Source organism: Toxotes jaculatrix, chromosome 17, assembly GCF_017976425.1.
Source record: "Toxotes jaculatrix isolate fToxJac2 chromosome 17, fToxJac2.pri, whole genome shotgun sequence".
Lineage (NCBI taxonomy): Eukaryota > Metazoa > Chordata > Actinopteri > Toxotidae > Toxotes > Toxotes jaculatrix.
In genome coordinates this window covers 5,277,287-5,523,173 of record NC_054410.1, presented here as the reverse complement: position 1 = coordinate 5,523,173, position 245,887 = coordinate 5,277,287, and the positions used below count along the sequence as shown (strand labels likewise).

The 245,887-nt window shown below is 41.5% G+C and overlaps 19 protein-coding genes and 1 non-coding gene across 37 annotated transcripts in view; 10 read left to right on the top strand and 10 right to left on the bottom strand.

Moving 5' to 3' along the window:
• Nucleotides 1–8,054: 8,054 nt before the first annotated feature.
• LOC121196981 (otoferlin-like) lies at nucleotides 8,055–24,533 on the bottom strand. The gene is made up of 42 exons (XM_041060260.1): nucleotides 24,488–24,533; nucleotides 24,069–24,195; nucleotides 23,896–23,950; nucleotides 23,546–23,677; nucleotides 23,375–23,437; nucleotides 23,105–23,189; nucleotides 22,837–22,996; nucleotides 22,505–22,691; nucleotides 22,160–22,346; nucleotides 21,772–21,995; nucleotides 21,231–21,339; nucleotides 20,863–21,046; nucleotides 20,545–20,665; nucleotides 20,327–20,427; nucleotides 20,125–20,215; nucleotides 19,912–20,028; nucleotides 19,670–19,822; nucleotides 18,932–19,121; nucleotides 18,637–18,761; nucleotides 18,411–18,545; nucleotides 17,236–17,397; nucleotides 17,010–17,129; nucleotides 16,674–16,835; nucleotides 16,339–16,501; nucleotides 16,047–16,120; nucleotides 15,829–15,855; nucleotides 15,579–15,710; nucleotides 15,398–15,470; nucleotides 14,303–14,421; nucleotides 13,987–14,124; nucleotides 13,603–13,734; nucleotides 13,361–13,488; nucleotides 13,058–13,228; nucleotides 12,628–12,788; nucleotides 12,302–12,444; nucleotides 12,078–12,166; nucleotides 11,834–11,932; nucleotides 11,384–11,625; nucleotides 10,961–11,139; nucleotides 10,639–10,739; nucleotides 9,747–9,954; nucleotides 8,055–8,601 (listed from the first exon to the last, which is right to left on the bottom strand). The coding sequence occupies exons 1-41, from the start codon at nucleotides 24,531–24,533 to the stop codon at nucleotides 9,774–9,776; spliced, it is 5,388 nt and encodes a 1,795-aa protein (XP_040916194.1). The 3' UTR covers nucleotides 8,055–8,601; nucleotides 9,747–9,773.
• Nucleotides 24,534–30,078: 5,545 nt separating this feature from the next.
• Nucleotides 30,079–36,184, top strand: LOC121196775 (ensconsin-like). 4 transcript variants are annotated; one of them, XM_041059887.1, is made up of 15 exons: nucleotides 30,079–30,402; nucleotides 31,140–31,244; nucleotides 31,459–31,533; nucleotides 31,655–31,818; nucleotides 31,927–32,026; nucleotides 32,202–32,318; nucleotides 32,603–32,745; nucleotides 32,916–33,052; nucleotides 33,157–33,395; nucleotides 33,489–33,666; nucleotides 33,739–33,907; nucleotides 34,084–34,188; nucleotides 34,877–34,927; nucleotides 35,078–35,303; nucleotides 35,665–36,184. In XM_041059887.1, the coding sequence occupies exons 1-15, from the start codon at nucleotides 30,276–30,278 to the stop codon at nucleotides 35,673–35,675; spliced, it is 1,947 nt and encodes a 648-aa protein (XP_040915821.1). In that variant the 5' UTR covers nucleotides 30,079–30,275; the 3' UTR covers nucleotides 35,676–36,184. The 4 variants fall into 4 exon arrangements, with proteins under 4 accessions (XP_040915821.1, XP_040915820.1, XP_040915823.1 ...); XM_041059886.1 differs by having other exon boundaries at nucleotides 35,075–35,303; XM_041059889.1 differs by lacking the exon at nucleotides 32,202–32,318 and having other exon boundaries at nucleotides 35,075–35,303.
• A 137-nt stretch (nucleotides 36,185–36,321) lies between these two features.
• Nucleotides 36,322–40,636, bottom strand: ankar (ankyrin and armadillo repeat containing). 2 transcript variants are annotated; one of them, XM_041059890.1, is made up of 13 exons: nucleotides 40,440–40,636; nucleotides 39,977–40,096; nucleotides 39,388–39,507; nucleotides 39,109–39,228; nucleotides 38,721–38,840; nucleotides 38,390–38,598; nucleotides 38,263–38,308; nucleotides 38,056–38,189; nucleotides 37,759–37,890; nucleotides 37,512–37,641; nucleotides 37,229–37,357; nucleotides 36,998–37,123; nucleotides 36,322–36,887 (listed from the first exon to the last, which is right to left on the bottom strand). In XM_041059890.1, the coding sequence occupies exons 1-13, from the start codon at nucleotides 40,633–40,635 to the stop codon at nucleotides 36,754–36,756; spliced, it is 1,716 nt and encodes a 571-aa protein (XP_040915824.1). In that variant the 5' UTR covers nucleotide 40,636; the 3' UTR covers nucleotides 36,322–36,753. The 2 variants fall into 2 exon arrangements, with proteins under 2 accessions (XP_040915824.1, XP_040915825.1); XM_041059891.1 differs by lacking the exon at nucleotides 39,388–39,507 and having other exon boundaries at nucleotides 36,335–36,887.
• Nucleotides 40,637–41,104: 468 nt separating this feature from the next.
• ahi1 (Abelson helper integration site 1) lies at nucleotides 41,105–51,240 on the top strand. 2 transcript variants are annotated; one of them, XM_041060966.1, is made up of 27 exons: nucleotides 41,105–41,160; nucleotides 41,592–41,670; nucleotides 41,961–42,079; nucleotides 42,305–42,885; nucleotides 42,998–43,086; nucleotides 43,196–43,382; nucleotides 43,548–43,740; nucleotides 43,824–43,919; nucleotides 44,046–44,231; nucleotides 44,462–44,614; nucleotides 44,931–45,063; nucleotides 45,268–45,391; nucleotides 45,685–45,914; nucleotides 46,486–46,592; nucleotides 46,718–46,836; nucleotides 47,001–47,131; nucleotides 47,237–47,377; nucleotides 47,505–47,698; nucleotides 47,826–47,865; nucleotides 47,977–48,005; nucleotides 48,501–48,618; nucleotides 48,938–48,996; nucleotides 49,164–49,229; nucleotides 49,318–49,480; nucleotides 49,570–49,655; nucleotides 50,304–50,392; nucleotides 50,580–51,240. In XM_041060966.1, exons 2-27 carry the CDS (start codon nucleotides 41,661–41,663, stop codon nucleotides 50,758–50,760), a joined length of 3,624 nt encoding a protein of 1,207 aa, XP_040916900.1. In that variant the 5' UTR covers nucleotides 41,105–41,160; nucleotides 41,592–41,660; the 3' UTR covers nucleotides 50,761–51,240. The 2 variants fall into 2 exon arrangements, with proteins under 2 accessions (XP_040916900.1, XP_040916901.1); XM_041060967.1 differs by lacking the exon at nucleotides 50,304–50,392 and having other exon boundaries at nucleotides 50,580–50,717.
• On the bottom strand, nucleotides 51,130–56,857 carry slc18b1 (solute carrier family 18 member B1). The gene is made up of 14 exons (XM_041060968.1): nucleotides 56,620–56,857; nucleotides 56,262–56,401; nucleotides 54,990–55,085; nucleotides 54,807–54,880; nucleotides 54,268–54,415; nucleotides 53,895–54,051; nucleotides 53,641–53,777; nucleotides 53,441–53,542; nucleotides 53,234–53,325; nucleotides 52,997–53,092; nucleotides 52,816–52,890; nucleotides 52,559–52,652; nucleotides 52,057–52,106; nucleotides 51,130–51,892 (listed from the first exon to the last, which is right to left on the bottom strand). Exons 1-14 carry the CDS (start codon nucleotides 56,648–56,650, stop codon nucleotides 51,838–51,840), a joined length of 1,347 nt encoding a protein of 448 aa, XP_040916902.1. The 5' UTR covers nucleotides 56,651–56,857; the 3' UTR covers nucleotides 51,130–51,837.
• A 387-nt stretch (nucleotides 56,858–57,244) lies between these two features.
• On the bottom strand, nucleotides 57,245–69,719 carry tulp4b (TUB like protein 4b). The gene is given in 15 exon segments (XM_041060805.1): nucleotides 57,245–59,196; nucleotides 59,558–61,883; nucleotides 62,601–62,991; nucleotides 63,107–63,250; nucleotides 63,337–63,430; nucleotides 63,650–63,794; nucleotides 64,229–64,370; nucleotides 65,390–65,624; nucleotides 65,778–66,002; nucleotides 66,286–66,452; nucleotides 66,563–66,950; nucleotides 67,132–67,293; nucleotides 67,430–67,558; nucleotides 67,964–68,233; nucleotides 69,641–69,719. Coding segments are annotated over 15 exon segments (4,953 nt in total). The 5' UTR covers nucleotides 69,659–69,719; the 3' UTR covers nucleotides 57,245–59,079.
• A 1,525-nt stretch (nucleotides 69,720–71,244) lies between these two features.
• On the bottom strand, nucleotides 71,245–73,268 carry myct1b (myc target 1b). The gene is made up of 2 exons (XM_041060941.1): nucleotides 73,145–73,268; nucleotides 71,245–72,339 (listed from the first exon to the last, which is right to left on the bottom strand). Exons 1-2 carry the CDS (start codon nucleotides 73,197–73,199, stop codon nucleotides 71,837–71,839), a joined length of 558 nt encoding a protein of 185 aa, XP_040916875.1. The 5' UTR covers nucleotides 73,200–73,268; the 3' UTR covers nucleotides 71,245–71,836.
• Nucleotides 73,269–75,557: 2,289 nt separating this feature from the next.
• syne1b (spectrin repeat containing, nuclear envelope 1b) lies at nucleotides 75,558–151,604 on the top strand. Its single transcript, XM_041059965.1, has 144 exons — nucleotides 75,558–75,576; nucleotides 76,743–77,038; nucleotides 84,100–84,161; nucleotides 86,652–86,747; nucleotides 88,233–88,316; nucleotides 89,281–89,373; nucleotides 89,692–89,870; nucleotides 90,071–90,267; nucleotides 90,945–91,054; nucleotides 92,224–92,331; nucleotides 92,436–92,573; nucleotides 93,082–93,246; nucleotides 93,371–93,483; nucleotides 93,665–93,833; nucleotides 93,933–94,029; nucleotides 94,488–94,690; nucleotides 94,863–95,027; nucleotides 95,149–95,301; nucleotides 95,431–95,574; nucleotides 95,805–95,972; nucleotides 96,132–96,290; nucleotides 96,385–96,549; nucleotides 97,299–97,433; nucleotides 97,720–97,878; nucleotides 98,095–98,303; nucleotides 98,757–98,865; nucleotides 99,039–99,203; nucleotides 99,468–99,635; nucleotides 99,741–99,917; nucleotides 101,565–101,705; nucleotides 101,835–101,995; nucleotides 102,160–102,310; nucleotides 102,951–103,178; nucleotides 103,257–103,355; nucleotides 103,512–103,699; nucleotides 103,906–104,029; nucleotides 104,117–104,283; nucleotides 104,612–104,765; nucleotides 104,897–105,522; nucleotides 105,640–105,819; nucleotides 105,912–106,062; nucleotides 106,239–106,397; nucleotides 106,648–106,830; nucleotides 107,031–107,132; nucleotides 107,224–107,427; nucleotides 107,528–107,735; nucleotides 107,997–108,109; nucleotides 108,247–108,452; nucleotides 108,535–108,684; nucleotides 108,826–109,117; nucleotides 109,210–109,382; nucleotides 109,535–109,844; nucleotides 110,112–110,276; nucleotides 110,776–111,132; nucleotides 111,286–111,422; nucleotides 111,530–111,707; nucleotides 111,857–112,039; nucleotides 112,192–112,335; nucleotides 113,394–113,558; nucleotides 113,649–113,821; nucleotides 114,064–114,217; nucleotides 114,469–114,612; nucleotides 114,843–115,007; nucleotides 115,151–115,468; nucleotides 115,664–115,819; nucleotides 115,971–116,141; nucleotides 116,294–116,620; nucleotides 116,731–116,883; nucleotides 117,046–117,213; nucleotides 117,324–117,500; nucleotides 117,655–117,801; nucleotides 117,913–118,038; nucleotides 118,397–118,573; nucleotides 118,875–119,140; nucleotides 119,318–121,478; nucleotides 121,625–121,962; nucleotides 122,069–122,213; nucleotides 122,315–122,533; nucleotides 122,670–122,938; nucleotides 123,087–123,252; nucleotides 123,379–123,534; nucleotides 123,682–123,834; nucleotides 123,941–124,123; nucleotides 124,239–124,376; nucleotides 124,674–124,859; nucleotides 125,214–125,336; nucleotides 125,461–125,643; nucleotides 125,801–125,944; nucleotides 126,164–126,352; nucleotides 126,667–126,807; nucleotides 127,230–127,343; nucleotides 127,452–127,613; nucleotides 127,996–128,190; nucleotides 128,291–128,467; nucleotides 129,458–129,649; nucleotides 129,910–130,041; nucleotides 130,252–130,352; nucleotides 130,496–130,649; nucleotides 130,755–130,883; nucleotides 131,008–131,163; nucleotides 131,394–131,603; nucleotides 131,830–131,931; nucleotides 132,032–132,151; nucleotides 132,265–132,465; nucleotides 132,570–132,743; nucleotides 133,118–133,249; nucleotides 133,374–133,570; nucleotides 133,718–133,850; nucleotides 134,210–134,392; nucleotides 134,571–134,720; nucleotides 134,952–135,128; nucleotides 135,223–135,378; nucleotides 135,493–135,648; nucleotides 135,746–135,916; nucleotides 136,157–136,290; nucleotides 136,430–136,634; nucleotides 136,782–136,964; nucleotides 137,075–137,221; nucleotides 137,316–137,470; nucleotides 137,753–137,900; nucleotides 137,997–138,091; nucleotides 138,206–138,440; nucleotides 138,831–139,025; nucleotides 139,305–139,430; nucleotides 139,668–139,823; nucleotides 140,585–140,743; nucleotides 141,013–141,179; nucleotides 141,310–141,472; nucleotides 141,650–141,837; nucleotides 141,959–142,109; nucleotides 142,240–142,422; nucleotides 142,710–142,847; nucleotides 143,187–143,378; nucleotides 143,479–143,806; nucleotides 144,180–144,248; nucleotides 145,113–145,240; nucleotides 145,495–145,621; nucleotides 145,791–146,002; nucleotides 146,242–146,442; nucleotides 146,603–146,731; nucleotides 147,013–147,225; nucleotides 147,604–147,696; nucleotides 148,647–148,705; nucleotides 150,492–151,604. The coding sequence occupies exons 2-144, from the start codon at nucleotides 76,972–76,974 to the stop codon at nucleotides 150,733–150,735; spliced, it is 26,169 nt and encodes an 8,722-aa protein (XP_040915899.1). The 5' UTR covers nucleotides 75,558–75,576; nucleotides 76,743–76,971; the 3' UTR covers nucleotides 150,736–151,604.
• Nucleotides 151,605–151,826: 222 nt separating this feature from the next.
• Nucleotides 151,827–155,045, bottom strand: ccdc170 (coiled-coil domain containing 170). Its single transcript, XM_041061275.1, has 8 exons — nucleotides 155,019–155,045; nucleotides 154,651–154,833; nucleotides 154,174–154,464; nucleotides 153,802–154,002; nucleotides 153,493–153,666; nucleotides 152,995–153,237; nucleotides 152,514–152,708; nucleotides 151,827–152,105 (listed from the first exon to the last, which is right to left on the bottom strand). Exons 1-8 carry the CDS (start codon nucleotides 155,043–155,045, stop codon nucleotides 151,827–151,829), a joined length of 1,593 nt encoding a protein of 530 aa, XP_040917209.1.
• Nucleotides 155,046–155,973: 928 nt separating this feature from the next.
• rmnd1 (required for meiotic nuclear division 1 homolog) lies at nucleotides 155,974–161,172 on the top strand. 3 transcript variants are annotated; one of them, XM_041060797.1, is made up of 12 exons: nucleotides 155,974–156,130; nucleotides 156,881–157,356; nucleotides 157,448–157,553; nucleotides 157,661–157,736; nucleotides 158,076–158,115; nucleotides 158,219–158,319; nucleotides 158,405–158,511; nucleotides 158,617–158,681; nucleotides 158,835–158,911; nucleotides 159,196–159,316; nucleotides 159,445–159,561; nucleotides 159,707–161,169. In XM_041060797.1, exons 2-12 carry the CDS (start codon nucleotides 156,910–156,912, stop codon nucleotides 159,737–159,739), a joined length of 1,290 nt encoding a protein of 429 aa, XP_040916731.1. In that variant the 5' UTR covers nucleotides 155,974–156,130; nucleotides 156,881–156,909; the 3' UTR covers nucleotides 159,740–161,169. The 3 variants fall into 3 exon arrangements, with proteins under 3 accessions (XP_040916731.1, XP_040916732.1, XP_040916733.1); XM_041060798.1 differs by lacking the exon at nucleotides 159,707–161,169 and having other exon boundaries at nucleotides 159,196–159,270; nucleotides 159,445–159,493; XM_041060799.1 differs by lacking the exon at nucleotides 155,974–156,130 and having other exon boundaries at nucleotides 156,888–157,019; nucleotides 159,707–161,172.
• A 754-nt stretch (nucleotides 161,173–161,926) lies between these two features.
• Nucleotides 161,927–171,271, bottom strand: akap12a (A kinase (PRKA) anchor protein 12a). The gene is made up of 5 exons (XM_041061274.1): nucleotides 171,164–171,271; nucleotides 169,064–169,163; nucleotides 165,679–168,909; nucleotides 164,084–165,252; nucleotides 161,927–163,657 (listed from the first exon to the last, which is right to left on the bottom strand). Exons 1-5 carry the CDS (start codon nucleotides 171,269–171,271, stop codon nucleotides 161,927–161,929), a joined length of 6,339 nt encoding a protein of 2,112 aa, XP_040917208.1.
• A 6,360-nt stretch (nucleotides 171,272–177,631) lies between these two features.
• LOC121196822 (syntaxin-11-like) lies at nucleotides 177,632–180,595 on the top strand. 3 transcript variants are annotated; one of them, XM_041059960.1, is made up of 2 exons: nucleotides 177,632–177,769; nucleotides 178,857–180,595. In XM_041059960.1, exon 2 carries the CDS (start codon nucleotides 178,859–178,861, stop codon nucleotides 179,732–179,734), a length of 876 nt encoding a protein of 291 aa, XP_040915894.1. In that variant the 5' UTR covers nucleotides 177,632–177,769; nucleotides 178,857–178,858; the 3' UTR covers nucleotides 179,735–180,595. The 3 variants fall into 3 exon arrangements, with proteins under 3 accessions (XP_040915894.1, XP_040915895.1, XP_040915896.1); XM_041059961.1 differs by having other exon boundaries at nucleotides 177,646–177,764; XM_041059962.1 differs by having other exon boundaries at nucleotides 177,676–177,726.
• Nucleotides 180,596–180,964: 369 nt separating this feature from the next.
• On the top strand, nucleotides 180,965–183,720 carry stx11a (syntaxin 11a). The gene is made up of 2 exons (XM_041059892.1): nucleotides 180,965–181,135; nucleotides 182,374–183,720. The coding sequence occupies exon 2, from the start codon at nucleotides 182,379–182,381 to the stop codon at nucleotides 183,264–183,266; it is 888 nt and encodes a 295-aa protein (XP_040915826.1). The 5' UTR covers nucleotides 180,965–181,135; nucleotides 182,374–182,378; the 3' UTR covers nucleotides 183,267–183,720.
• An 864-nt stretch (nucleotides 183,721–184,584) lies between these two features.
• Nucleotides 184,585–184,667, top strand: trnal-uaa. Its single transcript has one exon. It is a non-coding gene; the product is annotated as a tRNA-Leu (tRNA).
• A 6,077-nt stretch (nucleotides 184,668–190,744) lies between these two features.
• On the bottom strand, nucleotides 190,745–197,007 carry fbxo30a (F-box protein 30a). The gene is made up of 3 exons (XM_041061160.1): nucleotides 196,814–197,007; nucleotides 193,818–195,877; nucleotides 190,745–193,688 (listed from the first exon to the last, which is right to left on the bottom strand). Exons 2-3 carry the CDS (start codon nucleotides 195,828–195,830, stop codon nucleotides 193,485–193,487), a joined length of 2,217 nt encoding a protein of 738 aa, XP_040917094.1. The 5' UTR covers nucleotides 195,831–195,877; nucleotides 196,814–197,007; the 3' UTR covers nucleotides 190,745–193,484.
• A 4,626-nt stretch (nucleotides 197,008–201,633) lies between these two features.
• On the bottom strand, nucleotides 201,634–202,772 carry si:dkeyp-110a12.4. The gene is made up of 3 exons (XM_041061273.1): nucleotides 202,638–202,772; nucleotides 201,880–201,968; nucleotides 201,634–201,744 (listed from the first exon to the last, which is right to left on the bottom strand). Exons 1-3 carry the CDS (start codon nucleotides 202,723–202,725, stop codon nucleotides 201,634–201,636), a joined length of 288 nt encoding a protein of 95 aa, XP_040917207.1. The 5' UTR covers nucleotides 202,726–202,772.
• A 1,017-nt stretch (nucleotides 202,773–203,789) lies between these two features.
• Nucleotides 203,790–216,429, bottom strand: shprh (SNF2 histone linker PHD RING helicase). Of its 4 annotated transcripts, none has more exons than XM_041060709.1 (30): nucleotides 216,296–216,429; nucleotides 215,020–215,580; nucleotides 214,705–214,834; nucleotides 214,295–214,513; nucleotides 213,984–214,062; nucleotides 213,644–213,794; nucleotides 213,349–213,451; nucleotides 213,000–213,259; nucleotides 212,254–212,907; nucleotides 210,722–210,973; nucleotides 210,481–210,559; nucleotides 210,090–210,253; nucleotides 209,753–210,009; nucleotides 209,388–209,509; nucleotides 209,051–209,139; nucleotides 208,749–208,841; nucleotides 208,490–208,597; nucleotides 208,110–208,249; nucleotides 207,845–208,018; nucleotides 207,614–207,676; nucleotides 207,298–207,523; nucleotides 206,766–206,903; nucleotides 206,379–206,480; nucleotides 206,207–206,278; nucleotides 205,787–205,975; nucleotides 205,465–205,557; nucleotides 205,280–205,366; nucleotides 204,943–205,121; nucleotides 204,483–204,563; nucleotides 203,790–204,399 (listed from the first exon to the last, which is right to left on the bottom strand). In XM_041060709.1, the coding sequence occupies exons 2-30, from the start codon at nucleotides 215,569–215,571 to the stop codon at nucleotides 204,303–204,305; spliced, it is 4,953 nt and encodes a 1,650-aa protein (XP_040916643.1). In that variant the 5' UTR covers nucleotides 215,572–215,580; nucleotides 216,296–216,429; the 3' UTR covers nucleotides 203,790–204,302. The 4 variants fall into 4 exon arrangements, with proteins under 4 accessions (XP_040916643.1, XP_040916644.1, XP_040916646.1 ...); XM_041060710.1 differs by having other exon boundaries at nucleotides 216,306–216,429; XM_041060712.1 differs by having other exon boundaries at nucleotides 216,407–216,429.
• Nucleotides 216,430–218,387: 1,958 nt separating this feature from the next.
• On the top strand, nucleotides 218,388–234,158 carry grm1b (glutamate receptor, metabotropic 1b). The gene is made up of 8 exons (XM_041060713.1): nucleotides 218,388–219,096; nucleotides 220,974–221,223; nucleotides 225,112–225,347; nucleotides 228,730–228,976; nucleotides 229,782–229,950; nucleotides 230,396–230,522; nucleotides 231,849–232,776; nucleotides 233,312–234,158. Exons 1-8 carry the CDS (start codon nucleotides 218,388–218,390, stop codon nucleotides 234,156–234,158), a joined length of 3,513 nt encoding a protein of 1,170 aa, XP_040916647.1.
• A 1,791-nt stretch (nucleotides 234,159–235,949) lies between these two features.
• rab32b (RAB32b, member RAS oncogene family) lies at nucleotides 235,950–238,172 on the top strand. The gene is made up of 3 exons (XM_041061272.1): nucleotides 235,950–236,163; nucleotides 237,001–237,275; nucleotides 238,008–238,172. Exons 1-3 carry the CDS (start codon nucleotides 235,950–235,952, stop codon nucleotides 238,170–238,172), a joined length of 654 nt encoding a protein of 217 aa, XP_040917206.1.
• Nucleotides 238,173–242,049: 3,877 nt separating this feature from the next.
• stxbp5b (syntaxin binding protein 5b (tomosyn)) overlaps nucleotides 242,050–245,887 on the top strand; it is a 24,504-nt gene continuing 20,666 nt past the window's right edge. For all 6 annotated transcript variants that reach the window (XM_041060141.1, XM_041060140.1, XM_041060137.1 and 3 more), the window contains exons 1-2: nucleotides 242,050–242,549; nucleotides 244,257–244,354. In XM_041060141.1, coding sequence (XP_040916075.1) covers nucleotides 242,406–242,549; nucleotides 244,257–244,354 — 242 coding nt within the window. In that variant the 5' untranslated portion in view covers nucleotides 242,050–242,405. The remainder of the gene's footprint in view (nucleotides 242,550–244,256; nucleotides 244,355–245,887) is intronic.

Here is a 245,887-nt window from a genome sequence, read left to right as displayed (position 1 = left end):
AACAGAAAAAAACAATCATTAGCAATAAGTAAAAAGCAAACAGACTAACGCAAACTTTCAACATGACCTCAGATCTTACCTTTGGTTGCCGCTCTCTCACTTCTCCTGACTCTGGTGTCCGCCACTTTGACAGACTGTTGTGGAACAGTCCAGTGCATCCATCCCTGCAAGGTGGAAAGTCTGCTGGGAGTCTGTGAACTCATCTATCCATCAGTCCATTAACTTAAAACTTCATCACTTTTCAGTTCTGTATTGCCTGTGGAACTCCTCTTCAGCATGTTCTGCCGTGGTCTTGTGATCTTTGCAAACCGTTCCACAGAGGCTCATCAACATCAACAGGTTGACAGCTCCATGTCTTGGGCTCAGAGACAGAAAAGTCCAAATGAAAAGCAACACATTTAAAAAAAAAAAAAAAAACAGACAAAACAAACGATCAAGCACTACACAGTACAAGATTTTCTTCATCCAAGTGACAAAGTTAAATAAATTCACAATGACAAAGAAATTTAAGAAAAATGATAACTATGAAAACAAAATTTAAAAAAAAAACAGTTAAACTAAAATAAATGACAAGTATATGGAAAAGATTCCAAAGGACAGAAAACTGACAATTTGGGAGAAATGTGTGCAAAAGAGAATAGATAAAGAGAGTGACACCATCACTGGAGCCACAGAATAAAGCCTCAGTTCACTCATAATCAAACTACAGTAGCTACAGACTCATTCAAGCAGAATTTAGGGTCTGTCCAAACTTCAACACGTCTTCCTCACTCTGTTCCTTCAAGCACTGGAATGAGGCCTTAACTGTGTCTTTGACATGGTTTTTAAAACACAAAGAAAGGTTTCTCTATCATCTGTAAACATCTTTTCAGGTTTGCCTTCTGAAATGGCTGTCACTCCGTTCGCATTTATTTAGAAAGATTAGCAGTTCTACTTCAAGACAAAGCCTGTTATCCTTAAGACCTTCTCTTCAATTCAGCCCATGACAATGTCTCATTACAAGTATGTCAATAGCACGTAGCTCAGTAGGAGCCAAATACCATTATTGGTCAAGCTGGTAAACTTGACACATCTATTAGGTTTTCACAGTGGTCACTGCATTCATCATCACCACTAGATGGAAAATGAAGCAAATATACCCAAACTGGGTGTATCTTTACAGTGGTCTGAGCTATCTGAGTTGTCTCTCTGCCAGGCTTCCTTCCCTTACCCTGTCCACCACGCAATTTAAAAAAAAAGTACCTACACTTAAACCCAACCCAAATAACCCCATGCTGCTTGATACTGTAGTGAATCTTGTCCGCGATTTACCGTGCGTAGAGTTCTACAGGGGCGGGAAAAATTCCCCTGCCGGGAGGCCTCCCTATGTGCCGACGCAAAAAAACAATTGCAAAAATTTTCCTCACCACACCTACGTCAACCCAGAAAGGTCCTACTCCAGTCTCCCCTTGGAACGAAACTTGGCAGAGCAAGACGAGCCAGTGTTTGACCTCAAAGTCCAACTCACCCTCCCTGTACAATAAAGCTTCTATCAAAATTTGGGTGATGATGGACAGCAATGCAACTATGCTCAGGACACAGGCTGAATTAATGATGGAAAACTCAGATGCAAATACAGATTTTAAATGGATTCATAAAACATCATCCATGGGCTGAAAAACTGCTTGAGAAAGCCAACATCAGAAACACATTTACAACAAGATGAGAATAGCAAAGTTCTATCAATAATTCCATTTAGACCAGTCAAATTACAGGCAAGTCATTATCAAAGTCTTGATCCTAATCAGTTATGATGATCTTAGAGAAGTTATCACCAGGAAATAAGATTAATCAAAATATTAAAAGAATTTACAGGGAAGCACATGTGGAGACAGTAGTTTAAAAAAACTAAAATAAATAAATAAATATTAAAAAGCTCATTCAAACATTCAGATTCTGATTAAACTAAAATACAGCGCCTACTCGAAGGAAACGCCATCAGAGCCTAAGAGACAGGCAGCACACCAACATGGCAGCTGTAGATGCCTCCTTGTTCACACTTTTACCTCAACAGTAATCACTTCTATATACAGTAGACCTATGACACACACATTCTTGTCTTACTTCAGGTGTGAGGACACACTGAAACACAATACCCTAATCTAACCTTAACTATCCAACATGAAAGTTGAAAGGAGGGTGTGACTTATCAAAACGCCTGATTGTTTTTCTTTTTTTTCTAAAAACAGCTGCCTGTATTTTTTGTCCTTCCACACTTGTGACTATGGTCACAAGTTCAAGTTAATTTGTCTTATTTGAAAAATTTTGTCATGTGACATAACTGCTGATATATATCAGTGTATATTCTGCCAATCATTTGTCTGCTTTGGAAATTTGGTGTTAAGGTTGATCTGATCTGCCAGTAAAGTTAATGGGGAGAGGGGGGCCAAAATCAGACCCAAAACAGGGTCCCCAAATCAGCCCACATAAAGCTAATGGGGATGGGGAGGGGAGAGGCCAAAATTGACCACATTAGAAAGAGAGAGACAGGTCCCAGCCCCAATGCTGGGCCCCCAAATCAACCCCTAGCAGGCTGATTAGAGGGAGGGAAGGAGAGAGACAGAGGTGTGTGAGTCTGTGTGTATGTGTGTGTGAGATAGACAGAAGGACAGAGACTGGGACAGCAGCCAAGATAAGGTAAAGTGATGGCACAGTGGCCGAGCAAACATCAGATACCACAAACCTCTTGAAGACTCAAAACATCAATGGACGGATGGACAGCAGCCAGGTTGGAAGGATGGACAGGAACAAATTCTGTAGGAGGAAAAGTTATGGCACGGCGGCCAGACATCCCAGCATCAAAGAAGTGGGAGTTGTATACCTCGTATAGCCTCTTCATCCCACGTAGTCAAAATCGACGAGCAAATAATCAAACAAACAACAATCAAACAAACAACTGCCCGCCCGACCGATAGAGAGACAACCGATGGCAGCCATACTGGATGGACAGGAACAAATTCTGTAGAAGGAAAAGTTATGGCACGGCGGCCAGACATCCCAGCATCAAAGAAATTAAACTTATACCTCGTATAGCCTCTTCATCCAACGTAGTCAAAATCGACGCTACAATGCTGCAAAAGGGTTAGGGTTAGGGTGCAAGAGAGTGTGCAAGGGAGAGAGTGACAGTCAGGCAAACGGTCGGGCGGACAAATAATTATGCATGGTGGCAGTGTGTGAGACAGAAAGAAAAAGAGGGTGAGACAGATTGGCACAGTGGCCGTGTGTGTGTGTGTGTGTGTGTGTGTGTGTGTGTGTGTGTGTGTGTGTGTGTGTGTGTGTGTGTGTGTGTGTGTGTGAGAGAGAGAGAGTGCATTTGCGTGTGTGTGTGTGTGTGTGTGTAAGAGAGACACACACACACACACCCCAGCAGCAGAATAAAAACTTCACTTACAATTAGTTGATTTCTTCTCATGCTGATCTGTTTGTGGACCTGAAAGAAGAAGAAGAAGAAACAGCTCAGTCTGAGTCTGCAGGTCAGAGCCAGTTCACCTGTGAAGATATGGAGTGGACTGATCCTGTCCAACACTCACACTCTGTGGACATCAGTTCACTGAATATAAATCCATCTGTGTGAACCTCTATACACACACACACCTCACACTGATCAGGGAATAATAATTTCTCCTACTGTGATCGAGCTTATGGACCATTCCTGTCATAGGAATGTCATAAATATTATTTATTGACTAAATTCTGCTCAACGAGTAGAATGGAAATCAACACTGATCAAACTGATGAAGGTATTTTACCGTCCGAGCCTCACTCAGAGCGAACTACTGCCCTCAGGTTCACCTTCATCCAGGCAGCTGCTGCACCTGTGAGCCAAAGCAGCAGGTGCACTCCACACAGCCACAGTCCACACACACTGACCTGCAGTTCTGGACTCTAATATAACTAATAAATGTTTATGTGGGTAAAAACTCTGATGACTTACAGGCCTGTCTCCACATACCCCTGATAACCTGAGCACGTGGGAGGTGAACTGAGGGTTTACTAACGTGAACTGAGGAGGGTGCTGAGGCGTCGTGTCATATTCAGCCTTTATCTTTACCACATGAACCACACCACAATGCATAATTTAAATATGTCAAACCACCAAGAATTAAGAAATATTTATTAAAGAACCAGGTGAGCTCCACCTTAAAACATAACCAGCGCAACATGTTACCCATAGACTGTATAAAACATGGACGTAGTACCGTGACGTCACCCACTGGTTTGGGGGAGCCGGTTTGTGACCAAACCATGGGCATTTGAGCTGCGCCATCTTGGATTTTAGTGGGAGTGTACTTTCCATATTTGGTGAAGAGGTGGTTACACTACAGGTCAGCCGTGGTCCGCCAGCCGAGAACCCGGCCACTTAGCTTGAAGCAACCAAGCTATCCTAAGGCTAACCAGCTAGGCTAACAAGCTAAGCGGCAGCCTATTATTTAACTGTGAAACAGTCATTATTATTTCATATTAATAAAATATATTAAAACGTTAAAACGTTATCATTATTAAAATGTTTAATATTTACCGGCTTTCGCAGCTGCCTCGACCCACTATCTACTAATAGTTACAGTAGCACACAAACAACAGCAGCCGCTTATTGACGGAGCTGCTCTGTCCATGCAATGTCGGACTTTTTAAACAGAAAAATGAGACTAAATAAACTTGTAGCCTAGTATTCCCGCAATAAACGGACTCTGAGAGCACGCAACACACGGCAACAGCGTTCCTAACATTAACTGCTTCGGCCCTCTATCTGTATCAGCAGCGACCGTAAATCGTTAATTAAGTCATAAGCTAGCGGCAAAATATGCTAATACATGCTAATTAGTGCAAACATCCAGGTAAAATAGTGAGAAATTTACTTACCGAAAAAACTGCGACACAGACTCCTTCGACGGTCGGTTAGTACAGTCTACACTACAACAAGCCATATTGTCACAAAAACCTATCCGAACATTGGCAAACAAACACGGACACTGCAGCCACAGTCAACCGTTAAAGGTAGCCGGTGGCCTCTGGATGTAGCCGCCTAGCCCAGTCGATGCTTTAGCAAAGAGCTAACTGCCAGTGCCTGTCTATGGACCTGTCACTCAACGTAACCACGACCTAGTTTATGTAAGAATTTTAAGCCTAAAAAACACAAACACAAAAATCGTGGATTGAAAGGCTGTGTGTACTCACTTTTGTAGAAAAGTCCAGAAAGCCGTTTCCAAGCCGTCTGTCCGATGCGCGCTGAGGCCGTGTGCGCGAGCGTGTGTGCGGGCGTGAGCACAAAGTGGCGTCTGTGGCTCACACGGTGGAAAGGCCCCGGGCGCCTCTGTTGCAGCATCTGAAGAACAGAGATTCACAGGCTGATACATCTGGTCTGTTTCCCTCAGTGTGCTCGTACTGTCTCCATACTCACTCAGAAACTCGGTGGAAGTCTGCGTTCCGCGCACACACGCGCTATCCTCTCCTCCAAACCGGCGCGGTAATGGCGGACTCGGTGCCGTGCCTGGTGGTCACAGTGGTACCGTGGTTTAGCTGAACGACGAGCTGAAACCAGCTCCAACACACGGTTCAGCGTCCGGTTTTATCAGGTTACACTTTGACTCAAAGTCCCGGGTCTTCAACTGATGAACAACAGTATTTCACAGCGTTGAATAAACTCACAACCAGCATCTCCGCGTCCCCCTGTTTTTGGCGCGCTCGCGGCCTAAACCTTCCCTTTTTAAATCCCACCCCTTTAACAACCAGGTGGGTCGTCAGCTCTGATTGGCTAATGATTGGCCAGTGATAATTGAGCCAGACCATAACATCACGGGTCATGTCTTACGAAACAAAACAGAGAAACCAATAGGGGTGTGCGATACTGCAAAATTTGGTATGATACGAAACCATGTAAATACAGGGCCAGTACTGCTGATATCGATAACAATATCAATACTTTTTTTACTCAGAGAAGCAGCTTATCTACTTTTGTGTAGGGCGGAGCAATGCGTCATACTGACGTGAATGCAATATGCAAACTTGAATGAAAATTGAAAGTTTGAATTTTCATGATCATTGAATGATTTTGTGATTTTTCAGTTTTCAATTAGTTGATCATGATTATGATCATAATAAATCACAGGACAAAGATTTTAAAGAACATGAATATTTCTAGAACATGAATGTACCCTTTCTAATAATATTGATGGTTAATAGGATTGTTGAAATTAATACCGTCTTTAATGTTCAATAAAGGTATTTATGAAGCTCTTCCTAAGTTTGTAGATTTCTTTTTGTTGTGCCTTATCTGGTTTGCACTCTATTGTACTCATCCAAGATCACACTGATAGTTTTTTGCCAGAATTTGTAATGAATTACAAACCTATTTCTACATCAGCTTTAATCAACTACATAAATGATAGAAATGTTTATTTAATGTTGCTGTCCCAGAAATTTGACATGGATCAGAATATTGGAGTGTGTGCTTTCCTTAGGTGTTTTTTGTACTTAGCAATTATAATGACACTGAAAACACAAATTCACCAAATCATCTTGTTAGACTCATTATGAGATTTATGGTAAAATGTGGAAAGACCTGGCGAGTGCTGTGTAGTTAATAGAAAATGCACTCAGTGAGATTACCTTACATTACCTTACAGTAGCTTTATTTGAAATTCAATATAATCTGTCTTGGGACAGTCTATCTCCTTTAACCCAGAGACTCTGATTCAGTAAAGCATAAATGTCCTTCCTGCCTTCCTTCCAAACTCATCTGAATGTTGGCCTTCGTGACCCAGGTGAAAGTTTTGATGTGTACAGTGCAGACATCTCTGGTTCTGTACAAGAAGCCCTTACCTCACTTTATTCACAAATTCAGAAGTCAGACAGATGCTGCACACTGTTGACTAGCTACTGAGTTCACAATAAATCAGCAAAAAAAAAAAAAAAAAACTTCCAGCAACAGCAACCACAACAAGACTATCAATAATAATAATAATTAAAGAAAGATAAAACTAAATTGTATTATGGAAATAATAACAAATTTGCAATGTGATTTTAGCGATTACATGTCAGTATGAATCTAAGCTTGCCTTATTGCAAACCACACTACACCCATGCTTATAATCCACAACTTGATGATGCCTTTTGTGAAATGGCAAAAACACTCTTTCAAGAACACAAGAGAAACTTACAAGTGAAATTAATTCTTTACAGTGTAAAATAGTAAACTTGAGCAGATCTCTCAGGCCCCCAGCATCTTCTTCACCATGTAACCAGGCATGTTGTATAGGAAAAGAGCCAAGATGGCCAGCAGCAGGAGAGCAGTGACAATCTTGATGGTCAGCCACCTGTACTGGTCACACACCAGGTGTTTCGCAGCTTTGAGAGGGATGAGGAACCAGAGGAGGGCAATATCTGGACGGCTGGAGGAGTGGAGATGTAAAAAGATGAGTTAGATAAATAACGGATAACAGAAAATCTGATTTAATAAATCAACTGGTTGGTTACAAATATAATGTGTGTAAGTGAAAATCTGTGCTGATTTAACCTGAGGTGATACCTACTACCTTCCCATCAGGTTATTCATTTCAAATGTGCACTTTCTAGTAGTTGAGTAGTTTTTGTTAACATTGGCTTTCAATACATTCTTGATAAAATAGTGAACCCTGCTATTTTTTGGGAGGGCAAAAAACACCTAAGAGTCCTATATTATACCTTTGAATTCCAAAAAGTTTGCTTTAAGCCTTTTTAACATACCAGGAATGTCAAGAAAGTGTCAGCACTTTCAGTTGCTAGTTGGGTATTTTCATATTACAATAAGGACACTACATTTTAAAAAAGTAATTTTACTTCTAAAACAAGAAGGTATGTACTGTCCTTTCAGTGTCCTAATATATATCACACTGTCAGGGGTACGTATACACAGATGACAAGACTAGCCGAGAACTGAAAGGTTCAATTTATTCATAAACTTAAAATATCATACATAGACACATAAACAGGACAACATGACAAAACAATGCTCAAACAAGAAAATGTGAACACCAGCCAACTATGTCCTAAGTCCTCACTATTTTATCAATAAAATTTCTAATATCCAATTGATGCTTCATCAATTTTCATAGGTGAACAACAGACACTGAATGGATTTAATGGGAATAAAGACAACCACATTTCAAAAAACAAGAAAAACTGCATAGTTATCACACCAACAGAAGCTACATGTTGAGATTTGTACATATTAGACTATATTAATAAGCAGTGTTGAATGCACTTAATATGTATTAATAGCACTGCTATTGTAATAGTGCTCTTTTAATAATGCGTCAATGGTAAATTGCAAAAACATTCAAAAACAATACAAATGATTACTGACTGCACACCCTTAGGAAAATGTATCATCTGCTGGTTTTAACTCAGGCTCCCAACATCTTCTTCACCATGTAACCAGGCATGTTGTATAGGAAAAGAGCCAAGATGGCCAGCAGCAGGAGAGCAGTGACAATCTTGATGGTCAGCCACCTGTACTGGTCACACACCAGGTGTTTCGCAGCTTTGAGAGGGATGAGGAACCAGAGGAGGGCAACATCTGGACGGCTGGTGGAGCAGAAGGGACGTAAACAGATGTTAAAGAAGCCAAAGCCAGTCAACAATCCAAAATAATGAATTCATTGCTTGCAAACATAACATAAAAAGAGGAGGTGCCCACATACTGATACAACCTGTGGTTAGACCTGCTTACCTCCACACCATATTCACACACTATATTCTTGTTGGTGTGGAAACCGGATGAAGACGACACATATAAAAGATAGAGGCAAGTGCTGAAGCCCTGTAATTCCACACTGTATCAATTGTGGTGGTGTCAGAAGTGAAAAGGTCACGTTTTCCAACTCAACACTGCCTATAACTCATACAGTTTACAGAGGAATATACAGTACAAGCTAAGGACTAGTAGAATAATTAGTGAAATAAATATTTTGTTTTTTGTAACATTATTCAAGTCATAAGTTAAGCTGTGCATGCTACTGAAAAAAAAAAACATAAACAAACTTGGTCAGAACACTGACCAAAATAATACAAAAATAAGGAATCCAAAACACCCCAATGCAAAACTGTATTTAATTTCATACACAGCCAGCATTACTACAGGGATGGTTAGATCAGTCAGTTTCATGGAGATCTGGTTCCAAGCTTCTGCTGCAGCGTTCTTACCTTTATTATCTCTAGATCAAGTTAGACACACTTCATTAACCCGAATATGCATCTTTCAGCTGCTCCTCATCACTAACTTTTCAAATTACGGCATATTGTGATTTTGGAACAAACAAATACTCTTCAGCAGCATGTACATACTTGCTATGACCTACTCTTCACTGAAGAGCATGTCTCTGCAGTCCAGCCTTATGTGGATATTATGACTAAAAATAGAAGATGTACTTCAAATATTCAACTTCAGATAAACACCTTTATCTGTAGATTTTGCCTTGGATTGACTAGGCTGCATTGAATCTTAGGTACCACTTTAACACTACACTACACTACACTACACTACACTACACTGGTGAGTTGAAAATGCATGGTTGATTTTCAAAACATTATATGCTTGTTGCTATATAGTATTATAATACTGATTCTATTTAGTTTTTAAAAAGCTGGGATTGAAGGGAAACCGTAGACAGAAAATAGGCAGCGAAGAGAGAGAGAGTTAGAAGCCATCTGGTTAGTGAAACTGCTGGAACCTTCTGCAGAGGTGTCTGAGTAACATCTCAAGCTCCCAGCATTTTCTTGACCATGTAACCAGGCATGCTGTAGAGGAAAAGAGCCAGCATGGCCAGCAGCAGGAGGGCAGTGACAATCTTGATGGCCAGCCACTTGTACTGGTTGCAGACCAAGTGTTTTATGGCTTTGAAGGGAGTGAGGAACCACAGAAGGCTGGTGTCTGGACGGCTGGAAGAACAGAAACACACGTGTTCAGTAATACAGACTGCAAGCACCATTATGGACCTTTAGAGTTCTACTCTTTTTCAAGAGTCAAATTTAAACGTAAATGTAGCTGACATTACTGAAACACAGATAAAGCAGAAGGAATGGCAGAGAAACAATTTACAGTATGACTTGGGAACGTAAAGACGATTCTAAGCAGATATATACGCAAAAGATAAGAAGAAACAGCAACTTACCGTGTAAAGAAAGAAGATCCTAGGCAAAAGTCCAGAAGTTGGTTGAAGTAAACCCAAATAAATGTCTCTTCATTTCATGAAATTGATTTCACCTATTATTTTTGTCAGTTTTTCTTTATGCTTTTTTATGTACATTTAAGATTTTTAAGATTTCACGTTTTATGTTTATGATATATTTATTATTTCATTTATAAAGTTTTATTTATCATATTTATTTTGTTGCTGTTTTTGCACGGAATCAAGCCGGATTTTATGCCATTATAACTAAGTGTGTGTGTGTGTCACATAAACCTCAGTATTTGTGCTTCTCTGTGTATGTAGGATGGGGAAAAAGTAGAAGCCAAGGAATGAACTGGGCAATGTAGCTGAGAAAAATAGATCAAAAGAATTGTGTGCAATGTACAAGAAAAAAAATTCAGACAGTGGGGTGATGGGAAAACATCCTTCATACTTGGGTTTCTCCAGTGGGTCTGGCTCGTTGCGTCCGTCACCAGCTGGGCTTTTCTCAGCTTCCTCTCCAGTCAGAAGGTGCAGCTCTGCTTCCACTTTTCCCTGAAAAATAAAAAAAAATAAAGTCTTAGCCATCATAGACCATTGTAAACATTACACCTGCTAAACATCCGCAAGTTAGCATTATATGTTTCTTCACTGTGAGCATATTGACATGCCAGTGTTAGCTATAGTGCCCTTGTGTATAGCCTTAAAGAGCCACCAGCATAGCTGTAGGCTTAGTCTTATTTTAGTTAATACCGCGGTTCTTTAGTTTGACTTACTGTCAGTTCAAACTCGTCCTCTTCATTTCTGGCCACAAAAGGCCACCAGCCTTTGATCCTCTTCTGTTTGAAGATGGAGACCATGGGCATCTCTGCTTCATTTGTCACCATCTCAATGGTGCACTGCTTGGCAGTCTTTGCACCACGTGGGAAACGGTTCAGATCCAGCTCAATTGCACCTAAAAAGAGATATTATTTAACTTAATTAAATGCAAGAAAGGTCAGTCGGCAGGGTGGAATAAACAAAAAGTATTTAATAAACAAAAAAGAAGGTCTGATGAGTTGCATTGGAAAATATACCAACAAGCTTATTCAATTTGTTGTTACAAAATCCAGTTTGCAAAAATGGCATTTGCTCAACAAAGCTCTCAAGTTACCCCATAGGTAACCCTATAGGTTATTATAAATGATCTTCCGCTGTACCTAAGAAGTCATCTGCAGAGAAATGGTCAGCATCCCACACTTGCAGATTGAGACGAGCTGGAATCTTGTACTCAGTCTCATCCCAGGCAAACATGGACGCTTTTTTTGAGATGACAATCTTCTCTTCGGCCATGAGGTAGTCGAAGGGGTAGATGAAGCGCCAGTTGAAGTTGCCCTCCCCAGTGATGGAGTGGTAGTGGACGTCAGTGTCCTGCTTGTCCTCCTGCTGCCCTTTCAACCAACTGTTACAGGGGATGATGTGGGGTAAACTCAAAATCTCAACAAATTAAGTATTAATTTCCATCAGAACTAGAAATTAAAAAAAAAATCTGTGGATCATGAAGTGGTCTTGGTCCAGTTGTGCACTTAAAAAAGTAAAGGTAGTGAGAAAGGAGCTACTAAGAAAAAAAAGAAACCACAAAAACAACAACTTATGAAGCCCATAATTACCCTCGCACAAATATATCACTTGATTTCTCGCCAGTAAAGATATCATCATCCTCAAGAACAACTTCATCTGTGTTCCAGACGATCACCCTCAGTTCAAACCTGGAGGCAGGTAGAAATGACAAGACACAGAATATAATGACACACTGATCAATATTGCAATTACTAATGACAATCTAATGACACATTTATGTAGTGTATATGAACACTGCAAACTCCTTGACCCAGTTCAGAAAACAGGACATACGATTTTGGTTTCCTTGGTGAAATGTCCAGTGCAGGGCCCGGGGCTGTCATGTCCTTCGGGAACATATCCACCCACATCTCGATTCTTCCCTAATCACAGTTGAATACAAGGAAACTGTCAGGCTAAATAAATATATATAGAACTTTTTTTGTACAGATTGTAAACATGTCTGTTTAAAACATGTAGCAGGTGATGGTAGAGAGAATGTGGATTTATGGACATACTTGTTCAATTCCTGGTTTGTCAGGGTGAAGCAGCGGTCGTGTTTCCACGTGTTCTGGGACGAGTTTGCATCCAACTCGAGGGATTTCCTCCCAGTGCTTCAACACGGTCAGAGCCAGATGTTCATCGGTCTGCTTCTTCAAACCTGACAAAAACATAATCCATGATTTAAATACTATCTTAAAGTGCTACTGAAATCACACTTTACCAATTTAAAACAAGTACATTTTGTATTACCAATATTACAGGCAGCCGATCACACACACTCCCCATGCAGGTAATCAGCTTAATTGAGAGAAACCAAAGACTGAGTAAAATTAACAGATACCGTTCTCATCCTCGATCTCAGTCGGTGCCATGAAGACACGGTTCTCCACCTTCACTCTTCCACCAGGGCCATAGTGAGGCCCATCCAGTTTTCCGTCCTTGCACAGCTTAGCCAGGATATGTGTGGGTTTCAGGGGGTCCCTCCAAACATTGTAACCATGGCTACAGAAAAGAACGGAAGTAGCTAAGAGTTACATGAGAAATAATGCACTCAATGAAAGTATGACTCTGCGGTATATAGTGGAATTTTTTCCAAACCTTTTGTAAAACACCCAAAACAAAAATCATGTTTAACACCTTTGTGGGGATTACCATTTAGACACATACAGCCACATAAAGTTGAAAGTTAATGTCTTGCATTATCCTGCGTCAAGTAATTTACCACTATTTTTCCACACCCTGCCACAGGGAGGCCAGCCTCTGACTCTTACATGGCATAGTTACATGAGATCCCACATGTGGCTCTGTGTTTGGTGTAGAAACGGTTCTCAAGGTCAATTTTGGTTTCTCCAATCAGGTCATCGGTTCCCACCAGGTCCCAGTCATAAATGGACACTGTGAGTGTGGAATCCATGGGAAATGTGGCCTCCACGTCAAAGGATCTGAAAGAATAAGAAATGCAGCATTTGTTGGGTTTTCATGTATAAATAGAATTTATCTGTAACTGAGAATAACTTTGTAAAGTCATACAAATTATTTTTCTCACTAAACAGAAATACAGCCTGTCTACTTACTTGCCAAACAAAGGGTTCAGCTGTTTAGAGATGTAGTTCTCTTTGTCTTTGATCTCTGTCTTTCCCAGTTTGATTGCGATGTATGGGTCAGCCTTCCCATTAATGTCAGCTGGATGCAGATCAGTCGCCTGACAAAATAAATAAAATAAAAACATTCCTTTCTGTAGAATCTGATCTCTTCCAGGTATATTTGCACTGGTATTCACACTGAAATGCAGTGAAGTTCAGAACACACAGCTTACCCTGATGACATAGATGCGGACAAGGATGTTGATGGGATCGTTGTTAGGAATGTTCTGAAACATTCCCATGTTGGAGTCGTAGCTCATGTCTCTGGGCATATCATCTGACACTTTGTACATGCACAGTGAGCCCTAAAAGGACACGGTGAAACAAATGAACAGTTATACTTGAAAAAATGTTGGAAAACACGTGTTATCTAAAAAAAGTTGCATAACAAGTAAAGCACTGCATACTGTCTGCACCCGTCTTATGTCAGCTAAACAACCACTAATCTATGATGCGCTTCTTTTTTAAGACATGGCAAATACAGAGAACTGATGGAACTGAGGAAAAAATAACTTAATCCTAAATAGTGTGTTCTACTCTAAACATTCTGTTCTTACTTTGAATTTCCCAACAATCCTGTCCTCGTCTGTCACGTTTTGGTCGTCATCGTCGCCGCCTTTTCCCCTGAACAGGTTAAAACTGTGGAGCCAGTCCTCAAAGCTGTCAAATTCACTCTCCAGTTCCTTTGGATACACCTTTTGTAAAGGGAAATTTAAAAAAAAAAAAAAAAAAAAAAAAAAAAAAAAAGAAATAATATATATAAAACATAAAGTTGTCACATCTTGTCATGTGTAAGCAACAGCCTTTATTCTCTTCTAGCTTGAACTGAAATTTCTGTCAGCAGTACAGTATGTGCTGAATCCATTTCAGTACCTTCAGCTCATCCAACTTCGGCTTTTTCTTCTCAAATGGATCAACTGCCGGCTTCCTCTTTTCCTTCTTTCCTTTTCCTCTCTTAGTGCCTTTCACAGGAGAGTCATCAGGTTTTATATCTGAGTACAGGTTAGTGGTGAGGATGGAGTGAAGGGGGGGGGTGGGGGGGGGTGAAGAAGCAGAGCACTCGAGACATGAATTCCACATGAAAGTTGCCAAAAACCAGCTGTTATTGTATGCAGCAAGCAGGCCATTGAACTGTATACTCTGGCAGTATACAGTTCAGTGGGGATACTGTGACAGGATCCTCCTGGCAGGCAGCTGTGCTGACTCTGAAAAGCTCATTAAAGACAAGCTCACAACTTGACTGGTTCTTGTCGTCAAGGTCATATGTCTATATGTATAGTAACCAGCACCATACAATCCAGTGTATACTACATTTGCAAGTATATTTTCTCGTATTACAAATAGCTGATTCTGTGTGGTAGCACAGCACAGAATCAAACATGATTAAAAATGTTATTATATCACCATGATAAATGTCCATCATGTCATCAAACTGCACTCTGTGCATTTTTTTTTTGATTCACTGCAATTTGTCATTGACAACTTTCATGGCATGCAAATGGGCTAATATGAGAGAAAATGTGGTTGTCCCACGCATAGAAATTTCGATTCATGTCAGCATCTACATGGAGGCATTCTTGGGCTACGAGGTTCACTACTGCACTGTAGAAGAAAACGACAGAATGAGTTAGTGAGCTCATGAAAGACAAACATGCACGTACTTAATTTGAAAAGTCAAGTTAAATGTATGTTACAAAGGCACAAGCAATTCTGTAGTTCTGTGTTAGTCTAGTCTATTCGATACTAAACTTTGAGCTCAGACTTTGAAGTTCAGCAAAATACTTGGACACTTTAAACATCACTGATTTTGTGCTTGAACAGATAAAAACAAATTTTAAGGACAACCTAAAGATATTACATGGCACAGGGCTGACACGGGGGCACGTGAAAGCATAAATCATAGTATAAAACTTGAATGCTAATTACAAAAACCATAAGCCATTTTTATTTAAGGTCATCTGGTTTTACCTCCACCATCTGCAATGTCCATGTCATCTTTTTCCTCTGAATCTGAGAGAGCTGCTTCTTGAGCCCTGAGTGCCTGTAAGACCAGAGTCTCAACTGTATTCATTGAAATCCAAATAAAATTGAACAAAAAGTGGCTGACTGTGCCAAATCAAAACTGCTGCGCTAACATCCTGTTTTTCACCTCTGTCAAAGTTTCAATGGAGGCAAAATATTTGGACCACCAGTCCAACATGCTCTCGTCAAGTTCCTCTTCTTCAGGCTCATCACCCTTCTTCCTCTTCTTCTTTTTCCCCTTTTCATCCTTATCATCATCCTGTTTGTACATGAAGCGTCACACATCTTGTCAACGAAACTTCAGGATTTCTTGAAACAACATGAAATCTTTCAATTTTGATTTATAAAATGTAAAGAGGCCACAGCGCCTTGCTTACCTCCACTTTGACCACAGCATCAGAGCACTAGACAGAAAACCAGATTGCATGATGTAAAATCATGGGACTATATTTCTCTGTACAATTACAAAATACTGCAATCATTATCAAATTTTTTTCTTTACTCTGTATTTATTAGGCTGCTAGTGTGCAAACTGGGTCTAATTCTATAAATAAAGGTTACATAAAATTAAAAAAAAAAAACAAGAAAAACTTACAGAGTCTAGTTTGACCACAGTGTCCATCTTCTTAAAAGTAGGCTCAGGTTCCATGCTGACCACAATAATTTCCTCTGAGAGAGAAACAGGTGACAGGAGTCACTCCATTTGTCAAAGTTAAACCTTGACAACATGATATTGTTTATTTATATTATCACACACTGTCTTTCACAGGAACTATTTAATTGTAAGGACAAACACATACTGTGTCTACATCATTTGATGTGCCAATGTTGAAAAAAACAAAACAAAAACAAAAACAAAAACAAAGACCCCAGGTTTTAGTTTCTACCTGTTGTGGACCAGTTGTTGGCCTGCTTGTCTGACGGCCTATAGATGAACTTCCTCAGGCTGGTGACAGCAATCGAGCCAACCAGAGTGTAGCGACCAAAAGCCCTGCAGTCCACCACTCGGATGTTCAGCGGCGGGTGAAGCAACTCATTCTCAGGCAAATCCTACAACAAACAAAATCCAGAATTAGACGGGCTAACAAGTACAAGATCACATGAAGTGGTCAGCACCGACAAATTGAGTGTATTACTCAGTGCTTCTTATTTGTGTGAAATGTAAATACAAGGTGATGGAGCAAACTTTAATAAGAAACAAGTCATTGAATTGATAACATACCACTTCAAACCACTTGACGAGGGTGCTGAAGTTGGGGTTTTTCTTGTAGTTGGGGATGATGGCAGACTGTACTCCCTTCCCAGCACATTCAATGTCCACACGAGGCCGATCCACCTGGGCCAGATTCACCCTCTTCAGGTCTCTCAAGCCCCAGAACAAAACCTGAAAGATAGGAAAGTTCACTAATATTCATATTGGTGAACAATAATTTTGTTGGTGTTTGATTTAAGACTGAATTTAAATTTTCTACATGGTCATTTTTGGTCAGTGAATGTTATCACTGAGTAATTAGTCACTAGGATCACTTTCCTGTTTCCATGTTAAATGAAGTTTTACCTCAATCCTGTACTTGCTGAGCACTGGTCTGATCCCCAGTGGTACAGGCAGGATTGGACCACGGTCCATATCTGTGGGACCGTCTATGGGAGGCAGGTCAGCTTTGCCATTGGGGCCAATCTAAGAGACGACACAAGAGAGCATAATGACACTTCTACTTTTAATACGATGTGAATGACAACTGCAGTTACGTAAACTCACAGCTATCTGCATTTCATAGACTTGCCTGCAGCAGTTCAAAGGCTGCCAGCATTTCTCCAGCAGTGCAGTTCCCACGGTAGATCTGATAGTACTCCAGCTGTGGAGGGAAGCGTGGGGGACCATAGTGCTCATCTGCCATCTTGACCACAGGCTTAGCAAAGGTTCTGCCCATGAAGTCAGCTTTACCCTGGAAGCAGACAGACAGACAGATAAAAAAATTAAATGTCCACACCATGAAATGTGAAATCAGGTTTGAATATTTGGGGGGGGAGGTATTTTTGCTCTATTGTACCCAATCCATTAGTGTTTACATTACAATGGCTTTATTTAAAAAAAAAAAAAAAAGTTATTAAACAAGGTCATCCATGGTGTAGTCATAAATTATTTGATTTTGTCCTATCAGCAGGAAGAAACATGGCTTGAGATGCACATGTTTCAAGACAGACTATAGATAAAAAAAAAAAAAAAAAAGCACTGAAGATAAAAAGAGCCCAAAAGAAAATATTAAACAAAAGCAAGAGCCCTAAAATAACCAGTGAACTGCAAAACAGACATATTTTAAGCTCAGTGAACGATTACAGAATGTTTCTGAAACTATACCATTCAATCTCTCTTGCAGTTAGTGGTTATAAGGAGTTCAAATTCTCTGTTGGCCACATACAACAAAAGCACAAAATTTCACTTAAAGGAATGCAACAGGTATAAGTCCATCATCCTCATGGACCGTTGTAAATTAGCATCAAGTCCATTGATATATATCTTATTCCTCTTGCATGCCTTTTAATGCTATTTACTCTACACACATTACAGTGCCTCTACAGTGCAACAAGCCATCAGAATCCACACTCTACTTATCCAGAGGGTCATCCAAAACAATGGTGTTATTGACAGGAGCAAATATAAAATTGTCAGTCAGCAAAAGCAGTCTTAATTTCTAAGTCATATCAGACAAACCAAAGTGGTATAATATTAACACAATATTAAGAGCATATGACACAATGGATTCAGACTCACTAGTATTTCAGTGACAGTAAGTTTAGTCTTACATTTCAACTGACAGGCAGGCAGACTGTTAAATTATTAGGTGATAAAGATGGACGAGCATGATAAGACTGTTACTATCTGGAAATTCAAGCTGTGTGAAGACAGACACCTTGCTCACATTAATTGAAATGGAAACTATTTCAAAACAACCCTTACCACTGTGTCTTGGTCATAGAGTTCAATGACGATAATAGGAGGGTCGTCTCTCAGTTCACTGGCCTCTCCGAACAACTCCACATTCTCAAAGACCAGCAGCTGGTCCCATGTGGGGCACAGAGTCTCAGCCAACACCTGGCAAGAACACAAAATATTTAAGATGGTAGAGAATCTGCTATACAATAAATTATATTTTAGGCTGACAGGTGACTTTGAGTTTGATTACCTCTGTGACTTGACTTTGTGTTGAGAAGAAGACTCTGGCAAAAGGATCAGACAGGCCTGTGCTGTCAGCAGCAAACAGGCTGCGAGCTTGGTACATGTGGACCCTCAGCTGGAAGATTTGTTTCACTGTGGACAGATACAGATATTAATAAATCCCACATAATGTGTGATGTGCATTCAAAGACATTTGCAGAAACGTTGTTGGTATTATTTCCACTATTAAGTTCTCAAACATGATGGGCGAGGTATTTATGTAAATAGGTTAACATGAAGGAGAATATTAAATTGGTTCTTACTCATGTAGGTGAGGCTGATGGGAGGCGAGGATGGCAAGCCAGGTCCTCTGGACAACTTATTTTCCTCAAATCCATTGGGGAGGCCACTCAGGTAGTCTTTGCGCTGCCTATTCAGACCCAGCCACAGATAAATCTCTATCTTGGACTGCACGGTCCAGCCAGCAGGACCAAAACCTTTCTTTCCAGGGATCTATAGTATTAAAATCATGTTTTATTATGAAAAAAAACATCTTTGTTACAGATGAAGAAAGGAGTTTGATTAATAATTCAAAGTACATATCAGATTATATTATCTACTTTCTGATTAGGGCTGAACGATTCCAGAAAAAGAATTTTCTAGCAAATATTGCGATTTCGATTTGATTCTTCAAATCAAGCTTCAGTGCAATATTCACAATGTACAGTAACATTTACAAACATGACAGAAAATGCTCCCAAATGGTCGACGTGCTGTTTTTATTGGTGATTAAATCCCGTAACTTCTGCTCCAGCTGAATCCATTTCACAAACGAAGCAGCAGGTGGAGCAGGTTATACTGATTGCGTTAGCCTGACCTGTGCATGAGCAGCATGCCGCTTCTGATTGGTGAGCTCGGCAGGTAGGGAAACGGCATGTATGTGTAAAATAGTTGACACAGCAGATCCTGGGTCAGTCAAGCAATTTCGATCAGAAAATGAGAAATCGTTCAGCCCTATTTCTGATTATTATATTATTTTACAATGTTGAGTGTAAACTCACCCTGAGAAAGATTGTCTTGACTTTGCCACACTCCTTTCCCCTCTCCTCATCTATACTGGAATAAAGGATGTCTTTGGAGGGGACACGTGCATAAGCAATGCGCTTCCCGTTACTTATCATCCATATGAAAATATCAGGAACGCTGTGTTGAGGCTGCGGGAGGAAGAAAGTTCACATAAAACACAAGTTCACCCATAGTGGAACAAGCATGTGCAAGGCAAACATAATATTGCAGATCTTACTTCATCAGCCAGGAAGCGCAGCTTTGTCAGGAAGTTCTGAACCAGCTTGATTTTATCTCTCACTGTGCTCTTCTTCACCTGTGACCTCATGGCCTTAGCTTGCTGGCCGATGGCTTCCTAAAGCCAGAAACAGTCCAGTATTTATCAAGACAGTACAAACATTTAAAATCAGCAAGTAGAAGAACAGCATTGCTCCTCTTTTTATTCACGTACCACTTCTGACAAGCACAGCTTCAGTCTCTCCTTGTCAAGCTTTGTTCTACCAGACTGATTCTGGTCCTTGTTTGCCAGCGAAAGAAACTGACTGAAAGAGGAGGAGAGGAGGAGTGTGAAAATCTGTATTAATCCATTCCAGTGCATGATAAGTACAGCATGTTACTGCAGTGTTTGGTTAATGTTTGTAAGGATGTAATACCTGCATCCTTGGCTGAGCTCCTCGAGAACACCCCTCAGTCTGCGCTCAGGATAGGCCTTCTCTGTCTTAATGATTTCTTGCACATCATTTAGTCCATCTTCCTATAGAAGACGAGGAAGATGCGAGTTTGCATAATGGCCAAAAGACCAATAAATAAAACTGCATACTGACTTTTTAAAAAAACTACAATCATCAACTTATAACTGTGTGAGACTTGCCAGTTTATCTGCGATGTTGTCTATAATATTGGCGTTGTACATCCTCCTTCTCTGATCTTGCCACAAACTCTTGATGTAGATACATGGCTTCCTCTCAAAATAAGGCAGGTGGAAGTAGTTTCTGTGAATTAAAGTTATAATTTTTTTTTCAAGTGTAACTGCAATCCATGTTTTGTTTTTGTTTTTTTAACCAGCAATGATTATGTGGGAAACATCTTATTGGGAAACTTATTTCTTTCAAATAATATATGTTGATTTCTAAGGTAGTTTGTTGCTATTTGCACTGTCCCTCTGTGATAATGATATCTTTGTCCTGACCGATCAGTGATGACAGGCTTCATGGGAGGTGTAGTTGCCACTGAAGTCAGGTCGCCATCACTGTCCATCTCCTCATCGCTGGAGTTGTGAATCAGTTCAGTTTCCTCTTCATCACCGTTGCCCCCACCCTTCTTCCCTTTTGTTTTTGCCATGGCAACTCCATCTATCTCGTTTCCGTAGTAACCTGGCAAACAGCAATGTTAACAGTGACGCGAGGTGTCGCAGTTCGCAAAGAACTTCCATTATGTTAGAACTCAGTTTTGCCAATTTAAATCTAAGGATGTTGACTAAAAATAAAAATAAACTAATCAGAACAAGATTTGTCTGTTATTAAAAAAATCTGTTAAAGAGTAGGTAATGGAAAGTACCTATGGTGACCTCAAAGTTGATGGGCTTATCACCAATCTTTCTGTCAATCATTGTAGCCTCGAGGAACGATCCAAAGAGGAAAAACTCCTCAACCTTCCCAGTTGCGGTCTGTGAAATAAACAAGTGTGAGTATCTGAACGTGAGTCAACAGTGTCCCACTTCCTCTATTTTTCTTTTTTCTCAACTGAATAAAATTTAGAACCCAAACAAGACAGTTGAATACATTCAATTTTGAGAGTGGTTCCACTTTATAAAGTGATGCAGTGGCCCTGAAAATCCTGTAATACAAGCTGTTGGACAGTCAGAACTGAATCCCTGAGGACCTGTGGATGTGGTCCCACTGTGCTCAATTGAATTTTCTGTGTGACTTACACTGTCCACCAACAAAAAGAAGCCACATTATTGCAAACAGCATGTTAATAATGCACCAGGTGTGCTAAATAAAGACCATTAATAATTCACAACTGCAGCACAATGACCCGTCAGCTGGAGAAACAATTGGCTTCCTCTGCATGGCTGCTCATCCAGGCAGGGACCCACCTCTGAGATGTTGGGTACTCCCTCCACCTGCACCTCTGTGGAGCTGGTAGTGTCAGGGGAGGAGGGGTCCAGGATCTCTACACCCAGGCTGATGAGCAGACGGGCTCTGAAAGACACCCCCTCTCCAAGTCCTTCATTTAACTCCTGGTACTCGTCCATCAGGGTGTAGGTACGAGTGGAGCCGTACATGTTAATCCAGGCAGGTCCCAGCGTGGGAAGGAAGCCTGTGGAATATAGAACGGACAAAATTTGCATCTGATAATTTGCACATTATGGATGGAAAGGTCCTGCTTGCCAGATGCCTTTTACAGCAATAAGCAGATTTGATTGGAGGGTAAAAAACTGCACGCTTATTGTGAACTTTTTAAAAGAGCAAATGATAAATCACCTTTGTCCCCATCATTGGAAATCTTCCGTAGGTCCAGGAAGTGTGTTCCTAGAGCTACATCGTTCACTTTATCAGAGTCACGGAGCTGGATCTTCATGCGTTTGCACAATGGTGGAAACATCTCGGTGAAAACAATTTGCTCATTCCAGATGGGCTCGTAGCAGCTCTTCTGAACTGATGTTTTCCCCTGTAATCACATATTACAGTCATGATTTATACCTGAATCAGGTAAAATTGTATTGTACTATCAATTCATATTTTTTCCTTGCTGAGTAAAAGTAAAATGGAAATGTCCACCTTACAAAAACAAGTGGCAAGGAATCTTTGGAATCTTCTGTCGCTTACCTTCTGCCCAGCAAACTGTACTTGGACATAAGGATCAACCAGGTCCTTATTTTCTCCTATGAAGGCCTTTTTGACATTGGCCATGATGCTGGTGTTCATTCTTGGGAGTCCCTCTGCTCTGTAGATCTTCAGGTAATAGCGAGCCCACTGTCGCTCTGCAGGTACCCCCTCTGGTAATAAGAGATTGCTAAAACAGAAACGGGAAATGATGAAGTTAGATAAACAGAAAAAGGCACTAACACACACACACTGCAAGGTGTTCTGTGGTGCTGAGAAAGATGCAGGATTAGAGTCAAATTATGCTCAATCATGAATGATGAAAATTTATTTACCCCTCTATATCATCTTCATCAGACTCATTGGCCTTGTGTGGAGTCTTAATAGTGTCTCCTTTGGCCACAACTGCAATATCACACTTAACGTAGCCTTTACAACCCGCTGTGATGTCGTCAGGGTCAGACAACAAAGCCCATTTGTGGTAAAACTGATGTTCTGCAAGAGAAAAAATAAGAAAAGAAATTCTCCAAACACTGAAAAATCTGTATTATAGGTATTGATTTGCAATAATAAGACTGATCTGATTTTGTGTTGATCCTTTACCTGGCTGGAAGTAGATTGTGCCAACATCCAGTTTAAAGGTTCCAACCAGTGTTCCACTGCGCAGAAGATTTTTAGAGTGGATTACCTAAGGGTGGATTCAGAGAAATAAACACGGGAACATTAAGTACATGTGTGTTGTAGCAAACAAGGAATTCTGTTAATTTGTTTAATTTAATTTAATTTAATTTAATTTAATTTAATTTAATTTAATTTAATTTAATTTAATTTAATTTAATTTCGTTACCAATTTGAATGAATTAAACAACTTACAGACAACTTGAGGATTTTGTCAAACATAACATCTGGAGGGACATGGAAGTCGAAGACAAAATACTGGAAAAGAGAAAAGAGTGTGTGATGATGCTGACAGTATCAAGCCTCTATTTAGATATGTAGTCAGCTTTTCCTTAAACAGAGAGTACGTTGTAATGACTGACTCACTTCATTGTAGTACGGGCAGTTGGTTGATTCCTTCATTGAGGTGTACTTTTTATCTTCTCCAATCTCCACGCAGACCATTGGATCCATGTTCAGTCCCACCAGCTGTCTGGCCTCAATCACTGTCACGCTGACCTGGAATCAAATGATGAGGCAATATAGACTGGCTGACTGACTAACAGATCGACTGACTGATAGGCTGATTGAGTGATTAATTGATAATGTACCACGACTAAGATTAAAAATCAAGATCAACCACACCTGTGCAAGTATAACATTAATATACAGTATAATGACCGGTCAGTAATTCTTCAGCATACAACTGAGTCCATAAAGTGATGGGTTTCTCTTACTTGATAATCTACTGGTCTTCCAGAACTGGGCTCCATCTTTATGTCTGGCTTTGATCTATGAGACAGTGAGGCATCAGAAATAAGTGAGGTGATTTTCAGACAGATGCACATGATTAAAAATGGAAATACAACAATGTAAAAGGCAGCCATATGCTCAACAGAACCACGCTTGCCTCTTATTTGATACATTGGTGGTGACGGCTGTGACTGAGGCCAGTGAAATGGTGTCAGGGTCTGGTCCTCCTCCCATGAACGTGCCCTGGCGATCTAGATTTTCTGTCTCCAGAATAGCTGGCTCATCTGGAGATCATGTGAAGGACACACAGTAAGGACAGCGTGTACTAAAATAAAAGCACTTAAAAACTGTGACACGGAAACCTTAGCACATTGTATTCTTAAATTCATCTTGTGAGCTACTTGAGTCCACTGTGGGCCTGAAAATCAAGTTGGACTGAATTTGTATGATTCAATATGAGAATAAATTTTAGTGCTTTGGTTTGACATAACGTTCACTGGTGGGCTGAAATGGGCTGTAAGCCAGCATGAGTTTGAAATGTCAGCCTGGATTTCCGTGCTTTTTAGCTACTGATACCTCCGTTTCTTTCCTCCTTGTTTCCACGGTGCCTACTGCGCTTCATGGTGCCAAACAGTTCTTTGTGTGCTCTGTGGAAGAAATTTAAAATGATTTACCATTTCACAGGGAACAGGTCTGCACTTTTGTAAAGTAAATATCAATATAGATTTTGCTGATGCAATTAATTAAATGTCTGTTTTATCAACTACTTGCAATTCATTAAAAAAAAAAGGTCACCAATATTTTCTGCAGCCAGAGCTCCACTTCTTCTGTCTGAAAAGTTTCTCAAAAACTGGATTGTAAACCACCACAGACTAAACCATAACACTCTACTCCAACATCTTGTAGACAGAAGGAGGCCAACAACTAACTGATACAAAAACCAGCAACTGGAAAATGCCTAAATTATTAAGAACATTTAATGCATATTTGTAAAAAACTAAAAATATGACTTAGAAAACACACAAGTAAAGTACTGCGTGCGTTTTCAGAGGGGTGTCTGTGGGCTACCACACCCTGGTTTAGCCTTCAAAAGGGGCTTTCAATTATTTAAATCTGCTGACCTTAATACAATTAAACAGGATACATTTCACATGCCTTGTGAAAAATAATACACTTAAATGAATTAATCTGCCATCAGCAAAGTGTAACTGACACATTTCATTTTCTAACATAAAGTAGTGTGTTTCCAGCATTGGAATTTTCAAAAGTATACACAGATGACCTAAAGCCCTTTGTACGGGGCTTCCACTTTACACTTTCAGAGTTGTATGAAATAGTTTAAAACAGAAAACAAAGTAGAACACAATGAAACTATGCACCATACCTTTTAAACATACATCACAATGCTAGAAACCAAGAGCTCAGCTAAATAATGACGCACCCTTATGAGCTGCATGTTGCACAGTATAAACAACACTCATGCAATTGCAATTAAAATAAATCCACCTAGAATGCAAAGTTCCAAATATTTCTGTAGTATCCAAACAAAAAAAGTTCAGCTCAACAGCTTCACAGAACAAATATTAATCATCAAAAAGTCACTCTTCAAAAAGGCTGCAAGATATTACTGATTACTTGATTATAATTTGATTATACATACCATACAACAAAATTATGTTCTTGTCTCCTTCCTTCTAAGAAGCTCCACAGGTAGCTCCCTCCGAGGGAAACAGCTCCTGAACTTCTTTTTTCCTTTTCTTCTGAAATGGAGGCAACACTACATCAACATTTAAGGCGTTTACACAGCAGTAAGAATAAGGCCACAAAGTAAAGTTGTACAGAAAAGAATTGGGTTTGTCCAAGTCTGAAGTTGGGCAGGAGTGATGTGATACACCAATGAATAGTGCATGAGTGTTGAACCCGAGACTGGTAACTATAACTAGGGACTGCTGAGAGACGTCACTGTGAGCAGAGTCTGCCAATCCACATGTGCTCTGAACACAACAAAAGATATATATATATATAAAACATTTTTTGCTAAATTTTAAAATAAAATTAACCTCTAAGATGATCAGTAAAAAAGTCAAACATCAACCTTTGCATACAGGCAGTCAAATCAATCCAGTTGTTAAGCTGTAATTGTACAGTATAGTGATTTTGCATAATGTAGCTACAAAACATTAATCTTAACTAAAGTAATATATAAAAAGTAGTAGTTGTTGCACGTTATATATTTCATAAATATTAAAGAATCTGGCATGCTACAAGGTGAAGATAAAGACACTAAGTAAAATGCTTCTTGTATTAAAAGACTTTGATACAGTGCGTCCTTTTGTAAATGTTATATCACAACAAAACCATTAGAAAAACTTCAAAATGTGTGAGCATTGAGTAATCAATGTATTGCTGTGTCATAAGCGATAGAATTTCATGGAAGTAAACAAAATGTCCGCCCAGCCTAGTTGGAAGACTGCTCCATTTTAATCTTTAATAGGGTGCTGCTCCAAACTGGGTCTGCAGACACACTTTTTGTCACGGAATCACCAAATGATGTAAAGTCCTATTTGCAAAGCCTTGTGGTACAAATTCATCATTTCATCATGCATCATTTTGCCCTGAGGCTATTTACTTGAATAGATAAGGATCAAATAATGTAAATGTTGCCCGATGTGTTTCTCCACAAACTGAAAAAATAGCTAGTGTTAAAGCACTGATTATGCTGTATTATTTGGCTGAGTTGAGGCATGCTTTAGCAACTCCTATTCAATGCAACTTCTACTGAATGCTGAAGTACAACTCATCAATTACACATACAGCCAGTCTGTAAGCCATACGTCAAAGTCTAAAGTTGCTGGTATCCGATGAAACAAGGCTCTAAATTATTTAAGCGGTCCAGTCAGTGTTGCATGTGGCATCCTCATTATGTGGAGGTATCACTGTTCACAACAAAAGAAATGGATTTGGTTAGGGGGAATAACAGGGAAACATGTTATCATTGTTACCAAATTAGCAAAATATCTCTATATTTTACCCAACTGAGGAAATGGTTGAGTACTATGTGCAAGGATACATATATTAACATATGTGTATCAAGCAAAACATCACATTTAACTCTATGCAACTACTTTCCTCATCTTTACCTCAAACTATAACGGACACATACTTTTCCCACCTGCTCAACAGGAAGTGTGTGATACTCTCAGTGACACCAACCTGGCCACTCTGTTGAGGGATTCTGTTAATGTTCTGTTAATTACATGACTCAATAGCGGCTACGAGGGGTTGAGGAGATGTCCTCGTTCCTCCAGGATGGCCGTGACATGTAACCATGTCACCAGTCGTGCAAAGTTACCGGTTGCCCCTGTCGTCTAATATACTAACCTCATTCACTGATGGGTGCTGTCATCGAATGCAACTTTAAACACTCTGAAGTCGACATCAGCCAACAAACAAATGAGCAAGGATTGACTTCTCTGGTCTGATGAAGAACAAAACATATTTAACTTATTAAACACAATTATATACTACCCTTCTTTACATCGGAGAGATTCTCAATAGAGTTAATGGTACAGGTCAACATCTTAAAAACATAAACATCTTATAACTGTACAATACAAAAGAACGTTATTATCTGTATTTTGGATAAATATTTAGGTTTACGCTTATGAATATGCATGAGCAAGCAACCAAGCCCTTAAAATGACACCTTTGAAAATGTCGTCTAGGGTGAACCACAGAATGACTTGATACCAACCATGCAATCTTATCCCATGTAGGTCCAGTGACCAAAGGCCTTTTTTGGCTGTTGGCTGTAGGCTGGTTATCACCAACTTGTGTGTGCTCCAGTGGCTCTGTGGGTAAACCACCTGACCAAGGTGTAGTGTATCCTTATGACACATTTCAGACTCCTGGATGGGGGAGTTTGGCAAGCTTCATCTCTGAAACAGAGCCAGAGGGCATTGTTATGGTTGGCGTTAGGGGGGGGGGGTGCGTTGCATTAGCCAGCAAGCACCTAGAGCACATGTGGATCTAACCTAAAGTGACCTGAGGAAGATACTTATGAAATGAGTGCTCTATGAAAATTATTGCAGAATGAATTACAGACTTATCAGACGCCTTCTGATGGTATTACATGATGCACGAGAATCTAAGTGCCTTAAACTTTTGCACAGTGTTGTGTACTTTCTCTTTGATACATCACAAGCCCCACTTGACAGCACTCATTCAGTTACTAACCTGGATCTACTGGTCTTTCATTCAGTACTACTGGGATGGACATAGTTTGGCCTATATTTATTTACATTTAAGGAAAAATAGGTAAGCCGAATTAGCTATAACAGTACCTTTTTGCAATGTACCATTGGATGCACTGACATCTATCAATGAATTACTTCGATACTGAAGAAATCTGGAAAAACCCCACAATCCTCAGGCAAGTTCTGAAGCGTTCTATCTCTTGTGCTGTTAGTCTACATTATCTCGTAAGTATGAGATCGTTTTCTCTTTATTACGAGATACGAAACTCATAATTCTAAAATAAAGTCTTAATTTTACTCATTTACTTGTGAATGCTATTCCCTTCCACAGAAGATAAACCTACTCTTAGGCGCCACACTTCACATGTGCTACCTGTTGTTGCCACCACCTGGTGGCCACAGAGTTGTCATTGCAGTTGGCTGCACCGTGAGTATTTTAAATACAACAGACAGATAGGTAGCTAATTTATTTCACCCGTTTCACTCAAATTAGACTCACATTTTTTCGTGCAGTGTGCACGAATAGGTACCTAGCATCCGCTAAGTTTAGTTAGCTCCAGTGCCATCTCAGAAGCTATGCTATGTAAGTGCCACTATGCTAAAGCGACTAAGCAGCATCCGCTTTTCTGCCAGTTAACTGTCACATATTAAGTCTAATTTGTCTCAGTACCCGAGCTTACACTTTTACTGACACTCCTGGAAAACGACTTCCAGCCCAGTCTGGTGGTAAAGTAAATGTTCGTGTTTACTGGTGTTAACCTTATATTATTTAGCATTATATTAGCCCATTATATTCATTTTAGCTGCCACACACATATTCATTAGCATCATTAAGTGGAACGAAGTTACTACAAAGGTACACGGTGTTGTGGCTCATATATCTCTGACAGGAAAGTCACCTCTTACCGGTTGTCTAAAGTTTTTCCGCTGCTTAGTCTGACGCCAACTTTAAAGACATTTTATTTTCTGACATCAACCGGAAAGAACCTGGACGGAAGCAGCTCTGAAGAGAGGTGGGGTCAGCACCTGGACTCATCATTTTGTCCTTAAAATGAGCCTTTTTTAATTCATGAAGAGACATTTGATTCACGACTTTCGTTTATGTGTTTGTCTGCAGTTGTAAAAGTCTGAAGAAAAGGTAGGCCAAGATTTTCTTTTCTTTCATTTTTAATTTGATTGAAAAGAACTGTATAAAACAGCATGTGACAGATCAAATGTGAATAAACCCTGTGATTTTTTTGTAATGTTAAATGTACCATATTGACCATGTTGGCCACTTTAGTCAAAATAGGGCACTGGGACAACCGAATGTGAATGTGTTTATTTCTGAATGACCTTATTTTGGTAAGGTTTTTAGACCAATAAAACAGGGTCAAGTTGGGTCTCAACTAGATTTATGTGAATGTAGCAGTAGCCATTAAATGGCAAGGATGACTTCAGCTTGTCCTCTCCAAAGAAAGACCTCCATCTAGTGGTAAGACCATTTCATTCAAAGGAAGAATCATTACCACATCTATTGAGGACATCGACTGCATCACACACATTAATGTCCAAGCAGTGTATGTCACTGAATATTATTCCACCGTTGGCATGGCAATTATTCACGAGGGCAGGCTCTCAGCTTTTTCTTTTTTTTTTTCTGTCTCCAGGAAACGCTGCATCCCTTTGGCCACTTCCATCTAGCAAGCAGGCGGTGTGGTGGGGGGAGTTAAAGTGACACAGCTATATTATGTGAAAGTAAAGCAGAGCAGCTCACAAGGGTGAGATCTTTAAAGGGGGAGTAGCCTTTTTATAGACGAGAGACATTGAGGATCAGAATCTCTCCAGACCTCCTTAGCCTTAAAGGAGACTGGAGTAAATTCCCTTTGTGGATAGCCTTGGCTTAAATTATCTCCAACCGACCGGGTATAATTCAATGCTTTGTTTTCTTGCTTTTCTCTCTAATGGTTTGTGAGGCACAGATGGACAAGCAGCTGATGCACGAGGCAGTTCCCTGCATAGTGCACTGTGAAAGTGAGAACCCGAAGGCATCTTGAAATAGAAATTCAAAAGAGGAGGAGGACGGGGAGGAGGAGAGAAAGGAGGGGGTTTTGAGTGAGAGCATTGGTATGCCAGGCTCAATACCTAGCATGGCTGTGCAGAAGAAACAGAGTGTCATCCCTCCATCGCAGGGACCACTTTCTACACGTACGGTCGAGAGCCAAAGGAAGGGGAATGCATTTGAAAGGACCGGAGGTTAGTAGAATTAGCTTTTGTTTCAGAAGGATTTTGTATAGTAGCTGATCTAAACAAGCCTTTCCTTGAAGCTAAGCCAGAATGCCTGTAACAAATACAGGATCATCTGATCACACTGATGACGCATGAGTAGAATATACAGATAATACATTCACACTGAGAAATCACTATGTAAATGAGCATGGCTGCGATGAACGTGAGAAAATTAGGGGGCATCTGTGGACACAGATTACATAATATACATAGGATGATCAACATCCTGATATGGTGAACCCTAAAAAAATTCACATTCATGTGATTTCTGTTTTTCCCCTTGTGCATTTACACCAATTACTCATCAGTCTTGTGTCTCTCTCTTGACCTTTTCCGTGGCTCGTTTCAGTCATCTTCATAAGGACTGGTCATGTTCTCTTTGCCTTTTATACCCAGGCTGTTTATAATGACTCTTTCATTTGTAGCTGACCCTAAGGCCATCCCAGTCCATAACAGACACGCTTGGGGCAGATTTTTAAAGTTGAGTTGTTTTCGGTTGATATGTAACAGCAGCTTTATATCATTTGTTGTACTTTTGTTGTGAGATGTGTTTAGGTGTAGAATCCTATGCGACGTTCACAAGTTGTAGTAGAAAATCCAAATAATATTGAGTGTCAGATTATGGAAAGAAAAACCTTGAAGAGGTCAGAGGTATTGCTATTTTTTTCACGGAATGACATGTATATTTTTTTCCTCACCTACAGAGAATGGATCTTATGACAAACCAAATTCACAGACCAAGAAAGCAGCCTGTTCTGTCAACAAGTCTGCCCAAATCTCCAACACAGCTTCTCCACGAGCCACTGCAGGTTTGATACAGCTCTCTGTTAATCTGGGGGAACGCTCACTCTTTATCAGCCAGATGTCACAATATTCGGATCATGTCTTAAAGCATGAGGTTCTTTTACAGACTGCTTTGAGTTTGGGTTTTGAAGTTTTATGTAACTAATAATGGTGATAAATAAAATGTGATTTACATTTTAATGTAACCAGTGACTATAAAGTTTTATTTTGACATTCTAGTGGCTAATGGACTAAATGTTGATGAGAGGCTGAAAGCGGCACGAGAAAGAAGAGAAGAGCACCAGAAGTTACTTGGTATGTGAGCTCCTATGGTGGTAGAATTCACAGTGCAGTTAATGCACCGTCCTCAGTTTCTAAAAAGATTAGCATAGATAACCGATAAATCTATTTATACTGGTTCACTTCTTTTCCCCAGCCTCTCGGGAGCTGAGCAGGTTGGAGCGGGAGCAGCGGGCCAGGCTTTACTATGAACAACAGCTGCAGGAGCGCAAGAAGAAACTCCTGGAGCAGAGGCTCAAAGAGGAGAGGAGGCGTGCTGCTGTGGAGGAGAAGCGCAAGCAGAGACTCAAGGAGGAGAAAGTGAGTTTTCATTTTGGAAATCAAAAACTTTTATTTTTAGAGAGGCCACGGATTTCACTGCTCTGGATGGAGTAACAGCAACACTGAAGCTTGTTTTCCCAAATTAAGGAGCGATATGAATCTGCAGTACGCAGGACTCTGGAGAAGAGCCAAAGGGCCCAACAGAATCTCAGTCAAAGCTCAAGAGGAAGGAAGCTCACCAAAAATGGTAAGAAGAGATGAACATGCTTCCTGTTTTTCCTCTCCTTTTAACTTTCTAATCTCATAACACCATACTTAGCACTGTCTGTTCTCTTCGTAGCATATCTTAACACAACAAGTCTCGGCGTGCCTTATCTTTTGTTTTTGCTGCACTTAAAACTTTATACCAATCAATACGCTAGTTCCACGTCGCTTACCACTGACAACATGGGAGAAGAACTTGGTCAGTCGCCTCCTTACCCCCACTTGCTCTTATCTGGCCAGGAGCAAGAGTGCTGGTTGTCAGTCAGGAAAAGAAGGTACTTTCCCCGATGGTAACAGAATGTACTCATTTGCTTTAATGTGATGATAATGCAGTGCTAATGGTTTGTAGTGCATTTTTAAAACATTACTTCAACTATATTGCTACTACTAACTTTTGCAGGCCCTTTGGTTACTAACACTGCTCATTTCCCTCTCTGTTAACGCCCTGCTTCACATTTCCATTTTCACTGTTTGCACCATTTGTGCATATTTGTCCAATCTTTGATAATTATGGCACAAAAAAACACTGGCCCAGTTGTCCATGTTTGTCGCCGTGCAGTTTCATTCCACTCCATGAATACCACCACCAACACCACCACCACCACCACCCCCCCTCACAAACCCCATCACCACTCTGGCCCAGTCCACCAGAGGCCATCTGCCTCCCCCAGTCCCAGAAACAGAAGCATCAATCTGGCACAGGTAAGTCTAGCTGTTCCTTTGGTCCTACATACACTCATGTTGCTAAATAATAGTGTTTACATGATTTTACAGTCTTTACTTTTTCGGTCCGATTGAACTCAAAGATATAATTATAAAATGGTGCAAAACTGTAATTCTGTAAACCTTTTCTTTCCTTCTTTTTGGCTTAGATCAAAGCAGCAAGACAGCAAGATGCTAATAAGAAGAACTCAAACAGTGGCTCCAACATTGAATCAACTGCCATCAAAACCACTGCTAAACCAGCCACAGCTACACAAAGCAGAACAGCCTCCCCCTCACCCGAACGGTAGGTTAGATTTGTGTGACAAGTACGTCCACTGTACATTCATGAAATAGTCACAGTGCTGTGAGCAAAGTGGGACATCTGCTCTCTTCTGCTGGATTTTAAAGGACTCCCCGAAGATCAATCAGCAGACATTCAACCCCGCTGCAGCTGGAGCTCCCATCGGTCCCTGAGGAAGATGTTGCTGTTTGTAGTTCCGCCATTGCTCCTGGTAACTCAAGGCCTGTCAGGACATCAGCTGAAGGTCAGCAAGAGAAAATGAGGGATGGAAATGCACCTGAGACTCCTTGTTTGAACCTGCTCAATACAGAAACAGAAACTACAGCCAGAACAGCAGGAGATGGAAGTAAGCTACAGAAATGCTTGACACGAAAAGTGCAGTATTTAGAGTGCTATTTAATGTACTTCAGATATATGTTGAAGTTACTTTTCTCTTCAGGTTCTTCCCAGATGCCTCCTCATCCAGCTCCACAGCCTCGTGAAGTTGTGAGCAGACCCTCAGCTGGGACTACAGACCCAGAGGAGGCCTCGCGTCTCCTGGCTGAAAAGAGGAGAGAGGCCCGACTACAACGGGAGAGAGAGGAGCAGGAGCGCCTGCAGAAAGAGGAGGCAGAAAGGTAAAAAGCATGTCCACCTACGAGACAGAACTGCAGAGGAAGGTCGTTAACATTAATTTATGACATGTCCAGGCAAAGTCGTGAAGAACTGGAGCGCAGAAGGGCAGAGGAGCGAGCACGACAGCAGGCAGAGGCTCAGCGTCTGATAGAGGAGAAGAGGAGAAGGGAGGAAGAGGAGCAGAGACGAGCCGAGGAAGAGAGAGCTCAGGCCATGAGGGAAGCCGCCCTTCTGCAGAAACAGGTGGGCAGCACAAACATTTACTCTGCCAACACTCCACAAGGTTAAATTGCACAGCTCTGTTCCAATGGATGCTTTTGAGTTATCTTTAATTTCAGTTATTTTCTTTGGAAGGTACAGTTTCAGGTTTTGTGCTCATTCTCACAAAGTGTTCTGTACCTGCTCTGTGTTTTATGCAGCGGGAGGAGGAGCAAGCCAAAGAGAGGGCAAAAGCAGAGCAGATGAAACAAGAGCGAGAGATCCTCGCACAGAAAGAAGAGGCAGAGCGCCAAGCAAGAAAAAAGGTGACAAGATAAAATCTTACTTGTATAGTATATACAACATGAGCAAACAAATATATTCTCGTGTTAGTTTTCCCAGCCCCAACCCCCTACAAGAACTGAGACTACAGTAAATGTATGCGTAGTTATAATAAATTAAACAACAGGTAAACCAATAAGGCAGACTAATAACACCATCAACTATAAATAAATAGGTAAATAAATACAATCAGCTCAGAATTTTAGGGTCAAGGCTTTAATTGAAGAAAGATTCCATGTTAACTGAATCTAATGCAGTGTAGTGACCTCTTTAATCCAGTGTTTACTGGTGGGTCTTTCCACTTTTACAGAATTATTCTCAATTCAAGGAGAGAACAGAAAACTATCACACTGTTGTGAGACCAATTCAAATGAGCATCCCCTGGGGTCATCCCAGAGAGAGCAGTCAGTTGGGATGGTTGTGAGGTTTTTCAACATATTTTGTGACAAATATCAAATATGGATTTCCAAATTGTATTGATTATTTTATGTCAAAACACATCTAGGATTTGTTTGCTTCTCCCTCCCTTCCTCATAAGTACATTATCTTTTTTCATCAAAATATATTATTTTCATCAATAATATATCAAAGGTTCTGTTTTAGTCAAGAGACTGAATGTTCTCACAAAGCCTTCTGTGACAGAGTTTTACTGAAAGCTGTTTTTTTTTCCAGCGACTTGAGGAGATCATGCGGAGAACCAGAAGGACAGATTCTCCAGATACGGTGAGATTTACTGCTCAGTTTTTAAAAAGTACATTGCCCCTGGGTTCATATGACGCACATCAAACATCAACTAATAACTAACCAGCTCCGCTTCTAAAAGCCACACAGCCTGTCTTTGACTAAATTGGTTAATCCTGTTCAACGCAGAAGTCTGGACCAGTGAGGATCTTGCCAAATGAAGCCCAACCAAAGGAAAACACAGAACCTGTGCAGAATGGCACTATAAAAGATGCCATGAAGCTGCAAGTGGGGACTAAGTCCTCACAGCTGGGGCTGAATAATGAGGAGGACATGGTACCTGTTGTGGCCTTCAAAGAACGCAGGTCTCTCAGAACGCTCACCGGCCTGGAGGAAATCCAGACCCACCAGCGCGCAGGTGAGACACAAACAGCAGCTCACCTGCCCTCAGGGTGGGAGAGAAACACCAGCAACCAGCCAGATTCTTACAACATTCGGCTCTGAGCATGTTTGTTCCTTATTAGCTCTAAAAAAGGGCATGGCAGTGCCTACACCACACAATCAATATCATTCATTCTGAAATGCGATCTGTGCAGGCAGGGTTTGCATCAGTCTGGAAAGCCACACATAAAACCAAACAAGGCCGGTTGACAAGAGTAAAGCACTGAAATATTCATAAATTTCTAACTGTGCGTCACAGTCGTAAGTTGCTCTGAAACATTTTATTTAATATCTTCAAATTATTATTTTTTTTTGTTTCCCTTTCATGTGTTCTGTAGAGGTCATCTGAGCACCTGCAAAGTGGGCAGAAGTTCAGATACTTTGTTGGAGAGCTGCGATTTCTGTGTGAATGACGGGAATTCCTGCAGTCCAGCCTGTTTGCTGCCATTCAGCACCTTGAAAGAGCATGTAAAATTACAGCCTTGCCTCACTGAGGTCGTCAGCATTTGGTCACTTTTCTGTGTGTAACCAGTGGCACAAATATTGGGCAAGTAAGATTTTAATTTCTTCAGTACAGCAGGTTTCTGAACTAATAATGACTATCAAAAAAACAAAAAAAAAACAGTAGATGTAGACAGTGGTAAAGGCCGCTTGCTGGCAAATGCAGTTAATCAGTTATTGAGAGTGTTGCCTATATGAAATACTAGGAATAGCCATTCCAACAATCACAACATATGTTAGCCATATGCTTTTTTCCTAATTCCTGATATTTCTTGCTCTCTAAGCACTTTCCCTTCCTCAGTTTTGTCACTGTGGAATTAGAATAGCTCTGTTTGCGCTAAGCACACGAGTTTAGGGTGTTGGTACAAGTTTAATTCCTTCATAAATTCCTATCTTGCCCTTTGATTTTGTGAAGTATAGCAATCACATATTTCAAAGCTGCTGAGGAACTTAGTTTCCAAAGACTTTGCTTCAGTTTTGTGAGTGATGTTTTAGAAAATACAATGCACAAGGCATTTATTGCACTGACAGTTGCTTTGTTTGATATTGCGCAATCACTTTACAAAGCAATGTTTGAGACATAGAGGTTAAGCGAATTTATTATAATAAAAGCATATAAAAACAAATGTATCTGATCATCAGTATTTGATCTTATAGTTGAAGTGTTGCTTATAACTATCACTTGTTAACCTGTTGAGAAGTCAAAATATGCCATATTTGATTAAAGCTGATACTATGCTGCATCTCTGCCTTGTTTTTCAGGTAACACATTGACTGTAATTAATATGAAAACAATGAAATAAAAGATGGCACATTAAAACACCAATTGTGATTTTAAAAAATGCTGTTTGTCTGTACAGTGTATGGATGTAAACACCTCATACTGTCCACACTGTGCACATCTCTCAGCATTTGTACTGAGAAAGCTAAGGGTTAACAGAGGACGGAGAAAGAGGCTGAATCATTTGAAGCAGGCGTCTGGTTTCCTCTGTCTGCGCATGCACCTTCCTGAGCTCGACCTCCAGCTCACTGTCAGCCAACAGAGATGAAAAATCTCCATCTGCAGAGGAAGATCACACAAATAAGGCTAAGAACTATGGACATACAGTGGATGACTATTTCAGATAATCAAAATGGCTGCCGATAAATAAATCTACAACAAATACAAACCTTTTTTGAGGTTGAATATTGTAACTATGCCGAGATGCTGGAATTTAACGTCTTTCTTTTTGAGAAATACTAACAGGTACTCTGACATGGTGATGTAGTGAGGTCTCAGTAACCCAATGATCTCCTCTAAGAAAAGTAGCATGAAAACATATGAAATAAGTATAAAATAATACACAACAAACACTGATTATCTCTGTTTTATCAGTAGGTAGTATTTGCACATTATATTACCAGTCATTTCTAGTTTGCTTATGATGGCTGCACAGTTACATGACAACAGAGAATTTTGAATTTGTCCAGACATCTTCACCAGTCCTGAAACCTGTTCTGCTGTTATTGCCGCTGACAGGTTAAGTGGATCTGAAACGATAAGAAATTGTAAGAGATCATGATACTTATGAAGTTGGAAGTAAAAGATATAATATGGGGAATTGATATTTATCAGTTGTTTTTCTTGTTTTTCAATTCAGATCCACATTAAATTTTCTAAAACAGATAAGAGATGGTAACTCACGTCCAGGCCACTCACTCCAGGTGGTCAGGTGATTTAAGCATGATGTCACATGCAGCAAGGTCTCATCTGACAGGCCGGGAGATAGAAGGGCCCCGAGGAGTCCTGATAAACACAGACTTTCCATCACAGCCTAGATAACAATGATGGGATTCAACATGACTTTATCAAGAGATTCTCCATCTCAGGCACTGTACACACACAATTCATGTGTTTACTACAGACAATGTGACCTGTAGCCTTGGTGTACCTGCTGACCCATGCGGGAGCTACACAGGTTAGTGATTATCACACAGCTGTGTGTGATTATGGCAGAGCTGGACCTGTGATGATGAAGCAGCAGAGCGACTTCATCCAACAGTCCTTCACTCACAAGGAAGTCCTGGAATCAAACCACAGAAATATTATCAACATTTGGATTTTACTAGATAGGTTCCCTTACACCTGCATTTCCCATTTTTTCTGACATACAGTGATGTGCCCTTGAAGTTACATCTTCATCATTATTGTCATTATTATATTTATGCTGCTTTGTGGGAATTCATACGTTGTTTGGTGGGTGTGCAGACAGTGCGGACAGGAGTGTTACAGCTGGCTCTGTCCACACAGCAGCAGAGGTTTTCAGAAGTGCTTTCAGAGGTAACACACAGTCAAGCTCCATCAGCTGCTCCTGGATCAGAACTGCACATAAAATTGACAAACAGTATCTGCATCCTACATGGTGTAAATTTAAGGTGCTGTTGTTTATGATTACCATTCTTTGAGAGTGTTTGTAGACATCTGCATGCTTGAGCTGAATTCTAAAAATGGAATGAAAAAGATTTTTATCAAGCATTGTTTATCTTAAAATTCAGTTACCACCAACCTAAGTTCACAATTACCTTTTGTACAGACGACAACATGAGAGTCAAAAGAGACTTTAACAAATAATGACCCCCTATGCTCAGCAACTTCGGGTGATGCTCCCGGATAGCAGCGATGTTGCACAGAGCAGTGCAGCTGCAAAACTGAACCTCTGAATCCGAGGACTGCAGTAGAAGGACCAACACAGGAATAGCTCCTGCTTGACACAAGATCCTTGTTGACCCATCTAGAAAAAGAGGAGAAAGTTTAATATTTTTGGCAAAGTCACACGGGAAAGAACTTGATCAAAACAGCTCCTGGTTTTATGAAAAAAACATGAAGAGTGACTCTCAAAGCAAACTATCCCACCTGACTGCGTGAGATGTAACAGAGCCCAGGTTGCGTTCTGCTGCACCCGTGGGTCATAGGATTTTGCCAAAGCAAGCAGTGGTATGATTCCATCCACCACGATAGCATCTTTGTTTGATTCTGTATGAAAAGAAAGGAAAACATGCTCTATACAGAACTACGCTATTGTTGCTGTGTGTTGTCTCTTTGCAGTCACACACACAATAAAATTTTGGGCAACCCCATAGAAAGGAAGCAGCTGGCAGAATTAATAATATGCTGTACAAATATACCGGTTGCTACTTTTTCCATTTAAATACATTTGTGCTTCTTTCTTTAAATGTTTCACACAAATGAATTTAGACAGCTCTCCAGACAGCTGTGACAACTGTTTAAAACCATTACAGACCTGAGGAGGCCAGCATTGCGACGCAGGCACAGGAGTGACACTGAGCGGCTGAATCACCAGACTGGAACAACTCCAGTATGGGCACCAGCATCCCCATTTCAATCACCAACTCTTTACACACTGAAATCAGATTTTATGGACAGTGACTATGAGATTTCAGGTGGAAGCTGTGATGCTGTGTTGAATTTACCTATTTAAGTCTTCAACAGAGAAGAGTGGATCAGGATTATTAATTAACAAATAACAGTATTTTAAATTCCCATGACTTTTATCTCTTACCATTATTCTTTACTAACAGATTGACCAAGGCGAGAGAGATAGTCTTTTGCACATCCAGGTCTGTTGATAAAAGTAAAGCCATGACTGGCTCCATGAAGGCGTCTGGTAGAGGAGATTTCACTGTAATACAGAAAATTTTATGAGTCAGTTCAACTTCTTGCCTGTTGTTTTACAACAGACAGTTGAACACAATGTAAATTAACTGTCAGTCTAACTAGCCAAAGCCAAATGTTAGATTTTAACTTAAGATATCTGGTTGTGGGCTATAAATTTAGGTCCAAAAAGAGATATCGCTTCTCTGTTCTATTAACCTCAACTAAAAAAACACAGGAATCTGTCAACCGCCGCCTGTAAGAAAAGGATGTGGTCATCTATTTACATACTACAGGACGTAACCTGCACAAAGAAAAAATACAGTTGAAAATTTGCATGATACGGGTCGTACCCGTTAGAGAGCTTATCTTTAAGCAGTGAGTGATAGGAGAGATGCAAACAATAGTCTCATTTTATATGCCATTGATCAGCATGTCCTTTCTATCACGCAGCTTGTCAGAAGCAACATAAAAATCTGTTTGTTTTCTCTACTCACAAAGATGACTGAGATGTAAATAATGCATGGCAGCACTCATTTGTAGACCAGTGTTTTCCGAGACAGCAAGTTTGTTCAGTGCTTGTAGACTTTCCTGACTGAGCAGCTGGGTTTCATCGTCTGAGGGGAGAAACAGATTAATAAAGGTGAATATTCCAAACGTAAGAGCTGATAAATCCAACATCAAACACTTTTTACTTTATTCTGATTTTGTAGGTTTTGTGTAAACGTCATGCCCAGTTTTTTTATGAAACATAAAATGATTTATGTTTTCTCAAGATAAAAAGAGTGTTCATGTAACTTTTGATATTATAGATTTAATACAATATATCAAGAGTGTAAACTTTGTCTCTCCTTGTCTTTGTTTAAATAAAAAAACACAGGTTATGTGCTTAAAGGTGTGTTTCCCCTCCACAACAGAACAATCTACACCCAAAGGTGATGATGTCCACAATGTTCCTACCATTCAGGAGGCGTAAGGAGGGCAACTCTTGGGTCGTCCTCAGGAAACTCCTCTCAGGTGTAATCCTAACGCAGTTGCACTCAGAAAACTCTCTGAAAACGTTCCTGATTTTTCGTTCAAACTCTCTGCAAACTTTTCTTAAATGAGCAGTAAGTTCTCTAAGTTGAGAACAATTCTCACAAAGACCAGAAGCCATGTCTGCATCCTCAACAGAAAGGTACGGCACCTGCCAGTTTCACAAAGACCTGCACATGGACACGCCTACTGGGACATCACGTGACTGTAATGTAAATTACCCTGCATTTGTTACGGGATATTACATCTTTCAGACCCTTTACAGGACTAAAAAACAAATGTTTATTTATAAGCTTATTTCTTTATTTTTGCCCTTTCTTTGTTGTTTTGGGTTAAAGCCTTCTCCATATTAAGTGTAACTGAACTGTATTTCACTTTTTGTACTGCCTCACTCCTACAGACCTATGTTTTCTGTGTTCTGCGTGTTAAAAAATGTTTTTTCAAAAAATGAACGGAATTGATCTGCCGTCGTTACGTAATGACGATTCACCTGTCCTCGAATTTCATTGGTGGATTTGTTGTTTGTGTTTGTACGTCACGAACGCGGAGCGGACGCTCCTGCCCTGACGATCGTCTTTGCTGTGGTTGGCTTGGAAACCGTCGCAGCGTCGTTTGTGGGGTCGGAGGACAGCACAATCACTGCAGGGTAGATACACGCAGTTACCCCTTACTAACCCCTACACCGCTTTTTACGTTGATTTGTGTGAAGTTTGGTTTATTTTAAGGCTCACGTTACTTGTTGAAGAACCTAAACCGTGTTGTACCAAACGTAATAAGTTAACAATGCCACTTAGCTAGCGTTAGCATTTAGCAAGCTAGCTAAGGTTGCTAACGTTACATAGCGGTCTCACAAAGGTTGCTTTTCCGCACAAGTTTTACTGTTTTTTAATACTAAACATAAGTAGATTCCACAAAAAACACGATGCGGGTTTGTTCCAGTGTTTTTACCCAAATTGAACTTGCATGAAACAGTTAAACTGAACTAAGCTAATGTTGTGGGCACGTTACAAACCATTGGAGGATCACCCAGCAGAGATTTATTTAAAGTTAACGTTATCCCTGTTTTTTTATTTTTAGAATGAAAGCCTTCCTCCCTGGATTACTCTCCTTTTGCACTCAGAATGAGAGGCATTACAGTGCCTGAGGATGCCAGCGGGTGAGTTTAATGGTGGCCAGTAATGCGTTAAAGCATAAGACAGCATTTTAATGTTTTATACACTGTTGGGTAGTTTAATATCTAAAAATGCATTTTTTTAAAATCATTTTTTGCATGTAAATAAATGTTGTGAAGTAAAAAGCACACCATTTCTATCTGAAATGTGGTGGATTAGAGGTAAAAGTACAAGTACCTCTAAGTTATTCGTAAGTACAGTAAATGTGGCCTTCACCAGAGCAACACACACTGCTTTGATCAATTTTATTAATGATAGTGTAACCTTTTAACAGGTAATAGTGAGGACCGGGCAAAGACCCGGGAAAGATTCAACGAAGTCTTCAAGAAATACACTGAAACAGAGAAGAAAAAGTTGAAGAAGAAAAACCCTGAAACTCAGGAAACCATTGTGGTACGTGCTGTAATATGTGCACTTCTACCTTCAAGGGTTATACACTACTTGCAGAACATGTCTTAAAATCATCCCGGTAGATTCAGTATTCTGTATGCAGCATAACATTCATATTCTATGAATCTTCTTCCTCAAAAGTATACTGATGGCAGTGCAAACCAATGTTAATGATTGAAATCTCATTAAATCCTAACATTTCTTTGCTCTCTGATTTCCCTTCTTTAGCTTCAAAATCTGAAAAAGAATCTCAACCTTGACAAGGACACAGAAGATGATGAGACCATCCTCCAGAACACATATCACCCTGAACAGGGCAGCCCTCGCTACACCAAGAATATAAGGAGAGAGAGGGAAATAGCTGAAAAGGTTAATATCAACAACAACAGAAACCAAGAGGAGATTCAAACATCAAAAACCAAGAGGAAGAGTAAGAGGGAGCTTCCCGCCCTCCCCATATCAGAGGACACCACAAGTTACATCCAGAAGGATACAGATGGTGACAAGTCTGAGATTGCTTTTGAACCAGATGATATTGGTGGTGGAAAGGAACCAAAGCGAAAAAGTAAGAAGGGGAAAAGCAAAGGAGATTCAGGCGCCAAGGCAGAAAGCCAGGTAGAGGATGCAGAGGACAAGCTGCTGCATGAATACCAGCAGCAGATTGCGCAGGAGGAAGAGAGGACTCCTAAGAAGACAAGGGTCAAGACAGAAGAAGAGAGCTCTGTCTCCCAAAATGTTGCACTGAATAATGATGTTGGGAAGAAGAAAAAGAAGAAGCTAAAATCTGTAGTTAGAGAGTCGGATTTTGGGTTTGTGTCCTTTTTAATACACTATATATTTGTTGTGTTTTTTTACATTTAGCCATAAGCTAAGTTTTTTAGCTGATATTGAGATATGATTTACTCCTTATTGCTCCACAAGGGATCAGGATGAAGGTGCAGACCAGGATGCTGATGTGGAAAACGAAACTGAATCCAAGGGAAAAAAGAAAAAGAAGAAGAAAAAGCATGGTAACTGGATGCTAATTGTCAGAAAATAATTCACAAAGTTCTATTAAAATGTTGGTACAATGCATGATGTTGACGAATTTCAAGTTTTTTTTATTTTTCCATTTTTCAGTTGTCAAAGAAGAGAGTGAGACTGAGGCAGAAGCACCACAGAAGCCAACATTCGATGACAGCCTTGTGCTGGGAGTGTATGTTCACAGAACAGATCGCCTCAAAACAGACCTACTCATCTCACACCCAATGGTGAAGATCCATGTTGTTGATGAAATCACTGGACAGTATGTGAAGAAAGAAGACTGGTGAGAATGGATACTCTCAGATCCTATTTCCCTGTTGTGTTTCTATTACAGATTACATTCATTCTTTGGATACCACATACAGCATACAGTAAACACTAACTGTATGAATTCAGTGATTTTGTTCACCTTTAATGCATTAATATGTCTTGCTGTTGTCTTTAATAGCCATCGACCAGTTGCCTCATTTTATGAGCAAGAGAACGTCGACCACATTCTCCCCATCATGACTCAGCCTTTTGACTTCAAGAAGAACAAATCGATAATTCCAGAGTGGCAGGAGCAGATCATCTTCAATGAACGCTTTGGATACTTTGTGGAACAAAATGATGAAAGCCCCAGAGTCATACTTTTCTTTGAAGTAAGAGACATTTCATTTAGAAATATCTGGTCAATTTCAACATACCTGTCAATAATTGTTTTTCATTTAAATGTTTTGTAAAGATCCTGGACTTCATAACCATGGAAGAAGCAAGAGCCAACTTTGATGTTGACAAGCATGAACGAGGATTCAGAAAGATCGCGTGGGCGTTCCTCAAGGTACTGGGTTTGTCCTTGACACTGAGAAAAAAGACCATTCTGGCTTAATTTTAATAAAGTTTAAGGTTAAGTCCAAGTTAAGTTAATTGCTTATTTCCAACCTTATTTTATATTTCCCCCTTTTAGCTTGTTGGCACAAATGGTGTGCTGAACATCGACAGTAAACTTCGTCTCCAGCTCTTCTGTCCTCCACCTCGGTCCAAGAGACAACCTAAAACGATAGAGGTGGTCGAATGGTGGAGGAAGTACCCGAGGCACAAATACACATCCACGCTTTATGTTACAGTGAAAGGCATTAAACTCCCTGAGCATGTAAGTTAGTTGTCATTTTGTAGCTGCTATTGATTATTTCTTTGTTTATCTTTATACTGTCTCACATTTCTACTATATGAATGTACATAGGTGTATGTTTGACATGTTACATGTTAGTTATACCGTAGATAATGTTGCTTCACACATTCTGATGTAAAGTTCAAGTAAAGCCTCCAGTGGATTTACTGAGATGTTGTAGCTGAGATGTTTTTTTTTTTTTCATTCTGCAGGTGGACCCTAGCATGCGGTCCATGATGGCACTGCAGGAGGAGAGAGGCAGCACCTCCTACAGTGAGCTGCAGAACGAGGTCACCAAGAGAAGCCTGACACAGCCTCTAGACAGCAAGCCCCCGGTTTTGAGATGGAGCAGGCTGCCTGGTCAGGTTGGTGGAGTGCACAGATCTCAAAAAATATTTTAACTTTTGCATCATATGAACCATTTTAACCTGTATTCGTCACGGGATACATACGTTTTCAGGGTCAGTATATAAGCAGACTGGATGATATGAGGTAAATTCTTTGCAGACATGTAAGATTGTCTCAGCCTTTAATTGTAACTTCCCTTATCAAACTCCATCTACTGCATTTGGCACTTAGGTAGACTGAAACAACCTCAGACATATTTGCTCATGCTGTCTGACTCTGGTCTGGACAAACAGGGTTGACTGCACAAGCCTTATAGGAGTTTTTCTGTTACAGGTCTGCCGGATTCCTAACAAGCCCATGTTGGCATTTCGTGGCGGGCAGATGGGCTGTTTCACGGTGCTCTTCTCTCATGCTGGGACAATACTGGCTGCTGCTTGTGCTGACAGAGATGCTTTCCCTGTTGTAGGTAAGCAACACTTGATCTGTGTCAAACTCCCCTCCTGCTGATGCTCCTCTTGACTCCTCAGCGTAAATCTCCAGCTAATTAACTTGTTGTTTATACACAGTAGTCACGAACAGCACAGGGACCAACCTCAGGAGACAGCAAGTTCCAAGCATGCATAAAAAAAATGACAATATATAAAACTAACATGGTCATTTACTGTTTCAGTGTACGAGATTCCCTCTGGCAAGGTTTTGGCTGCCTTCAGTGGTCATCTTAAAATAGTCTACGATCTCTGCTGGTCCAGAGACGACCGGAGACTTTTGTCTGCCTCCTCTGATGGAACTGTCAGGTACATTTCTGTCAATCGAAAAACAAACAAATAAATAGTGCAGTGAATGAAACAATGGCGTATGAAGTGTTACTTCTGGTGACCGAATTGCTATTTTTTTGTAGTGTCTCTAGGGGGAGTAAGTGCTCCTCTCATGTATAGCACTCTACTGTTGTCTGTCTTTGTTTTACCAGTGACACAGCAGGTTTTGGGCTGTGGTGACTGACTGAAGAGTTTCAATGAAATATCACATTTTTTGTATAAAATAATATTTGCATTATTCACTTTTTCTTCATCTTGCTCTTCTCCTTCAGAGAGTGGAATGTGGAGAGGCTTCTGGGAACGGCCCAGAAGGTGCTCCCTCATCCATCCTTTGTGTACTGTGCTCAGTACCACCCCACAGCCCAGAGCCTGGTGGTGACTGGGGGTTACGACAGTCTGGTGCGAGTGTGGAGGCTTGATGTCGATGACGTGAACGGCCAGCTGCTGCAGGAATTCGAGGGTCACAACAGTTTCGTCAATACAGTTTGTTTTGACTCTGAAGGTATGGAGTTCACAATGGTCTGTCTGTATGTGTAGGCCCTGCTTATAGATTAGCAATCTGGGTACCCAGCCTCTCACACTGCATGCTGACACAGGCCTCCAGCCACCCACCTCGTCCGTGCATAAAGAATAAATGCATAAAGTCTATATCTTGATTTGTTTTATATAATGTTGCGGCTTCAGTATTTAGCTGAGAATTCAAGCCTTTATGCTTGAAACTTCTTTTGGACTTGCCTGAGTTGCTGAACTATTTGTTTAGTCTTTCTTATGTCTGCTGGCCACCCAGATGGAACATGTTTTGATTTGTTTTTGGAAAAAGTAGACTGAAATAAGATATACTATATCTTATTACGATATCACACACAGAAACATTCCGTGAATCAAGCTACGTGAAATTTTGTGTATATGAGCATGCATGTGTTCCTGTCTATGAATTTGTGATGAGAATAATATTTATTTTTGCTAATCTTACTATCTATTGTAAAGCTAATTATTGTTCACTTTTGTACTGAATGCGAGTCCTGGCTTGTTTTGTAATGCACCTTCATTACTTCCTTATGTGTTGGAATTAGGGAGGAGAATGTTCTCAGCAGACAACAATGGCCTGATCATTGTGTGGAAAACTTCAGTAAATGACAGCAGGCAGCATCAGCCATGTCACCGCTGGTGTGTAGAAAAGGTACAGGAGTTGATATTTGTTGTTTTTGGTATGCACATATAAAACGGTATACTTTAATCAAATATTTACTGAGACACAAAATTATTCTACTTTAATTTGAAACGCTATGTGTTGTCTCTTCGCAGAAAATTGATGAGAGTGACCTCAGCGGTATCCCCATCAACATGCTGCAGCTCCATCCAAACGGGCGTTGCCTGCTCATCCATGCCAAAGACAGTGTCCTGAGGATGATAGACTTGAGAATGTAAATAAGACAAAACTTAAAAAGTACCATCTGAAGTTTCAGGAAATAGCCTGATCAAATGTTAGATGATATATGAATGTATCACCATCTGCCATTATGATTTGTCCTGTGTTTAAAATCAAAATATAGATTTGTATTTTAACTATATAAATCCCCCCTTTCAGTCTGGCTGTGAAGAAGTACACTGGAGCCACAAACTACAGAGAGAGGATTTACAGCACCTTCACACCATGTGGGAACTTCATCTTTTCTGGTAGTGAGGATGGGATGGCGTATGTCTGGAATACAGACACAGGTAAGGCTCATGGGTTTTCTTGCAATAGAGAAGCCGGTCAGTTCTTAACAGCTTTGACAGTATTCTTCCTAGCTGCTTCAGCTGTTAGTTGTGTTGTCTTCCCAGGTGACCAAGTTGCAGTGTACTCTGAGCTTTGCTACCCCACTGCTCTCCACGGCGTGTCGTTCCACCCTCACGAGAACATGGTAGCTTTCTGTGCCTTCGGTCAGAGCCAGCCTGTCCATGTGTATATGTACGACCACAAAGGTTTGTGAAAAGCCAGAACAAATACAATTTTTTCTGTGGAGTCAAAAGAGCTGTTTGAGTCAGACAGTAGTCACTCACAGCCACTGAAAAACACTGAGCTACAACTTTGTCTTACTGTTCCATACAGTGTCCCAACTGGAAGTGCACCATATAAAAGCAGCGAGCAGATCAGCTTCTACAGACCCCAAAACCGTCCGAAACACACCCGACCCCCCGGTGTTACAGGACAGATCTGCTGCTTCAGCCATGGATCAGTTTGCCCAAACAACAAGAATCGCACTGAAAATGCAGTGTGTTAAGGAACAGCTGGATTCAGTACTTGTAAATACTCATTGTCTATAACTTTTTTTAAATATATTTTGAAACAAGCAGCTTGTAGTTTAAATTCTTATTACAGTCAGACAACAGAGTATGCACAAAAGTTTCAACCCTTTCAAAACATTTCTAGGATCAAAGGTCTTCAACTTCTGGATACGTTTATGAGCAAGGTACAGTATGATTAGCATGCTGCATTACATTTAGGTTGATCTGTGTTTGCGCAATAGTGTTATCTCTTCGCATACATGGAAAATATTCTCATGTTTGCATTACTCACTCAGGGAGGAGCTCGACATCAGATGCTTGCGCGGTGAGTATTTTGATTGGTAGTCCATAAACACGCCTTTGTATGTTTAATCTTTATTGAGGCCACAGATGGTGATATAACCTGTTGAACACCTTATGCCACCATAGATTTTGTTTTCTATAATCTCTGTCTAAATCAGCTGAGTTTCACTCAAGCTTTTCAGGAAATATGCCACAGAAATAACTTCATAGAGCTACAGTCTTTGTGTTTTTAATAATAAACTCAAACCTTGCTTATCACTGCATCACAGCAGTGCATTACATTTCTAGTAAGCCCATTATTATTCAGGTTATCTTGCTGGCTGTCATTATATATAGTATTTATTGGAAACTTTGACATTTCCATTTAATCTTGCCTTCAAGTTGACCTAAACGTAACCAGTGACCAGGAAAAGTGCCTGAGCAGATCTATGTGAAATACATCATACTTGTTAAATGACTGCTGTTGTGAAATTAAAAAAATTTCTATGTAACTGAAGTCCAGCTCTTTTCTTTTCAGACAGGATTAAATGCCTCATTACCACCTCCATCTCTCCTGTCGCCGCACTCCAGGCTGCAGCTCTCGGGTTCTGTGGCGGAGCAGCTTATCCCCCAGGCAGCCCTGAGCACCCAAAGTCGTCAGTGGCTTGTTCAGTTAATCACATAGTGATTTGTATTTAACCAATGAATGGCTTTACTGCAGCCCTCTTGACATGTGAGGTCAAATATTTTCCGAAGATTATAGCTGAGCAGAGTAAAGTATGGGGCAACCAGAATGCTACCAGAATTGTGCTTTAGAGTCTGAAGCATGTACACCATACACAGAGAAAGAGACGGACCTCTTGTAATTTTGACTTGTATCCGTAAGTGATCTCTGTAAACACAAGTCACTGGGTTGTGTTGAAATATTTATGCTGGCTCTTTGTTGTGTTTTTTTTTTTTTTCTTGTAATTGCAGGCAGGTTCAGTCAAGTTGGTCAGCGTCTAAAAGGAGCTTCATCTTTCAGGCTACAGACGGTAACAGTTTTAGAAATGTATTTCCTAATGTGCTGCTGTTTGTGATGTGTTTTTTGCTTTGTTTGTGAAATGAATTTTAACCAGATGAACTTTACTGCGCCAATTTGACAATAAGCTCCTACTGAAGTCTACTGCAAGATTTACATGAAGTTCTTTTTTCTCTTCAGACGCTTCCTGACCACCTTTCCTCAGGCGTGCATGTGGAAACAGATTCTGCCCCTGTTGAACAAGTTGTAAGTATCCACCGTAGCTGTGAGCTCAGTTACATTCAGCCTTTTCCCTCTCATGTTCAGTCCCTCCACCACTGTGCTCGTCTCGCAGGTGGTCTCGCTTTATGACTACAGAGCCAATCGGTCTGATGAACTGACCATACGCCGCGGTGATGTCATCCAAGTGCTGTACAAAGACAATGACAGCTGGTGGTTTGGGCGCCTGGTCAATGGGCAGCAGGGATATTTTCTTGCTTCTTATGTAGCAGATCAGAGTAAGTGGATTATATTTTACTGTGGTTGATGGGCAGTTTTCGGATGATCCAAGAGAACCCTCCACATATGACTTATTTTATTCTCGTAGGAGATTTCAGCGAAGAGGTCACTCAGCCCGTAGAGGCACACACAGCCATGTCTGAGGGGACTGTTGAGAGGTCCACACCAACCAGGGTAAGGAGATAGAACAGTACAGTGCATGTCCTGGATTTGAATCATTTCTTTTTTCCTCAACAATGTAAAGGAACTGAAAGGTGAAGCAGGGTGTGGCTGTAACAGAGGGTGTACATTACTTGCACACCAGATGATCGTCTTCCTCCTGTGTCTATGGTTCCTTGGGTTTCTGTTTCGTAAAGCGATACTTCTCCTCCATCTGTCTTTTGAACATCACACACCAGCTGCAGGCCTGAAAAGTGGCTTTAAAAAGTCTTATGTTGGTCCCTTTTAACTGTAGCTGTCTTCAACTTGAATTTGTCTCAGCAGTTGATGAAAGAGTTGGATTAAAAAGACAAAAACTATACACAGCATTCTGTCAACAATTCAGCCACAAATACCCTTCCTCAGGTTACCATTTATTTGTATTCATGTGTCGCCTCATGTCTCCCGAGGAAGATAATTTGTGGTTGAAATGTTGTTATGTCCGTGTAGAACAAAAGACTTGGCTATAAGCTGGCAGTTAGCAGTGTGCTGGCGTTTTTTCGTCAGTATTGTTACCCAGCACCTGCAGAGACCTTCTGGTTGTGTCTTTACGGTGTTATACTATCTTTTACTGTCCTTCTCCTGGTTGTCACTTTCTGTTTTCTTCTTTTTTCCTTTTCCAAGGTATCTGCTGCAATTAGTTCTTCTGGGGAACTTCGGTTTCTTTCTGAGCCGACCCTTTCTGACACAGAACCTGAGTTGACTGATGCCAAGTAAGTGGCTGACTTTGCTTAAATGCTGTTGACTACTTTCACAGTGGCATGGGTACTAAACGCTGCATGACGCTCCAAATGTCGGTCTTCTTAAAGTAAAGCAAGACGCCATGGGTTTATGACTGACATGTTATATTATGGTTTATGAAATAATGAATGCTGATTGCAAGCTATGGTCTGTCCACAGAGCTAAAAGGAAAAAGAAGGTGAAAAAGCCAGGAGTCCCTGCACTGTCACCTCAGGCCACTTTTTCAGATGCAGATGCTTCGGGGTCGACCAGCAGCAGGCGGAGAGGCAGATCAACAGACAGACCTCTCCCGAAGAGACCCACAGGTCGGACTAACAGTGCCTTCGAGCCTGATACGTAAACTCATGGACACATGATTGTTTTGAGTGTTTTTTCATATAAAACTCATTGTGGGAATAAAAACTAACCTTGCAGTGTGCTGTATTTTTACTGTTTGAACATTTTTTACAGTTTGTCAGTATGCTCTGTATTGTACTTACACACAGATCAATCCACAAAATGTTAAATTTTGTTTATAAAAATGTTTTCACATCAAGAATTGTACAGTTCTGAGAATTTTTTGTATGCTTTACATTTTAAAATCTATGTAAACTAATTGACTGTGTCAATAATTTATAGTAATAAGAATAATAATGGAATTTTCACTGACACGTTTCTGTAATATTGTAGTTCTATAAAATACAGATTATAATTTTCAAATGTTTTGTTTCTCTTTTTCCATGTTAAGAATTTGAAAAGTCACACTCCTCTGCAGTCGTACTTGACCTATAAATTATTACTTAAAAAATTACTTGAGTCAGTAAAGTTTAGTTACCTGTAAATGGACATAAATGTCTTTTTATTTCAAAATTATAATCCACATCAACATACAGCATCACTACTTGCAGTGAGATCTGTATTAAACTATACCATGACCTGTGTAATACATCGCTTCAAAGATTGTTACTGTTATAAACAAGGTTATTTTCCTTTACATAACAATGAACGTGTTTGACACCTCTTGACATGTTTAACTTCAACATGAAATCCAAGGCACGTGATGTAGAAAACTAAGCTCATTAATACATTTGGCTTGTGGCCTGGACTTGAAATGTCCTGTGATTTCCAGTGGTTGACCATATTGATTCATGTTACATTCATCCAAAGTGCAGCTTGAAGACACTGCTCAGTATGAAATAATCTGACATTTCATAAAAACATAATAAAACTAGTACATGAAAATATGCAACAAAATGTTTCCATGACCCAAGTAAAAATCGCTACAATCCCTGCAACCCAATAATTTATATTTTACAAGAGTTACAAATTAATACATTTAATAATAAAAGTAAAAATAAAACAGTTTAACTTGAAGACTGACGCCAATAAGCGGATGAAACATTAAGATCTGACGTCCTTGCATGTGTTTCTGAGGCTCTCATTCATCCAGGAGAGGAGTTCTTTCATCTGTTTGTCTCCCATCTTCTGGAATACTTTAATTCAAATATAGAAGAACGTGTTACAGCCTGCATGTTGCTGGAAACTGCACAAATAAAGTCTAAATATCTTTCCATGTACTATACAGTATATATAAATATATGGGGCATCTAAAGACATGATATAAATCTGATTCTCCTAATTTGAAGTTAATGATTACCTTTGTTGTTGAGGTCGTTGAAAGACATAATACACAGCGAGGAGAAAGGCCTGAGGACAGAGTGGTTGTTGAGTGTAACGGCTGAGAAACAAGGATCACACGCTTCTTTCTCTATCAGTCTCCATCAAGTGACTGATACCCATGAATGATTCCCAGCCTTGGAATTACAATTATCCATCAAAATCCATTATCCATTCAAGTAAAGAAGCGTGCTTCACAATTTCATGCTGTCTCTGCAACACCGGCAACATTATACAGGCCTGAAAATAAACCATAGAAAAGCACTGTCTCTAACGTATAGCCGAGTGCATGAGTAACTGATTGTTTGTTCCTGATAACGTGGTGATAAGCTATGAACTGGGATCTTTCAATCAAGAGAAGACAATAAAAAGTTAATATGTCAGCAGGTGAGGATGTGCGTTGCATTTCCATGGCTCCATTTGTCCTTTCATCACATGAATCTTCTTGCAAATACTTGAACACTGCATAAACTGCTACTTACAGCCAGAAATGTCAAGCCTCCTTGGACTGCAGCTGCCCACTCAAAGCTCAGATGTTGTGTGATAAGGCCACCCACTATTGGGCCATAAAACATCCTTGAAAAAAAAAAAAAACAATTTCCCACTTTAAAAGGAAGGAAATTAGTACCAACCACTGAGACAGCTGATTTCATATCTACTGTATTATCAGCATCTGAGGTTTTCTTTTCCAGATTCATAAAATTGCTTTTGTATGTCAGTAAAAGCCAGAATGATTTACCCCATGGACCAAACTGCACCAAACAGGCCCGACACCATTCCAAGAGTACTAAGCCCTTCTTCAAATGATTGTCCACTGTAAAAAACAAAAGAATTTTAGTGTACATGTTTCACCTTGCATTATGTGAGAAAAAATAAATAAAGGTTGGGAATGTAGGTGCACAACATGTGAAGCCACTCACTATGCACATGTGATGATCTCAGGGAACGTGGGGATTGCAGTCATGCCCAGAGAAAACCCAATTACTCCAAGCATGAGGACGAGTAACCACAGCTGACTGCACATACGGACCCACAACCACAAAAACAGTACAAATGTACAATATCAGAGACAGCAAAATAAGCATATTTCCAAAAATGTCAGACAGTCCTACAGTACAGTCTTAGTTACTTTCCACCTGTAGCACATGCTCACTCACCTCGGGGTGTGGAGGAAAGGAGCAGGACCCAGCAAACAGAACCCGGCTGCTGTGGCAAGACTTCCTGTCACCATGAACCAACTCCTAGTGGCCTGATGAACACACACACACAAACACAGCACACAGAGGATTTTGTTCATGTTCAAAATGACAGACATACATTTATAAAAGAATTTCCGTATTTAATCATGTTGAATTCATACTCACAGGATATTTATCAGTGAAATAACCCATCAGCGGTGACGCCAGACAGTATGGTAACGACAAACCAAGCATGATGAGTCCCACGTAGCCGGGTGAGAGGCTAAACTAGGAACAACAGAGAGGAAAAAATACTCATTCACATGATGCACAAAAAATGTTCTACCCACAACAAGCTGACTTTATGAGAAGGTATGAAAAATTACCCTCTCAATAGCAAACAGGGACAACGTGGCATCCAAGAAGCCCAGACCTGCACTAAGAGTGAATATCACATAGCAGATCAGTAATATTTTCACGTGAGTGAGAAGCCGAAAGAATGAATCTTTCGAGGGGTCTGCGTCTGAGTGGGGAGAAGCAAAAAACACAGATAACAGTTATAATCAGAGGGAAAAACAAAAGAAATACTGTACTGACATTACTGAAAATGCACAAATGATTTCCTGGAATCCCCTGCTACCTATGGTTGGCAAGATGTAAATGTTGAAAGGCACCATAATCAACAGGAAAAATCCAAGAAGCATAAAAGGGGCTTCATATCCAAATGACTGATAGAACCACCCTCCTACTGGCGGGCCGAGAATAAGACCAAGGCCTGTGAAAATCTCCAAACTACCCTAAAGGGAGAGAAATGAAGCACATTAAAATATGGAATTATATACACAAGCAATCTGTATCATACTGTATGCCAAAAAATGCTTTTATGTTTTTATTTCCCATGGTACCAGGGAAATGGGAGATACAAAACAACTCCTACTATAATGCTTTTTTGTTTGCTCGTGATTCTAATGTCTAAACAACATGCCAGGAAGACAAGGGTTGTCTACACTCACCAAAACAGTCGCCACATTGTTTGGGAATATTTTTGCTGTCATGGCAAAAGAAGAGGTCATTGCAGCAGCAAAGCCCACGGCGTCAACGGACCTTACTATAAAGCACAGACTAATGAAAGTGGGTCCTGCAGGAACCCGATCAAGTAATCTGTGAGAAGACAATCAAGCTAATGTCAAACACACCTCAAAATAGAAAGATTGAATCAAATGGAGGCAGGCTTAATAAGCTGTTTATTCAGAAGAATGGAGTGTGATTGATTAAAAAACAAAACAGCTAAACACATCAACAACTAAGACTCATAATTTTCACACCAGGTCAAATTACAGATCCTGACTCATTCATATTAAAACCAACAGAGCATTAGTCTGTGGCTCTCAGCCCCAAGCCCATTTACTCCTAATGAAGACATAGTATTTGTTGTTGATGTTTAGATGATATTTTGGAAAATGGGTCACACATGTATGGTCATGAGGAAGGTACATGATATGTCTCTGTGTCCACCATCATTGCTGACGTCGTTCATGAGAGCAACACTCACCCAAACAGAATGGTGCAGCCTGACGACACAAAAAGTCCTGAAATGAGCATAAACTTTGCGCCAATTTGGACAATCTGATACGACGACAAAGAGCGAGAGTCAGTTACGCCTGTGCAGGACATTGCACAACAAATAGCACTGATAATGATACTGATCTGATAAGAAATGATGACATATACTTACATATTTTCCCAGTATTAATGAACCAATTAAATTGCAGACAGCGTAGCAGCCAAATATGAGACCAATGACAGTCTGACTGGCTCCTTTCTTTATTGCCTGTGTGGGAATATTTATGCAGTGTTTCAATAGGTCTTAGTGGAAATGATTCTCTCACTGTACGCTTCGACAATAAAGTCATGCAACCTAAGTAGAAAAAGCAATAAATAAAATTCAAATTTCTTAAACAAGCCAATAAAAGGAAAAAATAAATGGCCGCGAATGTACAGTTGTCACTGAATTTTTACTCATGTCATCAGATGAACACAAAAGGCCTGCTGAGTAAAACAGAGCCAGTAATTCATTAGCCTTCAGGGAATCTTTCTGATGCCTAGCACATGATTTACCCATTGGTTCCATGGAGCAGAAACTACTACAGAGTTTTTAAAGGGAACTGGTGAAGGCTGTCTGATTGGTGAGTTTTACAGTGACATAGGGGCATTTCAAGATATGGGCACTCTCTCTCTACAGAACGTGACCCTTCACCCTACTTTCACTTTCTTTTTCATAACAGCCTAAGAAATCAATCAGTTCACTTTCCAACCCCTTAAATCAACTAACAGTGGAGCTTTCCCAACCCTGACAGAGCCTGTCAGCTGTTGTGTCATATATTTACCAGCAGTCATGTGATCAAAATATACACAAAACAACCTCTACTCTCTCTCCCCACGTTTCCTGTTTCTCTTCACTATGTTTATCAAATAAAGGCTCAAATTGGTCTTTATTTGATAGATACAGGTTGCATTTCAGTTTCTTTGTTGACAGGATAAAATGTGTATTTTGATGCACATGCATGTCAACGGAAAGAGACTCATGTCCACTTTAAACAAATCAATATTCCATATAATAATTTAAAATTAATTTACAGTGTAAAAGGACATTTTGGCATAAACTGAAATTTTATAATTTTATAATGTTTTGCAGATTACACCTCCATGTCCACAAAAGGCTGCTGATATTTGATGTTCAGTATCTTATAAGCTCCCGGACAGACATTTTTATTAGTTGTGAACTGAATGAATTTCAGACCCCAGCATGCCTGTCTAATACATCTTAAGGTGCCCTTTATAAAGTGTTCTTAATACTGGATTTATTAATTGTTCCTAAATATAGTACTAGAGATTAATAGACTAGTTATAAGTCATTAATAACAACAACTTTTAAGTTACCAGGTTTTGAAAAATCCCTTCGTGGCTTAGTTTATTTCATTCATTTATTTATTTCTTTTCAGCTTACCTCAGTGGGGAAAAATGGGCCTAATATTGAGTAGCAAATCATTGAACTGAAGTTGACAGATGCCATTGATATTAAAGTGAGAATCTGTTGTCTTGTCATCCTCGGGGGAGGATCTGTTGATTCTGATGAAGTGCTGTTGTCTGACATATAATAAAAAAAAACGGAAATGAACAAAAGTAAAGGAACAGAAAAAGAGGGATACTGAGATTTGACAATGCTGAATGTAAAGAACACAGAGTGCAAAGACAAAGCAGGTCAAGGGTTAATTCAGCTATCACTATTAGTTCAAATCAGATAATTCACTGTCAGCAATTGACGCTTTCAGGCTACATCTATTACATTTGTAAAAGTCACCAACCTCTTTGCTGTAAGTCAACGTGTGCGTCCATGCTTAATTTTTCCGGGTTTCTTATCGAGTTGCTCTGGTCAGAAGCTCAGACGGTGACATAACGACACACGGACGAGACGAGGAATCCAGAAAACACCGACAGACAAACAGCCAAACAGTCTCTGACCGTCTGACCGGCGACGATAATCTGCACTCCTGACTCTGAGAAACGCTCACGTTGAGTGTTTCCTCAATGAAGCCAAGTGTCAAACAACAAATCATGAAGAAAGATGACTTTCCCTTGATGCCTTCAAAATAAAAGCACACCTTCCGGTAACTACCGGAAGCTGTAGTTAGTTAGTTTAGTAGACTTTCGTAAACTTTTACACTTATACCTTATTCTACAATTAATGCATAAAGATTCCTAATTTATGAACTACATGTTGGAAAAAATGACAAAATAAATATCATAAGAGAGTAAGAAGAGAGTAAAGGGGGGAAAAGCCAAACAGGAAATGAAAAAATAACAACAAAAACATTTTGAACAATAGATTTTCTTTTTATTACATTTTGTCCAGCCTATAGGTCCTTTTAAACCTATGGTCATATCATTTTTCTTTCCTTCACAAAAAAAAAGAGAGAAAAAAAATCAAGCAACCAACTATTCATTAGGCAGTATTGCTGATAACTGACACACACTGTTGCTGAAGTCTCTGAAGCTGCATTGGATGAAAAGCTCTTTAATGAAAACTCTATGCACTAAATTTCCTGTAGCCGCTCTCAAAATACTTTCTTTAAAATAGCCTCCTAATAACAAATGACATTTCCACATTTGTTTGTTTATACATTAGCACCAAATCTACAATCTCACTTCTACAAACAGTTCATCTTAACAACTTATGAATATGTTGTATTTAACACCTTTGCAAGTTTATTGTTCTCATTCTTTTTTTTCTACAAGTGTAACATCAAAAAACTCTTGGTACCATGTTGAAGTAAAGATGAAGTACAAAATTACTGAACTTAGCAACATATAAGCACATTTTTCTAAGCATATTATGATGTTAGGTCACTTACTAAATACACTGTGCAAGAAGCGTTATATTTTCTTTTGCAAGTACAACATCAGTTCTATGTAGGTAGCATTACTGCACACAAGCTCTATCTATCTAAAGCAGCACTGATTTCCAATGAGGCAAACTACTGTACTTCACATTCAAATGCAGTTTTCAAGTAGCATCATAAACACCCAATGGAAACAACACAGAGCCAGCCAAGTGAGACTGATTGAGAGGATCTCAATCTTTACTGGATGCAAATTATTCTGTTTGGGGATGAAACCATCGTAAGATCATTTTGTACTATTTTCCCTACTGACTTACTATCAGCCAAACACATTTGGCTATATTTGGCACAAACAGACTTACTGTAGACCATTACTGACAATTTCAGCCATGGTAAAGGGAAGGGAGAATCAACAAACTGTGTTTAAATTTACACATAAGAAAAAAAAATAATACACTGTCAGATTAAAATGGCTGTGAATAATGATTTGCAGTGTTGTGGCCAAAGAATATCATTTCCTATGTTCATTGCACCACTTCATAGAAGTATCATGGATAGAAAATATACAAACTATGATTAAACTGTACTCAGCTCTTCATGTTACAGCTATAAAATGAATATATTCTTCTAATGCATGTTCAGCAATTTAAACATAATGTATAGGAAATGTTTACAAACAAAACTGAAAAAAAAATTGAATAACTGCCTTGAAAGAAAAAGGGATTTGAATGAAGAATAGACACAAAAAAGCGTACTGAAACACCAACAACAAGAGTGATACTCATCATGAAACCCTACATTTCATTTACTTGATTACTTAAAACTGAATTAAAATAGTGCAGTGTTTGTATCAGATATGGTATGGCTTAGTGAAATTTTATTTGCAGTTTTGAATGCCACTGTACCTCAAGATATTTCCTGTGTCTATTTTCTTAAATCATTAAATAACTAAAGAATTTTAATACACTGAAATAACTTAATTAGTCAACATTTAAAGAGTGGGAAGATGTCTTTGGCACCACAGGTGGCACTAAACCTCCAGACGTCTTTTAAAATAAATTAATTCCAACAAATACTTAGTTTACATTTTGTTTACCCAATGAAAATTGACAAAGTATTTTTTTATACCAGTAAATAACAGTTGAACAATAATTAACTTTAGCTTGAATACATTCAATATACGAACTAGAAATTATGGATTAACTGCTTTTGTTTTCATCAACACTGACTTAGAGCGACTGTGCCTTCAAAAGACAGCTGTAAATTGTCTCCATGTGCAAGACCAACTTGCATGTTAAGCTCCTGTTCTTTGAAGAGGAGCCACAACACCGACATTTTCCCAGCTACAGCCCCACAACGAGGGGTGCACAGCAACACCACAGTGGCATCCTTTGAATCAGTCTACATCAACACAAAATAACCTTTTCACTTCAGCCTTTGAGTCACATTGGCCAAGGCAACCGCAAATGCCTGCACTGCTGAGAAAGGATACTGGAAATCCAAGATGTAGGCATTCCCATCTATTCGGCCGAACTGCATCACCTAAAAAAAACCAACAACAACAACAAAAAAACCCCCCCAGAAAAGTAGAAAACATTTCAGTCACAAAATAATGAAAACTGCTGATCACACATTCACAGTGAAATTTTTAAACTGCTTTTTTTTTTGTCTAACCAACGATCCAAAAACCAAAGATATTCAGAATACTATCATGCCTAATAAAGAAAAGCAGTAAATCTGAAAAGCTGAAACCAATGAACATTTGGTTTTTCTGCTTTAAAATTGATAATCTATCAAAGTCACAGTGATCAAATCAAATCACAGATTACTGTAATTTCCTTCAAAAGTGCTAGTATCTTAACTAATGATTTTGGGTCTGACATAAGATTTCTTATCACCTTACCTGTCTACCATCCAGCTCTATCTGAAAATTCTTTGCTGACTCCTGGGTGACTCGCCCTCCAAAGTCTAGCTGGTAGACCTGCGTGGCTTCATTCCACAGTGGCTGTTTATTGGCCATAACATAGACGAATCCCTGGCTGCCTAAACTACGGTCTTCTCTTTCATTTGCCTTGCGACATTTAATCTCCTCCAGCTCGCTGGCCATACGCAGGCTGCGCTTGTTCTTCCAGCTCTTCTTGCTACTCTGGTTCTGGTTCATGAGCTCATCGCCACTAATAAACAGCTCCGGCTCACTCTCTGAGCTATCCTGGAACTCATTTGTGGTCCTGCTCATCTTCTTGGTTTTATTGAGTTGCTCTCTTTGCCCCTTGGGCTTCTTCTTCTCTCTGCTGCCAAGCCTCGGGCTGGAAATGAGCGTGTTGAAGTCAGAGAGCGCTCGGCCCTCCTTCCTGGATTTGCCCTCAGAGACAGTGGGCATGTTGGCCTCCTCAGCTCTGCTGTCCAGTCTTTTACGGCTCTTCTTGTTGAAGTGCTCTGACTCCTGCGGCACTGGGCTTTCATTTAGGGATGATGGCTCTGGAAAGTTGTTCGCAGACTCTGTCAGATCCTCTGTGGCACTTTTGGATGGTGGTAGCTCAGTAGGTGGAGGAGGAGGGGGGAGAGGGGGTGGTGGAGGTGGTGCAGTTGGGGGAGGTGGGGAGAGAATTGGCTTCTCTAAAATCTGATGAGTTTTGGTAGGGAGGGGAGGGGCTGGAGGGTCTTGCATGGGTGGCGGGCAGGGGTAAGGGTTCCAGGGGTGAAGGCTGACGGGGTGCAGCTGGAGTCCGGCACACGAGCTGGCTCCAGGATACATCGGAGGGAGAGGGCAGCAAGCCAAGTTAGCAAGATTTGGAGGGTAACCTGGTGGCAAGACCAAACTGGCATCCTGCTGAGCAAAAGGGACAGGAGCAACCACTTCGTTTGGAGAGCACTGTGGAGGAGGGTTCTGTAAGGTCTGAAGTGGGGGTCCACTGTGACCCACCCCTGGAGGAAAAGGTGAGAGGGATATCTGGTAACCTGATGGGAAAGTAAGAGTGCTCGTGCTTGGACTGCTTGGTGGTTTGGTAGTGAGGACAAAAGGAAGCCGGGTCATGTCCAAGTGCTGCGCTTGACTGATAATGAGTGGAGGTGGTTTATGAGGTCCTGGTGGGGGAGCTAACATTGTTTGCTCTGGGGTGAGCCAAAACTCCTCTGTAGTGGAGGTGTCCCACTGATAAGGCGGAGGGCGTTTCACTGTCAAACTGACATCGCCGAGAGTCAGCTGACGCACTGATTTTTCAAGGTGACACTGCTGATTCAAAGTCTCATCTTCAGTAAAGGCAGAGTTAACATACACTGTTCTGTCCCGGCTGTTATCGACAGCACCCAGCAGACTGTAAGATGACTGGGAGGCCAAGGGGGAGGCACTTTTGGAGTGCACAATAATCGTACTATGATGTGCACCTTTTCCTGGTGGGAAGTCCTGCCTCACCACCGTGCCACCTGCAATACCACTGCTTGTAGTTCCACCCCCACTGACACTGACACTGGTGCTGCTGCTGTTACTGCTGCACTGTGTGCATGTGTACAGTGCAGTGGGCACCCTCTGCTGGTAGGTAAGAGCTAATGCACTGTTCATTTTAGCCTTGGTGGGAAGGGTTCTTGAGCTTTCCATCATCTGTGGCACTTTAAGTCCCACATCCCTGCGGTCGCGACGTAGAGTGGCATGAATCAGACTGCTATCGATTCTCTGGGGAGGAGGAAGAGGGGCAGTTACTTGATTGGCAGGATCAGGGTAAGGAGGAGGGTCCCCACTTGGTATCGAGTATCGAGGGACAGAGAGACGACTCAGTGTTGCTGAGCTGTATGGAAGCTGAATTTTTTTACTCTCAGAGGAGGTGACTTTGAGTGTGGCCGAGCCTCCAATGCCATGCACAGCATACGCGTTTTGGTTGCGAATGAGGCGCCTGCGTGGCCGACAAACCTCCTCCACATTTCCACTGCTGTCAAAGGTCGTTATCCTTTCATACCCCAGAGGTGTTGGGTACTGTATGGTGACAGGATGAAGCAAGAAGTCATCCTTCTTCAGACAGGGGCCGGGTGCCAGGACACTTGGGCTGTCACAGTTTGTGACAAGAGTCTGAGGTGTAGTGGCGGCTGTGGCTGCAGCTGCAGACACTACAGTGCCTGGATATGGAGGAGGAGGATTCACCTTCCTCATCTGAATCTCCACAGACCCATCTGTGTCACTGAAGGAGGGGGGTAAAGTCCGCGGCAGGCTTGGTTTCAGAGTGTGTCCATGCTCGCCCCTGTCCAGCCCAGGCTCAGTGGAAGGAGGAGGAATTTGAGGCAGAAGATGAATCTGTTGCAAGGAGATGGTTGGATATCCAGCTGGAGGAGGAGGCAGCGACATCTGCATCTTCAGTTGCTGCTGCATTTGCTGGTGCTGCCTCTGCATCTGTTGATGTTGCTGCTGGATCTGTTGGTGCTGCTGCTGGAGCTGCTGCTGCTGCTGCCTCATCTCCTGAATCTGTTGCCGGATTTGCTGCTGCTGCTGTTGCATCTGCTGCTGCTGTTGCTGCATCTGTTCATGCTGCAGCTGCATCTGTTGCTGCTGCTGTTGGATTTGCTGTTGGTGCTGAAGTTGTTGGTTTGTCACTTGCTGTTGAGCTTGTTGCATTTGTTGGTGTTGCTGAACCTGGTGTTGTTGGAGTTGTTGGTGTTGTTGGTGTTGTTGGTGTTGTTGGTGTTGTTGATGTTGTTGGTGTTGTTGATGTTGTTGGTGTTGCTGATGCTGTTGCTGTTGTTGATGTAGCGCCTGCTGATGGTGCAGTTGCTGTAGCTGTTGATGTTGCTGCTGTAATTGCTGTTGTTGCTGTTGCTGCTGTTGTTGTTGTTGCTGCTGCGACTGCGACTGATGATGATGTTGCTGTTGCTGCTGCTGCTGTTGCTGATGATGATGCATCTTCTGCTGCTGCTGTGTCTGCATTTGTTGTGACTGTTTCGACTGTTGTTGGCGAGGCTGCTGGGAATGAGACCGCTGTGGGTGAGGCTGCGGCGGGAGATGGTGAGGTGGAGGTGGGGGTGGTAGAGTACCAGGCAGAAGAGGACCCATCTCCAGTCCGTTGAAGATCACTTGACCAGGGTTTGAGTATCTAGTTGGCACTGGGTACGGTGTTGCGACTGTATCCTGGCTATGATCAGGAACAGAAGCCGCTGCTGCAGCAGCTGCTGCCGCTGCAGTAGCTGTAGGGTTGGTCAGGACATCAAGCTGAATATTCTGATTGGCCAGAAGAGACTGAACCAGGCCAATACTCTGAGTCGGGGACATGGCCTGAGCTGGGCTGTGGATGGGAGCGATGGGAATGTTGACCGTACAGGGAGGATTGTCTCCTGCCACTCCAGAAGGTCCCATCACTTTATAAAAACACACAGGAGAACTATTCAAGTGACGTTCAGCATATACAGAAAATACATCTACAGTAATTTCCTTCAGAGAATATGTGTATATGGTGCTTTTATTCATTCACACCTGGTAAATCATCTTCATCCTCACTGAACACATTGGGGTTGAACACGGGCAGGCTCATGAAGTCATGAGAAATCTTTCGCACCTCTGGAAGGTAGATAGTCATCTGCCTCGGTTGCAAATGAAGTAAACTGGTCTTGTAGATGACTGAAATATAGAGGAAAGTTACAGTGCTAAATTTGCCATACTTGCTATCAGTGTGATGCGCTTGTGTGGCTTTTTGTGACATTTACCTGCACCAAGATTGGCAGGGAGGAACGAAGCAAGTCCAACAATTTTGAACTTTGTCCCCCAGATGTTGGATGTGACTTGAGCAAGGTAGTTGTGCTGTGAAACAGACAAAATGGAGGACACAAGCACATATTTCACTTTTTTTCCCAGATTAGTCATTAACTTGAAAGTCTTTTTACACTACAGTTCTAATTTTATTAAGACAAATTAGATTATTTTAATGAATAAGACAAAATACTAATGCAGTTACTATAGTATCATTGGTGGACAGATAACGCGGATTCAGTTATGGACAGTCTTTCCAGCATGTCATACCTCTGTAATCCCATCCATAGAAAACTCCCGACGTGTTAGACTGGGAGACCGAACTGGAGGCTTCTTTGTTGGTAACCGCGGCGACCGCTGGCCTTCCTGATTGGCGCGTGACAGTTTGGGAGATTTTCTCGACTCCATGTTCATCCTTTGAAACCAATATGAGCATTAGTGTGGTAAAACAAGTACAATAAAACAAGTATCTGTAAGAGCTCTGTGGCTAAGGCCTGTGTAATGTGTAAAAAAAAACCCCACTTAACCCTGTGAGACCTGAACTATGAAAGAATGGTCAGAAAATTCTAATTTTTCAAATATGAACTCTTTATTTGTCCCTTTGACAAAATGTAAAAAAAAAAAAATTAAAAAAATAAATTCTAATTATATTTTTTGTTTGTATCACACATGTCAAAACATTTGGAAAAGTGAGGGGGGTCCACCAGGAGTCAGTATACGAGCATAAGAGTTCATCTAAAAGGGTTAAATGCAAAGTTTATGCTTGATGGTGATGCAATGAGTCCCAGAAATGTGGGTATCATATATGATACGTACGGGCTCACAGGGTTAATTTATATAATTTCTGACATGAAGAGTTTAGGTGACCTGTTTCCTCTGGATAACTTTGGTGACTTCTTCCCGACCCACTCATCGCTCAACTCAATGTCACTGGAGTCAGAGCAGTTGCAGCTGTCAGTGTATGAGATCATGGGATTCACACACACCTCCTCTGAAAAGAAAAAAAAAGAAAACACAAAACAGTAAAGGTGACATGCTAACACACCAACACCACACTGAACTGGCCCAGAGTAAAGAACATCCTCTAATAAATGCAAGTAAACATTTGGTGGGTCCACAGGCCTAATGCAGCCCAAGTGCAGCCAGGTCATGACTCAGGCTATTCCTGCACCAGGCCTCAGACCATGTTACATCAGAGATGAGCCATCATCACCACAGTCTGTATTTGTTCTTACTTAAGGTGAATGATCAGCACATAGCATGGATATTATTTTGAAAGGAAGCACAAGTTTAAAGAGCTTTACTTTCAAGATGACAAGCAACATAATTTCTGGGCAGGTCCAATAACGAGTCCACTGCTGTTGCTGCTTTTTGCTTCGCCTGTTCACACTATCAGTGTTTCAAAGGCTCGTAATCCTTTTTCACTTCTTTTAAAGAGCGTTTGGGGAAATATGCACACTCGCTATCTTGTCAAGAGCAAGATGAGAAGATTGATATCTCTCCCATGTGGGTGCGCAAGCTATAGAGCTACAGCCAAGTGATGATAAGCTTAGTCTGACAGTTACTGTAGCATAAAGACCAGAAGTAGGGGAAAAGAAAAGCCTGGCTGCCCAAAGACAGTGCAATAAAAAATACACTTTCCAAGTTCTAAACCTGTGTCCCTGTGTTAAATGTTCAGTTACCTCTTGGTTTCTGTCAAATATATGTCAAAATTTTACCTTTTTAAATTTGTTTTTATCAATATTACATTAAATTATTAATAATAATATTTTTAGCTTTCTGGCTTTTTATTGGAAAGTGTCATTAGAGAGATACAGACAAAATTGATTGGGTATGTCATGCAACATGGGTTCCTGGCTTGGAACTGAATCAGAGATAATTAAACGCCATGGGTCTTAACCAAAAGGACACTAACTAACTAATAGTCCCTATGAAAACAGTAGAAAATATGTTGTTTTCTAGTTTGGGTAAAAGATGTTGTTTTCTAATTTGGGTACCATGATTACTCACCTGCTTTGCTGTCAGTTTTTGGATCCATAATGACAAACTCAGGCCGCAGTTTGCTGATGCGCCTTCCTTTGAGAATAGGCACCAGCCCTCCTAAATATTCTAGATAGAGCGTGTAGCAGGGTCCGCCTGCCTCCGGGCTGTCCTCTGCTCGCTTCATGGTGCAGTGGAGCCTCTCATTCCCAGCTGTGGGATAGCTGACAAAGTCACGGATGTTGTTGGGGTCAGGGATTGGGGGCTAAAACAAAGAGAGGAAAGGGCTGAGAGATTTCTGGACACTCAAATGAAAACATGTCACTGTCAGCAGTCTTGCTTCATCACAGTGCAACAAAGTTGGTAAGACGCTGTCTGTGCTTGTCTCTACACAATAATTAAGCAGGGATCAGTGCACCTTGATGGTGGGTATGAAAGCTGTCGTGACATAAGAGCAGAGCAGCGAGGGCATGTTAAGTTTTCCCACGTCTTTCTCCTCTCGCAGGGCGCTGGCGATGCCCTGCTGGCATAAGAGTTGGAGGCTGGCCACCCGGTGCTCCACACGCACCACATACAGCGCTGGTCCACATGCAAGGAACAGACGAGAGTCTCTGTGACCCCAGCAGATGGTGGTGATGGGCCTCTGAAAAACAGCCATTCACAATAATAGAATACCAACACTGGGTTCTCAATTTTCAGTGAGGTGTTACAGTCATTTCTCTGCACTATTATTATACACACACTCTGAAGTGCTTTTGCTTTGATGGGACCCAAACCTCTAATAATGACAGCGTTGAATCTGTGTTCAGCCTGAGCAATATATTCGATGGTAAAATGATAATCAGTTTTACTTGTCTTAATTATCACTACATGATTACAGTAAGAAAGAAAAATCTATCGGGCCCCTCAATTTAAGCAGGACCAACCTGTGCAGGTGTTTCCAAAGTGTAGATGTGTTCTCCTTGGACATTGTAGAACTTAACAAGGGCGTTCCTCATGATGGACGCACATGCAGAGTCGGCAGGAAGACCGTGTCTCTCCATGCCGGCCACAGCCAGCAGATCTCCCTGGGAGCACCACTGGGCCTCAACATCTGTGGAGTGAAGGAGTACAAAAGAAGAAGAATATGCCTCATGGGTCTTACGATCAACACAATTCAAGAACACATTTGTAGATATCACAGTGAAACATTATTTTTTTTACCTTTCAGCCCTGAGCGAATTACAGCAGGAGAGAGGTCATCATAGTTGTTCATTAAACTGATATCTCCAGATAAGAAGGTGACTGTCAACAGAGGTTTAACTCTCCGCACTTGGAAGAAAAAAGAAAAGTATGTACATTAGATTTCCATAATAAGCACAAGGTAGCAAGCTGTCATGTGAGCAGAGGCGGGGGGGGGGTTGTTTGTACCCAAAGGCAGAATGTTGTCATCAGAGTCTGTGTCGCTTTCTGTACTGTCCTCCACCAGGAAATCGGGGCAGTTCCAGGACATGCTCACAATCCCATCAGACTCATGTAACAGAACATGGGCAAGCATCCGTCCGTGACAGTCCATCACTATCACCTGACCGTCTGCTGTACCAAACAAGACCTGAGGGAGCATTGTACTGTACATTAAACTTTAATAAATGACATGATGAATAAGCTCAGGAGAAAAAAAGGCCATTATATAATTTAATCTTGTATTTTGGGACGGGCATTCAAACCCAGGGAGAATGATCAAACATTAAACAATTCCATAATTAGTGTAAGTTCTATCAGATGACGTGTACCTGCTGATCATCAGGCGTCCAGATGCCACAGGTGATTTGACTCTCCAGGTTAATCTCAGAGGACCAGTGTCTCTGTCCGCTAACTGAGCCCACCAGCACGAAGCCATCCCTGTACGCGATGAGGGCTTGAGTGCCATCATGTGACCAAGTGAAGTCACTCACCTGGAGGGAAGAAATGTTCAGATGTGTTTTTTAGAAGATATGTGAATGTGTCTTTGCCTCTGCACAAGCCACGACAATGTCCTGTCAGTTTAACTTATCCTAAATCATTTTTCCAGTGAGATCTGTCATTGCTTACCTGGGCTCCTCTGTCATTCACTAACTCTACAGACCATCTTCCTTCATACTGGATCCATACAAAAATACCTCCCTCCATATCACAGGTGGCCAGCTTCTGAAAGGGCTCATTCCAACGCACCAAGACAACCTACAAAGGCCCAAAACGCTGTTACTATTTTTCACAAGCACAGGTGGCTGTCTGCACAGAGGCACATTCATGATTAATATCCAGCGCGAGCATAACACTAAAAAAGCATTCTGGGCTGAGTGTGGTTTAGAAGTCGGCACACAGAGACAAAAATTATTAAATGTGTTCTAATAATAGCAAAAGCAGATGACAAAGCACATGCTCAAGCTGTCACCTTGCCTGTACATAATGTACACTGCATTATGATAATATGCAAACACGGACATAAAGTTCCAATGTCCAATTTAGTTCTGTGATGGGCCATATTTTTACACATTTTCAAAGAGAAAAAGAACATTTCTCTTTGTGGAATTACATTTTTATGTATTTAAGTCTCGAGTGACAGTGCTAGAGTCAAGACCACACCTCGCTGTTGTGTCCTCGCAGGTTAAAATTGATTCTCTGAGGTGTACTTCTGTCCCTCCTGCAGTGACTCGATGTAAACGTCACCCCAACAACTCCTCTCCCGTTCCCCGTAGCGAGCCAGCCCTCCTCATAGTACCGTCTCCGACACACCGGCTTGTCCTTCTCGCTCTTGGGGACCCGGCCTTTCCACGAGAGGCAGAGGATGTTGGAGTCGCTGCAGAGGATGGGACCATGTTCCACGGCAGCCAACATCCCTACTGAGTGACCAGGCTGGTAAGCAAAGCAGAGGAAGAGGTAATGTACACCTTGATAGACCTTATAATTAAACTGGATAATGTACATTTTCGGTTTGTGTCAGTCTGTGATCCTACTTTCACTTAAAATTATCTTTTCAGTGATGCTCAGGACATCTTAGGATGTACACCGTTGGCTGTTGTCATGGTCAGCCGGAAGCTGAGCTCTGTCTGCTATTGAAGATCATGTGATAAGACTGAAATCTAAATGGACCCTGTAGTGAGATGGTTCTGTTATCACATGAAATATGTAGCTTTGCAAAAGGGTTAGCTAGACATAGATCATTTTTATATTTGTCGTCCCATGATGTTTATGTGCAGTTTTGTTATAAGGTATTCCAAATGTTTACACGATATATTTTCATCTATGCTTCAGTGTCTATATTCTAGAGATTTAATTGTTGGTTGTTACGGAAACATGTTATTCGGGTAGGATATGGATCATACAGTCAGCGCCTATCTACACATCTACCTACCTACATACGTTTGTGGATGGCCACTGGATAGCATCCTACAGAGATGATTCACAAATTAGTGGATGAAACCTGGGGCTCGTGGGCTCTGAGATATTCCATCCTAATGAGTTTTACTTGGGCGAACAGACTTTACACGAGTATGAGTGAATCACTAAATGAGTCCTTAACACCAGCAGAATCACCATGGCTGTGGCTCATAGTGTTCTAGCTGATCCATTATTCACTGTCTGTGGAGCAGCTCCAGGATTTGTCTGTAGATGACATAATCACCACAGCCTGTCTCTCATTTTGTTCAAATTCACAAACTAAAACTGAAAGTACCACTGAAATGTCACATGAATCCCACTTTAGGGAAGATTTTTCCCTTAATGGCAAACCCTATGTCTGCAGCATGTTAAAGTCTCTTAAAATACTGTTTCCCCAGCACTGGCTTTGTTCATTTAGATCAGTTATATCTCAGATTGGCTGCATTCATTTCTAGCACTGCCCTACCCACTGACACAGCACTCACACTGTGAAAAGAAATTGCCTGAAGGGCCTTACATGTGAATACTTCAGCAGAATCAGCTCAATTTTCTATTACAATGGTTTACAAAAATGTATTGTAAGAATGAGTTTGTTTACAAGTTAAACCTTTTAAACATATATAACATATTCCCTGTCTTTTAATTCTGTCTCTTTACTGAAGCTACATGATGTTGTTTTAGGTCTGACTTGCTTGATACCTTTGTAAACTTTTGGATTTTCTCTACAATCTAAAATCAAATTCTGTTTATCTTTTCGGTTTGTGCTAACTGGCCCACTGGCAAGTGGATCACATAGAAAGCACCCATCTTTTATGTAAACAGTCAAGCCACCTGGAAGATAACGACAATATTAGTCTCTGACATGACAGCAACTCAACATACCTCATAGTTCCTGGGCATGTTGAATCAAAATTCCTCCATTGAAGGTGTCCATATTTCCATTCAGACGCTGCACTGAAGGGTAATGGCTGCTCTGCTCCTGGTACTTACACTATAATCTATGGGGAAGTAAAATGCATCATACAGCCAGATGTTGTCCAGCTCTACAGTCATTTAAATCAAGCTGCTCTGCGCTTCAGAGTTTGCCATGAAATGATGTGAGGCTTCTTTGATGCCAGTGGCCCATCCCATGTCTTCCTGATGTGGCTTTGGAGAGTTGTGCAATCCTGTTGCAAATGGGGTGTGGGGTGGGGGGGGGGGGGGGGGGGGGTATAGACGAATGAAAACACCGTTATTCAACAAGTACAGCAATCTAAGAGAGAGAGGGAGGGAGGGAGAGAGAAAGAGAGATGGAGAGATGGCTCTTGCTTAAAATAGCCGCGTTGTCATTCAGTGCATCAACCTTGAAATTCACAGTTTTTCTCAGTCTCCATGCAACAGCAACACTGCATTGGAGATCAGGGCACTCGCAGTCTCCATGGGTACTGATACTGTCCGTTCTTCCTATTTTACGTCAAACACCAGAGCAGCCAGGCAAGGATGTGAACTCAGATATCCCAATTTTTTTTTTTTTACATGTAGCAGACCTCCAGCATATTCTAACACAGCTAATAATCATAATGGCAATGTAAAATCTGAATCAAATCAAAGGATCAAAAATAAAAATGTCGTCTTGAGTTGAATGTAGACTCAGAGCATTGGTTTAAAGTCGAAGTAAAAGAGCCATCATCTCGCCTGTAAAGGTCTCTCACTGAAGCTACATGATCACATCAACTGAATTTCTCATTCAAAGGCGTCTTACGTCCGACCGCATGCAGCAAACTGAAGGAGCCAGTGCTGACGAGACGAATGAACTGTGGCGAAAAATAAAGAGGTGCGTTCGTCAAAGAGGCTTCATGGACAAACATTATACAGCTGTACGTACCTGACACCGCCACAATAACGTGTTAATCCAGAGACAGTCGGCGCACAGTGCGGTCGTGTTGCCAGGCACTTTTCCGCTGGCGCACTTTGGGGTTGTGGCTTTAAAACGGGTTGCCATGTGGCAGGTAGCACGGAAAATAGACCCCGAACTCCAAGTCTAAATCAAACGAAGGCGCTAACACACATTTTAAACCTGTCAACAATGGCTGAGGGTAAGCCAGTACAGTTTAACCCAGATTTTAATACATTTTGATATGGAGTCTGGTCGACTGCCCTGCATAATCAATACTAGATTTATTGCTACATCTCAAATTGGGGGTTTCTTTCGTAATGGCAACCTCACACGACTCACCCCATTTTTGTAATGTAAGTTAAAGTGACAATCTCGACACAAGACCTTGATGTGATGAATGTGCTGTAACTGACTGTCCCACCTTCCTGCTACAGTCTTAAACATCATTAATAAAGCAACTGATTTTTTACCATTATTTCTCCTCCATTTCACATTTAAGTAGCCTGTTATTCCACTGGATTCACTCATTCTATATAAATGAACCGATTAAGTGTTTCATGTTTGCACAAAAGCACCAGCATTGGAATAAAATCATCCTTAAGATCTTTATTGTGATTTTAGATAATTATAACTATCTGGCACACAGTGATTCCCTCATTTTCACACAATCAGAGCAAAATCCCACCGGTGTCTACATGTGTCATTGAGATGCCATGCAGTCGTCTCAAAAAATCATACTAGACCTGCAGTGATTAGCTGGTCAGTTGGTTAGGTTTAGATGCCCAAACATTTGCTTGTCTTCTCCAGTGTGCGAATTTGCTACTTGTCTCTGTTTTATATCATTAAAATTTTAATATTTTAGAGTAGTCACCAAAGGCCACGGAAAACTGTTTTGTGACATTCTATAGAGTAAACAACCAACTGATTAATTGAGAAAACAATCAATGCAAATTATTTGATTAGTTAGTTGCACCCTTAACCTACATCTCATAGTATAATACTGAGCTGACGCTACACAGCTGTATAAGCTTCTTATTCAATTACAGACCCCCTGCTTTAAACTGAAAAGTGGCAGAAATGGTCTGATCACTCAATATGCAGAGATAACTGTTCCTTATAAAGAGCAGAACACAGCCAGAAAGTCCACTGTGATCCCAGAGTGGTCTCTTTCTCCAATTCTTGTTGTATTTAGGGTGACAGTTTCAAGTGCAGGTCTCTTCAAATGCATGGATGACACTGTCGTATGCCGGAGGGGGAGTCTGCGAGGGGAGGAATCCTTTAAGTCCATTGCTCCCCAACCAGAAGGAATGTCTCTTGTTTGGCACGAGTGATGCTGAATCTGATGAGTTCAAAGCTGCTGTGTCCTCAGGCATGCTGACCTGGGTGTCCTCTCCCATCTCCAGGTCAGCCCTGTTCTTCTTGGGCAGTGGCCGGAAGGTGGACGTCTCTGCACCGGGCTTGCTCCCCAGAGGACCCACTGGCTCCAGAGAGGGCTGTCTGTGGACACTTAGAAAAGTGCTTCGGTAAAGGCCCATCGGGCTGCTCATGGGGTCATGTGTTTGTGAAGTGCGAGATTTCTTTTTGGAGCGCCTGGTGATCCTGGCGGTGGCCCTGCGCCTGGACGCCCAGGTCAACAGAACGTATATCAAAGCACCCAGCAGCAGGCCCACAAGCACAGATAGGCAGAAGGCTAGAATCATATCGCCTGGGAAAGAAAAAATCAATGCGGAGAGTCAGAAAAGGGAAACAGTGAGGGATCAAAATAATGGTCGGAAATGTTTAGTGGAGTGTGTGTGAGGCCGGATGCATTGTGTTCTTGTGAAAATGGGGAAGATTATTTCCCCAGATGGTGGATTCAGCTTTGTTCTAAGTTTGAAATAAAATCTTATTTAGCATAGACAAGAAGTGTGCGTCAGCTGAATAAAGAAGATCTCAGATTTGTTTTGGGAAATTTTGCTCTGGTGTATTGATTTATTATTGCTGGGTATTGCTATACTGGGCACAGTGTTACATAAAACCTTACATCATACCTGCTGTGTGGGTTCACTGTCTATTTAGTATCATTGTGCTGAAGCACAAACTGACCATATCATCACTATGACACATTAAATATGCAGCTTTTATTTTTATTTTTTTCCTGAAATGATGATGCACTGTACCGTAAATGGATACTGATTACAAACTTCTCACGAAAAGTTGTTCAAGGCCAGTTTATATGAATATTGTAGCACCTTTCCACAGCAAGGCAATTTAAAATGCAGACTACAAGACATACACAGGCATTAAGACTATATACTGAAAGAAAAACAACATGGAAATCTGTCTTTCAGTGGTCCTTAGAAAACCAGTTTTGGAAATGTAAAAATTTAATTTGTTTAAATTGGACAACTATCACAATGGCCTTTCACAATACATCCACTAATACATCATGCTACTCTTACCTATTAAAGGCTACAGCTTTGTCAAATAGTCCCTAGATCTTCACAAGAAAGAAATGCAGACACACTCACCAAGATTAAATGATTTTAGTGCTTCCAAAAAGGGATGTGTTTCATTATGTGCCATTATTCCACCATAAGCTGGTGTTAGATTCCACACTGACTCTGAGCAGACAGACAAATGCTTAGATTTTTCCAAGAGAGGCTTCCCCCCCCCCATAGAGTTTGCTGTGGCGGAAACTTTGCTGTCATGCTTCCTTCCCTTTCTGGCTTTAAAATTAGCAAATGCATTGCTTATCTGAGTGGGACATAACACTGGGAAACAGGGTTCTTTCCTTTTGCATCACTTCCTAAGGATCAATACTTCTTTTGCACAATTGCACTATTGGCAAGGCATGTTATATGCACATCTGTGTGCAACAATTGAGATCACATATTGTTTTTGTGCTACACACAGGTTCTTATTGTGACTATTTGGGTAAATTAAAAGAAACTAGAACCATTAAAAATACAGCCCTCCCTCTGACGTAAAAAGTCTTGGCAAAGTGTCCAAGTGTCCTGACAAGGTTCTGGACAAGCTAACCCCTGAAAATCCAGCCATCCACTAGAGAGTCTGCAGGCTATCAAGCTCTCAGACTCAGTGGGGGATTTCCTTCAATTGTTGCTCTGTTCCCACTTCACTCCTGACCTCAGAGCTGTCAGGCTGATAACACCACAGACCAGCTCTCTGCAGGTCAACAGCCAACTACACCCTTTCTATAAAGTGACATATTCATACATTTTCATAGTACAACAAAAAGTTTTATATGAGGTAAACGCCCTACTTGTTCAGACGGTCATGTCACACACATGTCCAGCAGGTGGCGCTGAAGCACTGCAGTTCTGAGCACTGGCCAGCCTTCAGGAAAAAGTTTACGAGGGTTGCGTTTGAGTCAGGTTATTAAAGTTGTCTAATTGGCAATCAAAGTGTGGCGTAATGTGTTAGCTGTAGGAAAGGAAATAATAAAGCTGCTTAGCTTCATTCAATACGTTATAGTTTGGAAACATTACTCAGCATTTCCAACAGTGGCGGTTCTACATTGAACTACTCCCTGGGCAACTCCCCCTCCAAGAGCACCCCCCCCCAAAAAAAAAGAAAAGACATAACGTTAACACATTGTGTTTGTGTTAACATGCTTGGTTTTCTATTATCTATCATATTACTTTGACAAATTTGACAAATTGGCGCCCCCTGCAGGTGCTCTTGCTTGCTGAGAAGGTGCCGTGATCTGAAGCTGTGTGAGGAGGGGAAAGAGGAGGGGGGAGCAGTGCACCTCTGGGTCTCTCCCAAACGGAACGGATGGACAGGGGTAATCCAGTACTCGAATGGAATTAGTGGGCTAAAGTCACCTCGACTTTCTTCCAAATAATGCACATTTCATTCATATTATAAATACAGGCCTATAATTCCTGCACGGTTTTGTTTTTCTGATAATCCTGCTCTCAGGATCGCACTTACTCTGCCAGTCACTGTGGCTCAAGCAGAGAGGAGCTTTTCAAAGCTAAAGTTGATCAAGTCGTACCTGAGGTCAACCATGTGTCAGGAATGGCTCACTGGCCTTGCTGTCATCAGTATCAATCACTCAATAGGGGGGCAGGTTTCATATGATATTATTGATGATTTTGCATCAAGGAAGGCCAGAAAGGTCAGGTTTTAGTTTTTGTTTGTTAGTTTGTTAATAGTGTTATAATTTGATTTCCTTTAGTGTGTTTTCATTCGTGTGATGGATTTGTGCTATTCAGAATATTTATTCTATATTTTATTTGTATATTATTCTTTTATTTTCTTCATTATTCTAAAATAATAAAATTATGTTGTTTTTATTTTATATTATTGTTATTCTCTGTTGTTGTTATGTGTGATTGTGTATATTTTTGCCACTTTTATGTATATAGAGTATATTTATTTAATTTCTGATAACTTTAATTTCCAAACTGTTTTGGGAATGTTGGAGATGGAGATTGTTATAATATAAATATTGTTAAAACATGGCTGTTTGTGTTAAATGTCTTTTCTTTTTTAGGGGGGGGGGCGCTTGGAGGGGGAGTCGAGACATAAAATCCTTTCTTGGTGTTTCACTGCGCAACTTGCATGAAGGGATTGCAACAAAAACAGGGAGCTTTGTGCTAAAAAGACAGTAACTTTGTAAGATATCCACTTTAATTTGTCCAACTCTGACTACTGAAGGATGCCCGGGATTCCTCTGTGCCGAGCCAAAGAATGAAGCCTTTTGTCCCTATAAACAGGACAGGACAGGAGGACAGGAACTAGACCACACATTTCCGACCCCTCCTCCTCCTCCTCCTCTTCCTCCGGCGCGTGCAGTTTGTCGCCGCTCCGCTTCTCGTGGCCACAAACTTCACTTCACGCCACCATGTTTCATTTTCACCGTAACCACTGGCAACCAGGCAACACACGGACACTTCCTCTGTCAGGTTACCATGCTCCGCAGAGCTCCAGAGCGGTAAGATTGAAATGTCAGAGTCTTATTCACTGATAGCGTAAATATTTACCGCGATAGTGGTTGTCATGGTCCCGTTCATCTGTCTATCTGTTTTTTTTTTCGTGAGCGTGGATACTTTAAGGTTTCTTAGGTCTTGTGGTGTTGGGTAACTTCCTTTCGTGTTGTAGTGGCGCTAGCAGGTTGCACGCCACCGTTCAGACAGTTATTCACATTTGTTCATTTGAGTGTTAAGTAACTTGTGAATGTACTGTGTGTGCACATAATGTCGTTAAAGCGATGGAGGCAAACATTTGTGCCTTAACTTTTTTTTTTTAGCTCGTTCAGAGGTTTTCTTGCTCGATAATTTAACTTCCCTTTTGATAGACATTTTAAGTGGTAATGAGTCACTAAGCCTTCTTCTTTTTTTAACATAAAGTTGCATTAACTGTGCATTAACCATTTTACACGTACGTCATGAATGGTTGTTGTCCAGTTATTTGCCTCTTAGTAATAGCTATTTGTGTTGATGTTTGCTTGTCTTCATGCAGCTGTATGTCCACGGTCTATATCTACGTTTGAATTTGTGTCTTCCTGTGAATTTCTTGGCACTTAGAGAGAAGTACTGACAGTCTTATTCAAATGTCTTCTGCATGTCAGTACTCCTACTTGGCCACTAAAGTCCATTCTGAGTTTGTAAAATGATGAATTTTACAAACAATGAATTTATTGATTTACACAGTTAGTCTTAAATGGAGTAACTTTGCTTTTCTTTAGCATTTTTAGCCTTTGAAAGCAAAACAGGATCAGATGCTTGCAGAATTTGATAAGCAGCAGACATTTTGACTTGTCGAAGGAGGAAAACCACAGGTGTGGCTGATTGCATTAACAATTGCTGTTTCAGGCCATGATAATGTGTGACAGTCGTTAATTTCATTATTTAAACCTGTGCTTTTTCCATTATGCTCTGTCAGAATGTCTTCTGTATAAAGGCTTACTGAATATGCAATGATTGAGGCAAACTGTGTGTGTGAAGCTTATTTATTGTGTACAAAGTGGTTTCACATGAACATGTTTTGAACAAGAAAAGCAGTTAGATGGTGTAGTTGGTTCTAAAAGTAGGGTTATACTAACCTCTTGAGAATAGGTGTGGCCTCAATTGAAACCCACGACACGCTTCTCTTTTGCAGGCAATGAATGGAAGAAGTGCTTCTATTGGATAGTAAACCTGCGTCCTGCATGAAACTGAAGATTCAATTGGACCTGGTCCTGCAGTGAAATTAGACAGAGAGAGAGAGAGAGAGAAGAGAAGGAGAGAGAGGGAGGGGCAGAGGGGATGTCCCACTCAGGACTGTTGTGAAGGATCTTCTGCTCTCAGCATCAGTGACCCACCTTATCGTACAGCTGCAGTGAGACGACATGGCCTCTCCACGGCACTTCGGTCGAGCGTCTGTGGACATTGCTAATGTGATGCAAAAGCTGCAAGGTAAGTGTCATCTTTGGCTCAGTTGGCATAAGGACAAAACATTCTCTCCTCCAGCGCTGCTGCTCGGTAATATTGTGCTGATTCAACGCCTGGGCTGCATGCCCATCTGAAGTTTGCCAGCTCTCGCAAGGCAGGATGCTCACATGCTCATGCTCACATACACACTCTCTTGCACACTTACTCACATAGGAGCATTTGGGGATAAAGTTAGAAAACTTAAATAACTTTTTTTCCCTTATTGTTTTTTAGGATTATTATAACCATGTTCTTTTGAATTTTATTTTCTTGTAAAGCTGGATTCTGTGTTGCTGGAAAAGACTTTAAAAGTTATAAAATGCACAAAAATTACAATGTAGGGTTACATACATACATACATGTAATTGGCCTGTTCTCAAGCCCCTGTAGCATTAGTCACGCGTCTAGCTAATTTGATTTAATGTGCACATGGTGCTTTTTGTCACCAGGTAATTTTTTTCCAAGATAATCTTATTTGGAATAATAAGAAATTTGATGTTTATTCTTGTGATATCTTGTGACCAAAGTACAAAAAGGTAATTCAGAAGTTATTTAGAGGAACATGATTCGTTTTATTCAGTAAATAAGCTGTTCTTACTGTAAATACTCTGTTCTTACAGTACTCTGTACTGTTCTTAACACAAGCTGTCCTTTGATCAGCCTGTCTTCACATCTTTAAATCAGATTTTCTGTTGAGACCAGTATGCCAGATGTGTTGCAGAGGGGCTTGCATTCTCACATCATGTCCTTATCCAGGTAGCACCGATTCATCTTGATGCCAGTAAAAAGAACTTAATAGTTTTTGGACACACACATGTGTATATGTGTGGTGTATATGTGTGTATATGTATATATATTTTTTTAAATATGCAAATCTGCGTCCTTAGTTTGATCACCTCTGTGAAATTTTCAAATTTTAAAGCGAGAAGCATCCAAGACATTTAATCTGATGTCTGATGTCTTGACTGGTGCTTCATGAATCCACAGACGATGCACTGAACCTGACACCCTTTCTGCCCTTGGTAAAAGAATGGATCGATTGTGGGAGTCTCTTTTTGTTAGTGCCCCCCCCCCCCTCCACCTTTGTTACAAGGGCATCGGGCCACTACCATCATTACACAAGTCTGGTAGATTCTGGCAATCGCTGCTGCTCCATTTAGATGTATTTCTGGATGTACAGTAAACCAGAATGCCAGGACATTTTGATTATTACTGCTGTTATGGCTTGTTGCCATAGCTGCTATTATGAAACACTGTCTGTGGTTGTGCCAGTGTTGCCCGGTTCCTGCTGTAGATCATCTTAGTTTCCGGTGTGATGCACAGCTATTTCCATTCACTTGTTATCAATATATATTTTAAGCACAATGAGGGTGAAATTTGTCATTACAAAGAACGCCCATCAGTTGGGCGTCATTTTAATGTTTAACACATTTTGTTATAGTGGCTCAGACATGTTCTGATACTTAGTCTTAGTACTTAGACTGTATAAGCTCGCTCCACGTGATTTAATGCATGTTTAAGTCTTTATAAGTGGATATTTTATCTTATTAATGCTCTGTAGTTTAAGTGATAAACAATGAACTGAACCTCTTCTTAGCTGCTGCTGAAAAAATATGATCAATAATCAGACAACTTTGCACGATTGGTGTTGTCTTGCAGTGCAGAGTGCCAGCCGCTGCTGCGTGTTTCGTGTGAGGAAGTGGAACTTGGTGTCAGGTCACATCTGGGAGACATTATTGTGCCAGTGGTTTTAGGTGCTCTGTGGATGGAGAGAAGCAAGGTAGTCTGGGTTTTTTTTTTTCTTGCTGCTAATCAAATGCAACTTCCTGTCATTAAAGGCGTCCTGCAGGGAGGGGTACTGCACACTCGCTTTGAGTTGAGCAAGGGTCCATCTGTGCAGATGAATAATTGACACCAGCAAATCTCTAGCCCTGTGGAAACACACCGACTATCTTAATTGTGTTGATTGTTGTGGTCGACTGTGCACCGTGTGTCAAAAACAAAAACCTCTCATAAACTATTAAACATTTAGGAAAGTAAAAACTCATTTATATTTGATACAACTTGTTGCTGCCATCAGTCTATAGCAGCATTGGTCTGTTTGGTTCCAGGGACATATGACAATAGAGTAGCAGCGCCTTGTGGCCTTAAATGCTCTCAGGGTGCAATTGATGTCTGTCTGTTGGCTGGTGGAGTGTGCGTGACAGGCATGTTACCCTCAATATGACGGGGCTCTTGCGGGTTTCAGTTTAGTTGAGACTGTGTGTCGAACAGGATATGAAGAAACACAGCTGCTGAAGGGTTTGTGGTGACGTCTCGTAGTGTCATGAATCTCCTCCCGGAAATAGAAGCAATCAGATAATGACAAATGTAAGCCTATTCATGTTTTTTTTTTTCTTTAAATGATCAGATTTTTCATTGATTTCCAGAAATGATTAGTGAAATGTCATGTAGTTTTGCTTAAAAAATGACTGGAATGGCTGCTCATTAATTTTCTGTTTATTGAGCTCTAAAAAATAATGTGTTTTGGTTAAACACCTTCCTACTTTTCACCTGCAGCCAGTGACACCAGACTGCACATTTTGTTTTCAAAGGTCACTGAAAACATGGAGATCTGCTGTGGCAGTGCAGGCCTATTGTTAGAAATCTGTGCTCACCAGGAAGGTGGAGCTGTTTCATCGTGGTTGGAGTAAAAGCAAGTAAGAGAAAGGCAAGCTTGCATGTTGTCAGCTGTGAAAGATGCTTCTACTTTGCAGCGTCAGTAACAGCTGCCAGGGACAGACAGCCACCGCAATGATATGATCTCATGAACACTGAGCCTAATTCCCTCTCTGCACTCAGCCAAGCTGCCACAGACCGTTTTAAATACTTAGTATTGCGGAAGGTTGTGGTTTAAAAGAAACCATGCCTTTCCTGTGATCCCGTGTTCGTTTGTTCTGTTTCTTTTTGAGCATTAGATCACAATACTGTCATTTTGGTTCATATTAGTTCATATAAGTTCAGGATACCATTCAGTAAGTAAATATTCCTGTGTCAAGCATCTCAGAATGGACTGGCTGGAGTCCAGCTACAGAATCAGTTCTTGTCCTGCCTGCTGATCGTTGGCCCGTCAGAGCTGAAGTAGGGCTGCTCTCGACTAAATGGAACAACAACAGAAGGAGTGGGGCTTTTACAGTGCTCCCAGGTGACCAACACAGGCCAATGAGGCCAAGCACATACAGTACAGTATTGCCGAAGGTATCACCTGTCCTAAGATCACCTTAAGTACTCCATTACTCATGTGAATTGCTGACGTGTTAGTGGTTTGATGCACTGCATGGTGTTTGTTGCCGGGTCTATCCACTTTTAATTGGCACTTGGCTACTAGTACTACATCAGGGTTCATTAAGTCAGTTGACCAAGACGTGACGACTCAATGATGGTGAGTTGTTTTACATGAGGATTTCATGCTTTTCAGAGTTCATATATCCAGACCTGACCAACGGGTACAACTTAGCACACAAAATAAATCATCTAACTAAGATCAGAACTCTGGACAGTTCCTAAATAGCTAGTTGGATGTAGAACTGGAATATCAGGAAAGCTTCAAGTTATCATTTTGCAAGTTTTCTTTTTTATTCTATCATGTTTTTTTTGTTGCTTTTTTATATTTTCATTTTGATAGCAGTCCTAAAAACAGTCCTTTCCTGTCCAGAAACTGGCACTGAATGCTTTGTCAGACTTGTCATCTTGATTACTTATTTTTGACTCAGACATTTCCTGATTTGAATAAAAAGTGTTCCCTTTCTTGACGAGAAAAAAAAAATCTCTGAATCTGAATTTCTGAATCTTTCACCCACTACTTGTGGCCTTACTGAGCTTTGGAAACAAGTCATCTTGTATAAAGTTAAGTTTATAGTTCTCAATGTCAGGTAATAAAAAAATAAAATATTGTTTTGTTTGTTGTGCAAAAACTCAGGTATTAGTAGTAGTATTTCAAGTTTTTGAATGACTTTTTGCCCTAGTTTCCACTGGTGGAAACAAAAGCATAACACCACCACTTCCTTTGCAGCAGAGGATTTTTCCTGGGCTGGACCTGTCTGACACTGAGAGTATAGTGTTTGAAAAGTAAAACACTTTATTGATAGGGATGTAGTTTTATTGCCTTTTGCCATCCACTGTTCTTTTTTTTTGGATATTAGCACTATTTGGACTCTGAGTACCATGAAAACATGAACATGTAATACATGTCTTTATTAATTAGACTTTTGTTTTTTCGGTTTGAAAAAGATTATTCTGTTGTAATGATTAAATATAAATAAAAACGTTAATATATGGTGTCTTCAAGTGGCTGGCGGTTAAAGGGTTAAAAAGATAAATTCTTACCTCAAACATAAAAGATTTACCTCTTGCCCTCATAGACAGACCAGTGTGAGTATCTAACTTGTTGTATTTAACTTGTTTTGGGCTTAGCTGGACATAAACGTCTTTGAGCCCTGACTGTAGCATCTCTGAAAGCTCATTGTTCTCTGTGCGTGCAGCTGTCAACATCGTTTTAACGGTGCTTTTTCTGACCTTTTGATGTTTTGATATAAAAGGGGAAGAAAAAAATCCATTTTCACCCAAATAGCTTTTCTGGGCCAGTTCCACCAGCAGTCTGTAGAGCAGTAATAATAGAATCACAAGCTCAGGCCTATTTTTAGTATATCAGAAAAGCTTTTAGTATGCCGGTGGTCTTGAAAGAATAAAGGGATTTTTCTGCAGGAGATGATAAGCTATCAAGTACCATACTTGTTCACTGTTGTGTGTTACATTTAGAAGAGTGGAGTAGTAGTCCAACAGAAAAAAAAAACCCAGCCTGGTCAAGGCTGAAGTGGTTCTAGTAGGCCTTACGGGACAAAAATGGAGATGCTGTGGAGCTTTTATGTGATTCTGTGCATGCAAAGGGAATCCCGCGGTGGGTGTGTCTGCTCTGTCGTCACAATAGCTTTGGCCCTGAGAGAGAGAGAGAGAGAGAGAGAGAGAGCAGGTGGTAGATGTCGTTCACCAGCGTCAGCATTAATTATTAAGATTTGTTGCAACATGGTGAGCTTTGTTCTAGTCTATTTAATTAGTAGTTCCACAGGGACTTCAATTAATTTATGGCCAAAATTATAAAAAAAACAATATTTTTTTTCATCAATTTTTTTTACATTTGTTTCATCAGTGCCTCAGACACTGTAAAGCTTTTTAAATGTGTCAGTCTCATAGAAGATTAAACAAATCTTCTAAGCAAACACAGGCCCACACATACACACAAACTGAGCTTAAACCGGGATAATGCAGCCAGGGCTGTGACATCACCACCTCCCACATGCTGATTGGTGGAGCCATGCATCGAGCTGGTCTCTCTCCAGCCTCAGATGGTATGATGATACAGCCAGGCAGTGCAGCGGGGGCTGTGCACATCCACACAGGCATGGCTCCTCTGGATGGGAAAAACACAGGAAGAAGGAAGGATGGGATTTTAAATCGCCCTTTCTCTTAGAGTTTTCTCCTCTGCCGTCTGGGTGTGTGTGTGTGTGAGTGTGTGTCTGTGTGCGCGCGTGTGTGTCGGTGTGTCTGTGTGTGAGAGTGTCAGGGAGGAGGGGACGTTTTCATCACAGCCTCCAGCAGCTCTTTTGCTTTCAACGGGGAAACCAGGCAGCCAGATCTGTTTTGCTTCCTGCTGGGGGAAAAAAAAAAAAGAGGAAAGGACAGCTGTGTGTTTTCGTGCCGGTTTTTCCACTGTGGATCTAATTTTCACACATACATATATGTACCCTGGAACTCATGAGAGGCAAAGGGAGAGAGCTGGAGAGTGGGGTGTAGAATGGCTCACTATAAGGATGTATCTGTCAGGAAGACTTCTTTAAACCTGGTTACTGGATTTTTTCAGTATCTACGTGGTAAGTAGGGCAGCAGCACCCTTCATCTTTCATCTGTGTGGTCCTCCTCTGTTGCTAATATGGGACATAACATAACACAACATATGCTAACGGTTTGTAGGTGAATCCCTGCTATGTGAACTAGTTATCATGCTGCACAAACACAGCTGCGTTTGCGTGTTTGTGTGTGTATGTGTGCATCTGTAAGTGCGTGCTATGCTTCAGTGGGCATCCCCTGTGCATCAGTGATGAAGCATTTGCCTGTGGGTTAACTTGAAGTCTTTGCTCCCTGTATAGTGTTCGCATTGCCTCCATAAACACGTGACCACTGTCTATATCTCTAAGGGTGGATGTTTAAAAATGGCCACTCCGTGCACTGTGCAGCACTAGACTGCCGGCATGCGTGACAGGGTGTTAGAAATCAGTCCTTGTTGCGACAAACAGCATCACTACAGCAAAGATATCAGTTGTTTTGTTATACGTGCTGCATAATGCATGAGGGATTGTGGCTGAATATATTAATAGGCCACAAAAGAGGCTGAGGGTGACCTGAACAATCACGCATGTTATTACTGAGCACAGAGGGGCTGGCGAGATGTGTTGGCAGAAATTCCCTCCCCACTCAGTTTCTAATCTCCCTGTGTGACCTCTTTTTGAGAGCACTTCTCAGGAGGATCTGTTATACTAGCACTGACAAGCTTGCGTTAATGACGCTGCACATATCTAACCATTGCAGAAGTCATACTTTTTACTTCTTGTTTGGTGCACGACTGCTGTAATGCTACTCAGCATCCCAGAGGGAGTGTGACATTGTGTAGTATGAGGCTGGATAAAGTAGGATTATGACAGGGGGAGTCCTACAAAGGCTATAACTGATAAAAGTTATCGTTAGAGATTAATATTTTATGTGTTTTATGTTTCTGTGGTATCTATAAACCCAACCATATCCGTATCTCAAATCAATTAACAGCCACTTCTTTGGGAAACACTTCTTTGATGTCTGATCATCAAGTCGTGTTGCGTCTATTCATGCCAGCTGATCTATCAATATCACCAGCTCCCCTACTCTCAAGTATGAGGCTTATGCTCAACAGTCAACAGTCAGAGCATGTGGCATGTGTCTGCCGTGTATTGACGTGCGCTCTGTGCCTTCGTTTTCAGATGAGCAAGAGGCGGTGCAGAAGAGAACCTTCACAAAATGGATCAATTCTCATTTAGCAAAGGTAAGAGTGAATTTCCATCCATGCTCTGCACTGCTTACACACCACACGGCTGTCGTAAATCACTCACAGGGGTCGGAGCTTGTATGATTTTAGAAGCTCGTCGGGCTCATGATAATCAAATTGTCAAAGCAGTTACGCCACAAGTAAGTTGCTTTGCTGACCTTTTGCATCAGAGACAGTGATGTGTTATTGCTCGTCATGATTATGTAGCTTCACTTTGGTCAGTGGTATTTCATTGCACTGACTGCAAGACAAGCTTTGCAGTTCAACAGTAATGGTCCCTAATACCAGTTCACGAGATAATTAAATTTATCCAGTTAACTATAAGGAATGGCATCATTTACCTGGTTTCTTAAACCTTCAAAATCAAATCATGTTTAATGGAACAGGGTTTGTTTATCTAGTGATGGGGAAGGACCACGCTCTCCGTACAGTACACCTATGATTCTTCTGTTATCCTGAGAGGACAGCCACTGAAAAGGTCACAGCAGAGACTGCTGCTTGTTGCTTTGCTGCAAAGATGACAGAGACATGATGGGGCTCAGAGGCATCTATACAGTTCTCAGAATCTCATTAGGTTCATTTATACTTAATATACCTGTGCTTCTGTACCACAAGTGGAGCGTTTGTGTGGACATATGGGGGGTTTAATGGAGTTAATCAGAAACCAGTGTGGGGGGTGTACTTATTTGTTGTGTGTTAGGTGTTTGTGTTTGTCTGCGTGTGCATGAATGTGTTGGTACATGCATCGGTTATTCGTGTACTGTGTGCGCGTGTATGAGTGTGTGTATTTGGAGACAGGATTGGCAGGGAAAGTGATGCGGTGTGCAGATGGAGAGCAAGAGGGTGAGGACAGTTCCCCGCGGGCAGTCGTCTGCTTCTGAGGTCCATGCATGTAAATTACAAGGCACTGAGTGCACAACAATAACATATGCTGTATCACATCACATTGTGACCCTAAAATAACAGAAGCTTTATTAGATCTCGCACACGGCATGAAGATGCACCTTAGAGCTTTGAAAACAATCGGACATTGACAAAAACATTCCCCAGGAAATTGCTCAAAATTCAGGATTATGTAGCTGGTTGTCTTTATCTAAGTATAATCGCTGATGACACAGCAGAGTGTACGGCTAAACACACACAGATTTAGGGTTTAAGTCTGGAACCTGACAAAGATATTTGGTTTAGAGGGAGTCTTTTGTTAAGCTTGATCTGCCCACAGTAGTTCAAAGCATGGCTTCTAAAACTTTAGAAGAATCTCAGTTATGTGGTGGGCCAGTGTAGAGTCACTCTGTTGGTCTATTCTTCATTATTCATGCACTGCACCCGAGCTAACTCACTGTGCATACCAATAGGACTAATGTAGCATAAGCCACATCATGAAAGAGCTCTCAGTCACATTTACACTGCTGACAGCTCCTGTAAGCGAGAGACTGGCTTATTTAACAGTGGTATTTACAGTAGTTTTCATGTGCACAAAAGGTTTCTTGCAACGGATGACCATTGGTTTGCATTGGAATCGCCTTTTTTTATGAGTTTGTTTTTATCTAAGTTTGAACTTCCTCCGGTCGTCACACTTTCCCTTCAGCCTTTTGTTTCCATTTCCTCTGATATTGTATTACTAAGCACCTTTCAATTGATTTGACAGTTTTTCCACTGTTTTTTTTCACTGTCTCATGTGACTCTGTTGCCCAGGAAATATATTTTCCAGGGTGGGAATGATTTTCAGGGGCTTTTTTTTATGTGATTGCACATATTAGCTGTCTAACTTGAAAATTGGATTACTCTTTTTTGTTTTAATCTGACTAATATGAGTATAATAGTTATAGATTCTCATAGTCAAATAGTACACTCAGTTGATAACTCTTAACACATACTAATGGACCTTGTACAGAATAACAAGACAGACGCTTGCCTCTTCACACTGCTTTGCCCCAAATAGGCAGCCAACTGCATCCTGTCATGGAATATGTTGAGTTGTGAAATGGCCTGTATACAGTGCCAAATAAAGAATTCCCGTGGCGACCTTTCCTTTTAATTAAAGCTTCACTCTGCCGAATAAGTAAACATCTGCTTCGTTTACTTATACAGTAATGTCTGCGTAATTCAGAGGGTTATAACACAGTCATTCGACTTGGAGATCGTGCCGCTCTATAAATGTGTGAATATGATATCAGGAGACAGTATCCTGTTAGGGTTAAACGAGTACCGTCGCCTCAGGACTGGGCACCAAGCCACTGCTGAGGAAAAGGCACCATCTTTTCAGCTGCAGGGAGGCTCTGTGGTTGTTGCTAACAAGCCTGTTTCTCACAAACAGCGTTTGGTTTCTCCTCATCCCTGCTAATGGGTTAGAATATCAATGTCCTTTCACGCAGCGTTGCTTGTTCTGTTAATGTATTGTTTCTACAGATGGATTCGTTTGTGATCACAACAAATTTTCAGGGTGTTTTGTTTCTGCATTTTAAAGCTCTGTCTCCTCTCCTCCAGCATAAACCACCACTAGAGGTTAACGACCTTTTTGAGGACATCAAAGATGGGGTGAAGCTCCTGGCTCTGTTGGAGGTGCTGTCTGGCCAGAGACTAGTAAGTAGTAATTAGTTTTGCTCAGGATTTGAACATGAACTGCACAGATATGCTAGGCCTGATTCATACCTTTTAAGATGTTTAAATCAGCCTTTGTACAAGGTAAATTACTCTCTGTTGATTTTAAGTGTGGATTTAAATCATGCCCTTCTGCATGATGATCACTTATGATGATGCATATGTAAATCAAGGCACATCTTTTCACCTTCACACCGCAGCAAATCAACTTGTCCTTTTATGTGTTGATTACCCACAATCCCACATGTGTGCTGTGATTTAAAACTGCTTATAAATTCAAGTACTTCTGTTACATTTGTATTTGTTTAATAACATGCTGTTGATTAGCTGAAGAATCAGAACTGATCAGCAAAGATGATAGTGAGTGCTATCAGTTGGCTTCACATAACATTCAGTCCTTGTACATTTGATCATATTGAATTATCTAGAGGAAAGGAGAGATAACAAATGACAGAGTAAAGACTGCAAACATAAAAATGCTCTCAATCATAAATCGTGATAAATGTCAAGAAATGAAAAACATGTGCTTTGAAACTCTGTCATCATTCTGTAGTTTGTTCATCAGAAAGTAGCGAAAAGATTTTTCAACCGTAAAATGTCATGTTTAGTACATTGCATTGTCACAACTGTTAAAAAATATAAATAAAATAAAAAATAGGGGAAACGTATCAAAAATATGTATTAGTGTTATAGATTGTTTTGGCTGAGCTGTAAATGTAAAATGTATTGAATGAATTGAATTAGGATGGAAGATTGCATGTCCATTGGAGCTCTGTTAGTTAACATGGAACTGAGGTAGACCTGTGCATATGCTTTTTACAAAACTACAAAATCCAAAGTTTGGATAAAAATATTGTTGTTTACATTTAGTGTTGAATCACTGCACATAAATTACAGAGGCATAATTCAGATCTGAGCCTCCCCGCTGTGAGAAGCTGTTAGCGCTCCAGTTTCCCTTGTATCACTCCCTTTCCCCTGACACACACACACACGCTGGCCTAGACTCTTGATAAGTATTTAGTAATTAGACCTGTCTTGATACAAACTGCCGTGTCATCTGTAACGCTGTTAGTTGGCAAATGAGCCACTCGCACTTGTGAACACTGTCTGATTCGTTCTCTTAGTGCTCTCAGAAGTGCACCCCTGCTGGTTTAAATCAGCCAGAATTTTAACATAGACAGATCTCAGGATTATACAGCTTTGACACTCACCAGTTAATTTACATGAGAAAATCCACCCAGACACTCTCGCTATCTTACCATGCAACTATTGACAAATATGAAGGTTTTTAGGCTTTTTAAATGCCATGATATGTTGTTGGTACAGTAGACGAAATAACCATCTGCTGTTAATTTTTTACCATCTGTCAAATCAGCAGATGTTTGAATGAGAATGTCCCAATCTTTGATTATGATATTTCTTCCTTGGCAAACCTGATTTTCAATATTCTGTCCTATCTGTCTTTAGCCCTGTGAGCAAGGCCGCCAGCTGAAGAGGATCCACTGGGTTTCCAACATCGGCACTGCGCTTAAATTCCTTGAAGGCAGAAAGGTAAGCATTCAGTCACAACAACAATTTAAGCTTGTAAATGTTTTGAAATAATTGCTTTCTAAAACGAAATATCATACTAGAAAAATGATGGCATGTATTAAAGAAGTCCAGGGTGTAATTAAGAGCTCGTGAGACAAGGCTGCTGATGAGTTGTTTGTTAGTGCACAAAAGGTGTATCTGTCCACACAGTATGCAAAGCGTTTAGAAAAGCAGCAACTAGAGACAGGACTTCTTGATTATATAACCCATCACTAAATCCCTTGGCTCTATGAGGCCTGTGTCCCACTTTCATTTGGATTCCATGAGGACTGAGACTTACATTTTTGTGATCTCTCTCCCATCATGTGTGTCTTCAGTCTGTGTATCGAGGATCTCCGGTCAGTCGCCATTAAACGCCCTGTGTGATCATGTACTGTATGCATTCTTTTCTTTTGATGCACGATGTGTACTAAGCAACGCTTGGATACAGCCATTGTGTTTCTATAGATGTAGTCATTACGCTTTTCTACTGACATGCATTTCAATGCATTTTGACTAGAACAATGGTTTCTGATGTGTCTGGCTTCCTACAAGTGTGAGCTGCTCCAGTGTAGAGATGTAAACATGGCAAATTCTGGCAGTTTTCCAGTGCAAGGTTTGCAGTGCTGTGGTACATACATCTACTTTTCCTTGAATGCCTAGTTCAACACACTTTTCTTCTTTTTTCTTTTTTTTTTTACTTCTGGTTCACTTTTCACTTTGGCTGTTTCTTCCTTCCTGGTTTGGCTATACAGATGCTCAATGATTACAACACTTACCTGCATCAAAGTCTTGGCTTTGATGACGTAGAGTAAAAGGATTATGGTTTCGGTCAATCTTAAACTCAAGGTGCTTCACTGGGTGAAAATACAGAAAACTCTCACTTCCAAACTGTCTGGTTTTGACTTATTTTCCAGAATAATCCTCTGCTTGGCTTTTGTTTCAGATCAAACTCGTTAACATTCATGCCACAGACATTGCAGATGGACGACCATCAATTGTCCTTGGGTTGATATGGACCGTCATCCTTTACTTCCAGGTAATACCTCATTGGATGTCCCTAAATCCGGACGGTTTAATAACCATGGTCACTCCAAGATGAGCTGGTGCCCTATAAATAAACACTGCACATCAGAAACTCCCCGACCAGATATTTGGCTCAACATTTTAACCCAGCATCAGTGTTTGTCCTTTACATGGTTTAATGTACTGTATGCCCAAAGCAGACGGCATTAAATAGGTTATTCCAGAAAACGCAGATGCAGATGGATGCAAGAAATATCTCCATTTTCTTTTCATGTTGCTATGGCCACAGTGCAGCCTCTTCTTTTCCTTTTGTTCTTTGTTTCTCAATTAGATTGAGGAGTTAACCAGCAACCTGCCAGCACTCCAGGCGCTTTCCAACAGCAACTCTTCTGTGGAGAGTGTAGCCAGCTCTGAAACAGGAAGCCCTCCCATGAAGAGGAAAGTGGTCAACAAATTTCAGGGCAATGCCAAAAAGGCCCTGCTCAGATGGGTGCAGTGTACAGCTGCCAAGTATGTCAATTTCAAATTAAGGTTTTTGGCTTGGTGTTGTAAATGTTAAAGGACATGGTTGGAGATACGAATACATACATGTGATACAGAAAAGGACTAGACAACTGACAGTTATATTTGCCTTCTTTTGTATGTTTCTGCATTAATATTTGCTTGTGCAAGTCTTGCAAAACAAAAACGCTTATGCATGTGTTTTTCAGGCATCATGGAATTGAGGTGAAGGACTTCGGTCCCAGCTGGCGAGATGGTGTCGCATTCCAGTCGGTGGTGCACGCCATCAGGCCAGACCTGGTGGACATGGAGGTTGTGCGCAGGAGAGGCAACAGGGAAAATTTGGAGGACGCCTTTGCACTTGCAGAGAACGAGCTGGGCATTCCCCGTCTGCTGGATCCAGAAGGTGCCCTTGACATCTCCTGCTGCTTGCTTTAAATATTCCAGTGATACACACCATTCAGACAGAATAGCACTGAATCCGTGTTAGGAAGTAGACGAGGATTTTGAAGCTTTTGTGTTGCCATTCAGAGTCTGACAGCGTTTTGACAGAACAAATAGCAAATATACATTATTTAGTAGATTTTACTAGTTTTTCTGTGAAAGTAAATTGTATTACACCTTCAATCCGTTTTGCATGAGCGATGTGACAAAATGTGTGCTGAAAAGATCAGTGACACCCTCCAGAGGATTAAAATTCTGTGTATACAAGTGTCTCTGAGTTTCAGTCGGTGGAAGTGAGGCAGTCTGCAGTGGCTCTGCAGTCCTGTCTTCTCTAGCAGATTCGTGATGCTTTATTGCACAAAGAGCTGCACTGAAACGATTTCTAGAAACATCAGGTTGAGGATGGAGATGAAAGCAGACATGTATAATTAGCTGTCAGGCCTGGAGAGATGATCACAAATCCATTTTTTAAAAATGTCATATGAACTTAAAGCCAAATGTATCTGGCCTTTATTTTCTGTTAAATATGAACATAATTTTCAGAGGCCTGAAATACATTTGCTTTGTATGTTCAGATCAGTTCATTTTCAGTGTAAAGTGTCGCCCAGGGTATCAGATAATGTTTGTGTTGCTCTGCAGATGTTGATGTAGACAAGCCAGATGAGAAATCCATCATGACTTATGTGGCTCAGTTCCTCAAGCACTACCCAAACCCTCACCACTCTGAGACTGATGGACAGCAGGATGAGGTACTTTGTTTAAAACCTATGATTGTATACATTAAGTGCTCATAATGCAGTGATACATTAGACGATTTTTGGGAGAAACACCATTGTGTTATCACTAAATGCTGGAGTAGAATTGATATTTACAGTCCCGATAAAAAGTATTCACCCCCTTGGATGTGACCTAATTCAACAGAGGTCCAGCCGGTTGGTGCTACTAGTCTCACAATTAGTGAAATGAAGATCACCTGAGTGCAGTGAATGTGTCTCAAGTGATTGTAGATCAAAGGCACCTGTGCATGGAAGGTCTAGTCACTGGTTAATCAGTGTTCCTGGCCATAACTACACCATGAAGACAAAGGAACCCTCCAAGCAACTCTGAGGCACTGGAACTCCATTTCTTATTATTTTCAAAGTTGTATCTTTTGTTCTCATTTCCCCAAAAATCGGCTAGTGTATCATCATTCATTGAAAATCATCATAACAGTACATGCTTATTGAAAACATGCTTAACTCCTGCTGAGCTTAATTGTTGTATGTGTCCTGCAGCTCTTCATACTCATCTTTTTTTTTTTTTTTTATCACGTAAAGGTCTAATGAATTAAAGTAATCATTGCATGAACACAGCAGTAATTTAATCACCAGCATTTTGTTTTCCATCATCACAGACTCATTTAATTTTCCATCTACTTGTTTTTTTTTGTGCACATTAAGCTGCTTCTTGGCTCAATTCCAACTTTTGCACTGTCAGTGCCAGTGCTTCAGGTGAGACATCAGGTCATACTGCTGCATGCTTTCTGTTTGGAGTGTAATCCCACCTCACCTTCATCCCATTCCTCACCCACGCCGCTTCTTTTCTGGGTTTTTTTTTTTTCTTCCTTGCTGTTCTAATGCCTTTTGTGGTGTGTTTGAATCTCTCTGTGTGCCTTGCTGCTTTCCTGGATAGTTTGGTCCTCAAGATATAGAGCAAATGCTTGAGGTATGTTTTCTTGCAAAACTAATCAGTGCTAAAATGTAGAGTTTGGTCTTCTGTGGAATCTATTAATATTTAGCAGGTTAAGTCTTTTTTTCTCTACTCTTCAGTTGTGTGTTTATGGAATGTCAATTTGATGTGAGTTACCCAACATATTGGCATGCTGATTTAAAAAAAAAAAAAAAGTATTTAAGTCAGTTTGTTCCTGTGATTGTGACAGAGAGAGGAGCGGAAGATGCTGAGAGAGCTCAAGGTGTTTTTAGACCAGCTGGAAAGAGATGTGCTTCGAGCCCAGGGAGCAGAGGGAAACCTCACTGACAAATATCAGGTGAGTCAGGCCTGAAATGCACTGTTATGTAACATCCTGCTTTGACAAAGACATTTATCAGCTCACACCACATGTGTGTCTGCTTTTATCCTTTTGTTTTGCAGGCATTTAAGAACTTCCGTGTACAGTATGAAATGAAAAAGAAGCAGACCGATCCTCTTCTACAGCCAGTCAACAGGGATGGCAAACTGTCTGTGGACCAAGCTCTGGTCAAACAGGCCTGGGACCGTGTGTCTGCCAGGGTAATTGTGCTGCATACTTCTGCACAACATAAATAATTCATAACCAAGCCACAAAGAAAACAGAATTAATTATGGTAATTAATCATACCCAAATTAAACAAAACCTGAGGATTAACAGTTGATCGTTATTGTTTTTTTTTTTTTTTTTTTAATTTGTCCCAGTTCTTTTCTTTGCTAAAAAAAAAACTGCATCGCTGCACTGAAAGCTATCATAATGAGAGAAACACAACTCGAGTTCTTCTATTTATTTGCTGCCAATGAAAGTTCAATGGAGGGCAAGCATTTGAATTAGAGTTTCTTCAGAGAGGAGGGGGCGGGAACAGAGGGGGTTTTGTTCGTTGGGCAGTCTACTCCTCTGGACATCCACAGCTTGTCTGGACTGGCATAAAATCTCTTTTGTAGCCTGAGTGCTTGTGAACATGTGGAGGTGTTTTGGTCAGTATAGCCTCCTCTATGGTGGGATCTTGCTTTGGTAGAGTGGATTTTTTTTAATGGATGTCAATTGCAGCTGCTGGACTGGCACATCCATCTGGACAAGTCTCTACCGGGTCCTCTGGGTGTGATCGGAGCCTGGCTTCACAGGGCAGAGATGGCTCTGAGAGAGGACATTCCCATCCAACATGCTCACGAAGAGACAGCCAATGTTCTTCACAGAAAACTAGAACAGCATAAGGTAACATAGCATGCCTATGAATTCCAGTCCATCTGGAAACCTACCATGCTACCACCATTGTTTTATATAAGTATAATATAAAGGAAAACCACTATGAACATGATTTTATGTCTAAATTTTGCAGGAAGTGTTAAAAAACTTGGAATCGCACAGGCAAACTTTCCAGCAGATCCACAGAGACAGATCAGTGAATGGGGTACCTGTTCCACCTGAACAGCTCCAAGACATGGCTGAACGGTAAGACCTTAATCAGAATTATTAAAATTACAACGTCTCTCACAAAGTAATTTATTGCACTGGCTTACAATTAAACATCAACTTGATGTTCTGTTTTCATTAAGCAAAAAGTTTTCTGTGTGCAGTCTTGTACGCTTCTGAAAAGATAAAATAGATTATTGAACATTTGTTTAATTTGCAGGTTTAATTTTGTGTCTACATCATCGCACGCTCACCTGATTAAACTGGAATTCTGGGAAATAAAGTATCGACTGATGGCGTTTCTTATGTTGGCTGAGTCAAAGCTCAAGTCCTGGATCATTAAATATGGCCGACGGGACTCAGTTGAGCTCCTGTTGCAAAGCTACCTTGTAAGTTGACATAATTGGCACGATGGTAGAAGAATTAGAACTGCACTGTGTCTGTCAGTCTATTTAATCTCTATTTTTTTGTCTGCCTCTTCATTCCAGACTTTCGTTGAAGGTCACAAGTTCTTTGAGCAGTACGAGATAATCTTCACAGCCCTCAAGCAAGCTGCAGAGGTCTATGTAAAGTCTGACAGTTCAAGTAAGACTCTTTTCTGTTTTATTGCAGGTTGTCTGTTATTTATATATGTTATACATATGTGTAAATATTTATGTGGGCTCAAAGTAAAAGGTTTTATTATCGATTTCATGTTACAGGGTCTAAGACCTGTAACAGAGGTAAGTCCAAAAACAGTCTGACAGTTCCTAAAACCCTAACTTTGCCTGTCTCCTGTGCCATTTCTTTCTGCACTTTTCTTTTCTAACATACTTTTAACCCCCAGAGCAGAAAAATCATAGTACTGCATTATGCATGAAAAAGTAACAGTAATCTAACATTAGTTAAAATGCTATTTTAGCATGATCATTCTGACCTAACGCTCTGTAGGATCAACCGAGTGGCTCAATGATCAGCAGACATAATCAAATGCTCTTTTTCTGTGTAGTCGATAACCATCTTGGTTTTTATTGAACTGAGCTAGTTTCTTATTTGATTCTCAGTTGATGAAGCAGAAGGGGTAAGTAAATTCCTCAGTGATGCCACTGCTCAGTGGAAGAATCTGGCTTTGGAGGTGCGGAGTGTTCGCAGCATGCTGGAGGAGGTGATCTCTAACTGGGAGAAGTATAGTAGCACGGTGGCAGCTCTGCAGGCCTGGCTGGAGGATGCTGAGCAGATGCTCAACCAGTCAGAGAATGCCAAACGTGTAAGTACACTCACTGATGCTACTGATGATAAAACGTTATTATTGACGATGTACAGCTTTTATGTGCCTGTATGAGGAATTTTTCTACCATGGCCACAGTACACAAAGCTCTAATTTGATGAACAATGTGCATTTAAACAGCTATGGTCTTTGTCTTCCCTTGTTCTGTTAGGATTTCTTCAGAAACCTCTCTCACTGGATCCAGCAGCACATGGACATGAATGATGCTGGGAACTTCCTCATTGAGACTTGTGATGAAACAGTCTCACGGGATCTGAAGCAGCAGCTTCTCCTCCTGAACGGGAGATGGAGGGAGCTATTCGTCAAAGTCAAACATGTAAATGCAAAGTGCTTTTAGACAAATGCAACGTGAAAAAAGTGGTGCACTGAAACGACAACGGTTTTTAAAATTCAATTTAAATTCATCCATATACTGTCTTTCTCTTTTTCTCTGCCAGTATGCAAGAGCAGATGAGGTGGATAAGTTAAGGCAAGACTACCAAGATGGTATTAATACCTTAAAAATGTTCATGGATGCAACCAATGAGAAGATGACTGCTCCTGTCCAGGTGTCTTTTCTGAACGTCAGAGCCTTTGTTCAAGATGTTGAGGTAAACAGTTGGCAGTTTATTAGGTACACCTAATAAACCTAGTAGTCATTTTTCTCAGGCCAGAGTATTCTTTCGTTTGTCTTCTGTGCAATAAAAAATGATCAAACTGTACATCCCAACTTCCTGTAGGAAATCAAGCACAAAGTGCCAGCTATGGAAGCAGCCTGTAAGGCAGCAAGCCGGACAGCTCAGCTGTTGACCAAAGACACTCCACAGGAGGAAGTTTCACAGATGATGGCTGTGATGGCCTCGATCAAAGAACAGCTGAGCAAGGTGTGTGCATGTCTTTATACAGTATGCCATTTCATTATTTAACCTTTGTCCTTAAATTAGTATTTAAAGTGATGTGGGATTAGATGGTTAATCATAGTGGAAATATGTTGTTTTTATATACCCAAAATTTCCAAGGATGCAGTATTTTCCACAGAAATTCCTTACTGACATGGCTTTAAAGTAAAAAATCCCTGGCTACCACTTGAATCAGCATGCTGTCCTCCAATCAGGTGAGGGAGAGATGTTTGCCTCTGCTGAGGGAGTCCCAGTCTTTATTACCTCCCCTGGAAGAAATGGAGAAGAACATCACAGGCTTCTACCAGGCTCTGGAGAAGGCCAGTCATATCACCAGCACCACTGACTCTGAGGGACCAGTAGACTTTAAACAGAAATGCCAGGTAACCCATCATGGTACCAAGAAATCAGAAATTACATAAAATACTTAATGCCAAGTGTTTTTTCATGTCATGTTTCAGAGAACCACGTTTTAGACTGTGCAGGATTGTCTCGGGAAATTAACAAATGACTAAAACCCTGCTTTTCACTGAACACTGCAGGAGCTGGCGACCTTCACACATAGCTGTAAAAAGTGTCTGACAGTGATAGAGAGAAACCACCAGACTATCCAGAAAGTAATGAGCAGCAGTAAAACCCTGCAGCACATGGACATGAGTCTTCTGCAGAAAAGAGTAGCAGACCTGCAGGCCTCCTCCCAGGTAAAACTCAAGGCTGATTTCAGTTCTGTGCAACCTTTAGAACTGTTAAAGCTTTTTTAAAAAAAAATAAAAAAATACTTGTTTGTGTTTTTAGACCATGATTAAGGAATCTACAGAGTGGCGGAAGCACGTGGAGGCAAACAGCAGCCTTATGAAGAGGTTTGATGAGTCACGGGTAGAGCTGGAGAAGGTTCTTAAAATGGCACAGAACTGTCTGACAGAGAGAGGCAACCCAGAAGAGCTGCTCAAGAAACACACTGTAAGAAAATGGGTCTTGTGTGAAATTCATCTGTTTTTTTTTTCTTTTCATCCCTGAAGTAACCAGAGTTATTTTACAGTTTTGTTATGTGTGAATATACATAAGATGTATAGATGAGGCACCTGCACTTTTATTGCTTTTATTAATAGAATCATGGTCAATATAATTTGGGTTTTTTTTGTGTTTTGTTTTTTTACAAACAAACTAATGTTGAAGTGAAAAGAGGATTGTTTTTACCCTACAGTCACTTGAGACACATTCACTGCACTCAGGTGATCTCCATTTCACTAATTGTGAGACTGCTAGCTCTGATTGACCTCTGTTGAATTAGGTCAGTCACTTCAAAGGGGGTGAAGGACCTAATTCAACAGAGGTCCAGCCAGCAGTAGTCCCACAATTAGGGAAATACAGATCACCTGAGTGCAGTGATTATAGTATGAACACACCTGAGTCTGGAAGGTGCAGTCATTGGTTAATCAGTATACCTGGTTACACCATGAAGACAAAAAGAACATTCTAAGCAAAGCTGAGGAAAGGCTGTTTAAAAGTAGACTTTAGGGGATGGAGTCAAAATCATCCCCTGGTGTTCAGTTAAATCCATCATTAAGAAATTGAAGGAAAATGGCATCCAGTAAAAGGGGAAAACATCCAAGGGGGTGAATACTTTTTATAGACACTGTAAATAATACATGGCCTGTCCTATACAAAGTGTGAAACATGATGAGAGCTTGATTTTTTTTTTTTTGCAGGAATTCTTTGCTCAGCTGGACCAGCGAATCTTGAATACATTCCTGAAGGCTTGTGATGAGCTGACAGACATTTTGCCAGAGCAGGAGCAGCAGTCGCTGCAGGAAACAGTCAGGAAGCTTCACAAACACTGGAAGGTTGGTACCAGGAATAGTGACAATAAAAAACTGCCCTGCAACTTTGTGCCCAGTTGGTTACAATCTTGTCAATCTGCACACTGGTGAAATCACACTGCACAACATTTCTCTTTATAGTGTTTATTCCGCAACTACCCCCCCAAAATAGATTATGTGGAAAAAATACAGGTTTATTTAATGTGAATCTTGAACATTTGTAATAATTACTCATACTAATGCATGCATACATACTTATTTATTTTTCTTTTAATCTGACCTCACAGTTGTTTTATTTCATCTCTCGCAGGATATCCAGACAGACGCACCTTTTCACATCCTGCACCTGAAAGTGGAGGTGGAGAGGAGCAAGCTGTTGTCGTCGCTGCAGGAGTGCCAGGCGGAGGTGACCAGGGAGAATCGCCACCTGGCTAGCATGGGGAGCGAGAGGCTCATCAAGGAGCACAGGGTGAGCAGAGAGCGGCTGGCTGGCTGAGTTTCATGTATTGATTAACTCAGTGTGAAATAATACAGTGTAAATTCACTGCTGTGTAGCAGCGTGGGAAGAGTTTGATGAACTTGATCCAAAAAAAACACTGAGGCTCCTCCAGCAGCATTTTGTCTCTTCAATGTTTTAAAAAAATCAGAATCACTTTCCATTTTTATTTTTATTTTTTTCCATCAGGCCTTCTTCAGGGAAAAGGGGCCTCAGTCTATCTGTGAGAAAAGGCTGCAGCTAATGGAGGAACTTTGTCAAAAACTCCCTGAAGGTGACCCTGCTCACCAGATCCTGGAAACTGCGAGAAAGGATTTCTCTGAGGTCCAGGAGGAAATTGAGAACACCTATCAGAAGATATTGCAGCACCCAGATAAATGGAAGGAGTACAATGCAAGGTGAAGAAATCAAAAAAAAAAAAATGCTCACTTTGGTGAAGTTCTTTCAGTGCAGTTTTCTAAGGGCGCTGCAGTGATTGCATTGTATTAACAGCAGAGATAGTTGTGGTGCAGAGTTTAACCAAAGAGTCATTGCAACAACATAAGAATGTGTTATTCACTCCCACACAGTGTTGTGCATTCATTACATACCCACAGTAATCATGTTAAAATTCTTTCGTCCGCTTGAGATAGAGAGCAGTAGTTGTGGTGAGGAGTGTTTTCAGTGCAAAGGTTTTTAAGAGATTACAAAATTCAAAATTTGTCTCATTACACACTGTCACTGCTGACCATGAAGCTGATCCTGAAGTTTAATCACATTTATATATTTTATTATATGAAAGCACTATTATCATTTTTGATTCGATTATTCCTGCCATCTTTTCGAAACGGTGTGTTTGTGGTATGAAACAGGTACGCTGAATTCTCCTGCTGGCTGATATCTAAAGAAAGCCAACTGAGGCTGCTGAGAAACCGAGCCAACGACCCCAGAAAGTACAGCCAGGTGAAAGCTACCATCATGGTGAGTTAGTCCCTTAAATTCACCCCACAGCCGAACCATCCACTGACAGTCCCCTCCTCGCCTCCTGTGTGATGTGTCACTTATGATGTGCTACTGTCTCGTCAGTGTCACACTTTGCTTTAGATGACTCTTTTGACCACATGGCCTGTATCACACTCTGTTGTGTTGTGCAGGAGCTTAGGCATGATGCAGAGCTACAGGAGGGGAATCTTGGCTGGCTGAAGTCCCGTATGGCGGCACTGATTGAAATCTGTGCTGACAGCGATGCCCAGAGGCAAGCAAGTGCACTGAGCAAGCTCTCTACTGATTTTAAGGGTCTTCTTGCTTCTCTCGTAGAGGTAGGTGAAACTTCCACATGTTTTATTATGGTGCCAGATGAAATTCAGACATTATATCCCCACTGGGAATCTACAGTATGGCACTTAAATATTTTAACCTAATTTAAAGGACATACGTATACAAATATAGCGCAATAATCTGGGATTAAATGTAACAGATTGGTGCACTCGATTATGGCATTATCATATCACTATCATCTATAGGTAAGATATATATTTGATTGGACTAAACTGAACAGTGTTTTTCTCTGTTGTATCTTTCAGGCTGAGAAGATGGTGCTGGCTGTGGGGGACTGTGTACAGTTCAGGGAAGAAGTACAAACTACTTTGGATGATCTTGTTCAGGGGCAGAAAGAGGCACAGGCTGAAGTCACCAAAATACTAGACTGTCCAACTGTCAGAGAAGCTCAGCAACTGCTACTTGTTCACCAGGTACTGTTCACAAAAATGTTTTTATTTATTTATTTTTATTTGAAGGCAGAGTTTACTTAAAGGCTTAAACTTTGAATTGATTTGAATGTGGCCTCATTCACACAGCAACTGTTGAAACGCCTGAAGCTGAAGAGGAAGGATGTCCAGCACCTGATCACCAGAGGCCAGCAGCTCCAGGCTGAGGAGGGTCTTGGAGAGACTCTGCAGCAGGACCTGCAGAGTTTAGAGAACACACTCAGCAAAATGGAGCAGAACATGGATTCACAGGAGCAAAGCCTTGAGGTGAGCAATCTTTGGGAATTTGTAGTGACTGGAAACTTTTGCTCGTACTAAACATTTCAGTGGACTGAAGAACTGTTGCTCAGAATAAGAACATACAACAATAAAGTTATAATTAAGGAAGCATGATGAGTCTCAGACTCATTTGTGTTAAGTTTTCCTAACTTCTTAAAACTCTGAAGGTTATCCATCAGTCACTGTCAGACTCTGAGATGAATCCTGACACATCTCATCTCATGATCAATTTAGTTATTAAATGAAGGGATTAGCAGGCGGTTCATTCTCTAAATACATTACCTCTGCTTTTTTTTTTGTTCTGAAGGTTATTTCAGTAATGTGTATGAATTTGTTTATTAAATTCTTATTGTCCTATGTGCTTGTATGTATCCGTAATGGTTTTTGCTTGACTTCCCTTAATTTACAGTGCCTGTAAAAAGTATTACAGAAGTGATTGTCTTACTCTCTATCCCACGATCACTTGAGACACATTCACTGCACTCAGGTGATCTCCATTTCACTAATTGTGAGACTACTAGCTGGACCTCTGTTGAATTAGGTCAGTCACTGCAAAGGGGGTGAGCAATTAGTGAAATGAAGATCACCTGAGTGCAGTGATTGTAGTATAAAGACACCTGAGTCTAGAGGTGGAGGTGCAGTCACTGGTTAATCAGTGTTCCTGGCTACACCATTTAGAAAAAAGGATCAATAAAGTAAAAGGGGAAAATATCAAAGGTGGTGAATACTTTTATAGGTGCTAAGTGTTGTATCCTTCTACATGTATATAGTCTGAATGCTGTTTTGTTTGCTTTTGTATGTTATCTTTGCATTTTTAATGTGCACAGGGACTATAAATTACAACAAGCCTTTTGGCTAACTCTAACACAATTACATATTGATGTCAATGACTGTGTAAGTAAAGTTGCTGAGACCTTAGAGTTTGTGGACAGAAAAGAGCTTGGCCATGGGCAGCTCAGGACAGGGATTCCTGTTTATGTGGTAGGTGAGCAGATGCAGCATTTGGGGGAAATGTCCTGAGCACAGGAAAGAGAGGACTGATTGATGTTTTCTGCTGGAGGGAATTGCTTTCTGCGGCTTTACAGCTCCTTTAGAAGATGGTGATGCAGTGAGTCTGTAATCAAACTCTTGCGATTCCTGAATATGGAAACTTTTTGTGGCTTTTCTGTGCCAGGGAGGATGCATTATAGATCTAGGTAAAAGATCCTTGGTAAGGTGCACACCAATGAATTCATGTTCCTGGCTCTTTCAGTAGCAGAACTGCTGCTATCCAGTGGGGTGAGGTGCTTGCAGAATATTAGCTGTGCAACCTCTGTCAGTGTGCTGACTCATCACCCCTGCTGATAAAGCCCAAAATAGAGGTGTCATCTGTATGTGGTTTGAACTGGTTTGGTAGCAAAGTTGTGTGTCAGTTCTTTTCTTGCTGTGACTTTTATTTTGTATTCAAGGGCTTATGATAGAAGTGAGATCGAATATCATCAGTGTCCACCACTGAACAGTACTTCATTCAGCCAGCAGAATGTTATTAGTTTCTTGTACCACTTTTCAATGAGCTGTGTTGTGTGTTTTTTATAGATGTATTGCTGTATGAATAAAGTTGATTTTGGTGTTGACATGACTGACTTTTACCCCCAGGTCACCTTGGCAGCCTGGCAGGAGTTTGACAGCCAGCAGGAAGCAGTGAATGAGTTTGTCAACAAGGCCCGCACAACGATGGAGAGAGACCTGAACTTCAGCAGCCCAGAGAGCCTGGCTGTTGAGCTTGACCAGGCCAGAGTAAGTAAAGTTTGTCTTTGGAGTTTTTACGTCTGGGCACGTATCCTGTGAAATTATCTTTACCTTGTAATAATGGTAGTATAATTGCTAAATGAAGAATATTACCAATATTCTTTATTTTGTAAACAGGTGTTATTGAAGCAGTGTGAAGCAGAAGCCTCGCACATGAACACATTGCTGAAGAGAGCAACAGAAATTCAGCTCGGGCCCAAAAACAAGACCCTGCTTTTACAACAAGCTCGTTCCCTCAGTGAGCAAGTGGACAAAGTAGAAGCTGGGCTCAAAAAAGAGTAAGATGACGGATTAGATTCAGTTTGCTGATGCTAAATAATGAATAGTTCAGAATACTTCAGATTGTATCCGCAAATACTTTATGGTTTTTGCTCACTTAGATACTAAAGATAAATGTACATCTAAAGAGAGCCACTTAATAATTTCTTATCTTGTGTTGCAGTGTCAAGACTCTGGAGGAAATGAAAACGCAATGGGATCAGTTTGGAGCTGGGTTTGAAACCTTTTCCTTGTGGATATCTGAAAAGGAAAAGCAGCTGGATGAACTAAAATCTTCCACTTTGCCTCTTGAGCAACAGATCAACACAGTGAAGGTAAAGTATTATGTGCTATAAAGCTACAGCCCTCTTATGTCCTACAGTTATCTTTGCCAGCAAGCATCAACCACAAAACCAGAACATTACTGTTAAAATCAATAAGGCTTCTTCACCTTAAGGAGCTATTGACATGTTAGCAAGCCCCATTACAGACCTTCTCTGCCCGAGTGCCGACATGCTGTCTCTCATTCTGACACCTGTGTCAGCCCTCTATAGTCAACACAAGGAGATGAGGAATTGTTTATGAAGTCTGTGGGTTTTTTTTTTTTTTTTAAACGTAGCAGTTTCAGTGCTGACAGCCTCAAGCTGTCTCCATGCTGTGCTTTTTGGCCATGTTTGCTTTTAGGATGTGGAGCAGCTTTGTACTAAGCCAGTAAGAAAGCACTGTTCAGCTAAACATACACCAAGAATATGTTTTAACTTATTGTGGTGGCGATTTAAAAGAATCTCTGCTTTTGCACATGATTTTGCACATCAAAATCTGTATATGGCCATCATAGGTTCCAGCCTATCATGGCACTCCAGTGCTGAACATAATTCCTTTGTGCTTCACCTCCACTGAGTGGTAATAAAGGACTCAGTGATTGTCTCAGTTTTGCTTTTTTTAATTGTTTTGCATCCATATCTGCATGTCCAGGCTGTTAGCACAGAGCTTCAAGGGCGAGCTGAGGTCATTTCTCAACTGGAGGCAGATTCCCAGGCCCTGGCCCAGTTTGTATCCTCAGGGGAGTCAGCTCGCATTAAGGCTCGTCTGACCCAGATCGGCAGGTACTGGGAGGAGCTGAGGGAAAGTGTACAGCAGCTTGATGGACAGCTGGAGGAAAGCTCCTCTCACCAGCAGAAGTTCAAAACAAGCCTAGAGAAGGTAAGTAGACTGAGTGATATTGATACAGTATGGTATTTAGGAAAGATTTAAACATTCATGATCTTTATTGTTTTCTAGGTGCAAGCATCTCTCAGTGAGCTACATACGAAACTGGAACATCCTGTCAAATCCTGCACCTCCTCATCAGAGACCTACAAAGCTCTTCAGAACCATATGGTATTCATTTTTCTTTGCTTCTTTAAAAGTTCATAGCAATGGTATTTGAAATTGAAGTGGAAAGCTTAATGCAGGGCCAGTTGTTCCTTTCTGTGCCAGTTTTCCAGCTCACAGGTTATGCCGTGTGGGTCACTGACTTTTATCATTGTTCCCCAGGATGTCTGTCAGTGTCTGGAAGGACTGAAGGGAACCTTGCTGTCCCTGTCAGCTGGTGCCCGAAGACTCAGTGACAGAGAGCAGGCAGAAAGGACTGTGACAGAGCTAAACACCAGCTATGATCAAAATGTACAGGAGTCAAAGGACAAACAGAGCACTTTGGAAAACCTGCTTTCTCTTTGGCAAAAGTAAGAACAGACAAGACACTTCCAAAGTTTTGAATAGCAAAATAAAAGCAGTGCTTACTGTTAAATTGGACCACTGGGTTACCCTGGACAGCTAACATGCCAGATGTTTAATGAACATACCCTCCACTGTGTGAAAATAGAAACAAAAATCTTTTTTTTTTTTTTTTTTTTGCTCTTTGAGAGTAAAATCTCTTGATGTGTTTCAGGTTTGAGAAACAACGTTCAAACTTTGTCTCATGCCTGGAGAGGAGTGAATCTGCTTCCAAACCGGAGAGTCAGTGCCTGTCAGCTGACAAAGCCAAACTCCGCACAGAGATACAAGATTTGCAGGTGCAATACATACACGCAAACTCACATATGGTAAATTACTATTTTATAATCATGTGCAATTAAATGGATAAATGGTTTTCCTTGTAGACCTTGCACTCTGAAGTCCAGTCCCTTGAGCTGGCTCATACTGAATTAGCCTCTCTGGGGTCCTTGTTGTATCCTGCTGCATCTGAAGAGAGAGTGAGGCAGCTGAAAGATGAGCTGGAGACTCTGCAGAGGAGATTGCATGTTCAAAATGAAGTCGTGCCTCAAAGGTATAGAGTTTCAGTTAGCATAACTTGAATTAATATTTTTATAGTAAAAAAAACACATTTGATGAAGCATTAATATATCAAAAGCAGCATATTTTGTATGAGATGGAAATATTGATTCCATGTGGAGGAGATTGTTGCAGCGGTGAAATTTAACATGACTTGGTTACATATATAATTTATAAATGGAGTATGTCAGACTGTCTCGCTTTTGCCGGACAGTGTTGATAATGTTTATGGCCATCTGGATGAACAGGCACTCCATCCATCTTTATAAACATATCAGTACTAATACTGGTTAGGCTCACTATGCTGTCCTTTTGTCCCACAGAATCAAAGAGCTTCAGAGCCATCTCTCCCTGGTGGAGCAGTTTGACCAGGCCCTGCTTAAATTCTCCCAATGGAGTGAGGCCATACTCTCAAATCTGCACTCGGCTTCTCAAATCAACATTAGCAACCTGCAGTCTGCTGCCGCACAAGTAAAGGTAAGATTTATTGCTATCAGTTTGTGCATTCATAATACTCCTTTTCCTCTGCACCATATTAAGTTTGTGAGAAGCTGAATAATGTCTTGCTCAAGAGCAACACCTGATTCTCAATCACTTGCTTTTGACAGGAGACCCAGGTGGCTTTACAGAAGCAGTCCAGTGTGAGACAGAGCTTGGAGCAGCAGACCGAGAAGCTCTGTCAGTTCTGTGAGCCTGGGGATGCACAGCTCTTCCGCAGCAGAGCAGACAGCTGTCTGCAGCCTTACATGGAGGCCCAGCACATAGCTGAGCTTCAGTTGGAGTGTCTTGAAAGGCTTGAGGCTTTTCTGCAGACCCACAGTGTGGCTGCGGGGGTGTTGCGGGGTCTGAGACAGACTGTGGAGAGTGCTGGGAGCTGGGATCGTGGAAGAGTAGAGGAGCTGCAGCAGGAACTGGCCACTATTGTCCCAGACATCAGCCAGCTTGAGACTCTGGCTGTCAATCTGGACAGTAGTCTCTGCAAAAGCCATCTCCACATTGGTGCTGACGAGGGGTCTCGTAAGTCATGTCGCATGCTGGCCGATTCACTCAGTGCTGAGCTGGATACAGTGAGGAACCTACTTGGTACCAAACAGAGTGAAGCAGAGGCCTTAGGAGCTCTGTGGACCTCATTTAGACAGCGGAAAGAACAGCTGCTCAAAGCTGTGGAGGACATTGAAGAAAAAGCAGACCACCAGAGCTTCAAAGAGCCAAGCCTGCATGCTTTGCAGCAAAGGTAACAATATATAATAAGTTTAATTATATAATTCTCAAGTTATTGCTGTTACCAAACATGGATGAGTGGGTATGAGAACATGCACAACAGCAACATATCATCCCTCTGTTTTTCCAGACTAAGGTTCTTTAATCAGCTAGAGGATGAACTACAGTCTCACCAGCATGAGGAGCAATGGCTGAGGGACAAGGGCAACCAGCTAGCCCAGAGAGATGCGGAGCTGGCCGGTGAGGTGCTGAGGGAAATCAGTATGCTGGAGACCACATGGGAGGACACAAAGAGGCTCATCACAGAGAGGTACTGAAGGAACGGAGAACAGTTTTTCGGTTTTTCTCTTTTATGCAGTTTGTGTTTTACATGGGTAATATACTTCTCTCTTCCTTTGACAGACAGGAGCAGTGCAATGTTCTTGTTGAGCTCATGAGAGAATACCAAATTCTGAAAACCTCCATCAGCGGCATAATTGAGAGCACTGAGCCTCTGGTTGAGATAAGCTCTGTTCTGAAGGACCATGAGGAAACCAAGAGGTCCCTAACCAAGGTCAGAATAAATGTCAAATCATTCTTTGCTATCTGTTTTTTATCTTTGAGGATGTGGCTTATCTCTGAAATTAATCTCTTCATTATACAAATCCCAAAGGTTTTTCAGCCCTGGGTTTTGCCTTTATGATTGGTTATCAGATTACTTCAATGGTTCAATGTGTTTGCTCTTTCTAGCATGAGGCGGTGAAGACAGAGATGGCAAGCAAACAACATGAACTGGACCAGTTTTCTAGCAAAGGAAAACAGCTGGTGATTGAACTGAAGAAGATCCCTGACTGTGACTCTGAGCTAATGAAGAAGGATATGGAGACTCTTGTGGATCAATGGCTGGATGTAAGTCTAACTGCAGTCATGATGTGATGTCATTTAATTGTTTAGAGACAATTAAACACCCATTAGCAATAACTTCTTAGTGTGGATCAATTGATTGTTGGTTTTGATTTTATGTGATTAGCTGAAAAGAATTATAGAAAATATTGTCAGCCTTGTCGTTTTTGTTGAAATTTTCATTGACATGCTATTTGCTCCACATCCTCACACTAAATGTGATAAAACTTTGACCAATATTCTGTCTACTGCACAGGTGTCTGAAAAGATAGATGACAACATTGATCGCCTGAACCAGAGTGTGGCTCTGTGGGATGATGTGCGTAAAATCGGCGAGGATATTGAGAGCTGGACAAGCAGCTGTGTGATTGAACTGAATGAGAGCCTGAACAACCTCAACGACAGTCAGAAGGTGTCGGAGAGGCTCTCTGTGTTACAGGTACGATTTGTGATTTTATAGCAAAACAGTGTAATTGTAATTGTTTTACCTCAAACTCTAACATGATAGGGTTCCTCCTTTTTAAAAATGCTTTTGTGTACTGTGTTGCCACAACCACAGAATGTAGTATCTCACAGATTACCAAACAAAGCAACTCAGAAGGGTGTAATACATGCTTTTCTTCCCTGATGCATCCACAGGCGGAAATGGGTGAGAAGGAGCAGAAACTTGAAACCCTGCAGAGCAAAGTGTCAGAGCTGAAGAACTGCAGTCAAAGTCAAGAGACTCCTACTAAATTACAGGTACTAAATACGATTTGAATTTTATTGTATTTTTTTAAATTTTATTTCATATGCATTTGTGTCACCCACAAACTTTAATTCTTTGCTTCAGGTGCTTGAAAATGACCTGCGGAAGAAGATCAGCAGTGTTCAGAAGCTGCATGAGCAGGCCAGGGGAAACCTCATGGACTTCAGTTTCCAAAGGAAGCAGCTGGAAGATTACATCTCACAGATGTCTGCATGGCTTAAAAGTATGGAGGATTCTCTGGTTTGTTCTCCCACTGGATCAGATCCTGAGGACATCTGCAGAGTGAAGGTACTGTGTCAGTCATCATCAGTCCTTTTCCTATAAATATCAGAGATGAGAGTTTAAGAAAGCAAATCAACTTTTTTTAAATGTACTGTATGTTTTGAAGGACCTCCAGAAAGAGCTGCAAAATCAGCAGGGAAGCATTGATTCCACCAGGGAGAGCCTCAACACCCTGTGTAGAAAATATCCTTCTGAAGAGCTGGCTGGTCTGGGTTCAGCACTCACTGATCTCATCAAGACGTATGAGTCTGTGAACCAGCTTTCTGCCAGGACTCTGGCGTCGCTGCAGAACTGTCTTCAGCAGCAGTTCAACGGTAAGAAATCTGAAAAATGTCTGAAGTGTGTAGTTTCACTAAGTGGTCACTTGATGGGGTGGCTCACATGCCAAACTATTGTTACAATACATTTATACATTCTACAATACATTACATGACTTGCTTGCTATTCCTTTTCCTATCTTAGGTTCTTAAAGGGAAGACATGTATAAATTAGTGCAAATTTCTTTGTGCTTTTAGGTCAAAGAAAACTTCAATTTGCCTCAGTCTAGATATAATTTTTTTTTCTTTGCTTCTCAGACCTAGTTCAGGAGTTCCATCGCTGGCTTTCAGAACAGCGGGAGATAGTGAAAGAATGCTCTGACCGATCTGGAGATACTCAAATTGTGGAACGCAAACTACAGAAACTAAAGGTAAAGCAAGTTATCTGGAATCTCACTGCTTCCAACTGCTGAAATGAAAAGAATAAACCTAAGGTCCTGATTCAGTGATATCGTACGTGCCAGGAGTTACAAATGCAAAGCTAAAAGTGATTTGTCTTACCTGTAAGGGCGCCATGGATCGTGTGGAGGAGGGTGAGGTACGTCTTACGCAGGTCTGTGAGGAAGGAGAGAAGCTCCTACTCCATCTTCCCAAAGCCAGTGCTGGGCAGGTGCAGCAGCACCTGTCCTCCATCCAGCAGGACTGGGACAGCTTTGTGGAGCAGTGCAGACAGAACCAACAGATCCTGGAGGACAGTGCATCCCTCATGAAGGGGTAAGAGACTTACATGGACCATCTCTGTGAAGCAGTTTGTAAACCCTTTGTTTATGACTGTGCTATTTTAAATTCGTTGTAGGTTTGAGGGTCGCCTTAAGAAGCTCAGGTGGTGGTTGGAACATATGGAAAAGAGGATGACCACAGATCTGCTGGAAGCCAAGCAGCGTGGTCCTGAAAAGGCTGTGCTAGAGCAAGTGGAGGAATATCAGCAGGAGGTGCTTAAAGAAAGGTGCTTCTAGTCTTTTTACCAAATAATAAGCTTTAGTGTCTTTAAATATTCCTAAAATTATCTCTAATTGTATGTATGGCTGGAGAGTCTCCAGCCATACATTCAAGCACATATTTAAACATATTACTTATTTCCCTTCAGGGATTCGTTTGAGCGCTTATGTCAGGAGGGCCAGGTGCTAAATGAAGGTGGGCGAGGCGATGGTAGTGAGACGAGGGTGTCAGCTCAGCTGCAGTCACAGCACCAGGCCTTGCTGAGGCGTGTGAGAGAGAGGCTGCGCAGCTGCCAGCTCACTTTACAGGAGCAGCAGGCCTTTGAAGAGACGCTGCAGACTACCTGGGTCTGGCTTAATGGAGTCCATGAGCGCCTGGCTTCACTCAACAGCACAGTTGGCAATAAAGAGACTCTGGAGAAAAGGCTAGGTCTTGTACAGGTCAGTGAATAATCAAAAAAAAAACAAAAAACAACTGTATTCCATGTTGTCACACATTTTGAAACACTGGAATATTTTTCATGTGCATTTAGGATATCCTGCTTATGAAAGGTGAAGGTGAGGTGAAGCTCAACATGACAGTAGGAAAAGGAGAACAGGTCCTGAAGCACAACAGAATGGAGGGACAGGAGGCCATTTGTTCACAGCTACAGAGCCTGAAGGATGCCTGGGCCAATATGTTGATGACTTCAATGAGTTGCCACAGGTAGGATATGTGTCTCCCTCTGGTGGCCTCTTTTGTTCTACCTGGTGAGAACTGTCAAACAGAGGGCTAATAACTGTTTATAATCCAGAGTAACTTTGTTTGGATTATGTGCAATTCTGAATTGCTTAGTAACATTTTGTTACTGTCCACAGTCGTCTGGAGTGGACCGTGGCCCAGTGGAACAGCTTTCAGGAAAATAAGAGCCAGCTGCAGCAGTGGATGGAGTCAGTGGAGCAGGAGGTGGGGATGACTCTGCCTCAGCAGCCTGGCCTCAAAGAGAAGTCTGCTTTGCTTGAGCGTCTCAGAGCCATCCAGGCTGATGTGGACGCTCACTCAGGAGCACTGTCCCGCCTAACGGACAAAGCAGTGGAGCTGCATGAAAAAACTGGCGACCAGACCTTTGGACCAGAGTCGAGAGCGGAGCTCAACGCACATTTTGCTGATATCTCAGCTGTTGTCAAGGTGATCTAGACACAGGCATAGGTTAATAGCAGCATGTTGTTTCCCAATTGAGAGACTGATTATATTAAGCATTAATCACTTAGATGGACAGTTAACTGTGAACGCTCCAAATTTTTGAGGTTGCAAACTCACATCCCCAATTACTTTGGCAAGGAATTAGGGTAAAACATACAATATTTGCAAATACTGTTTTATACATTCACACAAAACCTCATTCATATCTAGTAGCTGGTGTTTACATTGTCTTTCTTGTCCTGACCCCCAAAGGGTAAAGTGCAGTCCATGCAGAACATTGTGTCTGAGCATGAGCAGTATCTTGATGCTGTGAGAGACTTCAATGACTGGCTGATCTCAGCAAAAGAGGAACTCCAACGCTGGTCGGACCTTTCAGGAAACTCTGTCTCTATTAAAAGAAAACTCTCCAAGGTGCAGGTGAGAAACTTCAAAATGCTATGCTTTAAAAAAAATTATGTTTTCAGTTACCCTCTAGTGTGTTTTGTATCATATCTACTCTGGGGGCTACTTCCTCAATGTGTCCCCTGGGAAACATCATTAGTAGATGTTTAAACCAGTTTAGCTGGCTACTCTTCAGAGTAGTAACTTGACTCCAAGATCTTCCAGGATAACTGAGCTCTTCATTTGTGGCAAAGATTGAGCATGAGCATCCGGACATTTCTACCACTTGTGGCAACAGATTTCTATTTTTGGTCTCAGGTGATGGCTCATGACTGTGATATATTTATTAGAATTCAATTTAATATGATTAAGACCTCAACATACCTGAACATGTGAAAACTCCTTAAGATTTTTTTCGGCCTACTATACTGCTATGCTGTAAGGGGCTAGATCTGAAAACAAAATCAAACAGAAAACATCCTTTAACGACAGCACTTGTGTGTTTTTTTTTTTTTTTTTTTAAATCTCTTCCCAGGAGTTGCTTGACTCTAAGCAGCGGGGCAGAGAGAGGCTGAATCGGGTTCAAAGATGTGGGGCAGTGGCGAGAGATCACACCGGCTCAGGAGGCTATGAGGCTATGGAGCGAGAGGAAGCAGCCTTGTTGTCATCATGGGAACAGTGGGAACGTGGAGCACTGCAGACACGGGCCAGTCTGGAGACTGCCCTCTCCCAGATAGCCAGCTCTGAACAAGAGTTCAGCAGCCTATCAGCACAGCTGGAGCAGGACCTGCAGGACTTTAACCGTCAGCTACAGGACTGGCGTCTGCGGTTGGCCCATACAGAGGGAAAGAATGATGGGGAAGAGGCTGTCAAACGTTGGCAGATAGCAAAGGTAGGTCTCAGCTTAACTTAGTTATAATAATAGCTCACTATTATTTGGAAATGAGAGATGATTTCAGTAGTTTACCAGATCATAAAAAAAATGCTAGTGTTAATGAATGTTTTGCGGTTGTTCATTGCTTTGTGATATCTGTTTTCCATCCAGGACACTTTAGAGGAACTTGTCAAAGCTGAGCCCATGTCTGATAGTCTGAAGACCCAACTCAATGATCTGTGCCGATTCTCCAGAGATATGGGCACCCAGTCTGAGAGAGTGTCCGCTCTGATTAAGGAATACAACAGGTAAGAAAATTCTGAGTACGGGGACGTAGGGGTCCTGGTTGTTCAAGGTGAACTGCTGTGTTTAGCATGGCTCATTTATTTATTGATTTCTCCTGACTTGGTTCTAGTCTGAGTCTCCAAGCATCCAGGGAGTGCCAGAGCAAAGAAAAGCTGCTGGAACAAGCATTCCGCTCAGCCTTCAGAGAGTTCCAGCAATGGCTGGTCAATGCCAAGATCAACACGGCCAAGTGCTTTGACGCACCTCAAAATCTCAACGAGGCCTCATCTAGCTTGCAGAAGATTCAGGTACAACGCGCAGCCGAATTTCCTGAAACATTCACGTACCTGAAGCATTCTGTTACCTTTTACAGACTTTAACTAAATTACTCAAAACTAAGATTGAGCTTTACTGCATGCTTGAATTATCATCTGATCTCTTCTGCCTCTCTTCTCAGGAGTTTTTAAATGACAGAGAGCAAGGTCAGTCAAAGCTGAATGCCGTGGTTGTGAACGGTGAGCTCATCTCTAGCATTGCAGGTAAAGACAAAGTTGATGCAGTTCGGGTGAAAATGAACACTGCCAGAGAGGACTGGAAAAATATGATGTCTAACCTGCACAGCAGAGAAGCAAATCTACAAGTAAGCATCTCAACATCGCTTCTCACAACTTTGGGTCATGTTTTATATCATTCCCACTTTAAAGACCTGCCCTGTATCTGTGCATTTGAAGCCAAAGAAACAGCTGAACAGTCATTTTTTTTTTTTTTTTTATATCGTCTTGTGTATTTCAGAACCTTTTGTCTCAGATGAAGGATTTTGAGGCGAGTGCTGAGCCTCTTCAGGAGTGTCTGAATGCCACAGAGCTGGCTGTACAGGAGAGCAGCACGAGGCTTCATGATCTCACAGCCAAGAAGCTAGAGCTTCACAAGCTGCAGGTACCAGTGTCCAAAATCCACGGAGCTTGGGACACCCCTCATGTTCAAAACCAGTCATGTTCAAGTGCAACAACCACTCAGTCCTTGAGTGCCAACCTGACTGCTCCTGTCATTTGCAGAAGCTAACCATTCCACCTACTGTATGTTACAGTGTGTTAGCACAGCTATAATTTGCATAGGAAGTACTGCCAAGAGCTTATGCTAACTGCCAATAGCTTGCTTTTCAAACTGATGCCGTCTTCTGCTCCTCTTTGCTATTTTCACATCTTCTTAACACAGTGTTTATTATAGAAATTCGTTCATAAAAGACAGCACATTTATAATAATTTCATTGTTTAAAACGGTTTGCCAGCTATTTCCAGAGGCCTTGGCTGCACGTCATGACCACCAAGAGCTTTACCAACAGTAACACTGGCCAAATATCTCATTCTCTTTTCTTTTTGCCATGTTGCCATCACTAACCACTCAGTCTGTGTCTGTCAAGTTAACTGTCTTATATCTGTGTGTCAGCTTGCATGCCTCTTTGATAACCTGCTTGTGCTCTTCCAGTCTGTGCTTGAGGAGTTAGCCTCTCACGAGGTTCAGCTGAACAGGCTGAAAGAGAAGGCCCAGCTGCTGTGGGATGAACACGCGGCCGGCAAGGGTTTTGTGCATCGTGTCTCGCAACTCTCTGCTCAGTACCTAGCTTTAACCAACCTGACCAAGGTACAGTAATGCCTACCAATCAATCTTTGTGCACTGGGGCTTTTCTGGGGGTAGAGCTGGAGAGGAGACAGAGGCACTAGACTGGATTGAGCTCTGATTTAACATTGTTTTACAGATGATAAACGACGAAGGTACTAACTCGCCATAATTTTAAAACTAATTTCTTTCTTTTGTTACTGTAAGTCTTATACACTGGATATGCAAACAATTTTCTTTTATGTCTGTTGTACTAAATCTTTATTTGTCACTAAATAATCTGCATGTGCAGTTATCAGGTTGAGGTTACTGTGACTTCAGTCTCTAAAACCCATATTGATCATTTTCTGATTGTGGTCTGCTGTGTAATTCTGCAGGAAAAGGCCTCTCGCATCGATCGGATCGTCACTGAGCACCAGCTTTTCTCCCAAGGGTTAAAGGAGCTTCAGAACTGGGTGGCTGACACCAGCCACATGCTGCAGACTTACTGTGCTCCCACTGCAGACAAAAATGTTCTGGATAGCAGGATGATCAAGCTGGAGGTATACAAAGTCACTGGTAGTTTTTTTTTCATTGCTGTGAATACCCAGTTTAGGCTTGTAATAAATGCACATCTGTGATTATTGCACCAGGCTTTGCTGACTGCTCGTCAGGAGAAGGAGATCCAGCTAAAGATGCTGATCACAAGAGGAGAGTCAGTTCAGAGAAACACCTCAGCTGAGGGAGTGCCCATAGTCCAAAAACAAATACAGGAGCTGAAAGATTCGTGGGATGCTCTGCTTTCTGCTTCTATTCAATGCAAAAGGTTTGTTCTCTTCCACAAGAAACAACACCTAAAAATGTGTTTCAGACATCATTTTGGTAGCTTCATAGCAACAGCAGTATCTATAAAAAAAAGTGTTAACTATAAAAAGTGCACAGCAGCATTTTCCACAGCAGTGGAAAGTGCTGCTGCTACTGTTTTCACCAGATCTTGTATTGCAGCTATTGCTACAGCCACTGTGCCATTGTCTGACTTTGTTATACATTACTCTTTAAAACTGACAGTCAGCTGGAGGGTTCCCTGTCTCAGTGGACCAGTTATCAGGAGGATGTTCGACAGTTTGTCGCTTGGATTGAGCGTGTTGAGGAGAGTCTTGACCCCACTGATAAACAGTGCCCAGAGATGAGAGACAAAACTGCTAATCTGAGCAAAGCCAAGGTACTGCACTCTTCTGTCACACTGTGTACTATTGAGACTTGCAAATGAGTTAGTGAATTAATTTGCCACTCCAATTGTGATTCAAATACAAAAATGTTTTGGAATTTCAAACCCCAAATTTTACAAGATGAAAATGAGCAGTTTAGGTTTTCAAAACCTTTGAGGAACGAGCCATTTAACCACAATAGGTATACATTTAAATTCATGCACAGTTGATTAGTAATGTTCCTCAATGTTCCCTGTTGTTTCAGTTGCTGTATGAGGAAGTGTTGAGCCACAACACCCTGCTGGACACCATTACTGCAAAGAGTGCCAGTATCGCTGAGAACTATGTCACTCAGCTGGAGCTCCAAGATCTGCAAGAGCGCTATAACACCATCAAAGACAATGCCATGGTAAAAAGCACCAAAACATGCACAACACTAGGGAGTGAATCTTATTTAATATATGTTTCAGCTTTAGTTTTGTAATAGTTTGCTTTTATCTAGCTAGGTCAAAACCTTTACAAAAACATTTACAAAATAATGTAGTGGTATAATATAATTCCACAAAAATGTCAAAGGAACAGTGAGAAACAATTAGATCTCAGATTATGACTGAATTTTTGCTCTCCCTGTGTTCTCAGAGGGCAGTAGGCAAAGCAGAGGAACTAGTAAAAGCCCACCAGGAGTATCAACGGGGCCTGCATGCATTTGAGGACTGGCTGGAACAGGAGCAAGAGAAGCTTGGCTGCTACACTCAGCTGGAGGGTGATGTTGATATGCTGGAGGAAACTCTCCAAAAGCTGCAGGTGTGAAAATGTTGTTGTAAATAATAGTAGCATTAATTGTTTTAATACTATTTTCCCATGAAATGCAATGCCACATAAGGAACATGTTGTTTAAAATAAAAGTTTAGAGAGCTAAGTGTTTGACCACATCTGTGTAACTACAGGAGCTGCAGCTGCGCTGTACAGAGGGCCAGGCTTTGATAAACACTCTACTGGTCAGTCGAGAACTGGTCATTCCCTGGGGACTGCCTCAGATAGAAGACCGAGCACTGGAGACCCTGCAGCAGGAGTGGAGGCTGTACCAAGCCCGGCTGTCCGACACCCGGGCTCAGCTCAACAGTGCTCTGGCCAAACTGCGACAGATGGAGCAGAAGTTCCAGCGTCTTGACAGCTGGTTAAAGGGCATGGAGACTAAAGCACAACTGCGCAGCAATCGGCGGTCTGACCGTGCCACTAAAGATGCTCAACTTCAGCTAATAAAGGTTAGTGTAGTATCTACATGAACATATTTTTGCACCACTGTGCAAATCCTCATGATTTTGTATAGTTCTCAGGGCTGTCTCAGTTGTTGGATAATTTATTTAAAGTGATAATCGATGTAATTTTTTTTCTTTCCTGTGTAATGAAAATAATGTATCTAATTGTCCCAACATCACTGACAATCCTTCTTTATTCAGAGCTGGCAGGAGGAAGTGCTGGTTTATCAGGAAGAGATGGAGGGCCTCAGTCTTTTGGCTCAGCAGGTTCTGGATGAAACCCACATTAGCAGCCGGATCAGTACCAGAGCCACCCAGATCACTGCCCGCTATCATGCACTGCTTCTGCATTTACTGGTACACAACACACAGTATGACAGTAACACATGGCTGCGAATGTACAGAGCATACATAAAGTATCTATACTCGAATATAATCTTTGCTGATGTTGATAGGTTTGTCCCAGTTGCGTCCTTACTTTGTGTTATCCCCTTGCTTTGTGTTGCAGGAGACGATCAAACATCTGCAGGAGGAAGTGTCTTGCATTGAAGAGGCACAGTGTGTCTTCAGAACCTTCTCAGACTGGCTCAGCACAGCTCAGAATAACTTCAGCACTGTGGCTATAAGTGTTGATGTCGTGGACAGATTTGCTATGGAGAGAAAGATGAAGAAACTAGAGGTACACTCACATGTCTTTTGTGTATTTTTTTCTGCTATGTAAAGACCATTCATGGCTTTAGACCGCAAACATAACAGTGGAAATACCAGTGGCAGTGCACTAGTGCACAGGTAACTGTTAAATGCAGTAATACAAGCCCATGTACCTTTCAGGCTCTTCAGGGTGACATGGAGCAGGGTCACACTTACCTGAAGACAATGAGGGAGAAGACAGAGCGAGCCATGGCATTCTTGGAGGAACCTGAAGCAGAGCAGCTAAAGGAGGAGGTGGACACCCGCCTCTTCCAAATGGAGGAATTAATGGCTTCTCTGCGCACCGAGCATAGCTCACTCGAAAAGTGTATCTCACTATCCAAAGACTTTATGGATAAATACAAAGCCCAGGCCCAGTGGGTGATGGAGACCAAGAACCTTTTAGCATCAAGCGTAGAGCCTAAAGCTGAACTCTACCAGAAGAAGGCTCAGCTAGCAAAATACAAGGTAACTTCATATTGGTTAATTTATTTTTCCTCTTTGAAATACAGTGAAAACAGACCAAGACAACTAAATTATTTCAACTGCAATATTTTTCTTCCCTTTCCTGCATGCAGACCATCCAGCAGACAGTGCAGTCTCATGAGTCAGCAGTGAAATCTGTCATTGAGAAAGGAGAGGCCCTGCTCGACACAGTCCACGACCCCACTATAAGTGACAACATGAAAAAGTTGCAGGCTGACTACCAAGACCTCTGCTTGTCAGCTAAGGTACGAGTACTGTTAAGCCGTTTCTGCTGAGGTGGCATTTGGGGAGTCAGCCTTGGATGGAGTCTAAAATAAGTCCAAAACCTCAGAGTTTATTAATTGCCTGTATTATGACGCTCATATAAATATGAATATTACTGACATTTGCTTTGTGTTGTGTTTCAGACGCAGGTCCAGAATCTTGTGGAGTGGGTGAAGGAGCATGAGGATTACAACAGCGAGCTGCAAGAGGTCGAGAAATGGCTGCTACAGATGTCCAGCAGGCTGGTCACCTCTGACTCCATGCAGACCAGCAGTATGGAGATGGCCACTCAGCAACTTGCCCGACACAAGGTGAGCAACTGTGTTACTGTCCTACAAAAATTCACAATTGTTGTTCTAATATTACTTATGTTGTAGTTTATATTATCACATCAAAATATTTTTATGGATTACTGTTTCAGGCGATAATGGAGGAGATAGCAGGTTTTGAGGAGCGTCTCACCAGCCTGAAGCAGAAAGGAGAAGGTCTTGTTGCCAGCTGCACAGACCAGGTTCAAGCTAAGGTCAATCAACAAGTCCAGGCTCACCAACAGGGGACCAGAGATAGCTACTCTGCCATTTGCAGCACTGCCCAGCGTGTGAGTAACACAAGTTTACAACCATACTTCTTATAAATTTTATTTTTTTCTAACTATGAAGCCTTTCCATTTGGTCATATTCATAGAAAAAAAAAACCTGTATCAATTTCATGATAGAAAGATAATTATGGTCTTACCTCACGTTGTTCAACAGGTGTACCAGAGTCTGGACAGGGAGTTGCAGAAACATGTTAGCCATCAGGACACACTCCAGCAGTGCCAGACCTGGCTGTCCACAGTGCAGGAGGAGCTCCAGCTCAATGATCAGGAACCATCTGGTCTGCAGGAGGCACTGAAGCAGGTAATTAACACACAGTGCAATTTTGCCTGCTCTTGGAATTCAATGATGGTGACCGTGTGCTTAAGTTATTGTTCTATAATTTATTTAGAGTAATTACTTGTGCATACACAGGTGAAGCACTACAGGGCCCTTCAGGAGCAGGCCAGCACTTACCTGGACTTGGTGTGTTCAGTGTGTGACCTGTCTGATGATGCAGTGAGAGTGACAGCTGCTGAGGTCCAGCAGATCAAGCTCACGGTCAGTTATTGTTCCCTCCTTGTCCACTGTACAACATAAGAGAAATTTTATGAATTTAGAATGATTAGTGTACTATGATAATGACTCAACACTGATTGCAATTAATTTAACAAAAAAAGTCAGTACATATTCTTGGTACTCCATTGATCCATTACACTCATTGATAAAGTTTCATGAAATGAATGAATGAATCAGGTGTACTATGGCCAGCACATATTACCCTACCGGAGTTCCTTCATCAGTCTGACAGAAAATGCATACAAGCAGCATAATGTGTTGTGACTGCAGCTACTCTGAATCTATGATTATATAATCCTGCAAATATTCACTGTAGGAAGGTGCAAATGTGTTTTTGCAGATTGAGGAAAGAATGTCCAGTGCACAGGAGCTTTCAGAGGGCTGGAGAGAGATCAAGGAACAGAAACAAGATCTAACCAGCCTGTTCCAGGACATGGAGCAGCAGCTCCTCAGCCTCTCCAGAAGGCCTGCAGAGCTGGAGACCAAGATAGCTCAAAACATGCTGTCACAAGCAAAGGTAGGGAACAGTATCATAAACGCTTGACAAGGCACAACAAAAGGGGACACTTTCTGATTCATCTTCATCAAATATCTTTTACTTTTGCATGTTTATTAAAATTGTAGTTACAAATTAAAGTGCCATATACACACACACACACACACATGTACTTAGTACAGTGAGTCTAAACATGATTCTGTTGGTGATTTTGTTTTTACCATATAATATTTTGGCTTTGGTTGTGTGGGAATTAATGAAAGATCTGCTTACTATGTGGATGTAAATAGGGTTACCATGCAGTACATTGCTTGTCACACAGGAATGCAGCCAGCAACTGCAGTCTAAACAGGGTATCCTGACCAAGATGACCGACACTGTGAGCAGATTGACTGGTGGCCAGGACTCTCCAGAGCATGCAGAGCTTGACCGTCTGAGCCATTCCTGGCTCGAGCTCTGCCACCAGGCCAACAAATTACAGAGCCAGAGGGAGGAGGACCTGCAGAGGTCTAAAGAATACCATGACTGCATCTCTGCCGTGGAGGTGCTGTTCGAACAGGTGTCCAAAGAGTGGGACAATCTGGCCAGGTGTGTTTGTACATTCAGTAAACTTTTAAGGGTTAGGATGCAAAAAATGCCAACTGTTTTTTCTCTTAATCACCCCCCCCCCCAACTGCTTTATATTTCTGTAAGGAAAAAAATGTATCAAATATTTCAGTGGTTATCAGAAGGGGATGAATGAATGTTTTTTTCTTTTTGTCACAGAACGGATGCTGAAAGTTCATCTCAGCACTTGGAGGCTTTACGGAAACTCGCTGTGACTCTGGAAGAACAAAAAGGCACTCTTGAGGACCTTAAGGATCAGAAACAGAAAGTCATCCAACATTTGAACTTGGATGACAAGGAGCTGGTAAAAGAGCAAATCAGCCACTTCGAACAGAGATGGTCTCAAATGCAAAACCTGATTGAGAGGAAAATCCAGGACTCTGTGGTGACACTAGAAGACATGAGCCAAGTAGAGGCCCGTCTGCGAGAGGCTCGGGACTGGGCAGAGGAGCAGCAGCCTGCCCTGTCTGAAGCCATGAAAATGAGTCCTCCTCCTGAGCTGGCTCAGAGCTTCCTGTTTGACCACCTGAGCATCTGCAGTGAATTGGAGGCCAAGCAGCTCCTGCTGGCCCAGGCCATGGCCGACGCTGACCGGGTGCTGGCCCGGCTGGGCCTCAGTGAACGGCAGTGTTTGCTACAGCTGATTTCTGACACTCAGTCTGAAGTGGAATCTCTGAGTGTGAAAGTGGTGCAACGCAGAAAACACCTCAGCAAGGCTTTCACTGAGAGGACACAGTTCCTGATGGCCGTGGGCCAGTCGATTTCCTGGGTCCAGCAGAATGAGAAGAAGGCCCAGGCAGAGGAGTACATTGCTTTGTTGCCTGATGACCTGGCCAAGCAGGTCAGAACATGTAGGAACATCCAGAGCAGTCTAAAAGCCTATCAGAGTGAACTGACCTCCTTGTGGTCTCAGGGGAGGGACCTGATGAGGGATGCCAGTGAGGAAGAAAGGAATGAGATTCTCACAAAATTACAGGAGTTGCAAAACATCTTTGACAAAACGCTGCACAGATGTGGCCAGAAACTTCAGGAGCTTGAAAAAGTTCTCGTTTCCAGAAAGTATTTCAAGACAGATCTGGAGAAAATATGCCAATGGTTAAAACAAGCTGATATCGTCACCTTTCCTGAAATCAATCTGATGGTTGGAGATGCTGAACTGGAAGCACAGCTGCTGAAGTACCAACTGATCGTTGAGCAGGCAATTGAATATGAGAACCTCCTCCTAATTGTGCAAAGAGCTGGCCAGGAAATATTGCCCACTCTGAATGAAGTAGACCACTGCTATTTGGATGAAAAACTCAACACACTCCCCCAACAATACAACAGCATATTAGCACTGGCCAAAGAGAAACAAGAGAAAATCCAGCAGGCTATTCTCACGAGGAATGAGTACACCTCTTTCATAGATGTCACTCATAAAGCACTCAAAGAGCTCGAGGAACAGTTCAATAAACTCGGCACACAGCCCGTAGGGCTGCAAACAGAAGAAGTCGTCAGTTTGCAGAGTGATTACAAAGCCATCCAGGCAGATCTGAGCAACCTCGGTCTAGCTGTGAGTGAACTGAACCAGAAGAAAGAGGGATTCCGTAGCACTGGTCAGCCATGGCGCCCAGAGGAAATGACCCAGCTTGTGAGCCTGTACAACGGCCTGAAGAGGCTGGTTGAACAGAAAGTTGAGCATCTGGATGAAACCTTGGAGTCATTTGAGGACCACAAGGCGATGGCTATGCAGGTTGACTCTGAGCTGAAGGCCACAAAAGAACAGTTGGTTAAAGTCAATGCGGAGACCCAGTCAGCTGAGGAGAGGCTGAAGAACTACCATGCTCTAGCTGGGAGTCTCCAGAGTGCCAACTCTCACTTGTCAAGGCTCATGGAGCAGATGGACACCCTTGCGCCTCGTGTGGACCAAGCAGCCCATGATGCCTCTAAGGAGCAAGTGGTTCTGTGGCAAGAGGAGCTGCGCTCTTTGCAGGCTGCAGTGGGGGAGCTGATCGAAGAGTGTGAGAACAGGTTTATTCAAAGTAAAGACTTTGAGACAGAGATGCAACGAACCCTGGACTGGCTGCAGCAGGTCAGAGATGAACTGGGCTGTGCTGTGATCGTGGACGTGAGGGTGGAGAAGGTGCAGGAGGAGGTCAGGAAACAGCAAATCATGCAGGAGGAAGTGCAGTCCAGACTGAGAATTGTGGCTGCTCTCAGTAGCAATGAGAAGCACAAGTATGTCAGTGCCAACGAGCTTGTCCCAGCTCATGTAGATACAAGCCTAGAGGAAATGGCAAAGCTGCAGGCCGATGTTCAAAAAGCACTGAGCTCAAAACAGGTGGGATATTATTACATTCTGTAAAACATAACGAAAATTTTGATCTTTAGTACTGTTAGTTACCAAAATGCCTGAATACAGTGTTTAATGCCTCAATTAATTAGTTCAGCAGTATGTTATATTTTTTCTTTATTGTTTATGTGTAGATTACTCTGGAGGAAGCCCTGGTGTTGTGTCAGAAGTACCACTTCAGGATGCAGTCAGCCTGTGAGTGGCTGGAGGATGCTGTGTCCTTCCTACAGCAAGCTAGCCTGGGTGTGGACGTGGAGAACTACGAGGAATGTCTCCGGCAGCAGGGGGACATCGTGGCCACGGAGCAGGAGTTCCTCATCCACCTGGAGGAGCTGCAGGCCCTGCTGCCTCAGCTGGAGCACCTGGTCAACCCCACAGCTAAAGAGCAGCTCCATGTGAGTGTGGAGTCGGCGAAGCAGAGAGGCGTGGAGGTCCGAGATCAGCTCCAGTGTCACCAGGATGTTCTTCACAGGTAGCGAGAACAAAAGAGTGGTGGTGCACATGTAATATATTACATAGTCATTTTGTTAATAATGGCATTTTATACTCAAATATAATTTTTGTTTTCTTTTTTTAAGCTGTGTGGCTCAGTGGAAGTCATACCAGGAGGCAAGGCAGACTGTTATTGAGCTTATGAATGAGGCTGAAAAGAAGCTTACTGAATTTTCCACTGCAAAGGCAGCCACAAGCCAAGAGGCTGAAGATAAGCTATGCAGTCACCGGGTATGAGAGGCCAAACAGTCATTTTCTATACAAAAAAAACATGGGTGGTGCGTCTATTAGGGCTATGTACTTCATTAATTACTTGTCTCTTTGTTTTTCAGTGCCTTGTGTCACTGGTGAACGGCTTCCAAGAGAAACTGAGTGGTTTAGAGGAGCAAGCTGCTCAGCTGGAGCTGGTGGGGAGCGATGCCAGCAAGGCCACCATCAGTCGCTCAATGACCACTGTGTGGCAGCGCTGGACACGACTACGCAGTGTGGCACGGGGACAGGAGAGAGTACTGGAGGACACAGCACAGGAATGGAGGACTTTTAGGGAGAAGGTATTCAGACAAACAATATGAAAAGAAAATGATCATAATTGTTTTTCACTTTCCTATTGAAGTGAATGGGAAAATGTACTATTAAAATATATTTAGTTTTCTAAATGATCTTTTTCTTATTTTTTTTTTTTATTAGATGGTGAAGGTGAGAGCAGTCTCTGATGAGCTCCAAAGTCGTTTCCCGGACAGTGCCGTGGAGAAGGCTTCCAAAGCCACCCTGCAGTCCCTGTTAGACCAGCATGACTTGCTGAGCCAAGACTTGGAGAGAGAGCTTTCCTCCCTTACACTGCTTCGCCAGTATGCCCTCAGCCTGCTGCACGATGTGGAAGTGCCTTCGCCGACAAACGAGCAGGATGAGCTGCCCAGCCTGAAAGAGATCAGAGCTGTACAGGACCAAATGGAAAGGTAATGAGATGGTTAGCCTGTTGTCCACCTACACATCCAACTTCTTGTGTTTTTCAGATGTTTTTAAATTAATGCATTGATTTAGAAAGACAGTTGACCATATTCTGCAATTCAGAGTTTGAGTAGAATAATTTTTCTTTGTCACCAGCCTTCTGACACAGTCCAGGACTAAGCGGGCTCAAGCAGCTCAGGAGCTGAGGGACAGAGAGGAAGTGGAAAAGGAACTCAGCGTTGTTAAAGCCTGGATCCAGGAGACCAGGGAGCTTCTTCTCAATCCCACACCAGACATTGATTCTCTTCTGCAGGAGCTTGAGGTAAATCTGCCATCTAAAGGGAGAAATACCATCTTTGTGAATATCCCTGTCATTCCCATAGCATTGTTATTTGAATAATATTATTTATGACAAAGTCTACGTGGCTCTTGTTTCTGTTGTGTATAGATTGTACATGGAGATGTGATCACTTATCGTCAGAACGTGGATAAATTAGCAGAGCAGCAACAGAGCAAGTACCTGGACCTCTACACTATATTACCTTCTGAAATCTCCATGCAACTAGCTGAGGTCTCGCTTGCATTGGGTGCCATTGAGGATCAGGTATCATATCATTTCAATAACTTTGAATGCAAATAAAATCATGATGAATTTCTTTACTGTCTAAATTGGTAGCAGGTGTCAAGGCTGCCAGGGAACACCTACAGTATGTTCAGAAATGTCATGTGGCGTTTCTTATTGATGTTCCAGGTTCTTTCCAAAGAGAGAGAAATTCAGAAAACCAGAGAAATAAAAGAGGACTTCAGCTCCAGAATCCATGGCATCTCTGAGAAACTCAAGGCTATCTCTGCGAAATTCAAGGAAAAATCTCCAGATGTTGATCATGCCAAAGAAGAGGTCAAGGTGGGTTGTCTAATTTTGCCTGGTTTTACTGTGAATTTGTAGTTTTACTATCATTAAAGAGCATTAAATATCATCAGGATATAAAATGTCACATTTCTTTTCACAGAGTCTGGCTGAGGACTTGGACTCCTGCGGTCGCACTCTCTCAGAACTGGATGCTGCTGTGCAAGAGTTTGGCCGCAGAAACCCCCTGCTGGCCAAACAGCTTAGCGATGCCATCAGCAAGCTATCAGAGATGCATCACCACACAACACGACTAGCGGACTGTAGGAACAACTGGCTCAAAAAGGTGATCATGCAAATGTTTTTCTACAACACCCCTAAATTACAGCCACACAGGAAAGCAGGCTTCAGTCTTCTGTGCTGTTTCTCAGTACAATATGTTTCTTATCTTGGCTCTTCAGGCTGTCTGTTATTTAGATGAGTATAATGAGATGCTGGACTTCATTGTGAGGTGGTCAGAGAAAGCCAAAAGCCTGGTGAGGGCAAACATCATCTGGAACTCTTCTGTTCATCTGCAGGAGCAGATACGGATGTATCAGGTGAGTTGTGAGTCTAGACATGCATGTCCACAGTTTTTTCTATTTTAACAATGCTCAAAAACCAATATTTTAGCTTTTTTTTTTTTTTAAATGTAATTGGGCTCTCTGCCCTCCTCCATATTATTTTGAGAAGGAAACGAAAGGTTGGATACGTTTTGAGTTCTATTCATGCTTAAGTGTTTCTACCCATGCGTGCATTTCATCAAAGGCTCAATTCCAGGAAATGAATTCTCTTTTCACCTAGACACCAGACCATACATGCCTCTCATTCACTGCCTTGTTGCCCTTGTCGCTCAGGCTGTCCTGCGTGAGTCTCGAGAGCTCCATGGAGACCTGGAATCAATGGCGGAGAAAGTAGAGCTCCTGTCTGAGGTGCTGCAGGTTGAATCTATGAGCCAGCAGGTTTGTGAGCTCAGTCGACACACAGAGGAGCTTCAGCAAAGCATCAAGACTCGGCTGCAGAGCTTGGAGGATGCAGATAAGGTACGCTTCAAGATAAAACGGGAATGCAGAACAAAGCTGGAGAGACCAAAACAAGAATTCTCAGAAGGTCCATAAAGAGTTTAACAAACTCCAAGCCACCCTTAGGATTGATCATAACACTTATACTTGTTGGTGAATTATCTGGTGTTAGTAGCTCCTTTAAAACCCTCATCAAAAATGAAAATTAACATTTCAAGAAACTGAGTGAATTAAGCGAACCAAATGGTTTAAGGTTTAATCAGTTATTTTTTCAATGTCATTTATATTTCAGTAAACCTGTTCCTGTTGATGCTGATGATACAAATTTTATGAGGTGAAAAATATGTGATTGACTTATGTATGATATGTCCTCAGAGCATGGAAGCCCTGGAGTATGAAGTTAAGGCCCTACATGTTGCTTTGGAGCAGGTCCAGGCCACACTGACCTCACCAGAGTTGGCACGCCAGAACCTTAAAGAGCAACTGGCTCAGAGACAGGTAATCACACGACATTAAATAATCTAAAATAAAGCCCATAATTTATCAAGAAGAGCCTTGAATGCTTACTTTGCATTTTGTAGCATAACAATTTCACACGTTGTAAACCTCCTGTTTTTTGCAGCGTCTGTTGGCAGACATGGAGAGCTTCAAGCAGCAGGTGCAGGCAGTACAACTGTGTCAGAGTGCTCTGCAGGTCCCAGAGGAGGTGATGCCCAACCTTGCCATTTGTCGCACAGCTCTGCGTCTGCAGCAAGAAGCCAGTCAGTTGCAGCATGTGGCCATTCAGCAATGCAACATCCTACAGGTACAGTAGAGGGCACTACTGCACACCAGCTTTATAACGTTGTAAATCCTGCATTCAGACACAATATGCATGCTCTTTTTAAATCTGAAAAAAATGTTATTCTTTAGGTTTGAACTCTTCATCTAACTGTTGCAAAACCCTTTCTCTTCCTGCTCAGGAGGCAGTGGTGCAGTACGAGCAATATGAGCATGAGGTGAGAGACCTACAGGGGCTGATTGAGGAAGCGCACCGTGTGATCCAGGACCGACCAATCCCCAGTAGCAACATCCAGGAGCTGCAGGCCCAGATCCTTCACCATGAAGTACAATACATTAATTCATTCATTTTACCCACATTTCATGTACAGAGTCAACAGCAACCCATCCAATTATATGGAGGGAAGAAATATAGGGAAATTAACCAATTTAGTGCTCTTGATTTCTGCTTGTGATATAATTATCTTTGCAGCTGCATGGTGTGTTTTATAAGTGAAATCTCTTTATTGCATGATTTAAATTTGGTGTTTTGCATTTTTGAATAGGAACTTGCCCACAAGATCAAAGGTTACCAAGAGCAGATCGCCTCACTGAACTCAAAATGCAAGATGCTGGCAGTGAAGGCCAAGCATGCCACCATGCTGCTGACTGTGACTGATGTGGAGGGACTGCCTGAGGGGCTGCAGGAGATGGATGGGGAGAAAGCAAAGAAGTCCTCAGCACAAGCCGTCATGGTAAGAAAAATACCACCATACAACACAGTGATGCTGAAGCTGTTTGCGTTGTTGGTGATGGCATTGCCTAACTAATAAACCTCTTGACCCATTCTGCTGTTTCTGGCTTTAACTTAAAGACTTCTGAAAAGTTTTAATGCCTTTAATTTTACTAATTAAACTCTTTTGCCTGCTTTCATTATCAGATATGTGTTTTTATAAGGTGCATTGTACCACTTTTATCTAAAAAAACACATTGCATATGATTTATTAACCTTTCCAAATCCACCTTGCATGTCTGCTCTTCTGTTAACGTTTCTTGCATGGCGTGTCAGATGACGGCTGGCCGTTGTCACACACTCCTGTCTCCTGTAACTGAGGAGTCTGGGGAGGAGGGAACGAACAGTGAGGTCTCTTCTCCTCCTGTCTGTCGCTCTCCCTCTCCCATCACTCACACTGAGGCCACTATAACCAAGGTATCTGCCTTCTCTATATTCCTCTTGATAGTGTTTTTTTATATCTTTTTTTTTTTTTTTTTTTTTTTTTTTGGTTCAGCAAAATTGCATAAACTATAGTTGTAGTTGTGAAATTTGTGGTGTATGTTCTGACCCTTCTTTTTAATAATCTCTAATTTTTCTATAATCATATAACTGTTTGGCTAAACAAAACACTTTCAATTAATAAATGAAGAAGGCAAAAACAAACCAAGGGGACTTATCGTCCAAATATCCGCCTGCACCTGCAAGCTCATCATGGCTAACAATGATTTTTGAGCTTTCTATGTGGCTGTTGTTTCATATATGCTTTGTCTTAACTGCTGACAGCACTGTTTGAATGTTTTGTTGTTTTTTATTATTATTATTATTATTTTTTAATTTTTTTTTAATTTTTTTTTTAGACTGGAAGAGGAACACTCACAAGAGCACCAATCCAAGAATTATATGACCCAACATTTGAGTCTGTGGCCAACTTAGACGACTTGCAGCGCTCATGGGAGACTTTAAAGAATGTGGTATGTGAATAATACAAGATGTTAGCTTGGTGATTTATTGATTGTCAGTAACTGTTATCATGCTTTCAGGCTTAGCATTTTTACATTGTACAACTGGTCTTCAAACAGATCAGCGAGAAGCAGAGGTCTCTGTATGAAGCTCTGGAAAAACAACAACATTACCAGGGTTCACTCCAGTCAATCTCTTCTAAAATGGAGGCTCTCGAAGCCAAACTGAGTGAGCCCTTGGAGGCAGACAAAAGCCCAGATAGCCACATAAAGGCCCATGAGGTGAGTCCCATACTTCCAAATAAATGTCTGGAATACTACTACAGGTGGATAGAGAACTCAGACGGGGTATACATTTAAAAACACTGAAAGCACTCACTGTATTACAAAGATAGTTTTTTTCAAACTAATATTTTTCTCACTCTGTTTTTTTTAAATATTGTGAATTGTCTTGTAATGTTTTTAATTCTGTGTGGTGAAGCTAGACATTTAGCTAACTAGACAGCCATGTATCTTCTTCTTTAAATATGTATTAAATGGCATAGTAACTACATGAACTGGAAAAAGTACGTCTCTAATCAAATTACAATTTAAAACAAACCTGGTGAATATGTTTTATATGTAAACATGTATAACGCCCTACAATTGATGTCCTTATCTGCAGGGTCTGATAGAAGAGATTCAGAGTGTGCAGGAGGAAATAGACAGACTGCAGACGAGCTTCACAGAGGATCTGGCCTCCGATGCTGTGGACTCAGACATGGCTGACCAGCTGGCCATGCAGTCCTCCCTCGCTGTGTTAGCTGAGAGGATGGCCACCATTCACATGAAGGCCTCTGGGAAACAGCAACTATTGGAGGTAGTTTCGGTGAAAAGTATATGGCTATCTGTCGCATTTAAGAACTGTGCTTTATTGATAAATTCATGTGATAAGTGAAATGTAATGTGCTCTGCTCCAGGAGCGCGTTAGTGACCGTCTGGAGGGTCAGCGTCAGGAACAGGCCATCCAGCTCTATCACAGCCAGGCAGATGCACTGGACCAGTGGCTGACCAGAACGCGTAGTGCCGTCACCTCCATCCTTGAACTGAAACCGCTGGAGGAGGCAGACATGGAGGATCAGCTTGCTGAATGTCAAGTAAGAGCTCTCCCTGCTGTCCACTCAGAGTATTGAATGCAATCTACACATTTGAATTAATATGAATATATGTTAATTAATATGACTTTGAATTTATGAATATGAGGTTACTTAATGATTCACAAGTAGCAGAGTGTCATGAGTGGCACAGGCAGCTCTGGAGAACCATTTGTCCAGGCATTGCCTCTGGTCAGCATAGTAATGCAAAATTGGCAGTGGGTTATTTACATCTGTCTTATACTTCAATATTTGTTTCCCTTATCACATACGGATCATCCTAGGGGGACAGGAACCTTTCAGGGAGTAAACAAGAGCATTAGCAGAGTTAGAGGGGCATTCAGATGGCTTGGCTCCTAAGCGACTGTAGCACTAGTCTTAAGAAGATTATGCAGATGTCTCTGTGTGACAGGGCCCTGTTGGAAGCATAGGGCGGAGCAGTGAGGGGTTGTGGCTTTCAGACGATAAATAGATCCTACTGTTGGGATTGGCGTTGTTGGTAAAGCTGCTAGAATATCCAAGTAGGGGAATCCTAGAGAACAGGAAGGGTAAAGCGGGAGAGAGGGAGAGTCACATTCTGCCTTTGAAAAACCTGCTGAAGCTATCGATAGAGTTGTGGCTATGCTGTTAGAAAACAAATGTTTCTTCAGACATTGGAAGAGCTTTCTCTGAAAGGAGTCCTTGTCTGGTCTGGACATTCACCATGATCTTCTGCACAGGATAATTGCTTTTGAATTTGAGCAAGACCATGTATGTTGCAGAGCATGAAGTGTGAAGGATTAGCAGTAATATGTTGCGCCGGAGGCGAGGCCGGAGAGGTGGGCCAAGGATGAAACCACAGGGAGAGCTCTCCCTGTCCAGTGGCCGGGGAAAGCTGCTGGTGTAAGGGGGGGGGTTCAACCAGAACTGGAGGCTCTGTTGTGTAGGGAGAGGAGCTGCTGTAGGTGGTGAGACACCATGTTTGAGCTAGCCTCTCTTCTCCTGCTGCTGCAGAACATGCTGCTGGAGATTGAGGAGAAGGTGTTGGCCCTGTCAGAGCTGTCCATGCACAGTGAGAACCTGCTGCTGGAGGGTCGGACAGAGACCAGAGAGGAAGCTGAGCAGTTGGCCAGAAAGTTACGCACCTTGAAGGGCGGCCTGCTGGAGCTGCAGAGGATGCTGCAAGACAAGCAGAGTAATATCCAGGTGAGGTGGCTCCAGACTTGAAATACCTGTTCGTTTAAAACAATTTAGTTCCTTTGCTGTCTGTCTACCAGGCCATCTAAGAGAATATTGAATGTTTATCATAAAGCTCTAAGGTGGCATTTCTTCGCTTTAGCAGTTTTACATACCCACTGACAAATAACTAACAAAATGTAATTGCTGCATCTGCTGGTCCTGCTTCCTAGCTGATTTGTGTTTCTTAACATTTTTCTTGTTTTACAATATATTGTCTGCTCCTAAAGGGCTCTCTGCAGGAGCAGGAGGACAGTGAATCAGACTCCAGTCTCTCACAGAGTCCCAGTGTGCAAGACTGGCTGGCCCAGGCACGGACCACACGAACCCAACAACACCAGGACAGTCTTCAGAGACAGAGGGTACATATCTTCTCAAATATTTCTGTTTCTCAAATATTTTTACTTGTGACCATGAGCACATACTGCAGCATGCTTGAATTGAGAAATTGTACCTATCTATGAACAATAAAGTTAAAATACCTTCTGCCACCCCAACAGTAATTCAGAAGCTGTTTCATGAAATGTTAAGCATAGTCCAGTCTAACCACAAATTGCATGTTTGCTCCGTAGGAGCTGGAGGAGCAACTTGCAGAGCAGAAAAAGCTGCTTCAGTCAGTTGCTAGCAGAGGAGAGGAGATTCTCATCCAGCAGGCTTCGCCCAGCAGCGCCAGGTATTTTACATCCTGTTGCACCACACTTTTGTACATAGACAGCATAACACTGAATTTTGAAATGAAAACTTAACACATGCACCAATCCCTATGACAAATTCTAAATCAAACATTAATTCATTCATGTTTCTGTCATTGTGCAGTGCAACAGAGCCATTTTCACCGGCAGCTTTGGTTGAGAGGGAAGCTCAAGCTGCTCGGGAACAAATGAGGCAGAGATGGGAGAGCCTGAGATTAGAGCTGAAAACTAAACTGCAGCTCCTACAGAAAACTCTGGAGCAAGACCACAAGCAGCTGGTACAAACCCTGTGGTGTTATCATTGTTAGCACAAGAAGTAGTAGAGGCAGAGTATCATTGCTGCTGCTGTTGTTGTTAATGGTTTTTTTTTTTTTTTTTTGCAGGTTTATTCCAGATCCTCTCGTGTGACCACAGCTGGGCCATTGTTTAAAGGAGAAACACAAGCTGACAAATCCTCCCTGAAGACTCTGTATGATAGCTTCAGACAGACAATAGAAGACATGACCATTCAGGTTTTACTATTTCTATTACAATATTATACATTGAAATGCATGACATTGCAAGATGAAAACATTTTGTTCAACCGGCTGTGTCAGTAGAAATTTGCAACTCTTTTTTGTGTGTGTGTGTGTGTAGCCCGGTGGTGGTGAGACACAGGTGGCGCAGATGGAACAGCAGCTCTACACAGCTGTGTCATCCACCTCCTCCTGGCTGGATGGTGTGGAGAACAACATCTTCTCTGGCTCAGTGCTGCTGGCTGAAAATGCAGAGACCCAGCTACAGAAGCAGGAGGTACAATCAGGCAATTGTGTAGCTTAATTATTCCAGAAGGCTTAAAATAACAAACCACATGAGCCAAAATGTAGGATTCTGGATGTCTAATATAAGTAAATGAAAAAAGAAAATCTGTGTTTGAAACTGACAGAGTATCCACGCAACACATGTAATCTGGCAGTGTTTGAGTTGAATTATTTTTTGGAATAAAACTGGCTGAACTGATCTATTTGTGATCTTCTCTGCAGACATTAGAAAGTGATGTGAGGCATGTGACAGAGGAGGTGAAGCACAGCCAGGCTCTGCTAGCTGGGTCTTCAGGCTTGAGACATGAAGACCGGGCGCTGCTGGAGGACAACCTTGAGTGCCTGAAAGAGAGACTAGGAGCTCTGGGTTGTGCTCTGGGACAACGCTGTGACCACATGAGGACCAGAGCACATGAACTCACTGCCTACCAGGTTTTACTGCTTCACATTTGTTTCTTTTTTTTTTAATGCATGTCCAACATAAAACCAAAATATTTTTTAAATATATATTCAGATTTACGGAACTAAGTAATTTTCTTTCTCATGTCAAGTTTCCACACTTGTTTTTAAACATCTCTATACCCATATTTTTTTTATTATAGTGTGCATCATACACATTAACGTAAATGCACTATAAATTGTCTTCTGTCTAATATAGACTGAGTTACAGCTTCTTCAGACTGCTTTAATTGAGACCAAGTGCCAGATCCTTCAGGCCTTAGCTGGAGCCATGGACAGACCAGCCTCCAAACAGCTGGAGGTAAGCTTTGGCATAAACAAACAAGGTCCACTCCAAGCGTTACAGAGAACAAGAGTTATTACTGTTACTGTCACTTATTCATGTCATTTGTTTCTCTCAGGTCATTGCCAGTGCAGAGGAAAGCCTGAAAGACTTTGAGCAGAGAATCACAGAGCTCAAAACCAGAGGAGCAGCTCTACAAGCAGATCAGATATCAACAAACAAATTACTAAAACTACAGGTAATGGACATTGCCAACAGCTGCCACTCAAAGTTGCTCATAAAAAGTGCAGTAGTAAAAACAAGTATTTCACAAATTGAAAAATTAAAACGGTATTCCCTGTGTGTTTTCAGGATTCTTACGAGGAGCTGGTGATGACGGTGGGTTCCCGGCGCAGTGGGCTTAATCAGAACATGGCTCTGAAGGAGCAGTATGAGCGTGCTCTGCAGGACCTGACTGACCTGGTGGACACAGCTAAGGATAAGATGGCTGCTGATCAGAGGATCATTGCCAGTTCTGTGGAGGAAGTCCAGAATCACCTGGACAAACACAAGGTTTGGTCAATTTGAAGCTCTGCTAAGTTAGTAGGTTTAACAACAGTTTGAAACACTGAACCTAATCATTGGTGTGTTTGTGTGTGTCTGATTGTGTTTTCTAGGAGTTCTTCCAGGGGCTGGAGTCCCATATGATTCTAACAGAAACGTACTTCAGAAAAATCAGTGGCCTGATGCTTCCTAAGGAGAGCCAAGCCTTGGAGGAGACGCTGGCTGAGGCTCAGGGCATCCTCAAAGAGGCACATAGCAAAGGAGTTGAGCTTGAATGTATCTTGGAGGTGAGAGAGAAAACACAATTTATGTTTTTCGTTGTGAAAGAATGTTGACCTAGTCATATTTTTCAGCCCTAGTCAAGATATTAAAAATAGTATTTGTTAAAGTATTTTTTAAAGGCCGAAGCGTGGACAAATGTTCTAACTTCTCAAGGCCTAAAGATCTGGGACACTGACATAAGCTAAAGAAGCTTTACATACACCTTATGTATTGTGAAGATAATTTTTTAGTGGTTTAGAGGTCACTAGCTGTCACTGGTATATTAATAAATATTGTTATATTTGTAATATTGTTAAGTAGTTAATTTGTCATGGAATAATTTTTAATTGTCAGCTGTATCAGTTTAAAATGCTCTATGTCTTTTTCTTTTTTTGATCAGACTTGGTGCCGCTTGGTGCAGGATTACCAGTGTCTGAACCGACATTTGGAGGCAGTTGAAGGAAGTATCCCCTCTGCTGGCCTGGTGGAGGAGACGGAAGAAAGGCTCATGGACAGAATCTCATTGTATCAGGTACGAAGTGACCGGCAGAGCCAGTCATTCTTTCTCCACCCAGACCTTCTCTGCTGGTGTCAATCCAGTTAAAAGCCCACCTTTCTAAGGTTTCTGTGTCTGTCCTCTTCCATTCGCTGTAAAGGGTCTAAAGGGGAGACTCACAGAGCACCAGCACAAGCTCTATCAGGTGCTGGATGAGGGCAAACACCTCTTGTTATCAGTGTGCTGCCCTGCACTGGAGAATCAACTCGCACTGCTGGGGGAACACTGGCTCAACAATACTGCCAAGGTCAACAAGGAACTGCAACGGCTCGAGGCCATCTTAAAACACTGGACCAGGTCAGAAACACATCAGAATAATGTGTTATTTCAGATGTCAAGTACAAATAATGTTTTTCAGATTCCCTATAAAATGTACATGTGATTTCTGAAATCAGTATAATCTCATTGCATTCTTCTGTGTTTCAAATGTGATTTTTCCCTCAGATATCAGAGGGAGTGTGCAGATCTTAGCGAGTGGCTGCAGTCTGCTCTGGAGCGTCTGGAGTTTTGGAACACACAGGCGGTGTTAGTCCCACAGGAGCTGGAAACTGTCCGAGACCATCTCTCTGCTTTCCTTGTGAGGCTGCAGACATTGTTTTTTTGTTTTTTTTCTGATTTGTGTTTTTGCCTGTATTGATCCAGAGATTCTGGCTCTTTTCCAGCAACAGTATTGCTATTATTTTGTGGGCAATTTCTACACACCCAGTGTGTATCTAAATATGAAATTTGATATGTTGCAATCATAGTTTATTAATCCATGTGGAGACATTAGTCCACTGCGTTTTTTTGTTACTGTATAATATTGTTAGTAGTCGTTATTGATGTTGTAGTAGAAGTATTCCAGCTATATTATCTGCAGTAGTAGTGTTACCAGTAAATACTGTATGTTGTATCATCATACAGTGTGTTGATGATTCCTGTCATTGTCTGTCTCAGGAGTTTTCAAAGGAAGTTGAGGGCAAGTCCAGCCTGAAGAGCTCAGTGGTAACCGAGGGCAACCAGCTGCTGCGACTGAAGAAAGTGGACACGGTGGTGCTGCGGTCTGACCTGGCACGCATCGACACACAGTGGACTGAGCTGCTCACACGCATCCCAGTGGTCCAGGAGAAGCTGCATCAGGTATCGCCAGACTGAACAGGCTTAGCTGCTCCAGGGCAAATAGGATTACTCTTTTCTGCTGCTTCACTCGTACACAGAAGTTTTCAGTCAAGGTTGACCTCAAACAGCATGTGCCCTTTTTTTTTTTTTCATGTGGGATGTTTAATATGCAAGACCAATGGATTTAATTTCTTCTCAGATACAAATGGAGAAGTTGGCCTCTCGTCACGCCATTTCTGAGCTGTTTAACTGGATATCTTTGATGGAGAACATCATCGAGGAGGATGAAGAAAACCTCAAGAGTGCTGTGGGGTCAAATGTGATACAAGACTACTTGCAAAAATACAAGGTATTTGACTTATGTTTTTAGATTTATGTCACTTTTGACTTTTGACTTTTCAATAGTTTGTTTTTCTGCAGTATTTTTTTTTAGCTCTAATTAACAGCCTGTGTACATATCCAAAATTAAGGTTTTTAAACATGTTCTTTATTGTGTCTTTGTGTATAAATTGTATGATTCAAATAATAAATTTGTAACTCATTTTGATTGTGAATCCACTTTTTTTCCCCCTCACATCAGGGCTTTAGAGTAGATTTAAGCTGCAAGCAGCTGACTGTGGACTTTGTCAACCAGTCAGTGCTGCAGATCAGTGGTCAGGATGTTGAGAGCAAGCGCAGTGATAAGACAGACTTTGCTGAGCGCCTGGGAGCCATGAACCGACGCTGGCAGATCCTACAAGGCCGCATCAATGAGAGGGTGAGGCCACAGGGAATGATACTGTTAAGAAAAGAATAATAGCCATTGTCATTTATTAGTGCAAAGTCAAGTAATTTGTATAAAATACTTGCAGATCCAGTTTCTGGAGAGCCTTTTGGAGATGTGGCTGGAGTATGAGAGCAGCATTCAGGCCCTGAAGTCCTGGATGGTAGCTCAAGAAGAAAGATTAAAGAGGAAACACCGGATAGAGGATCTGACATCAGTGCAGAATGCCCTCAAAGACTGCCAGGTGGGCTTCTTTTACTGTGCCAACACTGCCAACACTGTTTTATTAAAACATGTTGTTCCCCTGTGTGGACAAATTTTTGATTTTTTTTAATCATGTGAAACTATTAACTTTTAGGAAATGGAGGAGTTGGTGAAGGAAAAAGAGAAAGAACTTGAGAGGGTGGAGGAGCAGGGTTGCGCCCTTGTCCAGAACAAGACCGATGAGGCCTGCGCTATCGTCATGGAAACACTCCAGTGTGTCAATCACACCTGGGCTAACCTGGACCACTTGGTAAGCCCTTCTCACTCTGTTTTTAATGTGTAACTTCTGTTACACTCATCAATTCTGCTCTACTCGACTTTTCACTGTTTTATTTCACCTTTAACAGATAGGACAACTGAAGATCAGCCTGAAGTCAGTGTTGGATCAGTGGAGTCTGTACAAGCGCGCGTCAGAGGAGATCAATGGCTACCTGATGGAGGGAAGGTACTCCGTGTCTCGTTTTCGCCTCCTCACAGGCTCCCTGGAGGCTGTTCAGCTGCAGGTGCACAGTCTGCAGGTATGTTTGGATGAAGAGGTGTTTGATTTGCTGTACAAGAACCGTGTCAGCTGGCTGTAGTCATCAAGATAAATTTGTATTAATTGTATTAATGCTTTAGAATTTGTTTCTGTACATTTTGTGATGAAGTTGAAATTTCTCATTTCCACCAGGGGGAATGTTTGAGTTTTTTTTTTTTTTCTTATGCCACGTTTATCAGTGGTGGTGAATTAAGCCCTGTGTTGTTTGTTGCCTGTAAAGGATTTGCAGGAGGAGCTGGAGAAACAGGAGAGCAGCCTGAGAAAGTTTGGAGCTGTGACCCACCAACTCCTTAAGGAGTGTCACCCTTCAGTGTCAGACTCCCTAAACAATGCCCTTAAGGATGTCAATGCAAGGTGACCTTACTTAACTTTAGCGTATATTTTTATTATTAATATTATTATTGCAGTAAAATCAGGACACCTGTTTTCACATTGCAGCGAGATGCTTAACCTATGACATTTATATATACATCGTTGTAATTTTTGCTCTCAGGTGGACAGGGTTACTCGAGGAGATTGGAGAGCGCCTGAGAAGCAGCAAAGCTCTGCTTCAGCTATGGCAGCGCTACAAGGAGCTTTATGAGCAGAGCTGCAGCAGCATCCAGCTGCAGGAGGAAAAGGCAGATCAGCTCCTCAAGACTACCTGCAGCAAGGACATCTCTGACGAGGAAGTGTCCGACTGGATCCAAGAATGCAGCGTGAGTGAGACCACAGCGCTGCCACTGTTGAATCTTTTTTTATTTGTAGTTGTAAGATGGAAGGCAGCGTTTATGATACAGTCTGTGTAAAATTTTGCTTTTTAGTTTGGCATGAAAAACCTTAATTTTATGGACGCTTTGTCTCAGGAGTTGCTCCGGTCCCAAGCTCCAGTGCAAGCCTCCCTGCAAGTTCTCCAGGAACTGGGAGATCAGCTGAAACAGCAGGTTGACACGTCAGCAGCATCTAACATCCAGTCAGATCACCTCTCTCTCACCCAGCGGCTTGCTGCTGTGGAACAGGCCCTGACCAGACAGCTCACCACCCTGCAGGTAAAACACAAGTATTTTTAAGCCCAAGCTGTCCATTTAAATAGTCAGTCAACCAGTCAGAATCATGAATTTTACACTTGTTGGTTGCTGATATCTCTCGTCCACAACAGACTGGAGTTCAAGATTATGAAACCTTCAATGATCAGCTGGATTCATTGGGATCCTGGATAGTTGAGGCTGAGGAAGCTCTGAAAGTGCAAGATCCCAACGGCTCCACCGACCTGATCGTCATCCAGGATCGCATGGAGGAGCTCAAGGTTTTGTTTTGTTTTTTATGTTAGCTGAACTAATCAACTTTACTGATTGTCCTGAAATTGATAAACGCAACATTTGTCTTTTGCCTTCCTGCAGAGGCTCATGCTGAAATTCAGCAGTATGGCCCCTGAATTGGAGCGTCTTAATGAGCTCGGTTACCGGCTCCCTCTCAGCGATTCAGAGATCAAACGCATGCAGAACCTCAACAGGAGCTGGTCAGCTGCCTCAGGACAGACCACAGAGAGATTTAGGTATGGCGCACAAAAGATTCATATTTGTAAATTATAAAGGTTAATAGAAAAAAAATAACTAACCCTTTTTGAAGGTGATTGTATTTAAGATTCTTGTGTATCCATTTCAATAGTAAAATTGGACCTTCAAGTACAGTTACAGGGCACTATAGAGAATTTAAAACTAAAGAATTCATTTCACATATGTAGAATAAAAGTTTGATGTGTTATGTGAATAAAATGTTGGAATGGGTAGGCATCAAATGAATTCCTTTGCTCACTTGCTTGTTTGTTTCTCTGCAGCAAACTTCAGTCGTTCCTGCTGCAGCAGCAGACCTTCCTGGAGAAGTGTGAAACATGGATGGAGTTCTTGGTCCAAACGGAAGAGAATCTGGCTGTGGAAATTTCCGGGAACTACCAGAGTTTAATGGAGCAGCAAAAAGCCCATGAGGTTAGAGTCCCTTTTAAAGAAGAAGACAACCCTCAAACAGCTGCGTTGCTAATTACCAGGTCCCATTTATTAATTATTGATTTGTTGTCTTCCCAGTTATTCCAAGCTGAGATGTTCAGCCGTCAGCAGATCCTCCACTCTATCATCAGTGATGGACAGCGGATGTTAGAGCAGGGTCAGGTAGATGACAGGTAAAGTCCACTCTAAAGTCATCACTCTGCCTATCAAGGTGCTTATTCTAAGTGGTGCTTTTTGTTTACCTCAAAAATATTTTTAAAATCTTATTATTTCTCCCCCTCATGTAGAGATGAGTTCAACCTGAAGCTGGCTCTGCTCAGTAACCAGTGGCAGGGCGTGGTGCGCCGGGCTCAGCAGAGGCGTGGCATCATTGATGGACTGATCCGTCAGTGGCAGCGCTACAGAGAAATGGTGGAGAAGCTACGCAAGTGGCTGGTGGAGGTCTCCCACCCTGCGGAGGCCCTTCAGACAGGGACTACAGTGCCTCTGCAACAAGCCCGCTCTATGCTGGATGCCGTCCAGGTACATAATGTAAAAGCTTACAGAGTACACATCTCAGATATATCAAGCTGGTGCAGGACAGAACTATTTTGTGTTGAGTCCACCCATTAATCTCTCCAGAACTGACATATATTCCCTGTATTGATTAATGTTTTAGTCACAGAGGATATTTGTGAGAAAGACGTACTACATAGTGAATCCTGGCAAAGATCCTCAAAATCTTGAACAATGAGTACAGGATAAATTTTCTTGGAAAGCACTGAAGTACAAGATATTCAGGGACTGACGCAGATTTGGTGCAAAGGGGGCCTAAAATATTGACACAGTCTGATTGTTCTTGATGTGGTAACTCCTACCCATCTGATACCCCAACAAATTATTTCATCTGAGTCACTGTGCTTTCTGATACAGCTGAAGGAAAAAGTGCTGCAGCGTCAGCAGGGCAGCTACATCTTGACGGTGGAGGCCGGCAAACAACTGCTCCTGTCGGCCGATAGCCGGGCGGAGATGGCCCTGCAGGCAGAGCTTACTGATATCCAGGAGCGATGGAAACATGCCAGCATCTGCCTGGATGAACAGAAGAAAGAGCTTGCCACCCTATTAAAGGTATACCAGACAAATGACGTTGAAGTGATGCTATAGATGTTTTTACATGTACGAACATTTTGCATTGTAGGTAAATGTGTATATATTTTCTTTTTCCTCTTTTCTCATCAAAAGTCTCAACCAGCTACTTTTGGTTTTAATGAAGCCATTTTAGAGTAGTTTATGGAAAAAAAAACCTTATTTGCTGTTTGCTGCTATTTTCAGTTAAATACAGGCAGTTATGATTCAGTTGCAACCACTGTTTGTGTCATACATGCGTCCATATTATGTCATATACAGGACTGGGAGAGGTGTGAGAGAGGTATTGGTGGGTCACTGGAAAAACTCAGAGCCTTCAAACGGCAGCTCTCCCAGCCTCTTCCTGATCACCATGAGGATCTGCAAGCTGAGCAGATGCGCTGCAAGGTAACAGCCTAAATCATTTTTAATTTCATTAAGTGGAAATTTAACAAGAAGGAAAGTTTTGGCTAAAAATCAACTCTGCTTTAGGGACCTTGATCTATAAAGTGTAGAATCATCTGTTGAGATGACTGAAATAAATTTCGTTGACTTTGTTTTTCAGGTCACAGTGTGTTGGTAAAGGTTCTGTCTGCAAAATTTACAAATGAATATTTACTAATTTGACTCTTTTCCCAATAACAGGACCTGGAGAATACATTTGACGGCTGGACAGGGGATCTGGCCCACCTGACCGTGCTCAGGGAGTCGCTGTCTTGTTACATCAGCGCTGAGGACCTGTCTGTCCTGCAGGAGCGAATTGAGCTGCTTTATCGACAGTGGGATGAAATCTGCCACCAGGTACCACGTGCTACAGAGCACCTCTGCATGGATGATTTTCTGAATACACCCTGTGCTGTTTACAGCTACTGGTGAACTGGCTAAGATTAAATTGACTGTAACTTGTATCACTATGTTACACACTTGCCTTTGCAGTCCCTTGAGATACCAGATGGTGGCACTAGTGTCAACTAAATTATAAATCAAATGATCTGTTATACTTCTGGATGGTGTTAGTTAGCCACCATCAAATACAGCTGATCCCCATATAGATATAAATGCAAATACTAGACTGATGATGGACTGAATGACTAAATTTGCGATTCATTGCATAACAAGACGACATGTGAGTGTTAGAACGCAGGGGCTTCATCTTCGGTTTGTCTTATATTGGCTTGCACAGTTTTAAAAAGGTTGTAGCCAATAATTACAGTATGCACTCTAAGTACTAAAAAATTAACATGCCATCATAAATTTTCAAAAGGGCTATCTGTACAGCTATCAGCTGTCTGTCAGTTGCTCTAACATGCAAAGTTAACTTGGTTTCACAAAACCTGAAACTTCAAGGTTTGTTTTTTTTCACAGTTACATCCTGTGTGGAGAAGATAAAGCACGCACACAGGAAACTCACAGAGACACATACTCACTGCTTGATGCAAATGAGTGCAGGCATCTCTAACACTGCTTCCTTTGTAGACTTTTCGACATGAAGTTACCTTTTTTCTTTTGTTTTTATGCACAGTGATTGACTTAAGTGTTTATACATTGCTGTTCCTCTGCAGCTGTCCCTGCGCAGGCAGCAGGTGAGTGAGAAGCTAAATGAGTGGACTGTATTCAACGAGAAGTACAAGGAGCTCTGCGAGTGGCTCACCAACATGGAGAGCAAGGTCTCCCAAAATGGAGACATCAGTATCGAGGAGATGATCGAGAAGCTTCGAAAGGTAAACAGAAATATTCCTGAATGGGAACAAGCCACCCAGACACATCTAACACCTGAGAGATGTTTTTCTTATTTCTACTTTTTTTTATTCAACAGAAAACAGTGTGATAAGTAATAAGTAAATCCACCGTCTGTCTGGTAACTGTGGAAATGCAATTTGAATTTTATTACAGAAATTCATTGTATTTCTGTACTATGCTGCAACAAAGAGCTGGAAAACCTGTTAACATTGCTTTGATTCTTGTTTTGAATCTTCTCTCTGTGTCTCAGGACTATCAGGAGGAGATCACTGTGGCTGAGGACAACAAGCTACATCTGCACCAGCTGGGAGAGCGTCTAGCCAGGGCCAGTCACCAGAGCAAAGCTACTGAGATTGAACAAAAACTCGGCAAAGTCAGCGACCGCTGGCAGCACCTCCTGGATCTCATAGGAGCCAGGTAAGGACACACACATACCTGAGTAGCCTGAGCAGTCCTAGATACAAAATATTACTTTACTGTTTTCGTCTCTTGCTTGAGCGTCTTGCAATAGATTGTAATGACAGAATTTCATAACTGATGTTAACAGAGTGAAGAAGCTGAGGGAAACTCTGGTGGCTGTGCAGCAGCTGGATAAGAATATGAGCAGCCTGCGCTCCTGGCTGGCCCACATTGAGACCGAGCTGTCTAAGCCCATCGCCTATGACTCCTGTGACTTCCAGGAGATTCAGAGGAAGCTCGATCTGCAGCAGGTAACCTAATTTACTGTACAGTGCTTAAGATAGGAATTAGCCTTTTGACCGTGTTTATCTGTGGAGGGATTTTTAATTCCAAAGTCATTGTTTTTATTTTATGTTATGTTAATATTTAATTCTCTTATCATTGCACACAAACACTGACAATCTCTGTCACTCTTTCTTGCCTCTCAGGAGCTTCAGCGGGACATAGAGAAACACAGTACAGGGGTGGCATCTGTACTGAATCTATGCGAGGTGCTTCTGCACGACTGCGACGCCTGCGCCACCGATGCAGAGTGCGACTCCATCCAGCAGGCAACTCGTAGCCTTGATCGCCGCTGGCGGAGCATCTGTGCCTTGTCTATGGAGAGGAGACTCAAGTAAGTAGATGATGTTGATGGTGGGTATTTATGGATTGACACCATGCCGTTCTCATTATTCTGTGTAAATACTACACTTACCCAACTGAGCTAACTTTTCACAAATGTTTACCTCTGTCAGGATTGAGGAGACGTGGCGTTTATGGCAGAAATTCTTAGATGATTTTGCACGATTTGAGGAGTGGCTGGCCACTTCAGAAAAAACTGCTGCTCTGCCCAACTCTTCTGGTGTACTATACACTGTAGCCAAAGAGGAACTTAAGAAATTCGAGGTACCGATATTTCAAAAATATTCTGTGAAAAACCACTTAAAACTTAAAAAAAAAAACCAACTTAATCTGAGACCAGGAAGGATGGTACTGTTGGTTATTACCATATTAATAAGATCCTGTGTATCTGTAGGCCTTCCAGAGGCAAGTCCATGAAAGCCTAACCCAGCTGGAGTTAATCAACAAGCAATATCGCCGCCTGGCCAGAGAAAACCGCACTGACTCTTCCTGTCGTCTGAGGGAGATGGCCCATGATGCCAATCAGCGATGGGACAACCTGCAGAAGAGGGTGGCATCCATCCTCCGTAGGCTTAAGGTACAATAATACCCACATGCATCTTCACACTATGATGAATTTTTTAGAATTTTTTAAGTATATTCTTCCACATTCATTTCTAAACTTTCTTCTCACTTTTAGGTTAGATGATAGCATCTGTGTGTTCAGCTTGTTTATCTGCATGTTCAATCAGTGAATAATGAAGCCGCTGATGGGGCTTTGTTGAGCTTGATTGATACAATACACACACACATATATATATATATCGTGGCACAGTGTTCAGTGTAGATCTGTCTAACAGCAGCATCTCTGTTTCAAATGTGCAGCACTTTATCAGTCAGAGGGAGGAGTTTGAGACAGCCAGAGACGGCATCTTGGTGTGGCTGACAGAGATGGACCTGCAGCTGACCAACATCGAACACTTCTCTGAGTGTGACATTCAGGCCAAGATCAAACAACTCAGGGTAAGTTTGTCACAATATTTCAGACTAACATGGTCTGAGAAAAGAACGCCCTGAGGTAATTTCTTCAAATTTGCTGAAACATTCACTTGGACTTATAGATGATGTGGTGGTCAGGATATTTTCCATTGTGAACAGGAGTGAGACTGACATGGCATGGTCAATATTGTACAAGTTACACAAGTCTGAAAATTAAAATTAGTAAATGAAATCAGGAAATCTGAAATCAGAAACATCTGGGAAAGTGCTGTGCTGATTTTGAAGTTGAGACAGTGAAAGAACTCAGTGTTTGGCATGAAAAACTAAATTAATGACTTGTCTCTTCTTCCTCCGGTCCCACAGTCGTTCCAGCAGGAGATTTCCCTAACAACAGCCAAGATCGAGCACATCTTCCACCAGGGCGAGGCGCTGATAGAGAAGAGCGAGCCTCTGGATGCTGCTGTCATCGAGGAGGAACTGGAAGAGCTACAGCGATACTGTCAGGAAGTGTTTGGTCGAGTGGAGCGCTACTACAAAAAGCTCATTCGTCTTCCTGTAAGATCGGAGAATAAAAGAATAGTGTGTATGTCATGAATTTATTTATTCATTTATTTATATATATATATATATATATATATATTTTTTTTTTTTGTAGCTTGCAGATGATGATACCGAAGTGTCATTCTCGGACCGTGAGCTGGAGCTGGACGAGCCTGGTGATTTGTCCAGCCTGCCGTGGAGTGAACGTTTCGGGGACGGCTTCCTGTCACCTCTACCCTCTTCCGGCCGCTCAGCCTCCCTGGCGGCTCAGCTTCGAACCGAGCGCTCGGGCAGGGACACCCCAGCCAGCGTGGACTCCATCCCTCTGGAGTGGGACCATGACTACGACCTGAGCCGCGGGCTGGAGAGCGCCAGCAGGGCCCTGAGAGAGCAGCAGAGTGAGGAGGGAGACTTCATCCACCGGCCTGCCTCAGCCTTGTCAGGTTAGTTTTCATTTATGGAGATTTTCCAGACTTTTAATAAACTTCTGTTGTTTGTAACATGGTTAAATCTGTCAAGAAATACTGAGATACAAAAACAGAGAATGTTATAGTTAGAAGAAAGAGCGATATTTAACCAAAGTTCCAACTCCTGTGCAATTATACTCCGGTCCAGCTGAAGTGTACGTGATTATGACTCTGGACACAAACATGTGACAGTAACCTTTCCAAGAGGCCAAGAAATAAAGTTTCAATAAAAAAAAAAAAAAAAAAAAAAGTTAAAAATTCCAGGTAAATGATAAAACTGATCAGTTCGTGGAGTCAAACAGTGTAATGCCCACTGCTGAATGTGTGTACTGTATAATGTTTCTTCCAGATGTAGTGATCCCAGAGAGCCCTGAGGCCTATGTTAAACTAACAGAAAAAACACTGAGGTCCTCCACTGGTAGGCAACAGCAGACCCCAGCATGCCACAAGTGTTTGGGGCCAGAAATAACAGTTGCACTTTGAGTGATATCACACTTATAGCTTAGCCTTGGACTTTTGATTTGTGTTTATTCCCTTTCTTATACACACTCTGGGCACACGCTGTAACCAATGGCAGCACTTTCTAACACTGGGGGATAGGGTCAATTCCATTTTTATTTCTTCGATTCAGTGGTTCAGCTTTGATCTGTAATTCCAAAGAATTGAAATGGAATTCAGCCTAACCCTTCTTTCTAACTGGCTTTCTTACTTTTTTTTTGACTTGCAGTGTGCTGTGTAGCTAACTTCTGAACTTTTTTTTGATGTGTGTTTTGTGTTTCAGAAAAGCATGCTGTCTTATTGTCACAGTGAACAAGTCTGAACTTCTTGCTAAAGGGATTGCAGATTTGTTTAAAATAAATTTTTCATAGGCTCCGTTCACACAGAGGCGCATTGCCTAAGAAAAATGCCTTTAAATGTTCTGTTTGAAATAACTGACTCCCGATGCAAACAGGCCAGGAAAGCACCATGATGAGGCTATGAGGCCTCTTTTTTTTGTTTTTTTTTTGTTTTGCAGAGAATGAGGTGGGAAAAAGATTTAAAAAAAAAAAAATGCAGCATCTGTCCCTTGCAGTAGGAACCATGAGTGAAAAGTGGTCGGGAAAACGAGTCTGCATTCCTGCTTTTACTACTTTCTAAACTCATTTTTAGTTCTCTACGTCTTGTGTTTCTCTGTCTGAACGGGGACTCACCTCTACTTGGGTTGTTAAGCATATTTCATGTAACTATCATGATTGAATATCTAATCTTATTCTGAAAAGATAACTAGATGTTGTGTCAACAGGGGAGGTTGCCTCTGCAGACTCACATGTTCACCCTCTGGACGTCAGCCGTTTCCACCTGCAACAAACGGACAGTAGCCGCAGCCGCACACCCACAAGTGCAGACCTAGATGCCTCATACATGGGATACGTATGTGTCGCTCTTGCAGTTAGATGAACTGTACATAAAATCACAATTAATTCTGCTATTTATGAGCAGTTTAACAACCAATATAGTGATAAAAATCCCTAAAAAAACAAACTTTTAAACGGCTTTTAAATAGTGTCTAATTGTGTTTTGTTAGCTCACCACCAGCCATCAATATCACTTTTACTTATAAAGATTTAATATATTCTGCTTATACTATACAAAATAATGCCTGTAACCTAATATCCATTCTGTAGATGCGGCTGCTGGGTGAGTGCCGTGGCAGTATTGACACAGTGAAGAGGATGGGCTCTGAGCTGAAGGAGGAGGAAGACACAGTGTCTGGACTGGCAGATCCCAGTAGCTCAGAGTCCCAGACATCAGGTAATACTACACCACAACCGATCCTGCATGCATATATCCTACATTAACGTACACTGATGTATGTGAAAGGAAAAGGTTGAAAGGTGTAAATGTTGCCAGGCATATTTAAGTCTTCTGCTGCTTGTATTACTTGTCTTATACACCGGTTCTCTTTCATTCTGCACCCCAGGAGTGATTGAACGCTGGGAGCTCCTGCAGGCTCAGGACCTCAGCAAAGAGATGCGCACAAAGCAGAACCAGCAGCAGTGGCAGCAGCTGAACTCTGACCTGAATAATATTTGGACTTGGCTGGGAGAGACAGAGGATGAGCTAGAGCAGCAGCGGAGGCTCGACCTCAGCACGGACATCCAGACGATTGAACAGCGCATCAAAAAGCTCAAGGTAATATTGTCTCTGGTAATGAAATCTTTTACCACCTCCTAATTCTATATTTGTTATTTTTCACCTTCTCCTCCATTGACTACCTCACTGACTCCAAATTAAAGAAAGGTTTGACAAACTTGATCCATTCAGTCCGCTTCACACAAAATTAGGCCATTTTCCCTCTTTGTTACATCCTTTGTGCGATGCTCAGGAGTTTTCAGATTCATTCATTATAAAATGCAAATGTTTGTCTACAGGAGCTGCAGAAGGCATACGACAAGCGCAAGGCCATTGTGCTTTCCATCAACCTGTGCAGTGCTGAGTTTGTCCAGTCAGACACGGAGGAGTCCCGGGAGCTACAGGCCAAACTGAAAGACATGAACAACCACTGGGACAAACTGGGCAGCTCACTGGAGGAGTGGAGGTCTTCATTACAGGAAGCCCTCATGCAATGTCAAGTAAGTGTCAGTCATTGTCTTTAGACGGGAGCCTTGATGAGCAAGTTCATTTGTCTTGTCTGGACAAATTGCTCAGTCTGTAATTGAATGCAATTATGAAATTCCTCATACATATACAATAGTTGAATCTCTGCATTCCTGATGTGCATCTGATCATTAGGACTTCCATGAGATGAGCCACGGTCTGCTGCTCTGGTTGGAAAACATTGACCGCAGGAGGAATGAGGTCGTTCCCATTGACCCCATCCAGGACAGTGACACTCTCCATGATCATCATAAAACACTTACGGTACAGAATGATTACCTTATTGATTACATTGGTATGTTTAGTTCAGTTGGTTTAATCTAAGTTATAAACACTGATCCTGTCATTTTGACTTTGAAGAGGGGTCATCTGTAAAGTTGAATGACCTTAAGGTCATAAGTTTGGTCATTAACACTGAGTCCAGGCAAAAACTTATACATCCTGATTAAACACATTGGATCAAAGTACACTGATAACTATTTTAAATACAAGGTGACTGTGAATATTTATTCTGAATTTATGTTATAAATTCATAATCCCCACAGCAAATCCGCCAGGAGCTGCTGGACTCTCAGCTTAAAGTCGCCTCGCTACAAGATATGTCCCTCCAGTTGCTGGTCAACGCTCAGGGCAGCGACTGCCTGGAAGCTAAGGAGAAGGTTCACGTTATTGGGAACCGTCTCAAACTGCTGCTAAAAGAAGTAACCAGAGACCTCAGAGAGCTGGCCAAGATTCTGGACATCACAAGCAGCCAACAGGTAGATCCTCACCTGCTGTATACCAGTGCAGTGTAACTTGTATGACCCTGAGACTTGAAATGTTGTGGCTGTGGTTTTAGTTAAGGAACATTGTGTTGTACATAAAAATGAAATACGATTGTTGACTAAAAATGACCAAGTGAGATTTTACAGTATCTCATTATATTTACTGTATATTTTAAGCTTACATACGATTGGAAAATGTTTGTTTTGATTTACTTGGTTTGTTGCGTTTATCTGCACTTTTTACTTCCTTCATCCTCTGTTTTGCTCTTTGCATTGGCCTTTATTTGCCTACCACTGCCTAATATCGAATTATGTTATTTCTCACTGTCTCACTTGCTTTCTCTGTCGTTTTCTAAACGTTTCCTTTGACAGGATCTGTCCTCTTGGTCGTCTGCTGACGAGCTGGACACATCTGGTTCCCTTAGCCCTGTGTCTGGAAGGAGCACGCCAAGTCGGCGACGATCGGTAACGTTTACACCTACATGTATATGCCGCTCTATGAGAAGCCAGGTGTTTGGTAACCCCTCTGAGACAGTGCATATAGTAACTTGTGCCCCAAATGCCCCATTGAAGGTCAGATTCACCCCTTTCATCCCAAGATCTCTCCTCACACTTTTCCACACCTCTTCAACCTGCTTTACACTCACACCCTCTGAATTCTGAACTTTTACTCTTGCATGTTGTCTATTCCCAGAGCAAATCCTGCTAGAGAATTGGGGAATCCTTTCTTTCTAATTTTTTTTTCTTCCTTCCTTTTCTTGATGGAGTTTTTCTGTTCCAACCTTCTTCTCCACTTCTTCTCTTCCAGTATTTCCAAACTTAAAATATTCTGTCTTACAAATCTCTCCCTCCAATAGACTTTCCTCTTATCTCCTCTCACTCTAGTTTTGTTTTTATCCTTGTAGTGTTATTCTCAGGAATACTGGCTTTAAGGAAACTGCTAAAACTACAAAAGAAGCATAGATGATGTGATTTTATGATGTAGTAAGCGCGATGTCATGTTTGTTTTTGTATCATAAGCCTCAAGAATAAGAAAGCAATATTTTTACATCAGTACTGAGTTATTTGTCTGAACATCAGTCCAAATAAGCATGTCACTGCTTATACTATGTGTATGTTACTAAATATTGCTGTTACCAAAGAGATTTGTGCATCACATTGCATAATTTGTAGCTTCCTATTTGCAATCACTTTGTTGCACTCACAAGCCAAAGCACTTCAAAGTAGTTGCGCACTTTGAAAAGCCAGATTCCTTATTATCACGGGTTACAAAATCTGTCACCTTCACATATGATTTTGTTGCTGCCCTTCTTTCATTTTGGGATTTCTTTTCATCAGTAGCTTTGTCTTGATTTGCCTGGACTGAAACATACTTTCTTTCTTTTACCCCCCTCCCCCCTGTTCATTGCAAACAGCAACGGGGCAAATGTAGTCTGTCACAGCCTGGACCCTCTGTGAGCAGTCCACACCACAGGTACCTTTCTGTTGGTTTCTAGCACACCCAGAAGATAATGGAACTCATCAGCCCATGATGCACTTGGAGGCTGATTCATGATTTCTGATCCTCCCCAAGTCTTAAAAAAAAAAAAAAAAAAAAAGCTGAGTTTCAGAGAGTTAAAAATCCCAATTTCAGCTTTTAATGCACATGCCGGATTAGCAGCTCATGATAGTGAATTCCATAATCTTCTGTAAGTCTAGACACTCTGTGTAGGCTTGATGATGAGGTGAGTGGCAGCCCACACATCCTTGATAAGAGTTTCACAAGGAACGGTGCAAGGCCTCTTCTCCGCCAGTGTCCTCGGCTGCTTAACATCGCTAACCAGAGGGCATTTCTTATCTATAACACAAATAATTTTTCTACGTCTAACTCTCCCTCGCTACTGAGCACACACCCCTCCCTTTTCTCTCAGATTGCCGAGCCAGTAAATGTCTGCAATGAACAATGCAAAAGCTGCAGGTTCTCTTTCTCTCTCTCTCGTGTGTGACATTTCTTCTTCTTCTGCTGCTGTTGCTGCTGCTATCTCACTGACTATCCACCATCTCCCCCTCTCCTCAGCCTGTCATCCGTGAGTCTTGCCTCACAGATCTCCATTTTGTAAAGCAGTAAAGGGGCACTTTTAGTAACCACAAAGAATAATCACTCATGTCCATCCATTACTGGAGTCCCACATCACTTTTATTAGATATGTTCAGAGAGTATTGCAAACCTCCCCCGCCTCATAATTAAAATGTTTTTGACAGTAGCTATGTAAGTAAACTTTACAATAATTCCCTTTAACTGATCACATCTTCTAACCTTTTAGGCTTTCTGAGGGTGGTGGTGACAATGAATTATACTACTGAATAAACAGTTTGCAATTTTGGGAGACACACTTATTTGTTTTCTTGCTCAAGAGTTGGAAGCAGGGAGAAACATTTAGCCCGGAGTCTTTATGCTAAGCTAGGCTAACCACCTCCTAGCTCTAGCTTCACATTTAACACATAGATGATCAGAGTGGTATTGATCTTCTCTTAGCAAGCAAATGAATTACCCGATTTCCCCAACTATTCCTTTAAAAAGCTTAGCTAAACTACCTCGTCAAGGAAGTTGTTTCTAATGGCTATGCTCTTCTTGCCTCGGCATGCTTTGCATTTTCAACAGGACACAAACTTTGAAAAAAATATCTGAATATCGGCTGATACTTGCAGCATGCCTTTTGTCTTTTAACACCCTTTGCAAACGAATGCCAGCTCACAGATTAAATGTATCTGTTTAGTGCAGAATTGTGTGTATGCCTTGAAAACTGTTTTGTGACTGTCTTTGTAGTTGTGTTCATCCACCCAGTCTCAGTCAGCATGTAGATCACAGTGTCAAACATTGTTCCAACACTGCTTTGAACCATGTTGGCCATGTCTCTCAACACAGCATGGTGCTTACCTTAAAGCACTGCCATGCAGTTCCTCTGTCGCTGGACTGAGATCTTATTTGGATTGAAAAAACCAGAACAATGAAGTGCATGGAGAGACGTATATTAGAGTAGGATGTAGTTCAAGTGAAGTTTATCGAATCAGACTAATTTAATATGTTATTTTTGTTAGCACACGGGTTAAGAAAAAGAATCAGGCCCATTTAAGGTTGGATGTGGTAATGTGATTACACAGTTCTGAAAAAAGGTTCAGATGAGAAAGCAGACAGCAAGATTTTACATGCTCCTGTTGATCGATGTGATTAGCTAAACCCAAGTCTGTGCTGCGTTGTGAATGCGTGTGTGCGTGAGTAGGCCTCGCAGCGACGCTGGATCCGTTTCCTTCCCTTCTGAGTCGGAGACATCAGCGGGTCGTAGGTCATCATTTCTGCGGCGCATCCTCTGGGTCGCGTTGCCTTTCCAGCTCTTCCTGCTCCTGTTAGTGGTCCTTGCCTTCCTGCTGCCAATGTCTGAGGAGGACTACTGCGCCCAGTCCAACAACTTTGCTCATTCCCTCTACCCGATGCTCAGCTACACGAATGGACCACCTCCCGTGTAGGCTGGCTGTTAGGGCTTTCCATTTCAGTATTGTTGCATCAGTATGACCTCAATGGGAATCACGTCGACATCTTTTAAACAGTCGATCATGTTGGGAGCAAAAACTTGGTCATCCATTTGTACTGCAGAAAAACAGCTGCCATCTACAGTTAATATCTTTGTGTGTAGCACATAGGATCAAGCATCTCACTATGATACTCTGTGTAATGCTGTGTTTATTAAGAAGCATCTTTGGTGAAGAAACAGTTTATGCCCACAGTGGACACTGATGGATGAATGAACTGTTCGTACAAGATGTGTTTCTCTCAAGAAAACTGTCAGTGGATAGCACCAAAGTTAAATGCTGAAATATAGCCTGTGAATTTGCTTGTAACTCAAAAGTTTGTTTAAAAAAAAAAGAACAAAAATGACAGAAAAAAAAGAACATTTAATATATCTTACATTGCAATTATTTTTTTACTTTTGGCATGCAGTTCTGATCTTTGCTTTTAGTTACCTACATCCCTCATTGTGTCTGTGGTGAAACAGTCCATTTTTAACTTGAATTACACTGATTCATGTAAAATTCATTGAAGCCAAGATGTGTTTTAATATCAAAGTCAGACACAATTCAAGAGTTTAACTGTTAACGTCATTCATCCATGGTCTTTATACATTTTACTGTTTTATTTTTTAAAAATATGAAATATGACTTTAAGATTGAGAACTATGACATATAGAACTACTGTATATTTTGTATGACTGTCAGTTCAAGTATCAAATGTAAAACAGTCCAGGATTATATAACGTGTATATAATGGTAAAAAAAAATGAATATGAGAAATGTATGTATGTATGCGACCATCAAAAACAATGAATGCCAAATCCTAATTTTGATATTTGTCTTTTTATTTGACTATTTTATGATTTTACATTTCAATTTTTTTTTTCAGTGAATCTGTGGTAAATCATATTCATACTGAGCTTTTCCTGAAAACACAAATAGGAAAATGTGGTTTTTGAGAGATCATTTCATACTGTGTAAGGTTTATTTTAAAACAATAATACCCTTTACATTTTAAGTGTGGTTTGGCACAAGTATAATGTATAAATCTAGGTTTGTTTAAGGGGACCTGCATCCACTGGACAAGCAGACCTGGAGGTAGAAACATCCAAGGAGGAGCTGTCCCGAAGATCCTGGATTTGGGGGAGTTGAGGCCTCTGGTGAGTAGGACAATGCCAGGGCATATTCACATGGTGATGAAGGTGATGGTGGTGATGATGAGCGTGAAGAATGGTCTCCAGTAATTTGATGATTTCGTAATTTGGGAGTGCCAGGCCTGTGGCATCTAAACCGAGCATCTGAGAAACAACCATCCGAAAATCCACCAACTAAACAATGGAGAGAAATAAAGAATATATGAGTTTGAATTAAAAGGCATAATCTGTAATCTGATCACTATCTGATAATTAATAAGAGTATTCCCACAGTTTGAACCCAGTAGCACTGGATGACACTGTAACCACAGTAAAAGGAAGTGAAAGGTAAATTTGCAGAGGGGTAGTAATCTAAATCAACTGGAAAAAAAAAAAAAAAAACCTTAAATGTTCTTTATTATTATTGAAGCATAAGATTTATAATACTTAAATGTTTTATTTATATTTAATGATAAAGAATTTGCTGAGTTGTTAAAGGGGGAAAAGCCATTTTGCTTTAACACTTGTAATGAAGAATAAAGGTATTTGTCCCCCAAACACAACACTGCAGATGGAAACTGTTCATACTCATCAGTCCCTTACTTCTCTCTCCCTCTCAGACAGCTGAGCCAGGCTCTGTCTGAGGGTGCTGAGTTGTTGCTGGTCCTCTCTGATCTTCTTCTCTTGGCTCTGTCGTTCTGAGCTCAGCTTCTTCTCCACCTTGGCCTTCCCCTCCACCAGCTGATCCAGCCTCTTTTTCTGCTCCTGCATGGTCTGACTCTGTTCCATGACTTTCAACTTGGCATGCCAGACAGAGGTGTTTAGTGAAACAGCTGTTATTCAGTGACTTTATGAAGGAGATGATGTTGGCTTGTTGCTCTCAAATACTCTCAAATACTATATATATCAAAATATATATGGTTGATTTCAAAACCAACTTGCTTTACATAATTTGTGTGCAAATACTAAATATTATCCACACTTCCCACCTATCTTTACCCAAAAATCAATACAAATACACCAAATATTATGAGGTGAAAATGCCTCTGGATTGGCTTTGTGTCCGAACCCTTATCCCCTCTACCTTGAGCTCATTAGTGTGGGAGAGCTGGGCCTTGAGCTCAGTGTTGGACAGCTTGGTGGCCTTCAGCTCGCTTTGGAGACGCTCTAGTTTCTTCTGCAGCTTCCTGGCCTCGAGATGAGCGTCATCTCGTTCCACAGCCAGCGCTGAGCGGCACCTCTTCTCCTCCTCCAGCTCTGACACCTTCTTCCTCAGGAGCTGGATGTGGAGTCCTTTGCTCTCTAGTTGGTCCTTCTGTGATTTTAACTGTTGGGTAAAGGAAGTTTTTGATTGCAGGTGCATCATAGTCCATGCAAAACAATGGCTGTTTTCTATTTATGTATTTAGAGAAGGTGAACATTTCATCTCTACAGGGAAAAAATGATGGCCTCTTCATGATCAAATACCAGTTTGTACACTTGTAGAAGCTCATGGTTGGTAGTTTGAAGCCATCTGTAATGTTCTAAAATATATAAATACAATTAAACATCTAGTTTTAGTTGCAGCATGTGTGTTGGCTACCTTTCGCTGTAAACTATAAGTCAGACTTTTGCTCTCCACCAAAGCTTTTCCTTCTTGTTTGACAAGTTGTTCTGCACGTGACAGGATGAGTTTTAGCCTCATGTCGAAGCCTAGATCCAGAGCAATGCTGTCAACCATCATGGTCTCTGACAGCTGCTCCAGGAATTTCTCATACTGTAAAAACAAACAGTGAGTAATCATGATATATGGACTAAAACCTTTAATGAATAATCCCCTAATTTCAGTGCTTGTATTACACATTTACTGTACTGCTAATTTCTTTTCCCCTGCTACTATGACTTTACTCACATGCTGTCTGCTGTGTCGCAGCTCATCACGATGCATGTCTGCTGTCAGCAGCTCAGTCTCCAGGCCTTGCAGTCTCTCCCTCAGGTCCTGGACTTGCTGCTCTGCAAGCTGCGCCCTCTGTAGCGCGCTATTCTGGAGCTCTGTCTGCTCCCTCAGCTCCTCTGAGACATCGCCCAACTTGGACTCCATCTCTGACACGGTCTGCAGAACAGTCACAATCACAAAGACTGTCTCCAAAAAAAAAAGTAAAATAATGTAATGTAAAAAATGTACCAAGATTGCCAAAGTTTATTTTAGGGTAGGAGCGCATCTTTGAGAGGCGATGCAAGATTTAAAGCAAACATATGTATGGAGTCCAGTGGTATTTCTTACCTTGTCCAGTTTCTGCAAAATATCTTTCTCTGTGGGCAGGATGACATTATCAGACATGACCTGCAGCAGGCCTGCCACCTTTTTCAGGAACATCTGCAATTTGTCTTCAGCTGCCTGCGTCTCTCCTTGGCTTGACTGTAGCTTTCTTTCAAGCTCCTCCACCTGTTTCTCTAAACAGTTTGACTCTCGCCTAGCCGCCTCTATCACTCTCTTGCTGGCCTCAAGCCTCTCCATTAGGGTTTCTTTATCCATCTCAACACTCCGTCTTCCCACCACCATGTCATCTAACTCCTGAAAGACACAAAAACACTACTCAAAAGAGCATGTCCTGGAGGTAATTTCATTTGTATCTATACATTACATTTATATACTCAATTATACACTAAAACAATTAGAATTAGAATTTTCTGATGGGTGTACTGTAAACTAGCTGTACTGTAAATTAAAGTGAGGGGGATATAAAAGGTCTGTAAGTACCACTTTGAGTGAATCCAGTGCTGCTGCACTGCTGGCAGCCTTCTTCCTTTCTCGGTCCAGCTCTGCCACCAGCCTCAGCACCGTCTCTCTGCTGGCTTTACACTCCACTTCGGAGGACTTAACACTCTCCTCCAAAACTGCAATTCTCATCTTCAGCCTTTCCTTCTCATTAGACTGGTCCACCTAATAATTAAATCAGAAAAGAATGGCATTAAAGAGTCATAAGTTCTATAGCAAGGAGAAATTACATTATTAGAATGCCAAAAAAGCAAAGTCTGATTAAGAAGTTGCCAACACAAGATGCAATTTAGTTCTAATTAATGTCTACTATACAGAGGAGTGAAATTAATTTATTTTGTAAAACATACCTCCTCAGAGTTTTCCATAACTTCCATAATTAGACGTACCGAAGTGAATATACAGCTGATTCTTGTGTTACTGTTGTAAGAAGTCTCCTGGCAACAGCAAACACAGGCTCCACCAGGGGAGGTGCTGTAACTGAGAACTTCTCACATCTAAAGACTTGTTCAGTAATTTAAAAAAAAAAATAATCTTTTGATTAAAATCAAATGTAATTTGCAGCTTATTAAGTATTTAACAACCCAAATTAATATTTGAAATAACATCAAGGAACAAAAGCAAGAAGATGAACATGCATGTGAAGGACGACTACACAATTTGTTCCCCCTAATTTTAGACTTGCAGGTAGCCTTTCGTACAAGTCACCACGGCCCGAGGTTTAACTTTCACCTTGCATTTGACTGAAATTGTTCTTCCCTTCATGTTTTACTGTTTATTATAGTTGCATGTAGACCAGGGGTGTCAAACCTGTCCACAAAGGGCCGGTGTGGCTGCAGGTTTTTGTTCCAACCAATGAAGAGCACACAGTTTGACCAATCAACTGTCTGAAGACTGAGATCAGTTAATTAAATGAGTCAAGTCTGGTGTGCTGCTGCTTGGTTGGAACAAAAACCTGCAGCCACACCGGCCCTTTGTGGACAGGTTTGACACCCCTGATGTAGACTGTATGGTATAGGAACCACTGCAAGCTGCAGTGATTCCTAAACGTTTTGCCTCTTAAACTGTTAAAAAAAAAAATAAAAAAATCTTACTCATTTCCGAGTTCTCAACCAAACGCAAACAGGCAGCTGGTCAGTGTCCTAGTTCCATAAAAATCACAATAGAATCATTTTAATTTAAATGAATAAATAAAAAACTTACCTGCCAGTCTGAATTCGGGGCATAGTTTCCGTCGACGTTACGTCACGTCAAACAGGAAATGAGCGGCAAGAAACTTTATTAACAAACAACAAACACCAAACACGCCTCCTTGTTCTGTGACACAGGTTGACATGGCATGTAACAAATGAAAAGTTTGCACTTGTATTTTGAAATACCGCTAGGAGTAATCGCCGTTTTGTGTCATGTTCAACCGTTCTGACATCGTTATGTTCTGAACCGCTTCTTTTTTAATTTGCTGGTAAGCTAACTAACGGCTAACAGTTGCACACACGCTGATTTGCACTAGCATGTTTACCACTTCTGATGGTTTGTACCACATATTGTGTATAACAAGCCTGACACTTAAAGCTAGCGTCGGGTATTCTACCGTACTTGTTTTTTGTGTGCGTGTTATTCCCGCAGTGAATTTTTTATGGGTCAATCGTAACCAGTCTACTAGTTAGGATATTGATTAGCTAGTAAAGTCAAGGTCAGTCTTGCTTGTTTTGGTTCCTTTTTTTCTTTTTTTTTTACATTTAAGCTGTTTCAGATGAAAGATTGTAAATGTATATCTATTTGGTAATAGATCCAGGATGGTGTACAGACTTAGATAACCTTTGCAGTGTTAAAGCATAATCTGTCATGGTACCACTTTGTGATACGGCACCATTTATAAAGGGATCTGTCTAGCTAACTTGTTAATTCATTAGGGAGACCTCCACTGTACCGTTTGGCAGCTTAAGCAGTTCATAAATGGATTTTGTTCCCGATGTCTTGCAACCGTTTTCCAAACTATAAGTAGCCAAACAGCCTTCTAATAGCTAGTTAGAAAGACGAGCAACGTATTTTACACAAGGAGTATTTTACACAACCTGACAAACCCACAGTTTTTGTTATTAATGCGTTATAACTGATCCATTAGGCAATTACAGAAATTTAAATGTTAGCTGTTAGCCATATCATGAAGCCTGTCCTGAGGGTACACTAACGTCTGATCCCTGTGTTGTAGCTCACCTGTTCAACTGTCTATATGAGAAGATGCTTCTCCGAACATTGTGGTCCAGACTGGGAGCTCAGCGGCCTCTAGAGACGAAACCAGTCTGCATCTGTGCCTCGGCCAGCCTCTCCCAGTCTATCCAACTCCAGAAGTATGAATCCAAACCCAGGACTCACTTGGACTTGTCTGGTCCAAGGATCTTTTCAAAGACCTGTTATTTAAACGGTCTTCACCAGCAGCAGACGCGTATAAGACATGTTCTTCCAGCTTTAGGTGGATTCAGAAGTTTTAACAGCACTTTGTTTATTGAGCCTGAAATACTGAGCAAGTGTAGAAGTGGACAGAATCGATTTTATTCTTCAGACCTTGTGAAGTCAATGTTGAAATCAAGTTTAAAACCAGTGACGGTGCCTGGAAAAAGAGCTCCCAAAGGACCGAGAACAAAACAACCTTCTAGAGCCAATCAGCCTTCTCTGACTGAGGACAAGGTGATTCAGCCAGGCATCGGAAAAATGACTGATCTTTTTAAGTACTGATCCATGCTTCAGTGATTAATCCAACCCTGTGTTTCCTCTGTAGGATATGATGCAATGTATTGCCTTTGCAACAGCAGATCAGTATCATTTGCCAACACTTTGCCACGACTTGATAAGCCACGGCTTCCATGAGATAGATTTACCAAGAGGTATGACTCAGAATTACACAGAGATCACAACTTTGCAAGGACATAATTGTGATATATGCTGCTTGAGACAACAAACACATTTCATGACAATCATACTTTGATTTCAGATGCCGCAAATGTGCTGGTGATAAGCACAGACAAGGCTGCAAAACCAGATGACAGTGCTCTCATGTTCTTCTTCAGGTAGGGATAAAGTAGTCTGTTTTCAAAGTGTTTTGTGTTAGGCTTTGTCTTGAATGCTAGATTATTTAAAATTGTTAAATGCAGTGCTTTTAATGTGGTAGGGCTGGGTATGACAGAAACATGTCTCGACCACCCAGCATCAAAAACTGTCAAGTACTGGAAAAAGTAAAAGTATTAAAAATTGGCTTAAATTACTTATTAATCTTAAGTTTTCTCAGATCATGTATTTCATAATGTAAATCATAACTTTTCAAAGTTTAGAAAGTTTTTTTGCTTTGGAAACGTTCTTGTTTGATTGCACTGAGATCTCAGACTCACTTTCCCAATCTGAAATTTCAGGGAAGGCTCAGTGGTTTTCTGGAATGTTGAGGAGAAAACGGTAAACAAAACTCATCTATAAAGTGTAATGTTTCGTAATTCTTGTTTCATTCTCTACTTCATCATACTTATTTGACAATGAAATTTTTCCTCTGTCTTTCCAGTTGAAAAGGGTGATGAGGATAGTAGAGCATCATGAGATCCAGCCTTATGAAGTAGCATTAGTCCACTGGGAAAATGAGGAGATTAACTACACTATTGGAGAGTATGTTCTGCTCCCCCCTCTGTCTTGTTTATTTATACATCCACACATCCTGTACTTGTAGTAATACAAATCTTTTCTTCCTCAGAGGAAATACAAAGCTTGAGCGAGGCAACTTTATTCTGAGTGATGAGATGGATCAACAAGAAGCTGTTCTGGAGAAATTTGCATTTTCAAATGCACTATGTTTGTCAGGTGAGAACCTTTGTTTCAACTGTTAACAATAAAGGTTTGTATTGTTTTGTGGTAACACAATACTCAGCCTGTTGTCTGAGTCTAACCTCTTGGTCTCTTTTCCAGTAAAGCTGGCGATATGGGAGGTGTCTTTAGACGACTTTGTAGAGTCAATTCAATCAATTCCAGAGGTACACAGGACACTTAACAGTCAGCAGCAAGAAATTACAAATAATTGATTATCTGTTATGAGTGGGTTGTTGTGTGTAAGGAAGATTATTCTAAAACATCAGTAATCCGCTTATTGCTAATGCTCTAATTTTGTTTTGTTTTTTTCCCCTCAGACGCTGAAGTCTGGCAAAAGAGTTAAGTTGTCCTCTGCAGAGGTTATGCAGAAAATAGGAGAGCTTTTCACATTAAGGTAAATTCAGTTGTGTCTAAAGAGCAGTTCATTCAGAGGGGACTGTAACCTTTCTGTGTTTGGGTTCAAGCTAAAACCTAAAGACAATCAGCTTGGATGGATGTTTTTTTTGTCAAGTCAGCTCGTGCCCTCCAGGCAGTAACATAAATATGTTGAGATTCATATTCACCCACACGCTGTTTTACTTTCAATTTCTGGGATGACATTAACATGAGTCTCTTTAATAAAGTAGGATTTTCAACATTTCTGCTGAAAGCCTTTGTATTTGCATCTTCCTCTAACAGACACTGTATAAACTTGAGGTCCGACCTGCTTCTCACACCTGATTTCTACTGGGACCGAGAAAATCTGGAAAAACTGTATGATAAGACCTGCCAGTTCCTCAGCATCAACCGCAGGGTCAATGTAATTAAACCTCAGCTAAAAACTTATTTGATACCATAGCTGTGATATACAGTCCCACTCTGACACTTGTGGTAAAAGGCACCTGCTTTATTTCTGATCTTAGCTCAAAACATTTTCTGTGTTTTCAGGTTGTGAACGAGAAGCTGGAACATTGCACACAGCTGACAGACCTGATGAGGAGCCATCTGAGTGAGAAGCACAGCTTGAGGTTGGAGTGGATGATAGTCATCCTCATTACTATAGAGGTAAGAGAAACCTGTGTTTAACCAAAAGTGACCTGTGTTTAACTTACACCTTCATCTTACAAGCAATCTTACACTGCTACACTAAAAATGCTTATAAGCTTTTTAAATAAAACCATATAACGTGTTGCTTTGTCTTTCCCTGTAGGTGATGTTTGAACTTGCAAAAATGATCTTCTGAACGGCTCCTCCGACAATGAAATCTGACTATACAAAGGTACTCTGTCAATGATGTTTTCTACAAGTGGACCGAAACAGTTTTGGGTTTCTTACTGGTCACGTTGTACAGGTCATATATTTCAACAACACACAGTAAATCTGTCTTTTTTTTAAGTTTCTTTCCTTTTTTGCTGGAGATGAAAGCTTGAGGGTTTTGTAGTGTTTTGTATAAATTCATTGTTTACTGCATCTGAAAACAAAGTGCATCAGTGGGACTTCTTTAACTTTTGGGATCAACTGACGATAATGTTTTGTGTGTTAGAGAATTGTCATTTCATTTTTACATAATGTGCAAACTTCTGTGTCTTGTGCAGTGTGGAAGATACAGATTTTTTTAAATGACTCATTTGGAGCATAAGAGCAAAGACTCTCACCTCAACATGTGTCATTATTCTAGTGACTAATCACTAGCAAAAGAAAAAAAGAAAACAAAATGCAGGAACATATCCAAATTCATGAAATCCAGAACTACAGCTGTGAGTGCTGTGTTATAGAGAATGTAATAAAATGATTATTTTAAATGTTTGCCTGTTATGTTTCGGTGTTTGCATGAAAAATATCAACTCATTGTGTAATTACTAGTTCAGTAGAATGTCTAAAGCAAACTTGTGACTCTCCTCACCAAAGTTTTCAATATACAGGAAGATTTTCAACACGAGAATTACTTGAAATTTACAGGTATATATTTATTCAAATAAAATAATATTTTATTAATAAAACACAGATAAATGTATAAACACAGGTAACACAGGTCTGTGTCTTGTACTTAGTCATTAGTTAACATCACATATCAGATCAGCAAGAATTTTCTAATAAAGTCAGTATTTGTCCAAAGACAACAAACAGCCCATCATAACCCAATTTCTTCTCTCACTCATACCACACACTGTGATTACTAAGCTCACAGTATCACTGATGCCATAAACTGAGACCAGAGATAAAAAGCTAGAAACCAAACAGGTCAAGTAAAGCTGCCATGATTGTTTAGGTTTAAGGCTCTGCTGATTATAATTATATTAATGATAAATACATATGTGAAGATTAATTTCAACTTGAAATCAAAAATATAGTGTAAATTATTACTTTTTTAAAAAGAGATGTGCCATGCTCTCCTCATGCTCTTTTTTTTCTTTTCAACTTGTCACAGTAGAAATTCTTGAAGATTGAAAATGAGCTCAGTGGCTTATATAAGCATTAAAACAGTCATTATGTACAACGTAATATACAGTAATATTATATGGCTGCAGTATGCTCAGGTCTGCCTGTTTTAACCTGCATAGATCCAGTGGGAGTTTAGTATTTATGTAAAATAATTAAATAAATGCTGAATGACAAAACAGTTGATGAACATGAATTGGTACGTAGGAGTGAAAGCTGTGGAATATCTACATATACTATGATATACGATATATATCTATATAAGAAATTAATATGGGCTGTACCTGGGTGACACACTTTATGAATTATGTTGTTAACACTTACATAAATGTTTTCAAAATATTTTACCATAAAAAAAGACAGATTGTTAACAAAAATACTGTCTTATACTTACTCTCCTAATACATATACATTCTGTTAAAACAGAATATGATGAGAAACATGATTGAGAAGACCTGACATGATTAGTAATCGAAACTGCACTATATAGCAAACAAAACATTAAACTGCATAGTGGATGTAGTTTAGTGTCGCACTTCTAAAATCACACTGCATTGCCATTTTCCAATTGATGTGTCTCTTTGCTAAATCCCATTCATGAATCACACACTTTATTATATTAATAAAATAATCTTACAAATCAAGACCAGTGTCATCAGTAAACATTGGAATATTTTTTGGTTGAGCATGATTTAAAATAAAAGTAGCAAGATGCTGTTTCCTGTAGTTTTCTTCTACCAATCAGTCGTTCTCTATAATGGCTTTTTGATAACTTCTCACAAACTTGAGCGACTTCCTTTTTGGATTGTCCAACCTTGAAAGAAAAAAAAAAGGTAATCATGACATTAATTAATTTGAACATTCAAATGAATGTCATGCATGATTTTAGTGTAAGAGCAAGTTGATTCATGGATCAGACACTACAAAAATTATACTAAAACAAGAGTAAATGATGAGGCTTACCATTCAGAGACACTGAAGTTAGGCTGAATTAATCCCACTCCATCTCAGTGATGTTTGCAGTTGCAGTTTCCTGATGCTCAAGTGCAACAGCAAAATCTTCACCTTCGCTCTCAATTTCACATGTTCCTTCTGTTCTGATCATTTCTTGCTGACTTTCGTCCTCCTCGGTCTTGAAAGTAGGAGCCATTTCAAACTCATCATCATGTCCTGCATTTCCCGCCTGGTCACTTTCTGTCTGATGTTCCTGAGGTTCCTCCACCTCATGAGGGGACACCTCCGCTTGAGTGTAAATGTCTTCCTCAGCATCCATCCACACATCTTGGTCATTTTCCTCCTCTGTTTGTTTGACAGGGTCCTCTGCTTGTGTTTCTTGGTGACACATTTCAGAGAGTAGGGGTTTACTCAGGAACACTTCTCTTTTCTCTGCTTGCCTTACTCTTTGTATTGTTTCCGTCGCCTGGACGTTGGGGGTTACCCTCTCTGTTGCTTTGATTTGTTCTACTGGTTCTACTGTTTCCATTGCTTGCATACAAACATTCAGAAGTAAAGGTTGAGTCATGATCCCTGCTCTTTCTGTTGAATCTATGTTAGCTGGCTCTGGTTCTGTGGTTTCTGGGGTCTGAACAGCAACCTCAGTTAACTCTGTCTGTTTCTGGCTCTCAGCGCTTTGTGTCGGATTTATTTGCTTCTCGGGTTCCTCTGCCTGAACACCGACTTCAGACATCTCTGTCTTTTTCACTGGTTCGGCTCTCTCTGTTGTAGGTGGTGGAGAAGCTGGTGCCTTTGTTTGCCCAAATTGTATGTTAAGTTTGAATTCTAAAGAAAGGCTAGAGGGGGACTCCACATTACCTATTGATGAGATTATTCCAGTGTTTTGGGGGACCACTAGTCCAGCGTTACTAGGTGTTACGATCTGACTCTGGGCAATTTGTGAAATTTGTGTGTCCTCATGAATTTTCTTCACATCTAATTCTCCTGATGACAATTTGACCTCTTCAGCTGTGACATCTGCTTCAGATTTGTCCGGTTCAGCTTTAGCTTCCGCCAGATCCTCTTTGCGATCATGGATCGAGACATCTGAACTTCCTGGAGCAGCAGGTGCTTGCTTGAGATCCTCAAACGCTTGCTGTTCAGTTGCAGAGTCATCACTGATGACAGCACACACTTCATCTTGTCTTTCCCTGAACGGTTCAATACTATCCTCCATCACTTTTTGATCCTCCACTTCACTTAACTCACTTTGAGCTATCTCACTTGCCTCTGTCACAGCATCTGGCTGTTTTATAAGTTCTTGTTCCAAGTTGTCAAGCGCTGGCTGAGGTGCTGTCTCTGGGACGTTCTCCTTTACGTGTTGAATAACTTCTTGAATGGTCACAGTGTTTTCCTCACTAATTAATTTCTCTTCAGTCTCTGATGTGGCAGAAAGCTTGTCTACTTCTTTAAGTGTTTCATGACAAACATCTATGACTTCTTTGACTTCTGTTTCCCCAACCTCTAATGTTGTGTCAACAACCATCTCAGCTGATCTAATATCAACGTCGACCACCTGCACTTCAATTCTGTGATTGTCCTCTAACTGTACTGACGGCACATTCATCATCATAACCACACTACCTTCCTCTGCTGTCTCTGATACATCGTCTTTCACCAGTGGTGTCGCAGTTTCGATTGTCTGCTTGAAGTCTTGCTCACTTGCCACTGAGTCTATCAGTGGCTCATGAACCTCTGATGTTTTCTCTATCAAAACATCAGGTATCACCTGCACTTCAATTCTATGATTATCCTCTAACTGTACTGACGGCACATTCATCATCATAACCGCACTACCTTCCTCTGCTGTCTCTGATACATCGTCTTTCACCAGTGGTGTCGCAGTTTCGATTGTCTGCTTGAAGTCTTGCTCACTTGCCACTGAGTCTATCAGTGGCTCATGAACCTCTGATGTTTTCTCTATCAAAACATCAGGTATCACCTGCACTTCAATTCTATGATTATCCTCTAACTGTACTGACGGCACATTCATCATCATAACCGCACTACCTTCCTCTGCTGTCTCTGACACATCGTCTTTCACCAGTGGTGTCGCAGTCTCGATTGTCTGCTTGAAGTCTTGCTCACTTGCCACCGAGTCTATCAGTGGCTCATGAACCTCTGATGTTTTCTCTATGAAAACATCAGGTATCACAGCTGAGACATCTTTTGGATAACATGTGGTCACTTCTGCCACTATGGCACGCTCAACTGTAGCACTCTTTATTTCAGGACTGGGAAGTACACCTTGCCCCTCAACACTGGCTTGCACTGCACTGACATGAGCCCCGTGCTGGGGTTCTTGTGTAACTGCAGCATTGTCAACACAAGGTGCTGGGGTTTCTTCAGAAAACACAGTTTTTTCTCTAATCTGAACACTACGTGCTTCCTCATTAACAGAGGATACATGAACTGCTGTTAATGTTTGTAACTCATCTACAACTTCAGGGATGTGGTCTTCCTCCCCAACATGAACATCGTGTGGTGTACTCTCTGTTGTCTGATCCCCATTTATCTTTAAGGCCTCATTCTGTTCTGCCTCAACTTTACTCTTGGTTTCGTCTGCAACTGAAGTGACGATGTCTTCAGTGTCTGGCTTGGGAACGTCCTCAGACAGTATTTGCTTTTCAAGTTCCTGAGAACTACCTTCCTCAGCACTTTCTGTGACTATGTTTGCAGGCATAGGTGCCTCTACTTCGGTTTCTTTTTCAGTTGCAATGTCATGTACGTCAGGCAGCAACACTTCTGGTTCTCTGACATGTTCAGTTGTGGCACCTTCTACTGATAGTTCTTTCTCTGGCTCTGCACTGCCTTCAGTCGGCTGTGTTAGTTCATCTGTAATAGGTTCTTTTGGTGGAATTTCTTCTGATATCACTTCCTTTTCAAGTGATTGGATAGAACTTTCTTCTGTATCTAATTTTGCTACTTGGGTAGCTTCTAATACCTCTAGTTCTTGAACACATTCAGTTTCTAAAGCATCTGGTGGCTCACTGACTTCAATGAGAGGCTCTGTTTCCTCTTTAGGTTTATCTGTAATAGTTTCTGCCTCTGGAGTGGCCTCTGATATAATTTCCTTTTCAAGTGATTGAACACTACCCTCCTCTGAATCTAATATGGGTTCTTGCATAGCCTCTGAAACTTCTGCAACTTGATGATCATCAATATTTGGAGTATCGGTTTTCAGTTCTTTGTTTTCTGGCTCAGCACTGACTTCAGTGATGTTTTCTGTTTCCTCTTTGGGTTCATCTGTAACAGTTTCTGTTGCAGGAATGTCCTCTGATGGTTCTTCCCCTTGAGGCAGTTGAACTCTACCCTCCTCTGAATCTAATGTGGGTTCTTGCATAGCCTCTGAAACTTCTGCTACTTGACGATCATCAATATTTGGAGTATCTGTTTTCAGTTCTTTGTTTTCTGGCTCAACACTGACTTCAGTGATGTTTTCTGTTTCCTCTTTGGGTTCATCTGTAACAGTTTCTGTTGCAGGAATGTCCTCTGATGGTTCTTCCCCTTGAGGCAATTGAACACTACCCTCCTCTGAATCTAATGTGGCTCTTTGTACAACTTCTAACACTTCTGGTTCTTCAACACGTCGTTCGGTTTTGGCAGCTTCTGCTTGTAGTTCATTTTCCGCCTCTGCCTCAACATTATCTTCATTGAGAAACTCTGTTTCCTCTTTGAGTTTGTCTGTAACTGTTTCTGCTGCTGGAATGTTTTCTGATGGTACTTCCTTTTCAAGCAATTGAGCTCCACCCTCCTCTGAATCTAATGTGGCTCTTTGTACAGCTTCTAACACTTCTGATTCTTCAACATGTCGTTCGGTTTTGGCAGCTTCTGCTTGTAGTTTGTTTTCCGCCTTTGCCTCAACATTATCTTCAGTGAGAAACTCTCCTTCCTCTTTGGGTCTGTCTGTAACTGTTTCTGCTGCTGGAATATCTTCTGATAGTACTTCCTTTTCAAGCAATTGAGCTCCACCCTCCTCTGAATCTAATGTGGCATCTTGTTCAGCTGCTAATTCTTGTAACTCCTCCACCTCTGCTGGTGGTTCATCTTTATCCTCAACTTGAACTTGATCAGTAATATCATGCAAGATTTGATCTTCCTTTTGTGTCAGAGTTTGGACTTCCTGCTCCACATCTGCCTCCTTACTTTCTTCTGCTACTGTAGCAACTGATTCTGCTTCTTGAGAGTCAATTTCTGGGGGTGCTTTTTCATCTTCATGGTCCCCAACAAGAGTACCTTCATCTGCAATAATCTCTTCACCTTTCGGTAATTTCTCTATAGACACAGCTTCATTTACCTCAGATTGGCTTTCCACCACATATTGGCTCTCATCAATACTTTCTAATTCTTTTATGCTTTCTTCTGGATGTGAAATACTGACCTCATGAACTTCATCTAAAGCAATTTCAGCTGTGTCAAACTCATCTGTTGGAACTTCAGATACAATTTCTGTGGAAACAGCTTCGTTGACTTCAGATATGCTCTCTGTTTGGGCTGTTGCTGCGAGTTTATTAATTACATCCAGTTCTTGAACATTTAGACCTGTGTTAATGGCAGTTGCGTCTGATCCTCTGTGGATTTCCATGATTGTTGGGTCCTCTTTTACAAATGTTTCGAGTATTTGATGCGAGACAGATCCAACTATTCTTTGTGAGGTTAACTCATCTGAGCACACTGGAACTACCTTTGGGCTTATGGAGATGTTTTCGACAACCTGATGCAGGACTGCCTCTGCATGTTTGACGTCGTATTCTACTGGGACTGGTGTTGCGTTGCCAGATGTGTTTGAAGACTCTGATAGCTGGGAAACTGCAGAGATCATCTCAGTATCATCTCCCAAGGTAATGTCAACTGGCTCTTGAGCAGTTATTGCCTCAGATGTGATCTCTATCAGATCCTCTGCTATAGTGTCATCTCTCGCTGCCTCTTCATTGACTGAAGCTGGAGTGGCCATGGTCTCTGTAATTATACCCTCTTCTGGAATATCACTGAGTTGCTGATGTTTACTGATTAATTCTGTAAAGTCCTCTTGTTCTTTATTTGAAGCAGGAGATGTAGATGCCTCATTTTCTAAACTGACCTCATTGTCTTGGACTTTCTTTGCTTCAGTTTGCAGACTGTCACAAGGTGGGACCCGTTCAGCCATTTGATCAAGGAGGTCTTGCTGCAGTTCGTAGTCTGCTTCCTTGGGTATATCACTTTCTATATCAGCCTGTGTTTTTATGTGAACTTCTGTTTCAGCTGTATCAAATTCAGACAAAGGAACCACAGCTGGTGTCTCTGAATCTTCATCCCCTGAAGCAACTTCCTTATCAGCCTCATCTGAAGATACTTGGTCTTGCTTCTCTGCAGACTTCCTCTTTTTTCGACCTGGGAGGAGTTTCTTTATTGAAAAGGAGGAATCATCCTGAGAAACTTCACTGTCAGACTGTATGTTATCTTTGCTTTCTTCCTCATCCTTCGCTTTCCTTTTGGGGGTGACAAGTTTTTTAAATGATCTCCATGTTGATCCTCCATCACCCTCTGAAGGACTTCCTTCAGAGGGTTTGGGGGGAGAGGCTAAAGTTTCATCAGCCTCGTTTGAACTTTCCAGGGGTGATGCTTGCTTCTTATTGTCATTTTCAGCTTGGGGCGTTTCATCCTCGGAGTCTGACGTTTTTCGGCTTCGGCTTCTTCTCCTTCCAGATCCACACAGAACAGCTTCCCATGACACAGATGAATCTTTTCTTTTTTTGCCTTCTTCAGTGCTGTGATCTGATATTTGCTCTCCTTCACTTGGTTTTGTTTCCTCTGCTGAGCCTGGGACTTGTGTCTCTTCATTGGTCAAGGAGGACCTCTTCATACGTTTGTTCGGACTCACAAGTTTTTTGAAAGAAGCCCATGCGCCATCCTCCTCTCCTCCTGCCTCTGCAGACTGCTGTGCAGGACTTTCCTCTTTCTGATTCTCAGCTGACTGGGTAGGTGACACGAGCTGATCTGAAAAGTGTTCTCCAGAGTCTGACAGCTTTGCGTCACTTGATTTCCTGCCTCTCTGCTTTTTGGAGAGTTTCTTTAAACTGGACCCTGATAGGAGCCTTTTCAGGGGGCTGGCTTGAACTTTCTCTTGAGAAGGTGTTTTCCCATCATCAGTTGTCTGAGCTGATTCTGCAGGCACAATCTCCTCTTTAAGTTTTTCTTTATTTTCTGTGTCAACTGTAGCTGCCTCAACACCTAGACTAATCTCCTCTTTATCCTGTTGTTCTTCTTCTTTTGTCTCTTCTGTTTCCTTATTCCCCATTGCCACCAGTTCTTTCTCAGTTGTGTCATCTTCAGTGGGCTTCTTTTTCTTCCGTAGTCCAGAAAAGATTCCAGTTGTAAAAAACCTTTTAATTGGAGATACGACCTCCTCTGTCTCATGACCAGAAGGAGATGTTGGCTGCGTTTCTCCATCAGTTGTGTCGTCCTGTTTTGCTTTTTCATCGTCATCTACAGGTGGAATTGTTGCTGCATCCACACTATCAGATTCAGCTTCCTCTATTGCCTCTGTTGCTTTCTCCTCTGCATTTCCTACAACGTCCTCCGATGGAGCATCTGTCAGGGTAGGACATGTCGTTGAATCATTGTCATAAGTCTCCTGTGCTGCGTTCAGATCAATATTCTGTTCAGCACTCTCACTTTTGGTTTCTTTTGCAGTATCCTCGATGTCTTCTGGTCTGTTTGATTCTTCTTTCTTAGCCTCATCAGGCACATCTGCTGTTATTTCAGCTTTTCCAACTGAGCCTCTTTTTACTGTCAGTTTCAAACCAATGTTACTGAAAAATCTCCTGAAACTTTCATTGATGTCATTCTGCTTTGCGTCCATTTCGGTAATTTCCAGGGGTATTTCTTTGTCACCATCAGCTTCATTAGGAGATTCCATTTCATTAATTTCAACATTTTCTAATGGTCCTTCTTTAGGTGGCTTTGTTGTTTCTGAAACATCTTCGTCTGGAGAAAGGATAGCTAAACCAGAGAAGATATTTAATATCACACTTAAATTGCAAGAACTATAAAAGACTGATGACACAGGTGAAATTCTATCTGCTGAAATTCAACAAGTTAAAATTATGCTGACTGTCTGTCAGTGAGCAGTAATACACAGGTTGTGAGTACCCACCCTCTGCAGCAATCTCATCCTCACAGTGACCGTTAACTTCTGCTGTAGTGCTGTCTGCTTTTCCACTGATCTCAGAGATTTGCCCATTCTTTTTGAGAGGCTGAAACAAAGCACAAAACAGAATGTACAATCTGTTCTTGTGGCTGGGATTACATTTTATGAAGGCTGAAATAATAGAAATCAGTCTTTCAGTAGTCAGTTTTAAACGTTTCAGTGTAACGGATAGTAATCATACAAGCACTAGCTTCAATTAAAAGAAAAATACAGCAGGAACCATTCTCTCATGGCTAGAGAAGCTTTATGTGAATTTGTGCTTTTATGAAAAACCAAGAATTTCAATCTTTGATTAACTGAGGGCTCAAAAGTCCTGTTTTGTAAACAACACACTTGAGCTACTGTTGGTTGGGGGTGATGGTAACCTTACAGTTTAACAACCCTGATTGTCCCAATCTCAAATCCATGAGCCAGATTAGTCGGCGAAAGTCTAAGCAGGCGACAGGGAACACAAAACACATGTCCTTCAACTAGTGTGGAGTAATTCTCTAAATACACAGGTAAAAATAGTTGTTAGGGTCATATTGCACCCTAGGTTCTTTGAAAACATTAACTTCTGTGGGTGCCTTGAAGTTGCATTTAAATGTGTAATAATGTGGCCTAATTTCATGGCAAGTTAAATGCAGATATTGATTATCTGAGTGACCCAAGAACCACCTTTTACTCCCCTAGATGTAGAGAAAAAAAAACATACACTCTAAACTAAAACGTTACTCTAGATGCCAAAAGATCAAAGTCCATAATATGATTATAGCTGGCACTGCTGGCTGTGAGCTGTTATTTTCCAGTCAAGTTATTTACCACTTCACATGCATGCACTTCCTATATTAGAAGCAGAGAACATGCATGTCTTTGTTTTCAGTCCTCCAGCACCAGAAAAGTTAAGTGCTTCTAAATAAAGCAGTTTAATTTTAGAAAAATACAGCCAAACTTAGATGGACTTGGAATAGCTTTGCAAACAAAATTATCAGTAAGTGTGATGTAGGATATAGCTCATCAGTTGTTTTGGGATTTTATTTAGAAAAAGTCAGATTATTGTACCAAGTTAAAATAAGACTAGCTTTGTGCAAAAATAAATGAATCAGTTTATGCACTTCTCATATTTGTAGCTTCTTTTTTTAACGTCTTTAAAACTTAAAACTTTATTGAGCATTAAAAATGTTGTTAACAGCATACTGTGCCTCTAATAAGAAATTACCTATGAGTCACAAAGGTCAAGTATGCCATTAACTCAGCACAATATAAATGTAGCTCATAAGACATTAATAGCTATTTTCGTTCTCACAGTACAGTGCTGTCAAATTGGCTTCCTGCTCAGCATGATCCAGTGATCATGTTGTACACAAATAATCGATGTTGCCTTCTGCTGAGTGCAGCAAAGGGGAAATTCCATCCATTCCATCTCTCCCCAGGGCTTTACTTAGGTTCCTTGAAGAATGAAAGGTCATTATTCCCCCATGATGCAACTTTCTTTTTCATCTACAGTAAATGCAAAGCATTGCAACATAAGTGAAACAGTGAAAACACAGCAGTGAAACAAGCACGGCAAGAGACCGCAGCCAAGGAGTTATTTCCAGTTCCTAACCTTTGACAGAATAAAACAAGTGGAACAAATTTTCAACATCTACACTCACCGGGAAGAAATTGATAAATGGTCCCTTCCTGTCACAACAAAGCTGAAAAGGCTATTTTCTTAAATTAAAAGCCAGTGTCAGAGTCCCAGCAGGCTGCAGCTGGGTGTGCTGGATGCAATTGTTTCAAAGGAGACAAGGGCTTCATCTTGGGGTTAATGGATGTGTTGGCAAGCAGCAGCTGCACCGTTCTGACAACAACAAAATCCAGCCTCAGCATTTCTGTAACACATAGGCTGGTCTGACTGTTTAAAATCTTTAAAGAACAAATTAATTTGTAGCTGTAATTGAGCAACTGAAGACCCTTAATGCGTAGATGTCGCGGATGAATCATTACAACAAAGTTTGTGCATAAATATAGGAGCAATTTAGGGCCAGTCCATCCACCGGGATCTGTGGGAAAATAAGATGATACCTTGTCTTCAGCATCTTGGTCAGCCCGGGCATCATCCACTTTTCCGCTCTCCTCCTCAGCCGCTGCATCCTTCTTGCTCTCCCGTTGCGCAGACTGAGCGTCTCCCATTATCGGAGCTGCAGCGCGTCACTCTCCGGAATGAGCCGCACCGGCGATGGAAATATCCCAGAAGGAAAGGAAGCCGGTAGCTCCGCGAGAGACACTGTCAGCTCTCAAATGGTGCAGCCTGGATGTTGAAAAAGTCTTTTTTTTAGCCAAACACCTCCCTGCAGGATCACATGAAGCCTATGAGCCCAGCTTGGCCCGGCCCGGCCCGGCACGCCTCTCGCTGCATCAAAAAAAAAAAAAAAAAAAACTGCAGAGAAAACACAGGCTGTCCTCAGATAACTGAAGCAAATTTCCGAGCAACAAGCTTGAACCTGCCCCACCGTATACATTCACTTCAGGCTACAGAAACGTTTGAAGTTAAAGGTTTAAAAAGATATTTTAATTTGAAACATAAAGCTGCTGCATCAGATGAGTCGTTTGAAAAGCTAGATTTCAAAACCCCCTTTTCCTGTGTGATAGTTCGCACAAATATCCAGTGGACTTTATTGTTCTTGGGCATTTATTTTAAGAAGAGGCTCATTATTTTCCATAAATGAGGGAAACATATCTATGCAGTTGTGCTGCCGGTTACCACAGTTGACTGACTGGGAAACTGCATCCAGAGCTTTCAGTTTATGTGATTAAAAAACAAACTGCATGATGAAGAAACAGGAAAGAAAACATCTTGATCATGAGTGAAGTTAACCTCTTATTCTCTTTTTGTTGTTTCTGTGCGCACATTCATATTCTGTTTTCATCAGTATGTGAAACTCCTCCCAGCTCAGTGTGTAAAAACCTGTGGGCAGAAACTCATGAGCAGGGCAGGACAACTCATAATACAGTCCAAACTCCAAGAATTTCAACAAGAAACACAAGGCAGCTGGAAAAGCTTGACCTTTAACTAAAACTGAGCTAATCGGATAAACCTTTTATATATCTACCTACTCACTGACCATGTATTTACTGTGTTTGGAAACTTTTGAGGAATACAGTGCTGTGGTTACTGAGCTGATCTGTTATGTCCTTTTTTTGGCACCACGTGGTTTTTCACTGGTTCTTGAAAACCACTGATCCCAGTGTTATGAATTGGAATATCTATTGCTAAATTGAATAAGAAAATATGAAAAACCTCACCAATCGACATGTTACATCTTGTTTGTTTCATCCCTACAAAAAAAAAACAAAACATCACTCAATCTTGACCTTTCTCGGGGGAAGTTAGGGCAGTTACACATTCAGTCTGACAAATGAGCAAGCAAATCTCATTATCAGGTCTGTCATGTCAGCTCACAACAGCAAAAACTGATGGCTGGTGTTGTTGCCGGATCTTGGTCAGTCAGCCTCACGGGATTAAGTCACCACCTCTCGAATTAATGTGCTTATTTAACTGCAGCTGGGACACCATCAGATGTCCTTACTGTGAATGAAGTGCACAGTTTTCTGGCTGGCTGCTGGTCAGTGCTGTAGACCTGATGTACTGATCTGGGCAAATGATGTAATATTATACTTTACAATTATGTAACGTGTGGTTTAAATACTCTATACAAATCTATACAATTTCAAATATTAACCACTTATCAACATTTACGACTGCAGGCTTGATTAATGACTTAACATTTAGACCTGCAAGTATTACCAAAAGGATAAACACCTGCCAATGGGATTGGTTTTACAACCTGCCAAACCCAGATTTGTTCTTATTAATGACTTTTAAATGATCTATAAAGCATTTATTAATCATCAATACACCCATGAGTTTCAACTTACAAGCACTGTAACAAAAAAAAAAAGAAAGGAAAGGGTGCCTCAGTAGAAAGTGGTTCCATCTGGAGATTATTATTTAATATCTCTGAATACAGAGCTGTTATTTTGGCAATCCAAAACATAAAAAAAGAAATATTTAATAATATTTCATCTGTGACATGTATCATTATGAAAATAAAGGTGAAACTTTTCTGTAATATTCTACAATAATTTACAGCATTTCATAACAAATCTCTGGGTTTTATGTTTTGTATTTTTGCAGGTCATGATAGGAAGCAGGATTTGTGACCTGCTGGGAAATGCTGTTGATTTGATTTCAGAAAATATCAGAACACTTGATGTACCAGACATCAGGAGATCTCATTTGCAGTAAGTCATAATGAAATGATTGACATTTCAGCCTCTTTATCTCTTTTCTAAATTGATTTACCGTATTTAAGGTATACTGTCTGATTAGCCAATGAGACTGTGTAGCTTGAGTAAAATTGTATAACATAATGAAGCGTATGGAAATGATCAAGAATTCAGTTTTGCTTTGTTGGTAGTGAAATTTGTTGAACGAGAAAAAAAAAACATCAGTCATAAAAAAAACTGTCCTGGAGGTAAAAACTGTCCTTGTTCGTGCTACATGCAGCCATGCACCTCTGTCATCTGTCCTGGCATCAGCTGACCAGTGTCCTCATCTCCCCCTGTAAGGCCGCCTTATCGTTGTCCGTGATGCAGCCCGGGACGGTCGTGTCGTCAACAAACTCACAGATGACACTGGAGCTAATGAGGCTGTGTAACTGCAGTAAAATTGTATCTTAACAGCCTGGAAATTAGCAAGATTTTAAAGTCAAGCAAAACGTTTTCTTGAAAATGGAAATCAACTGACTGGTCAAATGCAACTCTGGAGCAAAACAGGCTTAACATAATTTGGAGATTAAACTGAGACATGTGGGCAGAATATCATGAGTGGGACAGGACAACAGGTTGTCCAGGACTTTCAGCATGAATAACACGGCGGCTGGAAGAAAGCTTGGCCTTTAAATAAAATTGATATCTATAAAATATCTGTAAATCTACCTCTTACCTACTCATCAAAAGTTATGCCTAGAAACCTTTGAGGGATGCAGTACTGAAATTATTGAGCTGATCAGTGATGTCCTGTTTTTGGGTGAATGGATGGAGAAACCCCATTCATCTAAAAGAAAATCCCTCATTTCATGTTTTGACCGTTTTATGTTATGAATTTTTATATGATTCTATTCACAGAAATTCTTAAATTACCCCTGAAAGTGTAACAGTCCGGTATGAGAAGCCCCTGTACAGCAGATTACCCACAGCGGATTCTCTCTTTACCCCAGTGGTAAAGCTGAAGACACATTTACTCAAAACAGCAGTGATGTGTCACCTCAGCTGAACAAAGTGAGAGCTTGGGAAATCTTAGAGCACAGGAACATCTTCAAACCCATGACATTCATGTTAATTTGATTAGATGCTCAGAGACACTGGTGCTGTTATGCGAACGCTGGCATGACGCTAATAAGTTGAATTAATTAGAGTCACAACTCTGGATAACTGAAAACAGCTGATGTTTTCTTCACTGATTACAGTAACCTAACTCCTGAGGCCTGGTGCAATATCATTACATAAAATGCAAGCGATCTCAGAGAGTCTGTCTATGTGTGTGCATGCCTTTTCTTTTTTTTGTACGTTGGCATTTCACGGCATCAAATATGAATTTACAGTTGAAGTTAAGGTCTGATGAATGTGTCCTTTTTATGCCTGACCAAAATTTATTGCTCTGCGCTTAAAATTAGATTAGATTAGATCAGAAACAATGAGGATCAGCAGAGTTTTGACATTGTTGTATCTGGTTCTCTTTTCTCTCTTTTTTTTTTTTTCCTTTTTCAGTTCCATAGTATGTGTTTGAGATGGGAAAAAAATCAATAGCTGTACATTTGCCATAGACTTTACATCATAATGTTAGCATTGTTGTAGTTGTTTAAGCAAAAAAAAATAACCAAGTTTTACAAATTTGATTAAATATACTGTGCTACAGTGATAAACATGTTAAAGTCAGAAATGACAACTAGATAAACATTTTGTTAATTTAATTCTTAAGGTAATAACAGTGAAGTAGACATGTTGAATTGTATTTCCTTTTGTATACTTAAAAATCACCTTAGTTTTTAGATACTCTAACAGGATTTTGAGTGATGTTTTAAGTCTGAAAGAAAAAAATAAAGAGTCATAGCTGAACCTTGTTGGAGAGTGCAAAAAGTAAAAAAGGAACATGTAAAGGTGATACTGTTCTTCTCACTCACTTTAGTATAACTTGGTGGAGGGATGTCGGAGGAAAAGGTGCTATTTTAAAGTTTCCAAGTGCACAAAATAGACCTTTGTCCTGGAGTTTAGCAGATTTACAGCCTTTAATTAAGAATACATTCTTGGCACTTTCACAAAGAACTGCTTCCAAGTGCTTCTGTACCTCAGTCTAGTCGTTCTGACCCTGAGCAGCACCAACGACTGTTTTGTATACAGCCAAGTTAGATTTCACCTCATCACATGCTGAGTTGCTGACTGGTGAACAGGGATGTATACATCTGAAACTCATGCAACACAGTTTATTCATGAAACAAAAAAAAACATGCTGCTCAAATCAAAACCAGGTGACTGAAAAAAAAACAAGATTTGAACTAGAACTGCATGTTTTCTGGGCTGAGTTTGGTGTAAGAAAACAAAACAAAAAAAAAAAACCCAGAATGTAATGCTTTGATGAATATCCAGATTTTAATTATTAAGGAACAGAAACTGTAAAATGCAGTGAAAAATTGTTTAACATGAGGTAATTATTTGTGTTTTGGGACTTATTAAACTTATTAAACCAGACATTAGTTTGTTGTTTTACAAAGCTGAAATTGAATTTAATGTAAATGGATGTCAGATCTTTATTGCTTTGAGTCATTACACTAATGCTATTCAGCATTGTATAAATACAGCCGTAACTAATACAAATATTAGCTACGGCTATTAGTTGTACATACAAATATTATTTCTTCATTATCAGGTGATGAGGCATTTCACCCTGAATAAACTTGTTCCACATGTATTGATAAGGTAAAGTGCATTGAATTAAGTGGCTGGGATGATCATTAACATGAGAAAAGTTCAGTAACTCAGAGATGTGACAGATAAAGGTACTGTTGTACCACTGACATCTGCTGGACAAAATGAAAACTCCACCAGAGTCTGAGGTGGAGCTGGTTTTCCTTCTTTTTATACCGTTTGTTTTGTCCATTGTTTTGGTCACAAGCCAAAAGCTATAATGCATTGCATTTTAGACATTTCTTATTCTGAAAGGTTGATAATATATACAGCTGTCAAATAAATGTAGCGGATTAAAAAGTGCAATATATCCCCCTGAAATATGGAGAATTAAAACTATATAGTAACATAAAATGGAAATACTAAAGTAGAGTACAAGTACCTCAAAATTATACTTAGGTAAATTACTAAAAGTAAAGGTGTTTTAACTTTTCACCACAGGAAATACAGAGGTCAGACTGAAAATTTGAGATGATGTTTTGAACTCAGAACTAAACAACAAAAGCATTTGTGTAAAACTTTGTATCTTCTCTAGAGTACAGTACTAACCAGGTAAACTGCATGAATGTATGAACATGCCAGGTTGTGAACAGGTAAATGAAACAAAAGATGGAACAATGAAACAGAGAGACTGCTGCATGCGTTGTGGTTTTATCGGGGGATTTTTTTTTTTCAGCTGGTTTCATTCATATTGTTCTTCTCTTCTTAAGAATCGAGTGTCAGAGCTGAACACTGGAGGAGTGTGCATCTACACACACTAAGTGACACATCAACTTTGCTAAAAAAAATCCCCCTTGAGAAATGAACCAGTATGACTCAAAGCCACGGAGGCCGATGGAAATTGCTAATCACATACAATCCACAGCTGGCTGTGGAAATTACTGTATCATGCAGCTTCCTACACACCACTTTGTTCAAATGTACTTCAGCTTCTTTTTCTGGCAGCATGACTGGTAGTCACTTGACCCTTGAAGGTTTCACCATGTGCAGCATGAGAATGATTATTCAGTCAGATTCATGAAACTGAAAAGAAAGGTTACGATTATTGTCTGTCAGAGTGGCAAAGTCTGCAAGGGTCCTCTGCAAGACTTTATCTTTTTTTTTTATCACACACGAACACTTCAGTCCCACCCCTTTAGAAGATAACATATCTGAAATACTTCCTCTTTATTTTTTGACATGCATTCGGTGTCCAGTGTCAGTGCGTGATGACACAAGTCTTTGATATCATCTTACATATTTGCTTTTTTTTTCCACTCTCGAGGCCTTAGCTTAACATCTGTCTCTTTTCACAACCCTTCACTGCCTTGTGTGTTCTTAAACAACTTAGAAATAAAGACAAACTTCCTTCAGTAACAGCTGACCTGAGACTATAGAAAAATGTAAACACACATTTATCAGTCATCATCTTTATGATGAACTCACAGGAGGCCTGGCTTCGCCTCACTGTTAGTCACACCATGCCTCCATGTGACACAACAGGAATGCAGAAAGTTTTGTTTCCTGTCCTCCTAAACAGGTGTATCAGTGATGATGGGTAACTTGTTTAAAAAAATCTCTCAGTCTTTCTTCTGCCATCACGCTGCCTGTTGGATTCCTACGATCAGCTTGTGCTACAGAAGGTGAAGAAACCCTCCACAGATAACGAACATCTATAGAAGTAAGGTAAAATAATTTGGTCATTCTAGTTAATATATAATCTAGTTAATAGTAATTCTATTTGCAGTACAAATGAGAAACCTCAATTTGAGATCTGAGGCCTCTTTATGCTCACTCTCGCAGAAGAACGTGTCACAAAAAATAAAACTTTGTTTCTTAAACATCAACTAATTTTATATTCTGTAAACAACAAATAACACAAACCACACTTCCTTGTGCCGTTAGCTGATGGCTGCTTTCTGTCAGGCTGTTCAGAAATACAGAACGTTTCCTCCTGCAGTTTGTTCCCAGTTAAAACTCTGAAATTCTTACTTAAAGTCAGATTACTGGCTGAGATACTTTTACACTATACTTTTCTGCTCAAAAACTTGTTTGGTCAGTCATGAACAAGATTAAACGTCCTGGCAGATCAAGTATGCACATCTAAGATTACATGACACTGAAGAGCGAGAAGAAGCAGATGCTCACACCTACTATGCATGTTGATTACAAAAACTTAACATTTTCCTGTTTTCTGTGGCAGATTACATGCTTGACTGAGCCCAGGCCTGTTAGACGCCCTCACTCATGCACAGAAGACATTTAACACGGGAACAAGCACAGGCTTGTTTGTTGCAACTAATGAGTTTTGGTCTTTTGATGTCTGACATTTAGTGTTAGTATTACACAGAAAAGGAGAGTTCATGCACCCAAATCTATCCAAATGCTCTTTTAATGTGATATATCAGTTTCAGCACAGGGGAGTTAAATGCACAGACATGTCAGCTACACTTTCTTTAGTGTGTAAAAGTCAGTCAGCTTCAAGATTAAACACTTCTCATTAAGTGTCAGTTCATCAGTGAGAGGTTTGTCAAGTTGTGACATCTGTTAAGATAAGTGTCTGCATTTACCCTACTGAAAGACTTTTTTCTACCAGTATTCATCTCAGTGGTTCCCGACTTATTAACGTTGTAATCTGCAGCCTCGTCACCCCTTGTAAGAGTTTTATCTCACAGCCACAGAACTGCTGTATTTCACTGACATAACGGACTGATTTTCTCACCCAGGTTATTAAATCTACATCTTTTCTCTTTCTGTGTCATCTCCCTTTCAGACATGAGAGACAGATTGGGGAACCTACATCAGGTGCAGACTGACTCTGAGGGTTTCAGCACTGTGGAGTTGGACAACCTGTCAGAGCATGAAGCAGCAGCAGCAGCAGCAGCAGCAGCATCCCATTCGGACCAGGACCTGGATGCTGTTCTACGGGAGGCCCAGCAGATACGTCTGGAGATCCAGCAGATCCAGAACGACATCAGTGAGCTGAAAGATGTGAACTACCAGGCCTTGAACAAGACCACAGATGCCATTGCCACAAAGCGGGACTCCAGTGCAATCGGGACAGACATTAAAAGCAGGGGAGAAGGTGTGCTGCATCAGCTGCACATGCTGAACGCTCTCAGAAGGGAACTGGAGGTCCAGCGCGGCAGCTCTGACCCCACAGCACGAATAGCTCGAACACAGTACCAGAGTCTGAGCAATGCTCTGCAGGAGGTGATGTTCAGCTACAATGACACAGAGATGAGCCACAGGGAGGCTTGTAAACGTCAGATCCAGAGGCAGTTGGAGGTGGTGGGCAGGGAGGTCAGCGAGGAGGAGCTGGAGGAGATGATTGAAGGCGAGGAGCTGAACGTGTTCAGCGTCCAGGTGGAGGGCAAAACTGCCCGCTCTGCTTTCCTGGAGATCAAGAGTCGCCACAAGGAGCTGCTGGAGCTGGAGGAGAGGATCAAGGATATCCAGGAGCTGTTCCTGGATGTGGCTTTGGTCATAGAGGAGCAGGGGGTCGCTGTCGAAAACATCCAGAAAAACGTCCAAAATACTGAAGCAACCCTTGAGGATGGAATGTTCCAGCTGGAGAAGGCCGTCACATCGGATAAAAACAACCCCTTCAAGAAGATGTTTTGTGGCTGTTTCCCATGTTATAACAAATAAGTCTGATGAGGGGGCCTCTGGGTCTGGGTCAGGTCCGCTGGTCCATGTGGTAGAAACTGCACTACAAAACAAATGAACAACCCTTTAAGACACTGTCTGGAGCTGTCAGTCGTTGTAACATACTGTGAGACTGCAGCTGAACTGCACTGGCTTCCTGGGTGAGGAGAAACACTACAGCTGTTGGTTCAGACACAGTGAGCACAGTCGATGGATCAGTTTGACAAATTGATGCACGGTTTAAACGCTGATGCTGAAGAGGGGAAGTCATATTGGTTTGACCTGAATAAAAAGAGCACAAAAATGCATTCATGTGAGTTATTGACAGACAACAAGAAATCAATATACATGGCTTAACTCAGTAAGATTTGTCAAACTAATGATTAGCATAATTAGCAAAACAGACACATCAGCAAATGGATTTATACAGTTTAATAGGGAATGAATTTTGATCATATAGATTTTGTCACATGTTTGGTTACTGGGCAAACTCCAGCTGCTGATGAAGATCAAGTTGCGTATGGTCGAAAGCCAGGAGTGGAAAACAGTCTGACAGTCTGGTATTGCTAGCCCCCTTTTCTTTCAGTAAAGGCTATGAACACTTCATTCACCCCTGTATATAAAGCTCTGTCTTTACCAACTACTACAATAATAACTCCACTCAGTTGTGTAACCCTTGACACTTAAAGCACATTTTGATGAAGTTACTTATGCACCTTGTGCAACACTGTGACTACAGCAGTTTTACTTGTGATGGAGTATTTTTACTATGTGGTTGGCCTCTTTCTCCTTTTACTAAGTAGATCATCTAAATATATTTCCCCCATCACTGTTGAAAGCATTAAAGTTCTTTCATAACTTCTGTTTTTACGTTTTATTTTTTTTGTCTGTTGGTTTTTAATAGACCGTCTGTTAGGATAATAAGGTCTAATAAAATAAAGTTTATTGTTTTACATTAATTTAACGCCAGACCTTCAAACGTGTTGGTAATGATAAAGTTTTTAAAACGTAACGTCTGTCATGCGTCATCCTGACTATAATCTGGACGCTTTGACATTAAAATGAATGAATGTATGAATGAATGATTAATTAATTAACAGGTTTAACATTTAAATGACCGTGATGGATCTTTTTCTTCCTGAGCGCAACCCAGAGTAGCGGTGAAGAGTGTGAGCTGCCGGGGGAGAAGGCGTGATCTTCCGCGTTGCTGCGCGCTGCAGGCTGCATCAGCGTGTCAGTGTGATTTCGAGCCCTCCTCAAAACACTGGGAGAGAGCGGACTCTGGTACATGTCAAAATTCGGAGATATAGCGGAGAGAAATAGAGGAAATGAGTCTGTCTCTGGTCGCCTCTCCTGCTTTGGCGAGTCTAATTGCATAGCACCGCTGGAGGATAACACAACAAGGTATGTGTGCTCTATTGTGTTGTGGGGTTGTGATATACGGACTCAAATTATCGATTTTGTGATTTTCTTTTTCATAGCTCGGCTCAGACCCACAGACTGGTTTCTGGAACAGCTTGTAGCAGTTGTTAACTTTTTATGATCCTTGCTTGTCGTGGTTTTAAGGTTTGTTTGTGTGATTTATTTATTTTACTGAAACACTTTTTTTTTAAAACATCATGCGTTCTCTGAATAGGAAATCAACCAGTCGTAAGTCGACGCCCTGTGATTAATTTCTATCTGCGATGAAAGCGTCACGGCTGAGGAAGTAGCCCATCAGCTTCTTTTAGACGAGTTTAAACAGACACTGGTCTGTCTCCCTTCAGAAAGTAAAATAAACTAAAATTCCCGCATATACATTGTAATAAAGGGAAAGATATAGTATAGGGAGTGTCCATGTCTTGCTAAAGTTAGCTGTTTTTCTTATGATATCCCCAGTTTCTCTAGTTTTAAACGAAACATGACATCTTTCCACTGCCTGGCATGTGAGGATGGGTTTGAATTTTTTTCCAGCTAAGTTTCCAGTGGTAGAAGAAGTGTTCTCTCTTTTACTTATGTGAAAACAACAGTCCAAAACTTTAAATATTAACAAATGTGCCATTACAAGTAAAAGTCCTGCATTTAGCAAAGTTAGAGCTCATTCTGCTGAAAAACTGAGTCTGTGGTTGATTATATAATCTACACTGTTTATATTTTACATCATTAGATCGTTGATACTGATGCATCACTGTGTACGCAGCTCTTTAATGTTGTAGCTGGTCAAGGTGGAACTAAGCCCCTCAAAAATGACAACTTGGAGCCATTTAGCGGAGCCTACCACCAAATATAAAGATGAAAACAAAACGTCTAATTTCTCATTTGTTTAGTTGGTACAACTGTTAGGTGGATTCTGTTTTCTTTGGACAGAGCCAGGCTACTACTATTTTCCCCTCCATCATTGTGTTTTCTTGTGAGCTGCCTAACAAGTGAACTTCCCTGCTGTGGGATCAATAAAGTCCTGTCTTATCTTACCTTATCTTATTTCCAGCCAATAGGCTGCTGGCCCCTGTAGCTGCATAATACCCAACAGATTTGAGATTTACAGATCTTCTCATCTACCTCTCTGCGAAAAAGCAAATAAGCACAGTTTTCCCAAAATGTTTTTTTCCTTCCCAAAATGATTCCTTTCACGAAGTCAGTAAAACTCCTGACTCCTTTTGCAGGTGAGATGAGGGACCGACTGTGTGAACTGCAGACCTTCACCACCAAGCCTGGTGAGGAGGAGCACAGGCCCGAGGAGAACCACAACCACACCACTGAGGATGACGAGCATCTGGAGCAACACGCCGTCGTGTTCGAGGGAGAAGACATGATGGACGGCATCTACAGGGAGGCACAGGTGATGAGGAAGGAGATGCTGTTGCTGAAAATGGACGTGAAGCGTCTTGGAAAGCAGAACACGAGGTTCCTCACATCTGTCAGGAGGATAAGCAGCATCAAACGGGACTCCAACGCTCTGGGGAGGGACATCAAGGCGAGAGGGGAGGCCATTTATGCACGGCTGGAGAAGATGGGGAAGCTGAGCAAGGACCTTGAGGAGGAGCATGGGCCTACCTCAGCTGTAGCTCGCATGGTGCGTTCACAGTATGTGTCTCTGACCAGCGACTTCCACAATGCCATATCTGAATACAATGAGGCTGAGATGCTCCAGAGGGAGAACTGCAAGACCCGCATCCAGAGGCAAGCAGAGATCATGGGGAAGGAGGTGACCAGGGAGCAGATAGACGAGATGATCGAGACAGGCAAGTGGAACGTCTTCTCTGACAATATACTTCTGGAGGGAAAGACTGCCAGATCTGCTCTCAACGAGATCGAGAACCGGCACAAGGAGCTCCTGGAGCTGGAGAGCCGCATCAGAGACATTCAAGAGCTTTTCTTCCAGATGGCCATGCTGGTGGAGGAGCAGGGCTGCATGCTGGATAACATAGAAGCAAATGTCAGTTCAACTCAGGACTATGTTGTCAAGGCTGCAACTCAGATCAAGAAAGCTGTGAAATACAAGAAAAACAATCCATGCAAGAAACTCTTTTGTTGTTGCTTCCCTTGCTGCAAATGAGGCCGCATTAGTGTTATTATTTTTTTAAATATATATTTTAGATTCATATTGGCTTCCCGTGCAAAGATGCCTGCAATGTTTTTCCTCTGGCGTGTGTATTTATTTAGCTTTAAAGAAGAAATGGCTCCATTTTAAAGCAGCAGCAGTGTCCAAATGTCACACTCTACCATTATTTTCTTTACTGAGCCGGTCTGAGAACAAAGTCTACAGCAGTTTCAAACCACACGTTCATATGCAAATGTGTACAGTGCGATATGGACATTGTGTTTCCTGATTGTTACTGAGAACAGCTTTAGCCTCATTACTGTAAGGACATCTACGCTATTTTTTTAATGCATAACTCCCAGCCTTCTTGCCCTTTAACTTTCACCTGTGTACATTGTTATATGAGATATTTAAGTGATGTAAAGTATGATTTACTTGTAAATAAATGCCATAGAGTGGCTAGTTCTGACATCCTTGGTGTAAGTCTATAGCTAACCTTGAAACTGGAACTTAAACTAAGCCTATTTCTTACTACAGCCATTGCTTAACACTTCTTTTGAAACAGAGTGAACACAACGCATAGAGCCTCTGACTGTGGTTAGCTGGGGAAGCAAGATAGATTGATGTGGATTTTGCAACCATATATGTGTATAGCTAACGCAAGCTATAGGCCAGAGCTTTATGTTTCTCAATGCTTGTTGCTTCACAAAAAAAAAACAAAAAAACAACAACTATGTGTTGCCTCCTGTTCTCAGTGATGAAACTGAGCTTCAGTCCCATGTTTCCCTGTAGCTTTACTGATTATGCCTTGTGGCGCACTCTGCCAAAGTTAGTCATATTTGTATTACAGGGCGTGGTTTCTCTGATTTTTTTTTTTTTTCATTTATGTGTACATATGCGTTCATTTCAAGCAGTGTGACAACAACAGAGAGAATGTGAACCTAATCAGGGCAGAGGTTGCTCTGTTTGTACAGCAGGCCTATCTCTGTGTACTGTCAGTGTAATGACAGTAAAATCAAACACCCATTATTTTTCCTGTATGCCACAGTCCGTCACCCACTGTGGGGAATTCCAGTTAGCACCTGGTGAACTGAAGCTCAGAGGCTCTGTGACTGAGACCATGACACGGCCCATGAGACTCCGGTGGGTGTTTTCAGAGTAACTGCCTCTGCACGGTGTTGAAATGGGTTTGCAACGATTGCATTTCCTCTGCGGCTGGTTCTGTAGCGGGGGGGGGGGGGGGGCATTTACTGGCAGCATGATCAGGCTTTAGATGCCCTGTGGCGTCACGGGTAAGATCCCGGTCATTGATGCCCGCCCTTATTGGAAGCGAACCAGGATGGCCGAGTGGTTAAGGCGTTGGACTTAAGATCCAATGGACAATAGTCCTCGTGGGTTCGAACCCCACTCCTGGTAGGAGGTGGAAATTTTAAGCTGTAGACCTGTACACCTGCTGGGAAAGTTAAGAAGAAAAATAAAACTGCCCAGGTGAAGAGGACTTCCGGAAACTTTGACTGACGTATCCTCGATTTATCCTAGATAAACGTTTCCTCAGGCTGTGCTCGAGCTTTGATTTGGCACCGCAGACACACCTGTGTTTAGTTTACATACCGCTATCTCTTCACGTGGGAGTCACCGACAGGTAATTTCGTTTTGGGACTCCAAAAGTCGCGAGGTGATTGCTAATTATAGCGGCGTGTTGATCGTTTAAGCTTATTTAAGTAACACACACCACAGACAATTAAAAAGAGCTACCTGGGTTCGGAAACCGCAAAGGGGGAAACACCCGGGCTCAGCTGACAGAACGCGGCGAGGCGAGGGCATTTAGTTTCCCTTTGTAATGGGGATTTTTGGGGGTAAATACAGGCAACTCATTTCACTGCGTTTCTCGGCGTTAAATCAAAATCTGGGTGGGTGATGTTGTAAACAGAGCGGTAGCCCCAAACACAGATATTCAAAGGACACGGTTGTCCTTCCTCCTGTGTTTAAAAACAGGTATTTCGACATAAGAGGTAACACAATACAGCAACATGTGGTTATTGTTTCTGATGTTGTAGAAGGCTGCCTGTAATAATAGTAAACATAGTAAACAAGCTAAAAAAAAGTTCGACCTATAATTTAAAATGACACCATTAGGAACATAAATACTTATTTCTACCTGATACACTTGACAACCTTTATTTAAAAAAACAAACAAAAAAAAAAGATTAGCCATTATCCTTTTTTACCTTGGGCTATACACATCCAGTACAATGAGACAAAACTAAGTCACATAAGATTCATTACAGTGGAGTAATACTGTGAACTTGGAACGATCTGGTGCCATCTAGCTGTAGGAGATGAGACTATTCTAGGTGAACTGTCCCCTGCGTCCCCCTCCTCTTTCCCCTCCTCACACAGCTTCTGAGCACGGCACCTTCTCAGCAAGCAAGGGCGCCTGCAATTGCCAAATCCCCACACAGTAATATGATAGATGATAGAAAACCGCTTAGCGTCGCAGATTTATTTTTGGAAATGTTTGCAAATTTATTAAAAATCAAAAACCAAGAAATAAGATAAGATAAGATAAGATAAAAATACTTTATTGATCCCAAACTGGGAAATTCAACTGTTATAGCAGCCGTGTACAGGTAATAAACACAATAGTACAATGGTCACAAGTACAAAAAATAAGGAGATTTGCCCTACATAAATCTGCAGTAAAAAAGCTAAATAAAGCTAAGTATGAGTAACAGTCAGCGGTAACAATAAGTTAAGTTTGTGAAACCAGAGTACAAATGTACAAAGTAGTACAATGAATTCTCCAGAAAGTGCATAGTAGCAAGTCAGTGCACCAAAACAGTCGAGTAGTATGGATGTGCAAATATAAGAAGAATAAGAGTGCAGGATGAATAAGTATATAAACAACAATGAAACAATAAAAACTATACCACTGTAATATGACTGTGCAATATGAGAGGAATAAGAGTGCAGAATGAAATATTCTTATAAACAGCTATGGAACTATAAGAACTGTAAAAACTATAGAACAGTAATATGAATGTGCAAAATAAGATGAATAGGAGTGCAAGATAAAAAATTGTTATAAATAACTATGAAAACTATTAAGACTGTAAAACTGTAGGACAGTAATATGAATGTGCAAGAATAAAAATGAATAAGAGTGCAGGATGAAATACAGTTGTAAACAAGGTTAAGGTGCATAATCATCATAACAGCAATAACACAGGTTATCTCTGGCACAGGGGTGATGAGTTATACAGTCCTATAGCATGTGGCAGGAATGATTTCCTGTAGCGGTTCCTATGACAGCGAAGCTGTCTGAGCCTTTTGGAGAAGGCGCTCCGCTGTCCGTCCAGTACAGGATGGAGAGGGTGGTCAGGGTTATCCATGATGGATAACAGTTTGTTCAGAGTCCTCCTCTCCATCACTGCTTCAAAAGAGTCCTGTTTGCAGCCAATGACAGAGCCAGCCTTCCTGATCAGTTTGTTCAGTCTGTTGGTGTCATTGGCTGAGATGCTGCCCCCCCAGCAGACCACAGAGGAGAACAGAGTACTGGCCACAACAGACTGGTAAAAGATTTCCAGCATCTTGCTGCACACGTTGAACGACCTCAGCTTCCTCAGGAAGTAGAGTCTGCTGCAGGCCTTCTTGTACACAGCTGTGCTGTTGGTCTTCCAGTTCAGTCCGTTGTCGATAGTCACTCCCAGGTACTTGTACTCCTCCACAGCAGCTACGTCTCTGCCCTGGATGCTGAGGGGCTGAGGAGCTGATCCCTTCCTTCTGAAGTCTATCACCATCTCCTTGGTCTTGTCCACATTCAGCAGCAGGTGATTCACTCCCGCCCACTCTACAAATCCGTCCACCAGCCGCCTGTACTCCCCCTCCTGTCCGTCCCTTATACACCCGACAACAGCAGAGTCATCAGAGAATTTCTGAAGATGGCACGACTCTGAGTTGTACTGAAAGTCACTGGTGTATAAGGTGAACAGGAAAGGAGAGAGCACAGTGCCCTGAGGGGCTCCCACACCACTCACCACCACATCAGACAGGACACTGCCCAGCCGGACAAACTGTGGCCTGTCTGACAAGTAGTCAGTGATCCAGGAGACAGAGGACTCACTGACACCCATCAGCCGCAGCTTCTCACCCAGCAACAGAGGCTGGATGGTGTTGAAGGCACTGGAGAAATCAAAGAAAGTGATTCTCACAGTGCCTCCACCTCCATCCAGGTGTGAGTGAGCACGCTGCAGCAGATAGATGACAGCATCGTCCACCCCAAGGCGTGGCTGATAGGCGAACTGCAAGGGGTCAAGAGAAGACTTCACCTGCGGCCTCAGGTGGGCCAACACCAGCCTCTCCAGCACCTTCATCACATGTGATGTGAGCGCAACTGGACGGTAATCACTGAGGCCGGATGGAGAAGACTTCTTGGGGACAGGAACCAGGCAGGAGGTCTTCCAGAGGTGTGGCACCCTCTCCAGACTGAGGCTCAGGTTGAAGAGGTGCTGGAAGACTGCAGACAGCGGGCTGGCACAGGTCCTCAGGATCCTGGGGCTGATGCCGTCCGGACCAGGGGCTTTGTGCAGGTTGACCTTCTCCAGCTGTCTCCTCACCTGCCAGGTTTCCAGCGTTAAGGAGGGGGGTGGGGTCAGGGCAGGGGGAGGGGTGATGGTTTCAGTCCAGTCCGGTGAGCTCACTGAAGAGGGGGGAGGGAGGGGCGGTGAGGGGGCAGGGGGGGGAGGGAGGGGCGGTGAGGGGGTGGGAGCAGGAGGGGGGAGGTGTGGGGGTGGTGGGGGAAGGGTGGAGGAGACCTGGGCCGTTTGAGAGCTGAATCTGTTGAAAAAGGTGTTCAGCTCATCAGCTCTCTCCCTGCTGCCTTCAGTCAGCCTGCTCCTCCCTCCACATCCTGTGATCTTCTTCATTCCAGACCACACCTCCCTCATGTTGTTCTGCTGGAGCTTGGCCTCCAGCTTCCTCCTGTAGGTGTCCTTGTTCTCCCTCAACTTGTCCCTGAGTTGGTGCTGCACCCTCCTCATCTCCTCTCTGTCTCCAGACCTGAAGGCCCTCTTCTTCTGGTTCAGCAGGGCCTTCAGGTCACTGGTTACCCACGGCTTGTTGTTAGGGTAACACCGGACAGTCCTGGATTGCACAACAGTGTCCTCACAGAACTTAATGTAGTCTGTGATGCAGTCTGTCATGCTGTTGATGTCCTCTCCATGAGGCAGGCAGAGCGCGTCCCAGTCTGTACTCTCAAAGCAGTCCTTCAGGGCCTCCTCAGCCTCCTGTGTCCACCTCCTCACACTCCTTTTGGACACAGGCGTCCTCCTGACCATAGAGACATACTTAGGAGACAGCAAGACCAGGTTGTGGTCAGACCTGCCAAGGGGGGGGAGGGCAGTGGCACTGTATGCTTCCTGTGCATTAGCATACAATAAGTCCAGAGTCTTGTTTTCACGGGTGGGGCAGTCTACATACTGTGTAAAGTCCGTGAAAGTTCTGTCCATGTTCACGTGATTAAAGTCCCCAGTAATCACAATGAACGCGTTTGGCTGTTGAGTCTGTAGCCGAGATACTGTGTGGCTGATGACGTCAGCGGCAGCCTCCGCATCAGCTGATGGAGGAATGTAAACAGAGACCACAATGGCGGACGATAGCTCTCTTGGTAAATAATAGGGCCGGAGTCCCACAGCTAAAAGTTCCACATTCGGGCTACAGAGACGCTCTTTAACTCGGACATGTCCGGGATTGCACCAACGTTCGTTCACATAAAGCACAATCCCTCCTCCCTTCTTCTTACCGGAGTCAATCACGTCTCTGTCCGCCCTCACGGTCACAAAGCCAGGTAGAGCAACGCTGGTGTCCGGGATGTGTGAGTGCAGCCATGACTCCGTGAAACAAAGCAAACTGCACCCGCGGTAATCCCTCTGGGTCTTGATCAGCGCCGCCAGCTCGTCAGTCTTATTAGCCAGAGAGCGTACATTCCCCATAATGATCGAAGGGACAGCAGGCCTGTGTCTCCATTTCCTTGCCTTCACCTGGACTCCGGCTCTACATCCACGCCGTCTCCTCCGTAACTCCTTCGGGATTTCGTGCCGTATTCCCTGCGGCAGCCCAGGTTTACTCAGCGCTAGCAGCTGGTCGCGAGAGTAAACAATGGGGCCCCCGCACCGCGTGTTACACTCCATTACAAAGTAACGAGAGTAGCAGCAAAAGTGAAAAGAAAGAGCCTGGAGCACACAAAAACCAAGCAATCCTTTTGGTGTTTGCAATAAATAAAGAAATACTATAAAAAAAAAAAAAAAAAAAAAAAAAAAAAATAAGACTATACTAAGTACAATACAAATACAAAGTAAAGTAAAGGTAAAAGACACCAAGTACGACCGGAGCTGCTGTAACAGGCGTCCGCCTCCTGGGGGTGCGGCGCCAAGAATGGAAATCAGATGTACATAAGTATTCACAGCCTTTGCCATGAAGCTCAAAATTGAGCTCAGGTGCATCCTGTTTCCACTGATCACCCTGGAGAGGGTTCTACAGTTTAGCTTGAGTCCACCTGTGGTAAATTCAGTTGATTGGACATGATTTGGAATGGCACACACCTGTCTACATAAGGTCCCACAGTTGACAGTGCATGTCAGAGCACAGACCAAGACAGGCAGTCTGACTCAGGAGGGTGGCAGGGTTGGGAGAGTATGGCAGCCCTCCCATCTTGGCTGATTTTTGAGATCTTTTTAAATTCCTTACCAGACTCATAAGCTACTACAATCTTCTTTCTGAAGGCCTCAGACAGCTCTTTCGATCCTGTTGCTGAGCGGGCGTTTGGTGAGCTTTAGCCAACCACAACACTGTTTTTGAAGATGTTAAAGGAGATCTGACCCCAGGATAGCCAGTGTCATCTGTATGTGATGCTGTTTTCTACATTAAAGGAACTTAAAGGTAAGAGCTGTGTGTTTTATATCCTTTATATACTGACAGGGTGGCCAGCTAAAAGGAGTTGATGTATGTTGGATGAACTGGATCATGATCACAACTGGTGTGTATGTTCAGTGCAACCCTTTTAATTCAAAAATATTCACATTCCTGCTTCTGTTCTTCACTGTTTGTCTGGAGACCCAGAGGTGAACTGTCCCTCGCGCCCCCCTCCTCACACAGCTTCTGAGCAGGGCACCTTCTCAGCAAGCAAGGGCGCCTGCAGCTGCAGGGGGCGCCAATTTGCCAATTCCCCCACACAGTAATATGATAGATAATAGAAAATAATTAACTTAAACCCTAACTTAATTAATTAACCCTCAATGTTATCACCCACCTGCCCCAAATATAGTACAGTATGTTCACAGAATGTCCTTTTTACAATTTTTAAGTTTAACCTGGAAGCTCTCTGTTAACATGTTTTCCTATGTAACCCTCTGGTGAGTTGTTTGCAAAGAGATAGAAACGGCTGCAGTACACAGTAAAAACAAAACATACAAACCAAAAACCATAGGTATAAAAATTTAAAAACCGAGAGCCTCTTTATTATTAAAATGCTTCAAAGGCCAAACAAATGAAGCTGACATATTGTGGTGGTGGGAAAAAAAACACACACTTTAGCAGGAGTGGAAACAAAACTTAAAACTGATGAAAATGTTGATACACCCCAGGTGCCTGCTAAACTTGTCTGCATTGTTTAAAAATAATAATAACATTGTTCTTAAAGTTGTATGAACCTCAGAGGAGCAAAAGACTGATTTAATGCTACAGCCCCCCATTCCACTTCATCAATTTAAAAAGATCAAAACCTGTGGAATGAGGCATGCTACCAGATCTGGATGAAATTTATCATGACACAAGGTTTTAAAACATGTAACAGCTCCTAAGAAAATGTACTAAACTGATGCACTGTGCCTGAGAAATCAGCTGTATAAATGAATCTGCAACTGGAGTAACCAATACATTTTCCAAAGATATAAAACTCACATGCAAAACACAAGGGAGTAAAATTCCTGCTGCTTGAGCAAAGGAAACCCCTCCGCATCATGATTAAAATTTTACAGTACATGCTTTCATGTGCAAATCAATAATTCAAATACAAATCGAGACATTACAGAGGCAGATTTTTTTCTCTTTCCAAATAAAAGTACCAGTACAAAAAAAAAAAAAGAAATAAACCAAACATAGATTGGGACTTATTAGAGTAAAAAGACAGTCCAAACATTGCTTGGGCTTTATGTCAAACTTCAAAATTATATAAAAAAAACCCAATAAAAACACACAATCTTTTCAAGGGAATATTTTTTCCTTGCCAGTAATCCATTACTTTTCTGTGACATTTTCAACCCATTTTCTCATTTAGTGGAGGAAAATATGTCATGTTCACGTGTTGTTAGACCTTATTACTTAATCCAAACGAGCCTGATCACTCCATGTTTTAAAAGCTTTTTTGCTGACAGCCTATTTCACTTACTCAATAATTAACACAACAATGACGAACAAGAAAATAGAGCCCAACCGATACTGGATATTTGGGACCAATGCCGATTTTTTTATATATATATATACACACACACACCACTGTCAGCTGTGATGCATACTGTGCTACATGTGCTGCAGACGGTGCTGAGAGTATTGTAAACAATGGAGTCAGACTGTGCTCTGATTAACAAACTATATGATTACAGGATTTCTAAAATACCCCAGGCATTCTCTTCTCTACTGTGTTCTGTATAAAAAAAAGTTTTCATTTTGGCGCATACCAGACAACATGTACACCTGACACTGATAAACCGGTCGGGCTCCACACAAAAACATGTATTTTGTTAGTCCAGCACTGCAACACACACTGTTATGTTATAATAATAATACTGAGTGGTACACCAGTCAGTTCTAAGACCCCACAATAATCAAGCAGCCGACGAGTCGTTGTTGTATCGCTATGAGCAATTTTTCGGGGAGTCTACACACACAATCTACTGCGAGACAACGCTTCATGCTGCAACCCTGAGACACCAACACCAACACAGTGGACATGTAGTGCCAAAAACATACAAACGTGATAAATAATGAATGTGAACATACTGTAATTAGTGATGCTCGTTACTGGAGGGAAGTGTGTGCCCACTAAAGTTCTAAACACCTGGCCTGCAGGGTTTCATGAGGTCTGACACTGAGGGAAGGAGACCAAGCTTCCTGCTCACTACCGACAGTCACTGATGGATTCTTATATTCACTGGGTACATTCATTATTTTACTTGCTACATTTAGATTTTTGGAGAAAAGAACCCACAACAACAATTGCTGGTTGCTTATAAAAGTAGCTGGTAGAAAAGACAAACCACAAGCCAACCACAGCTAAAGACGCACTGCCATTTGGCTGGTGAATAGTGTTATACCTCATCCTGACTAACACGCCAGCCCGTTAGTCAGAGGTGACAGAAGAACGGAACAAGATGGACCACCTTTGTTACTGCCATAACTTCAGTGCGTTTAAACACCAAACACGATGATGGTGACATGCTTTTGCTGGTGAACAGAACTCAACTCCCACAGTGATACAGTCTGATTATACTGTATAAAGGCATACACTGTGCAGAGGTTACCACAGATGTTTGGTCAGTCTTAAAATGAGTAGAGTTAAAGCCAAGAAATCTATGAGCTCTAAGCCGTACACACACACAGTCACTCTAGGTATCAGGATAAGCTGTAAAACCGTGCAAGATACCGGTAAACTGTTCCAGCAAGAAGCAGTTGAGAAATCTCACTGAGATGTTTTCAACAACCCCAAGACTAGAAAATCAAGTGTATCACAAGTTTAAGGCTCTACTCTTACCTCCAAAGTAGCACAGCACTGAACTGTCAATATAAAAATAAAAAAAATCTACATCAAAACATCTGATTATTAACACAATGTCAGAGTAGATTATGGTAGAACTTCATTACAATGGTATTACTAAATCCATCAGTGTGTACAAGGCTAGCACTTACATTTGCTTGTTACAATCCTGATTTGTGATTGCAGTATGTCAGCCTCTGCTAAAATATGAATCAGCCAGCTACTGGCTTTGTCTTATTTATTGATGAGTGAAGATTTTTTTTTTTCCAACTGTGCAGCTAAGAACAACCAGCAGTTTATAACATCCAACCAGGAGTTTTTGATCTTTTTGAGGCTGGAAGAGACTAATGTCTGTAAACACTGGAGGGAAAAAGTATAGGGAGTACTGGAGTTCTGATGGTCTCAGAAATGTCAACCAAGGTGATTTATGCTACTGGTTTGAGAACTGAACGTAAACACCTCCCCTCTTTCGTGAGCTCTCTGGTGAAACACATGCACGGCAGAGGGATGGCCTCCTCCCGACGAGCAATCGTATTGAACTTGCACTTCTTGAGGTGGTCGGCCATGCTGGCGATGTTGGCAAACTTCCACTCATTCACTGTACCGAAAGCTGTGCTGAATCGCCACACCTGAACGACAAACAGAATTGATCCATTACTTTACACGCTGTGTGTGTAATCATACTTTTCCACAGAGCAGAGAAGTGGAGACTGTGATCAAATGTAAATAGTTATTAAACATAGTAAGAAAAAACTGACCTTATCTGTGATCTGCCATGACGGAGACCCATCAGCACGCCGTCTCTTCTCCCACAGCAGGACGACCATGCCACGCATCTGGAGCAGACTGGCACACACATCCCTCATGGTGCGGGACACTCTGGATAGTTGGCACAAGCTGAAGCTGTCCAGGAAGCTTGCTATGTGTTGCAACACCTCGAATGGAAGACTGCTGAACTGATCGCACTGAGAGCCAAAGTTGCTGCGGTTTCTTGGGAGGCTGCCCCCAGTTTTTAAAGGCAGTCCAGGCTGAACCCCAAAAGAGCCGAGGTGCCTGTCGTGGATGATTCGGAAGCCCTGTACAGACGGGCAGAATCGTCTTTGGGAGTAGGTGCAGCCATAATAGGCTAAGGGGCAGCGTTGCTCCATCCAGCCATTGAGTCCAGCGTGGATATCCCCGTGAACATTTTTGAAATGAGATGAGAACTCATCCCGACGGAACAACTGCCCACACACAAAAGTGAACATGGAGCGCTGTTTGGTTTGGTATCGAGCCACACATTCGAGCACCAGGTCCAGCCTAAGAGTGTGGAAGGGGCTGGGGTTGGACAGCTGTGGACTGGCGTGATCACAGGCCGAAGCTGAAGCGATGTCCCCCACCATGGTGTTGGTTGCAAGAATGGCGGAAGGGAAAGAGAACGTCTGAGTACCAAAATCAATGTGGTAGCCATCGACAAATCTGCTGTCTGAGATGCCTCTGCCTCCTGGAGAATCGCCGAGGCAAAAGAGCAAAGCTGCAGTGATGAGATCGATGCCGTGAAGGCCCATGGGGTCATCAGCTACCTCCAGATCAGATGTGTCAACTGCCTTGTCCTCCATCTTTGCTCGAAACAAGTAAGGATCTGACAGCAGAGCCCGGCGCCCATTAAATGTAAACATACTTATACCTCTAAGGACTTCTACATTCTGTAGTTTACGCTCCAAGCACCTATACCTGAGTTCAGTAGGTAAGTGTTGCAAGAAGTTATTTCTCACATGATCAGACAGCAGGAATGGCATTGGAGGTGGAAGTGGTGCTTGTTGAGGCACAGGAGGCCCCAGAGCTACAACAGGCACGTAGTTCTGAGGCATCTCTGGCCAGACGAGGTTGGAATCATTTATTGGCTCCTCAATAATATCTTCCTTTTCTTCAAAAAGCAACTCTACAAAATCATTTCCTTCTGCCCAGCCAATACCCTCTTCTACTCCATCTGTCCCCACTGCGCAATCGACTCCCCCTACCGCTCCGAGCTCACACTCTGAATCAGAGTCACTCTCTTGCATATCTACATTCTTCCCACCCTCAGCAACATAAACATTATGACTATCACCATTTTCTCCATTGTGGAGTGCTGCAGTCTTATCAGTCTTTTCCCCATTTAGATTTCCGACAATTGCATCAATACCCTTGGAATTAGTCAGGATGTCCAAGGCCACTGCAAAACTTCTGCTCGTCTCCACTGAGGCACTATACAACTCAGTATAGGGCTCTTCTTCCATTTCCACTGTTCCATTACCTAACACTGTCTCAGGTAAACTTGATGCTGTGGCCATCTTGTCACTTTCATCTGCTTCTTTATCTCCATTCTTTGACACAGTGGTCGTGACCTTCAGGGACTCTAACAACATCCTCTGATCCTGCAGTGCCAAGGCCATGTCTAGCTGCTCCACCTCATCAAAGTCTTTACTCAAGTTTTCATAGGACTTGCGATCGGCATAGCTCACAGGCCAGCGGTTCCACTCCATAGTACAACATACTATACTTGCTGGGCAAGTCTCTAGGTGTTGTGCCATCTTGATCCTTGCAATGGTGAAGGGACAGCCAAACCCACTGTTTAGGCATGGCAGCCGTTCATACGGACACAGTAGACGATGTTCCTCTAGCTTGCACGAGTGAAAAACTGCCCCGCAGACAAGAGGACAGCCGATGAGGTCGCATGAAACACCCGTCTCTGGTCTTACCATGCATCTTCTGTTGATGCATTTGAGGCAGTGGGGGTGCAGATTCTCCATTTTACAGTATTGCTCCAACGGGGAAAAAGGGAGTGAAATGTTCAACCCTGAAACAAAGTAAGCAAATTAATATTTGTTTCATATCTCTTGAGAAATCTCAAACATATCATGATAACAACAATGTTTCTAGGTATGCACATGGAGCCGTCGGCTGGAACAGAGCATGCTGGTGATACATTATCCCACGTAACACAACACACGTGAGGTCCCATGCCGTCAAAGTATTCTGTGACTTAGTCTCACACATGTTCTCTCTGTGCATGTTTACCAAATCTTGAGGCTGTACAGTAACATTTCACAACACCCTTCTTAGGTTTCATGGTGACACCGGTTCTTCCAAGACTCCAGGGCACACCTGACCCCTCAACCTTAGGATCTCAAAAATGCTCTTCCTTCATTCATGGAGTCTGATGACAAGTCAGACAAACCCTTAAGAATTTCAGCTCATGATTCAAACGGTTTGCCTCTCAGCGGCGACAGACCCACGAAGTAAATACCTCTGAATCATTAGCCTCAGGCTTATTTGGTGGTGTTGCTTGTGTGAAGGGATAATGAAGGCTGGCTGAAAGGACGCCAAACAATAATTTAAAGACCCACAACAGTGCTGCAAGTCCAAACAGCAATGCCACACACAGGAGAGCTATTGTTCGAGTCCTTACAGCCATTGCCAGCAACAGCTAGCTGGCTAAACTACGCAAGCATTACTGGCAGGTTAGCACTCAGCTAAAAACACAAACAACACAGCAAGAGCCGGTTATTACTTTTCTAACCAAATACAGTGTTAGCTCCGAAAATATTTCTATAGTCTGTTTAAGTATAAGGGGCTGTTTTCCTGATAAGTGAACGACAGACAACGTTAAATGTTAAGTCACAAAAGTTTGTTAAGTAAGTTTAACAAAAGAACATCAACAACATGGCCAGCCAGTTAGCATTAGCACCTACGCGTTAGCCTCGCTAGCTGATCGCTTCTAGAAACTGCTTACCCGAGTTACGGGGCTCTCCGGGTGTATTTTCTTAATTTCTCTTTATTTATTTCAGCGCCGTCGACATCAGCAATGCCAAAACTATTGCCACGCATTCATCTCACAGCATTAAATGTGTCCAAATCTTCTTGTAACACGAACTGGCAATCGCTGGTTGTTCGACTGTGAGACCTTCGCTGCTCTGAGTTGATCGGCGTTTGTGTTGGACGGTCGTGGTGCGGCGTGACGCCGTGCTACGTCATCACGTAAAACGGCCGGTCATTTTTAGGTTTATGGACACCGACCGGGCAGAGAGCACTGAAATAGACAGAGTTGGGAATACCCCAAGGACTGTTTTACATGCTACCACCCATGAAACGTCTGTGATGTTGTTTTTGTATTTTTAATGAGTGTTGCCAGGCCAAGTATTATTTTCAATATGGTCGGCCTTCCATTTTTTTTAAATCACTACCAGAAATATTTATCCAAGAATTCCTCTATATTGCTCTATTGTCCATACTTTCACTGCCACCTAAAGGGTTCAAGAAGTTGCTTCAGTCCAGTACTTTAATTTCACCAGAAAAGCAAAAAACAGGGCCAAAACTTGAGGGAGACCTTTATTACGTCAATTTCCTACAAAAAACAACTTCATTTTAGAAAGAGAAACACTTGCAAGACTTTCATTATTATCATAAATCACACCTATGCATGTGTGTGTGTGTTTGTTTGTCCATTCATCTGCTATGCTCATTCAAGCTCCTGATCCCCTGATTCATGAGGCCACCTCTGAGATGTGGTGAATGTTGGACAGGGTGAGCTGCGCCTCCCGGGCTGGGTAGAAACGTCTGGAGCGAAGCCACAGCCTCCCAAACACCCCTGTGATCAGCAGCAAGACAACCAGCAGCCCTCCAAGGACAAAAGTCTCCACAGGGGGGACTCCGCCTGCATCTACAGGAGAAAGGACGCAGGTGGAACCACAATTTGCATATCAATCATTTTCAGTATCTGGAATCTCTTAACTTTGAAGCTTCAAAATCTGAAGCTCTTCAACCCATGTGAATTGCAGAGATTATATAAAAGGTAAAAACATACTCAGATTGGGCTTGTCACTATTGTTTGGTAGTCGTCTGATTGGTCCATAAGACACTGTGTGGGACAGTGGGACGTCTCTCCGCATCCTCATTAATCCATCTTCACCAGAACAGTTCTGTTTGGAAATATATGAGTAAAAAATGAAAAGAACAGAGATGCTATAAGCTTCGGTGTCAGGCAGTGCATATGTAAAATCAGGGCAGCTTAACTGGTAGTTCATATAGCTGAAAAACAGTTTTAGCCTGATGGGTCTATATTAAGGACATAAGTGGCACATATAGCAAGCTACTTGTCTGAACTGGCCTCTGACTTCCAGTTTGAGGAATGGCTGTTGCATAAGATCACTCACAGGCTGGCACAGCCCCGGGGCATTGTGGCAGATCTGGACGTTGCAGTGGAGGAAGACATTAGTGTAAGAGCTGCCGACAAACTTGAACATTTGTATCCTGAACATGGCCTCTGGACCCTGGCCGTTCTTCAGAACACTCAGGGTCTGTTCGTTTGACAACACTGGGCAGCTAGTGAGAGAGACAAAGGAGTCAGGGAGGCCTGGTGGGAGTGCGATTTAAATGTAGAATTAAATACTGTACTTCAAAAAACATATTTCAACTCAAGATTTCAATGTGATGAATTGAAAAGCTAAGAAATAATGTAGACATTGCGGTGAAGTCATTCAACAGACTTCAGGAGAGCGACAGATTTGTTTGAGTATTTTCTTTTCCCTCCTGCATTGTGAAATCATTGTGCATTTCATTGCTCTGCTGTTGCTAACAGTACCAAATACTGCCTGGTCGTCAAGGACGTGCACAGCTGTTGAACTGAAACGCATGTGGCCTCTCAGACAGAAGTCACATGACCAGGCTCTGAGAGTTGTTGTCTGGCCAGCTCTCTAAGCAACAAATTCTCTTATTTCAGATTTCAACAGCGCTCATGTAAGAGGACTTAGAGCTGTTTGCAAGTGTGGTGAAATAACACAGCCCTAGTTCGACCCATAAGCAGGTTACAACATACCATCTTTGAAGTATCAAGTACACAAATATGTAAATCTCAACCTACTAATTTGATGGCCAGTGTGATTGATTATGTGATGTGTTTTTACAGTTTTTGTTCAAACAGTCCCAAGGCAGACCTGTCTCTGATGAAGGTGTACTGTATATTGCTGTATGGATCACTGGTTGGCGTAGCCCAGCATCTCTCAATACGCAGCATCAGGTGAGCCGGTATCTATGGGACAGACAGGGTTGGGTGACAGTAGGTAAACACTTTTCCATAGTACACTGTGAAATGCTGATTCATAGTAAGTAAACAACATGCAAGAGAAGAAGAGCAGCACTCAAGTGACTGTCTGGTCACGGGTGGAGTGTTAGATTTCCAGCATTACTTGGAACGTCTCGCCACACAACATATTGCTTAACGTCGCGTAACAACGTGCTTCACCTAATCCAAAAATAGCTGTCAATAGTAAGAATACTTCAAACACTTCAGTGTGTTTTCACACAGTCTTGGTCAGAGATTTTACTCTTACTATCAACATTTACATCACCATTTTTTACCCATTCTGAGATTGGCAACTAAATCTTACACAATATTCAGGTTAATATGAGATGTAAGTATCACGTGGAAGTTAATACCCTGTAGTTAAAGAAACAGTGATGGAGTCTGTGGTTTAAGCTGATTTACCATGAAAACTTTCACAAATATGTCATCATCCAGTGTCAGTGATGGCACAGTAGTCCATCTGTTCTCAAAGGCTTCATCTTTGTACAACAACATGGATACTGAGAAGTTCCCATCTTCTGTGTTTAGAGTTATTGTTCTGTAGAGTTAATAAGATTAAAACAGCAACATGTTAAAAACAAATTATGTTACGGTCAGATCAGAAGTCATTTAGACTAAAAACAATTACCTCACATCCACTCTAATCATGTTTTCACCGTTGGGTTGCTGGACCATGTAGTTGATGGGGTAGCGGCACACGAATGTTATGTTGATATAGTTTCTCGTTATAACATCTGAGTCATTGTTGTGAATGGTGTTTATGAACATGATGTGCGTATCATCCGAGGTCTAAGGAGAAAACAAGAACAAATACAAAAATCAGTGGGAAAAGAGCTGAGTTGTTGAACGATGTGCAAATTCTCACATTTGCTTGAAAAATGGGTTAAATGATCAAATGATTATTAAAATGGTGGCAGATTAATTTTCTTTTGATTGACTAATAGATTATTCCGCCAATTGTGGCAGCTCCACCTGACATACAGAAGGAAAAATTCAGCATTTCCAGTTACAAGAATCACATTTAAAAATAATGAGGAGTGACTGAGGTGACTTTATGTAACCTCTTCAACGATCATCCTTTCACACACTGTAAATGTGAGTGATACTATTCAATATTCTTTTGCTGGCAAGTGACGTAGGTGAAACCATAAAATGGAGACGGGTGAAAAGGTTGTGTCCAAGGTTTGTCTGGGCCCCTGCTGAGTGCAGATGGAGGACGGCATCTGTGGTCACTGAGCAGGATGAATTGCCCTGAGCTCTAACGGTCGAGACATCTTTTACTACCTCTTGGTAAACAGACAACCCCCCACTATGAGCACCACTGACAGGTTTCTACAGCAAGCAACAGGTCTTCATTACTTCATGACAGAACCCCACTGGCACTTGCACTTATCACTTTATAATATGAAGGCTTTGTGTCTCACAAATCCAGAACTATCACTGAAACCTGAGCAGGTAAACTGTCACGTTTGAATGAAAATGTCTGACCTTTAAACCCAGTAATTCAGTCATGTCTTCTCTGACGGCGGGGTTTAAAAGGTTCTAAGGTCAAGGTGAAAGCAAGATTGACACCTATGGCATTCTTCTCCTTTAGCAACAGCCACCTAATCCAGAGCAGGCATACTTTCCTGAGCCTCTATGCAAAAACCTTGTAAAACTGCTGAGGTGGAGGACCAGAGATTTCCTCCCCGTGTTAACCTTTTGCTTGCTTTACAAGAAAAACCTTCGTGAATTCCAGGCAAGAAATTCAAGGACACTTGTGTGCTGAAGTAGGGATTTAAACCTCTCTAAAGACTGAATCCATGAGAGTGGCTGGATTAAACTAATCAGGGGCTTGGCTGGCCAAATGATTTATGGCCTTCCTATTCAGTGAGCTTCAACAAATAATCATCATTTCCATGTAAATTCTGATGGTTTGGGACTACAAAACCATTCAAGGTCCCATTGCCGCACTGAATAAGGTCCTGTGCTGTTATAGGCAAAAGGAACAACGCCACCCTTCTTTCTTGACATACGCGCCAACCCCCCCTTCTTTTCTCTTCGCTTCATTCTGTCTGGGTTCAGAGTATGTGCCTTTCTCCGTCCATCTTATTATACATGCTATGAGCTAATTCCAAAGTGCTCATCCAAACACAGAGGGTCTCAGTCCACATTTACGTCATTGGAAAAAAAAAGTGCTGTTCCCCGTCCAGTTCCCACAACAACCGTAGACATCGTAAAATAGATAATTTATTATGATGGGGATTTTATGTTGTCAATAATGGAGATACCAAGAGTAGTTTGTCTTCATATTGTTTAAAGCTGATGTCTTCTTCCTTTGTTGGCAGTTGCTCTAAATGTCTGAGCTCACTTGCAACATTTGATTAGTTTTTTATTTATTTATTTTTTTAGACTCTTAAATCCGACAGACATGACCTGACTGAGAAACTATCACAGGCTTTAAAGCAAATGTTTATCTAAAGGACTGAAGGTCATACCATTATAGTCCCACAGTCTGAGAGATTTGTCTTTATGCTGAAAACATAGTCATCTCCGACCTCAACGCCACGGCACTCTGGATCATTTAAATGCAAATCCCAAACCTAAACAGAGGAAACACATTTTTTTTTAAAAATTTCAATTATTTAGCAAAATCACACTGCAAATAATATAGGAAATCAGTACTAGTACCAGTTGACTTTTAGGGGAAATACTGAGTTTTGTTAGTGCTGACTTACATAAACTGGAGGTTCTTTGTTGAGGAAAAAAGCACTGGGAATAACAACCTGCATATGATCGTTGGTACAAATGACAGTTTCATTGAGCTCTAATGGAAAAAAGATAAAAACAGATTAAACCTCACACAAAAACATTTTTAAAATTCATATTCCTGTTTTCATACAATAACCATTTAGACATTGCTATTTACTGCGTGTATTATGACATATTTAACGGACATTTATTTCAAGTACTATAGTATTTCCATTTTTAACTAGTTCATATTTTTACTTTAGTACATTTTAGAGTGAAATTTTCATTTTACTTTTCATTCCCCATTTATCTCAGAGCTAAAGTTACATTTAAAATTAAGATTTTATTCACGCACCATAAGATGGATTCTTTAAATATGATGCATTGTTATTGATTTAACTACCCAATAATTTACAAAGTAGTGAGTTGAAGCTCCACCTTGGCCTGCACCGGTGGTAAAATGCTGCTTACACATTTATTCATCGATAGTAATGATCAAAAAATACGATAGTAATATAACTTGGAGAAGGGTGCTGCATAATGACTACCTTTGCTTGAAGTTCATTTTGCTTTTATTTATTTGATTAGATGGTCAATTTCAAATCTCTTGAATCCAAATAAACTTGTATAAAACCAATAATCAACAATTTTTTGAAGGTACAAGGTTTCCCTAAAAAAGCTGTTTGTTTGACGCTTGACATTTCATTCCCTGGTTGTGTTTGCGTGATGTGAGGTGTGAGCTCACCCTCCTCCTCAGGGTCCAGATAGACTGCAGAGAGGACCATCCTCATGGTGAACAGCAACCAGGCAAAAACCAAACCGGCAGGTGCCATCTTCCAAGGCCTATCCCTCTGGTTTCTCTTAGCTCAGCCACTCCACTGCCTTTTGGACCTTTCCCCAAGAGTCTGTGAATCTTCTGGGGACTATTCTGGGGACTCGCTGTCACCACAAGACGTAGTACCCCTCTCTTACTCCAGCCCTCGAAACACAGCTATAATGAACTGGGAGCCTCCCTCTGGCCTTAAAACACCAGCTTGAATGATGTCCCCACCAACAATGAGATTCCGCACATGAATAGGGGGAACTGGGGGGAGTCCAAGGTAACACGTATGTTACCGCCTACTGCAGTGATATCCTCTTAGTAAACATCTTACAACTGTTTCTTACTACAGGGAGCAACAAGAAGCCTGGTAACCATGCAAAGTGGAACAACAGTACTGGGCTGGCACTCTTTGTTGTCTACTTCCTTTGTCTGGACATTTTAAAATCTTTACTGGTGCGGGAATCCCAGTCAGTCAGGCAAAAAGAAACTCATTACAAGTCAAGGACAATCCAGTGATGATGCCAAGGACCTGTGAGTGTATGTGTGTGGTGGAACAGACCATAAAGTACGCTTGGTAGGCAAACACAAGAAAGGAAAGTTTGTTTTCATCACATTTAAAAAACACTCTGAAGCAAGGAAAATGTAAGAAACAACTATATACCTGTTAAGCTTGTCCACACAATTTGTAAATGGCAATAAAAAGAAAAAGCTGAGATAACGTGTGCAATGAGGCAGAAAACCTCTGCACATTTTCTGACTTTTATGAGTTTAATTTACAAGATTAGTTTCCAAGACACTGAATCTTCTGCTTTTTTGTCTTGCAAATAAGACAGGCTCAAGTGTTAGGCTTAAATGTCTGGTATTGTTTTAACGGACAAATAGCTTAAAGAAGATTGTCTGGAAGAAAGGAAACCTGCTATAATTTCTCACCTGCTATTATTGTAAAGAAGTAAAAGTGAGTTAAGGTCAGAAGTGAGTAAAGGTCAATGGCTTCCTTCCTGCCTCCATTTTTACGGCATAGAAATAAACAACAATAAAGGCGCTGGACAAAAAGAGCGAGAGACATAACAGCGTGACAGTCTGCCATTGACAGATTTTTATTTCCTGAATGTTGTGAGCATGCCTCAATCACCAATGTGATCTGCAGCATCTGCATTTCTCCATGTTCATCTGTCTTGTCATACAGTGAAGTTCTATATAAATGCACCAGTTATATTTGATTAACACAAACAACAGTAATGTACAGTCTAGTCAAATGTGACCATCAAACATGTGGACAGCTGAAATGGTTACTGAATCAGTGAGTTACAACTTTGACAAGTGACCCAAATACACAAATACTCCAAAGAGATTTAAAATTTGATCCTGAATACAAATAAGACACATGTTGTAGTCTGTTGTCAGTGATTTGCTAAAATATCTTTTTGGAAATGCATTTCATAAGTTCAGGATGCTTATATACAGATATATATAAAAGTGGAATGTGCAAAATCAGAGTACTTGTATCACCATTGTGTAAAGAGTGAGCTGTGTTTGTCTTTGTATCTTTAGCAGGTGCCTCTTCCTGTGCCGAATCGTATTTTGGACTCACTCTAGAGGTTCAGTATCTTCAGTAAACAGATCAGCGAGGTCAGCTACTGTCAGTACTGCAGCCTCAGAGTGCTTCATGGCTGTGCTGGTGTGACTAGAAAAAAACAAAAACAACTTTTATTAGTACTTTGAGGTCAGCGGCAAAATCCAATTTCAATTTCTCCTACATACTCTTACGTTTTCTCTGCTGTCTTCAGCATTGCCTGCATTCTCTCTTCAATTGTGGATTTGATGAGGAATCTGTGAACAAATGTTGGCCTAGTGGAAAGAGAAAACAGAAATTACAGGGAAGTGCACTACTGATGGAAATCCAGATAACAGTCATGGTCCCTTATGGATTTTCCCCCAATTAAAGTCATCCCAGTTACAAAGGAGAATGTGGGAGTGCATTTTCCCAGACTTCAGTATTTTCTTTTAAATTTGGTTCATTCTGTCACTTAGCAGGAGGGTTAGGAATTTCTCAGTGCAAATCTGAATCTAGATACAGACATTAAGTTTCTATAGTAAACATTTTATACAAATTGATCCCACTCTCATGTTTGCACCCAAAACATTAGGCTGCTGGCTGTGGTTGTAGTTTTATGGGGGGTTATTTCCTCCAGGAAGTTACTGGCACACTTAACTCCCTGCTTCTTACTTGGTTTGTCCAATCCGGTGCACCCTGCCAATGGCCTGGAGCTCGTGAGCCGGGTTGAGGATGGGCTCCACCAGCAGCACGTGAGTCGCTTCGATGATGTTCAGACCGTTGGAGCCCGTGTGGAGAGGGAGGAGAAGAATGTTGATCTTCTCTTCGTATTTGAAGGAGCTCAGATTCTCCTGCAACATTGAAGTCAATAATGTGATTGCTATAATCACACCTGGACGAAGAGACATCCGCAGACACATTTTTTTTGTCATGTGATTTATTTGTTTGCGTGCAAGATAGGTGAAGTTACTGATTATGTTGATAGGTGACATTTTCAATGCCTGCAAACCTGAAATTTGTGAATCCCATTGATTTGAGAGAACTCCATGTTGTTGTCAAACAAGGCCTTGGCAATGATGTCCAGGACGCTCTGCCACTGTGCAGGAGAGAAAAAGAAACAAACTGGGTCAGATCCAAAGCAGATATCATCAGAATAAATCACTATCTCGCAGGGCAGAGATAGTTTACAGTTACCGTGGAGAAAACAAGACACTTGGCCCCGGGGTCCGTCACTTGAATCTTCTTCAGTGTTCTCACCACTGCCTCCACTTTGGTAGAGTGGCTTCCCTGACAAACACAAGAGGAGGAATGTTAGGTTATAGTGCTATCAGGAATCAATGGCCTGACCAAAGCTGAGTTAAATTACAATTACATACATTACAGGGAATGAATTAAAGGATTATTAAGATTCAACCAATCTGAATAATCATTATATCTGCATCGGGTCATAACCGACGTAATAAAAATCCAGACCTGGGTCTGTATTACATGAAGATAATGTTACTGACTCACTGACCTTGACTGGGATGTCCTGGTCCTGACTGGACGACTGTGTGGTGAACACATAGGAGATCTCTGTGTGAGACGTGGTCTGCCTGCAAATGGCACACTTGATGGCACGCCGCCTTGAGCCCACGCTGTACTGCTCCACAATGATAGCAATGCACTCGTTACAGAAGCAGTGGCCGCAAGTCAGCACTGCCCACTGGGGAAGAGAGAGAAGAAAAGGAACTGTGACTGCAAGGAACAGGACACCACTGGGGATTCCTGTTAGAAAAATAGCTTTATTTGTACAGCACTAATCTAACAGCGTTTTAAACATAAGATCGTCAAGTCAATTATGGGCAGGTATGCTACATCAAACAGACACCAAAGAAAAAACAACACAAATAGAATAACTCTCAAATTGTCTTCCTTTCAACTAAACAATACTCACCTCCTGTCCCAGAGGCCGCGAGCAGATGGGACATGGCTCTGGATTCAGCCCTCCAGTGGATTTGTCCTGGGACTGGATTAAAGGAATTTATGTTATTTAGAGCGAGATTAAGTCTCTGGACGAGCCACTGAAGAATTCTTGTGCTTTGTAGTTACTATTAAGTGCAAATTACCTTCTCCAGATTTGTGAGATACAGAAACTGGCCAAGCTTCTTTTGAAGCTGAGACTTGGCCACCGCCTGGTCGTTCAAAAGCTTGACTCTGTTCTGCTCCACCTGGAAGCAAAACAGGCGAAGACAGAGGTTGGGAATGCAGTAAAAATAGTTAAGGCAGAATATTGCATCCTTTGAAACTTTCAGACACGCCCTGTGGCACGCTCTCAACAGATTTTCAAAGAGCAAAGAGCAAAAGAGCATATTATCTCTGTGTTCATGTTAGGTCCAAAATTTTAAAGAAAGTAAAACTTAGGTTTTTCAGCTTAGGAAAGGAAATTAGGAATGAAAAGACATGCACTTTCTTTTTTTTTTTTTTACAAAACCATTTAATTGTCTTTAATTCACCTCATGTGGCTCGATGATGTGCAGCAGCTTGGGCTTCGGCTCGTCAGGGAGGCGCACACGTAGCCTCTCTGTGGCCATACCCAGCTCATCGATGGCTGACACGTGATTCCGCAGCACCATCCAGTACTCATGCAGCACCTGAGAAGAAACGGGAGCAGCTTTCACTCCAATCTCTTTCACTAATATTTGCATGATATAAGGGGGCTCTCTAATTTTTAAATGCCTATCAAATGAACATAACACTCAGCTGGAACACAAACTCCCACTCAGTGATATTCAAAAATCAATCTCAAACTCTGAGATGCTAAATTCACTCTTTTACCAGATTTATCTATGAAATTCTCTGGAGGCATTAAGAAAATAATGCAGACAAACAAGCAGCAGATTTTTGTCTCAACAGTCCCAAGTTCCAATGTACAGAAAAGAGAGGTACAGCTTTTTCACCTGTTGTCAAAGAATCTTGTGTTACTTGTACTCTGGCTTTTTAAACAGGTTGTGCTTGCTTGAAACTAAACAGAGGGTTTGTACAAACCTTGTACTCCTTCTTCCAGTTCTCAAACAGCTCCATGAAAGTGTTGCCCTCCTCCACCAGATCTGGATCCATGCGTTTAGCTTTGGCAAAAGACAAGATGGCCTTCAGCGTGCGCTCAGTCTCACTGGCTGCCCAGAGACCTCGGCTGGTGGTGGGGAGACGGTCATCCACCAGCCCGTCCTCATCCTCAATCATTTCCTCAAAGATGGCCGTCTGACCCTTCACCCTGTAAGGGAGTATTTCCGATTAATCAACACCATGTTTCCATGCAATTCGAATGACAGTCCGACAGGTCTAAAAATACTGTTCTACTTACGTGTGAGAAAACAGCTTGGACTCGTAATCTATGAAAAGTTCATCTGCTTTGCAAAAGACACAGCTGAAATATAACAGAAAGGAATTTTATATAACATATATATGTTATAATAGTTTAAAAGCAACTACTGTCAAAATGTAAAAAGCAATGTTTAATGTTGCTGAGATTTTATAAAACACATTCAAATGCATTTTGCAAGTAAATTCCTGAGACAAAATGCTGATGTCTTACTTATTGAGTGGCAGTCTCATAGGCCTGAGGTGACAAATGGTGACCTCATCAATCACTTTCTGTGAAGCTGGACCTTCAAGACTCTTCACTGCATCTTGCACAGTCTTTTGGGATTTCATCAGATCTTGCATTTGCGTGGTGAGCAGGAACTGCAAGCCATAGACATCACGGAACCTGCAGGAAACGCATATTTGCTTTTCGTACATGTTTGTCTGAGGATAATTGTTAACTATCATCTTATTATTCTGTGAAATGAATTCTGTACTTGTCAGCCATGGAGAACTTGCAGGTCTGTTGTTTGTAGCTGGTCAGCTCATTCTTGACGCGGGACACCAGATCGTCGTCGTTGGAGCAGCGGATTGCCCTCTGAATAACATCCAGCCACCACGGAGAGTTCAGCTTGACCTTGACAAAGAAAGCTGTGTTATTTTTTTTTTTCATTTAATTTATTTGATAATCTAGATTATGTTCAAACGTTCTGAATTAATCTTGAAGAAAAGATGTTTTTGGGTCTGTCTTAATAACATTACTCCAAATACAGGTCAATCTGACTTCTGTGTGTCCAGATGTTGTATCATTTGGTAGATTATCTGTTATTTTGTGCAACATATTCTGCATGAATGTGGATGTGAAGAAGTTTCTCACTTTGCGTTTTAGTTCTTTGATGTTCTGTAACACTGGCTGCAGAGCCTGATGGGCATCTGCCACCTCAGAGTCATACTTGGTCATGTAGTGCTGTCGCAGCTGCTCAGCCTGAAGAGACACAGAGGAAGAGAGCGCCAGAAGGCAGAGCTGGGTATTCTTAAAAACAAGCTCCACGAGAACGACCAACATTAGCATAAAAGAAGTGAGGAGACAGCACAGGTTTAATTCCCAGTGTTAATGGAATACATTCATATATTACCTCCTCACTTAGTCGGTCATCTCTTAGTGTAGGAGGTATCCCAGGATGCTTTGCACTCAGTAGTTCCATCAAATTATGGGTAGCATGAAGTCTCTGTTTTACCACAATGATAAAAAAAAAATCTATTTTGATCATATCCATCAGGAATCAACATACTTTCAACCAAAATCATTTGCTTTATTCTGATTTATTGCAGTTGTTCATTATATTTGAGTTTAGTCAGGTTTGTTTCAGTAATGAAACCTTTCATAGATTAATCACATGACGCATGAAAGACACATGAATGCGATGAGGCCACAGACCTGTAATGAATCTGTTTTCAGTCTGTCTTTGTGTTCCTCTGATGAACGAAGCACTTCTCTATACAACTCCACTGCCTCTACAAACTCGTCTGAAGGTGGCAAAGGAAACGGTCATCATTAGTGACACTCAACATGTCCGTCGCATGTAGAGTTAATGAGACGTGCCATACAAACCACGCTGTTACACCGAGACTTGCTTCAACAAAACATCTTGGTACAAAAAGTGTCGGGAGACATAAAGATGAGATCATGGCTTGTGTTTTGTTTGAACTGATTCCCATGGGAAACTGGGAGCAGAGCGAGCACAAGCACAGAAGTGTTTGTGCTGGTTTGATACCTCTGATGATGTGAATTCCAGCCAGGCCATTGAGCGCGCACACCAATTGTCTGTGAGCTTCTTCACACTCCACTCGACATTTCTTCTGCAGGGACTTCAGGAGCTCCTCCATCGTCATGGTGCTGGGGAGGGGACAGACAAACCCACTTCACAAACCCTCAAACGCAAATTACACAGAATGGGTCAGCTTTAAATAAACATAAATATAACTGACAAAAAGGTTGCTTCGGGCCTTTTACCGTTACTAATGCCGTGAAACTCTATTTAGTCCAGCAAATTGTTAATTAACTGGTGCAGCTGCCCTCAGAAAAAGACCTCTCTTCTCCAGCGAGTGCCTTGAGAACATAATATCAAGTGTCATCTACCTTTTCTGCAGAGGCAGGAACTCCCCCCTCACAGCCTGTGGATGGCAGCAGGCCTGGCGCAGCCTCAGCAGCGGGCACAGGATGGTGTTGACGGTGCGGCGGTCGAGGCTGCCAAGTTTCAGGCTCCAGTCAGAGATCTTCCTGAGTTTGACCAGAGCGTCCTGGGAGCAGACCTCGTGCTGACGGTGGTAGAAGTGACCCTCAACGGGGGAGAAGTGCAGCCAGTGCACCTCCTCTGTCTGAGGGGGAATCTGGATCTGGAAAACATAAGAGGAACCATCAGAGAACTGAGCATTAAACATAATCACAGAGAAATTAAGAGCTTTTATAAACCTACCTGATCAATGACGTCTTTTTTAGCCGATCGCCATAATAACTGAGCGATTACATTGTACAGAGGCTCTGTGTTTCCACGTCGATAAGGGCGATAAAGCAGCTGGTCCCACCAGTGTTTCACCCAGTATGGGTCAGCTCCCAAGAAAAGCACGAGGCCATACAGATCTGGACACAGAAAAAAATCATTTTAAGATGGAATTTTTATTGTCTAAAACAGGTTTTAATGTGTTTCCTTTTCTCTAGACTGTCAACTATCAAATAAGGGCAAAATGATAAAAAAAAAAATAAGCTTAATAAATTGTGGAAAGCCAAAAGAGTCTAATCATAGAACCTCCTATTCAAAGCCTGCATCGTTACAAGAGGATAATTATAAAAGATTTTCTTGGTTTTACCTTCTAAGCCCCTCTGGACAGGAGTGCCACTGACACACCAGCGATTGACAGATGCGAGACGCAGAGCCATTTCAGCAGCCTGACAGGAAAACAACGGGTAACATAAATAAAGTTTCAACAGCCAAACTGGAATACAAGACTGTATAAAACACACAGTTTGATATCTGAGATACAAATGATATTCTAATACAGAAATAAGATCAAACCACTGGGTTTAATTTACAGATTCTTTTCAACTTACCTTCGCAGTTGGACATTCAACCATCTGAGCCTCGTCCAGACAGATGCGCCACCACTCCACAGCTACCAGAGGACTGGGAACGGCCATGTAGCGCTTCTGGTTGCGGAAGCGGCGTCCGTCCTTGCTGTTACTGTGGGGAATGTCGACATAGTTGAGCTCTGACCGCAGCACGTCATAGGTGGTGATGACCACATCCTGTTCAGCGAGCATATGTGGCTGGATGAATCCGTGTTTCTTCACACCATGATAAACCTGGGATGAAAGCAGTCACATTCATTTGGTTTTTTCATTTCAACAGTTTCAGTGTGTGCTCTCTGCAAGTGCAAGGAAATGCCAGTTATGTGCATGAATTACAATGGGTATGGAAAGTATTCAGACCCCCTTAAATTTTTCACTCTTTGTTATATTGCAGCCATTTGCTAAAATCATTTAAGTTCATTTTTTTTCTTCATTAATGTACACACAGCACCCCATATTGACAGAGAAACATGAAATTGTTGAAATTTTTGCAGATTTATTAAAAAAGAAAAAGTGAAATATCACACGTCCATAAGTATTCAGACCCTTTGCTGTGACCCTCATATATTTAACTCAGGTGCTGTCCCTTTCTTCTGATCATCCTTGAGATGGTTCTACACCTTCATTGGTGTCCAGCTGTGTTTGATTATACTGATTGGACCAGATTAGGAAGGCCACACACCTGTCTATATAAGACCTTACAGCTCACAGTGTATGTCAGAGCAAATGAGAGTCATGAGGTCAAAGGAACTGCCTGAAGAGCTCAGAGACAGAATTGTGACAAGGCACAGATCTGGCCAAGGTTACAAAAAAACTTCTGCTGCACTTAAGGTTCCTAAGAGCACAGTGGCCTCCATAATCCTTAAATGGAAGACATTTGGGACATCATGCTGTGGGGGTGTTTTTCAGCTGCAGGGACAGGACGACTGGTTGCGATCGAAGGAAAGATGAATGCAGCCAAGTACAGGGATATCCTGGACGAAAACCTTCTCCAGAGTGCTCAGGACCTCAGACTGGGCCGAAGGTTCACCTTCCAACAAGATAATGACCCTAAGCACACAGCTAAAATAACGAAGGAGTGGCTTCAGGACAACTCCGTGACTGTTTTTGAATGGCCCAGCCAGAGCCCTGACTTAAACCCAATTGAGCACCTCTGGAGAGACCTAAAAATGGCTGTCCACCAATGTTCACCATCCAACCTGACAGAACTGGAGAGGATCTGCAAGGAGGAATGGCAGAGGATCCCCAAATCCAGGTGAGAAAAACTTGTTGCATCATTCACAAAAAAACTCATGGCTCAAAAGGGTGTTTCTACTAAATACTGAGCAAAGGATCTGAATACTTATGGCTGTGATATTTCAGTTTTTCATTTTCAATAAATCTGCAAAAATTTCAACAATTTCGTGTTTCTTAAGGGGGTCTGAATACTTTCCATACCCACTGTAATAAAGAATAAAAGACAGGTGGTCCTCAGAGACTAACCAAAAGACTCATATGTCCATCTACTTTCTCACCAGAACACGGAGCGAAGAGGACCTGATGTGTCGGTTGATCTCCTCCACCCACTGGTGGCAGATGGAGCTCGGGGAGATGATGAGGGTGGCACCAGTGGAGACGGGTTTCATGGCGACCAGGCAGTGAGGGCAGTAGAAAGGGGTAGTTTCAAGGCTTTCCTCTTTATAGTTCACACAGTCTGCATGCTGCCACAACTGGCAGTTCATACACTGGACACGGGCCTTGTAGTCAATGATGCCAAGTTCACCACAGATGCACTCAAAGCGGTAGTCTGGGGTGTTGAAAGGGACCACAGATGCTCTGGTGGGGGTTTCCGTCTCCTCCTGTGAATCGAGCTGAGGAACTTCTCCCTTTTCTTCAGGTAGAGCATCCATTCCGGACATGTCCTGTGTCTCTGACTCACTTTTATCCTGAGACATCTGTAAGGATACTGTGGACGTATCTAGCATGTCATCTGACTGATCTGCTTTCTCATTCAGACTTTCATCCTGCTCCTTCTTTGTTTCTCCTTCCTCTGGCACAGGGCAGTCAGATGTAGGGGGGCTCAGATCTCTTTGATCTTCTGTAAGAGAGTTCTGAAGAGCTGCTTCTGCCTTCTCTTTTGCTCGTCTCTGAAACATTTTCCTGGGTGTGCCCTCTGTGTTTTTTGAACTCTAAAAAGACGAAAACAGACAAATGTTAGATGTTACAACAAAGTCATATTTGTAGCGTAAAAGATTTATGTTTTGAAGCTGTTTATTCTTACAGACTTGGATGCTCCTGCTAATGTCTTCTTTGTTTCTTTGTAGTTCTTTCCCAGCTTAAATGACCCTGCCAAGCCACGACCTTTAACCCGGTCAACCAGGCCTTCATCTATCAGCTTTGCAAGCGTCTTCTTGATGTGGTTGCGGTTCTTTAAGAGGTCATAACCGTAAGTAGCGCGGATATAAGTGAAGATAGCGTTGACTGAGGCTCCTTTGCCAGATCTCATTTCCTTTATTGCAGTGAGCAGCATGACACGCACAGCTGCAGAAAGATACACGTTGCAGAAAATTTCAATCAAATTTCAAAGGGAATAAAAGCTGTGATGTCTGAGAGGATTGTGAGTGACATACTCGGGTAAGATATTTTCATTTTAGGCTGAGCTTCAGACTTGCATCGGATTACTTTCTTTCTTTCTAATGGGGGAGGAGGAACAAAGTAGTTCACAGATTTTCCCTGCAAAACCAAGAGATAAATCATCATGAATTTACAGAACATTTTCCATTTCAAGTAGACAAAGTTTATATAAATATTCCTGTGGCTGTAAATAATTTTAGGGTGAAGGTAAAGGGAGAGAAAAGAGGGGAAGAATTCTGTATTTTTAACAAACTCTGTATTTTTAATCTCTAGCTGCCTACTGGTCCTCACCACTGGCAGGGTAAGGGCCTCCTGTTCCAGGTCCTGCCGGGTGTGAAACAAGATGAGAGCCAGAACTTCCACTGTCTTTCCAAGCCCCATCTCATCAGCCAGGATCCCACCTGGCCACTCGACGCCAGCCAGTGGAAATTCTCGAATTAAGCTGCAGAATTAAAAAAGGTAGTGGCTGAGACACTGAGTTTTTCAAATGTGATTTTTCAACTTTTTAAGCAGAACAAATTAAATTACATTCACTTATAAAGAGGACAGAGAACAGATAAAACATCTCAAAATCTCAGGAAATCTATCGGGGGTACACAGTACAGACACATTAACATATTTAGGTCCTTACCAGCCAGTAAAAGGGTTGTAGAACAACTTCTTGCCACACAAAGTGACCACCTCCCGCCAGAGGAAATGCAGCGATTGTTCTGCAACAAAATTGTAAAATTTACTTTGCTTTCGCAATGTAATTTCTGTTCTTACAGACTTCAATAGTCTAAAAATGTATCTCCCCCTACAATCTCATCACCTAAAATTTCTTGGCTTTCAGTCTTAAAAGACCGATTGACTGTGAAGATAATATTTACTGGTCAAAATTACCATTAAAGGAAGAATAGTGTGTGCATTAGAGACGTCAGGAAGATGCCTGTATTACAGTACCTTTGTGTGAAGAGTTCCTGTACTTTTCTCTCCTCAGCATCCAGTTGACGGCCTGGCTCTGATAGGGTCTGAGAACAGGAAGAAAAGCCTTGTGCTGCACATCGTATGTCACTTCCTGGCTCTCTCTCTGGTGCAGGTGCCTGACGAAATCATAGAGCTCCTCAACATTTTGCCTCTCCAGGTCCGTGTCACACTCCTCCTCCTCATTTTCTACGACTTCTACATGGAAAATCCAGCAGCAAAATAAACATTTTCCAGACATGATATTAGTGTATTATTATTATTATTACTATTATTATTATTATTACTAAGGGTTATGCAGGGCTTCACTTGATGTAAGGCCATATTGTTTTACATTAAAAGTTAATGGTGATCTTAGCATGCTTTAGACATTAGGACCAGACACTCACCAGGGATGATGAAATCATAGAAATATTCCATTAACTTCTGCATTACTTGATTTGCTTTCTTCAGCCGAGCGTTTCCCTCACTGAGGAACTCAGGCTTCCCGAGTCCGGTTTCCAGCAAGTAAATCCCCACCTGCCAAATGTGTAAATGTATAAATGTGTAAATATACAATCTTGTTTTTCATCATTGTAATTGCAGCATCTTGCTCACGCATGCTGTATCCCAATGAAAACACTCATTTTATTCTGACTATATAATGATGTGATGAATAATCTTAACACTAAATTAAGAATTAAGAGCATTTATTGCATTCATACCTTGACTGACTCCTCTTGTGCCTGGTGGCAGAGCTGCACCACCCTCCTCTTCTGCATCCAGTCAAGGTCCTCCAGCAGGATCCGACTGAGGCTGCACTCTGTTGTGCAAGTGTCCTCGTCGGGCTTCCACTGCAGCCCTGAGCTCTCATCACAGCTGCTGTAACTGAGGCAGAGCTGGTCCCCCATCCTGTGGAGCGTGAACGCTGTCTGTTCACAGTCACGTGGGAGCCAAGCTGGCCGGACAGTGAACTCTCCAATGAGTGCCTTCCAGCTTTGAAGCTTTGAAGCAGGCACAACAGTCAGTGCCAGAGAAGCTGAGGCGGCAGTGCCCTCGGACGATGTACTGGGGAGTTCGTCTGTGAACCGGACAGAGGGAGTACGGGCAGAGCTGTTGGGAGTGGGGTCGACTGGAAGAAGGGAGCAGGTCGGTGTCTGGTCATCATCCTCCTGGATCACCTCGTTCTTGCGATCATCCAGCATGTTCCAGTTCAACCTCTTCTTGGCTTCTTCATTGACCCTCACAGGAGGGGCCCTCTTTCTTCGGCTACTCATGGTTAAACTCTACAAGGAGAGTAAATGTAGTGTGGGTTACAAAATAATTCCACCTTCAACATTTTTACTACAAGTTCAGTGGCATATGACACATTAATACAGCTGGTAGACACAGTGAGTTTCTTTCTAACACCAAAAAGGCCACTGATGACAGCTTTCAAAATCCAGACATAAAACACCTGGACATTTGAAATGTCCTTGCCAAATCTCTGTCATACGATAATTAATATATGAGGCTAAATTCTTAATAATCATAGGAAATAACCAATGTACTGATGTTTAACATATCTTGACCGATACAAAAAGCACATGTGATGTAACCCTTTAACGCGCCTTCAGCTATTTGTTTGGGAGGGCAGTACTTTTCCTTCACAGAAAGTTTGATTAATGGGATGTAAACAGCCTGTTTTTACACTATAGCAGCCAGTATCACCGCTTGTACACAAACACACGACTTCACATTTTACATGCGGTATATCCGTTAATTAGCGCTCACAGTAATTCAGCTGCTAGCTAGGTAGTTACATGTGTGTTAACGTGTCTTGGGGCCTTACTGCTTCGTAATGAACAGTTTCCTTTTCCTTTAAGTTAATGTCACAGGAGACCCGCAGCAGTGCTGTGATGTATCAACACAATGCGAATACTCAATGCAAAGTCGGTGTCGCTGCGGATTCGTATCGTGTATCGTTTGACTATAAAACGAAACGAAAACAAGCGCATTTACTTGCGCTTACTTGAGCCTCCCGCGAACCGATCTAGTTTCTACCGCTGCATCAGGGGTCGTTTTATGTTCTTCTAGCTCCAGATATTTAAGCCGAAATGCACCAAAACACACTTCGCTTAGCCACTTCTATGTTGGTGTCCGCCATTTTTAAACACGGGAAGTGACGCCAGAGAAGGCGTACACGTTCAGAACAATAAAAGCATGCCTAATTATTAAAAATATACTTATGAATTATTCTGCCTTTATTTTGATCTTATAGTGTTTATTTGTTTACTTTTCTTTATTTTCTGTATCATTGTTCTTGTCGTGTTGTTTTTCGTTCATTTCCAGTTACAACAGTTTGTACAGTAATTTTTTTTTTCTGGATAAGCTTTGTTTTGATTTCAGCCCACAGTTGTTCCAGCCCATGCTGCAGTTGTAGTACCGTACATCAGCCACTGGGTTGCGGAAGAGCATGATCTTTCTAGGGCTGCGGCGGCGAACTGAAAGTGCATCATATCTGTGAGTGTCAGGCACGACGCAGGAGGACTAATTCATGTGAACTTTGAACTGTCGTTTTACAGTTTTCATTAGGAGTATTAACAACCTTCCACTTCACAAAGATTTGGAACAGTTATCATTGGCTTTACACGTTACCACCTTTCCTTAAATGCCTGCATTTTTCTATATTAATGTAAACGCTCCCCCCAGAAAATGTCACTAATTGATGATGCATTGTCTGAAACACCCCTTGTGATATCTATCAACTGTGGCTTCTTATCAGGGGCACTGCAGTGAGTGTGACCCGCTTTCAGGATGCAGTGAAGAAGAGGAGAAGAAGGGGGCACCTCATGATCAGTGCAGAGAGAGAGACACTCAGGGAGAGAGAGGGGGGGAGAGAGAGACAGTCAGTCCCACGGTGTTTTCGCAGCAGAAGAACTGGAGTCCAGTCTGGCTGCTTCAGAAGCGACACAAACCCGCTATGTCCCGGACTGCCCGGTGCAGGTAGGTGAAGTCATGTCAGTTATTAGATGCGGACTTCCAACTTATCGCGGGAAATCATATTCAGTCTGTCAGATAAGCTTCACGGTCTGATTGGGATGCATGTGCGTGTAGGTGACGATGATGAAAATGTGGTCCTGTAAATAGACACTTGGTTGCAGAGCTGCGAATAAAGAGCGACAGTCAGCTGTCAAACGGCGAAGAGATGATTCAGACCGAGCATGTCAGAGTCTTGTGTGTGATGTTTGAGAGGTAAAAGTTGAAGAAACAGTCGCAGGTTGAAATATGGAATGAGCTGAGATCCTGTCAGCTGTAACAGAGGCAGCTGTCCCTGGTGCTGAAACTCAAAAGGTTTCTTTACTCACTTTATAGCAAAGACACTCCTTTATATTTGCCTTGTTTGCATGTTTTGTCTGTTTCTACACTTTTTTTTGTGTCATTCATGTCAGAAAAGGAGGGATGTGTTCTGTATTTTAACATTTTCGAGAATTATAATCTGACTGACTCAGTGAAACCACAGTTAAATCAAATGAATGAAATATGTAGGGCTGCAATCATAGCTGGACAAAGAGCAACTGTCCAACACTCCCTGAGGCCCTATAAGTCCCACATATACATTTATATGTATATATATATTTAGTTTATATTTGTTGCTCTCTTGTTGTGGAGTTGTGGTTTATCAAATTGCTGCAGTTGTTTTCAGTGTGAAATCCATGAGCAAGGCTGTGTATTATTCCATCAGAGGAACTGTAGGGCTGCAACAAATGGCTGTTTTCATTAATAAATGAATCAACTGACTGTTTGGTGTATAAAATGTGAAAAGAAATTGGTGAACAAAGCCCGTCATTATTGAGTTTACTATCATCAGCATTATTATAAGTTTACTGTTCAGAAAACTGAGAAACTAGAAAAATATTCACGTTTCTCAATGAATCAATAAATTACAAAATAATGAAAGACATGAGGGGAATTAATGCCCCTTATCTCACATACAGGGTGACGACACTGAAGGAGAAGCAGCTGAGTTAACTGCCACCTCATCCAAAAGAGGATTGATGGACCTCCATTATGGCCAAGTGGACATGATTCTACATTCAGCTCCTGTGGCACAATGTCGAATATGATTTGCCTGACTGCCATTGTGTGCTTGCCTGTTTTACTGTTTGAGGCATTCGCATTGTCCAAAGGCAAGTATGAGAGGTCAGTGGTGCCAAGTTCTGCCTCTCGCCTGGTGGCGAGGATGGACGGGGATGTTATAATCGGTGCCCTCTTCTCTGTTCACCACCAACCGTCGGCTGAGAAGGTGGCAGAGAGGAAATGTGGGGAGGTCCGCGAGCAGTACGGCATCCAAAGAGTGGAGGCCATGTTCCATGCCTTGGATCGGATTAACTCGGACCCAAACCTCTTACCCAACATCACCCTGGGCTGTGAGATCAGGGACTCCTGCTGGCATTCGTCTGTGGCTCTGGAGCAGAGCATCGAGTTCATACGAGACTCGCTCATCTCCATCCGGGACGACAAGGACGGCTCCAGGTGGTGCATTGAGGGGGAACCTTCCAGTCAGCCACCACCAACCAAGAAGCCCATCGCAGGAGTCATCGGGCCCGGCTCCAGCTCTGTTGCAATTCAAGTCCAGAACCTTCTGCAGCTGTTCAACATCCCTCAGATTGCCTATTCTGCAACCAGTATTGACCTCAGTGACAAGACTTTGTTTAAGTACTTCCTCAGGGTGGTGCCCTCAGACACCCTTCAAGCCAGGGCCCTCCTGGACATTGTCAAACGATACAACTGGACCTATGTGTCTGCAGTGCACACAGAGGGTAAGACACATTTCTTGATTTAGAATTGCATGTTCAAAATGTTGAGGAGCTCACAAGAGTCAGGTTTTTCTGGTAAAAACTGAAGCAGCAGAGGCCAAGATATCCAAAGAATGAATCAAGCTCAAAAAACAATGGCTCTCTCATTTTTTCATTAGACCCTCCCTGCCTCTCTGGGTTTTTGAACAACACCAAACTTTGGACAGCTTCATCTAGATCCAAAAAAGACATTATACAAATGTTTAGGCAGGCTGAGTTGGATTCCTCTTAACAAGAAAACTGAACTTCATGTGTAAAATCAAAGGAGTGCCCCTTTAATGAATCAACAGTCCTGTCATCTTAGTGTTTTTTTTTACTTTTTTGAGGCAACAGGAGGACAAACAGGAAATGAAAGACAAGAGGACACAAGAAAGGAGGCCCATTGTAGACGCAGGGGATCTTAACCATCTCTAAGTTTGAGCTCAGCACTGATTTAATCAGTGTTGTTGTATTTTGAGGCATTAGTGTAACAGTTTTATCTTGTGTGTGGCATTATGACATTATGTAGACTGCGGTTCTAACAGCAGGTGGCTGCAGACAGGGGTGGTCTCTTTTGTGAGGCTCATTCACACAACATCAGTATTAGTAGAGGGAAATTTCAGAGGAGGAAATAGAAAATCGTGTCCTCTGTGATCTTTTGTGAGGTCTGGTTTTTGTGGAGAATGTAGGGTTCATTTTATGCATCAAAGACCACAGAGAGAAATTTCATATTATCCAGACACAAAATGACATGCCATCATATTTTCTTTTTTCTTTTCTTTTCTTCTCTTCTCTCAGTAGGAGAAAGGAAAAGAATCTTACTTTGTTTCTCCTGGCAGGTACCAGCTGTTACTCAATTAGTGACTTAGTTGATAGACAAAAAATTGTTAAATTTAAACCATTAAAAAATTAAAACTATTCTAATAGTCAGTTAATCATTTGAATCCAAGCAAAAATCGAAATGTTCTCTGCTTCTCAGATGTGAGGATTTGCTGCTTTTCTCAGTTTTATAGGATGGTGAACCAAAAGTTGTTTGGGTTTCGGACTGTTTGTTGGACAAAGCAAGACACTGTTCAGACAGATAAATGAATGTGCATAAAAGACATGGTTCAACACCATTTCCCACACATCCTTATATCTTATTCAACGTATCTTATGTAATGAAAACATATAATGCTATAAAATACTGAAAACCTTCTGTAAACATGTAGGAGGATATATAAATTTGAACAAAGATTACTGTGATTGAGTTTCCTCCCACATGTGCAGGAGTCAAATGTGATATGCATACCTGCAATACCCATAAAGCAGCTGTTGCAAATCTCTCATCTGTTTTTTTTTTTCACTGAGGGGATATGAGTCTGTGACAAGCTAATAAAAATCTAATCAAAACCTGGCAGCCCTTCTTTTGTTTACTGTGTTGTCGTTTTGGCAACAAAATAAAAACAAGTGCTAAACAGTTTAGAAGTTTCAGGGGCAGAAAGAGGACAGCTTGAAAGTTAATGCGTTTTAAGTCATTTGCTGGCTTTTATCGGTGACGCTGTAGTCGATACAGCGCTGGTTGTGGACGTCTGGACAGGCAACCTAAAAGTGACAAGTGCTCCTCTCGTCCTCAGAAGCTGCTGTTGAGGTCACCTTCTCCCTGTTTGCTCCAGTTGTGCTGCTCTTGATTCCATAAAAAGAACTCTGGGGGCATAACAGACCAGCAAACTTTCCATGGATAATTTTAGAAAAAAAAAAAGTTTGACATTTAAATAAGATGGAAAACTGAATCCAGAGTGAACTTATAAAACGAAACTAATTGATCCTTCCCTTTCTCCTGTGAATGAAACTCCCCTGACAGCTCCTCTTGTCGTTCTCAGGTAACTACGGAGAAAGTGGGATGGAAGTGTTCAAAGAGCTCGCCTCGCAGGACGGCATCTGCATCGCCCATTCTGACAAGATCTACAGCAACGCTGGGGAGAAGCACTTCGACAGGCTGCTGAGGAAGCTGCGGGAACGTCTGCCTAAAGCCCGAGTTGTTGTCTGCTTCTGTGAAGGCATGACAGTCCGAGGGCTGCTCATGGCCATGAGACGGCTCGGAGTAGCCGGAGAGTTCCTCCTAATTGGCAGGTTAGTTAGACATTGTTTTCCCACAAGGGGGTTTAGTTTTGTCTGTCTTTTGTTTGTCTCTGTCTCTTTTTTGATGAAAAACACAAGTTTTCAAACTATTTTTTTTTTCAGGATGATGAGAAGATTTTTTTCTCTTTGTGCTGCTGATTACAGTTGGTTTTAAAAGTTGACAAAATAATCTTAACACAAGGTCCATTCAGTATCTGTTCAGGGGTTTTCAGTGCTATTACTTAATTACATCTTTTTACATTATATATATGAAGAAGGTAATTTATTAATATTTCACATTTCGTGTGCAGTGGCATTTAAAATGCTTTACAAATTGCATAACAAATAAATAAGTCAGGATAAAATATAAATAATAATAACACACACAAATATGAAACATGAAATGGGATTATCAATAAATAGTACATTTTCTGTGCAAATTGCTCTGTAATTCTGTGCGGAAAATACGGACACTGAATTCTCTGTTATAATATTGAGCTAGATTCAGGATGGATGGTATACACAAAGTTCATATAGGACCGAAATATTCTTTTTTTTTTTTCCTCCTACCGGGAGTAGAGTTCCTCTGAAAGCAGAAGATGCTTTGAGTCAGGCTTAGTAATGAATAATGCATCCATGCAGCGAGCTCTCCCTCTCCCTGTCAGATCACAGGCAGGATGGGCTAATATGGGACAGCACCTCCAGCATAAGCTGGGGAATGTGGAGTAGTGAACATCAAAGCTCATATCAGCACTTATACCAGACATTCCCTCTTTATGGAGTCTCAGCTCATCTCAAGTCCTGTTAGGAGTCGCTACAGCACCTGAAACGAGGCTACGATAAAAGCTTGCTATGGTGAATTTACTGAGAGATGGTTTGTTAATGTGTGGCTGCTTTTTTTTACACAAAGGCTGATGAGAAGGACTCAAAACCCCAAAATGATGAAATACATTTATGGAAAAAAATAGGGCATTTTAAAGCCTAAACTTGCTCTCACCCCTTCCACTTGAATTTGCACTGAGCTAAAATCCCTGCGGAAGATAAGGAGGGCGAGAGTTTGGTAAAGCTGTGTGTGTGTGTGTGAGTGTGTGTTTTTCTGGGTCAAGGAGACTACTGAAAAAGGAAAAATGTTTTTTAGAGCGATGCAGTAAGTGAACACATGCAGGCCTGTGCAGTGGGCCAGTCGAAATGCCTGAGGTGCTGGTCATCAGCCATCCATCTTCTGCTGAGTGGAGGATGAAAGAAATGGCTGTTCTGGCACCACAGAGCCCACACATCTCAAACAACAGACAACTCATTTGATCACCTCCCAAGTGACGTTCCCATTGCGTTGGAAACGATAGAAGAAAATATCACTTTTATGATTCTGTGCTTGACAGAAAGCTTGCAAATATTTGACTCCTAATCTGTGTTGCTTTGAAGATGTCCTCCCTGAAGATTAATTATTTCATGAAAACATAATTCAGATTTAATAAATATTCTCCGATAGGATTTTCAATAACATCTTTCTGTGACGCCTTTGTCCCCTAAATTAGATGATTCATAAATGTGCGATATCGGATTTGTGTTGTGAAAGTGTAAATCTGTACAGTACGTGTGTGTGTTGACGTCAGAGCTGTAGGTTTTTGGCACTCAGAGTGTTGGACTGGGTGGAGTATGATGCTGAGAAGCAGATGGCCAGGTACTGTTGATACTGTCACACTGGACAACCATTGTCAGTTCATTCTTGAAGTGCCAGCCAAGCCAAACGTGCTGCTGGCTTCAATTTCTAAAACCCAAATGTGGGCTTTAGAAGGCTGGTAGCAGATATTTTTGTCCTGCCGATGAACTATAGTTTGTGGAATTACAAAAATCTCTGCATTGCTCCGTTTTGAATACATGGATTCATCGTTTTGCTCCAGATTTATTCCTCTATTTGCAGGGGGAAAAAGCCTCTGAAGCAACTTTTGACCAAATCACAAAATTATTTAGTCAACATGCTCACTGTGACAGTGCTGACGGGTATGTCAGTAGTTTGAACAGAGACATAAATACAGGATAAGTGGGTAAGATGTTACATGATGAGTGTTTGAGGTTCAGTCAAAGACAGCCATAGCTGCCATAGCATCACTAAACAAATTGCCTCGATGACCTTGTGCAGAGCCAGATTTGTCTCTGAGTGTGATTTATGTATATGGTCCATGTGTATATGTGCTGGAGGACTGACAGGGGGTGGTTATCTGTATGTTTCTGTTGAAACTGTGCAAGCTGTGAAAACAAATTTCCTGTGGGGCAGTAAAGACTGTATCTATCCTAAGCCTGAGAGATTTATAGACAAGCAGCAGTATTTTAAACCCTGTTCTCTGATACACTGGAAGTCAGTGAAGAGACCTGAGAACCGATGGGATGTGTTCACTTCTCTTGGTCTTTGTTGGGAGTTTAGCAGCAGCTTTCTGAGTGAACCTCCTGGAAATGAAAGCACTGATTAGATTAGTCCTGTCGGAACATGTCTGATGCTTGCTTTGTTTTTAAGGTGGTAGGATACAGATTTTCTAATTGATTCGACTTATATTCAATTATATTCAAAATAGATTTATAACAATGGTTTTTCAGAGACAGAGAGGTTGAGCACTAACTTTCATCCTTCCTTCTTTTGTGAAAAAGAAAAATTGTAATGTTTTGTATTATTCAGTGAGTTGTTTGCATTCTAGGGAGCTGCTTTCAATGCCAAATCATCATTGCAATGATGCTATTTAAGGCCCCTGTTCTCCCTTACTCTCCTCCTTCATTTCTCACTCGTAGAAGTACAGTATTGCATACATGCATCATGAATTTGATCCCACACTGCATAATGCTGCTTTAAAAATACTCAAAAAGCATTAGCAGGTTGTTTTTTATTTTTATTATTATTAAAATCTGAAGCTTCAAACAAAAGCTTTTGTGTCACTGGCACAATGTTTGATGAGAGGATTAAATCCAGAACTGACTTTCAAATAACCGAGCATGTAAACTGTAACACCAAACTATGACCATTGAAAATGCAAAATTGTATTTAAGAATCAGAGTCTGTGCATGAGGGTGGGAGCTTGTTTCTCTCCAGGGCAGATTGTCTGCTACAGTATCTGTGAATTCTCACAGGATTTGTGATTGTGTCTGTGGACTTTTTTCTTCTTCTTCTTCTTCTTTCGGCAAGTACAGTGAGCACTCCACGCCCCTCAGCAGGCAGACTGAAGGGGAAAACAAGTCAGGGAACAAAAGGAAGAGGGTTTCACCAGCCTGAGCCTGGTTTATGAGGCTGCGTGTGGCTTCAAACAGGCGTTTTTGACCTTACAACAACATCATAAAATGCTGATTGCTGTTTGTGAGTTGTAAAATATAAGCTTCATCTCGTTAGCTGTTAGATTTTGGGTTAGGTTTAAAATCTAAGTGAAAATCTTGCATCTATAACATTTAAAGTTTTTCAGGAACTGTTAAAATCTTTACAACTGTGCAGCTCTGTTATTTATTTTTTTTCTGTGATTGATTTTGAAAAGCCGTATTCAGACCTCTCAGCTTATGCACACGCATTTAATCCTTCAGCTGCTGAAAAAGAAGTACCCATCAATATTTGAAAATCCCAGAAGGTTGTTTAACAAGACTCTGAAGGTATTTAAAGAATCCTCAAAGACTCAGCTCAAAAAGATTTCCAATCCTTTTCTAAAGCAGTAACTCTCATTTCTAATCTTGGAAATTGCACGTTCTTCGCCTAGTGAACATATACAACACATAGTGAACATAAAGGTTACACAATACACAGAGATAAAACAGAACAAGACAATAAATAAATAAATAAACTTTGACTTGAATGGAATATTAATACATGAGAAGCACAATCTGGGGCTAGTTCAGCTCATACTAATCGCAGTGTGTTCCTCTCTGCAGTGACGGCTGGGCAGACCGAGTTGAGGTGGTGGAGGGATACGAACAGGAGGCTGTGGGCGGCATCACTGTGAAGCTGCAGTCTGAAGAGGTCTCCTCCTTCGACGACTACTTCCTGAAGCTCAGGCTCAGCACCAACACCCGCAACCCGTGGTTCCCCGAGTTCTGGCAGTACCGCTTCCAGTGCCGCCTTCCCGGGCACCCACAAGAGAACATGAATTATGCACGGAACTGCTCAGGTACCTAAACAACTCGCCAGGCAATCATGATGTTTCCTGCAATTTTTCTGGTTTACATTTTTACGCCAGTGTGCACATCAGCTTGTCTTCTTGAACTGTTCTGATGTGTGCATTGCCCAGAGGACGATGCCAAAAGGCCCCGTAAACTGGAACACACTCTTTAATTATGAATTATGCTGCCAGGGGGTAGAATTCTCTCTAAGTCAATCCAATAACACATATTTTTTCATATTGTTCATTTCTGTGACACTTGGCTTTACAGAGGATGATGATCTAGGTAAATTAAATCCTTTTCTTTTGCAAAGGAACAAAGTAAATGCATTAGCTTAAGTTCTTGGTTTCTGGAAACAATGCTCAACAAGCATGTTTCCAAAACTTATTTTTACATACTACTCATACATGTTTCTTTTTTCAAAAGCCTGTATATTTACGTTTTCAAACTTAAGTTATGAGGACATTACCACTGCTTTTTGAAGCACTCTTTATTTTGAAATTATTTTTAATGTAAGTGCATTGATAAACGTAAATATAAAATGATGCATGCAGCAAAAAAAAAATGAAACCACACTTTTCAGTTGACAGCTCTCTAGATTATTCTGTGACTTTGTGTTTGCACCACTGCACCTTCCTTTCTGCAGCTGATTTAATCTTCTTTCCTTTGCAGTATTTGCCCATTATTTACATTAAACTGAGAATAGAGCCTCTCTTCTTTATTATGCACATACCTCAAGCTTTCATTCATTTCTACAAAGCATCATATTTCAATAGCATTCATTAGAGTGTTTATTTTTGCCTCATAAGTGGAGATAGAGTTACTGTTTGTTGTCCTCTTGTATTGTTTTTATTTTTATTATTATTATTTATATTTTTATTCATATTTTTTGGTGTAGAACTCCAAGACGGTGAGTGAATCCCTCTGAATGGATCCATAATGCTCCTCACTTTGGCAATATACTTAGAGGTCGACTGATATTAAGGTTTTATCACGTCGGGATAATTCAAGTAGCCTGCTTATATTCTTAATAACTGTTCCTTCCTCAAAATGTACCATTAATCTCAGTTCACCTCTAATATATGAAGCTATTGGGATGTTTATTTATTTTTTTGTTACACTGCAGCGAGAGCCCAACAATTGGTTCTTATCTGCTCTCACACCCTTCCTGGCCTTAAGACAGTTGCATAAAGCAGCCCAATAACATTTGAGTGAGATAGTAACTTGCTGTTCTGGCTTAAGTTGCATGTAGCCACAGAAATAGTGAAGCTGTTTTGCATTAGAAAATATTTTTTAAATTATTATTATTTCACTATTCGGTTTAATTCACGAGAGAAGGTTCAGTTATCATGTGGCCGACTAATCCCGACGTGCAGCAGTAGGTTCTCTGCTTGCATGCTGACATCATGACATCATTGCATCATGACTGAAGCTCACACGGCTCAGTGAGTGAGGCGAGCGTTGACGCCAAGGAGCTGTTAAACTAGGTCATCACCAGCGGTTCCCATCGGACGCTCACCCAGCTGCTACCCAACCCAACTGACTTTACTGTTTTCGTGTTTGTTTGCACAGGCATCCAGTTTCCCAGCAGTCCTTTTTAACCGTCATTGCTCGATTTAACACAAACACACCAGGAGTGAAAGATGCTCGTAGAGATCGTCAGCCTCATGCACACATACAGTTGAATGTTGTTGGGTGCAGCAGGTGAATCCTGTTTTACACAGAGATGCATGTAGCAACTGACAATGTCAGTGACAAATTATGTAACTAAAATACACACAGAGCGTACATCCTCACATTTTAATATGTGAAAGAAGATCTTTAGATTGAGCAGTCTGGCAGTTCATTAAAACATACATGAATATACCACACAACACTGACAGTATGAAAGCTCCAGGACAATAGACAAAATTTAAGAAATAATAAGAACACCCTAAAACCAAAAAATGATCAAGTATATTTGCCCAGTTGTAAGGAAATAAGAAGAAAAAAAGAAAAAAAAAACATTTTAAGATAACCTGCAAACTCCAGATAGATTCAAATACGTGACAAATGATCTGCTAATGCAAAGTCGTAATAATAACTAGTAGAGATACTAATAAGAGGCATAGAATGACGTATGTCCAACTGACAATGTAACAATGATTCTGCTTAATAATGCAAAATCTGATTTTTCAGTCATTGGAATAATATTCAACTGAGCTCATGTTACAGTATAATCAAATCATCAATAATAATGGTCAGCTGATGTTATATATTCCATCCCATTCTATGGGACATTTTAACAAGCGGTATCAGTTTCCAGCAGGTATGACATTATCAGCTGCTACATGATGCTCCATTTCTTTTGCATAAAATATCAATTTTGGAATTAATTCAGGTGACAGATACGGTAAAGGCTGCAGTGTATCGCATTATTTTCTCACCACTCCTGTTAGCAATAATAGACCATGTTCTAGATTAAAATTCATAGACTCTGATAGTTTACAAGCATAGTGTATGCTTTATCTGCTTGATCCTTTTGTACATATGTGAATTAAAGTGAAGGGCCGTGGTGCTTTTGAGATCAAGGATTTGGTTGAAAGAGAGAAAGAAAGAAAGAAAGATGTTGATCGTTGCTGCTTCTCCACCAAGTGCTGATTTTATAAGAGTTGTCTCTGCTCTAGCAAAAGACTCTTTTCACCAAGGGAGGTTGTGCCAAACACCCGTCCACTGTTCTTAACGAAATGGATTGAATGCATGGTGCAGCTCTCTGTGACGACACTGAGCTAAGACATCTTACTTTTACACAGAGCAACTAAAAAACCTGCTTACTCTGCTTCTAGCTTGCATTACACTGAACTGATAGGGTGTGTTTGAACATCACACACAAACCTTTCTTGAGTCTCATTCGCTCACTGTGTTTTGTCTGAGGAAAAACAATACGCACAGAAGGACAAGAGATCCAAATACATGAGACTAGTTGTTTCTAGTTTCCTGCTTGAGGAGACACAGCCTCAGTGGCACAGTGTTTTAGACCAACTCTAATTGAATCCTGACTCATGAATGCAGAAATGGATAGTCTTGCCATGGTAACAAGGTTTCTTTGAAACCATTTTCTGAGGCTTCCACTTCTTTTAAAGCAGTCTCCCACAGAGGCAAAGAGGCGTGCGGCTTTCTGCCTGTATTCAGAGAACAATTACAAGAATGCATCTGTGAGCACCCTATCACTCCTTTGTAATACGTGACATCACGCTCGACACACCTGTACAGTACACCTGGAATTTAGAAAAGACTTAAAACACATAACATGCTACTGCTTGCAGCAATGAGGCACCTCCTGTAAGGCTTTTCCTTTACAGTAAAATTGTCCTGGAGACGAAGCCTTACCGTTCTCTCATGTGTGGACAGGTTATGAGAGTCTGGAGGACAACTATGTTCAAGACAGCAAGATGGGCTTCGTCATCAACGCCATCTACGCCATGGCCCACGGGCTGCATGACATGCACACTCACCTCTGCCCCGGCCATGTGGGGCTCTGTGACGCCATGAAGCCCATTGATGGCAGCCACTTACTGGACTTTCTACTCAAGACATCCTTCATGGGTGTTTCTGGGGAGGACATTTGGTTTGACGAGAATGGGGACTCACCCGGGAGGTAAAACATACTTCCTTTTCGCTCCTCTTGAAATGCTGTATAGTAATTCTTAAAAGTCCTGGGTTTACCAGAGCTGTTTTCACTCGTACCACTGCGATATTAAGCAGCATTACATGACCTACAACCATCACCAACCACCGTCAGGAACTTGCTGAAATTGGAGCAACACAGATCCAATTTTATCTCCTCCATCACAAGTTTCCGACTCAGTCCTCTCAGAGCGAAACCTGTAATGAACAAAAACAAATCCACAGTTCACCAGAGACGACGAGGGAAGCTTTGTTGAGCTGGAATCTAACAAAAAAAAAATCCTAAAAAGTGATTAACTAGTACACTTCAGTATTCACTGACACCAGCTTCTAAATCGTGAACATTTCCCAGTTTTCTATGAGAACTGGCTTTTGATTGCCTGTCAGACAAAACAAGCAGTTAGAATATTAAATGTTGTTTTTCTGACAATTTATTCACTGAACACTAATTTGATTATGAATGAAAATAATTGCCATACATATTAGTGTTGAAAATAATTGTTGGTTGCAGCCTTACAGTTCTTCTATGATGGAATAATCCTGCCTAAAACACAACATTACAACATCATCATCACTCATTTCTAGCATTGTCTTTCATCAGTCAGGAAATGAAATTGCATTGTCAGGTGAGGTTGGAGTAGAGTCTTGAAATTGAAAGCCCGCCCGGCTGATAGATAAAACTCTTCTCATTTCCCTTTCAAGAACTGATTCAGTGTTGGTGAAACCTTGTTAAGTCGTGCTTTCCTCTGACTTTTGGATATTCTGTTCACCATCAGGTATGAGATTATGAACTTCCAGCGTGTGGAACCTGGAGTCTATGACTATATCAACACTGGCTCCTGGCACGAGGGCATACTCAGTCTTGATGATGACATGATCCAGATGAACCGCAGTGACATGGTCCGCTCTGTCTGCAGTGAGCCCTGCTCCAAAGGAGAGATCAAGGCAAAGGACACATCCTTTATCTTGTGACCATAACACAAGAACACATTTTGGATTGCCAGGTTTGGCGGTGTTTATCGTATCTATTTGGTAACAGTTGGTAACATATGATTCCACGTTGGTCCGAATTGTCTGCAGCCCTTTTGTAGAGATAAGTTTTCACAACCTGGCAACCCAAAAGTTATTACTATACAATTAGCTGCAACTTATCATTCCTTTATCAATTAAAAAGGGTATATGAGTATTTCAGTTGCTGATCCTGTCAATATAATAATTAATATTACTTTAATATAATTGTTACTACCTACTGACCTACTGTAATACTTTGTCCATTTAATGCACCTTTCTATATTTAGTTTTACTGTCTTTATACTGAGACAAACTGTGGACAGAGACAGGTAATTGCAGGAAAGTATTATAACATTTCTTTACATGTTTTGCTGAACAGGTGATCAGGAAGGGAGAGGTGAGCTGCTGCTGGATTTGCACAGCCTGCAAAGACAATGAGTTCGTCCAGGATGAGTTCACGTGCAAGGCCTGTGAGCTGGGCTGGTGGCCTGACGAAGAGCTGGAAGGTGGGCTTGTCCTCGTTTGTTCTTCACTTAGTTTACAGTTTTAAATCTTGTCTGCTTGGAGAACTTTTTTGCACTGCGCCAGAGCTGAAAGAGAGCCAACTGGTTTTGCTTTGGAGAAATAGTTTGATATTTTGGGAAATTTGCTTATTCACTTCCCCGCTGAGAGATGGAGATGGAGATGAGAATATTACCGCCACTTGTATTTTCTTCCTGTTAAATATAAGGCTACATAAAGCAGCTGATTAGCTTTGCTTAGTTTAAAGACTGAAAATGAGGAGAAACAGCCCAGCCTGGCTCTATCAGAAATTTTGTTTAATCCAAAACGTGATTCTGCTGTACTGCATTTTTTTTACATTTAAACTTAGATGAGTTAATGTTACTTTAGAGGCCACAGGCTGATTTCCTGTTGCATGATCTATGTTTCCGGAGATAAGGGGAGATTCTTTGGTCTTATTAGAGGCTCTGTAAAAAAAGTTCCTCCAAGCTTTTATTCCACTTCCTACCACCTGTACTCTGCAGAGTTTGTCCTGCTAAGATTTTTGCAGTGCTATTTCATAAACCTGTTCTGTCCTAATTTCAATGGCTTCCCATGACACCTGAGAGCCATTCATCATCTTCACCATTTTATCCGACAGCAGCCCTACTTCACTTACCACTCTTCTGGCCCACTTTCAAAGGCCTTCTGTGCTGTTCAAAGACAAGACACTTTCTTAATAGGACCATCCAGCCTCCATGCTGTGTCTTATATATATATATATATATATATATTTTTTTTTTTTTTACCATCAGACCTTTAGATACACACAGAACAGAGAAAATGTGGAGCACAGCGATGACACAAAACGTATTCTGCACTGCGTTTTTCTAAGTCTAACCCTCCTTCTGTTATACCATAAATTAATAAACATAAATTAGATATTCAAAATATGCTCTCAACATGAAACAGAAAGGATATCTTATTTGGATTCATTAAAAAAAGCAGTGATTTACTTTGTCCTGCTGCATTGCCCCCCTCCTCCACTGGCTGCAGCCCAGCCTGGCCATGGCTGAGTAAAGAAGAGTTTATTTATAGTTGAGCTAAAAACCTACTTTGAGACTTACTGTATTTTCTCAGGCTAAAACATTTTTGATTAATTTTGAATGTGTCCATGCAATAAAACCTTAGAATATTTTTTCAACACAAAATTACTTTTATTTAGACAATCTGCACTTCCATAATCAAAAGTCTTGCCAGCAAGCTGACACCGAAAATATGAAAATTTCATGAGTTGCTTTAAGTATATTCTGGCTGTGTATTTATTCTCATGTTTTTCCCCCCCTTTTCAGGCTGCGAGCCAATCCCCCTGCGCTACCTGGAGTGGAGCAATCCAGAGTCCATTATCCAGGTGGTCTTCTCCTGCCTGGGCATCCTGGTCACGTCGTTTGTCGCCTTTATCTTTGTCTTATACCGTGACACGCCTGTGGTCAAATCCTCCAGCCGGGAGCTCTGCTACATCATCCTAGCAGGCATCTTCCTGGGCTATCTGTGTCCTTTCACCCTCATCGCCCGTCCCACCGTGGCCTCCTGCTACCTGCAGCGGCTTCTTGTTGGACTCTCGGCTGCCATGTGCTACTCTGCCCTGGTCACCAAAACCAACCGCATCGCCCGCATCCTGGCAGGCAGCAAGAAGAAGATTTGCACCAGGAAGCCGAGGTTCATGAGCGCTTGGGCTCAGGTGGTTATCGCCTCCATCCTGATCAGTGTTCAGCTCACCTTGGAGGTGACCCTCATCATCATGGAGCCACCTGAACCCATCAAATCCTACCCCAGCATCAGAGAAGTCTTCCTGATCTGCAACACCAGCAACCTCGGTGTTGTCGCCCCTCTGGGCTACAATGGCCTGCTGATCATGAGCTGCACCTATTACGCCTTCAAGACCCGCAACGTTCCTGCAAATTTCAATGAAGCCAAATACATCGCCTTCACCATGTACACCACATGTATAATCTGGCTGGCGTTTGTGCCGATCTACTTCGGCAGCAACTACAAGATCATCACAACATCCTTCTCTGTGAGCCTCAGTGTGACCGTGGCTTTGGGCTGTATGTTCACACCAAAGATGTACATCATCATTGCCAAACCGGAGCGGAATGTGCGCAGCGCGTTCACCACCTCTGATGCCGTACGCATGCACGTCGGCGACGGCAAAATTGCCTGCCGAAGCAACAGCTTGCTCAACATGTTCAAGAGGAAGAAGAACGCTGGAAACGGCAGGTAGGTTCAATTAATTGAGTCTGTGAGTCCTGCTCCTGACGCACCTCAGGGATGCTGGTTTTACTGTAATTCCCTCTCAAAGGGAACCTGACGTCTTACTGTATTCACTTTCATAGGATCACCTGTTGTAAAGTGTGACAGATATAGGTCAGTACTCAATTCACACAGCCGTTTTCACCTTTGATCTGTTGGTAAAATTAAAACAAGCATCTCTGTGTGCTAAGGGATGACAAGTGAAATCACAAGTACAGAATCCAGGGTTTCTGCAGGGTTTGCCAAATTAAATTTAAGACTTTCTAAGACCTTTTCACAGTACACAGACTTTAATTTAATGACTTTTTACAGTCATAATGGCCAAAGTATGACTGAAGAAAACCTGCAGATACCCTGAAATATTGCCTACGATATGAAATATTTTTCACAATGGAAATAGAGAAAAAAATGTTGGTTTTTTTTACATGAACCAGAAATGCTGTTTTTGTCTCCACTTTTCTGGGTTCCTGTGAAGTAACAGTCGTCTTTATTTTGTTCATAGTTCTAATGGAAAGTCTGTGTCATGGTCTGAACCAGGTGCAAGACATCCTCCAAAAGGGGATCACATGTGGCACAGACTGTCAGTGCATGTGAAGAGACAGGAAGCAGGTTCCAATCAGATGGCTGTCATCAAACCCTTAACTAATACCTACCAAAACACAGCACTGGAATTCTCAGACCTCAGCACTAAGACTTTGTACAATGTGGCTGAGGAGGATGAGAGTGACCCTGTCAGATACAACCCCCCTGCCACTCCCCCCATGATGGCCCACGGGCAAATGCCTGCTTGTGGGCTAATAAAAGATGTGGGCGAGGAGGTGGAGCTCTATACCCCTGAGCATCTGCAGAAAAATAGCATTATCCCCCAACACGTTATCATGGACCACCTAGAGGAAGAGGTGGTGGTGAGCAAATTCAACAGTGACATCCCTGAGCTCAATGATATGATTAGCATGCCCGAGGCCGTGAGTGGCGGCATGCCCGTGTACCACCAGGCCCACCTCATCCAGCAGGACCCGGTCCTGCCGGTGCATCTCGACCCGTTCGATGAGGAGCCCGCCTCCCCTTTAGAGGAGGACGAGATGGAGAATGAGCAATTTGGCCTTCTCCACGGCTACATGTACAACAACGCACAGATTCACGAAGAGGAGGAGGTGGTTGAGGTCAAATTAGCAATGGAGGACTCTATGGCTCTGATGCCTCCCTCCCCCTTCCGAGACTGCTCTGGTCCTCCAGTGAGTCCCTTTCCCAACTCGCCGGTGTCTGAGTCAATTTTGTGCACTCCTCCAAATATGACATATGCCTCTGTCATCCTCAAAGACTACAAGCAAAGCTCCTCAACTCTGTGAGGGCACACTCTAAATATTGCCAGTTGTACTATATTTTCAAGTTTATAAAGACTTGTGCTGTACATGATGGTATATAAGGAAAAAAAGTCATCCTGTGGTCTGACAAGTCATTTTTCACTCTATAACTTAATAGCTTTTACAAGATAAAGGTGAACAACAAGGCGCCACATTTTAAAAATTCTTTTAGATGTTAGATGAAAGAATTTGCCAATTACAAACATATATTTCTATGCTAACATATGCTTTTAGGATAAAATAGACTTTCTTCTTATGATACTGATAACTAAGACTGGCTCTGTATGTACTTTTATGAAATAAAAAATAGATTTATTTAGGTGATGTAACAAGCAGACAAGTTTGTTGATTTTAAACAGGGTGACTTAACGGTGAGTATAGTTTGTATGTAATGCAAAACAATTCAGTCTGACAATATTTTAAGAAAATGTGTTTTGTGTTACACATTGTGTGTTTTGTGCTTTATCAGGAAAAGAAAGATATGTTTGAAGGAATAGTTTGACATTTTGGGATGTACGCTTGTTCGCTTTCTTGTAGAGCATTAAATGAGAAGATTGATCAGTTAATAGAAAGTTAGAGCTACCAGCTATTAGCTTAGCTCAGCATAAAGACCAGAAATGGGGAAAAAAAGTGTATTTTGTTACCTTTGGATGGAGCCAGACTAATTGTTTCCCTCTTTTTTTCAGTCTTTATACTAAGCTAAGCTAATCTAACAAGCTGCTGACTGTCACTTCACCTTTAGTGTGCAAACATAAGAGTGGTATCTATCCTCTCACCTAAATCTTGGTAAGACAGCAATTTAGTGTATTTCCTCAGAAATCAAACTACTTCTTTGAGCCATGAGTGCAGAATAAAAATGTTCTCCTATGAGGCAATTTAAAAGTTGTCAACATAATTTCTCATTCAAACAAGTTATCTGTGAGTTTTTGATTGATGCAGCACTACCACGCTGTATCGCGAATGTAGCAGAGGACATTCAAGTGCCACATTTTCATTAAGATTTTTTTTTTTCTATTGTACATTTATCTCATTTCTATGGTCTTGAAATGCAACTTAAACTAGTTTCAGATTTGTATCTTTTATAATTAGACATCTGATTTCATAATTGTATAAATTTATGTATAAGATAAATGATATATGTATATGTTTTGTGAATGTATGAAGTGTGTATCATATTTTGGTATTCAGATGATATCTATATCCATTACAGTATTAGAAAGAACTCATTAGCTGTGTATGCTTTTGTTGTGTGATTGGTTGTGTACACCAATCAATTTCCTAAATATTAATACTTTAATAGCCTATTGAAACCGTATAATGTGATAAAGTGCTATTGTTAGTAATATTCAGAATAAGCTATTTGGAGCCTGATATATACACAGTATAAATTAAATGCAAACAAATATTTACTGTAGAGCATTTGAAGGACACTTGTTTGATTGGAGTAAATTAAATATTTTTTATGCTTTTGTCTCCTGTTTTTCATGGTGAAATGTCAGGTGGCTGTGAGTTCTTGGCCCGCCTACTACAGCAGCTGTTTTAAATCAAAGGTCAAAGATTTATGGCTTTGCTTTGAAGGAAGACATTCAAAACAAGAAGACTGGAGGAGGTCATACAGGGAACAGGAAGGAGTGAGCCATCTAAATGCTGATGATTTCAAATCTTTGCAATGTGTTTATTGTAAAACTGGACATGAGGCAGACCTAGTTTTGTCATGGGTTAGGAGAAAGGTCATTTTACCTGTCTCAGTACCTGTGTCTGTTTGTTAGCCACAACATGGCGGGAAGTTCAGTGACAGTATGCTCAGACAGGCTGTTTAAAGTTTTAGTCATTGGAGATTTAGGTGTTGGGAAAAGCAGCATTATCTTGCGTTATGTTAACAAACGCTTTGATGAAAGATACAAAGCATCTATTGGAGTTGACTTTGCTCTAAAAACTGTTGAATGGGACGCCAGGACAGTGGTTAGACTGCAGCTTTGGGATATTGCAGGTGAGTGTCAAGGCTATGAAGTCAGTGTTGTCGTATGCTGATCTGCCCTACGAAGCCAAAACACAGTAACAGTGTGTGTTTTACCATATAAAAATGACATGGACAAGGAAATGTGTAATGTTGGTGAAAACAGCATGTCGAATTTACAGTAACTGCAAAAGTGAAGTAACTATGCTCTGGCTAAACAGCTAAAGAAAAATTACTATATCTACTGAAAGCTAGCTGATGAGATAGCTGATAATTAGCCTGAAAAGACACACAAATAAAACCTTACAACATACCGTTCTATGTGTCAGGCATATTGGCATCTAGCTTCACAAATTTAAAAGCCATTTTCAAAGTTCCAAGTTTCAAATTGATCAAAATGACCTCCACAAAAGATCTAATCTGCAAAAAGGACCTTCAAACTCTAGTAAATTTTGCTATGGCTCAAATTTAACAGTTGAATTACTTTACAGTAAGTTGAGTGTTTTCATTCCTGGAAACTAAACTGTAGCAAGTAAAACTGCAGCCTTTTTTTGCCCAATGTTTTCCCAGATCTAATTTTAATTCTAACCAGTGTCCATGGAAACATACCAATTTATATCAGAAAATGATTGTTGTTAGTCTCTCACTTGTTACATAATGTTAAAGCAACAGTCCAATTTGATGATAATTCAGATGACACATGGTAAACAAACAGAGGCATTACTCACTGTGCGTCTGGGGCAACTTTAAATTCAAATCCGAAACCTGTCAGCTTTTTGCCAACTAATGACAGCCTAGCTGTGCGAAATAAATTCATCTTCACCCGCAGGGAAACATGTATTACACAGATTTATTTTCTCTTCTTTCAAGGCCAAGAGAGGTTTAAGAAGATGTCCAGAGTGTACTACAAAGGGGCGATGGGAGCAATAGTGGTCTTTGACCTTACAAACAGCCTCACCTTGGGGGCTGCGTCAGAGTGGAAGCAGGATCTGGACAGCAAAGTCTGTCTTGACAGTGGAGGTCCAATCCCTGCTGTCCTGCTGGCCAACAAATGTGACATGACAAACAGGGACGCAGACTTGTCCTCTCTGGACAATTTCTGTGAAGAAAACAGCTTTGTGGGCTGGTTTGAGACTTCTGCAAAGGTTGGTGTTGCGTCACATCTATTATGGGAGAAGATTTGTCTACATTAGCAGTAAGGAATATGTAAATATTTCCCAGTTAAACCCAGTTTGTAACATATCACTTGACTTTTGATACACAAACAAGATAAAGTGGATAATAGGTAGATAAATAAAAGTTAGCATTATAATTTTCCCCAGCTCAAGGGACCAATAAAGTAATAAACTTTAAACTTCTTTCAGTTCTCCTGTAGAGTGAAAAGTTAAAATCATAAAAAATCATATACACCCTTGCTCAAGAGGTTTTGCTGCTACAGCCAGCTACTTGGTCTGGTATGACCAGCATCTCATGTTGGCTATTGTTAGCTAAGGATAGCAAACACAATGTAGACAGTGCTGTTATAACTGACATAACAGAGTCATGTTTTGGCATTTCATTGTTGTCCTATGAAAATCATGTAAGCAAAAGCATTTCTTGACCTAAAAGACAAAACCCTGTATCGCCTTTTTCAGATGGGTTTATTTAGGAGTAGGAGAATTTTCTCCACACATGAAGGAACACTTGAATTGCATGAGGTTATGCTACACTGTGTGTGTGAATCACAGCACTACAGCTGTATAGACTGCTCATAAACCGTGGTCGAATATTAACACACAGGAACAACTCGGAGCCAAGGTTCAAACGCCAAGCCAAACACTTAACTCAGCAGATGCATGCACAATATCCTAAATCATATTCTCCCTCACCATTTATAGGACAATATAAATATTGATGAGGCAGGTGCCTTCCTTGTCAGACAAATGATGCTGTGCGACACCGAGCTGTCCAATGAAGAGCACCGCTGGGACAGGATCAAAGTGAGCCAGGCTCCCGGGGAGAGCCAGAGCCAGTCATTGTGCTGCTGGAGACCAAGGCTTTGAGGCAAAGAGCCAAACAAGGGCTGCTTCTGGTTAAACGTTCCAGCGAGACCTGATTTTGATCCCAGGTTGTGAATCCACAACCACCAAATAGGAGCTGTTTCAGAAATCCTGTGAGCCTGTGTTCCATAGTCAGACAGTAACTTTATATTCATGTTTCTGCTTTGCCAGTTTTCTCAATATTGTGTGGGCTGCCTCATAAACACCTCTGTGGAGACGACTGAGCTCACTTCTCTGATAATCCTCTGATACAGTCAGGCTAATAAACAGATCAGCATGACACACATCCTGCTGGGAAAAGTCTGCGACACTCCCCGTGCAACCAAGACGTGCTGGTGATTGACCTACTATAATGAGAGGCCAGAAACTGTGAAACAGTCACAACTGCCATTTTCGCAACCCACAGAAACGGCAAGAGAGAGAGAAAAATGTCCTCAAAACACTTTTATATTTCAAGCTGTCAAACATTCCTCATTAAATGACAACCTATTCAGTCCCAGCTCTGAGTGTTACTTGTCTGTTATGCAACCCATGCATATAATTATCTGTTAATCACTTCGCAGGGAGATGAGCTAAGACCATGCATAAGCATCGCAGCCCAGCTTGATATGGCCAATAGCAGAGAAAAGCTATCAGCATGACCTGATTTTAGTGGAGGGAGGAAATATGTGAAAATTCAGCACACTGCTACACACACCACCCAGAGAGGACTGTGGCAGTGAGTGTGCTGAAGGGGCAAAACATTTATGGTCTATTATTGTTACAGTCAGTCATTGACAGACAATACATTACAAAAGACGCAATGCTTCTTCTGAAAAAGGAAGGCAACTGTGGCCTGGCTGCATTTTGGGAGTATATCAAGAACTCACAGTGATGACTTCTGAAAAACATTTATTTATATTATTGACCACCATTAAGAAGTGTTCTTTTATTAAGCAAAAGTAAACTGTACTTGTATCAAAGCTAAAAGTACACAGAAAAATTGTCCTCTGTCTGTAACACTCCCCGAAAGGTTTGTGTGCACTTCTGTTTTTTTTTTTATAGCCCAATATCACTCAATTCTACTTTACTTTAAGCTCCAAAACTATGTTGGCTCTGATCTAAAATTAAATTGTCATGTTTATGGTCTGATTATCATCATATTTGTGATTTATATTTATAGGATTCACAAGGTGTCTCATTCAAAAAAAGCTGTTGTGTTTGTTTCAGTGATGCCACCAAAATGAAAAAGCCAGGGTTCTTCATTCTGAAAGCAATGGGACACTGTAACTGCAAATAATGTGTGATTAATTTACTCATCACTAAGTGAGAGATACAGTCCCACGCATTGTCTTGAAGACATTTGGGGAGAGTGAAACCTTGTCCTTTATGTTCAATGACATGTTGTGTATTACTCAGGTTATTTTTGCACACCAATCTGTTCTTTGCTGTCCTGTAGTTTTACTTTTCCGTGTCCTTGCTGTGCATCTAGGGAACTGTTCTACATCTTGCCGCCGGGTACCTATACACAGTAGCATTTGTCCAAATTCAGGCTCTGTACAGGTATGTCATGTAAATGTTTTTATTTTAACCTTAGAATAGTATAGTAAACTCGTCTTGCTTTGTGATGCCAGCATTTATACACTTTGCTGATCAAGTGAGTTGCAACACAAGAGCCAGGAAGGTAGTTTACCTCGAATGGCAATTGCGCCTTAGGGAAAGTGACGGTAAGAAGTAACACACAACTGCTAATTATGGATAAATGTCCCAGATACCAGAGACCTAAATTCAGGAGTCAAACAGGGATGCTGGCCCCGATACTTTTTCACATCGGACACAAAAGCTCAACCTCTTAACTTGTTGTTTATAAATATGACAGTCTGAATGGGAGTCGCACTCTCTGTGACAGATCCCATTACTTGTGCATTATTGATATTGCCCTATTTTATCTGCCCTCCAGTGTGCATTTTCTCCTGCAGCTCTGTTCATATATTCATGATTGCATGAAAATTTCAATTTAGTTAAACTTGTGAATAGGCCGATGAAGATTAAAGCCCTGTACCTGTCCCTGTCTTGAGTGACCCATTTTATGATGGTCTGTGTTAATTAAGTATTCACTGTCTGTGAAAGGCAGACAGAAATATCAGAGTGGTATTTCACTGCACAGACAACCTGTGTGTTAAGCCGACCCTTCTGATGTGCCTGAGTCCTTCTCACACAGAAATGGCTAATTTCGAGCGCGGGCAAAAATGCCAGAATGAACCTCATTATCAAAAACGGATCATATCCTGTATCATCAGGGAGACCAATCAGGGGCAGGGATCCATATGTTGCTGTCCATGGTGCTGAGTTCTGGCTCTGATGAGAGCCCTCCAGCAAAACAAATTCTCAGATGCAGGAGGGTAGAATATTGGTAGTCTGTGCCATCTAGTGTACAAAACCTGCATGTGCAACAAACAGTTAAGGCGCTTGAAGAGTGCCTGGGGGTCAACATAGAGATATTGATCAGAGGGCATTGGGGACAGTGTGTTCCATATGTGGTGGCTAAGTGCATTTTAAACAGATTCAGTTTTCACTGTGGACCAGTTCATTTTGGGAGTGTAATGAAACTTTGCGAAATTATTTGGGCTTGGTATTTACAGGTTAACCACATGTAAACTGAACTAGGCTACCGTACAAATATGGTGTTGGGTTTTTAAAGAAAAAACATTTTTGTAGGCCATTCTGAAACATTTCATAGAATCGAAACTTATCAGACAAAAGATTAAACTTTAAGGGTATTACAAAAAATCCTACATTTGTTCACTTTTTTTCTTAACGTCTTAAATCTATGAGGCACAAAGGCTGTCACAGAGTAAATCATGTGTATTAATCAAAGTGACATGTGCTTTACTTCATTATAAAACACTGTTGGGATTATCCACATAGCCTGCTGTCTTACATCTGTTCCATGTTGCCGTTTCAGATGTATTATTTAAGGAATGCTTCTTAATTCCTGACAAGAATCTGAAAAGAAACGTCAGCCAGTAAAAATATGAGCTTCGATGACAGGTAACAAAGGTTATCATTTAACCAGATTTTCTGGTTTTAATCTCACCAGATATTCTAGTTTTATAATTCTCCGGGGAGGTGAGATAACCTCGTTTTTCCTCCTTGGGGAACAAAAGGAAGGAGGAAATACGGTCTATTTTTCATGCACACACAAGAGATTGGATCCTGAACTGGGAACTTACCCTTTTACAAAAGGACTACCCTCCTATCAAATTTCTGTGGGAAAGATCTCTGGTGAAAAGCACAAGGCATGAGAAAATCGACTTCCATATTTTTTAAAGGATCCAAACAACAGCTATAGCATGTTTTTCTCACTGCTGTAGCATTATTATTTCACTGATTTTTAGGCTTTGATAGTTGTCTCAAGGGCAGCTTTTCTTTCTCTCCCCAAACTGAGGCACTGGCCTGTTCAGGACCCCCCCCTTCAGCCAGCAGGGGGCCCCCAAAGCAAACTGAAAATGTGTTGGTGCCACTGAGAAAGACTTTCGGCTGAGCGATGAAACTTCTTCCAGCCAGCAAATCCAGCTACCTTCATATTGCACTCAGAAATACCATGGCCTGGATGACTGAATCTTCATAGACATGTTACTCTGCTCCTTTCCTTTTTTTTTGTCAAATTCCATTACTTTGCAAATGATTATAAATGCTTATAATTTAAATATATGTTATTATTTGTGATTATTTTAAAATAGCCTTTTCTAAACTAGTCCTAGTTGAATAAAATCCCCCGTCGAGGTCACATAATTTTGACGGGTCACAAAATGTACTGTAACACCGGCCCCCTGCATCCGGGTGACCGCGCAGCGCAGACTCAATCCCCGCTGCAGTTCACTGCGTTTCCGTAGCCAGTTTGCTACCCGCTGAGCCCTGGCTGCTGGGGGGGGGAAACAGCTCACGGAAACGATTGATCCCGATCGAATAACGCTAGAGCTGGCCACACAAATGGCGGATTAACACGTATGTCGGAAAGGACTCGCTAAATCCATGTTCGTGACTCGGGTGCTTTTGGGGAGTGCGCTGGCAACACCCTCCGTAACATGTGAGATGTACACAGAAAGATATTAACTGTGCGTTATTTCGGCTAACTAGCTAGCAGCTGCCCCCCACTCAATCCAATTTGTGGTAGCTGGCTTGATCTGTTTTCTTTCTTTCTTTTCTTTTCTTTTTTTTTTTTTTCTCCAACCGTCGCGTCTGTACCGGAGGAAAATGAAGAAGTTTAACATTAGGAAGGTGCTGGACGGCTTGACAGCGGCGTCTTCTTCCTCCTCCGCCGCTGCCCAGCCGGGTACTCCCAGGGAAAACGATGCCGTTCAGGAGACTCTCCAGTCGGAGCATTTTCAGCTTTGCAAGGTGGGTTTTTTTTCCCCGTTAATAGCGGCTAACGTTATTACCGGACTGGTTTTTCGCACACTGACAGTCAGATGACAGCGGCGTGACCAAACACTGGCGTTGTTTTCTTATTTATTTTTTATTTTTTTCGTCTCTCTCAGAGCTGTTCATTGGGACGTTTAATGACTTGAGCCGCTAAAACACAGCAGAATTGGCGTCTGATTATTAAAGTACTTATTGCAGCCACAGTGACATTAACACGGAATAATAATTAACCATGGGCTGTCCCGCTCGGCTGTGTCCCATGGTCGTATCCGGGCTGTCATAGCTCCGTCCGTGGCTGTTTGCATTGCACTGAATCGTTGCCTCAAGTCACTGTTTTTTCCATCATGACTGGAACCTGATCAGCTTCCTGCAGTTTGTCAAAGAGGGGCTTTTGAGTTGAAGGATAGGTGGACATGTTTTATAGTCTACGTAAGTGCAACACTCACATGCAAAGATGTGCATTAGGACGGTTTTTTGGTTGCTGTATTAACTCATCTTGTCCATTGTGGCGGTCAAGAGCTCCAGTTCTAATGTGATTTTAAGGTAATTCACTGTTGTTCTGTGTAACAGTCAGTGGTGAAAAGTAACTAAGTACATGTACTTAAGTAAAATTATAAGGCCCTAATACTTTACTTGAGTATTTCCTTGTTATGCCACTTCTACCTCTCTACAGTTCAGAGGGAAATGCACTTTTGACTCCCCTACATTTATTTGACAGCTATAATTACTTGTAATTTTTTCACATTAGGTTTCTCCATAAACAAAAGTATAATAAGCTTATAAATTACAGTACAGCACATTGTTAAAGATTAAACCAGTGGTTTCTGACGTGTTTGGCTTGTGACCTCTTACAAAAAGGCAGCGTGGTTGCAGCACATGTGACATTTCAAATTACTTGCTAGCAGTTTCACCAAATAGGGATTTCCAAATTGGGCCCACTGCACTAAACTAGGTAACTGTGTTATAAAGGGGCTGAAACTAGCTCTGTCCGAACAAGCTCTAGCTCAATATTTAAATGCTGCTTACGCATTGAAGAAGGGATCTCTTCCTGCTGTCCTTGAACTCCCAGCTTTCCCCACACACATTTTTAGTCATGCATGGTTTAATAATGTAGGGCGTTAGGTCTGGCTGGAAAGGTTTCGCTTGTGTCTTGGAGAGCCAGGTCACCAGCTTCTGCTCCAGCTGGGAACAGAACAGATCAAGTCCCCCAGGTTACAGGGCCATGGCTTTACCTCTTACATAATCCTGCTGTAAGCAGTACAGAGTTCATGGATGGCTGGGCAAGGTTTCCAACCTGAAACCTGAAACAATTGAGTTATAGATGCCTGATGATGATAATATTTTGGCTGCTGTGGCACTGCAAGATCCTGGCAACAAAGTGCACTCCGGGGCTGCAAATGTAAGCTTTAGGATGGATAAAATTAATTTATTGCTGATGTTTTACAGGACTGAGCCTGCACACATGTCAGGCGGATATCAGGAAAAATATTCCAGTCCCCATTTGCACTAATGTTTATGCTTTATCTAATTTATTTTGATAATGAGACTAATTTTCCTCATTGATGGATTACATTTCTAGGAGATTATGGTAATGTTTTTTCTCCGCTAATGCCAGTTTGACTGTGCAGCAGATGATTGATTTGCTGACTGGAGCTCTAATATAAATTCTGCTCTTTCCTGCAGACTGTGCGTCATGGCTTTCCAAATCTACCATCCTCAATGGCTTTTGACCCTGTGCAGAAAATCTTGGCCGTGGGGACTCAGAGTGGAGCTTTGAGGCTGTATCCTTTGTTTTTTTTTCACTGGAAAATGAAAATGAGGGGAGCTACACAAGGAAAGTAAACCTTGCATGAATCCACACACACACACACACTAGACCCATGTTTAACTTCCTGATATCCCTTTCACACGTGTCATATGACCAAGCAGCACTTCAGCATTCCACAAAATCAGGGGAATTCACACAGTAAGTGACCTGTTTTTTGCCTCTCCTCATCAAGCACAGCCAAAAAAGAAAATCCATACCACGCAGAGGGAAGTGGAGGGCTCAGAGGTAGACACTAGCTAGGATGTGTTTCTGTGCAACCAGCAGCCACGTTCTCCTGGAGCACCCAGGCTCATTAGTGGTATCTCTGCAGTAGCATGAACAGCTCCTCTGCCATATGCCGAGGAGCCAACCTCATCAACTGTGCGGCCCAGTCTGTGCCAGGATGCCACTTCATATGTGCTGTAAACATCACTGGACTTGCACAACACACACACAATCAAGCTGCAGTGCTATGTGGCCCCTGGGGCAGTTGGGAGTCAGTTTTGTATTTGTTGTATTCAAGGAGAGAAATTTGTTTTTACAGCAAAACAAGCAGGTTCCATGAGTCACAGCTACAAAACTGCCCCTGGATTTTGGACTATTAAATGCTGCATGTGATAATCTGGTCATACCCAGGTTGTGATGTTTACAGCTTGTCTTCAGGCTTGTTTGTGTATAAGCACAGGGTTTCCCTTTGTGCTGATACCCTGCTTGGGAGGCCCATCTGCTTTATTTAGATTTTCATTAGAAGTGGCTCTATCCTTGTCTTTATCCAGCCTCCAGATTAAGAAAGTGTTGTGTTTACAGGGCAACTCCAAGAGAACACACACTGCTTCCATGTTGTCCTAATGTGCAAGGTGCAGCTGATGGGATTACTGTCATTCAGGCAATTGGTCCATTTATCAAAAGACAGGCTGTATCGATCCACCTCATTGCCCCTGGAGTTTGGAAACGCTGCCACAGCTCAGTAGACATAAGCTCAATGAGGTGTCTACAAGCAATAAATGTCTGCTTTTACAAGATCTGTCTCTACTACAGTGTTTTAATCAGTGTGTTACTGTAAACAGTTCCCTGCTCTTTCCAACGCACGTGCCCTTTAATTTCAGTCGTTACAAAGCAAACTTGCCCCAGGTATTAGCAATTGAAAATAACTAGGACGTGTGTGGTGACAGTAAAAGAATCTCATCATATTTCTTCCCTGCTTTTATTTGTAAATTAAATGATTTGTGTTCTGTGATCTGTGTGTTTTAAGGGAATGTCCAAGTTTGTGCAAAGGTGAAAATATTTCACAAGTTTGCGTTGTAGTTCAGCGTGCTTTTGCAGCTGACTGGTCATCCTGGTGGTCAGTGGTTTGTCCTGATCAACATCAAACGCAGAAGTACTTTCTCTTCCTCTTTCGGCTCCAACAGTTCTTAACCTAGACTTTTAGAAACGAAGCAGTGAACATTTTCTGTCTTTCATTTGTAAGCTAGCATGACAGGACGACTTCCTGCCCTGATGATTATCA

Bases quoted from the DNA above. Each gene is read 5' to 3' on its own strand.
- fbxo30a (XM_041061160.1), bottom strand. From the start codon at position 195,830: ATGGAGAATCTGCACCCCCACTGCCTCAAATGCATCAACAGAAGATGC. The intron at 193,689-193,817 runs GTCAGTTTTTTC...TTTGTCGTTCAG, and splicing joins CATGGCAGATCACAGATAAG to GTGTGGCGATTCAGCACAGC.
- ccdc170 (XM_041061275.1), bottom strand. From the start codon at position 155,045: ATGGAAGTTATGGAAAACTCTGAGGAG. The intron at 154,003-154,173 runs GTAAGAAATACC...ACTGTTCTGCAG, and splicing joins TTTTGCAGAAACTGGACAAG to ACCGTGTCAGAGATGGAGTC. The intron at 153,667-153,801 runs GTGAGTAAAGTC...TTGTTTTTACAG, and splicing joins TGCGACACAGCAGACAGCAT to TATGAGAAATTCCTGGAGCA.
- LOC121196822 (XM_041059960.1), top strand. From the start codon at position 178,859: ATGAGAGACAGATTGGGGAACCTACATCAGGTGCAGACTGACTCTGAG.
- LOC121196775 (XM_041059886.1), top strand. From the start codon at position 30,276: ATGCCAGGCTCAATACCTAGCATGGCTGTGCAGAAGAAACAGAGTGTC. The intron at 31,245-31,458 runs GTTTGATACAGC...TTGACATTCTAG, and splicing joins TTCTCCACGAGCCACTGCAG to TGGCTAATGGACTAAATGTT. The intron at 31,534-31,654 runs GTATGTGAGCTC...TCTTTTCCCCAG, and splicing joins AGAGCACCAGAAGTTACTTG to CCTCTCGGGAGCTGAGCAGG.
- stx11a (XM_041059892.1), top strand. From the start codon at position 182,379: ATGAGGGACCGACTGTGTGAACTGCAGACCTTCACCACCAAGCCTGGT.
- shprh (XM_041060709.1), bottom strand. From the start codon at position 215,571: ATGAGTAGCCGAAGAAAGAGGGCCCCTCCTGTGAGGGTCAATGAAGAA. The intron at 207,677-207,844 runs GTAAGACATCAG...GTTATATTTCAG, and splicing joins ATGAGACTGCCACTCAATAA to CTGTGTCTTTTGCAAAGCAG. The intron at 207,524-207,613 runs GTAAGTAGAACA...ACTCCCTTACAG, and splicing joins TCCAAGCTGTTTTCTCACAC to GGTGAAGGGTCAGACGGCCA.
- slc18b1 (XM_041060968.1), bottom strand. From the start codon at position 56,650: ATGGACGCACACGTTGACTTACAGCAAAGAG. The intron at 53,778-53,894 runs GTAGCAGGGGAT...CTCCCCACTCAG, and splicing joins TTACATCTTGCCAACCATAG to ACGCAGACCCCTCGAAAGAT. The intron at 52,653-52,815 runs GTAAATCATTCT...TTTTTTTTCAAG, and splicing joins GGTGCAGTTTGGTCCATGGG to GATGTTTTATGGCCCAATAG.
- akap12a (XM_041061274.1), bottom strand. From the start codon at position 171,271: ATGGGAGACGCTCAGTCTGCGCAACGGGAGAGCAAGAAGGATGCAGCG. The intron at 165,253-165,678 runs GTGGAGCTCAAT...AACCCACATTAG, and splicing joins CACATTAGATTCAGAGGAGG to ATTCAGAGGAGGGTAGAGTT. The intron at 163,658-164,083 runs GTGATACCTGAT...ATTGAAGTGCAG, and splicing joins ATCCAAAAGATGTCTCAGCT to GTGATACCTGATGTTTTGAT.
- LOC121196981 (XM_041060260.1), bottom strand. From the start codon at position 24,533: ATGAAGCGCAGTAGGCACCGTGGAAACAAGGAGGAAAGAAACGGAG. The intron at 15,471-15,578 runs GTGAAAAACAGG...CTGGTCTTACAG, and splicing joins CCATTGAAACTTTGACAGAG to GCACTCAGGGCTCAAGAAGC. The intron at 11,626-11,833 runs GTAATTATGGGC...CCCCTGTAACAG, and splicing joins AGTGATATATTTGTGCGAGG to TTGGTTGAAAGGGCAGCAGG.
- ahi1 (XM_041060966.1), top strand. The intron at 47,132-47,236 runs GTAAGGCTCATG...TTGTCTTCCCAG, and splicing joins TGTCTGGAATACAGACACAG to GTGACCAAGTTGCAGTGTAC. The intron at 48,006-48,500 runs GTGAGTATTTTG...TTTTCTTTTCAG, and splicing joins CGACATCAGATGCTTGCGCG to ACAGGATTAAATGCCTCATT.
- myct1b (XM_041060941.1), bottom strand. From the start codon at position 73,199: ATGGCACATAATGAAACACATCCCTTTTTGGAAGCACTAAAATCATTT. The intron at 72,340-73,144 runs GTGAGTGTGTCT...TTTCTTTCCCAG, and splicing joins ACTAAAATCATTTAATCTTG to GCGATATGATTCTAGCCTTC.
- rab32b (XM_041061272.1), top strand. From the start codon at position 235,950: ATGGCGGGAAGTTCAGTGACAGTATGCTCAGACAGGCTGTTTAAAGTT. The intron at 236,164-237,000 runs GTGAGTGTCAAG...TCTTCTTTCAAG, and splicing joins GCAGCTTTGGGATATTGCAG to GCCAAGAGAGGTTTAAGAAG. The intron at 237,276-238,007 runs GTTGGTGTTGCG...CACCATTTATAG, and splicing joins GGTTTGAGACTTCTGCAAAG to GACAATATAAATATTGATGA.
- ankar (XM_041059890.1), bottom strand. From the start codon at position 40,635: ATGGCTTCTGGTCTTTGTGAGAATTGTTCTCAACTTAGAGAACTTACT. The intron at 39,508-39,976 runs GTGAGTAGAGAA...TCTGTATTACAG, and splicing joins TTTACATCTCAGTCATCTTT to TGAAATCTCCTCTACCAGAC. The intron at 37,124-37,228 runs GTAATATAATGT...TACTTTTCTTAG, and splicing joins AAGCAAACTAGAAATGACTG to AGGAGATCATTGGGTTACTG.
- si:dkeyp-110a12.4 (XM_041061273.1), bottom strand. From the start codon at position 202,725: ATGGCACCTGCCGGTTTGGTTTTTGCCTGGTTGCTGTTCACCATGAGG. The intron at 201,969-202,637 runs GTGAGCTCACAC...TTTTTCCATTAG, and splicing joins TCTGGACCCTGAGGAGGAGG to AGCTCAATGAAACTGTCATT. The intron at 201,745-201,879 runs GTAAGTCAGCAC...TCCTCTGTTTAG, and splicing joins ACAAAGAACCTCCAGTTTAT to GTTTGGGATTTGCATTTAAA.
- syne1b (XM_041059965.1), top strand. From the start codon at position 76,972: ATGGCCTCTCCACGGCACTTCGGTCGAGCGTCTGTGGACATTGCTAAT. The intron at 126,353-126,666 runs GTAAGAAAAATA...ATGGCGTGTCAG, and splicing joins CCTCAGCACAAGCCGTCATG to ATGACGGCTGGCCGTTGTCA. The intron at 126,808-127,229 runs GTATCTGCCTTC...TTTTTTTTTTAG, and splicing joins CTGAGGCCACTATAACCAAG to ACTGGAAGAGGAACACTCAC.
- grm1b (XM_041060713.1), top strand. From the start codon at position 218,388: ATGTCGAATATGATTTGCCTGACTGCCATTGTGTGCTTGCCTGTTTTA. The intron at 219,097-220,973 runs GTAAGACACATT...TGTCGTTCTCAG, and splicing joins GTCTGCAGTGCACACAGAGG to GTAACTACGGAGAAAGTGGG. The intron at 230,523-231,848 runs GTGGGCTTGTCC...CCCCCTTTTCAG, and splicing joins GCCTGACGAAGAGCTGGAAG to GCTGCGAGCCAATCCCCCTG.
- rmnd1 (XM_041060797.1), top strand. From the start codon at position 156,910: ATGCTTCTCCGAACATTGTGGTCCAGACTGGGAGCTCAGCGGCCTCTA. The intron at 158,682-158,834 runs GTACACAGGACA...TTTTCCCCTCAG, and splicing joins CAATTCAATCAATTCCAGAG to ACGCTGAAGTCTGGCAAAAG. The intron at 158,912-159,195 runs GTAAATTCAGTT...TTCCTCTAACAG, and splicing joins GGAGAGCTTTTCACATTAAG to ACACTGTATAAACTTGAGGT.